We start from the raw sequence: 288,358 nt of genomic DNA on the forward strand, positions 1-288,358 counted from the left end.
TGTTATGGAACCAGGCTGGAACGCTGGCGGAAAAACCAAACAGTACTCGGAGATCTTGGTGGATCGGAGATTTATTTAACACCGGCGGGCTCAGAGGAGACGTTTCTCCAAAGATCTGAGCCCCGAATGAAGGGGGAAGGGTAATTAATTAAGAGTTGTCAGCTTCCATATCTGTGGCGGGTTTTCCCTCGAGCGGCAAACAGGGCAGGAAGAACCCGGAAGAGGGGTCTCCAAGCCGGAGACCAGAGCTTGTCTCAGTCCCCTGGGCCATCTTATGGTGTAAAACTGTATTCATTTTTCCAACAATAGCTCCTGCGATAAGGAAAAGAGTCCAGCATAAACTGGCCTCCGCTTCAATTTGTAAGGAGGTGACTGGGCCTCTTAAGGGGAGAACAATAGAGCGCTGGTCGGGGAAGTGAAAAATGACAAAGGGGGAAAGGGGGTGGGTCCATGTGAAAGCCACTGAGTTCCCTACCTGGAGCTTGTCTGAGTAAGCCTCCTGAGGTCCCACAAATGCTGCCCCGTCTTCACGTGTCGGCTGGAACAGCTAATTCTTTGGGTAGTTTTGCGCTTTCTCGGGCAGGCACTCTAAAGGGAGCAGGAGCCATCCCAGGGATGTAGCTTTGAGCTGTTGCAAACTAGGTTAGTGTTTGTTAGTCTTTATAGGACAAGATCGAGGCTAATCAAGTCAGAGGAAGCTGGGGGCAAAGATAGAATGAGGAACTATGGCGGGGGGGGGGGTCTTTCTCTAGAACTTTCCCTTTTTTTTATGTTTCTGTCTGTCCAAGTATCACAATGAAACACAACACCGATATCATCAACTAATTTATAAGAAGATTGGGTTCAATGCATCCTGCTGTAGAAATTCCATCAACATAACAGAGAACTCACATGTAGCACTGCTTGCCTATGGAAATGGGGCCAGAGTTGTACGTTTTCATTGATACTGAGTAGGAACACAGAACTCAAATCTTTATAAGCACTATCCTTTTTTTTTTTTTTTTTTTAACATTTATTCAGTTTTGAAAGGCAGAGAGAGAGACAGCGCGAATGGGGGAGGGGCAGAGAGAGAGGAAGACACAGAAACAGAAGCGGGCTCCAGCCTCCAAGCTATCAGCACAAAGCCCGACGCGGGGCTCGAATTCACGGACCGCGAGATCATGACCCGAGCTGAAGTAGGCCGCTTAACCGACTGAGCCACCCAGGCGCCCCTATAAGCACTATCCTTGATCGTCACAACAGGAAATAAATTCATCTGGATGATGTGCTAACCGAGTCCTTGACATAAACACAAGGAATCCTGGCTGATGTTAGATTACAACTTCTGACAAAGATGCTTCGGGGAAGGAATGTTCTTGGGCGGAGAACACTTCTTTATAACCAAACTCCACGATTGCTACTATTTAAAGTTTTTCACCACCAACGGAAAACCAAATAAACTCTCTCGCTTTGGATAAACCACTGGGGCCTTTGAGAGTGTGAAAAATGTTTTCCTTTCTCTGTCTCCCCTTCAATAATCAGAATGGGGAGGAAGTAGATTTAGTAATGCCCGCCCCACCCTACGCCTCACTACCTTGCCTGCACTTACTGCTTATGGTGTTGTTTGCTTACCACGAACCATAATATTGATACGTATGGATTACGACCGAGCACTTATTATATGCAAGACTCCCTAGGTTTACAAAACAAATTTGGAGGCATTCTTCCCGCTAGAAACTTACAAATTGGTATGTAAAATATACGTGTTGTTAAAAACAAAATTTACCCGAAGATCTAATTGGCTTTATTAAGAGATTCCTAGGGGCGCCCGGGTGGCTCAGTCGGTTGAGCGTCTGACTTCGGCTCAGGTCATGATCTCACAGCTCGTGAGTTCGAGACCCACATCGGGCTCTGTGCTGACAGCTCGGAGCCTGGAGCCTGCTTCAGATTCTGTGTCTCCTTCTCCCTCTGCCCCTAACTCACTCGCATTCTGTCTCTGTCTCTCTCAAAAATAAATAAACATTAAAAAATAAATAAAAGAAAGAGAAGGGGTGGAAGACAGCATCTCTATCTAGCAGTTGTACAAAATGGAATGATTTTATAGGCAGAAGGGACAGGACAATTAGCCAAAGAAAGGATTGCTTCAGGCAAGGTCACCCTCCCTTAGGGGAAGAACAGGGGGCGTTATTAGGTGGATTACCTCATCTTCCTGTGGGGAGTGGAGAGACCCCACGGGACGGAATAAGGATTGGTGCTGACCAGAAAATTCCTAACAGACTGATTAAGACTACATTTCTGGGAAAAGTTAAAATTGCAATTAGGTTCGGTAAGAATATGAGAGGAAAAAGATAGGGCAAAATAGGCAGAGAGGGACAGTTTAGGACCTGAGGTCCCTGGGTGGGGGAAAAACACATATTTTGGAACCATGCTGGGAAAGTCTGACCACAGCAAACCCCTCAGGTGTAAAGTGCCTCTTAAGGATGTAAAAGACCCTACCCACTCCCCCTCCGGTTCCCCTCAGGAATTTCACAATCAAAATACATAACTAAAAAACCATAAAACTTTTATCACATGAGGGACAATATGACCTTGGTCTGACTCCTCACACAGTGGACGAGCCAATCAGGAGTGGACCGCCCAGCACCTAGAGGTACCCAGCCAGTAAGGGTAGGACCTGAGAAGGGACAAAGGGGAATGGAAGGGGGAGGGGACTGACCAGAACCTTATAAAATAAAGATTCTTGCCCAGAGTCGCAAACATTCACTTCTGAATGTCTCCTCTCTATAAAGAGAGGTGTCATACTTTTCTTTTTTTTAATGACATTATTCTTTTATTTTATTATTTTTAACGTTTATTTATTATTGAGAGACAGAGAGAGACAGACCGTGAGCAGAGGAAGGGCAGAGAGAGGGGGAGACACAGAACCTGAAGCAGACGCCAGGCTCTGAGCTGTCAGCACAGAGCCCGACGCGGGGCTTGAACTCACGAACCTCGAGACCATGAGATGAGCCGAAGTCGGACGCTTAACCGACTGAGCCTCCCAGGCGCCCCTACTTTTCTTTCTCTCTGATCTTATACGCTAATAAACTTTTCCTGGCTGCTCATTTTGTATCCACCTGTTCATTCTTCGAAGGAGTGAGACAACGAACCCCAGGTATTGAGGTAAAAAATCCTGCAACACTAAGCCTCCGTTTGGTGACTTGGCTTGGCATTAGTGACTCCATCTTGAGCCTATGCGGTTTTTCTTGTTTGTTTGCTTTGTTTTCTTTTTACAGTATAAAGAAATCTACAAGTAAATAAATATAAGGTAGAAAGTAAGTAAGGTCCTGTGGGAAGGGAGTCTAGTGATATAAAGATACAAAGAAGAGAAATAACTTTTGCCTTGAGCCAAAAGAAAGATTCTTTGGGGCGCCTGAGTGGCTCAGTCAGTTGGGCATCCGACTTGAGCTCAAGTCATGATCTCATGGTCCCTGAGTTCGAGCCCCTCATCGGGTTCTGTGCTGACAGCTCAGAGCCTGGAGCCTGCTTTGGATTCTGTGTCTCTGTTTCTCTCTGCTCCTCCCCCACTTACCATCTCTCTCTCTCTCTCTCTCTCTCTCTCTCTCTCTGTGTCTTCCTCTCAAAAATAAACATTAAAAAATTAAAATATATTTATATTTATAAAATATATTTATATATTTATAAAATATATTTATATTTATAAAATATATTTATATTTATATATACATATAAAATCAGTCACTCCTTACAACCCAAGTGCACCTCTTTCTGCCCATGGGTCCTGTCCCTGTATTATGACAAAGGTCCCTTTTTGCACCATAAAACGTCTCAAGAATTCTTTCTTGAATTCTTGTGCTCAACAACTCCACATCATTAAGACGATTCACGAGAAAACTCTAAAAACCCGTAAGGACTCACAAAAGAAGTGTCAAAATTTACTCCACCTCTCTTCCCCTTTATTTCTCAACATTAGTTACTAAGGGTTTAAGAATAACAAGAATACATTCATCAATCATCAAACTTATTATGCACATACTGTGATTAGATCATAAAAGAGAAATTTTAAAATGTATGCTGCAAACACTAAGTGATTTCTATGAGTGGGATGCTTTTCCAACCAACCATTGTCTTTTTTGAGTCCTCATGAAACTCATAGTAGATTTTAAAGTGTATTTATTTATTTTGAGAGAGAGGGAGAGAGAGAGTGGGGCAGGGCAGAGAGAGAGGGAGAGAGTCTCAAGCAGGCCCCATGCTGTCAGCACAGAGCCCCCCTAGGGCCTCGATCCCACGGACTGTGAGATCATGATCTGAGCTGAAATCAAGAGTCAGACGCTCAACGGACTGAGCCATCCAGACATTCCCCTACTCTTTTTTTTTTTAAGTTTATTTATTTATTTTGAGTAAACCCCTAGTAGATTTCATAAACCTTAATTCACAAACAAGATCCTATCAGCTCAAGTAAAACAGGTAGAAAGTCCTCTGCTGTCCTTTGTCAAAAAACAAAATTCAACCAAGTAAATGTTAACATCTAATCGGCCCGATTCTTGAATTGGACAGCATACCATCTAGCAAGTAGAAGGGAGCTCGGAGCAGGTGTACGAAACGGAAGGTTTTTATAGGAATTCCAGAGGGTGGCGCAAAGAGTTATATTCGCGAAGGAAAAGGATTATCCCAGGCAAGATCACTTTCTGCTGGGGAAAGTGAAGGGGGTCTTAACATGCAGATGACCTCGTCTTCCTGTGGGGGGTGGGCGGTGGAGAAGACCCGTGTGACAGATTCCCTGGGGCACTGATCAGAAAACCCCCACTGAGTGTTAAGCCTTAAATTTCTGGGGAAGGTTGAAGCTGCAATTAGATGAGGTACCAAGCCCCGGTTTGGTGACTTGGCCCAAGTGATGCCATTTGAGGCCTGTGGTTTTCTTTTTAGCAATTTGCCCCCTTTGATCAGATTCTCTTAACCGAGAGAGGTGATCAGAATTGGAGGCACTGGAGCCACTCTCGGCTCCGCTCCCACAGCGTGTATGGATCATCTGCGTGGTATTCACAGGTCGTGATGTTTCTTGCCGATTCTTTGTGATATTCACAGGCTACAACTTCAGGTTTGCAAACCCCAAGTCAGCCGTTACCTTCACTTCTCTTCCAGGCTCAGGGAGATCATCCGCTTGGTACTTACTGGCTGCAAATAGGCATTGAAAGCTTTTGTGAGGATACACTGCACCAGGGAGGTTATGGTGATAACTATAAGCAAGGTGATTCCCAATAGTTGGAGTGAATTCAGAGCCATGGTCTCCAAGACCCACACCAATCAAAGACTCCATTGAAAGGGTCACACCTTTTTTTTTCATGTTTATTTATTTATTTTTGAGAGAGAGAGACAGAGACAGAGACAGAGTGCCAGCAAGCGGGAGAGGGACAGAGAGACAGGGAGACACAGAATCTGAAGCAGGATCCAGGCTCTGAGCTGTCAGCACAGAGCCTGATGTGGGGCTTGAACTCATCAACTGTGAGATCATGACCCGAGCCGAAGTTGAATGTCCAACCGACTGAGCCACTCGGGTGCCCCGAGTCGCACCTTTTAAAAACATATATATATATTATTGTTTTATTTATTTTTAAGAGAGGGAGAGAGAGAACGAGCAGGGGAGTGGCAGACAGAGAGGGGGACAGAGGATCCAAAGTGGGCCCTGCACTGACAGCAGAGAGCCCGATGTGGGGCTCAAACTCACAAACCGTGAGGTCACGACTTGAGCTGAAGTCGGATGCTTTAACTCACTGAGCCACCCCGGTGCCCATGAAAGAGTCACACCCCTTTAAGCCAAGTGGCTTGCTTAGTGACCTAACATCAAGCAAAAAGGAGTTTCAGCCTCCCCACACATGTTAATCCAGATACAGCAGGTGATGTCAGCCACAGCACAGACATCTCCTTGCTCGGGCAAAAGAGCCACTTGTCACTCTGGAAGCTTCTGTGTTGAGTTTGGGGCAAAAACAACATGGAGGACCCACAGACCCTCAAGTGGGAAGACAGGTAGTACTGGAGAGCCATCTGGAGTACAGTCCACCAGAATAGGATATGTGGGGCTGGGGGTTTGGGGTGAGAGGGAGACCAGAGCAGAAAAAGTGTCTCACATTCCCGGAGAAGGAAAAGCATGACTGCGGGAGTGGGGTTTGGGATCCGCCTGGCCTGAGCAATCTCCTGTAAGGCTTGATGCACTTGGTGAGGCCTCTCCGCCTCGGTTTTCCTGTTTAAATAGTGAGGATAATACCTGTGTGGTTGGGTTGTTATGAGGATTAAATCCCACGTGACATTAAACCCCTAGCAGGGCGTGCATCCCACCCAGGCACGCGTGTACTTCTCCCCGCCCAGCCCCGCCTCGCGCGCATGTACCTAAGGCATCTCCCTTCCTCCTGCCCGGAGGGCCTGGGATGTGCCCTTCAGCAGACCCCAGTGCCAGGAGACACCAGCGGGGAGAGTGTGTACATTGAGTCCCCTTTCTGCCGCAGGAGGCCAAGGTCAGGGACCGGGCTGCTCACGTGACTCCCCCAGGTTCCAGCGTAAAAGTAACAACAAGGGCACAGGAAATACCATGGCTGCGGCAGAAAACCCTGGGGCCTGGCCTTGCACATTGTATTTTCTGGCCCAGAGAAGAGGCATTGTAGAAATTAAACAAATAAACAGCAGTCTTGGCCTTGAACTCAAAAGACTCTTGGCATTCTTGTGCTTCTCCCCCCCAGCCCGTGCCTTCCCTGTGGCTCAGGCCAGAATCCAAGTGAGTTCTTTGATTCCTCTCTTTCCCTCATCCCTACACCCACCTTGGCAAATCCTGTCCCTTCTGCGTCCCCAGCGGGGCTCCAGGGAGCCCTCACCCTCTCCTCGCCCAGGCTACTCTGTCTCCGGAGCAACCCAGAGCCTCCGCCCCCCTGCCCCCCTTCGGATGCCCACCCCAGGCCCGCCCTGTCCCCACCGCAGCTAGGGGTGGCTTTTCACCATGGAGTGGGCTCCATCACCTTTCCCTCACCCTATTCTAAGAACCCATAAAAGCTTCCTCTTCCTTTACCCTCGCTGCCAAAGTCCAAGGGGGCAGGCACCAGCCACAGTGTTGGTCACTGGTGAGCCACTCCAGTCCAGTATACAGAGGAGTGCTCAAGGAACACTGGTTGGACAACCGTGAGTGACTGAGCATGAGAAAGAAGGAAGAATGAACGAAGGGTGTCACACAGCCAGGCACCCTTCTCTGACTCTCCAAGATACGGCGCCATAGTGGGACAGGGAGAGGTACCAGGCGGAAACCCGCATATGTGGCCTCAGGCTGGCTCAGAGCCCCAGGAATTCCCCAGGGAACCTCGAGTGCTCAGCTCTCCAGAGAACATCACCCAGCACACCAGCACCCCCCCCCCCCCCACCGGGCTGTCTTTGTCCACACATCAGCAAAGGCTCGCTGAGCTCCTGCTATGTAACAGGCATTGTCCGAGGCACTCAGGATGCAGCAGTGAACCACACTGTCCCAGCTGTCACGGAGCCTACATTCCAGTGGTGGGAGTGAGGCCTCAGACAAGCAAGCGACCAATAGAGGGACCCGTAACCGCAGAGTGGGATGGCGGGAAGCAGGGCGCTAGGACAGAATCACATCCCCCAGTGGGGTGGGCGGGGATTGGGCCCCTCGCTTCCTCTGCTTCAGCCTTCTCATCTGTGAAATGGGCTGACGACAGTCCCTCACCATAAGGCGCCGTTATCCCAGAAGTCAGGCCCTGCCCTTGTCTGCTCAAAGCCTGCAGTGGCGCCTTGCCTCACTCTGAACAAGAGCCTTGTCACCACCATGACCCCCGTGGCCTGCACCATGGCCTGCTCCCAGCTCCCCGAACTCGTCCCCTCCCAGGCTACCCTGAACCCTCCACTCCCTCTGGCCGTCCTGCTGCCCCTCAGTCAGGCCAAACTCCACTCACTTCCCGATCATACCTAGGGCAGCCCCCGTGACCAGACCCGTGAACGGCCTGGTCAGTGTCCCCACCACCCACACATACTCAGGACAAGGGGCAGCTGAGTGCAGCAGCAGGTTCCTCCCAGATGACTTTTCTAGTGCTGCCAGCGATCACACAGGGATACCTTGTTAATAGCCTACTTCCTTGTGCCTAAGCAGAGCTGTCCCGTGGAATTGTTGGGGCTCACGACACTCCACAGATTTTGTGTTTTATGTTGTACATAAAGCCGTAAGTAGGGATCAGTTTTTCTCTAGATGCACCACAAAACTTCCTAGAAAGATCTGCGTCATTTCCTTTCTTTTCTTCCTTGGTTTTCTGCACCCCCCCCTCCCCATCACTCATCCAGCACCTACTGTATGCAAACCTCAGGCCGGGGACAGCACGGAGAATCACAGGTGTTATCAATTGATGCCAATATAGAGCAGAATAAAAGGAAGGCTTAGACCCAGGACATGCAGGAAGAACTGATTCATTCCAGCAGCTGAGATCAGGGAAGGTTTCATGGAGGAGGCGGCGTTGAGCTGAGCCTCCCGAGAGGAGCAAAGTTCCCAGGTCAGGGCTGGGAGGCCGCGGACAGAAGGGCTGGGGCAAAGGCCAGGGCTAGGCCTCTGCTGGCCTGTCGTGGGGAAGCCAGGTCACGAGGGACAGCAGGGCAGAGGGTGTGGTGAGCTTGGGGAAAACTGCAACGGTGCCAGATGGCTCTTCTTGACATGGGACAGAGGCTGCCGGGGAAATGATGCCTATTGTTTCTGATTCCTTCTCAGGGGGCGGAGGAGAGGAGGCGGCTGATTGTCGAAGTGGCCTTGAGAGCTCCTTGAGAGGTCAAGAGGAAGGAGGAATAGGAAATGGCCCCCTTGAAGAAAGAAAAGATAAGCAGGGATCAAAGTAAACAAGATGGGATTTTGTAAGAGGGAAGAAGCTGCAAGAAAATCCCTCAGACTCAGGATACCAGGGCAACGGGTTGCTAATAATGCACCATCCGCTTCAACCATACCCAGACCCAGAGAGGTAAAGTGACTGGTTCAAGGGTTTGCTAACTCCTTGCACAGTGCTCAGATTACTTCCCGGGGCTGGAAGCCAGTGGAAGGAAACACCTAGACCCCTCCTCCCTCTAGAGTTCTGTGTTAGCAGCGGATGCTTCCCAGTCCCCAGCCGGGCAGGACGTTCCCTGCCAAGTGCCCATAAGGACCTCACAGCCCAGGGCCTCAGCAGGGCTCCAAGGCAGGGGCCGCCGGCCCACACTCCCGGCCTTGGAGGTCAAGGCAAGTCTCTGCCCAGCAGCCTTCACTTCCAAGGCCCGGAACATCCTCGCTGCCTGGTTCCAGCCCCAGCTAACCAGACTGGGACAGGCCATGCTCACGGCTGAAAGCATCTCCTCTGTAAAGGCCTCCCTTTGCCAAGGTCAGTGTTCATGACTCAGGGAGGGGCTGCTGTCCCCTCCCCGCCACACCCTGGATGCCCCTCTGCAGCTCTTTTCTCTCCCCTTTGGGCTTTTGCAGATGTTACTCCCATTGCCCGAAACCCTCTTTCCTCCCCACCCCCTCTCCCCGCTCTGCCTGGACCGCTCGTGCGCGACTCGCAGGTCCCAGCTTTGACATCCCTGCCTTTTGGGGGGCCTTCCCAAGAGAGGGTCTGGGGCCATTTCTGATCTCCTCAGGAAGGCACTCTTCACGCTGGACTGTAATGGAAACCAAATAATCAAATAAAAGTTCCCTCAAGGCCAGACCTTACTTTTTTTTTTTTTTTAATTTCCAGAAATAATAACAATCACACAGTAGCGCTGAGAGCTCTTTCTATGGGTTTCCCTGTTGTGAGAATTAATATCCTCCCGATAACTACAAAGTGGGTACAGTTATCACCCCCTTTCGCCAGATGGGCAAACCGTGACTCAGAGGGGTTGAGCCCCTTGCCCGAGGTCACACAGGGAGTGAGTTGTGGAGTCAGATTGCAGAGCCCGCTTGGTCGACGCCCAGATGTGCTACCCAGATGGGCCTTCGAGGAAGGACTCTGCCCCCGCTCCTGGGAAGGTCTGCAGCCAGCTTCTCAGCTAAGAGTGCTTTTAAGATTGCCTCAGCTCTGGAGAGCCACCTTGCCCAGAGGGTAGCCCACATCCGGGGACTGCCCAGCATGGGGCATTAAGGCCTGGCCATCGTGGAGCAAGTCAGGTCAACCCTGTAAGGCCATTCTAGCTTCAGCGTTCCTATGGGTGGGCTGAGGCCCGTGTTGGGCCTCAGCTCCTTCTGCCCAGTCCTGCCTCCTTCTCTTGGGGGTTGATCCCACGGCACCTCTGTCACCAGCAAGCTATGAAGGCGCGCACACAGATTGGGTCTTTCCACAGCGTCCGCCGTATTCAGTCATAAAGCAAGGTGGACGTGATCAGAAGCAGGTTCAGGATTCCAGACTCAATGACATTTCGCCACGTGACTAACTCGGCTTCTTACACGGTGCACGGAGCAGAACATAAGAATCACACAACAAGATAACCCAGAGAGTGGGAAGTTAAGGAACCAGACGCAAAGTCAGCCCGTGGGTTCGCAGTTGAGATAAGGCCTCAGTCCGGTCCAGGTCAGCTCTCGGCACCCGTGCTTGCTATGTTCAAGCAGGGAAGGATCTCAGTTCTGTTCAGAGCCTTCGGCGGCAGGTGCCTTTCCGAAACGGTCAGAGAGGGTCGTGTCTGAGGAGGCTGACAGTTTGCTGCAAAAATCCTCCCTTTTTAGGGACGCCTGGGGGTCTCAGCCGGTTGAGCGTCCGACCTCAGCTCAGGTCAGGATTTTACCGCTCGTGGGTTCGAGCCTCAAGTCAGGCTCTGTGCTGACAGCTCAGAGCCTGGAGCCTGCTTCCCTCCCTCTCTGCCCCTCCCCCACTTGCGCTCTGTCTCTCCCTCTCTCAAAAACACATAAACATTAAAAAAAAAATTTTTTTTTTTAATCCTTCCTTTTTGGAGGGATTTGATCAGTCTCTGCCCCTGCGGACCTCCTCTGCTTCTCCTTGTTACGAGTTCTGGGGTGTTGTCAGCTGGTGCCGGTCTTGGTGAGATCTCGTAGCTGGGTACCTTTTACAGTTTGCATCAGTGCTTGACGTGAGTTGTAGCAGGATTCTCACCCAGAGAGTCGTGACACCGAGACTTCTCTTTCCGGGAAGCAGCTTTATTGGTGCCGACACGGGCTCAGAGGGTTTGTATCCGAAAAACCGAGCCCTGAACACCACGTGGTGTAAACTTTTCTGCTCTTTCTACTTCCCTGTCTCCTATATATGGGTAACGTATGAGACGTACAGTCTGATCGGGTGGTCTCCTGTTACAGGGTCGTGAGGGATGTCACCTATGCACATAGCCAGGTTGTCTTCCTTTACCTTGAGGTCTTTGCTCACCACATTCCTTAGGGAGGGGACCCTACCACATTCCCTCCCTTTGATGGTCGGACCCCCCCCACCCCCCCCAACCCCACCCCCGTTTTGAGTCAAAGAGCATCATCTTGATTTAGAGGTTGATATTTTTGTAACATCATTACATGCACGGCTGTTTTTCTTTCGACCTTTGCCTCAGTGAGGCTGGAGGCAGACCATATAGCCAGGGGAGCTAGGCAAGGTAGGATTAAGCAAGCTCTCCAAATCAAGAGGATAATTCCCAGGAGGGATTTGAATCCCCCAAGGGTTGAAAACCATCCCCCCGAATAACTCCCCGGGGTCCCAACCTTTCCAGGTCTGGACCGGGACGCGACTTTCTCATTCGATCTGTGGTCTCCTCTCTGACTTTTCCATCAGCAACTATCCGCAGGCAGCAGTTGCTCAGGTTAAACGTTCCGCAAACTCTTCCCTCAGAAGCAAGCGGGAAATCGAAGGCCAAGCGATTTTGATAGAAGGCATTGTGCATTTTGGTTTTCTGCTTGGCTAGTAAGTTAAGAGCTCTGGCAGTTTCGTTGGTTATCATTTCTACAACTACTTGCCATCTGATTATGCAGTTTGGTGCGTAAATGGGAGTGCGGTAGCCCCAGGACCCATCCTCTGCCCAGGCGGCAGGGTCAAATATTGAATTATATACTCGGGAGGCCATTCGTCATCTTTCCAACGGCCAGTTTGTAGAACATGTCATTTCCTTTGAGTCTCCCTGTCTCCCTACACTTGGACTCCCAAATGTCCCCCTCTGGCAAGTGGGATCAGGAAGAAAGATGGACAAATAGTTCCCAGCACACATGACCTTGACCACCCTGAGGGAAGTACGGTACAGGCTTCCACATACGCAGTCTAGTCCCCCTGGGGCCCGCCATTCGATGGCTCCATTGACATTGTCCCAGGCTTCTTGGAGGGGAGAAGTTAGACAAGGGGTGGGGATGTGGCTCAAGGTGATCTGGGGTCCCCCCACCATTGGGTTTCCCAGGAAGTTGAGCTATAAAATCTTTGGCCTAGGCATCTTCAGCTTCCAACAGAAGCAGTGAACTTCCTTCCCCACCGGGCAAGACAGTTTTTTTTTTTCCCCCAATAATTGAGGCTTTGAGGAGTCAAACCCCGGTAGTAGGGCTGGGGTGTTCTGTCCCATTATAAGGTTCACGGGGATCTAATTCTCTAGCCTCCCATGGCCATTGATCCCCCATGCTGATGCCAACGAAGCATCCTATCCCCAAAAGGCAGGTGAGTGCTGACAGAAACTTCTCACCATATTCCCAGCCGGTGGAGGCGGCCTCTGCCGAGTCTACGGTGAAGAGTAGAGCAAGAGTCACAATAACAGCAAGAAACAAGGGTGACAGTGCATCACAGTAAGGGACCAGATATAGGAAATAAGAACAGTCTGTCTGTTCCACCGGACCACGATTCCTCAAGCTTCTGCCGGGCATAGGGAAGTCAGCTTCCGGAGTGACTAAAGCAGGGCTGCGGCGTCCAGGGCCTCTGGGGTCGCAGACTGCTTCTCAGTATGGTGAGCTTGCACGGTGTTGCGGGATCAGGAACGCACTCCCGGTTTCGAGATGCCGGCTTCACTCTGCTGTAGTGAATCCAGGGACCCGCCTCGGCTACCTCTACGGCAGTGGGGGTAGATGGTGAACAGGCCCCTCCAGAGGGGTCTTAGGGGTTGGACATTCCACTCCTTCGGCCATACAGCGTCTCCTGGTTTAAAGGGGTGAGCATCTGTGGTCAGACTCACAGGTCATCACTCCCTAACCCAGGTGTAAGGTGGTTAGGGGAGCGCCAAGAGCCCGCATCTATCGCCTTAGGGTTAGATTGCCTGTCTTATTTAGATCCCCCCTGCTTATGCCCTGGATGATGGGGGGAGGGTGCCCATAAAGGATTTTATACGGGGAGAACCCCATCTGCTTCTTCAGCCTCCCACCTGCAGCTACAGTCTGCCTCCCTGAGAGTCCCTTCTCTCTCCCCGCCTGATGTTAACCCTTTCCCTAATCAGAAGGACTCCGTTATGCTCTCCGCACCCTCCTAACAAGGACCCGCACGCCACCCTCCAACTGGGGCAGTGTGAGCCCAGGACACATAGCTACAACCGCCCCCTCCCGCTGCCTCCCCATGGAGCAGCCCGGCCATCTAGCATGTGCCAGCATATGGCAGGTGCACAAAGCTTATTTGCTGAATAAGTGAGTGACCACATTTGGGTGTAGAGCCACCTCGGGTGATTACTGAAAGTGCGTATTTGCTGTCCTGGTCCTCATAACTGTTATTACTGAGTTGGTAGGTCCGCTGCGTGTTTGCCATGAGCCATGACGGTGTCCCCCCGGCCACCCTCCTGAGAGCCCTGAGCTTTCCCAGGGGTCTTCAGGCTGCCGGTTCGTCCTTTGAACACTGTGCACAGAGGAGTTGACGGGACTTCCTCTGCAACCCCAGGTTACAAATAAGACCAGGCTGGATATTGGGAAACGAGGCCACGGGGCAAACTTAACCGAGTTCAGGGTGAAAGTGCAAAGTCCTCCTAGTCTGGAATGGCAGGAAAAAGAAAGCTACAAACAAACCGTTTCCTGCCACCTCGGAGCCACCTGCCTCAGATAAGCTGCTCTGGAGCCCCTGCTCCCACCCCAGCTCTTGGGCAGCTCCAACTGGGTTTGTTTGAAGTAAAGGGAAGGCAGGGGCTCTGCTCCCATCAGGAACCTGGAAGCCATTCCCAGTGGATAAAGGATGAGTTTAGGGGGAAGAGAGGGAAACGCTAACAGTGGATGAGGAGGCAGCTGTGTCTCCCTGTCTCCCACCAGTTCCCTCCTCACCCCCGCCCCCATAGCCAGTTGGAGTACAAGAGCACCTGGCTGGGAAAGGGGGGCATCCAAACAGACCAGGTTGGGCCACCTGCCATTGACAAAATCCAGAGGTGGAGAAGCAAGTAGGGGTGAAATGAGAAAGGAATTTATTTCAGGGAGGCCACCGCTGGGAAAAGAGTGGACTAGGACCTCCAAGGGAATCTCCAACATGCCAAAAATGGTTCCAGGTTTATATAAGGAAAATGTGAGGCGAAGGTGGGTGGAGACGGGCAGGTAGGCAGTGAAGGTTAAGTCAGTCATTGTCTTGTCCTGGGATGCTTCGCCCACAGGGTCTTTGGCTTGAGTTGAGAGACAAGCTGGGAAGAAGAGCTCAACTAAAACGCTCGAGGTCAAAATGAAGGCAGCCTTGGGGTGCCTGGGTGGCTCAGTGGTTAGATGTCCTCTGACCCCTGTCCTCTTTCATCCCCACCCCAACTCGCCTAGGTTTTCTTTCCCTCCCGGCACATGTCCATGGGTCACAGACAGCCAGCTGACTTTCAGCTAGGGGCACCTGGGGAAGGAGCACACTCAACATCCTGCACGCTCAGTTCTTAATACACTCCATATTTGATCTTCCAAATATGCCTCTGAAGCAGGTATTACTTCCTCTACTTTACAAAAGAAACCAAACTGAAGCCTGAAATTCAAAGGCGTTGTGGAACTTGTCCGAGGTTACACGGCTAGAGGATTGGAAGCCGGGTTGTCTGATTCCAGTGCTTTTTCTGTTATGCTGGGCAGCTTCCTGCTAGCCTCGGGGCTTGGGCTTGGGCACCTGGCCCCTGGCCCCATGGGGGTCTGGCTCCAGGGATACAGTTACCAGTCAATGGGAACAGTAACTGTGGCTGCAGAAACCACACCAAAGAAGTGTGACAAATATGGTAAATGCAACTACACTGACTTGGGGTCACAGATCCCTTCCCCGGCCCAGCCCCATCCTGCCTTCTGTGTGGGGCGCTGCGATTGGATGAGGTGCCACAAAATGTGGGACATCCCAGTTGGGTAGGGGCAGCTGCAGCCAGTGGTGAAAGAATTCACCCGAAGCAGAACAGAAGAGTTCATTGCCCACACCTCATGGGAGCAGCAGGCAGGGCAGCAAAGGAGAGACTGTCTGTCTCCAAGCAGTGGTGGGGAGGCGGGGCTATAGTCACAGGACTGAGTGAGCAAGTATGGGGACCTATGTAATTTTCCCTTTTTTGGCCAGTTAGGGCCTGTGGCCATTCTGGGGTGGGTGTGCTTAGTGAGCCTGTTTGCATGCCGCTCTCTGGTCGCTGGGGGCCCTTTGGCCTCGCTCAAGATTCCATCACTGAAGTTTGCATCGCTGAAGCCTGTTGCCTAAAAGCAGCCTCTACACTCTGTGCCCTGCCTTTGGTAAAGCAGCATCTAAGCAATCTCAGCATCTCAAACATTCGTGGTATGACGGGCTGGTGAATACCTCAAGTCTCGTGTTGCAGTTTCTAGCTGCCTTCTTGGATCACGTTATTGGGACCAGGAATGCGAGCTGGATGTGATTGCGGTGAAAGTTCCCTCTTCCTCGCCGTCACTCGCGGTGAAGGAGTCCGAGAGAAACGCGAGTGAGGGGCAGCTCCAAGTGGCTGAAAGAGCACAGCGTGGGACCCGGTTTCACGGCCTCCTGGCCCCAGAATCAAACATAAGGATGGGGTTAACCCGGCCGGCACAGCGCCTCATCGCTGGTCGACCGCGTCCTGGTCCTCCTCTCCGATGCCGCTGTGGGGCTGCAGAGCTGAGACCCGTGGAGCAGGCAGCGTGCTGGGGAGCACGTGAAATCTGTGGGAGCACGAGGGATCCCGCGGAGCACGTGCAATCTCCGGGAGCAGGTGCAACCCCAGGGAGCCCGCAGAATCTGGGGGAGCACGTGGAATCCCGGGGAACCCGCGGAACTGGCGGAGCACGTGGAATCCCGGGCTTGTGGGACCGGGGGCATGGCTCCCTGACTTACTGAAATGAAAGCGCCGAAAGTGAAATTCAAACTGGCTTTGGCATGGAAAAATAGCGGCAATGAAGGAAGTTCATAAATAACTTCCATGCTCTTTTTCTCCTTAATGCTCAAGATCTCAAAATACACAACCCATCATTCACAGCGGAGAGTGCCCCTGCTTCCTGGCTCCGAGTGTGGGCATGGTAAGAATACCCAACTCCAGGCTCTTTCAACAATGGAGGAAGATAAACCCCGACTGTTTTTTCCAGCAGGTGAGTCCCTTGCAAAGCAGCCCAAAAAGGTGTTAGCTCACCCCTTTTTACTTCTGCAGCGATTCCAAACGTCTCTCTCTCTCTCGTAGGGAGGGAAACAAAACTAGATGACTTCCCTCCATTTTGAATGAGGAAAGCAGGTCTGGGCAGAAGGCCTTTGCTCTGGAATTAAAGGAAGAGTTTGTTCTTAGTTCCCTCTGCACTTTCGCTCTCATTTCTGTGTAAACTTTGAACCAGCCGCACTTGTTTACAGCCTTGTCTACAGGTTATGCAAGCAAATCACCTGAGAAACGCCTGTAAAGAAACCAAAAAAAAAAAACAAAAACCAGCAGAGCCAGCCCTGGAGGTGTTGAGTTCTGACCCTAATTTGTGTCCTAGATGGTGCAGACTGGAAGGTGCTGGGCACCCCCTCCGGGGAGATCCTGCCTAATGCGTCCAGCAACCAAATCTCTGTTCTGCCCTTTCTTCCTCCTCCAGGCCCTGCCCTTTGTGGCTCTCGCACCTAGGGGGTTCTGGCCCTGAGCCTTCCAGAAAATCTGAGGATACCTCCTTTCCCCTTGGCTATGAAGGTCACGGGGGTGGTTTGATTCAAAAACCTCGCCTCCTAAAAAGGAAAAAAAAAAAAAAAATCCCACGTATTATGATTTTTTCCCACGTTTCCCCATGAACGGTTGAGGGAGTTTGAGATTGTTTTTCTCAGGCTTTTGGCCAAACCACAGAATCTCTCAAAGACATCCCTTCCAAGATGCGGAGGGCATTTGACCCCTTTAATTCTGAACATCATTTGTATTTTAAAATTAATTTACAGGAAGATCTATACAGTTTTCAAAACATTTGGGGGGGGGAATGGCGTCACAAAGTTAAGTTCAGTTGGTCAGTCCTGCAGAGTCAGGAGCGGGGGTTGGGGGCGGGAAGACATCGTAGGTACAAACTCCAAAACAGCAGCTGCCTGAGTCTAAAACTCCTGTGAGGCTCTCCCAGCCCCACGGCCATCTTCTGCTGAGGGCACCGCCATGCCCAGGAGGACCCGGGGAAGGCACAGGAGGCCTGAGCTCCAGTTTTGCTTCTGGATGCTTCTTGGTGACACATGTCACTTGGAGGCTGTCTGACAAAGAGCATGTGCTGGGCAGAGGCACAGCAGGGTGATTTGGAAGTGGCTGAAGACATCAAGGTCCCCCACTTCCAGCTTTACTTTATGCCCAACAGCAGGTTGCCACACATGACCTCCGAACCGCCTGATGATCCGAGGGCTCCCCTACCCAGAACCCCTCCGGTTCACTTTACCTTCCTGTAATGCGGTGATTTATAATGAATCTATAGTTGGTCTTAGTCCTTGTTCTGGACACAAGCTCCTAAAACCCTTCTGGAATTTTTTTTTTTTTTTAAGTTTATTTATTCATTTTGACAGAGAGAGGAAGCGAGAGAATGAATCGCAAGCAGGCTCTGCACAGTCAGCGCGGAGCCAGGCGCGGGGCTTGAACCCACGAAACGTGAGATCATGAGCTGAGCCAAAAGCAAGGGTCAGCCGCTCTACCGACTGAGCCACCCAGGTGCCCCGCCTTCTGGAATCTGGAGAGCAGGCAAGGTGTCTTTTGTTATGCTAATGAGGAAGCCCCCCAGGTAACCTGAGGTTTTGGGCAGGTTGCCCGAAGAAGATTACGATTACGTGGTTGGAACTTTCCACTTCCCTCCAGACTCCCAGGAGAGGAAAGGGGATGCAGATTGAATTGTTACTAATTGCTAATGATTTAGTCAATTATCCTACGTAAAGAAGCCTCCGTGAAAACAGGGTTCGGGAGATCTTGCAGATTGGGAGCACACGGAGATCTGCGGAGAGAGGCGTTTGGAGAGGCATGGGAGCTCTGTGCCCGTACCTTGCCCTACGCATCGCTTCCGTCCAGCTGCTCCTGAGTGTATCTTTTTTTTTTTTAATGTTTATTTTTGAGAGAGAGAGAGAGAGAGAGCATGAGCAGGGCAGGGGCACAGAGAGAGGGAGACACAGAATCTGAAGCAGGCTCCGGGCTCTGAGCTATCAGCACAGAGGGGCTCGAACCCACGAACCATGAGATCATGACCCGGGCCGGAAGTTGGATGCTTAACTGAGCCACCCAGGTGCCCCGAGTTCTATCCTTTTATAATATAGAGGTAATCTAGTGAGTAAAATGTCTCTCAGAAAATACAGGTCCTATATTTTCCTCTCAAACTCCTCAGCCCTTTACCCGGGGCGGGGGGGGGGGGGGGTGCTTGCAGTCCTGGGGGCACTGGTTGGGTGCAGCCTCCTCTGCCTGGCAAAGTAAGAAACCACCTTCCTTTTTCATACCTCTATCTTCGAGTTACATGTTTTGGCTCTGGAGCACAAAGGCTGGTTTTGAACAATGGGAGGTTCTGGAAATGTTCACTTATGACAAACATGTGAGCTGGAAACCTTTCCTGCTGGGTTTCTAGACAACCCCCTGCCTCCACCCCTCCCCCCTCCCCCCTCCCCTTAACACCCAAGCAGAGTTCTGGCGAATAGGGACCCTCTCCCTCCCCTTGGGCCTTGGAGGGGCACTAGGCTTCTTGTGCTGCCTGACTGGCCCTCACCTGCTGCACAAGTTAGCCTTGGCAGGAGGCTGCGGGAGTCTCTCGGGGGCAAGGCCAGAAAGTGAGGGGGGAGAAAAACTCGGTTACACACAGAAACATTACACAAGTTGAGGGTTTTATTTACATAACAGGGCAAGAAAAGGATACAAAAGAAGCCTCTTTCAAGCATGTAAAAGCAAAGCGCTGAAACTCAATTCCCAGTGGGGCGTGGACCCTGATGTTAAAAAAACAAAGCTGAGGACAGAGAACAGGTGATAGGGGATCTGCCACACGGGTGCCTGGTGGCCGGGGAGGCTGAGCGGCTTGAAGTTCATCTTCTGTACACACGAATCTGGCTCCCAGGACAATCCCTGCGAGGTTCCGCCTTAAGAAATTTCTGGGTTAATTCGTAACCAGACTGTATGAGTTTCAGGGTCAAATGTGTCTGGTCTGATAGTGTCTCCAGTTTGGGAGTGGGGTAGGGAAGGTCTTCACTGGACAGGCCCTGGCAGCTCTGGTCCCTTTCTGGGTCACGCTTCCATCCCCCCAGGGGACTCAGTGAGCTTCTCAGCCACCCCCCAACCCCCCCTGCCCCCTGGGGAGGGGCATCCTTCAAGTTCACGGCAGGCTGCTTCCTCCTGTCCCCCTTCTGTCACTGGTGGGCCGGACGGGCCCGCCTGGCTCTCCCACTAAACCACGTCTCTCCCCCCAATCCCAGCGTGACCAGGCAAGCTATATTTATCTTACATGTGTGAAAATGTGCCATTATCAACTTTCCTCATTTGAGTTAAAACAAGACTGTCTGTTTTCTCTTTTCCTCACAAATACTAATGGTCCAGGAACCAGATCCAAGTTCATCTGCAACGTGGGTTTCCAGAACGTGAGGCTGAGTCCAGCTACAACTTCCTCCTCCACCCATTCCTTTTTCTGTCCCCGTCTGTCTGCCCACCTTCTTCACTTCCGGGGGCCACCTCGTCGGCTTGACCGGCGAGGCATGAACCCAGAGACCTCCTTTGCGGAGTCTGGGAAACTTGTCGGGGCCACAGGCAGGTGTTAATACCCATTCTACAGACTGATCAGCAGCCATCACTTTGGACCTCTGGATATTCTGGAAACAGGTGGAACAGTGGCCCATCACGAGGGGTATGGGAAGAGGAGCCTCCTCTCCTTTCACCTCCCCGGCCAACGGTCCAATGGCAGTCCGTGGGTTGTCCTGGGGACAAACTTGGCAGCAAACGACAAGGATGCTACACGGGCAGCCGGTGAGAGCTCATGGGCCTCAGAGGGTTTTTCAGCGCCAGCCATGGCACCTCCAGCCGCCCAGCCTCCCTGGTCCCTACCCAGAGCTGGAAGCCCAGCCCACCTAAGATTTCCCAGCACCGGTACACCAGACCCGACCCCCACCCTGCCACTTCTGTCCGCCATCTTTCTTTGTCCACCTCCAACACACCCGTCTCCTACTTCCTGGTTCCTCCTCTAAATCGCACACTTCCCCTGCCAGGCCTAGCGTCTCCTTCTCTCCCGAGACAAAGTGCCCTCGGTGGCTTGGCACAGAGGCACAGAGGCACGGACAGCCGTGGGGAGTAGGCGACGGTGCCCAGCAGTGGAGTCAGGACGCCCACCGTCAGCCGGCCACAGGCGTGCAGCTCCAAACACACAGCCACACTGGGCTGGCCTGGGCACAACGCGGGCACTCCCTCCAGCGACCTGTGCAACCCAGCCTGTATGTGCACTTGGACTCCCTCCTTGCCTCATCACCAGCGGCTGCGTGCTGGTGTCACAGGAGGGTGGGAATCACAAGCTTCATCTACTTTAAACAGTCACCCGTCTCATCAACAGTCTTAGAAACATCACGACCTTCACGGAGATTTTCCTTCCTTGCTTCTTGGTGACAAAGGGGTGGAGGAAGGAGATGGGGCACAGGCAGCCGGACAGCGCCTCTGCTGCCCTGGGAACCGAGGGCAAACCATAACCCCAAACCGAACACGGGCCTCACTCTGCGGGATCGTCCGTCGGAGCCACCCGTGTCCTAGAGTCATGAGAAGCTCAGCAGATGGGCAGGGATGTTCCATTCACAGCATTCATCCAATTCAACAAAGAAAGCCGTTGTCTTCCCCCAGGGATTTTGCGGGTTCGGGTCTGAAATGGTCCTGGATTCACAGGCTCCCGGAGCAGGAGAGCGTCCATCCTTTCTCCAGCGCGTCGGTCCCCGCGGCGCCCACTAGCGGACGAACGAGACCACGCTGGTGGCTACCCCGAATGGGGCGGAGTAGGCCGCGGCGAAGCCCTGCAGGCCGATGACAACATAGCGGCACCCTTTGGTGATGACCTTCCCAACATTCTATTTTTAAGAGAAGAGAAAAGCAAAGGGGTTGGGTTAGGCACCTCGTAATCCCTCATACACAACGGTGACCCGCGCAAAGGATCATGGTGCCTCCTTCCCTCAGGGCAGATTAGCAAGTGACCGCGTCTCCACATCCGCCCCCCACAGAAGAACAGGTAGGGACTCAGAACGGACGTCATCATCCCGCAAAGCAGTTCAAGGCGATGTGTGTTTCCAGCTGATTCAGACATCTTGGGAACAGGAGGCAGGCTGCTAGTTCTAAGACCAGACCGGTTTTCTTTCCTCTTTTTTTTCTTTAAAAAAAAAAAATTTTGGGGGCGCCTGGGTGGCGCAGTCGGTTAAGCGTCCGACTTCAGCCAGGTCACGATCTCGCGGTCCGGGAGTTCGAGCCCCGCGTCAGGCTCTGGGCTGATGGCTTGGAGCCTGGAGCCTGTTTCCGATTCTATGTCTCCCTCTCTCTCTGCCCCTCCCCTGTTCATGCTCTGTCTCTCTCTGTCCCAAAAATAAATAAACGTTGAAAAAAAAAAATTAAAAAAAAAAATTTTTTTTTAACATTTATTTATTTTTGAGACAGAGAGAGACAGAGCATGAACAGGGGAGGGTCAGAGAGAGAGGGAGACACAGAATCTGAAACGGGCTCCAGGCTCTGAGCTGTCAGCACAGAGCCCAACGCGGGGCTCGAACTCATGGACCGTGAGAACATGAGCCGAGCCGAAGTCAGACGTTTAACCGACTGAGCCACCCAGGCGCCCCTCCTCTTTTTTTTCAAAGTAGGCTCCACACCCAATGTGGGGCTTGAACTCTGAGATCAAGAGTCACATGCTCTACTCACTGAGCCAGCCAGGAACCCCTGGTTTTGTTCTATTTTTTATTTATCTTTGTTTCATTTCTCCCCTGTGGTGATTTGTTTTGAGAGAGGGAGCGCACCCACGCTATCAACACAGAGCCCCACATGGGGCTCGATCTCCCGAAGTGGGAGACCATGACCTGTGGCCAAAATCGGGAGGTGGATGCTCCACTGACCGAGCCACCCAGGTGCCCTTTGTTTTGTTTTTTAAACCAAAGTCCACTCTTCTCTGTTCCAGCCAAGTTACCGCATCATCTGAAGGCTGGGTCAACTCTTCCTTCACCCGCCTAATCTGAAAGCCCACTCGGTCCTCCCTCCCTCCAGGGCACAACCCACACCTTTGTGTCTAAAGACTCCTGCTGTTCTCTGATTGCTGCATCCCTCAGTGCAATTATAAACTCCTTGAGGTGCGTCAGTCCATTAAGCATCTGGACTTTGGCTCAGGTCATGATCTCTCAGTCTGTGGGTTTGAGCCACGGGTCGAGCTCTGTGCTGACAGCTCGGAGCCCGGAGCCGGCTTCCGATTCTGTGTCTCCCTCTCTCTCTGCCCCTCCCCCGCTTGCACTTATGGGCTCGTGCTCGCTCTCGCGCTCTCTCTCTCAAAAATAATAAATAAACATTTAAAAAACCCCAACAACTCCTTGAGGGTAGGATGACAGCAGGCTTTCTTGCTACCCACTCTTTTTCTGCAAGGCATGGTGCTAGACAGGGGCCATCAAGGGATTCAAAAGGAATCGCAACAGGAAAAATGCAGCCGGCTACCACCCACTAATCCTGATGTGCTGTTACCCCCCCCCCCCCCCCCCCGCCCTCCACCATCCCCGAACCTCTCCCAGATTCCCTCATCATTCTGGATGATGTCAACATCCATGGAGGTGACCTAGACCCCACCACACGCCTTGTCTTCTGGCCCCCTGACTTTTCCAACTCCAGGAAGCACCTAAAACTCCTGGTTTCCCTTAAAATCCCTGATCTCAATCCCAAACCTCACTTCCAACACCGCCCAGCAAACCTACTCTGCCGATCTGGTAGGCTGACTCTCCCTCTCTCCCCGATGAAGGGACTTTCTTCTGCTCATTACTGTATCCCCAGCACCCGGAAAGGGCCTGGGTCTTTCTTTCGGAAACTCTCAGGCTAAATGAGGAGCCCTGGGAGATATTCGAGTAACATCCATGGCTTTTCTAGACACGGATTCCTGGCATACTGCCCTGCGGACTTCTCACTGAGACATCAGGGTGCGTGCGTGGGGCGGGGGGTGACGTGATGTTGCTAAGAGAGCCATCTCTGTTATTGAGTAGTAAGATTCGGTGGGAGAATTTTACTTGCCTCCTTGAGATAACAATAACAAAGGCAACTGTTCTCTGGGAGCAAGTGTAACAGTCCTCTGTAAGCAATCCCACCAGAATCACGGATGGCCTGCATTAAACTTGACATTTTTGGTATCTGCGCATCCATTTTCCTCGGCCTGCTATTTTCAAATATTGCCTGGCACATCATTTTTGTAATTTAGAAAGAAGTCACTAAGGGACATCTGGGTGGCTCAGTCAGTTGAGCGTCCGACTTCGGCTCAGGTCATGATCTCATGGTTCATGAATTCAAGCCCCGTGTCGGGCTCTGTGCTAACAGCTCAGAGCCTGGAGCCTGCTTCGGATTCTGTGTCTCCCTCTCCCTCTGCCCCTCTCCTGCTCGCACTCTGTTTCCTTTTCTGTCAAAAATAAACATTAAAAATTTTTTAGAAAAAAGCAACTAAAATAGCTCATTAGCTGGAACACTGTCAGAGCAGATTGGAGGAAAGTGATACAGAGAAATGTAAAATACCTATTAACGACCAGTTGATTTAACGCCAGTCATGTGAGGGACGTTTTGAACTCTTTGACCTGAGTCAAGTTTTCAACCCAAATAATCTCTCCAGAGAAGCGTTGAGACATGGGGGAGCACAGGGCAGCGTGGCAGGCTGAATAACGCCCCCCAATTCCAAGAATCTGTGCCTATGTGGCCCTTATGTGGCAAAAGGGACTTTGCAGATGTGGTTAAAAAAATTTTTTTAATGTTTATTTATTTTTGAGAGAGAGAGAGAGAGAGAGAGAGAGAGCATGAGCGGAGAGAGGGAAACACAGAATCTGAACTGGGCTCCAGGCTCTAAGCTGTCAGCACAGAACCCAACGCGGGGCTTGAACCCATAAACCGCGAGATCATGACCTGACTGTCGTCATAACCAACTGAGCCACCCAGGCACCCCCTGCAGATGTGATTAAATTAAGGGTCTTGAGATGGGGAGGTGGTCCTGGATTATCCAAGTGGGCCCAATCCTTTTAAGAAACCCCATATATTTAAAAGGATCTGAAGAAAGACAACAGTCCTTACAAGAGGGACACAGAAAGGGTCAGACAGAAAGCGATGTAATGACAGAGGCAGAGGGAGAGGGAGAGATTTGCGGACGATGCAGTGCTGGCTGTGATGGAGGATGTGGAAGCTTTGGAAGCTAGAACAAGCAAAGAGCCTGGTTCTTCCCTGCAGGCCCCACGGGGGCCCAGCCTGCAGACTTCAGTGCAGTGAGACTGATTTCGGGATCCTGGCCTCCAGACCCGCACAATTTGTGCTATGACCTAAGCCACGGCGCTGGTGGTAATCTGTTAGAGCTGTCATAGGATGCCAGGCTTTTGGGGGGTTTTCTGGTATTCAACCAACCCCCAGGGAAGACAGGGATTCTCTGCGCACTTCTAGTTAAAAAACAAACAAACAAAACCTAGCTGCCCCAAAGATCATTTCCCCCTAAATATACAGACCAAGCCTTCAGTTTTGAAATGTGGTCAGGACGCAGGCACAAAGCTGAGGTGGGCAATCAGCTACAGACTGAGGTTTTTTCTGAGTTACAGCTCATTAAAACGTAACCAGAGGGGCGCCAGGGTGGCTCAGGCGGTTAAGCGTCAGGCTTCGGCTCAGATCATGATCTCACGGTTCTTGAGTTTGAGCCCTGCATCGGGCTCTCTGCTGTCAGTGCAGAGCCCGCTTAGGATCCCTGGTCTCCCTCTGTCTCTCTCTCAAAAATAAAGGAACATTAAAAAGCAATAAAAGCTGGAGCATTTGGGTGGCTCAGTTGGTCAAGCAGCTGACTCTTGGTTTTGGCTCAGGTCATGATCTCACCGTTTGTAAGTTTGAGCCCCGCATCAGGCTCCTGGCTGAGGCTGTGAAGCCTGCTTGGGATTCTCTCTCTCCCTCTCTCTCTGCCTCTCCCACTGCTCATGATCTCTCTCTCTCTCTCTCTCTCTCTCTCTCTCAAAAATAAATAAATAAACATGGGGCGCCTGGGTGGCGCAGTCGGTTAAGCGTCCGACTTCAGCCAGGTCACGATCTCGCGGTCCGTGAGTTCGAGCCCTGCGTCGGGCTCTGGGCTGATGGCTCAGAGCCTGGAGCCTGTTTCCGATTCTGTGTCTCCCTCTCTCTCTGCCCCTCCCCCGTTCATGCTCTGTCTCTCTCTGTCCCAAAAATAAATAAAAACATTGAAAAAAAAATTTAAAAAATAAATAAATAAATAAACAAACAAACATAAAAAGGAGCATAAACATAATTAGGAAAGAAACAGTCACACGGGGTCTCTCCTTCACCCCCTGAAATAACAGCCAACAGTCACAAGAGTCCTTCCACACGCCAGGTGTGCTCGGAGATCTTTGCGTGGACAAACTCATTTACTCCTTGCTACGACCCTAGTCTTATCCCATGTTACAGATGAGGAAACTGAGGCAAAGAGGTGGGCATAGCCACCAACAGGTGGTGGGGGCAGGGGCTTGAGCCTGGCAGTCTGGCTCCAATGCCCCGTCCCAACCTGCTTGCTACCTAGAGCATGAGGACATTTTTCTCCCTCTTGAGCTGAAGGTTATTCCACGACCGACACTTCCTCTTTCTGACCCTCTCCTAGCTGCCCGATGACCACGCTGTCCACACAGAGCCTGATGTGGAGCTTGAATGCACGAACTAGGAGATCATGACTTGGGCTGAAACCAACAGTCAGATACTCAACTGACTGAGCCACCCAAGCACCCCCAATGCAACCTCTCACCTTTTTTTTTTTTTTTAATTTTTTTAAAATAAAACTTCCCCCCGGGTCATGATCTCCCCGTTCTCGAGTTCAAGCCCCGCATCAGGCTCGGAACCTGGCGTTTACTTCGGATTCTGTGTCTCCCTCTCTCTCTCTGCCCCTCCCCCACCAGTGCTCTGTCTCTCTCAAAAATAAATAAACACTTAGAAAAAAGAAAACGTCCTGAGCTTTCCAACCTCCTGAGGACTCTGTACCATGCGGCTCCATGGCGGTGCCCCAACTATGCCAGGATCTCCCCGGGAGGCGTGGACTTCACTGGGGCAGGACTGCTCTGTATCTATTTTTGCATCTCCAGTGGTTAGCACAGTCCCTACACGTGGCAAGCTCCCAGAAACCACCTCCAAGGGCCACCCTGTGACCCGAGCTGTCCACATTACCACTTCACCAGCTGAGGCAAATGATGGCTTGCTTCCTTGTGCTCCACTGAGACCAGGAAGAGCCCGAGGAGTCCTAGCGCGACTCCGAGCTGGAAAGTCCCGACTTGACAGTTTTTAGTAATAACACGTACCACTGGCTGCTCGTGCACTGTGACTGCTTTTTACAGGGGATAATAAACCGAAGTTCCTAGGAGTGGAGACTGGATGGTTTTAGATATGATAAGAGGCCACTGGATGACACAGATAATGAGGCAGTAAAAAGCAGACGGCGCCTTCGGCCAGGACACCGTGAGTTCTGCACAGTCTTCTGTGTGGCCCTGTCCCGCCCCAGGGAGCGGACTCAGCAGCAGCTGCAAGTGATTCCAGGCAGAGGCACTTGGGCACCTCAGGCTCTGACCTCTGAGGACACTGTCATTTTATCCCATATTCCTATTCTCTCGCTCTCCCCCTCTCTGTCTCACCCCTTCCTCCTCCCCTGCCCCCACCCAAGGCAAAAGGCATGTCTGCAGGCCCCAGAATACACCCACAGCCGGCTGGGAGAAGAGAAAAGGAGATCCAACAAGTGCCTATGTACGTATCTGTTGAGCTCCCAGGCCCTGGAAATAACCGTGGGAATATTTGGGGGTCATAACCCAAACAGCTCTCAGCTGGAGGGACACCCTGGCGAGGACTGTTGGCAGAGAACGGATGAACTGGCCCCCAACTCCCTACTTTCCAGCTGGGTCGCCTTCTACAAGTCCCCTAACCACGCTAATGCCTCAGTATTCCCCATCTGTAAAATAGGGAATTCTATCCCACCAACTGGACAAGGGAGGTTAAGCCTCACGGGGATCAGAGCCACCAGGAATGTTGGGGCCCGCTGGAAATGTTACCAACCCGCCAGCCCCAGAGGAGCGGATGCATCGGTGCTCCCCGAAAGCCCTGGTTTGGCCTCTGTCATTACTTGCGACTTCCTTTTCCCTCACCTCCCGGACGACAGGCGGAACACTTTCTGGTGCTCTAGTAGCGACTATTGGCGAGGGGACGCAGGGGCAGCCCGGAGAGGCTGAGCGCAGCCGGACGGTGGGGACCCGACCCCACCCTCGCGGCGATCGATCGCTCGGAAAGCCGGGGCCCGGACCGCCCGCACCCCGACCCCGCGGGCCCTACCTTGCCGTACTTCTTCAGCTTCTGCTGGTACCTCCTCTTGGGCTTCTCTCCCGGCGCCGGCTCCTCCAGCGGCTCGTAGCGCTCGGGGAGGACGGCCAGGTGCACCTTGCGCGCGCCCCGGGCGCCCGGGCGCCCCGCGTTCGCGCAGCTCGCCGCCTCGTCCCCGCGCTCCGGCTGCTCCAGGAGAGCGGCCGCCTCCTCGTCCCCCTCCGTCCGCGCTCGCCCCCGGGGCCCGCGGCGCGGGAGGCCTCTCGCCGCCTTGCTTCGGAGCCTGGCTCCCACCGTCATGCTGCCGCGGGGCCCTCCGGCGAAGGTCAGGGCTTGAAGACGCCGACCTTCGCGCCCCGCCCTCGCCTGCGCCCCCGCCGCCCGCCCCAGCCCGGACGGGGCGGGGAGGCAGGGGTGGGGGACTTGGGTGGCAGCGCCCCCTGGCCGCGGGGCCCGGAATTGCGCGCTCGGCCCCACCCGCCTACCTGGCGGCCAAAGCGGGGACGGGGGCGGGGACCGGAGGGACCCCGAAAGCTGGGCGCGCGGTGAACGTACAAAACGCGTTCAGCCGCAGCCGCAACGAAATAAGTGAAACCCAAATAACGAGGCTTCACTTGCCACGTTCAAAGTGGCAGAGGTGATAATAATAAAAGTAAAGACTACACCCAGTGCCGCTGGGGGCGTGGTGAGACGGTTGGTGATACGATGGTACGGTGTTCATGGGATGCACGCTGGTGACCAGCTTTTGGGAAGGCGACCAGAAAATTCTCACTAAGCGTCCTGAACAAACGGCCACACCTGTCTAGGCACGTGTCGTAAGGATATAGTCAGAAACGCAAAGCTCAGTGAGTCCACGGTGGTTAATCTCAGTCTGATTCACGGTGACGAAGTGAAGCACACCAACGGGGTTGGGCAGGCTAAATTCTGGTGCAAGCCTATGGCGTCACGTGACGCAATCATTAAAATGAGGTTTTCAGCAATATCACGGGCAGGTATGCATCTCTGCATTCCTGGTGAATCTTAACCTTCTAGGGATGCCACACTGTCTTATGCGGGTAGATATCATTTAATTCTTGCAAGCTACACGTTAAGTAGAGAGTAATATAGGTTGTTAATTTCATTAATATTTTATGATTTAAAAAATTACAACACATTTTTTAAGGTTTCGTTTTGAGAGAGAGAAGGACAGAGTGTAAGCAGGGGAGGGGCAGAGAGAGAGGGAGACACGGAATCTGAAGCAGGCTCCAGGCTCCAACCTGTCAGCACAGAGAAGATGTGGGTCTCGAACTCACCAACCCTGAAATCATGACCTGAACCGAAGTTGGATGCTTAATGGTCTGAGCCACCTAGGTGCCCCAATTTCATTAATATTTTAATACTATTAAAATGCACGATACATTTAAGAATGATTTGGATATGTTGCTGTAAATACATAAAATATTTACGATATAAATATAAAAATATTTTTTAAATATTACTTTTAATTTGAGGTCTTCTATATTAAATCTCTTTCCGTTCAAAAGGTGATCAAAATAGATGGCATAATAGAGAGGGGAAATTAAACATCTGCATTCATATTTTAAAGTATTTTCTTTATTTTTAAAAAAAAATTTTTTTTTCAACATTTATTTATTTTTGGGACAGAGAGAGACAGAGCATGAACGGGGGAGGGGCAGAGAGAGAGGGAGACACAGAATTGGAAACAAGCTCCAGGCTCCGAGCCATCAGCCCAGAGCCTGACGCGGGGCTCGAACTCACAGACCGCCAGATCGTGACCTGGCTGAAGTCAGACGCCCAACCGACTGCGCCACCCGGACGCCCAACCGACTGTGCCACCCAGGCGCCCCTAAAGTATTTTCTTTAAAAAAAAATGTATCTGTGGTTATTGTCCAGATCCCACTGCATGCACAATTGGGAATTTAAGGCATATAACGTATTTTATTTCTGCACCAAAGGTAAAGAGCAAACACTTCAGGCAAATTCAGTGGAAACACGGGATTGCAGTTAAAGGGTATTACAGCTAAAATTCGGTACAATCATAAAACAAAGGTCTTCCATAAATTGTTTTTCTTGAATACTGAAGAGTTTCCTGAAATTTTGTTTTCTCTTTCCTGGAGAGACCAAGTGTTTTCCGGTCTGGCGCTGTGAGGGGCTGGCCATGGGGAGCCCACCAGGAGTTAGCCGAGCAGGGGGCCGGGCTGGACCGCGGCTGCAATGAGATGGAGTTCAGCTTTGGTTGGTCCCGGACTCCGGTCACTGTCAAGGAGCCAGAGGCTTTGATCTTGTCAGTACCTGGGCCGGCAGCCCAGCACCAGTGTGTGGGAGCACCTTTGGCTGGAGCTCTCGCACGGCTCTGGAATGCACGACTATGCACAATGGTCCGGGAAGCCCACGCTGCCCGCCCGCATTCAGCTCAGTGGCTGGTCCAGGAATGGAGGCTTCGGTGGCTACCCACCTAGGACAGGCTTGCCCCTGTCCGGAATGCCACTGGCCAAGGCCCGCCTGCACCCGCCACTCCTTGGTACCACTATAGAATATGGTTTTTATTGGTGTGCGCACAGATTTACATCTGTACAATCTAGACGGAGAGAGAGCCTACTGCATCGTTCTCCATCAGAACCAGAGTCAGAAGTCACCTGTGGCTAAAGCTTTAAAGTGACATACGTAACATCTGAAATAACTCTTCAACACTATAATGGAATTGTGTCTTATTTGGTTGTTTTTATCCAAAAGCCACTGAAGATTTGGAACACTACTGAGCCATTCGCACTTAATACTATTGACAATAGAAAAGTGTATGTGTACTGTCTGTTAGCTGGAATGAAAATTAAAAGGAAAAGAAGAAAAACATATGTGTAGAAAAATAAGGTCAGAATTATGACCTTATGAGTTAAAAGAATATTTCTGACAAAACCTGAAAAACCTGAATTGGTATATATTCTCCCAATAGTATGCCATTCTAATACATATGTATATTCCACTGTGTGTGTGTGTGTGTGTGTGTGTGTGTGTGTATTTTTCTTGGAGGTAGATTAAGATGTCTTAATAAATGGTACTGTATTTAGAAAACAGCAATATAGAAAACTATCTTGGCTTATATATATTGTAAAACTAAATGAAGCATTATTTAGACCTGTGGTTTGATGTGACAATACTTAGAACACACGATATATTGATTGGAAGGGATTGGTATCATATATGACTGACAGAAGAAAAGCTGGCTGGGCCGGGGGTCGGGGGAGGAGGCAGATAACCGAAAAGCTCTCATGTTAGGATAGGATTTAGTACAATAGAAGTCTGATTGGAGTCAGGAAGCTGTGGCTTCCCAATGTATTAAGAGAGATTGAATAGAGGAAGTCGGACTAGGTCTGTCCAGCCTTGTTCAGATTGCACATACATAAATCTTGCACATATAACTGTGCAATGAGTCATTGTAGGTGATCCAGACAGTGATTTAAATGAAATTCTCATTTTGTACTACGAAGATTCAACTGTTGAGGTATTACTATTTATCTTCATGATGTGAGCCAATAAAACTAATTCTTTTGTCAGTGGCTGAAGACAGTCCCAAGTGGAAAGCAGAAGCTAAAATATAAAGAGCTCGGAATTGTCAGGGTGCCTGGGTGGCTCAGTTGGTTAAGCGGCCGATTTCGGCTCAGGTCATGATCTCACAGTTTGTGAGTTTAAGCCCCTCATCGGGCTTCGTGCTGACAGCTGGAAGCCTGGATCCTGCTTCAGATTCCGTGTTTTCCTCTCTCTCTCTCTCTCTCTCTCTCCCTCCCCCACTCATGCTATGTCTCTCTCTCTCACAAAAACAAACATTAAAACATTTTAGAAAAAATTTATGAAGAGCTCAGAACTGTCAAACTCTGACCCCTTCAAACTGAAAACGAACTGAAACATTTGGACAGAACTTCCACAACCCACAGACTGAGGGATTATTTCAGAGTAATAAAGCCAAGTAATTTCACTGTGCCTCAAGGACACAGGCAAGTACAAATACAAATTTGCATTTCATTTAGCAGTGGTATCATAAGCATTAATTCTGGCCTCACTATTGTGGATCTATTTCTTTTATTGGCAAGTAAAATAAATCAGTCATTCTGTTAGCTTTGTTATGAATCAAGAGTTTCAGGGGCGCCTGGGTGGCTCAGTCGGTTGAGCGTCCGACTTCAGCTCAGGTCACGATCTCGCGGACCGTGAGCTCGAGCGCCGCGTCGGGCTCTGGGCTGATGGCTCGGAGCCTGGAGCCCGCTTCCGGTTCTGTGTCTCCCTCTCTCTCTGCCCCTCCCCCGTTCATGCTCTGTCTCTCTCTGTCTCAAAAATAAATAAACGTTAAAAAATTAAAAAAAAAAAAAAAGTTTGAAGAAAAGAGCCAAATTCATTAAAAAAAAAAAAAAAAGAGTTTCAGACTGACAATTACATGAGTCATCTATGATAAAAATAATGAGGCCTAATTATAGTTTGAATATAGGATTAAGACTTTTCAGTTTGGTCTCTAATATCAATTTCCACTGAAGGGAACTGGGGCTTAGGAAACTAGCTGATTGCACGTCTGGGACAGGGCAGGTATAACATGGGTATGGGATGTCTTGTTACCAGAAAGCAAAGACACTTAAAAGAATTTGCCCACTTTTGTCCAAAGGCTACACGGGCAGCTTAAGGATTGCTTTGGCTAACTTGTGACCTTCCAATCACCAAAACATAACTAATGACTACAAATAATCGAAACAAATCAAGTCAGTGAAAAGCCATCAGTTCATCACATTTTCTAGGAGAAAAAAAGGAGGGGCTCCTGGGTGGCTCAGTCGGTTAAGTGTCCAGCTTCGGCTCAGGTCACGATCTCATGGTTCGTGAGTTCAACCCCTATGTTGGGCTCACTGCTGTCAGAGCAGAGCCCGCTTTGGATTCTTGGTCTCCCTTGCACTCTCTCCCTCTCTCTCTTTCAAAAATAAAAATAAAAAATAAACATTAACCAAAATTTTAAATAAAAAAATAAACATTAAAAAAATCATATGGTATAAAAAGTGGGTTATAAAAGATTATGTTATTTTTGGATGCCATTTTAATATCTTTATGGTTTTTGGCCCTGGTAGATGCATACAATATAAAAAAAAAACCTGCAGTATTCCATAAAGTTCCAAAACTTATTTGGATATGAGGGATCCGATGGCATGAAATTAAGGTGCCTTTGTCGCCAGATGGAAAGATTTAAATAACTGAAGAATTTTAAAAAGTGCAAAATCCCACTGAAGCAGTGAAGTACGTTACCTCAGATTCCGTGAGTAGGCAGAAGAGATAAACTTGCTCTTGGTTAAGTCTAGATAATGTTGGCCATGGGACCAAGCACTCTTCTGGGGGCAATGGGGTGTCCGCTATAGAGACAGGTCCCTGGGGTTCCCCCCTGTGGTCGATAGTGGGACAGAAGCACCGCATCCCAGACACGGTTTTCTCTGACCTCTAGTGGTTCCCTCTAATAATAACTGGAACTAACAACAGTTTCAAGTTGTCGGCCATTTTAAAAGAAATGGCGTGGCATTTGGGGGCTTTGGGCTGGGATTCTATCCATTCAGCGTGGCAGGCGGGATCAGCTCACACACGGAGCAGAGCCTCTGATTGATAAATGTGTCATGACCTAAATGCAGCTTGACGGACCACACTTTTCTAAAATTAGGTCCACAAGGAAACGTGCAGAAGGGGTTGCTGTTGACGAAAATGTTGGCAACATTAGCGGCACAGCAAGCTGGGATTCCAGAAGCCCAAGTGTGAAAACTTGCGGGGTCAGACTTTGAACCGAATCACTTATGACACCTCTGAAGCCAACTTCCTCGTCAGAGAATGGGGGCGTAAAAGAAATGATTTGTCAGGACACATCTGTCCCTGATATTTTGAGAACGTAAAGTGGACACGAATTTAAGTATCCAAACCAGTCCTTCAGTCTGGATTCATTTCTCCTTTTTTTTTTTTTTTAACTGCAAGAGAATAAATACTTATTAAGTCTCGGGATCGAAGGGTGGTTATGAGTAATGAAAGAACTGATATAGGAAAGACCAATAATTCAGAAGCCACCATTAAGAAAAATAAAAGACAGGGGCACCTGGGTGGCTCAGTCAGTTAGGCATCCAACTCTTGGTTTCAGCTCAGGTCATGATCTTGCGGTTCAAGGGATTGAGTCCCATGTCCGGCTCTGCATTGACAGTTCGGAAACTGCTTGGGATGATCTCTTGCTCTCCCCCTTTCTCTCTCTGCCCCTCCCCTGCTCGTGCTGTCTCTCTCTCTCGAAATAAATAAATTAAAAAAAAAACCTTAAACAAACAAACAAGAAGACAAAAGGCAGCAAGTGAGAAATGTTGGCAACAAATAAGAAAAACAATAATAGCAAACTTTTATTTATTTATTTATTTGTTTATTTATTTGTTTATTTATTTGTTTATTTATTTTTACACCTTTGCCCTGTTTTAGATAGCTCACATTTATTAGGGGCTTACAAAGTGCCCGACGTAGCCTACAAATTCTACGTGGCTTCATTTCATGGATTCATGTCTTTCCACAGCTAAGGAAAATCCCTTTAACAAACGGGATCATACTTTCATTTATTTTTTAATTTTTTTTTATAGTTTATATATTTTGAGAGAGAGAGAGAGAGAGAGCAGGAGCGGAGGAGGGGTCGACAGAGAAGGAGAGAGAGAATCCCAAGCAGGCTCCTCACTGCCAGTGCGAAGCCCGATGTGGGGCTCGAACTCACGAACTGGGAGATCATGACCTGGGCTGAAACCAAGAGTTGGACGCTTAACTGACTGAGCCACCCAGGTACCCCCAGGATCATACTTTTAAATGAAGTGGGTTAAAGAAAACATCACTGCTCAAATTTCAGATCCCATTTTGTACCTAACAGCTGAAGACAAAAAGTGCTGGGGTTTGGTCACCCCTTCCAGCCTAAAGGGACTGTTTGCAAAGGAAACGGCTCAGGAAAATAGGCTGTCTGCCTATCTTGAGGCCATTTAATTCTCCAATAATAATAATAGTAAGAATGCATTTTTCCCTTGCTGGTGAGGAGGACCGCAAGAAAGCTGCAGGAAAAGTGCCAAAGAGGACTGTTTTTTTTAGAGAGAGAACGGACGCCATTTTGATGTCAGCAAAGCAGAGATGCCATCGGGGAAGAATCACCAGCATCTTGTTTTCTGGTATGTATCAGGTATATTTTTCCCCCAAACCATTCCGCTCTCAAGAGAGAACAAAGGGAGATTAAGATGCTACCGAAAAGTATACAAATTTGGGGTCACCTGTCTTGAAAGAAGAGCACCGAAAGAGGTCCACTAAATGAAGGCGCAGGCATTGAATTACACGTTCTGATGGGAGAAAACAACAGTGATTTAAGAATAGATCTATTCCCGTTGTGTGCGACCTATCTCCACAACTCGTTTCATCTTACAAAACTGAAACTCTACCGATTTAAACATCTGACTCTCAATTTCCCTCTCCCCCAGTCCCTGGCAGCCACCCATTCTACGTTCTTCTGTCTCTACACAGTTGACTAGCTACGTCGTTAAATGGAATCATCCAGCGATTCCATTCTTCTTCTTTTGGTGACCGGCTTGTTTCAGTTCACATAATGTCCTTCAAGCGTCATCCATGTTTCTTCCTCTTTAAGGCTACCATTCCAGTGTATGTACATACCAAATTTTGTTTATCCGTTCACCTGCCGACGAACATGTCCGCCTTTGGGCTATTCTGAAGGATGTTGGCGGCTATGATCATGGGTGCGCAAGCATCTGCTGTCTTTCTTCTGAGTGTACACCTAGGAATGGAATCGCAGGACCACATGGTGATCCTATTTTTCATCTTTTTTCCACCTGGCCAGCTATATTAAAATATAATTCACAAACCCCATTATAGCATATTTAGAGCGCACAACATGATGATTTAATATATGTATAGTCTCTGTTTCTTTGAGTTTGCCTTTTTTAGGTTTCACGTGTAAGTAATGCTACGCTATTGAAGACCCCAAGCTGCCTCTGCCCTTCCAAACTCTCTGACTCAGAGATTCCCCCATCGTGCTGCTGAGAGATATCACCTAGGCAGGAACCCCTCCCCCCACCAATTCCTCTCTCCTCTGGGACTTTCTTGTCCTTTTCTCCTTCTGGGTGGAGGCCCCAGGATGCTGTCACTGGAAGGTCTCCTGCTGCAAGGGACTTCCCTTCCCACGCTGCAGGTCAAAACACAGTCCAAGTAAAGCTGACTGTGTGCTATCGCCATCTGGCGGTCATGCCTTTGCCTTGATCTTGCCCCAATCCTCAAGCTCACTGTAATTATATGTAGAACTTCCCATAGAAATAGTCTGGAGGACATACAGCAAATTATTAGCAGTACTTTATGGATGGTGAGGCATTTAATTTTTTTTCTTTTGGCTTATCCATACTATCTTTTTAAAAAATGGAGATATAATTGACATATAGTATTGCTTTCAGATGTACAACATGATTCGCTATTTATGTATATTGTGAGATGATCACCATCATAAGTCTAGTTAGAATCCATCACCACACAGAGTTACCCTTTTTTTCTCGTGATGAGAACTTTAAGATCTGCTCCCTTAGGAACTTTCAGATACATAAGACAGTATGTTAATGATAGTCACCAGGCTGTACATTATATCCCTATGACTTATGTATTTTATAACTGGAAGTTTGTGCCTAGGACTCTCTTCACCCATTTTGCCCACCCCCGCATCTGGTAACCACCAATGTCTTCTCTGTACCTATGAGCTCTGTTTTTCAATTTTCTTCTTTTTTAGGTTCCACATGTGAGATCATATGGTATTTGTCTTTTCTGACTTATTTCACAGTATATATGCCACATTTTCTTTATCCGTTAATCCACCGATGGACACTTTGGTTGTTTGGCTATTGTGTCTTGGCTATTGTGACTAAAGCCACAATGAGCATGGGGGTGCAGATATCTTTTTGACTTAGTGCTTTTCTTTTTCCTTTGGATAAATACCCAGAAATGCAATTGCTGGATCCTATGGTAGTTCTAGTTTGTATTGTTTGAGGAACCTCTGTACTGTTTCCCATAGTGGCTGCACCATTTACATTCCCACCATCAGTGCACAAGGGTTCCTCTTTCTCCACTTCCTTGGCATTTGTTGGCTTTGATAACAGCCATTCCAAACAGGTGTGAGCTGACATCTCATTGCAGATTTGCATTTCTCTGATGATTAGTGATGTTAAACACCGATTTTCATGTACCTGTTGCCCATTCGTATGTCTTCTTTGGAAAAATGCCTATTCAGATCTTTTGCCCATTTTTGTAATTGGATTTTTTTCTTTCTTTCTTTCTTTCTTTCTTTCTTTCTTTCTTTCTTTCTTTCTTTTTTTTTTGCCATTGAGTTGTATAAGTTCTTTATATATTTTGGATATTAGCCCCCTATTAGAGATGATTTCCAAAGGTTTTCTCCAATTCTGTTGGATTTTGTTTCATTTTGTTGACGGATTTCCTTTGCTGTGCAGAAGCTTTTTAGTTTGATGTGGCCCCGCTTGTCTATTTTTGCTTTTGTTGTCTTTGCTTTTGGTGTCAGATCCAAAGTGTCATCACCAAGAGCGATATCAAGGAGCTTACAGTTTGTTTTCTTCTAGGAGTTTTATGGTTTCAGCTCTTAAAAGCATCTGGGTTGTCAGATGTGGTTTTCAAACTCTTTGCCTCTTAGGGAGAAGCTGTAGGAAGAGATTCCCCCTGACTGTGGGCTGCAGAGCAGGGGGTGGAGTTATGGCATCGTTGTGCCTCAGTATCTCCTACCCATCATGATGTGAGGGGTTTTTTGCCCAATGCATAGGAGTTGCCTGGCTGGTTTCTGGTTTTCTTTCAGAGGGAATTGTTTGGTATGTACATGTAGATTCAGTGTGTCGACAACGGGAGCAGGCAGGTTCAGGATCCTTCTCCCTTACTATCTTGAACCAGAACCAGCTTTATTTTCTAAATTTTCATTGAACAGGTCACTTTTGTAAGAAAAGGAAGAAAACATTTTGTTATTTCTTTAAACAGGAGAGGTATAAGATTATTTTAAAAAATTATTTTAAAAAATTTATTTATTTAGTTTATTTTGTAACATTTATTTATTTTTGAGAGACAGAGAGACAGGGTGCAAGCGAGGGAGGGTCAGAGAGAGAAGGAGACACAGGATTCAAAGCAGGCTCCAGGTTCTGAGCTGTCAGCACAGAGCCCAACATGGGGCTCAAACCCATAAACTGTGAGATCATGACCTGAGCTGAAGTTGGATGCCTAACCAACTGAGCCATTTTATTTTACTGTGGAGAGAGAGAGAGCACAGAAGTGGGGGAGAGGGGCAGAGGAGAGGAGAGAGAATCTTAAGCAGGCCCCACACTCGGCACACAGCCTGACATGGGGCTCGATCCCATGACCTGAGCCGAAATCAAGAGTTGGTCGCTTAACTGATTGAGCCACCCAGGTGCCCCTTATTACTCTTCTGAATTATTTTATGACTCCTGGATAGAAAAATAAGTCAAGGGCACAGGAACAGCTCCAAGGATGAAATTTCTGAATTGCTGTAAGTGTCCTTTGCAAAACTGAGCCAAACAGAAAAGGCACCAAGAGACAGAACAGGTAAACACGGATTTCTAGAAAATTTTGAGAGTGACTTAGGAAGGAAACCAAAAGATAATTATGAACAATAAGCATGGGTTCACTGAGAAAAACATTATAGTAGATAACCTTTCCCTCCTCCTCCTTCCCTTTTAAATATCATTATTAATGAGTATCATGGAAAGTATATCTGAATTAAGTTAAACATTTGGCAAAATCAAACCATGGGGGGAGTGAGCTCGATAACAGGCGTAACAGACTCACGACCGGTTGACTGAAATACACGGAGATTCATAAACTGTCCACACACTTGTGCTTCAAGCACCTCCCGATACAGGATGGAACTGGGGGTGAGGAGGGGGGAGGGAAGAGGGGTCTGCTCTGGAACAGTCATTCTCTTTGTGCTCTCGTGTCCGGGCCTGTGAATATTTAGGGCAGGCTGGCCTCGTCCCCGGTGCTGTGGAAGCAGCCAGCCTATAGGAGATTCAGCGTCATGAGAGCCCTTTCGACCCATCGGTATTTTGACTCTTGGACTGGGTTTATTACCAATTACTCTAGGCATGGCTCACAATAGTTGTACAAATTACAACTGGGGCTGAAAAGTTTATCCCAAGTGGGTACGATGATACCAAACTTCAGAATACCTCACAGAGATTTATTTATTTATTATTTATTATTTTTCTTTTTATTTCTTTAAAATTTTATTTTTTTAATTTACATCCAAATTAGTTAGCACAGGGTGCAACAATGATTCCAGGAGTAGATTCCTTAGTGCCCCTTCCCCATTTAGCCCATCCCCCTCCCACAACCCCTCCAGCAACCCTGTGTTTTTTCTCCATATTTAAGAGTCTCTTCTGTTTTGTCCCCCTCCCTGTTTTTATATTGTTTTTGCTTCCCTTCCCTTATGTTCATCTGTTCTGTGTCTTAAAGTCCTCATGTGAGTGCAGTCATATGATATTTGTCTTTCTCTAATTTCACTTCGCTTAATACCCTCCAGTTCCATCCACGTAGTTGCAAATGGCAAGATTTCATTCTTTTTGATTGCCGGGTAATACTCCATTGTATATATATGCCACATCTTCTTTATCGAGAGAATAACTTATTGATGGCATAAGCAAAAAACAATCAACTCAACATAACACAGGTCCCATTTTGACAATATCAGCATTTTGAGAATCCATAACGAGCGTGGCTTTGTTTATAGATAAAAAGACATAAGTTGGACAGTGTACAAAATGTTTTAGGAACATTTGATTTCTCACAGACATTAAACAGGTGGGTTTTTCTACTGTTTTACTTGCTTTACTACTTCCATGGCACCATCGAAGTTAAAATATGACTTATCTAGAGAGGCCCCTGGGTGGCTCAGTCGGTTAAGCTCGACTATTGATTTCGGCTCAGGTCATGATGTCACAGTTCTGCAGACAGTGCAAAGCTTGCTTGGGATTCTGTCTCCCTCTCTCTGCCCCTCCCCTGTTGGCGCTCTCTGTCTCTCAAAATACACAAGCCTAAAAAAAGGACAACAATTCAGAATATAAATTTAGAGAAAGAAAAATATTAAATTATCTACACAAGAAAGAGAATTCATTTTTCATGTTCCCAAACCTACAGACACAGGATTTATGATTTTCACATTTGAAAACATCTACAGATTTACTTACTACTCTCCCGAGCACAGTACATCTTTGTACTATGATTACATATGCTTTATTTCATTTACTGATCTCCGCTGGTAACGTCCAGATAAGCCTTGACCAGCTTCTTACCCAGGTTACAGTTCATTACCTCCTGTCTACAGGACATCTCCTCCATTCAGAGTCTGTCACCTGAGCTGGCATCTATTGTTAATGTACTGATGTTATTGTACAATGATCAGGGGTGGGGCAGAGAGAGAGGGAGACACAGAATTCGAAGCAGGCTCCAGGCTCTGAGCTGTCGGCACAGAGCCCGATGTGGGTCTTGAACTCACAAACTGTGAGATCGTGACCTGAGCTGACCATGACCTGGACGCTTAACCGACTGAGCCACCCAGTTGCCCCATGTGTCTTTATATTTAAAGTGGGTTTTTTTTTTTTTTTTAGGTAGCATGTAGATTTTTTATATTTTAATAAAATTTGACAATTGCAGCCTTTTAGTTGGGGCTTTTGGCCATTGATATTTAATGTAATTATTGACATGGTCGGGTTTAAACCTTCCATTTGCTGTTTGTTTTCTATTTTCCCACCTGTTCTTTTGTTCATTTGTTTCTTTTTCTGCCTTTTTTTTTTTAAAATTCTAGTTTATCTCCTTTGTTTTTCATTAGCTATAAGTCTACTGTGTCTTTTCAGTGGTTTCTTTAATATTTATAGTATACATTTTTAACTTATTAACATCTATGCATTATGCCACTATGCATAAGATATAAGAACCTTGCAAAAATCTTCAGATCTTTGTGCTACATTTCACAAGTTTTATTTCTACATGTTATAAATCCTATAAGAACATTGTTACTATTTTTGCATTAAACATAGTTGTTAATTTGGCTCTCTTTATTCCTTTGTGTAGATGCAGATTCCCATCTGGCATACTTTTCCATCTGCCTGAAGGACTTCCTTTAACATTTTTTAGAGTATCAAGTCTGTTGGTGATAAATTCTTTTAGCTCTTGTTATGTCTGAAAATCTTTATTTCACCTTTGTTTTTGAAAAATATCATATCTGAGTATAGAATTCTAGTTTGAGTTTTATTTTTTCTAGTACTTTTTTTTCCCCAAATTTTTTTAAATATATTTTTAAAAAAAATTTTTTTTTTCAATGTTTATTTTATTTTTGGGACAGAGAGAGACAGAGCATGAACGGGGGAGGGACAGAGAGAGAGGGAGACACAGAATCGGAAACAGGCTCCAGGCTCTGAGCTATCAGCCCAGAGCCTGACGCGGGGCTCGAACTCACGGACTGCGAGATCGTGACCTGGCTGAAGTCGGACTCTTAACCGACTGCGCCACCCAGGAGCCCCTAAATCTATTTTTGAGAGAGAGAGAGAGAGAAAATGAGTGGGGGAGGGGCAGAGAGAGGGGGAGACACAGAATCCAAAGCAGGCTCCAGGCTCTGAGCCGTCAGCAGAGTCCGATGCAGGGCTCAAACTCATGAACGGTGAGATCATGGCCAGAGCCGAAGTCAGACGCTTAACTGACTGAGCCACTCAGGTGCCCCTCCAGTGCTGGTTTTTGTTGTTGTTGTTTTTTTTCCATCTTATATTGTTTTTGACAGGAAGTGTGTTAATCTCTTTGTTCTTCTTTCTGTAATACGTGTTTTCTCTGTGGCTGATTTTAAGTTGTTTCATCACCAATTTTATTTTTTATTGATTTTAAAGCAATTAAATTTAATATGCCTTGGTATCATTTCCTTCATGTTTCTTGACCCTGGAATTTGTTACACATTTTGGGCCCATTAGTTCATGGTTTCTAGCAAATTTAGGAACATTCTAGCTATCGTAACTTCAACTGCGTCCCGTTGCCTCAACTTCCTCAGGCGCTCGTGCACAAACATTGGACTGCTTGGCATTGTCCTTCAGCTCACTTGATGCATTGCCCATCTTTTCTCAGCCCTTTTTTTTCTTCTGTTTCAGTTTGGGTAGTTTCTTTTCTTTCTGTGTGTGTGTGTGTGTGTGTGTGTGTGTGTGTGTGTGTTTAAAGTATGCCACTCCCGTGAATGTGGGCTGGCCTTGGGGACTTGCTTTTTTTTTTTTAATTTACATCCAAATGAGTTAGCATATAGTGCCACAATGATTTCAGGAGTAGATTCCTTAATGTCCCTTCCCCATTTAGCCCATCCCCCCCTCCTACACCCCTCCAGTAACCCTGTTTGTTCTCCATATTTATGAGTCTCTTCTGTTTTGTCCCCCTCCCTGTTTTTATTTTTGTTCCCCTTCGTGTTCACCTGTTTTGTCTCCTAAAGTCCTCATAGGAATGAAGTCATATGATATTTGTGTTTCTCTAATTTCACTTAGCATAATACCCTCCAGTTCCATCCACATAGTTGCAAATGGCAAGATTTCATTCTTTTTGATTGCCGAGTAATACTCCATCGTATATATACCACATCTTTATCCATTCATCTATCGATGGACTTTTGGGCTCCTTCCATACTTTGGCTATTGTCGATAGTGCTGCTATAAACATTGGGGTGCATGAGTCCCTTCGAAACAGCACCCCTGTATCCTGTGGATAAATGCCTAGTAGTGCAATTGCTGGGTCATAGGGTAGTTCTATTTTTGATTTTTTGAGGACCCTCCATACTGTTTTCCAGAGTGGCTGCACCAGCTTGCATTCCCAAGTTTGGATAGTTTCTACGTCTTCAAGTTCACCATCTTTTCTTCTACAATGTCTAGTGGGTGAACATCTAGTTCCAACCAGTACATGTTTCTCCTCAGAAATTATAATTTTCATTTTGAGATGTCGGAGTTGTGCCATTTTATACCACTCATGTCTGTACTTAACGTATTTAACCTTTTCTCCGGCTTTCTGAACATGCAAAATATAGTTACTCTGTTTCAATGTCTCTGTCTACTAATGATCTCACCTCTGCCACTTCTGGTGTCCACTGATTTTTCCCCCTGCATATTTGCATACAGGAAAACTTTTGAATGGATGCTAGATACTGTGAACAATACTATGTTGGTGAGTGCCCATTTTGTACTCCTATTAATATTCTTAAACTTTGTTGGGTGTCTGGGTGGCTCAGTCGGGTACACATCTGACTCGACTTTGGCTCGGGTCATGATCTCGTGGTTGTGAGATCGAGCCCTGCATTGGGCTCTGTACTGTCAGAGCTTGGGATTCTCTCTTTCCTTCTCTCTCTGCCCTCCTCTGCTCATGCTCTCTCAAAATAAATAAACTCAAAAAAATATTCTTAAATTTTGTTCTGGGACACAGTTGAGTTACTCAAATAGTTATCCTTCTGAATAGTGCTTACGTTTGGTTAAACAGGACCGAAACAGTTAGTTTCCACAGCTGAGGCAAAACTTCTGAATAGGCACTGACCTATGAACCATGAGGTTTTTCACTAAGGCTGGTCGGAAAGGGCACGACTTCTGTACAAGGTCCGGTTCTGCTAATCCTTCCAGGTGGCTCTTCCACTGGCCTCGCGTTCCCTCCCATGTTTGATCTCCGCAGACCTTTGAGGTTTTTGTAAAGCTCCCTTCCAGACTCTAGCTGCCTTGACCTCCCTGATGTCTCGGCTCTGGCTCCTTAACGAGGGTGAACGCTAGGTTCTACTTGGGCTCCCCCTTCCCTGTGCCACAGCCTGGAAACACTGTCGAGGGAAGTAGCTGGGGCAACAACCACAGGGGTCATTTCGTTTCCTCTCAGGGATCACTGGCCTTCACTGACTGGTAGCCAGTGTCCTGAGAACATTTCGCCAAAATGAAACATCGCATGCACCTGTTGTTTCATAGATTTTGTCTAATTTTTTCCTTGTTTGAGGTGAAAGGATAACTATGGTACTTGTTACCCATGTTAGATGAAAGTGGAAGTCTTGATATGTCAGCTGAAACTTGAATCACAAGCCAGGAAGCTCTCCCTGCCACCCACTCATCCTTTTATGGTCCACATCCTACTCGTGATATCTCGTTGATACATCCTTTGAAAGGACTCTCAAATATACCCCCATTCACCCTTTTTGATCCTGAAAAAAAATCTCTGAAAAGATCTGCCTGGCTCTAGCCTTCAATCAGCCCACAAGTTTCTATCAGATCTAGATTTTCTTTTATTTTTACTGCTGTTTTCTCAGAACCTAGAATCTGATGTACACGGACCCTCAGCAAAGTTGCTAATTAATTGCTCAGACACAATTTACTAATATTTCCTTGGCTTGAAAAGCCTCTTAATTGCTCCCTTCTAACCACAGGTCAAGTCCAAGCTGAGGCTGTTGATCAGTGCTGTATGTAATCTGAACCCCACCAGTCCACTCTATTGCTAATGTGGGGCTTGAACTCGTGACCGAGATCAAGAGTGCGATGCTCCATGGACTGAGCCAGCCAGGTGCCCCTCTAAGTGGTTTGTCTCTAACATGTGTCTTCCAGCCGCTACTGGTGAGAAGCCTTTTCTGACATGTTCCTTCCTAAAGGATCTTTTCCATTCTTCCTGAAATTTTATCCATCCTTAAAAGCCTTTCTCCTAGGTATGCAAAACTCACCTTTCTTTGAATTTCTATCGCATCTATCGTCTGTGCTTGTTTGAGCCCTTTCATTGTTCCTATTTGGGTGTGGTTTTTGGTTTTGTGTTTTACATTTTGTCTTTCCAAAATGGACCCAAATCTCGAAGTAGAAACCATCTTTTACAATTCCTTTACATGTCTTAAGACACAGTAGGTACCTCAACAGAGTTAAAAATGAAGGCAGAGGTCATTGTGCTCAATGGATACATTCTGATGGAATCATTTATTTACAGTAAATCGGTGTCTCATTTATTACTGTTATTTTTGTCGCCCATGTTGTGAAATGTTACTGTTGGTGAAGATCACTTCACAAAAGGTCTTTCATGTTTTTAAAATTTTTTTAAAGTAAACTCTGTTCCCAATGTGGGGCTTGAACTTGTAAACACCAAGATCAAAGGTCACTTGCTCCACCGACTGTGCCAGCCAGGTGCCCCAAGGGTGTTCAGATTTTATTTAAAAAAAAATTTTTTTTTAAATATTTATTTTTGAGAGAGAGAGAGAGAGAGAGAGAGAGAGCGCGCGCGCACACACAAGCAGGGGAGGGGCAGAGAGCGAGGGAGACACAGAATCTGAAGCAGGCTCCAGGCTCCGAGCTGTCAGCACAGAGCCCGATGTGGGGCTCGAACTCAAACCGCGAGCTCATGACCTGGGCCGAATCGGATGCTCAACCGACTAAGCCACTCAGGTGCCCCCAGATTTTAAGTGAACTCTTTCCTTGAACAATATTACTGGGTTAAGGCTCTAGAGTATATTTCATCTTATTATTTGCCGAGTATTTACTTATCAAGTTAAGTACTGGGCCCCAGTCTCTACAAAATAACTTAATATTAGGGATGTTGTATCCAATAATATTTAAACAGAAACCAAGGAAGCCCTGACATCACACAGCCAGTGAATATAACTGGTATTATATATGGAAACATATTGTAAAATTCTTCTAAATCTTAAAAAAAAAAATTATGTTATATAAAATGGGAAAATCTAAAGTGAATATCAAGATTTCATTTTCAGTTCATAAAAAATATAGTGAAATTCCTTCCCACAAACACACCAGAGTTAATCAGAGTGAGAAAATGTAACAAAACAAAACAAAACAAAAATCCAACCCATCAGTTTCTACCTTGGAAAAGGCATGATGGCTATTTTTTTTTAAAAAAAGTGTTCTGATGATAGGAATTCCTATAAAAAGAGTAAATTTTTCTTGTCATAATGACATTTTGAAAACCTACATAGCTTTACCCCCTGTCAACTAAATGTAGGACACAAGGAATACACTCCCCATGCAGAACACGTTTGTGCTAGAAAACAGGTAATTCACATTCTGGTAAAGAGGAGAAGACAAGTGCTTTATTAGGAGAACCGTTCAAGTAAAACTTCAGTGTGCACCAGTGAGAGTGAATGGAGATTTGCATCAATTTTTCTGAATGAACACTAGGTTAAAAAGGGGCTACACAGTTTTGTTTTTTTGTTTTTTTCCAAACACCATCCTTTGCTAAGGCAAAAATACACTTCATTTTAGAACAGAACTGTTACAGAAGAAAGCTACATCACAGTACAGTACAGAACGTAAAGTCCACCCCAGTCGGGAAGCCACCACGGGACGGCACGTCTCGTCTCCCACACGTGGAGCGCTCTACTGCAGAATTACAGTATTTACCACACCTTTATTCTCTCCTAAACCGATGAAGCTTGGATACGCTTTCTGTTTCTCAGGAGTGCGCAGATGGGGCCCATATGTCGATATTACAGTAATTACAACATTAAATAACATTGCACAGTCAACCTCCAAGGCTAATTCAGTATAAAATAACAAGTATTAAAATGTACCTTTACTAGTGGTTTTACATCGCATGTATCACTGATCATGAAAGAAAACTAGGCAAAGGCCCAATTACAAAGCTGCACGTTATAGGCATAACGATGTGGAATAAATACAAGAAATCTGGCAAAATATGAAAAACAATCAGGTTACGTGGGAACAAACTGAACAGCCACATAAGCGTAAATCAATAACACACTGTTATAAATAGCATGATTTGCTCAAAAGTCTCTTAAGTACTTACAGATACTACTGGGTCGGGGGTGGATGGAGAGGAAAGGAGAAGAGGCAAATGTTCCCAATGCCAGTTATTTCCTGAGGTGGCATTATTTCTTAACTGATGCATCGATCAACACTGTGAAGATGAGTTTGTGCTAAGAGACAGTCCCGATGTTCTTAGATTTCTGCCATCACGTTGCGGTATTCAGCGACAGTTTACGTTACAAGAGCCAGATGAAGTACTGATTCTTTTTAATTCTGCTGCTACATTTAGCAGTGGGCCAGAAAACACTTTAAAGTTTAAGAGGAATTGGGTATAGGTTTAACTTTTTCCCCAGTATTTCTTAGCTAGCTCAAGGCAAAGCTATTATTATTTTCGTGTAATTTATCTGAAAAACTCTAAGTGCCAACACTGTAAACATTTTGTATTTTCTCAACTAAACCTTGTCTGAGAACAAGGGTAAGAGCAAAGATAAGCAGGAATAATTCTGTGTATAGTAAAGCTGATCTATCTATCAGCTTGTGGTTTACATTTAAATATGATTGAAAAATAATTTTTAAAAGTCCATGCTACAATTTTAAAGACTATTTCTGTGCACTTTTAATTCTGGACACAATTTTCAAAATTGCATGATGGAGGTAAGAATTTAAAAAACCCACCAGAATGTAAATAACAGGGAAGAACACTTCCAACCGAAAGCGTCGAACATACATTTATGTGCAGAAATCTAGACAACTATACAAGTTTTTAAGCAATCATCTGTTTTATTATACAACTCTATGAACAGAAAATGAACAGAAATACACAATATACTTACCTGTACATGTGAACCTACTTTTTTTAGCTACAGATATTATACTTCATACTGACTTTAATTGTACAGTTCATGACTATGTATAACCTTATTGCATTAAGGGCAAATTCTACATGGGGAGATTCACAGGCCAATCACGTTGGGCATTACCAATACATTCAAAAACTGTACCTCATATGTGAACGTTATCTTCCCTGATCCTGTAAATTTGAGTTTCTTTACAGCTTAAGCTCGTTTGCTATTTTAGATGCAATGTTCTTGAAGGCAATCGATGTCCCAGATATCCGCTTGAAGCGGACCCCGTTGAGGGACAGGCGTGGCAACTTGCAGACTTCCATCTCCCACTGCACAAGGCTGTCCTGCCTCGCGTCTCCGTGGACACAGAAAAGCAAAAACCTCTCTTTTTGTTCATAATCACAGTTATTCGCATCTAACACTTTCCGGATCTCTCTCATCATGTCATTGGGGTCCATGGAACTAGTGGTCTTCATACTCCACGTGAACCGCAGAGAACGTGGCTTAGAATCTTTACCCTCTTCCTTGTCTCTTTCTTTCGGTTCCCCTGACGTGCTTCTAGAAGAAGAGGGCAAAGGGAGAGAACGGAAACAGAAATTCCATTCAGCAAAGAAGTCAAAGCACACATAAAGTCTAAGTGGTCATGATTCAGTGCCTAACGAAACCACCCAAGTTACAGACTACCTTCAGGTAGATACGAACATTTGTGTCATCCTGACGTCGTAAAACCAGACCCCGGGATGCCATCTGCTTTGACTTTGTTTGTGGGAAACAACTTTACAGCTGAAAGTGAAGAACTTGATACTCTGTCAGTTCCTTCCATATTTCTCTAAGTTGCAAAAGCAGATTCTCCATTTTCTGCACATTTACACAGATAGAAACCACTAGCATTCTGCTTATAAATACATCTTAAAAATGTAAATATCCTTTTTTTCTACCTTTTTTTGGGTAGGAAAAAGACTGGGGACAAAGATGCTAGTAATGGCCACAGAGGGATTATTTATACCTAACAACACTGATAGAGAATGTTGTATTGCAACGCGGTAAAGACGTCAGGTCCCACACGACACGTAGAAGTGTAGACGTCAGGCCCTCTGAGGGTTTCAACATTTTGCTAAAGACATCCTTAAAAAGTAGTCTACAAGGCTCCACATGACCCACGCTCCACCTCCCTCCCCCCACCCGCCATCTTGTATTATCTTCTTCCCTGCTCACTCTTATCAAGACACACTGGCCTCCACACTAGTCCCTGAACATACGGGGTCTGTTCTTGCCTTAAGGCTTGTGCACAGGCTGCTCCCTCTGCCGTGAATGCTTTCCCCTCAATGGCTGCATGGCTTCCTTACTGCTTTCAAATCTCTGCTCACTTTCTCCATGCAGTCTACCTTGACCACCTCAGCTCCTACCATGGCATGGCCAACCCCCAACTTTGTTCTATTTCCGTCTCTGTAGCACTTACCACATTCTAATGTACTATTTAATTCATTTATTACCTTCATGACTTACTGTCTGACTCTACCACTAGACTGAAATTCCAGGACAGCAAGGAGTCCTGCCTGTTTTGTTCACTGATACTGCTCGGGCCTCTGGGACTGCGCCAGGCCCATAGTGGCTGATTGACACATATTTGTTAAATCAATCAACCTTAGTGAATTGTCCTTACTGTAGGCCTCCCATAAATAATACAGAACCAGAGAACCAATTTCAAATAATCGTAGAAAGCTAGACTAGATTATTTATGATTCAGAAGACCTATAGTTAAATTTGTGGAGCCATTTTCTAAAGATAGATGTTGCAATTCTTACTTGCTAACCTGTCTCACTTATATGTGATTTCAAGAAGAAAGGACATACTTTGAGAGGGATTTATAACCTACTTCATACATACTTTGTATTTATACATACTTTATATCAACATTATCCTCTAATATATATTCATGTGCACATCTGTATATGTGAATTCTTATGTGTACATTTGCATATGTGCTTTCCTCCCCATTCCTGGTACCTGAGCCCACCGCTCTGCAAACTATACAAGCTTGAGAAAATAAGGAGAGGAGTAAGTAGAGAAAATGAATTTCTAAAGATTGTTAGGTAAATACGGACAGTATTTATTTCAGCGTCTTCTCTACCATGTTCTTTGTGCTCACTGAGTCTAAGCCACTGCATCGTAAGCCTCCCTGGGCGTGCGGATCTCGTGAGGACCGTATGCACGAGTCCGGTTATGGAATCAGCATGCTAGGGCTGGAAGGGACCCAAGAGAACACGTGATTGAACACTCATTTTAAAAACAGAACTGATGGCTAGGAAACGTACATTACTTTTCTAAGGTCACACAGCTAATGAGCTGAAATGCACAGACCAGCAACCAAGTTTTCCTTCCGTTCCACCAGGGAAACCTGGTGACCTTGGGACGACAGGTACACACAAGATGTTTCTCTACGTGTATCTCACAGGCATCGCCACTAGTGACATTAACTGTAGAAAGATCCAGAAAATGCTAATTCTAATTAGAATTGCTAACATTTATTGGGCACTTACTAGGTGCCAGGAACTGTGCCAAGCGCCTAACATGCATTATTTACTCATTTAGCCTCTCTAACAACCCTAGAAGGCAGCTGGGATGAGGAAGTGGGGGCAGGAGAGTTAGAGTGACCTCCTAAAGTCACATGGCTAGGTAAGGGGGAAGACACAGCTCAGACCCACGGGGTCTGGCCCGGAGCCTGCGCTGTTCACGGTCGCGCCCGGCCACAGCTCTGCAGTGACAGGACCTCATGCTGTTCCTTCCGTGTAAAATGGCCACTATGAGAATTAAATGGCCAGCTAGGACCCTGTAGATACTAGGGATTCAAGAAGTTTGTTGAAAAGCAAAAAACAACCCTGCCGCCCAAACCCAACAACCAAAGGGACATGTAGTCACATCGCGAGGATAAAATGCATGCAGACCATCAGTGGCCACCTGTGACTCTCCCTACACTATCAGGTGTCTCCGGGCAGGGGAATTTAGTGGAAAGGCAGGAAAAGACACAAGAGGCTCAAAAGTGATGACGGAGTGAGGGACGAGCTGAAAACAAATGTCCTTCATGTCTCTTTCACAGGCAGAAGAAAAGTCCAGGATATCTGTCCTGCCTCCCTCTGGCTGCCTACCGGGGTGACTCGGGCACCTAACTCAATAAAGAAACATTGCCACTATTGTGACTAAGCAAATAGAGCACAGGTGGCAAAAAAAAGATCGTGTAGGAATGCCTGATAAAGTTTTTCCAAAGCTCGTTGTGTTTTATATTTCTATTAATTTTAAGAAGTAGAAGTTAAATTGGGGCTTGTGCTCAGCTGGGCCAAAAATAGCTCCTGAATGAAGCTGGGGCATCTGTCATACTGAGGAACTGCCTGTCGAGGTTCTGCGACGCATATGGGATCCTTTAATGCTGGGATACACTCAAAATGACTTCATGCCTTCTTTTCTTCAACTTCCCGTTTGAAAACATGGACACAGGTACAAACACGTCACTAAGGTGCTCCCCAAACCAGCAGCATCGGTACCTCCCGCCCAATTCCCCCCACCCCCCGGAATTCGGATGGGGCTCACGTTTGAAACCCGGTGTCAGCAGGATCACACAGCCAGCGCTGAACGTCAAAAGCCACCAGGGAGGCTGGGTGACAGTCCTAAAATGTGGCCTACCACTGAATGCTCAACCTAACATGTCCTTCTCACGCTAAACCTTCCTACACATCTGGTTACCCCAGTGTTCTGTATTATCTAATTTTAGTTACATCCTTTTGGTGAGAAAAAAAATCGATCCATATCCCTCTAAGAATTCTCTCCTGCTAGGGTGTATTTTGTAGGACAGGAAGGCTACTTCTCTACAAGGCATACCAGTCAAAGTAATGTTTAGAGAACACACACTCGAATTAACTTAAACCGCATTAAATGCCAGGCGACATCAGGAAGACCCGTCCCGATAGAACAATTGAAAACACACATACTATCTGGCTATTGGCTCTATTCAGCTTTATGAGGTGCTGTGGGTATTTCGAGGGCGCGGCTTCACACACGGGGGCCTAGCAGCGAAGTATAATAGTGGCTCCTCACCTTGAGGTGTCTGTTCTGCCACTGGCTTCGCCTTCACTTGGATCCCTCAAAACAAAGTGAAGGTGGAGATTTAATGATAAGAGTGAAAAATAGATCAAGAAAACCTGCATCTAACATGATTTTAAAGTTAACTCGTTAAGCAAACTTCCAGCGCAACACTTCTCGGTTACTAGGCAGTCGGACACCGCTTTGCACGCTTTCACGGCACCAGCTTAACGGTCATCTTATTGAGCGTCTACTGGGTATTGTCAGAGAGGAGATGCCAGCTTGACAGTTTAGGACTGCTTTTGTTTTCGTTTTCTTTAAGCAGGATCTTCCAATTCCCAGTCACAATTTTAAAGTCAGAATTTATCGTTTGGTTGCGTTCCGTTCAATCTACAGTTAAAACCATTTAATAATTTTCAACAGCAAGATCCAACTTCGCATTGGTTATTAAACGTAATTCTAGTAGTCGCTCAATTTAGAAAATACATAAATTAGCCTTGTAGTTAAAGCTCAACATACAGAAGTGTTTCTAAAAACAAGTACTGATATTTGCATAAGCAATTAACTTCAGATGTCACACTCATGATTCATGCACATGATGAAATGTTACAGCAAACCAACAGCCTATCCAAGCAGGTGAGTCTAAAACATGAAATCAGTCTTAAACAGAAACATTGATCTTACCTGGACATCCACCTGTGAAATAAAACCAGGAAAACTCCACTAATTGTCCTTTTGTTGAACATCATGAATGGTTTTTAAGTCTACCAAAATTTTAACTACTCTGTCATTGTCAAATGCAATTAAGAATAGACACAGGAGCATCGAGCTACACACCAGTTTAAATGTGCAGAGCTGACTTGGGATAGTGAAATACCACCACATGGCTGGGAAAAAAAATAACCAACTCAAACCCTTAAGTTCATGTTTTCTTAATGTTTTAACCATTCTGGAAACATTTATACTATTTATGTAAAGTGAATGCAATAGGAAGAAAATCAGGGCCACTGTCCTCATTCCCTAAATTACCAAATCATATCCATACACTAAGCTCTAAAACTCGAACTGGAGGTTAAAAATACTTATGCCTTTCTTGACAAACATACTGTGTAAAAACCATCTCGCTCTCTGAATCAAAAAGGACAAAGAAGACGTATTTTTGCATTCGGATTGTGGTTTCTTAAATTTCTATGTTTAATAACTGGCGTTTTCAACAGGAAGTGTAATGCTTCAATGACATCTATGTAAAATTTATCTTTATTACAGCACATGCACATAAATAAAACACTGACATGTACATTTTCAGTCACATGTTGGTGTGCTGGTATAGACTGGAGGGCAGCCCAGCAGCTGGGAAAGACAGTGATGCCACCGCTTTCATACAAAGGAATACACGTCTCATGGGGCTTCTGTTCTCTTTGTATTTTGCCTTGTAAGTCACTGTTAGCAAACACCTATTCCACTGCTGCTGAACTGTAAGCATTAGGGATGACACCCTCCTCTGACACTACTTCCCCTGCTGCAATTGTTGAAACTGTCACCGACGGGTCACGTCGTTCCCGCACCCTGCTCCTGCCTCCTGGATGCCAACAGAAACCCTGACTTCAAGGCATGTCTGCTACCTGGTGAAGGTTTCAAATCTTCCAGTCGCCACGGAGGGAGGCGGCTGGGGGTACAGAAAGCCAGCTGGCTCTAACACCATATGCAGCGTGGCAGGGCTCTCCAACATTTAAGACTTAAAAAAAGAAGCCAAATATCTTACACATGGCAAGACATACTCAACTAACGAATTTGGTTATTCCCTATTAAGAGAGAGCTATGGTTAAAAACTCTTAAGGTTTGATCTAATCTCCAGTTTACACAGCAGCTCTATAGAACCTGTGCAAAACAAATGGTTCTAAATGCTATTTAAAAGGCTTTTGAAATAGTGCGTCTACATCCTCCCTTGACTGAGGACTCTAGCGGAAAATCACCTTCCTAACTGGCAAGTTCCTTCCTAAGACCAGAAAGCCACTCTCTCACGTGGTCGTTTCAGCCTACAGCCTCCTCACCGGCCGGGAAGAACTTACTAACTGGCTTCTTCTTTGTCATCACGGTTTTCAAGTACATGAATGATTAACTCTGAACTAGTCTCTATCCTTCCCTTCTTAAAGTTTAGTGACCCAGATCCCTTTCCTATTTCCCCTGCAACATCCTGTCTTTCCATCTTTTTAAGCAGTTGGTGGCACACGACGCAGTCGGTCCCGAAGTACGTGAGGTGTCGTGGGGCTAGGCTGGGCCCCGATCAGCCCTGGCCCCGAGCGTTCCCAGTTGTGCTGCTGGCCACGTGGGCTGCCCGCGTGCGGGTTCCATTTCTTCCGGCCTTAGGCACAGCGGAGTGAGGAGGGCAAAGGGAACAGAGAGAAGGGCGGGGCTTGAACCCAGGATGGACTTAGGAAGATGCGAGCGGGAAGGACTGACAATGTGGGAGCTGAGGTGAGAGTGACAAATAATAAGGCTGGAACAGCTCCGGAACATCAAGAAACTCTCCAGTTTACCTCCGAGGCTCCAACCCTCCCCAAAGTGCAACATGCTGCACGTACAGAAGACCCACTGTCCTTGCAGCCTGCCCGCGGCTGCAGAAGCCGGCAAGTTCACTCCTGGTCCCGAGACCGATGCTTTGCCGGTCTCCTGCATCAGATCGTGGGCGGTGTCTGCACGGCCCGCTCTCAAGCTACACAGCGGGACGGGAGGGAATCCCGTACGCATGGCAGCGAACGCAAACACGTCCGCAAAGCCAAAGCTGTCCACGTGGTGACAGGTCACCTCACGGGAGAAGTGCAAATTTTTCCTCTTCTCTAACCAGACCCAGGATTAATTAAAACATGTCAAAAATCAAAAGACGTTAAAATCTGCTACCAAACTGCTGACAAAGGTCAGCAGACAAACAACCTCCTTCCTGTCCTCTCCGCCCCCCCCCCGGCTGCCTCCCAGGTCCCTCTGCTATGTGACGTGTTCAGAAACTGAGAAGAGCATCGTGGAACTTCAGAAATGTTCATGCTGGCTCCCCTCTGAGGCTACCCCTGAACGCCCTTAGCCCCCAGCCTTATTCTCTATTTTGGGACCCGCTTCCTGCCCGGCACTTACCAGGATTCATGACAACCTTATTTGCTCACTTTAAAAATTTGTCTTCCACACTATTTGACCAAATAAGGAAATGTTTATCGAATGTCATCTTCTGTGTCATAGTAGGCACTCGATACTCAGCAGAAGATTTAGCAGAAAACAAAGCAAACAAGCACATCCAGGTTCTCAAGGGGCTCATCTCAGAGCTGCAAGAGAGAGACGGTGAACGCCACGCCGAGCGGGGTGTTCGGGCAGGTAGTGTGGAGCGCTGTGGAGGAAGACAGAGCTGGGAGAGGGCGTGTCGGGAGGAGGAGGCTGTGATTGTAAAGAGGGGACTGAGGAAGGTCTCACCGAGGAAGGGACACTGCAGCAAAGACCCAAAGGTGGTGGGGAAGAAGCCGGCAGCGGCGTGGGGGATGAGGACTCGGGGCAGAAGGAACAGCGGGTACGAGATCCCGCCCGGGCCTGGCGTGCGCGAGGACATTCAGGTGCCCCGTGTGGCCGGTGTGGGACCAGAGAGAGGAAGGGACAGAAGAGGGGTCAGAGCAGAAATGCACGGCCAGACCGCGTAGGGCCTCGGAGGCCACTGCGGGTTTCAAATTGTATTGTGAGCAGGGTAAAAGCAAGGGGACAGACGATGCTGAACACAGAATAGGGGGCCAAGGGCGGGAGCGAAGAGACCTGTTCGCAGGGGGAAGACGAGCGGTGGGTTCGGTGACCGAGAAGCTACGTCCAGGAGATGCTGGGACGGCAGAGAGCCACGGCCACAGGCCAGCAGGCCCGGCGTGTGCTCTCAGAAATAACTCAAGGCTTGTGGTCCGAGAACCAGAGGGACGGTGCTGTTGGTACCCAATGTGGTGAAGAATGAGGGAGGATGCTTCTGGGAAGAGGAGAGAGAGCTGCATTTTGGACACGCTCAGTCTGGGAGACCATCACACGTCAGCGTGCAGAGGCTGGGTAGACACTGGATATGTGAGTCTGTAGTTCAGAGGAGAGAGCTGGGCTAAAGGCAGAAGTGTGGGAGTTGTTAACGTGGGACGGAATGCAGGGTCACGGGCCTGAATGTGATCACCGCCAACAGTGAGGCCAGCCAGAGAAGAGAACGTGTCCGAAGCCTGAACGCTGGGGCGATCTGACAGAGGTCAGGGGGAAAGGCAAGGGGACCTGAAAAGAACCAGCAAACAGCCCGAGAAGGAATAGCTAGTTTGAGAGGGAGGAGGAAACCTAAAAGCGAGCGGGAAAACGTTTCAACTGCGTGCAAGGCGGCAGAACTGTGCGAGCTGCTCCTGGAGTGGGGGCCGCGTCGGTCTCGCTCACGGCCGTACCAACAGCACCCGGTAGGTGCCCAGCACAGGCAGGGCCTCACATCTCTTAAACTGATGGCTCTGTGGCAACCCTTCATCCATCCACCCAACAGACCGTCTCCAGGCCACTTTCTTGCATTCTGTCCTGACCTCCTGTCAAGGGCCCTTTTACTATGTTCTCTCTAGAATCAAAATTTTCATTGCAAAGTAAAGGGAAATATTTTACACAAGGCTTCATGTACAATTAGTGATCAGGCTTTGCAACTCAAAACCATTTTCCTTCACTTTGAAATGAATCCTGGCTTAATCAGGAGAAAGTACTGGCTTTTAAAAAGGGCTTTAAATAGTGAGCCACATTCCAATAGCAGAAACCACTGCTAATCTAACTAGGACCCTGCAGGTGGACAGCCAGCATTATAGTCTGTCATGCAGAGTCTGAGCTTGTGGGTCTTTCTCTCTCAAGGTGTCAGGCTGCATGGTCAGTGCCCAAATGGTACATCACTGTTGATACGGTTAGAAATTGATGTTGTGTTTGAGTATTTAAAGTTTTAAATTCAGGGACGCCTGGGTGGCTCAGTCAGTTGATCGTCTGACTTCAACTCAGGTCATGATCTCGCGGTTCGGGAGTTCAAGTCCTGCATCAGGCTCTGTAGTGACAGCTCGGAGCCTGTAGCCTGCCTCGGATTCTGTGTCTCCCTCTCTCTCTGCCCCTCCCCTGCTCATGCTCTGTGTCTCTCTCTCTCTCAGAAATGAATAACATAAAAAAAAAATTAAGTTTTAAATTCAGCTGTGATCTTGGGCAAACTGGTCCATGAGAAGACAAGAGACTAAAGCTGTTCTTCTCTTTTCTACTCGCACTCTTTGAAATCCTAAAACACTAATAACCTGGACAATTAAGTATTTAATTAATATCTTTTAAAGCAAGCATAATAACTCCTCCCGTTTTAAAGCAAGCGTAACAACTGTCCCTGCTCAAATGTCTATATGGTACAGAGCTTTACCCTTCCCCCTCATCACTGCCTGTGCCGTCCCCGGGCCACCCCAGGCCGCTGCTGTATTGCTTGCCATCACAGCTAGCTGCTTACAGGCCTGCCCCTTTCAGGACTGCGCACAGACGCGGTCTTGTTCACCTTTGCGTCTTGCTCCTAGCACAGGGCTTTGTACATACAGGATTCTAGCAGGCTTTTAGGAGGACCTAATAATAGATCAAATGGACAGCCACCGCACTGTGTTCAGCAACCTCCACAATCAATATGTGCTGTGCGATCATGCTTACGCTTTAGAAGAGAGCACGATTCCGCTATCTGATCAGAAGTTTGCTATGCTTGTGTTCATTGTGTGTCTGCTGTATTTTCATGGTAGGCTTTGGGATGTAAAATTATTTAAGTCATCTATGTGACTCCAGGACACAGGCTTTTCACAGGGAAGGAAAAAAAAGTGAACTAGATATTATTACTGAGTGATTTAGAAGTATTCCCAAGACATATTATTTGAAGGATAAATGGAAACTCTGATTTCCTCTTTTTAAATCCAGGGTTTTGAGTTGGGGATAATCTTTTTGTTAAAACATACACATTTTTTTTTTAATGTCAAATTCTTGCTCTTTCCAATCTGTTTTATACAATTTAAAAATTCTTATCTTGCCCATTTTTTTCTCTGTCTCTTAGGGGAAAAATACTTTACATCTGCTTTGATTTTCTTCTTCAAACTTCTGTAAAAGAGGGGCTCTGGTGAAATACCAGGAAACCACTCTGGAAAATCACCGCAAAGATTAAAGAAAACAAAACAAAACAAAAACAAGTCTCCTTTCTAATTCCTAGAGGAAGCCAAACACCACAGCACCTCGGTACTGACCTGCGCACGAATTTGGATGTTATTTTGCTTATTATACCCGTTGACGTTCCCCTCCTGGCGTGCGCGAAGGCGCCCGTCTCGTGGGAAGGGGAAGCGGGTGGCCCGTTGTGTGCGGCGCTGCGTCGCTCCCGGAGCTGTTCGCCGTGGAAAGTACTGCGGCTGGAGCTCCCCCGGGGGAAGCGGGTTCGGTCTGGGGTGCTGGCACTAATACTGTGAGCAGATGGGGAAGCAGCAGGCGCTCGCTGGGTCGCCCTGTGGGGACAAATGAAGATCTATTATTCACAATAATGGCAGAGAGAGCTCTCATGCTAGAGACTACCCGAACCTTGCCATGGCTACTTCCGTTAGGCCCCGTTTTCTCTGCTCATGTTAGACATCCACGTGTTAGCTGCACTTAGGGTATCACTGCACGGAGAGGGATAACATTTCAGTTTGCAACTAAACACCTTTTATAAAAATACAGTTATTAAGGATTGAGAAGCTATTGAAACAAGGATACAAATACCCTTCAGTATCAGGAATGGCAGACTGGGGCTGCTGCATGTATATTTTTTTATTATTCTCTTAACTTCAACCGTTTAGCAACGTGGAACATGGATTTTACTATTTATCAGAAAGCATCTGAATGGAGTCATTTCCTATTTACAAGCTAGGCCTCAGGGACAGCACGATGCTACAGGACATCACCAATACGAATAACGAACCAAACTAAAGATGTTCCTGAATTGGAGAAATCCTAGCATAGACAAATACTAGAAAAACAGGCATATCATTTTGTACCTAAAAGGGCTCTTTGAGATCATCTGTTTCCCTGACAGAGAAACAAAAAGTCTGGTTTTACTTCAAAAAGGTACCGGGCAGCAGCCAGGGTTAGCCAGAAGTCTCCATTCTCAGTCTCAAGTATTTTTGTTGTTAGATCATAAAAAATTCAATTTACCTGAATGACAAATCAGGCAGCAATACTTCAGGGATGGATTTAAAACAAGATCCTTACAGAAAATTCCTCTAGGAAATGATTTAAGTCATAAGCAACATTTTTGAAAACAGTAGGAATGTGGTATGTTTATGTTACGATTCAACTTTTCCCTTTGCTACAGATACCGAATCTTCTCAGAAAGTTCTTAATGTGATGGTGCCTATCATGTATTTTTGTTTTAATATTTACTTATTTATTTTTGAGACACACACACAGACACAGAGAGAGGGAGAGAGAATCCCAAGCAGGCTCCACGCTGTCAGTGCAGAGCCCGACGCAGGGCTCGAACTCACGAACCATGAGATTATGATGACCAAAATCCAGAGTCGGATGCTTAACCGACTGAGCCACCCAGGCGCCCCTGGTGCTATGTTTTGAAATGAGGTGCACCCAGCGCGTTACCCGGGCCGGTAAGCTTCAGAGCCGTCTTTGATGGTTGGCAGTGTAACTTTAACAGGGTGGCCGGAAGTGGACATAGACTTCTGGTGGCGTGGTCGAGCCGAGGGGACAGCAGAAGCCACAGCCGAGCCTGCAGAAGATATGCTACTTGCGGACATCTCCGTAAGGCTTTTGACAGAAAACAGTGGAGAAGACCATGGAAATGTAAAAAAGAAGAGAAACTGCAGTTTACTAAAATTTAAGAAACAGACCTTTAAAAATCTAAATTGACTGTACCTTTCATGACTGAGACACTTAAAAGAATTTACATTAGTGGCGTCATTCGTGAATAACAAAACCGTATTCTTGCCAAAAAGGTACAGAATGAATTTACCACCACCTTCCACTGAAAAGATCTCACACACGCTTGCTCTACAAATGCGAATCTGAGAAGGCATGAAGTTCCTTTTACGATCGGAGACCTTTTCCACTTCCCAACACTCAAGAGTTTGATGTAACATGATGCTGTGGTTTATTGTCCCTCATCCAATAGGAATTCATAATTACAGCAAAAATACAGTCTCCAGAAACATCATCAAAATGTTTTCAGCTCATATTATTAATCAATAGGTTAACTGTCGTAGGTCAAAGGAGCTACAGATTAGGACTTGGTATAGGAAAAGTAATATGTCAGAAATCAATCCTCAACTCCTTTTCTAGCCTGAAGGATCTTCTATCTGAGGATAATACATTTACTTTGCACGCCTTATAATAACACTTTACATGTCCATTAATGGAGAGGAAACCAGTGGTAAGCATGCCCTGTCCAGTCCACTGAAATGACGAGGAATGGGGCTAAGAACGGAATTTTATTTGAACAGGCTCCCTGCACTTTGGTACTATATTGGCGAATAGTCCTTACAACTCACGATGAAAAGAAGCTAAATTTCTTAAATAATAAAAATAATATGATTTATCATTCTTGAAAATAAAACATGTTGAGAATTCTATGGTTCTCAATCATCAGTTAAGATGGCCACATTTCTTTAGAGGAAGAAGAAGCAGACCTTCATTATTTGGATACAACAATGGCCTGATGGGAGGGGGAAGGGTAAGAAACAAAGGTTAAAAAAAAAAATGAAGTCAAAGATAAAAAGGAAGCGGCACGTAGATAAGAGAACAAGACTGAAATTAAGATCAGATTAGGATGATTAGTATGATGTGCTTTGTTACGGGGGAACACTTACTACCAGATTTTATCTAGCAAAGCTCGGGGTAAGAGCATTTATCTCCTCTTTCCCCAAAGTAGGTTCCCATCCTTCCATTCTGGTACAGGAGGGGAGACGCCTTCGTTAGAGTGCTTGCTTGCAACCATTCTCTCTAGTGCTCCCTTTTCCCCTGGACCCGTTCGGCTCCTCTTTGCGCAAGAGCAGTCCTGCACGAGGATGACAAAGACAGCACCATGTGGCGCTGTGACAGGTACCTGCTGTCTTTTCCGTTCTGCAACGCCACATATCGATCTGCACTCCTTTCACACACATACGTGTTCCTTCTTGCCATGCTACCTCCAGGATAGACATTGCTCTTTAAGAAGGAAAAAAAAAAAAAGCCATCTTAAAATTGTAGCTGTAGCTGTGGAAAGTCAAAGAAATTCATTTAAGAAATGAATGCAAAGGACTCTGAAGAAAAAAAATCCATGGCAGCATTTTCATTTCTCAGAACCTTACATTAATAAGCTCGATCTCACCCACTCCTCCCTCCCTCCCCCCACACCCTCCTCACCCCCTCTCTCTCAGATTGTAGGAGTGAAAGGCAAAGCCTAACAAGCTCGTATGATTTTAGCTCGTCCTCTACAGCAGCAGTGAGCAGGTGTTTGGGTGGGGGCAGGGGTACAGGCAGTGCTATGGAACCAGGGGCAAGAGACGACTCCACGAGAAACATCACCACAAACCGGAAACCTGTGGCGGTGACAATGGCGGCCCCCTGGAAACCTGCAGGCTGCCATTCTTCACCTGCTCAGGGGACCCCCCCCCACCCCACCCCAGTCAATGGTAATGTTAAGGGGACTAAATCTCCAGGGTCAGAGACATGCCCTGCTGCGGCCACCAACAGTGTGCGTGTGCAGAGCCTCAGGACATTCCCTCACTGCAGGTCTTAGCCAGGAGGCAAGCCGAGTCTGAGAAGTTCTGGAGAAATGAGAGGGAACAGGCAAAAGGGGACAGAATCTCCTTGTCATGCACACAAGCACTGATCTATAACCCCTGCTGTCGTGCCTGCCCAAATCCCAACTAGTTACTAGTACTAAACTGTACAGGAATGACTTCCAAAAGGGGTACATAATCTTCTGTTGAATCCTTATTCCAACAGAAAAAAATACCGTATTTCTGGCTAATCGAACTTTCACTCTTCTCTAAAATACATAACCAACTTAAAATGTGTTTAATCATAAGGGCAAGAAAGTTAATAGATATATGCTTCAACTAAGTTTGGAGGAACAAAAAAGCCTCATATAAACAAAACTGTTAAAGTGCAGATTTCAAACTCTTCAAAAGTGCAGGCTCCTGGGTGGAAGGAATTTTGTCACCATTTACACAAAAAACAAAAACTAAAAGCTATAAAAGTACGGCAGCAAAACAGACTAAGATGATGAAGAATATGTTTTTAGGTAAGACACTGTCCACATTAAGTGAAGGCAGACAACTCAGGTTTCACCATGGAGAGATGCATTATGAAACTAGCTTGCATTACAGTTCTTAAAAAAAAAAACCTTTACTTTTGATGATTTCATCATTTGGGCTGTATTGTCACAGGAGCAACCTAATTGTGCACAAATTCCTGGCCAATTGTCTCTGGCCATTTTCAGTAACACTATTTTGTTTCTCCAAGTGTGATGGGTGAACAGTTTTTCCTTCAAAACTGTGCCTTCTGGATTCGGGATCTTCCCACGCCACCTCTCTTTGCCCCTGGATGCCAGTGACACTGGGGGTAGCAGCCCCCCCCCCCACCCACCGCCGCCAGGCAAACAGCCAAGGATCATGCACAAGTTATAGAAACACAGGTTCACTGACTCCATGTGATACAGGTTCATCTGTAAAACTAACTTTTAGAACTGACTTTCCCAGTTCACATAACAAAGCTCTGATGGCTGATGAACAAGTAAGGCTCTTTTTGTTTAGGATTTGGGACCTAGAGAGAAACTACCCTTGCAGACCCCTTAACTCTCAGCTTGGCAACTTCCCTAAAGGGGATATACAAATTTTTCTGCATTTCCTAAGAAACCAACCCCTGTAGACAACCCCCTGGGCTTATTTTATACTAGACCGCATGTTATATAATCACGCTATAATTTTTATGTAAAACATTTTATTTTATAATCATTATCTTAACCTTTCCGAGTCTCCCTGAAAGTAGTTTCTCCTTTCCCTTGTTCTTTTAAAGACGGTGATTAATAGTATTTTTTACAAGACACAAAATTTTCTATTTTGTATTACTTAGCATATGTGACGAATATCATTGAAAAACACATTTTCAAGTTTTATTGTCTTTTGATTAAAAAACAGCATAACTGGGGCGCCTGGGTGGCTCAGTCGGTTAAGCGTCCGACTTCGGCTCAGGTTATGATCTCACTGTCCGTGAGTTCGAGCCCTGCGTCGGGCTCTGTGCTGACTGCTCAGAGCCTGGAGCCGGTTTCAGATTCTGTGTCTCCCTCTCTCTCTGCCCCTCCCCCGTTCATGCTCTGTCTCTCCCTGTCTCAAAAATAAAAAGTTAAAAAAAAGAACAAACAGCGTAACATATTTGCATCTTCAAAACTCAACATCTGGCTTCCAAGTTTCTAGACTAGCCAAGAGCTTACCATTAACTGCTACGCACCAAAATTTTTGGATGGGAGTTTCTGGAAGGGAAGAATATTGTTTGTTTTTCCTGCCTATTACTGCAGAAAGAGTCCTAAGGTCTTTCACAAAGAGAAACACTCCCATCGTTTAGAGTCTGTGATGTTGTGGGTGACGAAAAATAAAAGAGATGATACAGATAATCAACAAATTTCACCAACCATTACATCTATTTAACTCTTTACCTCAGACCTGCCCCCACTGCTCTCTATAGCCTGTCAGTATCACCCTTAAGTCATACAGTAGACCAATGTTAAGTAATGCAGACTGACAAGTAAGAAATTTTACTACTGGTTTAAAAAGGTTTCTAATTCATAAACATTAAAAGTGCTGTTGGGGTGCGTGGGTGGCTCAGTAGGTTAAGCGTCCAACTCTTGGTTTTGGCTCAGGTCACGGCCTCACAGTTCGTGAGATCGAGCCCTGCATCAGACTGCACTGACAGTGTGGAGCCTGCTTGGGAGTCTCTGTCTCTCTCTCTCAAGGAAAAAAAAAAAAACCAAAAACTTAAAAAAGTACTGCTAAACTACATGACTTACTAAATTATCTATTCATCTCATGATTTATTTTTCCATCAGAAAGCAAAAAGCCATCGGAAGGGAGGTGGGAGGGGGGACAGGGAAAACAGGGGGTGGGGATTAAGGGCACTTGTGATCAGCACCAGGTGTTGTATGGCAATATGGAATCACTGTATTGTTCACCTGAAGTTAATATTACACTGCACGTTAACTAACTGGAATTTAAATAAAAACTTAGGAAAAAAGAAAGTGAAAAGCCATGTCATGCCATTTGAGTGCATTAAATATTTTCTGTTATATTCCATTTTTTGTTTAAAAGTTTAAACATTTTTTATTTTTGAGAGACAGAGACAGAGAAAGTGCGTACGTGCATGTGTGTGAGCCGGGGAGGGGCAGAGAGAGAGGGAGACACAGAATCCGAAACCAGGGCCAGGCTCTTAGCTGTCAGCACAGAGCCCGATGCGGGGCTTGAACCCATGAATCGGGAGATCCTGACCTGAGCTGAAGTCGGACATTCAACTGACTGAGCCACCTAGGTGCCCGCCCCTATTATACTCCATTTTACAAATTAATAGAATCAAGGGTAAAAATGTTTATTTTTTCAACCAATATTTCATAATGTGACAGCACCTGGATTGTAAATGCTCAGTTCCTTCCTCCTGGACATTACTTCAAAGGAAAGGGATCAGAGCTGTGTATCTGGCTTTTGTATTTCGGCAACGGGAAACTTTGTGTGAGGAGTCAGATGACAAACATTTTACGCTTTGCGGGCCATGCCATCAATGTCACCGTAGTCTGGAAAATGCAAATTAATGGCAAAAAGGATACACTTTTTTGTTTTTCGGCCCTCAGGCAACGATTTTAAAGGTCGATTAATATCCAGTTGTTGATGAGCTTGTGGAGATAGAATTACTCTAATTACTCCAGCCATCGAAATTATGCTGGTAGCATCTATTAAAAATTTAACTGTGCATGTTCCAAGGGTACGCACATAGCCAGGAGCGTGCATTAGCGCCCAGCATTAGCACCGGGGCCCTGGATGAGGGGGTGGCAGTGAGGGGGGTGGCTTGTGCACTCAGGGACACTGGAGACTGGGGTGAGCCACCTGAGGTTAAAAAAACCTGGTCACCCAGAAACCAAACTTCTGAGAAGGTATTTAAGAGAAATACAGTAATGACGTTATGTATCCAAGGACAAATACTCTGAAAAGCTGAAAAATCTAAACACCGCACGGACAGGGGAATAAACTGTGACACACGCGTCTGTCGGTACCGAGGAGAGAACGTGCAGGCCCTCAAGAGACCGCAGTGGCTCCAGGTGTCTGGATGTACAAGGACCCGATGATATTTTAAGTGAGAAAATTAAAATGTAACGGATATAGTATGATCTCATTTTTATAAAAAAACAAATCCCCTACGTACACGTATATTCATTTATGTGTTCTTTAAAAAGGAAAACCTATAAAGGAATTTCTCCCAAATGATAACACTAGTCACATTGGAAGTGGAGAATGGAAGGTAGGGTAAACTGTTAATTTTTCTTGAGACATTTCTGAACTGTTAAAATCAAACAAAATGTATTATTTTGGTTTCTTGCATTGCCAAAATTAATACAGTAAATGAAGATAAATTTAGAACCACGGGGCTCAGAACAAAATTTCTCTATGAGAATCTTTTGGCTTGTGTTGTTTTTTTCCTTAAAGATGATAAAGAAGTGTGGCATAAGTACCTTGAATTTAAACCAGTGTCAGAGTTGTTATGCCCTCTTTACTAAACGTGCTTTGAAAAGCCACACATGCCTCAGCACCAACGATTCTGAGGAATCAGCATGTCGACACACAGGAGGAGATTATAAACAAGGGGAGAGAAGGTTTACATGGGGAAGCGACAGCCAACAATACAAGACAGCATCCAGCTGAGAGCTCGATGACACGACAGACAATCAGAAAGACTGACGAGATCTGGAGTGCTCAGTCCCAGGACACTCGATCCAGGAGGTGGGGCTGGAAATGACCTGTACGAATGGCATTTTCATAACGTGAGGGGGGAACTTCAGACAAGAGCACCACATGGAAATGGGAGGAAAGAGGCAGCTATCGACGGGAAAGTAAGATCCACCCCAGTGGAATGACAGATCGCTATAGGGCGGTGGCAGAAAATAAGGGACCAGATTCTTTCTTTCTGTGCTGTGGGGTGATGATGCTCCAGAAAGTGTCCTGTAGCGGATGTTTAGGTAAGGGAAAATGATGGCCTGCCTGGGAAAACTACTTTTCTTAATGACGTCTTAAACTCTATTAGAGTTAAAAAGCATTTCCAAACAGATCAGTGGGCAGGTAAAGTGGTTACATTTATCTGTTCTGAAAATGGTTATGCACACCTATTTCAGAGTCTGGGCAGCGACAATCAAATCACATGTTTTAAAAAGATATGGTTTCAACGAACTACATGAGACAGTTGGTGCTAGGGAGTTTTAACCCCTTTGCAATTAGGGTTGTGCTGGGTTTTCTGGTATTCTACTTCATGTTTCTATTTAAAGTACTTTCTTCCCTTTTCCTACTTTCCCTAGGCTAAACCAATTTTTTTTCTTCTGTTGGTTTAAAAGCTGTAAGTTCTATTTCTGTTCTTACGTTGTTTGTCCCTAAGTTCCTGAACTCATGTTTGCTCAATGCTACTGTTCCTCTTTTTTCTTTTCTTTTTTTTTTTTCGAGAGAGAGCAAGAGAGAGAGAGTGCACAAGCTGGGGAGAGGGGTAGAAGGAGAGAGAGAATCTCAGGCCCCATGCTCAGTGTGGAGCCAGACACGGGGCTCGATCCTGGGATCACGACCGGAGCTGAAATCGGAAGCCGGGCGCCCAACCGACTGAGCCACCCAGATGCGCCCCCTCCCATGACTTTTTTTAGAACTTATTCTGATCTTATCTTTTGCTGAAAGGCGTGGGCTCCTTTTCTTTTAATCTCCACCCCATTCTTACTTCCTGGGTATTGTCCACAATGTCGGTTCTGAATTTTCATTTTGTGTGTGTGTCTGTCACCACATACACACCTGAACCAGTTATTTCATCATGTTCAACTGCATATATTTTCCAGCGACACCGCAGATTCATTTCTCTTCCTGTCGGAGTACGGTTCTCCTCACACCACAGTGTTTCCAAACAGGTCACTATGTAACGAGGCCACTGAGATATCTGCTGCCTAAGAACGTGCTTATCGGACTTTCACACTGAAACGACAATTTGGCTACATACAAAATTCTGGGTTCAGTGTGAGTCTCTTTTAGTTCTTAAAACATATCACTCTACTTGTCTTCCTGCATTCGTGCTACTGTTGAGAAATCTGATGTCAGTTTGAATTTTGTTCCTGTTAAGGTCATCTTCTACCTTATCCTGGAAACTTTCCAGAAGTTTTCACTTGGTTTTGGTGTGTGTGTTTCACACTTTAGTGAGTCCAGGAGTAGGTTTTCCTTCTGGCTTCTGTCTTTCTGAATCTTTTATTTTTATTTTTTATTTGAGACAGAGAAAGAGAGAGAGAGAGAGAGAGGAGGGGCAGACAGAGAGGGAGAGAGAGAGAGAGAGAGAGAGAATCCCAAGCAGGCTCCACATTGTTCACACAGAGCCCGATGTGGGGCTCGATCCCATGACCACGAGATCATGACTTGAGCCGAAATCAAGAGTCAGACGCCTAACTGACTGAGTCACCCAGGCGCCCTGAAACATGTTTTTTAAAAGGATGGTTTCCAAGATTATTTTTTTCAAAAGCAATCTGACAACAAATTGCAACGTGCCAGAATGTTCACTCACACTAGGGATAGTTGAAGACTTTTTCCTTTCCGGCCCCACAAGAGGACTTGCAGTCACCTCACTTTTTGACCCAACCGTAGTGCTGCCAAGTTTCCGAGCTAAGTCCTTGTCCCACTCGTCTTTCTGTTCACTCTCCACACTGTTAGCCTGAGGCCTCTTGGTGTATGACACGGCAGGGGGAATGGAGGGCCCAGCTATAAACACATTAAGAAAGCACAGTTAGCCGAAGATCCTCAGACACAGTTTCTCCTGGTGAACAAAACCTCTAAGTTAAAAATATCCTTCCTTATATATTTTACACTTGGAACTAACATTAAACTGTTTGATTATAAAAGTTAGGTCAGTCCCTAAAAGGGGGATTCTATTAATCATGCAATAATAGAAATCTGTGATAACAGATGATACAAGCACATAAACACATGAGTGCGGAGTTCTCGATAAACACAAGTTTGGGCAGGACTGGTGTCTTTTCACTGGTTTGACTTCTCCCCACCATGATCACTGAAACGCCGCTGCTTCTGGTTTGCTGAGATGCTTCGCTGGACCTTCAGGTGGGCAGGGGACTGGAGGCTGCTGTTGTTCAGGTCACTGCTGGGCCGTGACCTCTGACACAAGCTTCCGCTAGATAACGACTCGCCGCCTTCAAACTGTAAGGAGAAGACAGACCGCAAGGATTTTAAAAGAAAAATGTTTATGCAAACAATATGCACTCCTGGTTTTCTAATCTATCCCAAGCCATACGAAGAGTAATCAGAACCGAAAAGAAAAATCAGTTTGGACACAGAACTGTGAGTTGGCAACCAGGAAGGGAGAGAACTGGGTACAGTGGGTCTCCACGAGTCCGTGCGCCCTTCTGTTACCTTGTACAAGTGGTTTGGGATCCTTAGTTTAGTCAAAACACCAAAGACCAGTTACCACTTACTGAATGGTTATCATATAGTAGGTGTCTTGCTAAGCAGGCTCTTTCTATGTTACTTTGTGTAGTCATTACAATAAATTCAATTGTTTACTAACCTGAACTTTACAGATGGAAAAACTGAGGTTAGGAGGACCAAGGGCAATCTTTGGGATTCAAACTCAGGCATAGTTGGAATTCAAACTTAGGATGAAATCTAAAATTTTAACTTCAACCATCCGCTTTTTTTTTTTTCCTACCACACTTACAGAACAAAATTTGGTTTATTGACTCTGATTTAGAGACTACATCTATTTAGATAAGCACAGTAAATAGGGGGTCGATACACTAGCCCTCTCCTTGTAACCACAAGAGGTTTGTTGCCCGCAAACTTCTGACTGAGTCACTGGCATCCCAAGGGAAAATGTAAATTGATACGTAAAGTTACTAACGACAAATAGCAGAGTTATACTGATGAAAGTGGTAACAGAGAACACGGAACACACAGTAAAGTGCCAGAAACTGTTTTAGGAACTGTGCAAGTATTAGTTCATTTAACCCTCTCAATGACCCTCAGAAGTAGGTACTGTTATCCTCATTTCACGGAGCAGGGATCGGAAGCACAGAGAAATTAAGGAAAGTGCCCAAGTTGATAGTTAGCAGCTGTGCTGGGGTGGAGGAGGGGTGGGGATTCAAACCCAGTGAACCTGGCTCCAGAGTTCAGGCTCTTACTACTTAGAGTAGCCTCATTTGTTTGTATTCGATACAATTCAAACTTCATTTTAATTCATGCACGGGCTGGGCTCTATACTTATGACGCCAGTGCTTGCTTAAGAGGAAAATTAAAGATCTCAGGACTGAAATCTCAACACGTAAGTAGAAATAAGTCAAAGACTTTAGAAACAACCATTTTACTATTTCCCACTTCTTTAACTTCTCTTGATTTGCCTTCTTTGATACCGCTTCTCCAGCTGTTCGTGTCTCCACTGAGCTCCTCCCCCCACTGGAATGGCAGTACCCAGCTGGCAGGGCCAGAGAGGGACAGATGAGTTACCACGTGCGAAGTCCTCAGAACAGCGGCTGGCACGTTAGTGCCGTGCTCCTCTGACGATAGCTCGCAAATGTATTACTGCTGCTTCTAACACTCCCTCCAACCCAGACCTTTACACCCAAGTGTCTACTGAAGAGCTCCACCCAAGAGGAATCTCAAATTCACCCACCTCAAGTTGAACAAACCTTCATCTTCCCCCTGAAATCCACTCTTTTCGTATCCCGGCAAATATGTCTCACAAAACCAGTCACCTGTGCTACAAATCTGAGGGTCCCTCGGCCTCATTTCCAACAGGCCGCCAAGTACTGCTAATTCTACCTCTGACGTGTGGGCCTGCTGTGGATGTCTGTCGTCCTGTCTGTCCTGGAGCGCCCCGCACCTGCCCCCGACCAGAGCAGCGGCACGCTGTAAGCGCACCGCTGACTGCGACCCCCTCTAGAACGAGGGCTCCTTGCGAGCAGAACACGGCAGAGTCTGTAAACGTCAGCTGAATGTACTGCTTCGCCAACAGCTACCGTCTAATTAAAGAGAATTTCAGTCTATTCCACAAAGTGCCTCCCACAGGTATCTAATCATTAACAAGCTGTCAATGTTCTCGGCTCTGTTCTTGACTCTCAATTCATACCTTTATTTTTGCTGTGCCAAAGGACTGTTTGGTTTTATGGTTCAACCACCATCTGTACACAGTTATTCCTGACCTGAATCTATCTCCTTATTATACAGATCTCTCCCGGCCCTGAGAATTCCCCATTGCAAGGATCAGAGCCACTGGATGTTCTAGACGGCAAAATACCACCAAACAACATTTTCCTGGGTTCCCACCTACTCAAATCACTTCAGATACATGTTTTGTTTTAAATGCCATCCCTTCCTTCCATCTCGTCTTCCTGCACACCCAGAATAACCATGTTCCTTTGTGCAGGGCTGTTGTTTCTGGAGACACAACCCTGGGGGCTCTCATTCTCAAAGACTAGACTGTGTGTGCCCCTCGGAGCTAAGCAAGGTACTTGGTCTGCTCTTGCATAGCAGAAATCCCCCCTGGTACTTGGAAATGAAATCAGCTCATAACTTAGCATCTAGAGTTTGAACTCGAAAAATAAGAATGTTAGGGCCTTTATATTATTTTCCATACCATACAGAACAGATGTGCTAACATTATATCTTAGCTGTCACTTGTCTCAAGAAACAGTTGACATTAGGGGCGCCTGGGTGGCGCAGTCGGTTAAGCATCCGACTTCAGCCAGGTCACGATCTCGCGGTCCGTGAGTTCGAGCCCCGCGTCAGGCTCTGGGCTGATGGCTCGGAGCCTGGAGCCTGTTTCCGATTCTGTGTCTCCCTCTCTCTCTGCCCCTCCCCCGTTCATGCTCTGTCTCTGTCTGTCCCATAAATAAATAAAAACGTTGAAAAAAAAAATTTAAAAAAAAAAAATCTATTAAAAAAAAAAAAAAAAAAAGAAACAGTTGACATTAATCTGAAAAGGTAAAGAACTTACTTCAGGTGGTTTTCTACCTAGTAGAATATACGTAGCCATAACTTCATCATATTTCTGATTTATTAAGGCGTCATTTATCTCATCTCGCGCAAAACCCATGGTGACCATGATGTCTAGAAAAAAAATGCAAATTTTCTGAAAATGGGTTTATTTTAGTAAACAAACCAACAAATGTAAGTTTGCCAACACAAGATATGAAAAATTCTGGAATTTTAAAGAGTAACATTAACTACCAAAACTTCTGTATTATTAACACACAGATACTGCATATTCAGATGCTATACAGTCACAATTTTTCATACAGAAACTACACCATGGGATCCACATTCACGTGCCTAGCCCGCTTCTCACCACCTAACACATTCCTGAGCTCCTCTGTTCAGCCAGAGAGAGACACACTATCCATCTGTGACACACACAAAACCCCTTCTTTCTTTTTCTCTATCTGTTAACACACCGTCCGCCACCCATGGAGTGGTTTCTCTCATCTCCTAACAACTCCTACTTTCTGATCTGAAGGCAGGCTGATTCTTCTTTGGGAGGCTTGAATCCCGCAGTTGTTCTGAGCCGATTCCTAACACCCTAGAACACGCCTCCCTTGCCCCTCTGCTCTCAAGACAGAGAGGAGCACGGTTGAGATGAGTCAGCTGTGAGTTTCTGCTGGCTTTGGTAACGGAGACAGAGTTGCAGAGAACAGGTTGGAAGCAGAGCGCGGCTGGGTGTGGGAGGATGCACCCCGCCGAGACGCCGGAAAATAGAAAGGGAGAGCCAAAGTGTTCATCCCCTCAGCTCAAGTGCCTCCACATTTTTGGTTAAAATACACGCTATGTTTTGCTGATACTTATCAGTCTGATCAGTGCTGATACTTAAACCATTCCTCCTGTTAGGGATTTGCTGAAAGAAAAGAACTAGGTTTATCTACATTATTTTAACTTCTGTATCACTGTTGTCAAGAACTGAAATGGATTTTAAAATACATGAGGACAAACTTGAAATTGTAACGTTTGGTGAAAATTCAGGGAAAGAAAAGATGACAATGCAAGTGTTTTCCAAATAAAAACGATTTCCTATTTATGTTTTTAAACACTATTTTGGTAGAGTGCAGGTCTCTTACAGTATAGGGCCAGCACGTCTCCCAGTATTTAAATACTTACCTATCCGTTTCGTGTCATTGAAATCTGGTTCAGGCTCAGAATATGGCTTTAGTTCTTCTTCTTCGTGACCGACGTTCATCCACCGATCTTTCATTATTTGCTAGGAAATAAACTTTACATTATGTTTGGCCAATCAGAACATTCCACCACTTATTTTAGCTCTATTTTTAGTGTGAAATTTTTGGGTTCACTCAGCAAGAATCATGATGTTTTCAATCTAAAGTCAGTCTGCAGGTTGATTGCCAGGCCGAAAGAGGGGTGAGGCTTTGGGACACACTTACATACCTTGTGACAGTGACAACTATCGTCACGCACACTCCCTGAATGTATGGATTCAAAATAACCTGCTGCCCATATTCCTCTAAAAGGAATATTATCTCATTTGCAAGTTTTAATCTCAGAACCCAGTGATTTCAACCTTTGCTTCATCCTATTGCATTTAAGATTAGTGAAGAGAGTATTCATTTTTCCTGGTCTTCTACCCAATGTATACTTATACACCTGTATTTTAAAACCACCACTTATAAAAGCGTTTGGAAAGCAGACACCATGGGGAATGGAAGACAGGGTTAGTAAGTAAAGACGGCTCAGAGAATGTGGAAGGGGAGAGTGGTCAGAATGTCAGAATGGAAGCCAGACTCAGGGATGAGCAAGGATGGGGATGAAAACAGGGACTGGTGTGAATTAGAGTCAAAACCAGGAGAGGTGCGAATTCGAGCAGTCCCGGTTTGTTAAAAGGCAACCTAATTGGGGGCATCCTACGGAATGGGGAAAATGTTCACAAACATATACTGGAGAAGGGGTTAATATGCAGAATACATATGGGAAATCTGACAATTCACTAACAACAAAACTGCCCAATTCAAAAATGGGCAAAGGACTTGGATAGATATTTCTCCAAAAGAATATGCACCAAGAGCCAATAACCCTATGAAAAGGTCACTAATCTAACATCACTAAACATCAGGGAAATAAAAACCACAACGAGGTATCACCTCACTTCTGTCAGGATGGCTACTATAGAAAAAAGTGAAAGTAACAAGTGTTGGCGAGGACGTGGAGAACAGGAGCCCGTGGGTGCCGCCACTGTGCCTGCACGACGGTGTTTCTCCTTCGGCGAACAGTGTGGAGGCTCCTCAAAAGGTACCACCAGACCTATAAATATGATCCGGTAATCCCACCTCTGGGTTTATGCCCACAAGAACTGAGAACGGAATCTTGAGGGGTATCTGCACCCCCGTGTTCACCACAGCTTTCCTCACAACAGCCAAGGTGTGAAGCAACCCAGGCGTCTGATGGATGAATGCGTAAAGAAGATGTCGTCTATACACACAACGGAATGTTACTTAGCCTTAAAACAGAAGGAAATCCATATGCTGTAGCACGGATGAAACTTGAGGACATTTCTAAGTGAAATAGGCCAACCACAAAAGGACAGATAATCATTACATGAGGGATCTAGAGTAAACGAACTCACAGAAACTCAAATTACATCCTTGGTGATGTTCTCAAGTTCAAGATGGCAATGTTAACAGACTGAAGATAATAACGAGTGGGATGAGACTTGTCACAGTCAGATCTGCAGCAAGTGAAAGATTCTGGAAGACTAAGAGTCCATCACATGACAAGGGACTGGAAGGGAGAACGCAGGCCACACGGGCAGACGCCCAAGGGCAAACGGCAGGGGTGCGTGTCTGGCGGACAGCGAGTTCAGTACGACCGGTGGGATGGGTGGGGAGGCAAGATGAGGGTAGGATATTAATAGGGTTTCTTTCAGTCACCTAAGGGGCACGTCTGGAGGGTGTGATTTTGAAGTCTCTCTGGCCAGTGTGTGGAGAGTGAACCAGAGGGGTTCGTGACTGGAGGCCCAGAAGTCAGCTAAGAGGCTTTAACAAGAATCTAGGAGAGAGGTGATGCCCGTCTGAATTAAACGGAGGCAGTGGCGAGGGGAAAGGACAGATTTTCAATACTGGGCTGGTAAAAATCAAGAAAACTTCGTGACTGGATACGAGGGGGAATGAGGATGTGGGACCGTTCAGAGGAAGAGAAGATGATGCCCAAGTTCCTGGTGTAGATGACGGAGTAGACGTGGACACCACCTACTGGGAGAGCAAATTCAGAAAGAGGAGGAGACTGGATGGGGAAAGAGGCAGCTGAGCGTTGGAGCAGAGGAGTTTGAGGTGCTGGCGGATAGATATCCAAATAGACATGTTCTGTAATGTTCTGTGAGCTCCAGAGAAGCTCAAGAGAAATCTGGGCTGAGGACAGAGATTCAGGAAGCAGCTGACACATGACGTCAGAAGCTGTGGATTCTCCAGGAATCCCAAACAGAGTCGGAAGAAGTAGAGGGGGGTCCACGGCACAGCCCCACGGAACACTGGCATTTAAGGGTTAGAGAGAAAAGTGACCCGAGAAGTGAGTGGAGGAGGGAAATCTGCACAGTGTGACACGGAAGGAAAGGCAAGAGTTTTTAGTTTTTAAAAATGTTTCACTTATTTATTTTGAAAGCGAGTGAGCACATGAGCAGGGGAGGGACAGAGAGAGAGAGAGGAGAGGGTTAGAGAATCCCAAGCAGACTCTGCACTATCATCACAGAGTCTGACCAGGGGCTCGATGCCATGAACCAATCGCGTGATCGTGACCCGAGCTGAAATCAAGAGCTGGACGCTCAACTGACCGAGCCATCCAGGCGCCCCAAGGCGAGTTTATCGAGGAGGTCCTGTCAAAGAAGGTGATGATAAAAAAGTAACCTGCTGTGTTTAGGAGCAAACACGAGTGGCGTCCCTGAGGGAGGTTTCAAGGGAGCAGAGGGGCCACTGAGAAATAAGGCACAGGCGAGGACACGCGCAGCGTAAGCGGAGCTACTTTTTACAAAGTCGGGCCGGAAAGGGAGGAACACGAGGGATTCTAGGCAGGGACTGCGGGCTTGAAGGGTGCCTTTTTCTAAAATGGGAGATACACGTACAGAGGCTGTGAGACAAAGGTGTCAGCAGAGTGGGGGCTGGACGGGACAGAAGAGGGAGCTTTTCTGAAGGAGAGAGCCATGAGAGGCACACAGGGATCTGCTTCACTGAAGTTAGAGCCTTTGAGGATAAAGACTGGGCCTTCACTACCTTTCTCAGCACACACGCTTGGTGCTGCGTTTGGACTGGGCAATATTTTATTTTTGATGTTTTTATTTATTTTTGAGACAGAAAGCACGAGCAGAAAGCACGAGCTGGGCAGAGAGAGAAAGAGACAGGGACCGAAGTGGGCTCTGTGCTGAGAGCAGAGAGCCCGGTGCGGGGCTCGACCTCACGCACCATGAGGTCATGACCTGAGCTGAAGTCAGACGCTTAACCGACTGAGCCACCCATGCGATGCGGCCCTGGGCAATATTTTAAAATAAGGCTGCTACAGAAGCCCCGGGTACAATGACATGTTGAGAGGAGCTTAGCAACGAAGACGGCTGAGGAAGCCGCTAGAACTTCCGTGAGACAGACAACCGAGGGCTGCGCTGGGCCTGAGGACACTGAAGAAGGAAGAGCTACAGAGGTATCATTCGAAGCACCTGATGACAGAATTTGTTCTGGGAACGAGGGAAAGAAAGGCTAGAATCCAAAAGGGTTCTGAGGATTCTAAGTCAGGTGCCTGGTGGAATAAACAACACTGTATCCGTGAATTAAGTGAGAAACGCAGGAGCAGTGACAGATTTGCTAGCTGGAAGATGGGCAATTAAAAGCAAAAATGAAGATACTCCAAATTTCCGGATATTTCTCAATTACACTGTGCTTGCTGGGTGTTCGTTTCATAACCATTGTGTGTCTGTCGTCATCAAGGAGAAAAACGTGTGTGGGCCACAACCCGCAGGCAACTTGTCTTTTACCTGGGGAAATAAGATTTGCTCCTGAAACCTGAAAGTATCTGAACACACGACAGAATTAATTATTCAAAACTGTGCTATTAGCAGTGCATATTGTGCTTATTAATAAAGGGCAAAGGGGCGACTTGTGGTGTGGGCTGGGGTTTTCAGGGAACGAATCATAAGGAGAGAGAATGTGAGGTGACTCTGGAAACACCGGGAGAATCTGGGTTGGTGGAAGAGTCAAGGCAGAAGAATTCAGGAGGAAACAGTGAGGAAGCTCCCTTCTCTGACTCGGAACCAAGGTAACGTGGAAAAATACAGAAGAATGGGAGATAAAGTTAGTATCTTCAGATGACTGGATTTAAACATGATGTGATGGGCGATGGAGAAATGCTACATTTCACCAACATGGATGTTACACAACATTTTTTTTTTTTAATGTTTATTTATTTTGAGAGAGACAGAGAAAGAGAGAGAGAGAGAGAATGAATGAATGAATCCCAAGCAGGTTCCACGCTGTCAGCACAGAGCCTGATGAGGGGCTTGAACTCAGGAACCATGAGATCATGACTTGAGCTGAAACCACAAGTCAGACGCTTAACCGACCGAGCCACTCAGGCGCTGTGAGAGGAACAATCTGAGGAGACGTAGCAGGAGAAGGAACCCTGCTGGTCCTCACACAAAGTTAGATCTGAGGCAAGGCTCATCCAGGGAAAGTGGGGGAAATCCCAGGGATATGGAGACACCAGGGCAGCGAGGAGAGAAGGAACGCGGTTTTGCCGTCCTTTTTTTCTTACTGTCGTCACTGGGGATTGCCAAGGGTCCACCCAGCACAGTCTGTCTCACAAAGGTAGTTGGATTTCAAAGCAAAATAAAAATCGTCTGAAGAAAATTTTCCTTTGGCAAAAGGAATGGAAGGTAAAGATGGGAAAGAAAATCTGCTTAAAGGAACGCGTAGAGGCATAAACTCTTAATTCTAAATGTGAAGGTCTTTTCCAAGAATAAGGCACAGGGAACAGCAAACTATGGATGTAGAAGAGGGAAGACCCATGTGCAAGAAGCTGTTCTTAGCTGTGTGAACCTCATGCCCTAAACACTTCTTCTGTGGGAGCCAGGGTTTGCCCCGAGGCCAAGGCAGAAAGGCCCCCGGAAACGGAGGTGCTGCGGGCCAGGCGAGTGGTCACGTAGCCCTCGCCGTGTGGCTACAGGCGCAGTTCAAGGCCGCACAGCGCGCTAGACCTGCCAAATAAATGAACCCACTTCAGATTTCACTTGAGATCTCGGTTTCTCTCTTTAAAAAATGCTCATTTATTTTGAGAGAGAGAGAGAGAGCTCAAGCGAGGGAGGGGGAGAGAGAGGAAGAGAGAAAATCCTAAGCAGGCTCTGCACCACTAGCACAGAGCCCGGCATGGGGCTCGATCCCAGGAACCAGGAGATCAGGGCCTGAGTCAAAAGCAAGAGTTGGACGCCCAACTGACTGGGCCACCTGGGCATCTCTCTCTCTCCTCTCTCTCCCCTCTCTCCCCTCGAAGTAATCTCTAAGCCCAACGTGGGGCTTGAACTCATGACTCCAAGATCAAGAGTCACATCCACATGCTCTACCAACTGAGCCAGCCAGGCCCCCCCTGAGATATCTCAAAATGAGAAACAAGAGGTCAAACAAGATTCCAAACCGAACAAGAGAGAGCTCGCTCCAGCCACCACTGCCAATGGACACAGATGACTATTTGCTAGAAATTCTACCAAAATAACTGATTCAGATGAATTATCAAGAAAGAAATTAACAGTGGAAATACACAACTTATACCTTAGGTTCACATTAAAAATTTATGGACTTCAGGATTGCCAGATGGAAATTTTTCTTAAATGGTTTTAACCCCTGTAAAAGTTCACCATATACTTCTGAATCTGTATGTAGAAATCTTTCATCTATTTATTTAAAAAAAATTTTTTTTTTATATTTTTGAGACAGAGAGAGACAGAGCATGAACGGGGGAGGGTCAGAGAGAATCCAAAACAGGCTCCAGGCTCTGAGCTGTCAGCATAGAGCCCGACAGGGGGCTCGAACTCATGGACAGCGAGATCATGACCTGAGCCGAAGTCGGCCGCTTAACCGACTGAGCCACCCAGGCGCCCCTCTTTCATTTTTTTAAAAAAGGTTGTTATTATTACTAATTTTTGCTTTATTGCCTCTTGTATTGGGCAGATGCAAGCAAGATTTGCAAGACTACCTTAGCAGCAGCTGAAAAGGTGTTAAAGCAAAAATAAATACTTTTTTTGAGGAGAAACATAGATGACAGAGAAAGCACCAGAAAGAGGAGCTTTGCCTTAGGCTCATATTTTTTGCATTATTTTGAGAGGTAACACAGTCCATTCTGGTTAAGAACTGGGAAAATTAAGGACATACACAGAGGGGATAGCAGAAAAACATGATCAGTTTCTTTCTAATAAAAATATCTAGACACACCAATATTCCAATAAATAGGGAAAAAAGTATCATAGTGTATAATATAAAACACAAATCCTTTAAAAATCCTGTGTGATACTATCCCTCCTGTTATTAGTGCAGTGAGCAAGCTCTGACAGCATTCATACACAACTTGGAAAAATTATGCAGCCATTTAGATCTAGAAACAACTAGAGGTCAAGCAGTAATTTCATTCATTTTATTATCATGGGCGATAAATTAGGTACTTAATATATAAGGCTTTAAGAAATACTTTAATGAAGTAGCAATTATATTTGAGAAGAGGAAGATATCAGAGTTAAATGAGAAGTTTAGTAAGATAACAAGATAATAAGATTCTTAAATTGAACTTCAATATTAACAAATTATATAGTGAAGAAAGACTAGTGTTTGCTCTAATCAGTAACTCTTGACACTCAAGTAGCACTGAAAAAAATTCACAAAGTTTCATTTGTTTTTACATATAAGAATTAACAGAGGAAATATTTCATATTAAGATGTTACAAATCCGGTAAGGCTGATTAACCAGACTCCATTAGACTAGCGGTTCAAAGACACAGAGAGCTTCTATGTAAAAAAGCACAGTTAACCTAGTCATTAAAAATACTAAGCATTATCTCAGATGAAATAAAGATAAATTAAGGCAATTATGACAAGCCATATAACTACCATAAAGGCATCAAATGTGGGAAATTATTACATCGAATACTGAATCCAGGTGGAGAACAGATACCTTCAAATGCCTTAGGTCACATTCAATCTTGTAGCAATGATACAGAAGACCTGTCAGACTGTTTACACCCTCTGACGCACTAATTACACTCTGGAGAATATATCTAAGCATATATCCCAAAGGGAATAAAAGCATATCACGTTATTATTAGTAAAGACCATGGAAACAACTAACCCAAAGAGAACAACATTGCTACTGGCAAGGAAGGAGCTCACGTTTACGATAAAGAAGAGAAGTACCCGACCCAAAACCTTTTAAGTTAAAAGAAAAAAGAAAAAAAGAATGCAACACAACACAGAAACATTACTACCGTACAAAAATTTATGTTTACACACTCAAGATTAGGGTTTTGCAAACTGTGGGGTTTTTTTTTTTAGAGCTTAAGGATTTTTTTGCTGTACAGTCGCTACTAAAGTTGGTACGAAAAATGGAAGTGAAGACTCAAATGATTTTTGACATTATTGCTATTTCAAGGGGAGTTTCTCAAGGTTTGGTATTAGCAATCTTTTTTTTTCTTTTCTTTTTCTTTTCTCTTCTTTCTTTCTTTTTTTTAAACGGTGTCAGGTTTCTTTGGAAAGTTATTTCCGGGAACTAGCCCACAAAGGCGGACTAGCCTTTGTACAGTGATATCTGCAACATTATGATAATGTTTCCGATGCAGACTCATGGTTCTGTGGCTGGAAAACTTAGTTTTGATAAGCTGGAACAGAAGGTTCCAGTCTATACTCAAATACATAGCGCTGAGACTCTGATGATCAAATGTTTTAATGCAGTAATTTGGCTTTAAAATTCAACCCAGAATTCCAATACTTTCATCTTTTGCATCTTAACGCTAATAAGGATGAATGACTTAAGTATGTGGCTACTGTAAATTAATCATCTTTAAGTGACTAAGTACATCATATCAACTGTCTAAGGGATTTGTAACATCCATAATCATTTTTGTATGTTCTTTTTGCTCTTCTCATTAGTTAAGCGGATGCCTCAACTGTGAACATTTTATTCACTTGTTTTATTCACTTATTTTATTAAGTGACATTCAGGTAAACTAGGTTCCTATGATAAAAGTGGGTCATAAAGCAGGATTAAGAAAAATTCAAGTTGCCATAAAATTTTACTTATTTTTAAAATAGTCTTTATTTTTGTTAAGTAAGCTCTACACCCAACGTGGGGCTTAAACTCATGACCCCAAGAACAAGAGTCGTCATGTTCCTCTGACTGAGCCCCCTGTTGCCATAAAATTTTAGAACTGATATGAGAGTCAACAGTTTTAACTTTTTTCACTATTTCACGTAACTTTCTTAATTTTTTTTTCTAACGTTTATTTATTTTTGAGACAGAGAGAGAGCATGAATAGGGGAGGGGCAGAGCGAGAGGGAGACACAGAATCCAAAGCAGGCTCCAGGCTCTGAGCTGTCAGCACAGAGCCCGACGCGGGGCTCGAACTCACGGACCGTGAGATCATGACCTGAGCCGAAGTCGGATGCTTAACCGGCTGAGCCACCCAGGCGCCCCTCATGTAACTTTCTATGAATAATGGTTAAAAATAATTTTAATGTTTTTTTTTTTTTTAATTTATTTTTGAGACAGAGACAGACAGAGCATGAGCAGGGGAGGGGCAGACAGAGGGGGAGACACAGAATCGGCAGCAGGCTCCAGGTTCCGAGCTGTCAGCCCAGAGCCTGACGCGGGGCTCGAACTCACATACTGTGAGATCGTGACCTGAGCTGAAGTCGGACGCTTAACCGATGGAGCCACCCAGGTGCCCCAAAAAACAATTTTAGAAAAGTAATAATATTAAAGAAGGCAGGCCTCTGTACGAAAACACTGATAACATACTCTTTTACCCTCAAAGGAAAAAAAAAACCCACAAAAATTATAGGAAGGAAGTAATCACGTTTAAACAAGTCAGTAAAAAATATCTGATATTTGATTCACTGGTATAAAGCATTTATAACATAATTTCCCAATGGAAGTCACCATCTTTTAACTTCCATCAAAACATACCGTACCTTTTGGTGGAAAATATTTGTGGAAACAAAGTTACAAAGCCCAAAGTAACCTGAGAGCTCTGTAACACAGTGAGCTCTGACTCACCATAAAGCTGTCTCCTACCCAGCATGAAGTCTATGCCAGAAAGCCCCACTGCTACACTAAAAAGTCCAGTTCAAGTAAGGTTAACTCCCTGAATTCTCTACCCCATCTATTAAGGCAAATAAATGAAGACAAGAAAGTACCAGTGGATAATACATGCGGGATCTCTGAAATCGTCTTAGCACAGGTTAAAATATCATTCTTCAAAACAGATGGGCGAAATCCTTAGAAAGTGGTTTAATGGCAGTGTCAGAAGGAAAAAAGGTTAGACATTTTGGTTTTGTGAACCTCTGTTACGTGGCTATAACGTACTGAGTATATTTATAACCGCACAACAGCATCTATTACAAATAACCTCGTGTGTGGAACGTATGTATGCAACACAACAGTGTGTTAAGAAATGAAATCCCTGTTTCCAGTATGTTCGACTTAAACTGTAAATTTTCTGTACTGATACTGAGTGTTTTCTTTAAAAAAATTTAAGTTTTTTTAATGTTTATTTATTTTTCAGAGAGAGAGAGAGAGAGAGAGAATACGAGCAGGGAAGGGGCAGAGAGGGAAGGAGACACAGAATCCGAAGTAGGCTCCAGGCTCTGAGCTGTCAGCACAGAGCCCGACCTGGGGCTCGAACCCACAGAGTAGCGAGATCATGACCTGAGCCGAAGTCGGACGCTCAACTAACTGAGCCACCCAGGGACCTTCTGTAAAATTGTTTAATGTCAGCTACTAATTTCAGATATGGTCATGAAATATTCACTGGATTAGAACTTCGACTATCTTTTCTTTCATCCTTGAAATACCAGTATTTCCTGCTGCACACAAGGCTCCCACTTTGGAGCAATTTCTGATGGGCCAGGTTTTCCTCCTTCTCCAACAAAAAGTCCATTTCATTCCTATTTTTATGTTGTTTTAATTTAATACTTCACTGCAGGACAAAAAAGAAATAACAGTCCTTAAAGAAGCCGAACATGACAACTTCGGAGCAGGGAAAGAATCATGCCACCTTCCCTAGCCCTGAATTTACATGATTTGCCCATTTTCTAAGAAACAAAACGCCAAAAAACAAAAACACGAAAACAAACAAAAAAACACAACAAAAGCCACAGGGGAAAAATTATTTAGAATGCTCTTGGAATATTTTAATTGTGAAACTTTAAACGCGGAGTACAAACAATAACTTACTTCTAAGCTGCCTCTCTTTATTGGATTCAGCACCAATAATTTCTTCAGAAGATTTTCACAGTCGGTGGACATATAGAAGGGAATACGGTACTTTCCTCGTAAGACTCGCTCCCGTAGTTCCTTAAGAAGGCAAAGAAAGTACTCCTAACTGGCTCCTGAAATGATCATGCCTGAGATAAAACATTAGTACCGACTTCCACCGATACCTTCAAATTCTGGCCATCAAAAGGCAACGAGCCGCTGACTAATGTATAGAGAATGACGCCGAGGCTCCACACATCCACTTCAGGCCCGTCGTACTTCTTTCCTTGGAAAAGCTCGGGGGCAGCGTAGGGTGGGCTTCCACAAAATGTGTCTAATTTGTTCCCGACTGTAAATTCATTACTGAAACCAAAGTCAGCAATTTTAATATTCATATCAGCATCAAGGAGAAGATTTTCAGCCTGCGAGGAAAATTAAAAAAAAAAAAAAAAAAAAAAAGAAAAAGGACAATGTAAATGCCTACACAAAATATTCATTATAACTGCTTCAGATCTCAAACATGTATTTCTTCCTTCTCATTTTTATGCATAATATCAGATTTAGAAGCCCAGCACGGTGTTTCAATGCATAACTGTTCAGAATCGCATCCGTGTAAGACTGAATGTTAACACTATATAAGTGAAGCTCTCGTCTATAGGAGTATCTGCAGCTGTTTAAGAAAAGTTACTGAGAACGCTTTTTCTTCCAAGTTACGTTAAACCCATTTTTTTCCTTCACTGTAAGAAGCATCCTGGAACCGTACCTTAATATGACCTATGTCAAGAAATGTAAGTTGACATAACACTAATCCTTCTTGGGCTTAAACCAACAAGGTTAGGGGCGCCTGGGTGGCTCAGTTGGTTCAGTGTCTGCCTTCGGCTCAGGTCATGATCTCACAGTTTGTGAGTTCGAGCCCCGCGTCGGGCTCTGTGCTGACAGCTTGGGAGCCTGGAGCTTGCTTCGGATTCTGTCTCCCTCTCCCTCCGCCCCTCCCCTGCTTACACTCTGTCTCTCTCTAAAAAACAAATATTGGGGTGCCTGGGTGGCGCAGTCGGTTGGGCGCCCGACTTCAGCCAGGTCACAATCTCGCGATCCGTGAGTTCGAGCCCCGCGTCAGGCTCTGGGCTGATGGCTCGGAGCCTGGAGCCTGTTTCCGATTCTGTGTCTCCCTCTCTCTCTGCCCCTCCCCCGTTCGTGCTCTGTCTCTCTCTGTCCCAAAAATAAATAAAAAACGTTGAAAAAAAAAAAACTTTTAAAAAACAAATATTAAAAAAAAAAAAAAACCAACAAGTTTACTCAAAAGTGCTCTATTTTAATAGACCATCACTGATTAATGCAAAGCTCAAGAGTATACCTAAAATAACTGCCAGTCGGGGGTTCCATGCTATTGAATTAAACCTTTCGTCTTCTCTGATAGAATGCTTCCTCAACAAAGTTCTGTTCTTTTAGTAAAACACAACAATACAACACAGCCTCCACTAGATCTTGTTTAAGTTTCTTTTTGCTGTTCTAAAACTAGATTCTCCTCTTCTGGAGGTATATTTTGGTAGAAAGCAGTGATTTCCACCCTTGTGTTTTCAGATGCTGTTTTTCCAAGATCCTAAAACAGAATCATTAAAAAAAAAAAAAAAAGGTTGAAACGTGCCTTTTGTAAACACAAGCTGAATTGCTTGTGTTTACAAAAGGCACGTTTCAACCTTTTTTTTGTACATGTCTCGTTTCAAACTCTTTTATAACTGGATAGATTAAGGAAATTATTTATTACATTGTAGATGTGTTTTATGAGGTCACCAAAGGGAGTACAATTTGGCTAAAATGAAAGGCAGACTTGTCTGCCTCGCCGGAGAGTCAGGCACTCTGTCCACCTTGCAGCATTTCCCTCCCTCACCTTCCTTCTTTTTCCTTTTAAGGTGTGCTAGCTTGGGATAGCTATTCTAAAAAAGGGAGGTATGTTTAGCACCCAAAAATACGACAATAATGTGGCGTCACTTATGACATGAATATTGCAACAGCACATACATTTGGGACATTTCTATTAAAACCTAACATTTACAGACCGGTGTGACAAAACCATCTGATGTTCTGATGTAAGAGCCTGGTCCCTGTAAATTTCTGGGGCCATGCGTGAGCAAGTGGGGCTTTTTGGGTCTCCATGAAGATGTCTGGATGGATGTGAAAGTACGCAGGCTGCGTCGGAAGGGCAGAGCTGGAGGGGGTCTGAGATCTGCTCCAGGAGCATGAGGGAGAGCCCATCCCCCACACTGCAGGGAAACTCAGGGTGCTGCACATGGTTTTAGTTTTTCAGATTTCTTTCCATGTAAGAAATGAGATAAGCTGGGCGTCAAACATACAGTCAGGGGAACACTCCTCTACTTTCTCTTTCTTTGTGGAAGTGATTTCTCCCTAAAATAGCTGTGGGAGGAAATGGAGAAGGAAAATTTGGGAGCAGTAGAAGATCTGCAACCTCAGAAAAATGGGGCCAGAATATGGGATTAGACTCTTGACAACTGCTTAAGACAGTACTTTTAAGTATAATATGAACCAGGACTAGTAGCTGACAGACGACCTGGGGAAAAAATGTAAAAAAGAAAAATAGACTCCTAGGTAAGGTACAATTAAAGTTCAGTCTGGAAGAAGAGAGAAAAAGGGGGAAAAAAAGACAAATATTTTAGCCCCAGGACCTTCTATTCCCATAAAAAAAAAAAAAAAAAAAAAAAGACAAGAGCACACCTGTTTGGCCACACCATTTCTTTCTTTTTAAAAATTATATTTTTAAATTTCTCTCTATTTATTTGAGAGAGGCAGAGACAGAACGAGTGCAGAAGGGGCAGAGAGAGAGAGAGAGGGAGAGAGAGAGAATCCCAAGCAGGCTCCACGCTGCCAGTGCAGAGACTGATATGGGGATCGAACCCATGAAACTGTGAGATCAGGACCTGAGCCGAAACCAAAAGTTGGACGCTTAACTGACTGAGCTACCAGGCGCTCCTGAAGTTATTTTACATTTTTAAATAAAAATGGTGTATGTACTTAAGGCGTGCAACACGATGATTTGATATATATACACAGTGAAATGATTACAACAGCCAAGCTAATTAACATAGCACCTCCTCATTTAGTTACCATTTTTGTATGTGTGATGACAGCATCCGAAATCTACTCTCTTAGCAAATTTCCCAGTATTCAATACAATATCATTAACTTTTTGAATAGAACACTGAAAGCTCAGGCAGCCAAAGCAGAACTAAACGAGACTTCATTCAAACAGAAAAGCTTCTGCATAGCAAAGGAAAGGATCAAAAGGTATCCTATGGACCGGGAGAAAATATTTGCAAACCCTACATCTAATAAAGGACTACTATCTAAAATATATAAGGAACTCATACAACTCTGTAGCAAAAAACCAAACACCACAATGAAAAAATGAACAAAAGTCCCTAAACAGACATCTTCCCAAAGACGATATACAAATGGGCAACAGGTATATGAAAAGGTACAGAACATCACTAACCTCCAGGGAACTGTGAATCACAACCACAATGAGATAACACTTTCCACCTGTTAGGGTGGCTATCATCAAAAGTATAAAAGATAAGGTGTGTTGGCAAAAATGTGGAGCCAAGGGACCCCTGCACACCGTTGGTGGGAACATAAACTGGCGGAGCCATTATGGAAAAGAGGACAGAGATTCCTCAGAACACTGAAAGCAGTCCTTCTCCTGGGTATGTATCCAAAGGAGATGAAAGGGTACCTTGCAGAGATATCTGTGCTCCCACATTCACGGACACAAACCTTTCATGACTGTCACAACTTTTTATTCTGAAATATGCTAGTTTACGCTCATCACATGCATTGGACGTTCACAGAAACACTTAAAGGCTTCCCGTTCCTCGAGCTTTACTGTGGAGAGTGGACACTGGCAGCACGTCACATAAACCTGGTCCTGTGCTCGCTACCTTCCTTCTGGCGGAATGGGATCTCAGGCATTTTTAGATGGGGACAAAGCTCCGCACTGATCTCTTACAACCAGCTCACTAATGGTGAATCAAATCCTCTAGCCTTTAATGCCAGATAACTTCTCCTTCGTATTTTCTTCATTTTCTCAGTGGAAATACTGCCTTCATGAAGTTGCTAGGAGGCAAATAAAAACCACTTTCCTCGGACAGAGCCCAGCACAATTAAGCAACCAAAAAGATGGCTCTCACACTACAAAGCAGCTGTTAACGATTTAGACTTTTTGTCATAAAATCAGTGGCTTACCTTAAGATCACGGTGAACAATGCACTTTTGATGGCAATACTGTACAGCAGATACAATCTAAAATAAATATTTGGATAAAAGATGTGTAATTATTTTATGGTAAAAACACCGCAATTTTCCTCCAATGATCACCTCCAACTAAGATAAATTACCAACTTAGATTTCAAAGTAATATTTCACCATTTCCCTGTTCTCTCAGCTCTGAAAACTACGTATGTTACACTTAAAACGGAAAAGGTCACTTTTTTCCAGTGTAGACACGCAGCATTCTCTCACTAAAAGACACTAAAATATTTCTTTGTCAGAGTCCGTGAAGGTTTCTGTGGGCTGTTATATTTCTCTGCTGACATGATCAAATGTGTGCATGCAATTTGTAGTTCTGATCAAATGGCTTATTCTAATGTTGGAATAACAGCTTTGGCACACATGAATCAGTCTATTTTAGGAATCATTATCAAATGTGTTCAAGGCATGTTTTTTCAAGCGAGGCCAATCAAAGGGGTATCTGGCATTGTCCTGTACTTATTCATATATAAAGAAATATAAAGAAATGGGAAAATGGTTCGGCCTTAAAACGAAACCCAAGTATCAAAAAAAAAAGAGGGAAAAATGAAATTTGATCTTAAGCTGTTAGGAGGTCGGTCAGGCAGATTATTCTACCCCTGTAACTAGATATTGTATGCAATCATCATTTTTAACCATTACATAGGGTTCTTTGGGGACAAAGACTGAACAAGGAGGAACCCAATGGTAAGAGCCAAAGATACAAATGAGAAATAGGTTATAAACAATTCTATTATAGTTATTTTACTCCATAAAATAAAGACATTCAAAGAATCAGATAGTAATCAAGTTAAGAACTGTTTTGTACATGTAATCCCATCTGATGTACAGGACGGCCATTTTAATTCACAGAACATTCACTTCTGTGGATTCAGTTAAATGGAAACACGCTATGAATGCTGAATACTGGTAAGGCATTAACAAGTGGAGACAAAAATGAGATTTTTAAAAGTCTAAAGATGATGTGAAGTATGACCATGCTAATAGAAATATGGGTTAAAAAACATTCAAAGTAGAAGTGAGATTGATAGTTCAGTACTATAAAATTATTCTAATGTATATTAAAATGGTTCAGGCAGAAACATGAATTCAAAACAAAATCAACACACAATGACCAATATGTAATTCGATTAAATTCATTTTTGATTCAACAGTTTACTGAGTACCTGCTACGTGCAAGAAAATGTGCTGGCTGCTAGGGGAACACAAAATGAACACGACATGGACCCTGCCCTTAAGGAGCTGAAAGTCCGATTAGGAGAAAATATGTACACATCTTACATGTCTATGAGCAACCATAATACAAGGCAGAGTCATAGAAGCAGAGGTGCAAAGAAGCGAGGGGAATCATATTATATAAAGAACAATTTCAGTTAGAAATGCTGCCCGGAGTAGGTGATATTTGATCTAAGCCATCCTTGAATGACAGTACTAAATATTTCAGGATGAGATTTGGTGATGGGGAGGTAGGGGCAAGGTGGTGAAATGTACTGATGTTGAGACAACACAATGTATTTGAAAGTAGGTGGGAAAATGGTAATAGTGGCAGTAAATGTTGACAGGTTGGTAAAAACCTCCAAATTCCAAACTACACAGGTACCACAGAACCACCAAATGTTTTTAGGCAGAGCAATTGTGAATGAGTATGATCAATTTGAAGTGTAAATCCCTAAAATACAGCAGAATCTTGCAATGAATAGTTGTAAGTATTAATTTTCTCAAATATGCTTTAAATTTCTAATATCCAATTTTCATTAAAACATGTTTATTAGGCAAGAGATACATACTTATATGTAAATATCGATACACCTTTTAGAAAATACTTATTTTTGAGAGAAAGAGAGATGCAGAGAAAGAGGGGGAGACAGAGGATCCAAAGCAGGTTCTGTGCTGATAGCAGAGAGCCTGATGCAGGGCTCGAACTCACAAACCATGAGACCATGACCTGAGCTGAAGTCGGAGACTTTAACCGACTGAGCCACCTAGGCGCCTCCCAGGCACCCAGTATTAATACATCTTAATGAATATATTATAAGGCTATTTTTGTATCATGGATGACAGAAATTTGCTGATAATACTGGTTTTCAAGACACTCTGTCTTAGTAACAGTGAAGAAGGCATGTTATAGATAATGATTCGGCTATCAAACATGCATTTCACATTAGACAGAATGATCTCTATGAAAGCAGTTCTAAAGGCATTTCTGCAATAAAAATCTCCTGAGCCTTAAAGTCTTAAGAATGGAAAGATAATTAAAGAGAATGCTCCGTATTAAGTATTTCATTCTCCCCAAACTCTATGACCTCTGACTTCTATCAGTTAAATATGGTGGCTTATAGTATTACGAAACTTACCTAGCAGGTACACTTTTCTGCCATGAAAGAGAAGTTCTGCCTTCTGTCTGACTCACTGCAAGAATCCCCCACTCACAAGCCTAAATTTTACTGCATTATTCTATGGCCAGATCCTTCCATCCCAAAACATTCTGTACCTCCTTAAGTAGGATGTAGGAACTTCCTTGTGATTGTTCTTTTTTGGATTTTGAAAACACGATTTACAATCAGGCCTGAACTGACGCTAAAAACCAGACATGTCAGTGTTTTGCTATGAGGTGCAAATGTTGCGTTGCTTTGCAATTAACTTGTAAGTGAGTCAGGAACTCCCAAGTTTTAAGTTACTGTTATTGGAAGAGCGGAATCAATACTACGATTTTCTTGTAGGCCCTCAAAATTTTAGGAATAGAGGAGCACTGTATGGTCAATGACTGCTAAATTTCTCTTAAATTGTCTCTGGATGATTCTAACAGCAGAGTCAAGGACATAGATATGTAAATACTTGCTAATATAGTACATTCCTAAACTGTTAAAGTAATTTCATGATACAGAGCAAGTAAAAATAAATGTACATTTATTCTTTGTCTTAACTGAATTTATAAAGAAAAATACGTACCTCGAAAGGAAACTGAAAAACAAATATAACATATAACCTTTTGTCAAAATGACTACAAAACTGTGTGTACGTGTATCCCTCATTTTAAAGAACATGAGTTACCTTTTTAATTCTGAAGGAAGACATATAAATAGTAAATACATTTAATATGTATAATAAATAATTATAAAGGAAATATTTCTTATTGCATTACATTTTATTTTATTTTATTTATTTATTTTTTTTAAACTTTTTTAACGTTTATTTATTTTTGGGACAGAGAGAGACAGAGCATGAACGGGGGAGGGGCAGAGAGAGAGGGAGACACAGAATCGGAAACAGGCTCCAGGCTCTGAGCCATCAGCCCAGAGCCTGACGCGGGGCTCGAACTCCCGGACCGCGAGATCGTGACCTGGCTGAAGTCGGACGCTTAACCGACTGCGCCACCCAGGCGCCCCATTACTGCATTACATTTTAAATAGCAACATGAAGAATATGAAACTGATTTCAAAACATAATTCAGACTCTATTTTTAAAATGAGCCAATGAGTAATTATGTGGATTTTATGACACTATCTACGTTCCAGCCTGCTATCCTGTTCCAACCCATCAGTAAAGACGGGCAAGTTCTTTATAATAGCAGGCACTGTCACCTTCTCTAATTTCACAGACTACCCGACACAGTTTTGTCCACACAGTATGATTTCAGTAAATAAATACAGCCAGCTGACTAAAAGGAACAAGAGTGAGTAGCAGCAGTCTATGGAATATACAGTAAGATCCCAGCGGAAACATTTAATGTCAACTGTAATTTTCTTGCTGATTGGCTACTAACTATAACTTCATGACTGATACTGAGAGAACAATGGCTTTTAAAGTGATGACTAGAGCTTGACTTAAGGTGAGCCTCTGGCCCAGGACAGGAGAGCCCAGAATGGTATGTCCAGTTCTTTCATGTTGCGTCCTCATTATCAGTTGTCTTTAGATTTCAGACATTTTAGGATGAATGTTTGAATAAAAGGGCCATACCTATCTTTGATATAAAGCATTTCACATATTATGCTCCAAAAAGTAATGACTCTGTGGGATAGCAACAACAGAGTTTTATAACACAAACTCACTTCATGATCAATTTGGAGAATACTATGTCAAAAACAGGTGAAACAGGTTTTTTTTTTTCTGTCTCTCTCTCCTCCAGAACTTTTAACTTCTTCAAATTGTTTATATGTTAACATACATGTAACATCTCTTAGAGGAGGCCTCTGTATAGGTATTCAGTGGATCCCAAACTTTTAACTGGAGAATGGGCATCCGTGCAGAAGTACCGAGCTAGTTTTCACTGAACTATTTTAAATTCACTAAGGTAAAGTCTGGGACACAGCAAGTTGCCTGATGAAATTTTACTTCCATAAATTTTATGAACAATTTATAATTCATTAATTGTCATTTCCATCATCATTTATAAAGTATGTTAATTTTAATCACTTCATTCCTAAAAATTAGAATACCCTAGATGAACTTAAATTACTTTCTCTTATATTTTCTATAAAAAGTCATATTCAATTTGAACTGGAAATATAAACATCTTACCATATTCTTCTCCCACATTTGTAAGGCTTCTTGCCTACTTAACTAAATAAAATTGACCACGGTTTGTAAATCTACAAAAACATGAGTTCTAATACCAAGACATCTTTAATGACAAAAGAAAAGAGAATAATGTCTTTAAGCACAATGCATATATACTTCATACATTAAGCTAATAACACTTGATAATTATTGGATAAAGGATTAAATATTTCTTTTCTTAGTCTATATTTCCAGAACTATCAATGAATTGTCTTACCTAGAAGACATTTCACTATTTATCACCATCTAAAAATAACCATATGCAACTATTTTAAATTTAAATTCAGGAAGAACAAACTTCTTTTTCAGTTTCCCATTCTGTAAAAAGTATAAGATAGCAGGACTTTTCCTCTTTAAAATACCATGTACTCTGAAGTCCAGTTTGTGATACTGTGCGTTGTACATCACTAAAAACATTAACAAAGTTAAAAACTACTTTCCATACCTGCCTAAATTTTGCACGGGCCTCTTTTTCTTTCATTCTTCCATGGGCAACTAAGTAATCAAATACTTCACCTGAATCAGAAAGGTAAAGCAATAAAATATACACAAATCTCCCGTTAACAGTACAAGCAATGTCAAGTTCTTGCCTTGTTTTTAGAGCAGCTTTTGACCCACAATTTTCTGATAGTTTTACGTAAATCACAAACTATTACATGAATAGAAAAAAACAGGGAAAAATTACACACAGAATTGAGTGTAAGCAGCTTATGATTTAGCAAAACTCTTTTAAAGAATAAGTCATAAAAACATAACTGAGAAAACCTGCTTTCTGATTTCAAGTATTACGTAAAAATACAGTCAACTCTTTATTATGCACTCAAATAAAGGGAAGCCACAGCATGAGCAATCAAAAATTATAGCTGGCATCGTATTTGGGGGCTACGTGTCAAACAAAGTAACAGAAGTCATGTTACGCTGGATCTCTCTCTTTTAAATTCTACTTGTCCTGGAGTCTTGGTCAACTTCCTTCGGACTGCTTCCATTCCCACGGACTTCGTGCTCTTCCTTCCTATACTCTGAGCATGCTAGTCCCACTGCACTCATTTCATCGATTTTGGTTCTTAACTACTTATGCAGAATTAAATCATCCGCTGTGTGTCTCCTATTACTTTGAACCAACTTCAACGATCATATCTGCCCTATCCCCGGGACAGAACACAAAGTGGGTAGACAATACATACTTGTTGAAATGATTCAAACGAGAAACTGTGGAAATTTCCTATTAGACCCATTACTTTACATGTATATAAGTTTTTATTTTTAATGTCCTTATAATTTACACCAGATAGATACACATGTCTATTTAAAACTCCTAAGTTGGCTTAAGGCATTCTTGTAAATATAGCAGAGTGGTTAAAAACTCAGGCTTTAGAATCAGACCAATTTTGTTATGAATCCCTGTTTAGCCCTAAGTAGCTACTGGGAGACATGAGGAAGATTTCTCAACTTTTTTAAGATCCTGCTTCCATTTACTGCCTATCTCACATGGCTGTTATAAGGATTAAATGAATTAATGCATGTGCTTAGCACAGTGACTGGCATACAGTAAGCACTCAATAAATTATACATTTGTATCTCAGTATACAGTAAATTGTATGTGTGTGTATGTGTGTGTGTGTGTGTGTGTGTGTGTGTGTGTGTGTGTATGCAATATCAATCCTAGGATATCAATAAAACATTAAAAACCAAATATGTAATGATGTATGTCAGATGAAACTAATACACCTACAGTGTCAGACAACATATGATACCAGGCATACTTAAATGACTGAATGGGATGATGAAAATAGATGCAAGTAGATGCTCTAGTTGACCCATCACGGTAGTTAATTCCAGATATGTGAGTTTAGGCTGGGAAAGACATATGCAAGAATTCAAAAATATGGCCTGCTCTTAAGTTCTGCCTAGGACATCTATAGCCCAGATGTTTACAAGACTTAGTCCTTCACTTATTATATATTACTTGTTTATGATTTGCTTCCCCCAAAGAATGTAATCTTCTTGAGGACAGGGACTTTGTGTTTGCTCACCCATGTGTTCCCAGCAGCTAGAATAACATGTGGTACATAACACACGTCTAATAAATAATGTTTGCGTGAACGAAAGAAGAAATAAAACACACCATTCCAGAGCAGCTGAACACATACTTTTAATAGGTTCTTTGGGATTAAATGTGGTTCAGAATCATAAAGGAGTTCCCTGCCTACCTAATCACAGAAAATCTTCTGCTCCATTAGTAAACCAGGATCAAAACTGATCTAAATACTCCTGACAAAGAAGCAGCTGTCTGACTCAACTCTTTTTCTCATGACAGATTCAATCCTAAAATATCTAGAAATTTCAGAGGAAAAATATTAAGTGTTGATTATAAAAGTTACCTTGCCAGTTATAGATTAAAAAGGCAAGAAAATGACTCCAGATTTGGCACCACAGAACCATGACGGTTTTGTTAGAGGATCACTAACGGGCAAGACTCGGCGAAAACCTACCACTAGAAACCAGAACTGAAGGAGAGAGCACCTGCTATGGGCTGAACTCCGGTAAACACCTCTGCACACTGTACCCCACGGCCCTTCCTCACTGTGCTACTGAAGGAGAGCGGTGAGGATCCCACACGCCCTCTGTGCCTCCAGCCACTGCTCCCTTTCATCAGCGCCAATACAGAGTTGACTGCACTTCCCGTTTATCGTTAAACAGCATCCATATTAATATTAACACAGCCTTGTGGTGGTGCCCCTTCATAAAAACAGAAGTGTCCACCAATTTTTAGCAGTCTGTAATTTCTCATATCAAAGCTTATCTAGCCCCTTTCTCTACACTTTAGATCACCAAACGGGGGGAAAAAAAGAGTCTAAGTGAACTAAAAATAACACCCAGGGTTCCCACGCTGACAAATTGTTATATAAAATCTAACTAAAGGACAGGAAGAGAAATAATCCATTATGTGGTATCCATACATTCACTAATTTTATTACAGACCTACATCTCATACAAATTTGCATGGCTGTATTAATATTTTGAAAAAATCCTATAATAATAAACCTTAATGACATAGGTTTTCACGTTAAGTCAAAAAACCTACATTAAAATACTTTCAGGATGAGAAAAGGCTTTGCAAAAAACCAAACCTACTGGAACTTTCAGTTTGCATTAAAAACTGAAAAAGCTATTAAAACAGATGTAATATTTATAGTAAACATTTTTAGAAATCTAAGAAGCAGTACAAAAATACATAGTTTAGGTATAATAGACTAGAATAAATCCTCTTTATTCTTACATACAAATCTACACATTAGCTAAAAGGATCAACACTAAATTCAACCCTAAGTTTTTCTACTGATTAGCAAAAAAGCTAATTAGCCACAGTGGTTTACATAATTTCAGTTGCTCTCCTCTTTTTCAATTGCTTAACACCTTCAAGCATTGTTTTACTGGTTCAATGATTTAGCTTCAGAAATTTTTAAATGTGTTTCTAAGAAAGTTCTGTGCCTCAAAGTCACAACAGTAACTTTGAGCCAACGTCTGTCTCCTTTGAGGGAAAGTGTGGAAGATGAAGCTGCTTTTGTTATATACCAGTGTTTGAATCCTTCCCATTTTCGACACTATGTAGTCAAAGTATCCATTACATTCGACACATGCATCTGTATTTCTCTGTCAACTCAGTCCTCTAACTTATAACATGTATAAATCGATACTTGTTTAAATCGAGACATTTTATGGATTATCTTGAAAATCCATGTATATTGAGCCTCTGTCATATGTGACCAACCTCTGGCCCAGAACACACTTTTACTATAAACTTTATTAGATACATTGTGAATTTGAAATTTCCTTATAGCCAAGTGCTTCTAATCACAATATTATGACATACTATAATATGTAGAGAAGAGAATCAAAACATTCATAACAATGTCAATTTAGGGTTTTGAAAACCGTCTTTAGGCAATTTTATGTAAGCCAAAAATCCAACTTTTAAATGTAGGATCAATAGGTCTTGAAAGCAAACACTGGATTTTCCTTAAGATACACCACTTAAAAGCATTTTAAATAAAACTGTCGATTCATTAGTAACAGTGAACACATAAGTGTTATAATAAACCTTTGGGTGTTGATAGTTCCGTATGTCTCATCAAAGATAACTTTTCCACCCCTCTCATCCTTACCCCCACTCGCATACTCCATGACTAAATAGAGGGTCTTCTCCGTTTCAATAACTTCAAACAATTTTACTGAAAAAAAAATTAGAGATATAACTGTAATTGTTAGCATATATGGGATATGCTTTAAGAAAATTTAAGGTAATCCTAAGCCAGTGGAAAATCTGAGTATTTACTAAAAATTATTAATGACAATTTTCAACTGAAAAATTCTCTCAAAGGTAATTACTACTGTGGAAGAAAACCACTTACCACAAAGTGATTTGGAACCAAATCTGTTGGGTCAAAAGCGTTAAGTTTCTGGGATTGAAAACCATTACTTTTTCTAATGAGAAGAACATAATAAAAAGGAGACGCTTAAAATCAGGATAAAATTTTAACTAAAGCTTAAAAGAGACTGTATTATAACAACACATATGTTGTACTATCATAAAATGTTGACCAATCTTTGGTACAGAAACAAAAATATTCTATAATTATGTGGTATTATAAAAGTTTTTGGTTAAAAAAAACACCAAATTATCAGACTTACATAGTTGAAATGATATACCACAAATAATCACATTAATATCTCTAGTAAATATAATATTTTTAAATGTGAAAGCAACAAGTGTTTAGAAAATGGGCAGGTTAAAAGAATTACTTTTTCCTTCTTATCATCCATTGACTTGATATGTTACATGTAATCAATCTATTTATTTGTAAATGTAGGGCAAAACCAGAACTCATAGGAATAAATTCACTAAAATTGAAATCAACCCTATTTTCTTTAAAATTCAAATTAGTTATTTTGCCCTATGATCAAACCTAAATGCATATTATCAAATTATCTGGAATTCATTTCTTATAAATACTGCAATGGCAAGCAATCTCTATTTAGGGCAATTTAGAAAGGAGATACAAAAAAAATTCATATGCATTAACTCCAAGTCAAATATATTATTTTAATGGAGAGCTTCAGACAGCAATGCAGTAGAAAATAGCCATTTGCAGCCTTCAATTTCTATAAAATTCTACCTTTTCAAATAGTCTCAAATTAAGGAATATACTTCATCATTAATTGTATACATGAATTTCATACCTATGTTAGGATGATTTAATATCTTCATTATTCGTACTTCTCGAAACAACTGTTAAAGAAAACAGGTAGACATATTTCTGTTAAAACCATTCGCTTGAAGAAATTCATCTTCGTACAAGACACTAGAAGATCCTGGTAATGAGCTAAGAAAGAAACAAGAGATTTGTTTCTCAGATTGACCTCTAACTTTGCTGAGACTTGATTTCCAGGACAATTATAATGAGATGAACTCAGATGGTTCTGTTTGCGTGTGTACATGTGTGTGAATACACCACATACAATAAAACTTGCATTTTTATTTGACTGCTCTTCATTACTGGCAATAAAAGAAAAATACTGTGGAAATGAAACTAAATGATCTCTCACATGATTTTTATCCAAAACCAAGCTTCCTTGGAGGCTGGGGTGGTGGGGAGGGGAAGGGGGTGGTGGGGAGGGGAAGGGGGTGGTGGTTCTGATACTTTAGTCATCTCTACTGGTTGATCAGGCACTTTATGAAAGATTAAATGATATAAACCTACACTAAGTAAAATTTGAAAAGGAAACAAGACTATTTTCAGTAGCATTTTTAAGGAGACTTGTATAATAGTAAAGGACAATAAAAATTTATTTACCACATTATATAAAACCAAAACATACTGAAAATAAGTCGCTTGAAACACGAATGTTAAAAATTCATGCCTTTTAGTTTTCAATATAGGGCCCATTTTTCAAAAGTGTGATCTGGCATTTTTTTGCTCTATGCCGTCTTTTGAGTACATGTTAAGTTCAGAATCAAGCATCTAGTTCAGGAAAACAGAAGGGCCAATAACTGATAATATTCGAAAAAAGTCTATATTATGACATATGATCGATCTAAGGTTAATGCTTTCAGAGGGGACATTTCTCGAAGGAAGATATACAAATGGCCAGAAAGAATGTGAAAAGAAGCTCAACATCATTAATCATTAGAGAAATGCAAATCAAAACCACAATATGAGGTAACCCTTCAGACTCAGGATGGCTACTATTAAACAAAACAAAATAACAAGTCTGGGCAAGGATGTGGTTAAAGTGTATACACCTAAAAGCAGGGACTCAAACAAGCATTTGTCGTACACCTACGTTCACAACAGCTAAAAGGAAGAAGCAGCCCGAGTTTCAACTGATGAATAAATGAACAAAATGTCGTATATACATACAATGGAATAATATGGTCTTTTTTTAATTAATAAAACAATTTTTTTAATTTTGAGAGAGAGCATGCATAAGTGAGGGAGGGGCAGAGTGAGGGAGGGGCAGAAAGAGAGAAGGAGAGGAGAATCCCAAGCAGGCTCTGCGCTGTCAGCACAGAGCCTGATGCAGGGCTTGATCCCATAAACTGTGAGATCACGACCTGAGCCGAAACCAAGAGTCAGACGCTCACTCAACTGAGCCACCCAGGCACCCGGGATAACATTCAGTCTTAAAAAGGAAAGACACTCTGACATACACTAAGATGAACAAACCTTGAGGACATTAGGCTAAATGCAATAAACCAGTTGCAGGAGAAATACCATACGATTTCCCGTGTATATTAGGTATGTAGAATAAGGTCAAACTAATAGACACAGAAGTCAGCCAAGGCCTGGAGTGACTGAGGCAAAGAGTTTCACTGTCTAATGGGTATAGAGTTCTCGGTTTGGAAGATGAAAAAAGTTCTGGAGATGGCCGGTGGTGATGTGTGCACAATAATATGAATGTATTTGACACCACTGAACTGTATGTTTAAAAATGGTTAAAATGGTAAATCTTAGGTGTACTTTAACACAAGTTAAAAACAGAATATAATGTGTTGATATGCCTCAAAAAATTTCACACCAATGATAAACCTACGTAAGGTTTATCTACCACTAAAATCTCATCCTAGCTCTCCTCCATATCTACAGAAACTTGGGAGTCATCCTTAACTACATGCCTCCCCGAAGTCTGCACATCAGATCTATCACCAAGACCTACTGACCCGACCTCCAAAATTCATCTCACATCTGTCAACTTCTATCTATCCATACAGGCAACACTGTCACACTGGATCCCATAGGTCTCTATACATCCATTCTGCATTCTCTTTTCTGTCCTCCCATCCTCCAACCCATTAACCATGCAGCACTACACTGCTGATCACCACTGCTGGTTTTCCAATGTCATTAGAACAAGATCTTAAACATGGGCTACCAGGCCTTGAAAATCAGTATCTTGCCTACCTTGCCATGCTTATCTCATGACACTACGTACCATTGACATGGATGTCTCCTAGATGGACTTCACGTAAGGCAACCAGCCATCTTTCTCAGTTGAACTTGCTAAGATCCCTCACTACTCAGGGCCTTTGCACACACTCTTCCCCCCTCTGCCTGGAATGAATGCTCTTCATTCACTTTTTGAATTATGAAATATTTCAAATTTGTTAAAAAGTACAGAAACAAATATAGCACTTACCTCCGTATTCACTACCAAGATTAAACAACTTATGTTAATGTTCTGCAATATTTTCGTGAGATTTTATTTTTAAGAAAAATTATGAATTTTAATTATTTAATAAAATATGAAGACATTAATCATTCTAGTCATAGCTAGAGTATCCCTCTCTCTCTTTTTCTTCCTCCCCATCCTAGATAAAACCACTACCCTAATGCTGGTATATAACAAGCTATACGCTTTTATTAATTTTCTATAGTGCATATATAAATAGTGATATTAACTTTTTTGTGTTTTAAACTTTATATAAGTGGAGTCATATTGAATATATCTCTCTAAACTTATTTTTTCTTCAACATTATGTTTCTTTGTTCTACCCCTGGTATGTATTGATCTGGTCCATTTACTTTAATTGCCATGTTCCATTACAGTACATGAAGAAACTACAGTTTATACACTGTTCTACTGAGGATGCTTAACTTACTGATGTATTTTCCCTACTGCAGTCAGTGCTATAACGAAAATTCTTGACACGTTCACGGGAAGTCCATCGTTTACATTAGGGTTCACTCTCGGTGTTGTACATTCCAGGGGGTTCAACAAATGTACAATGACACGTATCCAACACTACAGTATCGCACAGACTAATTTCACTGCCCTAGATATCCCCCATGCTCCACCTACTCACCCTTCCCTCCCATAAATCCCTGACAACCACTAATCTTTTTTACTTTTTCCATAATTTTACCTCTTGAGAAGATCATATGGCTGGAATCATGGAATATGTGGCCTTTTCAGATTGACTTCTTTCACTTAGTTAATATACATTCAATGTTCCTCCGTGTCCTTCCATGACTTGACAGAGCATTTATTTTTAGCACCGAGTGATATTTCATTGTACGGATGTACCAGTTTATTTATCCGTTAACCTACATCTTGATTGCGTCCAAGTTTTGACAATTACGAATAAAGCTGCTATAAACCGTGTGCAGGTTTTTGTGTGGATGTAAGTTTGTAACTCATTTGGGTAAACGCCAAGCAGGACGACTGGTGGATTTTACGGTAGGTATGTTTAGCTCTGTAAGAAACCACCAGACTGTCTTCCCAAGTGGCCATGCCATTTTCTATTCCCACCAGCAATGAGAGTTCTCGTTACTCTACATCCTTAGCAGTATTTGGCGTTGTTAGTGTTTTGTATTTTCACATTCTAATAGGTGTGTGGTGGCATCTCACTGTTGTTCAAATTTCCAATTCCTAATAACAGACGGCGTTGATCATCTTTCCATATGCTTATTTGCCATCTATATGTTTTCTTTGATGAGATGTCTGTTCAGATCATTTGACCAGTTTTTAATTGGTTGTTTGTTTTCCTGAGCCTTTTCAAGCCAATTTTCGAGCCTGCATTTCCAGCAGATGCCTGTGGATAGTAGTGAACATGGATTGTTCATCAAACACCATTTTGTTTCTACTTTCACCATCAGAGAATGGGTCATTCTCATGAGCAGTCCTGGAGGCCCTGGGCAGAGGGGGCCAGAAGTCACATACCCTCACTTCCTCCTTGAGGCTCTCAGGGAGATTGGTGGTCTGAGTGGTTGGTCTGAGTGGGGTGCTCAGGTCAGCAGAGGGAACCATGTCCAGGGGGCACCAGACATAGGACTGAGGAGATGCCGCCCCTGCCCAGACTTGTGAGGACTGATGGCAGGGGTAGAGTCCCGTGGGATCTCCTGTGTTCTGGGTGAGGAGTCCCCTCAGAACACACACAGAGTTCTTTTTTTTTGGGGGGGGGGGGGAGACAGAGAGAGACAGAGCACAAGTGGGGGAGGGGCAGAGAGAGAAGGAGACACAGAATCCAAAGTGGGCTCCAGGCTCCGAGCTGTCAGCACAGAGCCCAATGCGGGGCTCGAACCCATGAACCGTGAGATCATGACCTGAGCCAAAGTCGGACGCTTAACCGACTGAGCCACCCAGGTGCCCCCACAGCGCTCTTACCTTAGCTGCTGACACCATCTAGGCCTCCCCTGTCTACTTACCTAATGCCCCCCTCCTCTGAACAAGACCCTTACCTCCCTGAGAGCCCCAAAGAAGTAAAAGAGGAAGTACCTCCCAAGGAGGAAGTAAGGGGCCCATCATCACGTCACCTTTGCCCAGGGACTCACTGGGCTGACGGCACGTGCAGGACTCCGTGGGTTACGTTTTCAGAAAACGTGTACTTCTGGTTTCAAACTTTTCTTTTCTCTTGCTACAGCACATTAGCAGATAAAATTCACACACTAATAGATAAAATTTACATGTGAGTGTATTATAAAGAATAAACACAAATAGTCCCTGTTTTGGTTTTGTTATACTATACAGGTTTTAAAGTAGCTGGACTGGCTATCAATATGAGCAGCAATACTGTAAGTTTCATTTGCATTCTTCAGTATTATCACTATCGTGTCTTTGCAACAGGAAAGTGCCCAATACCAATCTTGTTCTCTACGCTTACATATAAATAAACTGCCCGTTTTCTTTACTTAGTCTTGCTTTCTTATTAAGACTTCACCCAGGGGCGCCTGGGTGGCGCAGTCGGTTAAGCGTCCGACTTCAGCCAGGTCACGATCTCGCGGTCCGTGAGTTTGAGCCCCGCATCAGGCTCTGGGCTGATGGCTCAGGGCCTGGAGCCTGTTTCCGATTCTGTGTCTCCCTCTCTCTCTGCCCCTCCCCCGTTCATGCTCTGTCTCTCTCTGTCCCAAAAATAAAAATTAAAAAAAAAAAAAAAAAAAAAAAAAGACTTCACCTGTTAACTTGTTGTATCTGACTATAAAAGCACAACTCACCAGCACTGCAGTACAGAAGCCTGTAACTGGCCCCCACATCCCCTCTGCAAATCTAACGTGCACTATCCGAGCACCCTCAACACTCAGTCCACGGTGCGCCCTGAGTCCTTGCATTCCTTAAGTTGAACAGAATGCTTACCAGAGGTGATCTAGGTCCCAAACATATTTGTCGGGTATACGTGTTACTGTAAATAGATAATTTAACTAGTATATCTGTTTTCTTCTTTTTTTCTTAATTTCTATTTATTTTTTAAATGTACATCCAAGTTGGTTAGCATATAGTGCAACGATGATTTCAGGAGTAGATTCCTTAATGCCCCTTACCCATTTAGCCCACCCCCTTCCCACAACCCCTCCAGGAACCCTCTGTTTGTTCTGCATATTTAAGTCTCTTATATTTTTGTCCCCCTCTCTGTTTTTATATTATTTTTGCTTCCCTTCCCTTATGTTCATCTGTTCTGTATCTTAAAGTACTCATATGAGTGAAGCCATATGATATTTGTCTTCTCTAATTTCGCTTAGCATACCACCCTCTAGTTCTATCCACGTAGTTGCAAATGGCAAGATTTCATTCTTTTTGATTGCCAAGTAATATTCCATTGCATATCTATATCACGTCTTCTTTTTTTTTTTTCAATTTTTTTTTTAACGTTTATTGATTTTTGAGACAGAGAGAGACAGAGCATGAACAGGGATGGGTCAGAGACAGAGAGGGAGACACAGAAGATGAAACAGGTTCCAGGCTCTGAGCTGTCAGCACAGAGCCTGATGCGGGGCTTGAACCCACGAACTGCGAGATCATGACCTGAGCTGAAGTAGGACGCTTAACCAACTGAGCCACCCAGGCGCCCCTATCACATCTTCTTTATCCATTCATCTGCTGATGGATATTTGGGCTCTTTCCATACTTTGGCTATTGTTGGTAGTGCTGCTATAAACATTGGAGTGCATGTGCCCCTGTGAAACAGCATACCTGTATCCCTTGGATAAATACCTCATAGCGCAATTGCTGGGTTGTAGGGTAGTTCTATTTTTAGTTTTTTTGAGGAATCTCCATACCATTTTTCAGAGTGGCTGCACCAGTTTGCATTCCCACCAGCAGTGCAAAAAAGATCCTCTCTCTCAGCATCCTCGCCAACATCTGTTATTGCCTGAGTTGTTAATGTTAGCGATTCTGACAGGCATGAGGTGGTATCTCACTGTGGTTTTGATTTGTATTTCCCTGATGATGAGTGATGTTGAGCATTTTTTCATGTGTCAGTTAGCCAGCTGGATGTCTTCTTTGGAGAAGTGTCTATTCATGTCTTTTGCCCATTTCTTCACTGGATTATTTGTTTTTTGGGTGTTGAGTTTGATAAGTTATTTATAGATTTTAGATACTAACCCTTTATCTGATAGGTCATTTGCAACTATCTTCTCCCATTCCATCAGTTGCCTTTTAGTTTTCCTGATTGTTTCCTTTGTTTTGCAGCTCTTTATTTTGATGAGGTCCAAATAGTTCATTTTTGCTTTTGTTTCCCTTGCCTCTGGAGACGTGTTGAGTAAGAAGTTGCTGTGGCCAAGGTCAAAGAGGTTTTTGCCTGCTTTCTCCTCCAGGATTTTGATGGCTTCCTGTCTTACATTGAGGTCTTTCATCCATTTTGGGTTAATTTTTGTGTATGGTGTAAGAAAGTGGTCCAGGTTCATTTTTCTGCATATCACTGTCCAGTTTTCCCAGCACCACTTGCTGAAGAGACTGTCTTTATTCCATTGGATATTCTTTTCCTGCTTTATCAAAGATTAGTTGGCCATACGTTTGTGGGTCCATTTCTGGGTTCTCTATTCTGTTCCATCGATCTCAGTGACTGTTCTTATGCCAGCACCATACCGTGTTGATGATTATAGCTTTGTAATACAGCTTGAAGTCCGTATATTCGCTTTCTATTGCTGAATAAGAAATTACCACACTCTAGCAACTTGTAATGACACATATTTATCATCTCACAGTTTCTGTGCATCAGTAGGGCTTCATTGGGTCCTCTGGCTCCCATCGAGGTGCTGCAGTCTCATCTAGGGGTCTGACTGGGGAGGAATCCATTTCCAAGCTAACCCACGCTGCAGCTTTAGGACTGAGGATGCTGGTTTCTTACTTGCTCTCGAGCAGAGGCCACCCTTACCTCTTAGAGACTGCTTACATGTCCTTGCCAAGTTAGGCTTCTCCAACATGGCTGTTTACTATATTCAAGCCAGCATGGATAATCTTTAGGGCATGACGGCTAGACAGGCAGTTTTATATAACATAATGTAATCATGGGAGTGAAATCCCATCACCTTTTCCATATTCTGTTGGTTAGAAACAAGTCAATGGTCCCGCCCACATTCAAGGGGAAGGGATTATACAAAGGTGTGAACACCAGAAGTGGGGATCACAGGCAGCTGCCTTAAAGTTTGTCCAATACAATTAAATGTTACATAAACCAATGAATTCAAGTTTGTTGTTTAACACAAAACAAAACAAAACAACACACACACACACAAACACAAAAAAATCTGTAAATTCTAGATAAAAGCTGCTAGAGAAATTGCTGCCCACTTAAGTGTGGGCAGAATAAATATCAAAGATTAAAATAAAATCTTGGGGCTGCTCTCAGATCATTCCTGGGTATCTTTAAATTCTCCCTCATTAATTAAAAAAATAAAATAAACCTGGAAATAGCAGCAAGTGTGAGTTTAGGGGTGAGATTTGTGCAAGATAAACAAAGCTAAATGCCAATCAACAGGCCCAAACTAAGAAGGGGGGGGTGGAGTGGGGTGGGGGAGAAACCTTGTCCTTAAATTGTTCAATGGTATGCACTGATGCGTTCAAATTAAATGTTAAATATCTATATAAGTTTTCGTAATTCCTCCCTTTACCATACTTTTTCAATTAACCGCTCCTTACGGCAGGCAAAAGAGGGTTTCCACCTTATTTTCTCCAGAAAGTGGCCGAGGGAGTGTAGCGTGTCATTCCATACGAGCTCTAATTCCAGCTCCTCTTCCTTCTCTTCTGCCTCAAGGAAGCACACAGGGTTCCAAGTGTGCAGACAATGTTGTCACAGGGATAATCTTGAGGTTATTTCTCATTAATTTTTATGAAATTACTGGCAAATTCAGTGGTTTACTCTTGGAAGCTAAGTGGTTGAGACATACCCTAGAACTAATGAAAATATGCTGATGCCTCCCGGCAGCTCCACGTCTGACATTCTAAAGGAATGGATTAGCTGTACATGCTTCAAGCACTTCTCCACAGATACTGGGGTTTGCTTGTTGGTTTGTTCGTTCCCTAAGCTGGGTTTTGGACTGGCGCTGAATTCACGAATGCGGTCCCTGACAAGAACCTAGAATTTAGCCCTTGTGTTCTACCAAGAAGTGAGGTGAGCTGGGGAGAGGATTGCAATGATCTTGTGAACATTAGGGCATACCTGAACAGAAGTACCACGCCACTGCCATCTGGAGACGAAGCAGGAGAAACAGTCACAGGAAGGGCCAAAGTTCTCATAAGGTAATTTCTTATTCCAGTTAAAAAATTAAGACCTAGTCATTGGATTCCTGTATCTCAAAGATGTCTTCAATGTACTGTTCTATCCTTAGTTTCCTCTCCTTCAGTAATCGTTGACAAGAAGTGAGGGAAAAACCGTAATAAGCAAGAGCACGAATGTCTGTGTGGGTCGGGTGTGTGAAGGCTAAAAATGACAGGCAATGGTGGAAAGACCAAGAGTGGCTGCTGTTGGAAGAGCGATCGGTGTGTGTTAAGGGGCATCCTGACTCAGGATAATCAAACGCCAGTGGCCTGACCTACCAATCACCCTTCCTCCCAAAGAAACACTTGAGTTGTCAGCTAGATATGGGTCATTAACACTCCAAATCCAGAGAGCTGGGACCAACTGCACAGTAGCACATGGCTTGAGTAAAGGTCTAAGATGTCTCTTCCTCTTCGTGACTCCCCTCGTGCCCTTCCCTAAACTGCAATATTCCAGCTGGCTGCACACAGGAAAGAGACGGGACTAATTAACCACCTCAGCTGCCCGAGTCAAAGGGAGCAGGGAGAGACAGCGAGCCACATGTCTGTGATCTTTTAGCTCAGAGAAGACCTTTATCAGTGAGGGTGCCAATCTTACCAGTGCCTGCTATTCCAGGCTATTCTAAGAAAGGTGGACAGGGCTGAGGGGAGAAGGAGAGCTGAAAATTTAGACCATGATAAGTTTACCTTGAGATAGACAATTATTGTTAAAAAAAAAAAGTCAATTATCACATGTATCATACGCCCAGGTACAAGTCAGGAACACAAAGGTTTGCAAATATATTAAATAGTCCCACAGCACTAGTTGAGTTTCTGATTCTAATTTGTAGTTCATTTCCCTTGCTCGCTTTCAAACTGTGACATCACGATGTTCCTAGCATTCTCAAACTTAGCAGGAAAGCTCCGAATTCGCTAATACCCTCCAAACTTACTATTTCAACTTTGCTGTGGGCTGGAAATTGAGGCTAGAGTTTGTTCAAATTCTGTGTGCCGAATTAGAGAAATGAGTGCTGAGTGAAGGCTTGCGATGGGTTTTCTCTAACTAAAAGGCAGGGAGGGACCTCAGTGTTTGGACTTTGTGACAGCTACTCTCGCTGTTCAGAGGCCTTTGTTTCCTTCTTGGTTCCTGGCGTTGTTCCAGGTAACTGAAGTTAGTAAACAAGAGAGATATTTACTTTTCAATTCAGTCCTTTTTGTTAGGGCTTAAGGTCAGGATCAAACTCCATCAGTGTTAATCAGTATTTGCCTCAATTATGAGCATTTTCTTTTTCTCCTCTCAACTGTTCTCTTCCTTCCTGCCTCTTGCTTTTTTTTTTTTTTTTTTGATGGTGGGAAAAATCGGTTATATTTAGAAGTAGCCACGTGGATATGGCTTAGACAATCCTCGTTCTATTTACACCCGAAGTATCATAGTCAGGGGCCAGTCAAATGCACATCATCTTCCTTCCACCAGACCCGCTCACCGTGTGCCCTTGTCACAGGATTCCTGCACTGCTCCTTTGGTCTCGAGGCACATGGAGAACAACCCCGTGGCCCCAGGGAACTTGACAAAGGCACAGTGGTCAAGCTTGTTCCCACTGGGCGAGATCTTCCAGGCTGTCATCAGCCTTGGGGGACTGGGCTCATAGGAGGACGGCGACATTCAGATGTTCTTGCACCTGTCGACACAGCCTTCTTGGCCTTTCCAGCATTTTGTTCTGATTGCGGTTTGGCGAGGGGCAGGAAGCCCTTCTTTGCCTTCACTGTAATCTTTGTAAAAATCCTATCTCTATCTTTGATAGCAGTTTACTGGTCTATTTTTTTAAACTTTTTTTTTTTTTTTTAAGTTTCTTTATTTTTGAGGGACAGAGCATGAGCAGGAGAGGGACAGACACACACACACACACACACACACACAGAATCTGAAGCAGGCTCCAGGCTCCGAGCTGTCAGCACAGAGCCCCACGTGGACCTCGAATCTACTAACCATGAGATCAAGACCTGAGCCAAAGTTAGATGCTTAACTAACTGACTGAGCCACCCAGGCGTCCCAACAGTTTACTGGTCTATTAATGTGAGGTGTGGTGACAAGTGCAAGTGATATTCAGGTCCAAGAGACTGCCGGGTTCTCGTTTAGTCTCTCTCAGAGGCTCCCGTCATTGAGGGGTTTTGTAGATGAAATGCCTGTATTAACAGAACCCTATAGATTAAGCTTTCAGCTTTTAAATTTCCAGGATCATCTTTTTACTCCTTTTTAAGTCTCCAGACGTGTTATTTGTACACCACGTATTTTATATAGTTATTGCTAGTAGCAATTTAACAACAGGCTAATTTCTTAAGTTCTTCCCATGAAATGGTAGTTCAAAAAAGATCTGAATACAATCAAATGAATATATGTTAGATGAAATCTCACTAAAAAAAACAGAACAATTGTTCAGTATTGCTTTCCAACCTTGACTACTTGTAAGTCAATTGTTTGTTGCAAAGTTAAGAGAAGAAAATGCTCTGTAAATGACAGGCTGGGCCACTTTCCAAGTTTCATCTAGATAGATTACCAGATTGTAAGATTCTTATTTCTTATAAACTGGTTCTAATTTTATATTGCTTGAGTCCTTCCCAAGGTCTTATACGTCTCTGAGCTCAAGTTGATGTTAAGTAAATGTACTGAGATAACAAATCAAATAATTTCAGAGGAAAGATATTAAACATAAGACAGATCAAATTTGAAAACAGTTTAAATTACAAATGATGGAAATTAAAATGAGATACCATAATGCATTCATAAGGTTGGAAAAAATGAAGAAATCTGATAATATAAAGTGCTGACAAAAATGAAGACCAATAGTAAGTATCATACAGTGTTAGCAGAAGTATAAATTGGTGCAACCGCTCTGAAGAGCAATTTGACATTATCTGGTAAAGCTGAGGATATGCATGACCTTCAACCTAGCAATTCTGCTTGGACAGATACATCCTTTTATACACCTTCACAAATAGACATACACAATAATGATCATTGCCTCATTGCTTCTGCAGCAAAAACAAAAAGCTGACTAACTTAAAAAGAAAAAGTGAAACACAAAAACACCAGGAACAATCTACATGTCAACTAACAAAAAATACACAAACTGTAGTATATCTATTAACAAGACAATGGGTAAACTGTAGCATATTCATGCATGCCAATAGCAGTAGTGAAAATAAATGAACTAGACTATATACACTAACATGACTAAAACTGTGAGGTAATGGTACATGGAAGAAGCAAGCTGTACAAAAACAAGAAGTTTAAAAAATAATATGTAGTCTTTTACGTATGGAACCACACAAGTGAAAAACCATTTTAAATTTGAATGGGAATAAGAAAGATCAAGTTCAGAACAGTAGTTATTTCCAGGTAGGAAAGAAAATATAGGAATAGAACCCAGAAATAAAACATAAGGCTTTAGTTGTAGCTGTACTATCTTATTTCTTTAAAAATACTAGAAATGAAATAGTTTAGTCTAACAAATGTCATAAAAAAGTAACTATTTTTAAAATGGGAAGGACATTTTGAAGTTCCTATCCAAGAATCAAAAATAGACCAGTTTACTATTTCAACAAACTGCCCAAATTAGAAAAAAATAAGAGTATGACTCTTCAAATAACAAAATGACACTATGACTTTTAAAACAACCAGATGGTTTAAGGGAGCCTGGGTGGTTCAGTCGGTTAAGTGTTTGATTTCATCTCGGGTCATGATCTCACAGTTTGTGGGATCAAGCCCCGCGCTGGGCTCTGTGCTGACAGCATGAAACCTGCTTGGGGATTCTCTCTCTCTCTCTCTCTCTGCCCCTTCCCTGCTCGTTCTCTCTCCCTAAAATAAATACACTTTAAATAAATAAATAAACAAATAAATAAATGAATGAATGAATGAAACAATCAGATGTCCTAGTCTACAACTCATGGGTGATTTAGATTCCTAGCCTCCTCCAGTTCCAAGAGAAAACCCTTCCACGTCTACTCTTCAGTAAATCTTATGTAGTTTCCTGAGAATGTAGAAAGAGACAAAAAGAAGCTTTACAGCCAATAAAGCCGAGCAATCAAAATAGAGGTGTTAAGAGTCAGAGGTAGAATACAAACATCAAACCCAAAAACAAACCGAACTACTACCCAAACTAAAACAAATAAGAACTACAGCAATTTTTATGAATAATCCTTGGTTATGGGTACTTAATTTTAAAGAAGGTGGAGAGATTTTAACATTGTTGAGGCGGCAGCAAAGGTCGCCCTGAAGAAACGACTCCAAGGCTGAAATGTGAGGAATGAATGAATAAAGGATTCATTAATGAAGGGGAGAAGCCTTATGGGGAGGGTGAGGTGAAGAGCTGCAGAGGCTGGTGGCTGGAAGAAAGACTAACTAGGAGCAGATGAAAGAAAGTGCTGAAGCCAGAGGCGTAGGAGGCGGGGTAGGGAGATGCTGGGGGAGCTGGTGGGTCATGAGGTGGAAGCGGAAGGTAGGGCCTGGCACATGCTGTGAGCGAATTTGATTTCCAGACCTCCAAGAACGGAATGCCATCAAGAAGTTTAAATAAAGGATGGCATAGTCAGAGAGGTGTTCTGTATCCCTGATGACTTTTTAAACTGTGTGTGCATGCGTGTGTGTGCGTGTGTGTGGAGGGATGCAAGCGGATGCAGGAAGAACAGCGGGAAGGCTACTGGGGTAGTCCTTGGGAGAGACAATGGCAGCTTTGTCTAGAGTGGTAGTGATAGAAAAAGATAAAAGCAGACCTTCTCAAAAGATGTAAGACATAAAATTAGCACAACTCATGGACAGATTAGATGGTGAAAATAGGTAGAGTGAGGAGTGGAGGACAGTTCTGGGGCTTTTGGCTTGCACAACTCAGAGGCAGTTGTCATTCACTGAGAGAGGATGCTCGGAGAGCACCAGGTGGCGAGGTACTAAGGAGGTGGGGCAGAGATCATGAGTTCGGTTTTGGACATAATAGGTTTGGGCTGTCTTTGAAAGGTTACGAGCAAATTTAGGGGAGGTCTGAGTTGAAGGCATATATTTGTGACCCTGCCTGTAGTTGAGACAGACCAGGAAGGGAATACAGAAAGAGAAGAGGACCGAACTTTGTGGGGTTGAAACACTGAGGCCAACAAAAAAGACAATGACTCTACATAAAGGACACACAAAAGGAGCAGCCAAAAAAAAAAAAAAAAAAGAAGAAGAAGAAGACGACAATATATGGAGAAATACAATTTTCTTTCAAGAAATTCTTGGTAAGTTAAGGATTAATAATGAACACATGTACCTGACACTTAGTTTGAACCATAAGACGGTCTCCATTTCTAGGGCTTTTTTCTATTGAATTAAAAAAATCCTAAGTCACGATCACAGATTGATTGGACAAAGGAACCAGCATCAGATGATGTGTCAGCGACATTCAGACTGATTCGCTTACAAAGATATTTCTCCCTGAAGATTATGCACAGCTCTCAGACGGACTCCAGTCTAGGCTGCTAATCATATCCCACTCAAAAGCTGGAAGACTGTAAGTCCCAGAGAGAAGGCTAATAGCAATGGATTCTTGATACACTCTTTGGATACGCTTGCTCCAGAAGGTGTCCTTCATATTTGGATGTAGCATTTGCGTGTTAAATATGCCCAATAATACATTACTGAGCCCTCTGGCTAGTCGCTAAAGAGGGCCAACAAGATTTAGAAAAGTCAAATATTTGGTCAGTGGACCACTGGAAACAGTTTGGTTTTTTCAGAAAATTTGGTTACCTTATCTTCAACCTTTTAGCTAGATATTAACATTTTTGGTATCACCTTTTAAAGGAAACTTGTTTGAATGCCTTTTCCCTCAAAATCTATCATATTTCAGTGTGAATGATATGCTTCCCACCAATTCTTCACACTCTACACGAAAGAGCCATGATTTCATGATAACCTGCTTTCAGCCTTTCCTTCAAAGCCCAATCAAGATCAGAGGTATGTTGCTAAGCACTAATTTCATGAAGAATGAAATAATGAGTTACTGGGCATTAGGTATAATCTTATTTATTCACATGGCAGTATCATTCCTTGCAGAATTACCACACACCCCTCCCCCACACACACTCGCCAAAAAAAGGCCCTCCCGGTATGTCATCATTATTAATTCTAAGCCAATTTTTGCAGTCCACAACCCAGTTAATCCTGCTAACTCTTCTCTTATCACTTAGATTTTCACTGACCCACAAACGGACTGGTTCAGACTTTTCCTTCAAATGATCCGCATGTGTGGAAAGAACAATAAAGCGAAATATGCTATAAAGCATACGTATGTGACAGTAACTGGCATTTCAACATATGTCCAACAGAGGTATTTGTTAAGGAATATTGCCAAAGAGTTTCTGCTTTTTCCTTGATAAAACTATTCAGCAATAATTTTATGACTGCTTTTACAAGTTTGGTTTCTTGATAATTTGCTAAAAGAAACTTAATTCTGAATATTGTTTCTGTGGTTCTGTCCTCCTCTCTGCCTGTAGTGACAGTGATACAAATTATTTTGCAGATGCTCTGGAAAACATAACTAGCTTACCAGAGAGGTTGGTGGCTTTATCTGAAAACTCACCAAAGTTTAAATGGCTTAGGTCACCATTTGATAACATTTTATACAACAGATAACACACCAGACACTAGGAGTAAGCAGATTATTCATTTAATAAGTCTAATTTTCAGATATCAGTTACTGGAGATTGTTTGTAATTTCCCTACTTGTACAAAACCAATGTCCTCACGCAGAGATACACGGTTTATGTCACTGCAATGCAACAGCCCTCTTTATTAAGGACATAATGCTGAGTTATGACAGTCTTATTTCTATTCTCATTACAGGCTTTACTACTCAGCAAATCAATTCTGAACCACTGAGCCATTTTTGTGAATTGGGAATATAATGCAACACAGTAAAACAACAGAAAATGTAAATTAATAAACAACACATAGAAGGCAGATAAACTGTACCCTGGTGGCTATGAACTAGAAAGCTAACACAAACTTTGTCAACCATGTATAAACTAGTGTGTCCCAAGTTTAAAAACCTAGTGGAATTTCTGAGAAAATGACAATCTTACATTTCAAGTACGTGAACTATGAACAGAACTGTTTCACTATCTTGCTGTTCCTCCAACATTATTAGGCTGCTTAAAAGATCCCCAGGAATCACCAGTACAGTTCATAAACCCTACCCCCAAAGACACTGATTAAAATATGAGGTGAGACTCATGGTCCAAAGTGGAAGAGGTAAATACAGCATCAAACTCAAATAATTTTTAAACTATGACAGCTCATTAAATTGGATCCCACTAATTCAAGATATGTGATACAAATCACATGAGCATCTTATGTGAACAATGTTGATGCCAAAGATGCCTAACAATTCCAAAGACCAAACTGTTTCTGAGAACTTTGTATGTTAGAAATTTTGAACAGTTGGGGTATTGAATTTAGGTTACTTTGTCTATCACTGATGTTGGCAATGGGAAGTATTATTTCCTAAAAATATGTTACACACAGAAGAGAATATAAAGGATGGGAATCAGCTTAAATTCAGATCAAGTCCAGAACAAGATTTAACCAAACCCTTCTGGAGATGAGATTAAAATGAACCCTTATTCCAAATACATGTGTTACCATTATCTGCCTTTTAATAAGCACACCTATTACACGGAGAATATATTTTGCTATTTTTTATCTACAGGTCCTGACTGTCATTGCTAAGGAAAACAAATGGATTACTTCTTGTTCCATTATTTCTTTTTTAGATATAACTGACCGGGGTATATGACTGGACAAATGCTGAATATTCTACAATGCATGGGAACTAACCAAGCCTCGATCTGTTGGGTTGTTTTTTGTTTTTTCCCCAAAACTCTTAACCGAGAGCAAATCTATGAACATAAATGAAAATTATTTCAAAAACAATGACATATACACGTGTAAAGGCTACATTAAGTGAATGCTCATCTTTCCTTGGATTCTATTTTCATAGACTAAAGAAAACAAAATTGCCATCAGTCTTTATATGCCTGTTTGGAAAAGCAAACACTTCATCAGCAAGATGAGCAGAATTACAACAGAAATTACTTGTCACCAAGTACATTTTTTTAGTTATTCAGATAAATAAAGCAACATTCGGCTTCATGTCTGCACGTTTCAACAAGTATGACTGTGGTTCTACACTTCTCCGGGCCCCTTTGGGAAGAACAGAATGGGGGTCATATTACTGTGCATCCAGCTAGCAAAACCGGCCTCAAGTGTCTCTAAATGTCATCTAAAATCACTCAGTTTACCAGAGTCACTCACAGATTAATCCAGGAGAGGTGGGAAAGCCAGATGGGTGACGGGCAGGGCCATGGCGCACTTTTAAAAGCTTCCCAGCAAAAAGAAGGGTGGCAAAATTTGCCCCACTGAAGCCCCACCCCAGGGAAAAAGACAATCTTTGGATAATGCATCTGCCCAGATGCATTATGTCATACAACTGTATCACTGATTAGCTAAAAGACTGGTGCTAGAAGTTTCTCTCCAAAGACAGGCATAAGGTACACCATCTCACGGTCACAGAGGAAAAAAAATGCAGCAAACCTTTCTGTTCTTCCTGATCAGAAATAGCAAAGCTATGAAAAGTCACATTAACTGTTAAACTTAAAAGGAATCTCAGTAAGTAGTACAAACACAGATCTCCGAGTAGAAGTACGTATATAAAAATACCCTGACTTATCTGGCATGGAGCCAAGAGGAAAGTCTTGCTATCACAGACCTGAATTTTTATTTAGATGTTAGAATCACAGCAGGAATAGTTTAAACACACCATACTAAAAAGTTCTCATATTAAAGATTCTGTTTGAGGAACTCAAAAGTTATTTGTCACATTTACATATGTGACCGTGATCCCATTACGTTCCAATAAAAATTACAATGTATTTTACTATCTCACTACATAAAACAACATATATGGTGTAAGTGTTAAAGTATTTGCTTCATTCTTAAAGTACTAAAATGAATATGTGAAACTTTTCCCACATGAGTAATGAAGCAACCTGAAACAGCTTTTCTAGGATTACCAGGGCCATTTCCACCCTAACTACCTTTTTTCCTCTCCCTCCTTTTTTTTGGCACTGTTTAAAGAAATGTTCCTATTTTTCACTCGAAGTTAGCTGAGAGACTAGTTCTTGCAGAAGAAGAAAGTAAAGCAAGTGAAGCAATAAAAGGAAACCCACCTATGGACAATGTAACTACAAATACACTTTTAACAAAGCAGAATCCTGAGTATTTCAACACATTTGTTACAAAGTTTTATTCTACTGAATTAGAAGACGTAAATTCCTCTCATATGGTACACGCATTTGAGTCGTAGATACTTCACAAGCAAACACTTGATAAATATAATTGAAGTGTTATTAAATACAATGCTTTACATCACGTCTTTTCTTCACATATTGATGAATATAGTATCTTACCTAACAGGAAATTTAGGATAACTGACTTTACAGAAGATCACATGTTAAACTCACATTCTAATTACTTACTGTTAAAATAATTAAATACCTTTTGTAGACTGGTAGGATTTAGCTGAGTTTTGTCTATTATTTTCACAGCAACCTAAAAGAGAATCATTAAACTATGTTTGAGAATACATATTTTGATGGATAAAAAATTACAAAGAAAAAAATCTTTTGTTTCATTCCCAACTACATGTAATATAGTTGTAATTGGAGTTCACATAACTAGATGGTGAAGTTGTGATAATCCGGCAGCCTTACTGTGTATCCCACTGACTTAAGTGTTTAACACATCCGATCGTGAGTCAATAAAATTACACCTTATTTTTTTCCAAGCCTCCCCTTTTAAAGTAAAAATCATCTGTAATCATTTACTTATGATTTTAATAACTTATAATTATCAGAGGGGAGGGGCTGGTAAATTCAGTAGGTTAGGTATCACGTGAATAATATAAGACAAATTGAATGCTCAAGCTCACTTATAGAAGCAAAGTAAGCAAATGGATTTGAATGTCCTCAAGGTCTCTGCCTGATGGAGCCTATGTCTGAAAAGCTCCTGGCAGAGGACTAAAATCAACCAGAAGTGGACTAAGATCAACCAGAAGTGATATTATGGACAGAGAGAAGGAAAAACTTATTAAAAACAAATTATGACTGAGATCTTCACAATGTCCTCACTAGAGCAGGGAAACATTAAGTAATACTGTTTTTTAGTCTTTACTATGTAAAAAGTATTAAATAAATATTAGTAACAATAATAATTACTAAATACATAAATTTTTTCTCTATATACATACACATAATTTAAAACACATGGGATTTTAGAAACCCAATTCTCTTATTACCTGAGGAAAAACATCAATATAATAACACTTGTGCAATGTGGGCTCTAAATACATAAAAATTAGTGGGTGACTTTATATACATTTATACCCAGTTTACATGAAGCAATAATTAATGTGAACTTCCCTGGCCCTCTTCCTGGGGCCAGGGAACAACGGTAGTCAGAAATGTTTACAGAAACCGTATAATGAAGACAGAAGTCTGAGAAAAGCTCCTCTGTAGTTACACCTGATTTACAAAAGATGCTACGTGAAGGGAGGAGTCTTTTCTAAACGTTCAAAGGCCAACTATAGCTGTGTCCACGGATGTTCCATTCACACGCATCCCAGTGTTTTACCATATTTCAACTGTCATTCATTCCCAGCATCAACTATAGGAAAGCTTTAAAGACTCTGGAGAGGTCCAAGTAAATATTAGAAAGCATCATGAAAACTTACCTCTCTACCCGTTAGAACATGTCTTGCCAATTTCACTTTGGCAAAATTTCCCTTCCCTATTGTTTTTTGTAAACGATAATTTCCAATGTGAGGCTGTTCGTCCGCGGACGTAATGGAGTTTCTACACCGAGGGATGTTCTGTCGGCTACTTGATTTGGTGGGCTGGATATGTGGTTCAGTATATCCATCCACAGATGTATGCTAAGAAAAAAGTTAACAAGATTTCATTGTTAATGAAATTATATTTTAAAAAGGGCAGTTAAAAAGACTACAAATAATTTTCATGAGTAATTCAACTTCAACAAAAATACATCACACTACACAATTTTAAGGTGCAAGAATTCTATTTATAATTTCTACTTGACTTCAGCTCGGTTTGCCAGAGGGAACAGAACTATTTAAAATGAAATGTTCTGCATAACTTTAGGTATATGTTTTTGATTAAAAAAATATAAAGAGATAGATAGAAGCCATATAGACCAATACTCGTCTAAGGGTACTATCCCTTTAGGATGAGATGAGAACACAGTCTAGGGCTGTGTCATTACGAGGGCAGAATGTCTTTAATGCCGAGACAAACGACTCCATGAGTACATTTCGGCTTCTCCAAATTGGCCTGGCTACTTGCCATGTTCACTCTTTCATTTGCTGGCATATAGTTTGGTCAGCTGACCAACCAGCTGCCTGCTTCAGGTGTCCTTCTAGTCCATTCCTGCCCAACCTTCTCTCTCAGCTCACTGTGCCCAACCAAGAGAGACAGTGATGCCTGTGTCCATGACCTAATGTCCCCTGAATTCCTCCTCAGTGCTACTCTTCAGGGAAGGACATCAGTTTGTCCCACGGTGTCACACTAGCCTACAACCGCACTGAACAGCTGGTCCAATGCAAGCTCAGCACGTGGAGCCCCAGGTCAGCCTGCCTAGTGAACTGTGTGTCATCACTTCTGATTGTTCTGCTCTTGTTCAGTTTTGTCTGCATCCTAAAATACATACATTTCTAGCAGTTGTGAAAATACAGACTCACACATAATAAACGCTAATATCTTTCTCCAACAAACTTCTTTAAAATAGCTGAAGATGAGTAGCACAAATTAACAAAAGAAAGGGGGCATCTTTTATTTACAAAGTAACTAACTCAGCCTTTGCCATCTTCCCCATACAACTAAAAGTTTGTCTAGGGGCACCTGGCTGGCTCAGTAGGAATAGCATGAGACTCTTGATCTCAGGGTCATGAGTTTGAGCCCCACCTTGGAGGTAAAGATTTCTTAAATAAACAAATACTAAATAAAAGCTTGTCTAAAAAATTTTGATCAGAAAATTTCTTAAGGGCAACATTAAAGATGACTCCATTTACCAATCTCATGCAAAGCATGACTCAAGGTCATTTTTCTATTCGTTATTACTTTAGGATTTTTGTTTTAAAGGAGAAAATCAAATAAAGGGGCTCTGTAAAAATATGAGCCTTCTACTTTCAAGTTTTTTTAAACTTGGCTCAGAATTGAATGGGTTTCGCTGTGCCTCACACACACCTGCAGCCTCTAGCCTCATTGGGAACTAGTACCCCCTTGGTACATTCTCACTGCACACCGTGCTTTCAGGGAGCTCATCGTCCACCCCGCCGTACTATCATTATACACCTACTTCTCCGTCTCTGCCACCCTACCACGGGCGATCTGAGGACAGGGATGTTTTCTTTTCATTTGTATATACTCACCACAATGCAAACTGCCAGACACAGAGGAAAGACTCAATAAATCAATAGTCCTCAAAGGGTTGTCCCTGAACCAGCACCATCAGCATCATCTGGAAACTTGTTAGAAATGCAAATTCTCTGGCCCTGTTCCAGGCCTACCGAGTAAGAAAGTCTAGGGGCGGGCCTGGCAATCTGTGTTCTAACAAGTCCTCCAGGTGACTCTGATGCACGCTGAAGTGTGAAAACTACTGCAATAAATAACGTAAAAAAGGGGTAAGTCCAAAGTTATTCACTGGCTCTTAGAGAATTCTGTATTATCCGAGCACAAACAGATGTTAATTACAATCAATTTCTAAGCGTTAACAGGTTGCCGTACTGTTTCCCATAAATAGTATTTCTCTACCTGAACTTGTTCTGCAGGGACTGTGGGCCCGTCCATCCTTCAAGAGTTAATTTTATCTCTTCCTCAACAATGCTTCCTCTGTCTTTCCACCAAGCAGAGTTGACTCCCTCTCTCTTCTGTTGCTATTTCTATATCCAGTAAAAACTTCTACTACTGGAACTGTCACACCATCTTCTAAGTATGTGTCCATGGTCTGTTTTCACTGTGAGACCTGAAGCTCCCCAAGTCCCATAACTTAGTACAGTGTTAGGCACAAAGAAGACACTCAGTAAATAAAAGCTAACCTGAAGGAATTTAGGGCCCCTGTACTCCTGATGCCCCACAGAGAAGGACTTCTGAGGAATGATTCCTTCCTGTCCTTATCTCTGTTGGGTATGATACCCACCTCCCAATGCTAGTTGCAAGGCACATCCTGGTGCTAACCCATATTATGACAGACTGCATTACTGGCCTCAAATTTCCATGCCCTTTGCCATGTAACTCTCCAATGTCCTCCCAGTGAGGGCAGGGCAAAGCTCCCCACTCTTTGGAGGCTCACTCACATGATTCGCTTTGGCCAAAAGAATGAGTTGGAAGTAACAGTATAGCTAGTCCCAAACTAGTCATCAAGAGCCTTTGTTGTGCTTCAGCTTGGTCTCAAACTTCTGCTATCACCTTGAGAAGGACTTGCCTGGGCTGACACCAGAAGATGAGAAATACACAGAGCAGAACCATTCCATTCCCAGCTGTGCCCAGATTAAATCAACTGGTTCCCCAGATGACCCACTGGCTCCTAAGAAATTATATATGCTTGTCAGTTTAAGCTTCTGAGTGTTGGGATGGTTTGTTACACAGCAATGTCAGCTGATACACATAGCTATCACTATTTTTAAATTCAGAGGTAAACATGAGAGCACAATGAATAATTTAGAGATGCTTATCAGACATGTTCAAATTCAAAAACAAACAAAAAAAGAAGGGGATGTTATATAATCAATTCCCTAATGAGAAATTCTTGATCAAATAAGCTATATGTGGGCAGAATCCTTACTTTTTTGTATCTCCAGCAAGTACAGTGAAAAAGAGGGGTCAGCAAATTTTTTCTATAAAAAGCTGGATAATAAATATCTTAGGCTTTGTAGGCTGTATGCTATCTCTGTTGCATATTCATTCCCCGCACCCTCAAGCTTCTTAAAAATATAAGAACCTTTCTTAGTTTAGGGCCATACAAAAACACGGCAAAAGGCTGGATTTGGCCCATTGGATAACAAGTGACCCCTAGGGTAACATGTATTTTTGGATGCAGGATTAAATTATTTCTGGCAGACTGTACCAACAGAGTAGGAGACTGGTGGACAAGCACAGGTATGGCTGTGTCTGTACCTGGAAAGCAGAGGAGAAGACAGAGGGCTCATCTAGAAATAGTATTCCTTCTCATCCCACCCCCTGAGTTGGAAAAGGTAGCATATTCTCCAAAATCCTTTTTAAAAATAAGATCTCTTAACTTTCAACATTAAACATGATCATTTTATGAGCCATCCAACTTATTCAGAATGTATTTATGTGAGTCTTATATTACAAATAAAATAGAATATAGGGAAAATATTTTATATTATAGAATTCTGATTATAAAACACCCATTTAAACAAATACCACCCCCCCCCCCCACAACTGCCTTTTTTCTTCCTTAGATTGCCACAGCACCACTTACGAGCATACTCTCTCCCCAAGAAACTCTTTGAAGGAGAGTTTGGAATAACTGATCTCATTCCTTCCTGATCAACAGCTTAACTCTCAAACAGAAAACCTGGCAAGAAAATGAATTCAGCTCATGCTGGATCAAACAGTGAGTTTAAGAACTATCTTAGCCCTAAGGCTAGTAGATACAAGAAATTGTGTTAGCTTAATTATAGAATAGCTACAAGTTTTAGTCCCCATCTTAAGCTGAAAATACAGGTTTAGGTCTTGGCATTTTTCTTTCTTCAAGTTGTCCACTCAACCCAGTAGACCATGAATTCCCTCATTCTTACTGCAGCAGGGGCAAAGGGACCCCACGGCTTGCCCTGAGTGTGCAGCATATTTACAGTCCTTAAATGCCATAGTTTCATTGGCTCTTCAAGTCTGCATCCCATGGATCCATACTCCAATTCCTGAATAATAATAGAGTTTTCCCTGCCTTCAACATCAACTGAAATGAATGTTTCTACTCACTAGCTATGCATTCTTGGGCAAACTGTTTAACCTTTATGTATCTGTTTATCAGTCAAGCTGCTAAAAATCATGTTTAGGAGGGAAGGGGAAACTTTTTTTTTTAAGTTTATTTATTTATTTTGAGAGAGAGAGACAGAGAGAGTGCACACAAGCAGGTGAGGGGCAGAGAGAGGAGAGAATCCCAAGCAGGCTCTGTGCCATCAGCACAGAGCCTGATGTAGGGCTTGAACTCACAAACCATGAGATCATGACCTGAGCCACCCAGGTGCCCTGGGAGGGGAACCTTAAAAGCAGCCCCGGTGGGGGTGGGGGAAACAACACAATACATCCAAAGGAATGACAATACAAATGGCAGCCCACTTGTCTTCAGAAACAACGGAGGTCAGGTGACAGTGAAAGATGTTTGATGTGCTGCAAAAAAACCAAATGGAACCCCCAAATTCTTCATCCAATGAAAACATTCTTCAAACTAGAAGACAGAGACATTTTTATTTTTTATATATATATATATTTTTTTTTAAATTTTTTTTTCAACGTTTATTTATTTTGGGGACAGAGAGAGACAGAGCATGAACGGGCGAGGGGCAGAGAGAGAGGGAGACACAGAATCAGAAACAGGCTCCAGGCTCTGAGCCATCAGCCCAGAGCCCGACGCGGGGCTCGAACTCACGGACCGCGAGATCGTGACCTGGCTGAAGTCGGACGCTTAACTGACTGCGCCACCCAGGCGCCCCTATATATTTTTTAATATATGAAATTTATTGTCAAATTGGTTTCCATAACAACACCCAGTGCTCATCCCAAAAGGTGCCCTCCTCAATACCCATCACCCACCCTCCCCTCCCTCCCACCCCCCATCAACCCTCAGTTTGTTCTCAGTTTTTAACAGGACAGAGACATTTTTAGATGAACAAGAGATGAGAGAACTTGCTGCCAAGAGACATATACTATATAAAGTGCTAAAGAAAGGCTTTCTGACTGAAGAGAAGTGGCCAGGATGGAAACTGAAGCTACTACACAAAGGAATAGGGAGCTCTGGAAAGGAATAAATATGTGGGTGAGTAGAAAAAGGGTACAGATTTTTTTTTTATTTCTTAATTTCTTTAAAAGACATAGGAGTGTTTAAAGCAAAAAATTATGACACCATATGATGGAGTTTATAGTGTAAGCAGATGTGAGTATATGTGAAAATAAAAGTCCAAAGGTCAGGGGAATTAAAATACTCTTACAAAATCCTTACATTTTATCTGATCTGGTACAATAGTAGTCCTATGTAGACTGTAATAATATGTAAACGTATTCTGTAATCTCTAGAGCAACCACTGGAAAAAATGCACTGAAAAAATGCAGAGACCTAGGTAAGAAGTCAACAGAGGAATCCAAATGGAATACTAAAAAATACTGATTAACTCAAAAGGAGGCAAGAAAGGAAGAAGAGAGGAACAACACAATAACAACAGACAGATGGGACAAAAACAAAACAGAGCATATTACACTTACCAAACAGATCAATAATTATATTCAACATAAACTGACAATTCAAAGAGATTATCAAATTAATTTTTTAAAAAGGCCCAAATGTATGCGGTCTCCAAGAGATGCACTTTAAGTCTGAATACACAGACTGAAAGTAAAATTATGGGGAAAAATATACAATGCAAACACTAAGCAAAACAGAGCTAGAGATGCTATAATAATATCCGACAAATTAGACTTCAGTACAAGGAGAACTGAACCAACAAAGTAAAAAGACCTACTGTATAGTGATTAAAAGGGCCAAGTCATCAGGAAGATGTAATAATCCTAAACGTAAATATCTATGTGCCTAATAACTGAGTTTTTCAATAAGCAAAAATGACACAAGAAAAGAAGTACACAAATCCACGGCCATGATGTGACTTTAACACCACTCTCAAAGGAAAAACCACACACGCGCGCGCGCACACACGCACACGCACGCGCGCGCGCACACACACACACACACACACACACACACACACACACACACACAAAACACAACAGGTAAAGGCGATCTGAACAACGCTGCCAACTTAAGTCAAAAGTTCCCGAAGCACACAGTGCACATACTCCAGGTCAAGAACCCTTCTCAACATCCTTGTCGCTCTATGTACCAAGTTACTTTACTGAAAAACTGTACACAGGTATGATTTTAGTTCTCTTTAGGATGACCACTTTGGATTTTTATCAAAGGACAAGTTAAAGAACAGTCACATCTTTCTTGTAAGAAAACATGACCACAGGGGTGCCTGTGTGGCTCAGTAGGTTAAGCATCCGACTCTTGACTTCGGCTCAGGTCATGATCAGTCGGGAGATCGAGCCCCATGGGGGGCCTTGTGCTCGGTGTGCAGCCTCCTCGAGATTTTCTCTCCCTCTTTCTATGCCCCTCCCCCACACTCTCTCTAAATTAAAAAAAATTTTTTTAAAGAAAACATGACTGAAGATATCACTAATAATGACTAACGCTTATTTCATGAGGAGCCAGACAATAAAAATTCTCCCAATGGTATACTTCCTTAATTATACTATGTTATCCTACAATAATGTCTCCTTCCTTCCCCACGTCAGTGTTTCAAGGTGAATTTTCATTTTTAAATGGCAAAACAGTGAATGGCTTCAGTAAAAAACAGTAGCTTTATGAGTGATAAAAACTTGTAAATAGCAGAAAAAGAATCCTTATTGAAAATGGAAGGCCTGTAGCTTCTCTGCCTATGTTCCCTACAGCACTTGGGACATTTCTTTTTTTCTTTTTTTTCTTTTTGAGAGTGAGAGTGACAGTGCGAGCAGGGGAGGCAAAGAGAGAGACAGAAACACAGAATCCGAAGCAGGCTCCAGGCTCTCAGCCGTCAGCACAGAGCCCGACGTGGGGCTCGAACTCACAAACCACAAGATCATGACCTGAGCCAAAGCTGGCCGCTTAACTGACTGAGCCACCCAGGCACCCTGGTACGCTTCTTTACACAGCCCTTAATACCTTACAGTGTGGTTGCCTTTTTTTTTTTTTTTAAACTACCTCCTACTAAATAAACTGTGAGCTTCTAAGTGGTCAAGCACCTATCATTCTTAATCATTCAAACAGTGGCTGCTGCATGAATGGACCCACTAAGTGTTATTTTTGATTATAGGTACCCCACTTAAATTACAAATAGAAAAAAATCAATTTTATCTTATATATCAACGCTTATTTCAATGAGATGCCAACAAATTTGTTAAGATGGTCATTATTAAAATAAATTGCCTCCAAAACTTCCTAATAGCCCCCTGACATGTGCCACATGAGTGCACAGTACGGTGACCCTGCCTGCCCTTAACAAGGAACTGCACAGTATTTTGAACTTTCATATTCTAAGTGATCTTTTATCTGATTGTTTTTAGAAGTCAGAAATGGGTGTATTTCAAACCTTCATATTCTAAGTGATCTTTTACCTGATTGTTTTTAGGAGTCAGAAATGGGAGTGATTTTAAAACCTTAAAAGCAGGATACCAGTGGAAAACAGTGGCCAACACAGTTTATTAATATGGGTCTAAGAAACCTAAAGACAATCTTTGCCAATATCATGCAACAACATGAATTCTCATCACAGTCAACGAGAGATATTGAGGAAGGAAAAGGTAACTCGGAAACATCACAATTTATCACCAAATTTGAAAGACACGGAGTAGCACTGAATGATAACTCCTAAAAAAACAGAAACAAGTAAGAATATCCCATCAAACACTCGATGTGATAGTGGTGCTAGACAGACCAGCAATGCTTTTTAAGGAGAAAAATACACAGAGGAGAGATCTGTGTTCTTTCCACCACTGGCGTGAATATAAAGCTAGAAAATGCAATAAATCAGTAAGCCTCTTTTGCAAATACTGCTGGAGTGAAAGAGGCTGCAAGGAAACATCCTTGATGACCAGTGACGTTCTGCCAGGACCTTTGGTGTGCCCCAACTCACCCTTCTGCCTTCAGCTAGGACAACAGCTCCCGGGAAAAGCCGTCCCTCCTATCAGAGCTTCCACACTCCCTTTCAGCTAAGCTGGGTTCAACGTCCATTTCTGGTCTTTCTATAGTTATTTCTAGCAGTGCACTGGCCCACATTAAAAAAATTTTTTTTTTAATTTTTTAAAAAATATTTATTTTTGAGAGAGAGAGAGAGACACAGAGTGCAAGTGGGGGAGGGGCAGAGAGAGAGGGAGACACACACACACAATCTGAAGAGGCTCGAGGCTCCAGGCTCCAAGCTGTCAGCACAGAGCCCGACGTGGGGCTCAAACTCACCAACTGCAAGATCATGACCTGAGCCAGAGTTGGATGCTTAACCGACTGAGCCACCCAGGTGCCCCTAAAAAAATTTTTTTAATGTTTTATTTATTTTTGAGAGAGACAGAACATGAATGGGGGAGGGGCAGAGAAAGAGGGAGACACAGAATCTGAAGCAAGCTCCAGGATCTGTGCGGTCAGCGCAGAGCCCGATGCAGGGCTTGACCCTGTGAACTGAGAGATCATGACCTGAGTCGAAGTCAGACACTTAACTGACTGAGCCACCCAGGCGCCCTCTCTCTCTCTCTTTTTTTTTTAATTATGCACTGTCCCACGTTTTAAAATTAATTTTTATTCAAATGATATAGGCACAAGGTCAAAAAAGTAAAGGAACTCTAACAGGCTGCCAACAAATTATCAGTCCCCCCTACAGCCCCTTCCAGACCCCCAAGTCTGCCTCCTAGAGGCTTCTCCTTTGGCATTTTCTTCCTTCCAATTTTTGCTTAGGTGTTTCTAAACAAACTGCTTTCATTGCTAATTCTTGGTTCATCAGTCTTAGACACTCTCTCAATTTCCCATTAACGGTCAATTAGGATTAAGATCTTTTAGCTGCCCTTCCCCTCTGGTCATCCTCCTAATGCAATATAATCACATTTTCAGTTAACGAAGTATTGTGTTTACATGATTAGGACTTGTAAATACAAACTACTAGGAGCCAAGTGGTATGTTATTCTGTTTCTATTAAATTTTTTTTGTCAGCTTCATGGTGGGATAACACCCAATTAAAATCACTAAATGTAAATATACACATTGTGGCAAACATAAAGCCATGAAACACAACAATTAACATGTAAAACATGTGATCATGTTCACATGTTTGCATAACAGCCGAAAGTTCCCTGTGCCCTGCGCTGACAATGCCCTCCTCTCAGCAATCTGCCTTCTGATATCATACTTTTACCTTTTCTAGACTGTTAAGGAAAACAGATCACACCGTATAGTTTAACCTTTCAAGTTCACTGTAATTACTGACATATTTGGAGCTTTAAAAATTTTACTTTGTCTTTTTAGTGTTTTATTTTTCCTATATTCACTGCATTTTCTTTTTTCCTTTATTTTCTAATGATTCGGAAGCCCCACCTCCCGTGTCTAGTCTACTGGTAGTTATTTAAAAAATGTTAGGAGTAAAAGTCAAGGTGCAGTGGGCCAGGGGCAAAGTGGAAAAGGAAAAGGAGGTGGCAAGGGCAGGTAAGGGCCCTGACAAGTTTGACTTTGAAGACAAGGCAACAGTGTGGCAGCTGGGGAAGAAAGAGGGGCACGGTGAGGGAGGTTCCTGTTCATCTGCTTGTTTTAAGACGGGAGACACTTGAACATGCTTAAATCCCAAGGGCAGCATCCAGCAGAGAGGGAAGCTGATGAGGCAAGAGAGGGGAAAGACAGAGTTCCCAGAAAGCAGAAAGACCCAGAGCACATGTGGCCCTTACTCAGGAAGAAAGACGCTTCTTCCCTGTAATGAGCAGAAAGGAAGAGAAATCAGGCCTAGATGTAGAAATGTGCAAACACTGGAGAGTAGGAAGCTGAGGGAGTTCCAGTGCGACGTCTCTCACTGTGTGACTCATGTCACTCTCATCTGCTAAGAGTGAAGAGAGGCCGCACAGGTTTGCATTGCAGAGAGCAGCAAAGATTTGAAATAATCTCTGTAGAAAGAGGAAAAAAACGAGTGAACCAAAGAAGCCTAGTAGGGCTGCTGCGCAGTCCTGACAGTCTAGTTCAGAATGGTGACCACAAATTGCTTTGGCTCTCACCTGTCCCACTGCGTCATTTTCTTCATCAATACTCAAATGTCCATAGACAGGTTACTGAGGAAGCAGATGTAAGAGTTCATCCTGGTCTGGGGTTTGACAAACAAGTAGGAGTTCAGTTATTTGTGAGTTACTGAAATGATGGATCCTAAAGTCTAACCTGAATAGTGAAGGAGGAGAAGACAGAGCTGATGGACAGGGAGAGAAGCAGAGGCCAATATACTGGAGGACTCAATGAGATCAGGAAATAATTAAGGCAAGACTCGCTAAGAAAGCCACTCAACAGCCAGGTACCTGCAGTCAGAGGTATGGGTGGCTGGATTCGCGGTACCAGAAGGACAGAGGGCAGGTGCAACTAGTATAGAATGTTTCATTAAAAATCACCAAGAATTATTCTTTTTTTTTTTTTTTAGGATTTATTTTTACATGTCCTGTTCTATTTTTTAAATGCTTTAAAGAACTGCATTAAACTTCATAGCCACATTATTAGAATTAACCTTTAATTGTCTATGATTTTCACTGGTTACATTATTCAACAGTAGTTTCTTACACCCCTATATTTCCCTTTCTCAGACTTGCTTTTTTCTAGTTTGCAATTTTTTTCAGGTAGGTGGGCAGATGATATACCTTCTGAGTTGCTGCAGCTTCTTTAGGTTTATATGTAAAACAGCTGGATATAGAATAGGTACAAAGGAAATTTCCCCACTTTATTTCCAGATTTGTTCAAGAAGGCTGAATTTTTTAGAATCATGATTTGCTGATAACCAGAAAATCATTACAATTGGACTGTGACCCATGAATGACAAAACAATAAAAGAGGAAATTGTACAGAATTTCCAGGTGACAGAATTTTTACAAAAGTTTCTCTAAGGAATATACACAAGCACAAAGGAGAATCAGTGATATGTCAATGTCAACGTTAGTATCTCATGTCAATAAGGAAATCAACAGAGAATTCAACAAATGGTATTGTAACAACCAGAAACAAGTTAAGTTGGATCTCTAGGAGTGATTAATTTAGAGAGAGAGGGAGCATAAGCAGAGGGAGAGAAAGCAGAGGGGCAGAAGGAGAGAGAGAGAATCTTAAGCAGCTCAAGAGGGTCCATGTTCAGCAAGGAGTCTGACACAGGGCTCGATCCCACCTCAACTCTGGGCTCATGACCTGAGCTAAAACCAAGAATCAGACTCTGCTCAGCTGACTGAGTCACCCGGGTGCTCACCTCAATTTTTTTGTTAAATTTGACGTCATAAAATTAAAGGAAAAAAATGCACCGAATTCTTTTAAAAACTCTTACATCAAAGAGTTAAATAATAAATTGATAAAAAATATTTGTAACATGCGACAGGCAAATGCTTCATTTTTTAATAGTAAAATTTTTGTTAAATCAGCAAAAAAAAAAACACTCATGAGAAAAATGAAAATAAGCAAAGGACAGGTATAAATAGTTCACAGAAAAGGACATATACAGGATTTTTAAACATATGAAAGCATAGTCAATCAAAAGTTAAACATAAATTAAACGCACAATGAAATACTATTTTTCATTTACCAGATTAACAAGGATTAGAATTTGACAGCACTGGTAAGTAAACTATAGTACAAATACATACACTCGTATATTATAGCTCAGAGTGAGAACTGATACAAATTCTACATAAAGGAATTTCACAGTATTTATTATTAAAGAAATTCCATAACCATTGCACTAGAAAACTTACTTGCAATAATTTATTCTACAGAGTCACAAATGAGCTTTAAAAAAAGAAATGCATGCAAAGATATTTATTACCTTCTGTAACAGCAAAAGATAAAACAAGCACAAATGTCCATCTGTAGGGAACTGGTTATGTACGTACGGTATGCTCTTTGTAAATGTGTGTGTGCGAGTGTAGAAGCATCACAGGTTTCCATAAGCATAGACTATGCCCCAAAGATTACACAAGAGACACAGCATAAGCAGTTCTCTCTAGGAAGGTGAAAGTGTGGAAACAGAAGTAGAACATTGTTTCTTCCTAATGTAACTTTTTAATGTTTGGAGTCCTGTTCTATATGCATATATATTAACCATTCAATATAATGAAACAAGCAATTTAAAAACTTTTATCTAAGAGAATAGGCAAAGGGAAGGGGGAACCAGCATTTACTGAATGCCCACTCTGGGCTATACATTGTGTTAGGTTGAATAACTTCCCAAAATTCAATCTAATAATTAGTTGCATTACTGGGATTCAAACTCAGATGTTTATTACTATAAACATAGATGGAGATGTGTTTTTATTTTTTAAAATAAAATTTTAAAAAATGTTTACTTATTTATTTTGAGAGTGAGAGAGAGAAGCAGTGAGAGGGAGAGAAAAAGCATCCCAAGCAGGCTCTGTGGTATCATTGCAGAGCCTGACTCAGGGCTCGAACTCACGAACCTGTGAGACATGACTTGAGCTGAAATCAACAGTCGGACACTCAACTGACTGAGCCACCCAGGTGCCCTGATGGAGACGTGTTTTTAAAAATTAAAATTTAGGGGACGTGGTGGACAGGTGGTTAAGGTGATGGACTGCTAAAAATTAAAATTTATGGGCTCCTGGGTGTCTCAGTTGGTTAAGTGTCCAACTTCAGCTCAGGTTATGATTTCATGGTTCGTGGGTTTGAGCCCCACGTTGGGCTCTGTGCTGATGGCTCAGAGCCTGGAGTCTGCTTCAGATTCTGTATCTTCCTCTCTCTCTGCCCCTGCCCCGCTTGTGCTCTCTCTCTCTCTCTGTCTCAAAAATAAATGAAAAACGTTAAAAAAAAATTTAAAGAAGAGGGAATTTCATTAAAAAATTAAAATTTGAAGTGCAGCTTTGAGGGTAAATAGTAGAATGACAGCACACTTGCGTAATTCCTTCCGTAGAACCCACACAATTAATAAAGTTAAAAAGAAACAAGTTACAGCATAATAATCATGCAGCCACAACCCCCACTCTTCCAACTCCAAATTAAATAAAAAATGGCAACTGAACAGTTTCAGAGGGATCTTATTAATGACCCCTAAATAGGAGGGTTGATGACCAGATACATAGGCAGACCGCAGGAGAAATGGCAAGAAAGCTACTATCTGGTGCCTGAAAAAAGAATCGCATGGTAAGTTCACCTTTCTCCAACTCAACTTCCTAACTAGTAAAAAGGATGGTAAATCTGCTCATTCTAAAAAAGACCAAAATCCAAGAAGCATTCCCCTGTGGGTCAGATGTAAGGCCAAAACCCTTAATACTCATAAAAATCATTCCAAGAAAATATACCTTAAAAAAAAAATACACCTTACCTGAGGTCACCTGTTCCCTTCTGCCCCAACCTCACCATAGTCTCCCTTTCCTTACCACTCACCACGTCCCTCAGGCTGCTGAAGAACTAAAAAGAGACTGTGAACCTATGAGCACTTATACCTGGCTGTCAGTTCGAGTTCTATTTCCCCTAAATGGAGAGGTAAATCAAGGAGAATCCACCCACACTATTCTTAAGCAAGTAGAAAGTCTAGATAAAACTCTCTATTCAAAGGCTAAACTGTATGTACAAGCCTCCAACACTGTATCTCTGCTTAGACACTGGAGGGTGAAGGGAGAGAGGGTCCCTCGTGGAGCTGAGTGCATACAGAGAACGTGTGTCCTTACCGGCTCATCATTTACAAGGCAGACTCTGCTGATGCCAGAGGCCGGCTGTTGGTCAGCCTCGCCAATAGCTAAAAGCAAGGTGCCGAGAGGAAGAGATCAAAGATCGACGAAAGACCTTACGATAGGGACAAGGAGAAATCCCATTGGTCTTTTTCACTGGCCAGTGTGACACGGCAGAGTCCATAGCTAGAACTTCGACTGGGAAGCCGTTGCCTCCCGTCACTCCCAGTTATGCTTTGTTGCTCTAAATACCCCTCCGCAGTAGACCCAAGACCAAGGGCTCACCAAGGAGCCAACCCTCACAGAACAGCGCAAAATACAAGCACACTCTCCTCTTTCAGTATCTGCTTCTATTTCTGCAAAACACTGAGGACAATGCCAACAAGTTGAGACTGTGGGCCAGTTCACCATAGCAAGTATTAAAGGAATATTCTCCAGATATTACCACCAGGGTGCTGGGGGCTTCCAGAATGAACTCACTGTAGTGGCATCAACCTGAAATCACCTACTGGCTGATCCACAGGCTCCAAGTGATGGTTACTGCTAAGAAAACTGATCATCTGTGATCACACTATGGCTTAAATGCTCAGGGAGAAAGAAATGGAAAAATATCTGAGTGATGTGATTAAAATGTAGTAATTCCACACCCCCCCCCAAATTATACCCATTTTTCACATCTACTATTCCATTCTTTTTAAAAAAATTTTTTTTTCCAACGTTTATTTATTTTTGGGACAGAGAGAGACAGAGCATGAACGGGGGAGGGGCAGAGAGAGAGGGAGACACAGAATCGGAAACAGGCTCCAGGCTCCGAGCCATCAGGCCAGAGCCATCAGGCCAGAGCCCGACGCGGGGCTCGAACTCGCGGACCGCGAGATCGTGACCTGGATGAAGTCGGACGCTTAACCGACTGCGCCACCCAGGCGCCCCACATCTACTATTCCATTCTTAATGCAAGGGCTGTTTCAAACAATACCTTACTGAAATATAAAAGCAGAATGGTACACACTTGGGATTTTATATCCTTTTGCATAAAATAGATAGCTTTGTACTGACCTAAATTATAATAGAATTTTCCTCCCTCAAAACCAAACAAAAACTAAAACAAAACAAAACAAAAACAAAAAAGAAAAGAAAAAGAAAAACCAGAATGAGAGAAAAAGAAACCCCACAATCTTGTAAGGAAGAGAATGAGAATAAAGAGGAAACTTTTGAGAATTTCCCCTTTGGTATTCGAATAAACTGCCTTAAAGATGAAAAAAATAGTATTTTCTCAGGAATCAAATGAAACCACTACACTTCAACATCATCACATTATTAAGTTTAATTTATTTTTTTTTTTTTTTTTTTAAATTTTTTTTTTCAATGTTTATTTATTTTTGGGACAGAGAGAGACAGAGCATGAACGGGGGAGGGGCAGAGAGAGAGGGAGACACAGAATCAGAAACAGGCTCCAGGCTCCGAGCCATCAGCCCAGAGCCTGACGCGGGGCTCGAACTCACGGACCGCGAGATCGTGACCTGGCTGAAGTCGGTCTCTTAACCGACTGCGCCACCCAGGCGCCCCCAAGTTTAATTTAACAAATATTAATTGATCATCTGTTAACTGCTAAGTATTAACTGCTGAAGGAATAAATGTAATTGCAAGAAATGGCCCTATACATTCAAGGTTAGTGGGAACAACCAGTACAGTTTGGCTATGATAGAGCAATCGGTAAGCTGGGTATGCTACACGCGGCTCTGTCTTCCCGTCAGCGCGAGCTGTTTCCCAACATCAAACAGTTATTCTCAGGCCACCAGAGCTGTAATTCAGTAAATCTTCTTTTACCCACCTTGTCCCATATGGGACCTATTTGGAGAATATATATAGGAAACAATTTACACATACATCTGGACTTTCACCTTTCCAGCAATTACCACTATAAGTAAATAATTAATTGTACATCCCCAGAGGGCAGAGAGAGTGCTGATTTGCCTCACCTCAAGCAAAACACTTTGTATAAGATACCTGGCCTACAACAGGCTCGCTTATGTGTGGAACGCATGAGCAAACATCCAAAAATACATAGGTCTGTGTCTGGGCTCTCTGATCTGGTCTCTGATACTGTTGTGACTACACACAACCTTTAGTTAAATATAGGTTCACTCTGAGCCACTAATGGAACTTCTGGACAAAAAAAGAAAACCCAAAATAAAAAACAAAACAAAAAAAATCATGAAACAAACTCTAAAGCATCCATATTAAGTGAAAATCAGAGAAAACAGGGAGAAATTAAATTGCAAGGCTATTTAAAAGCCATTTATGCAACGGTTTCTGCTCTGTCCCTCACCAAGCTAATGTTTTTAATAAATAAGCATGTAATCCATTTTACTTGGCGACCCTTCTCTTTGCTAGTGATGTGCTCTAATAGAAGTGCTAATTGACAATGAAATGGCCAAAAGGAAGACCACACAATGGAAAGCATTCAGTCTACCTAAGTAAGATTAACAGTGTTCTTTTTCCTTTTTTTTACAGATTTTTCTTTTTCAGTAACCTCTATACCCCACATGGGTCTTGAACTCAAAGCCCTGAGACCACCAGGCCCATGCTCCACTGGAGCCAGCCAGGCACGCTGGATTATCAGTTTTCGAAAGCAAAAAATGGCTGGGTTCAAACAAAACATTTCTATTGAAAGCATGACTTGATTATTCATTTCTACAGCCTCTGGCATGGTGATTAAGAGAAATGGGTCTGGAGCTAGGCTGCTTGGCTTAATGAAATCCTGGCCCTGCAATTTATTAGCTGTGTGACCTTGAGCAGGTTGTTGAACCTGCGTATTCCTGGGTTACCACAAGTGGAAAAAGATGTGATGATAGTACCTCCTTCAAAGAGCTAGTTCAACTGTCACCCACCTGCATGAGGGGTGTTCTCTGAGCACTGTTCCTAAAACAGCTTCCTGAGGGCTTCTCTCCACCCTCTAACTCTCCTTTACTTTCTTCATATTGCTTACTGCTATCTAACATTGTTATTTTTTTAGAAAGTACTTTGTTTTCATATAACTTCCCCTGTAACAGCAGAAATGTGTCTGACTTACTTTTCTCTGCACCCCTCATGCCTAGCTAGAAGCAGTGCCCAGAAAACTCAAGGAGGAACTCCATATGTTGAGTAAATGGATTAATAATACACGATACAGTGAGGTACTCCGTAAGCATTCAATAAATGTTACCCATTATTATCCAGGTAATTAATTCAGGTAAATAATTCAGGCTTTTGTGTTATCTCCTTAAGTAATTTTTCTCATTGTCTTTGCAGATTTACTATTCACCAAAGTCAAAAATTGCATTACTTTACCTTCAAAAGATTTTTTCCTTCCACTGTTGGGAGCTGCCATTCATAAAGATTATTTCATTTCATTTAGGCTCACCTCAGACATTTACTGAGCACCACTCTATGAGCCACATTCTGCAGATATAGCAATGAAAGACTATCCCAATTAGCCAACAGGTTTGTACCTTAAGCCTAGCGCCTGCCTCTGATCAAGCTACCTACTTAAATGCAGTGTAAGGAGGGATACGGATATGTACAGAATGTACTGGGTTGGGGCGGCGGGTGGGAGTTTTTAGAGGATCCTGACCATTTAGTGGAAAACCTCACATGATTCTATGAGGCTCTTCAAAGTCCTTCACTCATTATGGCTCAGATTCTACCTTAGCTACTGTTTGTGCTGGTAACATTATCACCAAAAGGCACCTGCCTAGGTTCTCTCAAGTAAGGTGTTTCTTTTTTTTAAATTAATTTATTTATTCTTGAGAAAAAGAACACGTGAGCAGGGGAGGGGCAGAGAGAGAGAGAGAGAGACAGGGAATCCCAAGCAAGCTCCATGCTGTCAGTACAGAGCCTCTCGCGGGGCTCGAACTCACCACCTGTGAGATCATAACCTGAGCCGAAATCATGAATCAGACACTTAACAGACTAAGCCATTCAGCCGTCCCCTGCCCCAAGTTAGGTGGTTCTGAAATGTACCCACATGGGTGGAGATTTACACAGGTCCTAAGCAAACTAAGGAAAATATATTTGGGTGTATGTATAAATGTATGTTAGTATAAAATTGCCAAATGGTCCCTCTTAAAAGGATCACCCTTTAAATTTTTTTTTTTTTAATCTTTATTTACCTTTGAGAGGGAGACACAGTACAATCGGGGGCGGAACAGAGACAGAGAGAGGGAGGCACAGAATCCAAAGCAGGCTCCAGGCTCTAAGCTGTCATCACAGAGCCCAACTCGGGGCTCGAAACCAGGAACCACGAGATCATGACCTGAGCTGAATGAAGTCGGATGCCCAACCGAGTCACCCAGGCGCCCCAAGGACCATCCTTTTTTTTAAGGCCAAGTCCTTGTATTCATTTGGTGTTGTGCGGTCCTTTCTTTTAAGTAATTATATTAATAGCTCATTGTAAGTTTTCCCCACTTACTTGACAAAAAAGTTGGCAACCCCATTCCATTTACAAAAGGATGGCAACCCCATTCCATTTTTAGTTTCGTGTGGAGGTGGGGGGGTTGTTTTTACAAATTTTATCAGTAAAATTCTGAAATCTAGAATATCTAGAAGTAAACAGAATACAATGAACAGCTGCCTGGCCAAACTCCAAATGCAGAAAACTTGATCTTTTATTCATTAACACACTGTCCCTTCATTCACCCAAGCCCAATTTTCATTAACCACTTGTCTGGAACCATTGTCTACACTATCCAGCAGATCTTAATTGTAACTAAGAAAATTCTCCTGACCATGTGTTTAAGAATGGTATGGACCTTTCCGGAAAATGCTTAAAGCTTGTCACGAACTGAAATAAATACTATTATCAAACTGTGCTCCTGACTTTGTTCTTTGTGACTTTACTTGTCACATATCCTCTCCGATTAAGTCTTGTCACAGAGAAGCTCAGAGCATTTAGCGCATTTATTTGATGCAGTTAACTCTTGTCCCCAATACCCCGCACTGGAATATTCAGAGCTTTCTTCAACCTTAAAACCTCTGATCCACTAGTCCTCCCCCGTGCTCACTACCACTCACTCCCACCACGTCCTCCCTTATCTCCTCCCCACGTGGTGTGCCAGGATCCTTCACTACAAGCACACCGCCCTGCAAACATCCTTAACTGCCCTGCTTTCCACAACCTCTTGCCTGTGCTTGGCAAACTTTCACGCCGTGAGAGCCCGCCGTGCTCCTTCCCCGCACCCGCACCTCAACAACTCAACACTGCTACACGCACATACAAGTGGGCTCCTTGACTTCACTTACGTTTTTGGCCTCAAACCCCAAACGAGGACTCTCAGTCCTCTGACAATCCTCTCTACCGTGAGGACGCTCACCTTCCCCTTCTCTCAACCTTCATGTCATGCTTTCAAAGAGATGCTCAGTGTTCACATCACGACGACAGTCTACCCCCAGCCTTCGTGAAACGTCCCTGCTGTCACCAAAGACCCAAACCACCTCCCCTGGTCTGGCCCCTATTCAGTCTCGCCTTTTCAAGGGCTTTGCTCCTGCATTTGCTCTTGCTCCCCTGCCTCACTAATTCCTCCCTCACAAATGGACTTGAGTAGCATATAAACATCCCCTTGTTGTCGTTTTAAGAGAAGATTCTCCCAGGATGACAGGTTCCCCCCGCCCCCACCAACTCTGAATCTATTTCTCTGCTTCCTGCCACATAAAAAATTCTGCAAAGAAGGCTTTGCAGTTGTTTCTAAGTTGCTGTCACCACTTCTCAATCTTTGTTTCCACCCACGCCAGCCAGGCTCATCTCCATCATTTCACTGGGACCAGTCTTGTCAAGGTTATCGGTTACCTCTGGTCAAAACATACAAGTTGCCTGTGACACCGTTGACCCTTTTCTTTATTCTCTTGGCCTTGAGAAGCAATACAACACTCCCCAGATTTTCCTAAGTGCCCTTCGCGCCTCCTCTCTAGCGCAGAACGTTGGCATGGACCAGCGCCCTGTCCTGAGCACCCCTTTCTAGTTCTGCATCTTTTCAAAGAGCCAGCTTTACTGATTTCTCTGCTTCCTTTGTTTTTCTATTTCATTAATGTCTGCTCTAATTTTCATTATGTCTTTCCTTGCATTTTCCTTATGTTTAACTTGTTCTTTAAGCCTCACAAATAACCTGAACCTATTTAGTTTCCTTTCTAAAAGTCACAAATTAATTCTTAGTCCTTTATTTTCTAATTTGTGCCATAGGGTAATACATTTTCATCCTAATTGTATTTTAGCTGAAATGTTCCATATATGTTCAAAGAGAAGAGTATATTCTGTCTGGAGTACACAATTTTACACATGAATAAAACCTATTCTGTTTGTTCAATTTTTGTTTATTCTTACTAATTTTATCATTACAGATGTTTGTTAAAGACCATCTATTTATCAATTTAACATATCAAAATTTTTCTGCTTAATATATGGGGGGCACATTGTTATATATTTATAGATTACTGAATATAGCTCCTTGTGAATAATATCTTTGATGATTTAGGCTACTAACCTTTTTTTTTTTTAATGTCTATTTATTTTTGAGAGAGAGCATGAGCAGGGGAGGGGCAGACAGAGAGGGAGACACAGAATCTGAAGCAGGCTCCAGGCTCTAAGTTGTCAGCACAGAGCCTGACACGGGGCTTGAACCCAGGAACCGTGAGATCACGACCTGAGCCGAAGTCGGACGTTTAACCGACAGAGCGACCCAGGAGCCCCTAGGCTACTAACCTTCTTTATCTCTAATAATGTTCTTTATTTTTTTGATCTGACAGTAACATTAATATACCAGGTTTTTTACCACCTTTCCTCCTTTCATTGTCATTAAGCTTTAGTCACCTTTAAATAGTTGTAGTGAGGTTTTACTAGTTTTTACACAAGCTGAGAAACCCTTTTTTTACACAGGAGAGTTTAATTTTATTTATTTTGTGATTATTTTACCTCCCCCCTCCTCCCCCCCAACGTTTCTTCCTTCTACTGGATTTTCTTCCCTGCTCCAAGCTGGCATATGTTCTATTTGTGTAAAGTCTTCCATTTATTATATATATATATATATACATATATATGTATATATATACATATACATATATCCAAGTTAGTTAGCATATAGTGTTATAATGATTTCAGGAGTAGAATCCAGTGATTCATCCCCTACATATAACAGCCAGTGCTCATCCCAATAAGTGCCCTCCTCAATGTCCCTTGCCCATTTTGCACATCCCCCCACCCCAAACCCTCTAGCAACCCGCAGTTTGTTCTCTGTATTTAAGAGTCTCTTGTCTTCCTCCCTGTTTCTGTATTATTTTTGTTTCCCTTCCCTTGTGTTCATGTTTTGCTTCTTAAACTCCACATAGGAGTGAAATCATGGGATATTTATCTTTCTCTAATTTCACTTAGCATAACACACTCTAGTTCCATCCACATTGTTGCCAATGGCAAGATTTCATTCTTCTTGATTGCCGAGTAATACTTCTTATTATATATGTGTATGTATATTATATTAATACTTCACACACACACACACATATATATATATACACATATAAAATATACATACATACACACACCATATCTTCTCTATCCATTCATCAGTCAATGGACATTTGGGCTCTTTCCATAATTTGCCTATTGTCAATAGCGCTGCTATAAACACTGGGGTGCATGTGCCCCTTCGAAGCACTCCTATATCCTTTGGATAAATACCTCATAGTGCAATTGCTATGTCACAGGGCAGTTCTATTTTTAATTTTTTGAAGAATCTCCATACTGTTTTCCAGAGTGGTTACACCAGTTTGCAGTACAAAAGGGTTTTTCTTTCTCCACATCCTCACCAACATCTGTTGTTGCCTGAGTTGTTAAGGCTAGTCTGACAGGTGTGAGTTGGTATCTCATTATGGTTTTGATTTTTATTTTCCTGATGATGAGTGATGCTGAGCATTTTTTTCATGTGTCTATTAGCCATCTGGATGTCTTCTCTGGAAAAGTGTCTATTCATGTCTTTTGCTTATTTCTTCACTGGACTGGTTTTGGAGTATTGAGTTTGATAAGTTCTTTACAGATTTTGGATACTAACCCTTTATCTGATAGGTCATTTGCAAATCCCTTCTCCCATTCTGTTGGTTGCCTTTTAGTTTTGCTGATTGTTTCCTTCACCTTGCAGAAGCTTTTTATCTTCATGAGGTCCCAATAGTTCATTTTTACTTTTGTTTTCCTGGTCTCTGAAGACATGCTGAGTAAGAAGTTGCTGCAACCGAGGTCAAAGAGGTTTTTGCCTGCTTTCTCGTCCAGGACTTTAATGGCTTCCCTTCTTAATGTTTAGGTCTTTCATCCATTTTGAGTTTATTTTTGTGTATGGTGTAAGAAAGTGGTCCAGGTTCATTCTTCTGCATGTTGCTGTCTAGTTCTGCCAACACCATGCGCTGAAGGGACTGTCTTTATTCCACTGGATATTCTTTCCTGCTCTGTCAAAGATTAGTTGGCCATACTAATTTTGTGAGTCCATATCTGGGTTCTCTATTCCGTTCCATTGATCTAAGTGTTTTTGTGCCAGTACCATACGGTCTTGATGAATACAGCTTTGTGATACATTTTGAAATCTGAAAATTGTGATGCCTCCAGCTTTGGTTTTCTTTTTTAGGATTGCTTTGGCTATTTAGGGTCTTTTCTAGTTCCATACAAATTTTAGGATTGTTTGTTCCAGCTCTGTGAAGAATGTTGGTATTATTTTGATAGGGATTGCAATGAATATGTAAATTGCTTTGGGTAGTATCAACACTTTAACAATATTTGTTCTTCCAATCCATGAGCATGGAAATTTTTCTTTTTTTTTTCTTTTTTTTTTTTTTTTTTTGGTCTTCTTCAATTTCTTTCATAAGCTTTCTATAGTTTTCAGTGTGTAGATTTTTCACCGCTTTGGCTAGGTTTATTCCTAGGTATTTTATGGGTTTTGGTATAATTGTAAATGGGATCAATTCCTGATTTCTCTTTCTGCTGCTTCATTATTGGTATATCGAAATGCAACCAATTTCTGTGCATTGATTTTATATCCTGCAACTTTGCTGAATTCATGAATCAGTTCTAGCAGTTTTTTGGTTGAATCTTTTGGGTTTTCCACATACAGTGTCATGCCATCTGCGAAGAGTGAAAGTTTGACTTCCTCCTTGCCGATTTGGATGCCTTTTATTTGTGTTGTCTGACTGCTGAGGCTAGGACTTCCAACACTATGTTGAATAACAGGGGTGAGAATGGACATCCTTGTTGTATTCCCGACCTTAGAGGGGAAGCTCTCAGTTTTTCCCCATTGAGGATGACATTAGCGGTGGGTCTTTCATATATGGCTTTCATGATCTTGAGGTATGATCCTTCTATCCCCACTTTTTGAGGGTTTGTATCAAGAAAGGATGCTGTATTTTGTCAAATGCTTTCCCTGCATCTATTGAGAGAATCTTTCTTTAAAATTTTAAAATCCAAAATATACCTTAAATTTAAAAACCAATCCATTTTCCATCCTTCTCCCTAGCAACCTAAGCTCCAATGTTTCTCCTGTTGTTTTCCACATTAATTCTTATGTAGAATTTCCATTCACTTTTCTCCCAACATCTGAAACATAAGCAATTCCTCTCTGTTGGTTCTAAGGTGTTTACATTTATCAACCTAAAATGTATTTGCTTGTTATAATTTCTTCCACCCAACTTCCTTCTTCTAGATTCTATTTCTTTCTTCCTGAGCTACATTTTTTTAGAAGTTTAAGAAGTAAGGCTATGTCGGTAGAAAAAAACCAGTCTTCATTTGTCTGAAAAATACCTGTTTTTGGTCCTTACTCTTAAAGGATTCTTTAGTTAAGAAGAGAATTTGAAGTTGATAGCTATTTCTGTCACATTATGTAAAAATATTATCCCATTTTTAATATATTTATTATTGCTGATGAGAACGCTACTGTTCACCTAACTGTTGTTGCTTTGGAAATCATGTTTTCTTTTTGACTGCCATTCAGATTTTCTTTCTATTTTGAGTTTGCAATTCCAATGGATTTCCTTTTTATTTATTCTGCTGGGTATTCAGTGTGCATCACTCTGAAGATAAACATTTCTTCAATTCTGGATATTTCTTAGCCATCACCTTTTCAAATACTGCCTCTCAAAGATTTCCTCCATAACCTCTTTCTAGAATGTGTATTAAATGTAAGTAGTACTTTTTCATTCTATTCTCCGTATTTCTTAATCACTCTTTAATATTCTCAATGTCTATTTCTCTATGATTCATTCTAAGTCATTTCCTCAGATCTACATCCCAGTCCATCGTGTCCATCTTCAATGTAGGTACAATCTGCTGCTTGAATTCTACTGAGAATTAAATGCTGCTATATTCTACTGAATTTTCAATTTCAATGACTATGTATCACGTTTCTACAATTTCTGTATAGCTCTTTAATTCGCTTATTTATTTGCTTTTGTGATTATGATTTTTATTCCTGCCTTAAAAATTATTTTAAATGAACTTACATCCAAATTGTCCCATTATTTTCACTTCTTGGGGTGTTCCTTCTCTGTCTGTTTGGAGTTTTTTTTTTTTTTTTTTTTTTTGCATTTATTAACTCTCTACAAAGATGGCAGAAGTGAGTTCTGGGATATTATGTAAAGGTTCTTTATCTCAATTGGGGGTGATATATACTTTGATCAAAACTCACTTAACTGTACTCAAACAATCTGTGCATTTCTCTGTATGTCAAAGTTACCTCAATTTGAAACAACTACTCGCCAATGTTTTGCTTAACTGTAACTTAGAGGTCTGATTTTCATGTGACCATTACATGCTTACATACTAAGGAGAGTGAAAACCACACCATGAAGTTCAATATTAAATATATACACCCAGTTGTTCTAAATATTCATGCAATAAAATATATAGATTTTTAGCCATTTTTTAGGACGGGGGGAGACTATGTTCAGAATCATTTTATTTGCCAAAGTTACTGTACTGAACACCGTCCAAATATTTAGAGAAAAAAATCTCCCATGTGCTATCTAAACAAATTGTAGAATATCACTTCCTTGAGAGAGTAGTTATCAAAGGCTGCAAACTTTTTTTTTTTTTTTAAGTAGGCTTCATGCCCCAGTGTGGAGCCCAGCGTAGACCTTGACCTGACTCATGACCTTGAGATCAAGACCTGAGCTGAGATCAAGAGTCGGACGCTTAATCGACTGAGCCATTCAGGTGCCCTAAAAGCTGCAACTTTCTAAATCACCAGTTAACATTCTGCTCAGAAAGAACTCAAACCAGCAGAAGCCAGAGATACCCTCGCTGTGTGTCGGTCACACACTGAATCACATGTTAACCCTGGCAAGGCCGCTGTGCTGTGCAACTCCAAAGCACACCTGATACGTTCCAATCCATGGGAATGGTGCTCCTGGACTGGTAGACAGTCACACTTAGTGGCCCTGATCTCAGCTGTTCCAAATGAGTAATAAACTGAAGCAGGAATTGATATGAGTATATATAAGCAACACAGATCAGTTTGGAAAGTCCAAGAACAATAACAACATCTTTGTGCTCAACACAACTGTGGTGGCTTGGTACTGTCGGCTTAGCTAAGATGCAGTGTTTTCCCGAAATTCCCTTCTCAACATGGTTCTGAGTTACTGGCCATGTGAAATTTGTGCAAGACTTAGAAAGTAAAAATGTTATGATCTGGGTCTAGGTCAGGTGCTTTTGTAGCTCTCACTGTGACTCAAACCAAAATACAGCCATTGTCCCTCAAACAATTCCCAGACGTGAGTTAGTTCAAAGACCCAGAGACCCTTGAATGAAAGGAAGGCTGGGTCTTTGAGGAAACACAATCCTATTCACCCCAAAACGCATTCTGTAAATCTTCCTCCCAACTCTCCTCAAAAGAGAACTGTGGCAATTTACTAGGGTGACTACGCACTGAAGGACGTGGGGAAAAAATCCAAACTGTCTCCAAACTAACAGTAATTCCTCAAGACCCAAACTCTACTATGATAAACCAATCAGAGCAGGAGCATAAAGAAATCAGATGTTCATTGAACTTTTGGACTGGGCCCATTTCACAGTGGAACCAGTAAGTGCCCAAATGCTTCCTGTGCTTACCTTCCCAGTTCTGGAATACACAGTTGAAATTTACACACTTGGCATTTGCCAAACCTACACTCTGGTTCCCTAGTCCATGAATGACTACAAGGGCTAAAATGCCGGGATTGGGCGGGAGAAAGAGACCAGAACTACATGATCTTAGCAAAATAGTAAACCAAAAGCAATACTGCCTCCTGGAGGGGCCCAGGGATTAGTGCCACCATAAAGATGCAGTGATGCTAATTCCCACATCTCCATTCAACTCATCTCTTTGGCCTGTGCAAAAGACAGATAAATCTCAGGGAATGACAGGAAATTATCAAAACTCAAAGCAGTTGGTAATTCCAATTACAACTGCTACTCTAGATGTGGCTTCCTTGCTGGATCATATCAATGAAACCCCTGGTTTTTCTCTGTGCATGCTAGTAAAGAACATTAGAACAGACTGTGGCTTCTTCACTATGCTACCATGGGGCACTTCAAACCTCCAGCCTATGTCATAATGTGGCCCAGGGTTTCTCAATCTCAGCACCACAGACATTTGGGGCCAGATAATCCCTTGCTGTAGGGGACCGTTCTGGGCATCAGGGGATGTTTATCAGCATCCCACTTCTCTACTACCAGATGCCTGCCCCCGACTTGTGATACCAAAAACGTCTCCAGACATTGCCAGATGTCCTCTGGGAGACAAAACTGCCCTCAGTTGAGAACCACTAACCCAGTCCACAGGGACCTTAATCACCTTTCCTTCCACAGGAAATCACACGGGTCTATTATTTTGATGATATTATGCTGATTAGATCAGGTAAGCAGGCAGTAACAACTACTCTAGATACCTTGACTAAGATACATGTGTGACCAAGGGTAGGCAATAAATCCCACAGAAATTCAGGGGCCTGCTTCCTCAGTGAAATTCCTGGGAATCTAATGGTCTGGGATATGTTGGGATATCTCTTCCAGAGTCAAGAATAAATTGCTGCATCTGGTCCCTCCTACCCTTAAAAAGGAGACACCATACGTGTGAATTTTGAAAGTAAAATATATTTCATTATACCACTATAGGTAACCTGAAAGCTGGCCAATTTTTAATAGGGGCCAGAAAAACAGGACTCTGTAATAAGTCTCGGGCTGTCATCAAGCTAGTCTACTACTGGAACCCAGAAGCCTCACTGGGGCTTGCAGACTCTGGCACGGAGAAATCAAGCACCAAGCCTTCATTGGGCCCTAACACGCGAATCACAGGGTGAACTTTGAACATTTGGGAGCAAAGCTACGCCACCCTCTGCAGATAACTATTCTCTTTGAGGGGACACCTTCTGGCTTGCCATCGGGAGGCACAAGAGACTGAACAGGTGACCACAGACCACCAAGTTGCCATTCGATGTGAGCTTGCCGTTATCACTGGGGTGCTGTTTGATTCATCAATCCCAAAACATCTGGGCTCCCACAGCAACGTTCCACCAGCCAGTGGGAGTGGCACATGTCAGACAGGACTTGAGCAAGTCCTGAAGGCACAAACCAGTTGCACATGCAAGTGGCAGAGATGCCCCTTGATCCACACTCTTGCTACAGTGCTTATTTCGTCTAAATCCACGTCCGTGGACTCCTGGGGAGACCAGCTGATAAGAGAAATAAAAGCGTTCAAGCCTAGTTTACAGCTGGTTCTGCACAATATGCTAGGACGGCTCAGGGCTCGACCACTGCTGCCCTGCAGCTGCACTCTGGGTGGCACTGAAGGGACGTGGCAAAGTTAAACTGGCAAGGTTAAAGCGGGGGGGGGGGGGGACTTTAAGCAGTGCACCCAGTTGTTTATTTCACTTACAAAGAGAGTGTAAAAGTCTGGATCTACAGAGACTGACACACTAGCGCTAGCGTCTTGGATGAATGATCAAGGACTCAGAAGGAACAAGATTTGAAAATTAATGGTGAGGAAGAAGTATGGGATAGGTCTCTCTGAATGAGTACAGCATGTGGACATAAATGTGTCCCAAGTGAATGCTCACCGAAGATGACTCATGCTAAAGTTATCAGCCGTTCTCCAGCCACTCATCTGCCTAGCAACATGGACTAACACTCACCAAGGCTAATCTGCCAACTGCAGAGAGTTAAGATTGAGCTCCCCAAATGACAAGTGCCAGGAGGAAGGGGTGAGGTCAGCCAGTTACCTGGTGGCAGGTTGATTGAATTAGACTACTTTCAGCACAGAAGGGGCAGTGTTTTAATCTCACTGGAATAAACACTTGCTGCAGATATGAAGATGCCTTCCCTAATCCTAATACTTATGGCAAAACCACCACGGGGAGACTTACAGTATACATAGTTCACCATCATGATATTCCACACAGCATTGCTTCTAAGCAAGGAACTAATGTTATGGCAAACGAAGCATGGCAATGGGTTCATGCTGGGAGACTATACTATTCTTATTATATGCACAATACCCTGAAGCAGCTGGCTTGAGAACCAGCGAAAAGGCCTTTTAAAGACTGTTATGATGCCAGCTGGGTGACAACACCTTGCAGGGCTGGGGTAACATCTTCCAGGATACAACATGTACTCTGAGTCAGGGACTAATACACAGGGCTATTTCTCCCATAGCCAGGATTCATAGGTCTAGGAATCAAGAGATAGAAATTGGAATATCTCCTCTCGCTATCACTCTTAATGACCCATCAGAAAATTTTTTCTTTCTAGCCCCTACAACTTTATGTTCTGCTAGCATAGATATCTTAGTACCTAAGGGAGGAATGCTTCCACCAGGGATCACAGCAATGGTCCATTACGTTGCAAGTTGAGACTGCTTCATGGCAGTGAATAAGTAGACCAAGAAGAGGGTTATTATACCGGCTGAGGTGACTGATCCTGACTATAAAGGGGAAATTGGGTTGCTATTGCATAACGGCTTAGGGAGGAGTATGTTTAAATGCACGAGATCCTCTAGGGCACCTCTTATTTCTCCCTTGTCCTGAGACAAGTCAATGGAAAATTACGATAACCCAATGGAGGCATGATTTCTGACGGCCCAGACTTTTCAGGAATCAAGTCTGGGGTTACCTCCCCAGGCAAGGAATTATAAGCAGCTGAAGCATTTGTTGAGCACAAATACAACACGGAATTAGTAGAAGAAGGTCATTATAAACACCATCTGTGACCACGTGACCAGTTGCAGAAATAAGGACTGCAATAAGTCTCATTTTGGTATGAACATATTTGTGTATAAATTAACCAATTCTTTCTTTCTTTCTATTCCCTTTCCCCATTTGCCTATCACCCAACATTGAAGTGTTAACATTAGCTAACTCTGTATTTCAATACTGAGGTTACAAGGTACAAGAACAAGAGTGGGACTCAGAAGAGAAACGAACATCACCCAAAGATGGCTAAAGGGACTTCGTATCTTCTTTCGAGGAGAGGGTTAGCGTGTTTTTCATATACCTAGAATAGTTGCGTCATATCAGGCAAAAGCGTAATTTTGCTATTACCTTCATTCAGAAGGTATGGCTAAGAGAAGTGTGGCCAAACCCCATACTTCTAAGGGATGGCCGAGGTGCCATGGGGTGGGCTGTGATGGTGTCTAGAATGTAAATTTAGCCAAGCTGGAATTCTATTGCCCCAAAGTCTCTTCCCTCTATGGTCCTGGGTAATACTGGACACAAGAAACTTGCCGAAGATCTGGAAGGCAGAACTAAAACAGTGGTCGTTTATACGCTCTGAAGGTCAGCGCTGCACCAGACACAGCTGCAGCTCACGCCTGGTTTAGATGATCTGTTGGCACGTCTTGCGAGCAGGGAGCAGTCGTCGGGCTTCGAAGCTCTCCAACTCCTGCTGGAGCACCTGCTTTGGCTGCTGTGAATCCCGGTCCAGGTGCTCAAGCAGCCCTGTGATGAAGGCCATCAGCTCAGCCTGCCGGTCACCCTCTTAGAGCTTGGAAAGCAGTGAGAGAGAGAAACGAGTTCCCTTTTGTCCTCATCGACTCCACTGTGTCCCGTTCTCTCCCATCACATTCATCGCTCCTTCCTGACTGATGGCACTATGGATTTCAGCCTCGTAATATCAGACTCCAAAGCAGCACCCAAATAAAATTAGAAGAACTTTTCATAACTCCACCAAAACCTTGCTTATCAAGCTTTTTCTGTAACTTCTAGAGGCAAAAAATATAAGCACTACGATTCAGAAAAGACAAAAGAAGATACTATATTCCAGCATACACAAGGACATCAAACTTATCTTCAACATGCAAATGTCTGATTTAAGACTTGTCTTTATATTTGGGTTCAATAAAATCAATGCAGTCTCGAGAGAGAGATTCCATTAGCATGTTTAAAGCAGTAATCAATCCAACTATATTTGTACTTGGCCTAAAGAATGGATGTATTGACATGAAGAAAATGGTGAGCATGGGAAAAAGGGAACCCCAAAGAACATGAGTTGAGTTGCACATTTCTTTACCATGGGGAAAGAGAAGAAATGTATCTTGATGAGCAATGTGAACTTCCTCAACGCGTTTGTTTGAATTCTTTGTTTCTTTGGTACCGTCACTGAACACCTGCTATTGCAAAGTTTGTAATATACACCTAATAACTGAAAACCAACAATCCACCCAACCAAGTATGTATTATTCTCATTTTAGAGATAAGGAAACCTGCCTAATGTTATACACCTTATCAATGACTAAGCTGGGAAGAAATCAACCCCCGGGAGTCCTGTCTACAAGTCGGTGCTCTTAAGCATTACACAACCCTACAGGTATGTCTGTACCCACTGAGAACATTGATGTCACTACACAACTATCCTCTGTACCCTGCCAATACCTTGTTCAGCAAGCCACCTGCAGGTAATCTGGCTTCCCACTTGGCTTTCTTGAACTTAATACAAGTATTCTAGTAAACCATAAAGTTCTACTTCACATTATAAATTCATAATTTTGGGTATAAAAAGGAATATAAACCCATGGCTTAAAATACAGGCATTAAAAGAAATGAAAATCATGTATAATCCAGTAGCTCTGAGGTAAACACTTAAAACCCTGGCATATTTACCTCCTTTATCTAAATGTGCCACCACCACAACGGCAGGAGCAGTTAACACAGGTGCCTTCCACTAGGTGCCAGGCATTGTTCTGAGGGCATTAGATGTATTCAGTCGTCTAAACCTCACGACAACCTCAAAAGCAGTCAGGGCTGTTATTACATTTTACAGATAAAGAACCAGAGCAATAAAGAAAATAAGTGGCTTCCCAAGATCATAGAGCTAATAAGTGGCAGAGCTGGGATCTGAACCCACCAAGTCTGACTTCAGAGCATGTGCCCTTAACCAAGAAGTTACACCGCTTTACATCTGAATTGGGGTATTACAAAGGGCAATCACTCCCCTTCAGGGGGCAGACAGAGGGTGGCCGAGCCCGCATTTTATTTCTAGAGGCACTCCTTCCTAAGATACTCCCCTGCCCCCAAAAAACTCCTTTGGGAGGTCTTTCACTATGGCTTGCCAGAAGATATTATGAGCCAACACGACTGAGTCCCCTGGGGATAAAAGAAAACATCTGCTTAAATTATATCTAAAAATACGGTATTAAATTCTTTCAGAAACTTCCTAGTTCTTTCACTCCCACGAGTACAAAAACCTAACAGCAAACTTGTGCCAGAAATTACAATGGATGTTTGTTCTTTAAATCTTTAGATTTGATTTGATTTAACACTCTAGCAGTCAAAGCTTTATTCTAAGCCCTTCAGGTTCTGATATATTTAGTAAATCTAACAAGATCCAGTAATTATCCCCTAACATAAGCTAATATTCATATCAACTTAAATGTCAATACATTCATTTTCTGAATAAAAATTTTAAAGTACAATAAAAATTTAATTGATGACTTTCAGTTATGAACATGAATACCAGGGGTGAAAGGAAATCTGTCTGCAAAACACGTCATTCATTGAAAAATGACCAGAATGTAAAAGGTAAATACCGTGTCTACACAGTAGACTCGTGAAGTACTTCAAAATTTGCCAGAGAATGAGTGAATCTGAATTGTATCTATTTACTAAACGCTCATCAAGCAGCTACTACGTGCGCAGCACCTTGCTAAAGTACTTTAAGAGAGGGAATGTATTTTACTGACATATTCTTGCTCTTCTCTGTACAACACAGCAAGAAATTGCAGTCACTTCTGAAAGCCAATCATGCCAGACACTGCGGCTGGCTCAGAGCTGGGGCTCTCGGTCCCAAGCAGTGTGCAGCATTATATGTGGGACAGGTTTAAGGAAATCACAGTCAGTACACTTTGAAAGTACTGTCACAAAGCCCATTCGAGCTAGAACCAGGAGCATGATGAATAATTCACTTCTGGCAGAACAGAGAACACAGTCTCCTTCCCGACACACTCTTCCCTCCCCTTGATTTCTCTCCCTTCCAGGAGAGGAAGGGAAAAGAGAAAGGCTGAGACAATCACCCAGGCTGGTTATCAACCTTCTCAACTCAAGGCTTTCCTACTTAGAATGTCCTTGGGGTATCTGTGTTTAAGAATTTACTGAAAAGTTAATTCCCGGAGTTTAAACAAGTGGCCACTGGTACGTAATTTATTTCCTTCCAGTTTTTGTTATTTAAGCAGAAAACAGAATTGAGAGTGGCCAGAAGGATCACTGCCATGACTTAGTACTGCCATTCCATTAGTAATCTCTACAGAGAAGAGCATGCCAGGTTTATAGGTAAATATGAAAATGAGATGTACCAGTAAGCATCAGAAAGAAGAAAGAGAGCTTAAGTGACTTTTCCAAGATAACCCGGCTAAATAATCATCTCCCTGGGGTCAACTGTGGTCACCACTTGTCAAAATCAGAGACAGGACACCATGAAAGAATGATGAATTACCAACCGTAGCCTTAGCTAAATCCCTGTCCTAGTCCCTTTAGGTCATTCTACCCTCTGCCCTAAGTCTGGGCAGGCTCTCCTTTCTGGTCCACCAGTACTTTTATGGTTACTGTGGGCTTCGCTCACCTTACTCCCAATACATTCTACCACAGTGCGGTGTGTATGGCATTTCATAAGGCAATGTGAATCTTTCCTTAACTGGTGTTAAAAAGAAATAATTATTCTTACACTTGTTAAGTGGTAAGGAAGGTTTTATTCAACATTATTACAGCAGGGGTATGATGATAGGGGAGAGAGATCAGTTCTGATTATGGTAAAGACAGCTGGGGATTCAGTCGTGGCACCAAGCGAGGAGGTGAGTGGATGGAAAATTACTAAGAGGAGACCTCAGGGTCAGGGGATTCCTGCTAAACTGGTCTAAGAGAATCCTTGCTGAAGCAGGCCAACAACTTCGAGGACATCAACGTTGGGGGGTGAGGAACTTGATTGGATACCCAGGGCGGTCAGACATCAAACGTGGGGGGAATTCTCACTTAACTGACTTAGTAGAATTCTTGCCAAGATGAGACTGTGCAGGCCTGGCAAAGACAGGGCAGACATGAAGGCCAAGGTCAAAACCTAGCTGAGAAAAAGGCCCCGAGGAGCCACCTGAAGTTTGGTTCAAGAAGAGTCTTTGTTGCTGGCATTGGCACCTCCCCTTTACTAAACCCTTCTCCTGATAATGCCAAATCAAGTTCTTATAAATACTACATTAAAAGCTGTTTAGTGAACCTTGAGAAAGGAGGTCTCAAATTCATTTTAAGAGGAAATTTTTAAAAAAGATTTTATGTAATCTCTATACCCAACGTGGGGCATGAACTCACAATCCCAAGATCAAGAGTCACACACCCTACCAACTGAGCCAGCCAGGTGCCCAGGTCACTAGATTTAAAAACGAGTGTATTTCTAAAACACTCAGGAATACAGAATACAAATCTAGTAGTGTTGGCCCCTTACTTCAATCATCCACGGGCTACCACTGTCTCCAGGACCAGCTCTTGCGGAGACAGCCAAGGCCCTGCCTGGTCCTCTCACTAATGCTCCCCTGGGCTGCTGCCCCCTCCTCTCAACCCCACACTCAGGGCCTCTGTGCACAATGCTCCTCTAGCCCAGTGTCCTCTTCTGCTTCCCACAGAGCCACCTGGCAAAGGAGTACTTATGGTTTAAGCCTTAGTTCAAAGGCTACGAACCGTTCTTGGGCTCCCCGCCCCCCCCCCACCAGCCTTCTTTATTCCGCGTTCTGATCACTCAGGTGACAAGGACTGTAACTTTCTACTGCACTTGTTTGTCTCTGTGTCTATCTCCCCGTCAGGCTCTGAGGCCCTCAGAGCAGGAACAGGTTTCATTTGCCTTTGTATCCCTATCGTCTCCGGTTGACATGAAACAAACAGAAAAGGAAATAAAAGCAAACCCTCCTTTGAAATTGTGAAAGTAGCGCTGTTGATTCCAAAATAAAAGGTAGCCATGCTTTAAACATTTGAAATAAACTTATTACTATATTCTTTACAGGTAGCTCATTAAAACCTTGGACTATTGCTTAGCTTCTGATTTGTTTACAACCTGAACTAAACCAATACAGTGGTCAAAACAGTATTAAATAATACTTCTCAAAAGAAAGGGCACCACGCCGTGAACCCCTTTATTTTGATGCTACGGCCTCCCCCAATACGGTTGAGCACATAATGCTGGGAAAAGGGAGGAACATTAAGTTCCTCATTACCTCCTTCATCAATCTTACACCTACAAATACCACGCACGTGTACCTGATTACCTCCGAGACAGAAAATTCCCTGTTGTTTTCTACCGCTGTCACCACCCACTGGAAGGACTGATTTATCACTTCTCCAACCCCACTTTCTAGAACATAACCAGCAACCATAATGCCTTTTTTCATTTTAACCAAAAGGTGAGGTTTATTACAATGCAATCATTTTCATCATCATCACATAAATCACAGTTTTTTCAAAGCCTGGCCAGTGAACACCAGCATCAGAATCACTGAGTTTACAAAGAGGAAGTCTGCGATCTCACCCTAGAGAAACTAACTCAGAATACAGAGTGGGACAGAGCAGGGGTTAGGGAATGTGAATTTGAAATGATCTCCCAAGCTGGCTCATAAACTCACTATAGTTGAGAATGAATCAATAAACTAGACCTTGATTTATTAAATTGCTGAGTGCCAAAAATACACCAAATACTATGGTAGGTAATATAGGATACACAGAAGTAATATTGGTAGTAGTCCCTAGGGTACCTGAGTAGCTCAGTGGGTTGATTTCGACTCAGGTCATGCTCTTACAGTTTGTGGGTTGAATCCTGTGTCAGGCTCTGTGCTGACAGCGTGGAGCCTACGTGGGACGGACTCACTCTCTCTCTCTCTCTCTCTCCCCCTGCCACTCCCCCACTCACGCTCTCTCCCTGTCTCTCTCAAAATAAATAAACATTAAAAAAAAAAAAAGTAGTTCCTGGGGCGCCTGGCTGACTCAGTCGGTTGGGCGTCTGACTTCGGCCCAGGTCATGATCTCACGGTTCGTGGGTTTGAGCCCCGCGTCAGGCTCTGTGCTGACAGCTCAGAGCCTGGAGCCTGCTTTGAATTCTGTATCTCCCTCTCTCTCTGCCCCTTCCCTCTCTGTCTGTCTGAGACAGACAGACTCATGCTCTGTCTCTCAAAAATAAATATTGAAGGGGCGCCTGGGTGGCGCAGTCGGTTAAGCGTCTGACTTCAGCCAGGTCACGATCTCGCGGTCCGTGAGTTCGAGCCCTGCGTCGGGCTCTGGGCTGATGGCTCAGAGCCTGGAGCCTGTTTCCGATTCTGTGTCTCCCTCTCTCTCTGCCCCTCCCCTGTTCATGCTCTGTCTCTCTCTGTCCCAAAAATAAATAAACGTTGAAAAAAAAAAATTAATTAAAAAAAAAATAAATATTGAAAAAAAATTTTTTTAATAAAAAATAAAAAAAAAAGTTCTTGACTTCAAACTATTTTCAATTTAGTTAGGAAGAAAAAGTTTACACATAGAGAATTCTAGAACAATGCTAAACTCTATGGCACAGAATGGTCTCCAAACTTTAGATCAATTACCGCATCTTTAAAAGTTTTAAGTATGGGCTACTATAGGAATAGTTACATATACCACATTATGTACTATTCTACTAACAGATTATATACATTAAAACAGATAATACCAAAAAGATGAAAATTTGGGGAAATAGATTAAATTTCAATGGGACCAACTTTTCAGTGATTAATAAAAACATCACTATGCAATATTAATAGATTTCTTGATTTTTTAAATCTTGGCTTACCAATTTGTGATACTGAGATCTGAAGGCCTGATTATAAGTTCTGTTTATGTTGACACTTGACTTCATCAATGACTGTATTCATATTTCAATTCATTCACCAACTATGTGACAATTTTTTATACAAGTCATGTTAGTAGGGCACCTTCCTGAGGACAATCAGCAGTTTTTGAAAATTAATCACTTAAATATCTGTAACAAATGGTTTCCAAAATCTAAGATTTTTGACCTAGAAGATTTATAAACAGGTTAGAAAGTTGTCTACATGTTTAAGTGTGTAGATATGAGAATTTTAGAAATGACATATAATTAAGGGTAGTAAAATCAAACAAGTATGGACATTTCTGAACACCCATTTTCAAAAAGCTTATTCCAGTGTCTCTGTAGTACAGTAGGCAAGATAGTGTGAAAGGTTCTCCAAGAAAAAACACACTTTTTTAAAAGTGTACTGATGAGCTTGAAGAGAAACATCCAAGGGAAAAATAAACAAACATTTAAAATCTCCAGCTGAAAGCAATTACAAAACCCAGCACTGCCCTGGGGTCCACATACTAAGCTTGGGACCTACTACAACACTGGAGAGCTGAATTTAAAACTCCTTCATTGAGTTTGGGACACCTTTAGGAGACTGAAATGTCCCAGGTCAGGGGCTCCTGGCTGGCTCAGTCAGTAAAGCACGTGAGACTCTTGATCTCGGGGTTGTAAGTTTGAGCCTCATGTGGGAAGTAGAGATTACTTAAAAATAAAACCTTAAAAAAAAAAATGTCCCAGGTCAGCAGGGGCTCCCAGTAGGAGCAAAACAAATCCTCTCTAGAAGTCATCCTCAGTTCAGACCCCCAAGTTTCACACAGATAAAACTCAGGCAAATACGAGTTCACCCACAAAGACCAGCAAATACAGAAAAAAACAAGCCACAGGGAATGAGAATCAGCAGACACAAACCATAAAGCTAAAGCCCCAGGGACTTCATATAGTGGAATTTCCAGATACAGGAAGTAAATACATATTGAACGTTTAAGGAAATGAAGATGAAATCACAAAAACAAGCAAAGACCAAAAAACTATAAACTAGTCCAGACTGGTTTGAGGGAAAAATTTAGAACTTTGAGAATGAAAAATAAAATTCATGAAATTACAAATTTAACAATGAGGAAAGAGAAGAGTGGAACATGCATCCAACACTCCACTAGTTTGTGTCCAGCTCAACACAGGGTGCTGACGGGAACCAGCATATGCTAGATGCCGGGGGTAGGGGTATGGTGAGAACAACACGGGCTGCTCAGGATGCTGCTGTTTCAGAAGAACCACAGTACAGCAGACAGACACCAGAGGGAGCAAGAGCTTACAGCTCCTAAAAAACACAACCAGGAAATCCCTCTAATCAGGCATCTACAAGCACACATCCAGGAAAGACACATCTACAGGAAAGGTTTGAGAGCCTTGAGAATCTCTAGCTGGACTGAATGGCGAAGATCTTTCAATGTAAGGGGCCGCCTGGGTGGCTCAGTAAGTTAGACAGCCGACTCCTGATTTCGGCTCAGGTCACATCTCAAGGTTTGTGAGTTCGAGCCCTGCACTGGGCTCTGTGCCAACAATGTGGAGTCTGCCTGATATTCTCTCTCTCTCAAAAAATAAATAAGTAAAGCTTAAAAAAAATCTTTCCATTATTAAGCCAGTCCAGAAAGACTGGGAGAGGTAGCCATTTTTTTTTAATGTGTGGATACTAACAGAGTTATAAAGAACAGAAATAAAGGGGGAAACGGCCCAATCAAGGGAAGGAAATAAATCTTCAAAAAAAAAAAAAAAAAAAAAAACCCAACACTGAAGAAACAGGGGTATATGCATTACCTGGCAAAGAATTCAGAATGATAGACATAAAGATGCTCAATGAGGTCATGAAATGATAAATGAGCAAAATGAGAATTTCAACAAAGAAACTGAAAATATAGAAGATAACCAAACAAATTTTGGAACTCAACTCAAGAATACAATAACTCATTAGGGAGGTTCAATCACAGATCAAGCAGAAGAAAGAATGAGCAAATTTGAACATTTTCTTGAAATTATCCGGCCACAAGAACAGCAACAATAATAGCAGCAGCAGCAAGAAAGAAAAAAAGAAAAAAAGAGTGAAGAAAGTCTAAGGGAATTATAGGATACTGTCAAATAAAGCAATATATGCATTATGGGAGTCTCAGAAAAAAAAAAAGAGAAAAAGAGACAGAAAGCTTATATTTTTAAAAAATGACCAAAAAGTTCCCAAATATGAGGATGAAAATGGACATACAGATTTCCAGATGCAAGAAACCTAACAGAATTTAAACAGGATGAATCCAAAACAGGATGAACCCAAAAATGTCCTCACCAAAACACATTATAATCAAATATAGTCAAAGGTCAAAGAGAATTTTGAAAGTAGCAAGATAAAAATTCCTTGTCATGTACCAAGGAACCCTCATAAACTTATTCACAGATTTCTCAGAAGAAAACTGGCAGACCAGAAAGAGTGCAATAAAATATTCAAACTGCTGGGGGAAAAAAAAAAACTTGCCAGCTAACAATGCTATATCCAGCAAAACTGTCCTTCAAAAATTAATAAAAGCTTTCAGAAGAAAAAAAAAAAAAAGCTGAGAGAGTTCATCACCACTAGACCTGCCTAATGCTTAAGGGAGTCATTCAAGTTGAACAAAAAGACACTAAATAGTAACAGGAAACCATATGAAAATATAACTTCACTGGTAATGGGAAAAATAAACAAAAACACAGAATATTGTAATATGGTATGTAAATCACTTTTATCCTGGCATATAAAACACAAAAGTATTTATAAAACTAAAACTATAAAATATGTTAATAGATACACAATACAAAAAGATATAATTGTGACAACAACAATATAAAGTGTGAAGAAGGAAGAAATAAAAGCAGAATTTTTGTATGAGATTGAAGTTAAGCTGCCATCAGCTTAAAACAGATTGTCATAACTGTAAAATGTTTTATGTAAGCCCCATGGTAACCACACAGAAAATACCTAGAGAAGATACAAAAGAAAATGGAAAAAAAAAAAAACACTCAAAGCATGTCATTAAAAAAAATAACAACGAAACACATAGGTAGACAGCAAGAAAGGTTAAGAAAGACAAAAGAATGACAAAACAGAGAAAAGACAAATAGGAACATTATAGAATGATAAAGTGGTCAATGGGCCAAAAACATACAACAATTATAAGTGTTTATAGACTCAACATGAGAACATTTAAAATGTATGAAACAGATACTGGCAGAATTGAAGGAAGAAATAGACAGCAACACAGTAACAGTTGGAAATTTCATCAACCCGTTTCCAACCATGGATAGAACATCCAGACAGCTATCAAGAAGAAAACTGAGGACTTGAACAACACTACAGACCAAAAGGTCCAAACACACATATTCAGAACATTTCACTGAATAGCAGCAGAACTCATTTTTATCAAATGTAAATAGAAATTTCCCAGGATAGGGCACATGTTAGGTACAAAACATGTCTTGCAAATTTAATAATACTGAGATTATACTGAGTATCTTATCCAAACTAATGGTATACAACTAGAAATCAGCAACAGAAGAAAACTGGAAAATGTGTGAAAGTTAAGCAACATATTCTTGAGCAACCATTGGGTCGGGAAGAAAGCAAGACAGAAATTATAAAATATCTCGAGACAAATGAAAACAACGTACAATCCTCTTTCCTTCGGCAGCAGGGACAGATTGTGCAGCTACGGCCAAGATTAAGGCTCCACACCTTTGCGGCAAGGAGGAGGAGCTGGTTGAACAGATGGGAGACCTGAAGGTGGAGCTGTCCCAGTTGTGCGTTGTGGAAGAGACAGGTGGCGTGGCTTCCAAGCTCTCCAAGATCTGAGCTGTTTGCAAATCCATCACCCGTGTTCTCACCACCATTAGCCAGACTCAGAAAGAGAACCTCAGGAAATTCTACGAGGACAAGAAGTACAAGCCCCTGGATCTGTGGCTGAAGAACACACATGCCGTGCGCGCCCTGCTGAACAAGGATGAAAACCTGAGGACCAAGAAGCAGCAGTGGAAGAAGCAGCTATGCCTACTGGGTTAGTATGGGTCAAGGCCTGAGCATGGGCATCAGTAAAATAGTAACAAATTGGAGAAGAAAGAAAGGAAGGAAGGAAGGAAGGAAGGAAGGAAGGAAGAAAGAAAAGAAAAGGATAGAACAGAATAGAATATACAAAAACTTACAGGATATAGCAAGAGTAGTACTAAGTGGGAAGTTCATAGCAATAAAGACCTTAAAATTAAAGAACAAAAAAGATTAAAAAACAAAAAGAATGTTCTCAAATTCCACCTCAAGGAACTAGAAAAAAGAAAAACCTAAGCCCAAAATTAGTAGAGGGAAATCAGAATAAAGATTATAGAGGTAATAAATGAAATACAGAATAGAAAAAAATTTTTTTTTTTTTAATTTTTTTTTCAATGTTTTATTTTATTTTTGGGACAGAGAGAGACAGAGCATGAACGGGGGAGGGGCAGAGAGAGAGGGAGACACAGAATCGGAAACAGGGTCCAGGCTCTGAGCCATCAGCCCAGAGCCTGACGCGGGGCTCGAACTCACGGACCGCGAGATCGTGACCTGGCTGAAGTCGGACGCTTAACCGACTGCGCCACCCAGGCGCCCCTAGAAAAAAAATTTTTAAGTCAACAAAGAATTTGTTTTTTGAAGAAAAAAAAAATCAACAAATGAAAGAATCTCTAGTCAGACTAAGAAGAGAGAGAGAGAGAGAGAGAGAGAGAGAAGAACCTAACAAAATCAGAGGAAACATTACAACTTATGCCATAGAATTAGAAAGGATGGTCAGAAACTACCTTAATTACATACCAACAAGTTGGATAACCTACAAGAAATGGAGAAATCCCCAAGAACATAAAATTGACCAAGACTGAACTATGAAGAAAAAGAAAATCTGAACAGATCTACACTAGTAAGGAGAATGAATCAGTAATCAAAAACTTTCAGCAAAGAAAAGCCCAGGACCAGATGGCTTTCTGGTAAATTCTATAAAACACTTAAAGAAGAATCAACATCAGTCTTTCTAAAACTTTTCCAAAAATTGAGGAGAGGGAAACACTTTCTAAGTCATTGTATGAGGCCAGCATTATTCTCATACCAAAACCAGAAAAAGATGCTACAAGAAAACCACAGGCCAATAACCTTGATGAATATACATGGAAAAATCCTAGATGAAATATTAGCAAACCAAATTTAACAGCACATTAAAAGAATCATACATGATGACCAAATGGGATCTATCCCTAAGATTCAAGGATGGTTCAACACAGGTAATCAGTGTAATTAACATTAACAGAACAAATGATGAAAATCACATGACCATCTCTATTGATGCAGACACGGCATTTGACAAAATTCAATGCCCTTTCATCATAACAAAAAACAAAACCTCTCAACATACTAGGAATAGAAGGTAATTACTTCAACATAATCAATACCATATATGAAAAGCCCACAGCTAACATCATACTCAATGATGAAAACCAAAAGCTTATTCTCTGCTATCAAAAACAAGGATGCCTCCTCTTGCCACTTATATTCAACATAGTACTGAAAATCTTAGGATTTTGCCTAAGCAATTTGGCAAGAAAAAGAAATAAAAGCCATACACACTGGAAAGGAAAAAGGAAAAGTATCTCTGTTTGCAAATGACATGATTTTATATGTAGAAAACCATATGACCTCCACCAAGAAACACAAACAACTGTTAGAATTACAAACAAATTCAGGGCATCTGGGTGGCTTAGTTGGTTGAGAAGCTGACCCTTGATTTTGGCTCAGGTCATGGTCCCAGCCCAGGGTCATGGGACAGAGCCCTGTGTCGGGTTCGGGTTCTGCACTGAGCATGGAGCCTGCTTGGGATTCTCCCTCTCTCTCTCTCTCTCCCCCTCCCTCCCTCTGCCCCTCACCCCTGCTCTCTTTCCCTCTCTTTCTCTCTCTCCCTCTAAAATAATAAAAAAGAACTAAAAACGAATTCAATAAAATTGCAGGCTACAAAATCAACAAATAAAAATCACTAACAACAAGTGATGTGAAAAGAAAATTAAGAAAACAACCTCATTTACAATAGCATTAAAAAGAATGAAATATTTAGTAATAAATTTAACTAATGAAGCAAAAAAATGTCTACCCTGACAACTACAAAACATCACTAAAAGAAATTAAAGGAGACACAAATAAATGGAAAGACATCTGTGTTTATGATTTGGAAGATGTAACACTGATAAAATATCCACACGACCCAAAGAGATCTACAGATCAACAAAATTCTATCAAAACCCCAATGCCATTTTTTTTACAAAAAAAGAAAAAAATCCTAATATTCATAAGGAACCACAAGGACCCTGAATAGCCAAAGCAATCTTGAGAAAGAAGAACAAAGATGAAGGCCTCACAGTTAGGACCTCAGAGCATATTACATTGCTATAATAATCAAAACAGTATGACACTGGTATAAAGACAGGCATACAGACCAATGGAAGAGAATTGAAAGCACAGAATAAATCTATGTATATATGGTTAAATGATCTTTTATTGATAAGAGTACCACGAATACACAAGGAATGAAAGACAATCTTTTCAACAAATGCTGCTGGGAAAGCCAGATCTCCCCATGCAAAAGAATGAAATTGGACCTCTTATATCATACACAAAAATTAACTCAAAATGCATTAAAGACTTATATAACACCCGAAACTGTAAAATCCCTTAAAGAAAACACAGGGGAAAAGCTTCATTACAATGATCTTGGCAATGATTTCCTGGATATAACACAAATATCACAGGCAATCAAGGCAAAAAGTGAAAATGTGGGGAACTACGTCAAAGTGAAAAGCTTCTACACAGCAAAGGAAACAATCCTCACAGTGAAAAGACAAACTATAGAGTGGAAGAAAGTATTTATACACCATATATCTGAAAGGGGTTAGTATCCAAAATATGTAAGGAACTCCTACAATTCAACTGAAGAAAAAAAACAAAAAACAAAAAACCCTGATTCTTTTAAATAAATGAACAAAGGACGTGAGAAGACATTTTTTTCAAAGAAGACATCTAAATGGCCAACAGGTATTTAAAAAGATGCTCAACATCACTAATCATCAGAGAAATGCATATCAAAACCACAACGAGATTATCACTTCATATCTGTTAGGATGGCCATTATCAAAAAACAAAACAGACAAAGATATGGAGAGATTGGAGCCCTTGTGCGTCGTTGGTGGGAATGTAAAACGGTGTGGCCATTAGGGAAAAGAATATGGAGGTTCCTCAAAAAATTTTTAAAATAGAACCTATAATCTGGCAATCCATTTCCAGATATTTATTCAAAAGAATTGAAATCAGGATCTCAAAGAGATATTTGCAATCCCACGTTCATTGCAGCATTATTCACAACTGCCAAGTTATGAAAACATCCCAAATGTCCATCAACGGAAGAATGGATAAAGAAATGTGTGATATACATTCAATGGAGTATTTCTGCCATAAAGGAAGGGAATTCTGTCATGCTACATTATGGATGAATCTCGAGGACATTACACTAAGTGAAATTAGCCTATCATAGAAAGATTGACACTGCATGATTCCATTTAACTTAGTCAAACTTATAAAAGCAGAGAGTAGAATTGTAGTTGCCAGGGGCTGGGAAAAGAGGAAAATGGGGGAGTTGCTACTCGATGGTATAAAGTTTCAGTCATGCAAGATGAAAAAGTTCTAAAGACCTGCTATACAACATTGAGCCTACAGTTAACAATACTGTACTTAGTTTAACAGAGTAGATTTCATGTTATGTGCCTACCACAATTGAACACAATTTAACAGTAAGATTAACTGATTTAAATACGGCTAAAGAGATTTAGCCAACTAAAAGATAAATCTAAATATTATATAACTGTTGCAGATAGTATAGGGAAACAATGAAATGGGGGGGGAAAAGGAGAGTTTAAGACATATGTAGGATAGAATGAGAAATTTTAACGTATCTAATGAGAGCACTGGAAACACTAGAGAGAACAGAGATAAGTTAATATTTAAAGAGAGCATGCTTGATTCAGTTCAGAAGTGATGAAAGATACAAATCCACAGATGATAAATCCAAACAAATCATGCAGCTTATAGTACAGACAGGCAGTGAACATGTGGGAAAAATGAGTAAGAAGTTAAGGCACACAGAGGAGTTATGGCCTCACGTTATGTAATCAGACTCCCTAAATGAACTGCCACAGGGAGCAGAAACAAGGCTATTTTCAAAAAGATAAAAGTTGGTAAGTATCTAGAACTAATGACAAACAGGAAATCACAGGCATAGGAAGCAAGAAGGAAAAAAGGAAATCCACACCTAAATACACTGTAGTAAAGTCCAACACCTAAAGAAAAGCAGAGACTCTTACAGAGGCGGATGGAACAGACCACCTAGCTACCGGCAGATGACTTCTGAGCAGAATGAAATCAGCAGACCATGAAATACTATCTTCTGAGCAATGGATGAAAATAACTGTCATCTTAGAATTAGAGGCTGAGCAAAACTATCATTGAATAATAAGGGCAAAATACATTTCACATTTAAAAAACAAAGTTTATGGCTAACTATCCTTCACCAAAAGAACTTCAAAGGTGTTCATTGGGAAAAGGGAAAATGACATCCAAAGGAAAGTCTGAGAAGGAGGAAGACATGGTGAAAAAATAATAACTCAAAAACTATGTAGCTGATTTTAAACAATCTGGGCTTAAAAAAAGAAGAGTTAAAAACAGCACTTTGGACAGAAAGGAATAGAAGGTAGAGATGTTTTCTCACAATGGACTGTCAGACCAGAAGTGTGGACTGTGCACAGACCGATGATCAGCTACAGCAGAGAGCACTGCTTGCTGCAACCGTGTCAGAATTTTTCTTAGAAACGTGAGCCATACCTTAAGGGATTTGTGAGTTTGGGATGAGGCGGAAAGAGCAGGGCACTTGAGACAGAGAAAATAGCAAAGTTTCAAAATAAAGATGAGCAGGACATAGCCTGTTCTTCCTCTAATAACGCATTTTATATCATTTCATATATTCTTTTAAAATTTCTAAGACAAAAACAAACAAACAAAAAAAAAGAAAACACCTCTAAGAAGCAACAGCATGAGTGCAGCAACAGTGGAAGATGTCAGAGATCATAACCTTGGGTGGTCAGTTGACTTTCTGAAGGCTTCTGCCTCTGTCTGTACTATGCAATATTTACCATAACTTCCCAGTGTCACTAACTTAATCTGATGATAAATGAAAAAATTCAAAAGGGGAATGTTCCTGCACTGATGTCTTACAGATTACTACTAGATGCTCTGCTGGGTGCTGGGGATACAGAATAAAAGGGACAAAATAAGCCAGCAATGAGAGTGCCGTAGGATAGGTACTGTGACATGTGAGGTGTGCACAGGTACCCAAAGGTAGTGGCAATGGCATGTTCTCTCTTGCCTTTTCACATTACTAACAATGATTCCCACAGCACAAACTACTGATGGCGCCTCATACACGCTAAGCACCTGCTACACTCATCACAGTGAGTTTCACACCTATCCAAAGAATCACCTTCAAAGGTTTTATTATTAAAAGATTCAAAGTTAAGTTTAACCAAAACATTCCAAGAAGGGGTCAAATCAATTATCTTCATACTGATTAAAATTCATCACAGAAAGCGAGTCGGGGCCTTTTGCATTCATAAAAATCAGCACGATCAGAGTTTTTCTGAAACACAGAAAAACAATTTATCTTGCTTCATTTAAAAGCACCTACAAGTAATGGTAATAGATTGCCTACGGTCATGCTGGCACTAACCAAGCATAATCTAAGGGAAGAAAAAAAAATTTCAAATACCCATTCTTTTTCTGGATTCTTCCCAACCTAAAATCAAACACATTTTGCGTAAATTAATTCTATCATCTGTAACGTGCCTTTTCTACTTGGCTATGAAGTGTTGATGGCATGAAAAGTTCATCATTGGTTATCTTGTGGTATTTAGCCATTTCAGGCCTACCACTGATGCACACACAAATCCCTTCACCCATGAGAAAAGAACTCCTGAAAAAGTACACACAGAATGTTCTCAAAGAAAAGCAATTCTTGCTGCCTCTACTAGAGACAGTGGTAGTAACAGGAGATTAGTGGTGTAACACACCTCTTTTGAAACCCTTAATTTATCCTCAACATTTATTAGTGACACACATGGGATAGGTATTGCATATTCCCAAGAATACAAAATCCAAATATGTTCACATGACTAAACAAAATTTTATATTAGCTGAAAATGACAATAACACACAAAGATGGTTTTTTTAATTGCCCTGTTTAAAACATTTCCAGCAGTGAAAGAATATTTTTAGTTATGTCCTTAATATTTCAAAGAACCTAGAAACCTTTACAGTCATATGAAAATAAATTTTCACAACCATCTTTTTAAATATGTCACTTGAACTGAAAAGGACTGCCAACGACCATCTTGATTGTCTTACTGGCATTAACATATTAGCTCACAAGCAGGTTTGTTCTTTATTTCATTGATGAGAGGGGAGTAAAAACGGATTAGGACACTTACTGCAGGCCAGAGAATACAGAGAGATAACAGCAACGACTTAATAGCCATCTCTGGTAGTCCCTTTGGTAAACACCTATGGCACGCACAAACCAATTTAGCCCTATTTACACAATTTTCTACTGTACATGATTTGTTCGGGATTATATTTCGGGTAAGCTGCTTGAGGGGAGAGGCCTTATCTTAAGTAATACTTCTGTATGCCTTCCAGCTCAAAAACAAAGCTGGGCGCACATTAACTGATAAATTAACAGCCAGAGTGTAACAATAAATACTTTCCACAAATTGGGACAGATTAGGCAATTGGGAGAAAATCAGAATTAGATAAAGTAAGGTACAGGGGAGATACAGTCATTTACAACACAAGGACAGAAGACAAGACCGTAAACGTGACTTTGAAATAACATGTTCAGAACCGGAGCGAATGTGTTTATACAGCATGATTATTTTCAGAAGGTACAACAAAATTTATCACACAATTACTGCTTTGCTTAAAAATCCACTAGGGTCTTTTTTTTTTGGGAGGGGGGCAGGGGTCTTACTTGTGATGCTGCAATTTGTGCTATTCCTTGATGCATATTCTTACAATGCTATCCCATGTCCTTAAAAAGTACCTTATTCACGCACACTTATGGAAAGAGCTTTACTATTGGAAATCCAAAAGAAAATACAAACAATGTATTTTTCCACTCTTCCTAGGTTAGCACACAGTGTTTTACTAATAAACACAAAGGTCATCCATCATCTATCCTACTTTCCATTCACACTGAAATGACACACTGAATGACAAGAACCTTTTTAGAGTTCCAATTAGAAAATTTCTGTACCAAAACTTGACTTGAAGATCAAGTTTAACCAAATTTTTCACCCCCCCACCCCCGACCTCCTTCAATGTCCCAATCAAAACTGTGCATCAATTATTTATTTTTTAAAACACTTATGATGCAAAATGAAGTTATAATTTATGCTGGCAGCAGCCTTACACCGTGTTGACCATTTTAAATGCATGACAAGCTAGCGAGGACAAAAGCACACTCTGAAATACCTTCCCAGGTCTTCTAACAATAGTCTCTTACTAGAATTTCTTCTCCCTTCATATAATTATATTAAGTTTCTGTGTTCCCCTGCGCTCCCAAGATTAAATAATCTGTTTATACCAGCCGCCAACACTTCAGAGGGGAGTTTGTGTCTTCTCCTGCATACCTTTTGTCTAAGAACGCCAAAGCACTTCATATTTTTATGTTACCAACCATACGACGGCACTGGTCCACTGAGAGCTGGAGTCTAACTTAAACTAGACCACCAGACAGATCTGGACGGCCCACCAAACTTGGTACCTGCTAGCTCCTTAAAAAGCAGTCAGAAAATCAGCCAAGGTCCCTATTTACAAGTCATGCGGATTTAAAAAAAACAAAACAAAACAAAAACGAGGGTGGGGGGGTGGGGGGGGAAACAAACCCTTCTCCACAAAGAAACTCACACAGACACCCACACACAATTGTACTTTTCAGAAGGTGGGAATACAACTGATCTGGTCCTTTTGGTTTTCAAGAGTTGAAACACCAGGGACATCTGCATCCAGATAAAAACTCCTGAGGGCAATTTGATCAAAGACACAGCAAATCCTTCCTTCAAAGAAATGCACCGTGTGACACTCCAAGGAGGAGGAGAGATATTTAAAGTAAAACCTGCCCTGAATTATCGCCCCAGACTTGAGGAAGGGAATGAAAAGCCGCTGGCTTCCTACGGCTTTTAAACGTTTTTGCTGTAACCCCAGGGCCACAGAGGCTGTCCGGGAAATTCTTGTACTCATCTCTCCCGAAGAGTATCTCAGCAGCAGGAACTCATCCACACAAACACACACATCCATCCTACTACCGCTCTGCCCCTTCCCTTCTGACCTTCCGCCGGCGGAGCCCACGACCCAAAATGGGACACAGTGTTACAAAAAGCAAAGTCATGGGGCAATGCAGGGGGGTGGGGGTGCAGGGGACCGAAAGGGCCAGAAGAGCGGGGGGGGGGGGGGGGGGGGAGGCAGTCAGCCGGCTCGCCCGCGGCGGCGGAGCGAACATTCGGGTGGGGATACAGCATGCCGAGGGACAAATACAGCAATCTGGGATGCCCACTCTGCCCTCGCCCGTGCCTCCCTGCCCTCCATCAGCCCGTCCTCTCCGGGAGGACCACCCAGGACGGGGCTCCCCGTACAGCCCCCGCCCTCGCCCTGCAGGGAAAAGCAGCGAAATGGGGTTGGAATGAAAAGGGGGCAGAGCGGCGGGCGAGGGGCACGCCGGCTCCAGGTGGAGACCGTGCGGCGGCGGCGGCGGCCGCTCGGGGGACCCGGGGGCGGCCCGGCGGAGGGCGAGGCGGGGGTCGGCCCGGGGTCTCGCCCCCGCCGCTCCCGGGAGGAGGGGGTGTGTGTGTGAGGGGAGGGGAGAGGCTCGGGTTACTCACGTTCTCCGTGTCCCGCTCGTTCACCGTCGGCAATGGCGTCCGGGCCGACATTTTGTGCGGGCGGCGGGGTCGGGCCGGGGTCTCGCCGGCCGGGCTGGGGTGCGGGCCCGCGGGGGCGGGGGGGGCGAGCGGAAGGGGGGGGTGCGGGCGCGGGGCCGGGCCGAGCGGCTCCCGCAGGCCGCGGGGCGGTGCAACAAGCGGCCCCGGCGGGGCGAGGGGGAGGAAGACGCGGAGGAAGGGGAGGGGGAGCCGCTTCCCGCGGCGGCGCCGGCGGGGGGACGCGGGCAGGAGCGAGGGCGGGCTCCGGGCGAGGGCGGTTGCCCGGCGCGGGCCGGGCGGCGAGGCCGGCGGGATGCGGCGCCGAGGGGAGGGGTGGGGAGGCGGGGAAGGGGGGCCGGGGTGTGGGGGGGGGGGGCGGCGGCGGCGGCCGGGCCCCGCTAGGCTCCCCGGGCCATGGCTGAAGGTGAGCTCGCCCCGCAAATCACTGCCCGGCTCGTCCCGGCGAGCGCGGCTCGGGCCCGGGAGCCGCGGCCCTGACAGCGCCGCCCGCGCCGCGCCCCGCGCCCCGCCTCAGGTGTGCGGCGCCGCCCGGCCGAGCCGCAGCCACGCGCCCGGGGCCCAGCGGCGGCGGCGCCCCGGCTCCCGGCGCCCCGCTGCCCGGCGCGTCCGTCCCGGCTGCTCGGCGCGCTCGCCGCCGCCGCCGCCGCGCCTCAGCCGGAGGAGCGGCCCGAGCCGGCTGCGCGCGGAGCGGCGGGCGCGGCACGCAGCGCCCAGAGGCACTTGGCGGCCGCCGCCGGGTGGGCGGGCGCCAGCCGAGGGGGCCTCTCCATTCATTCCCTCATTAGGGATGCGGGGCCGCTCCTCCCCCTCCTCGCGCGCGCTCTCGCCCGCGGGCCCCGCTGTTTATTTTTGTTTCTCGCCCCACCCGCGGAGTACGGTCGTCTGAGAGCCTCTGGTGGCTTTTATTTGTACTCGTGTTTGGGTTTTGCCGGGCGAGGTGAGAGGGCGCTGGTGCAATTAAGCGGCCCCCTTTTGTCCGTTTCATCGGGAAGAATGGGTGCGATCCTCCGCCGCCAGTCTCCCACCTCGGGACTTGGCCCGTGCTTAAATTCTGCTCCCCCGCCCCCGTTTCCAAGCTTTCTCACTTCCCGGGCACCCCTGAGCCCCCTCTCAGTCCCCTTCTTCAGGGAGCCGTTGGGTTCAGGGTCACCCTAGTAGTTGGGCAAAAGGCACAAAAGCCCCCCCACCCCCACCCCCACCCCCTCCCCCCGGAGGCGCCAGCAAGCCTCCGCGGGTTGCACAGGGCTCGGGCCGGGCGGCCAGCCGAGGTGCCCGCGCGGGGCCGCCTCCTCCGGAATGGGGCGGCAGAAGAGGTCGCCCGGCGCCCACCGCAGCACCCCCGGAGTGGGTGAGACCGGGAGTCCCAGTGTCTACACTGGCTGATCGTCACTTCCTGGGACACAAGGAAGTGTCATTTAGGCGAGCTTGTTTAGGGAGGGTGGAGAGCTGTGTTTGATTTTGGCCCAGTCCTATCTCCTCCAGGTGGCTTCCTCACCCTTCCACCCACCTGCCTCCCACATTATCCTTTAGACATCCCCGTACAATGCAGTTGTCCAGGGCCCATTAGCCCTTTAAACAGCAATCCCACTTCTTTCTATCTTATCCGGGAGCTTACATTTTGCACACTCAGCCTCTAGGACAAAAACCACACCATCGCTCTATTCTTCTTTCCAATATTTCTTTTTCACTTCCTTGCATGGGTGGACAGGAAGATAAAAGGAGCAATAAATAGATAGAAGGGGGTAGATCCAATTTTTGAGCTACTTTCCCAAGCCTCCAATGGGAGTCTTAAGATGATGGGAAATCCTCCTCTCTCCTGAAGTTCATCCATTTGAAGGAAGAATCCGTGCACCAGATGGTTTTTATCCTGACTCATTAAAGGTTGTTTCTGAAAAGTTAACAGTCGACCCTTAAAACATGCTGGGAGAGACCTAAAATAGCACATACAAAGATACTCTGAGAAAAAAATTCTCACCCAGCATATATTCACTTCTAGAACACCATCCATGGATTTATTCCCTTAGCAGTTTATCTTGTAAACACTTCTCCACTTCACAAAACAAATAAAAGTCACAAGATCCCGTTGGCATTTGTCACCACCCCTCGAATAAAATTCAGGCTTTAGAACTGCGAGGCTGCATCCCGAATTATGGGGCACACTAGGGAATGCCAAGCTTTCACAGTCCCTCTGCGGAGATCCTGAATCACCAAGATGTACTGAAGTTGCCAGGGCAGAAGCCTGTACTTTTCGGATCAACTAGAGCCACTGCTGCCTATAGGGGCTGCTGATGCAGTGTCGGCAGCACCATTGGCTGCCGCAGCCACCGGAGTGTACCCTGTGCTATAATGGTCCACGTGTCAACATGGAAATAAACAAGGATCTATGAAACAGTGCCCAACCCCATTGGAATAGGAATCATCCCTTCAACTGGTAGCTTGGATTTTGCTTCTCAGTGCCCATTCACGTAGTATCCTATGTCTTTATCCTTGTATTGACCCAGAGAGACATTTAATTTCCATGTTAACAAAAGTCCACGCATCTGACTTACTGAAGATCACAGACGCACTGGGTTGATAGTGTATAAAAGGGGATTACTGGAATATGTGGTACTTTCAATCGTGTACTGGTTACAGTACCCATAGGTTCATCTCCATTGGGTTCTTTACGCCTATGAGGTGTAGTGGCTAATTAAAGACAACGCTCAAAGGAGAGCCCAAGATTCTGGCACAGTGGCTTTTAAAGTGTATGTTAAAAGTCATGGGCACATCCCTTAGCTGTGTTTGCTATGCTGTGTTCATGTACTGAAACTTACTGAAAACTATGTAGCAACACTAAGGGATACTTATTTTTAAGATCAATCCATAAAGAAAATTTTATAATACTGGCACTACATTCAAAGGGAGTCTTTATTGGGTAGATAACTCAAGTCCATAATCCTGGCTACCAAAATAGACTAGGAACAACTCTATCCCCCCAAAATGGCATTCAAATAATCCTCCTTCATGCCTACAATGTTAGGGTTGGTATATAATGAAAATTCATTTGGCATAGGTTAGGGGAAAAAAAGTCATTGAGTCATTGCGTATGTGCACCTGTATGAATTCTCCTCCCCTCAAACTGGCATGAAGCAGTAATGGGAATGAATCACAATTTATTTAGCTATACTCCTTAATAACGAGAATGCTCATGAGCAGAATCTATAGCTCCCAGTGTCTGTGACTGCGAAGAAGTGACAAAAGGAATAATTTAAGGCTTGGAGCAATTTTCTTTAGGATTATTAGCCAAATGTGGCATGTTGAATTCAGAGGTTTCTAACTTAAGGTATTAGGGTAACAAAGATTTCAGAAAAAAAAAAAAATTGAAGTACCGAGAAAACAAAAGAAAAATAAAGATCTTCAAGATTCTAAACTTCCACTGAAATGTGCTAAAAGAGCATTGTCCATCAGCAGCCCTCCAGAGTGGAATTTTCTAGAACTACACTATCTTGTACACTACATACTAGCTACATGTGGCTATTGAGCTCTTGACGTATCACTGAATTGACTAGGGAACTGAATTTATTATTTGATTTAATTTTTAAGTAATTTAAACCATTTTAAAAGCTGATATTTGATTCAGTTATTGGGGAATTTTTAATCGTTAGGGAAAAAAACTTGGATATAGGAGCCTACCCTTTCAACGAAATATTCTGAAATCCAAATGCAGCTCAAGTATTTTTTTTAATGTTTATTTATGTTTGAGAGACTGTGCAAGTGGGTAAGAGGCAGAGAGAGAGGGGAACAGAAGATCCAAAGCAGGCTCTGCACTGACAGCACGGAGCCTGACGTGGGGCTTGAACCCACGAACCATGAGATTGTGAGGGTAGCCAAAGTCAGCCGCTTAACCAACTGGCAGCTCAAGAATTTCTGATGAAAATTTATCGTCTGAATTGAAATGTGCTGTAAGTATAAAATGTACACCAGATTGTTAAAGACTTAGGGAAGAGTGTAAGATACCTCTTTAATAAATATGATATTGATTACATATCGAAATGCTAACACTTTGACATGTTGGGTTAAATAAAATATATCAACATTAATTCCAACTGTTTTCTTTTTACTTTTACAAATATGAATATGGAAAAATATAAAATTACACATGTGATGTAAATCATATCTCTACTGGACAGCACTTGTCCATAAAATAGAACTTGAAAATAAAGAGATGTGGTTGCTGAAGAATCAAAGGCCTTGATTAGAAGCTATTAATAATTCCCGTTTTGACTCAACAAATATTGTATTAACTACCACTCTACCACATGCCAAACACTGTACTATTCAAAGGGAATATTCTTCGCCTAATAGTTACCAGCAGTTAGCATTATAATATCCTTTTAACAGAGCTAAATGAAAAATATGGTGAATTCGTACAAATGAGCGTTAACAGATTGCACTCATTTGTAAACAAAGAATTTATCAAATGTGACAGATTTAGCAGAGCTCATAAGCAACTCGTAAAACTGTGCATTTCTTTCTTTTTTATTTTTTTTAATGTTTATTTATTTGAAAGAGAGAGAGAGCAAGCAGGGGAGGGGCAGAGAGAGGGAGACACAGAATCTGAAGCAGGCTCCAGGCTCTGAGCTGTCAGCATAGAGCCCGACTCCAGGCTCAAACCCACAAACCACAAGATCATGACCTGAGCAGAAGTCAGACGCTTAACGAGTGAGCCACCCACGCGCCCCCAAACTGTGCATTTCTTGTATCATGTGCTCTAAATGTAGCTAATGTCTGATAGACTTGGCCAGCCAACAGCTATTTACTATTAAAGGCATACTTTGTGTCAGTAGGATACAAGGCTATCTATAATCTTTCCTTTAACCCACAGGGAGAACTACAAGGTGGGCGGTTCTGTAAAGGTAACAAAGAGTTGTCCCAGTTGGGGCGCCTGGGTGGCGCAGTCGGTTAAGCGTCCGACTTCAGCCAGGTCACGATCTCGCGGTCCGTGAGTTCGAGCCCCGCGTCGGGCTCTGGGCTGATGGCTCAGAGCCTGGAGCCTGTTTCCGATTCTGTGTCTCCCTCTCTCTCTGCCCCTCCCCCGTTCATGCTCTGTCTCTCTCTGTCCCAAAAAAATAAATAAACGTTAAAAAAAAAAATTATAAAAAAAAAAGAGTTGTCCCAGCTAAAGAGGAACATAGTTAATGTCCATCAGAAAAAGAACACTCTGTTCTTTTCAAAAAAATAAACTGGGTCCTGATTGCTCTCCTATGGTTAACAGGTACATTTTTATTACACGTCAGAATCACCACATAAAATGTAGAACCACTGAAATGGAAATGGACCTCAAGGGAAAAGATGTATTTTATTTTAAACGCTATATGGGGTGCCTGGGTGGCTCAGTTGGTTAAGCGTCTGACTTCGGCTCAGGTCATGATCTCGTGGGACAGGAGCTCGAGCCCCACATCAGGCTCTCTGCTGTCAGCGCAGAGCCTGCTTCGGATCTTGGGTCCCCTTCTCTCTGTCCCTCCCCGCTGGCACTCTCTGTCTCTCAAAAACAAGCAGACATTAAAAAAACAACTATATAAGACTGTTGCCTTTTACATTGTATATATGGTCATAGAAAGAAGAGTCCTATGATTATACACACTACCTTTGTCTTCGCGGCTGTCGGGGTCAGCCCCATCCAGCTCATGGGGAGTTTAGGTGGGCCCATTCCACACCTCACAAACATAATCTCTGCCTACGTAATACTTAACCTCTTTCCGTTTCCCCAAGCACCCTACTCTCGGCAACAGGGCACAGTTTGGAAATCCCGGAGCACACCACACTGCTTAACTCCTCTGCACCTCTCTGTCATCTGTTCTCTCTTCTGGGAATGTCCTCCCCTCTCTTCTGCCTGATGGACTCAGAGTTGGCCTCTAAGTACCTTCTCTTGAAGGCTTCCATGACATCCTTGCCCCTCCCCACACCCACAGACGTAATTAATCCCTTGGTGCTACCCCGGGACCCTGGTCATTCTGCTGTTTCTCCCCTTGCACTGTGCACCTGGCTGGTCCCCCACCCAGCTGTGAGCTAGGTCAAGGAAGGGAATATGTCTTCTTAAAAAATTTCATTTGAGTACAGTCGGCACACAGTGTTACATTAGTGTCAGGTGCACGGCTTAGTGATTCAACCTCTCCTTACACTACGCTAGGCTCTCCACGACTGTAGCTACCATCTGTCAGCATACAATGCTTTACTATATCATTGACTGTGATCCCTGCATTGTGCCTCTTATTCCCACGACTTGGGAATATACCTTACTTAATTGACTCTTTTTGTCCAGAGCGCAGCACAGTGCCTAGCAGCTAGTAGATCCCCAGTTTCCCGAAGGATGTTTATTGACTTGTTCCATGTAAATTTCCTGCATTTCCACCTTCTTTTGAATCCTAAGAAGCATCATATAGGAATTGAAAAAAATAATCAGGAGAATCACTAAAGTTTGCACTTAGGGGCTATTGGAGTGGATAAGAGTTCACACAGTATATAAAATATCTTCCCAATGAATGTTATTGACTGAGTAGTAAAGTGACTCTGTTCTGTCTGCTGTGGAGTAGTAGCTGAACAAAGCACTGCTAATTTTATTACTCTGTGGTCTTACTGTAATCGTTCGTTTTTACCCAGACGTAGGAGTTGCCGGTCATCGCTGTTTCAAGAAAAGTCTTCTTCTCAAACGTTGTGTTATTTATTTTTGAGGAAGTGCAAGAGGGGGAGGGGCAGAGAGAGAGGCGGGTACAGAGGCTCCGCAGAGAGCCTGATGCCAGGCTCAAACTCACAACCCACGAGATCATGACCTGAGCCGAAGTCAAGAGCTGGATGCTTAACCGACTGAGCCACCCAGGTGCCCCTCAGCAGAGCAGTCTTTGGAAGGACTATCTGCATTAGCCAAGGTGCAGCAACAGCAAGGACTCGCTTGGTCAGGAGAAAGCCCTTCAAAGGTAGGTGAAAAAATGAAAAGTTGGATGACATAATGATGGGGTGCCAAAGACAATAGAGCTGGCATATCAGCCCCAGGAGGAGTCAGCAGGAATCAGGTGCCTCCTCCTAAGCAAAAGTCTTTCAGCAGACTGAGCATGACAGCATCACCTGGCAGTGCAAATTGGGACAGCGAAACAAAGGACAAGACACGTGGAAGTGACTACTGGTGGTGAGTTACACATTGGTCTGTGGGAACATTGAAAAAAATGCAGATAAAAATCAGCGTTAATAGTATCATGTTCAGGGGCGCCTGGGTGGCTCAGTCGGTTAAGCGGCCGACTTCGGCTCAGGTCATGATCTCGCGGTCCCTGAGTTCGAGCCCCGCGTCGGGCTCTGTGCTGACAGCTCAGAGCCTGGAGCCTGTTTCAGATTCTGTGTCACCCTCTCTGACCCTCCCCCGTTCATGCTCTGTCTCTCTCTGTCTCAAAAACAAATAAACGTTAAAAAAAATTATAAAAAAAATAGTATCATGTTCAAATAGAAGGACACTGGCTCCGTATAGACTCATACAGGTGTGGATACACCCACATCATTGTACCTTCCAAACTGCAGTTTGGTAATGTCACATGGCAAGCAAAACAATCCTTTGGATGGAAGTCTTATGGAAACCACCCAATTTGCAACTACAAATTGAACATAATGTAATTCAACACCCTTTTAAACAGCTTTGTAATTTGATTATCTGACTTCGTGGACGACATCTTGAGTGAACTGTCCGCTTATATTTTTATACTTCCTCTGTTAGCCCGAAAGTATGTCTTATAGTTTCTTTTCATGAACTTAATGTATTCAATCACTTCAAATTGTTGTGATGTTAAAGGCGACACGATTTACATTTTGAGGATTTTCTTCCTTTCCTACATAAATACTGACACCATTTCTTACTTTGCTTCTCGCTCATTCACTCATTTAAAAATATTGAGCGCTGCTAACGCCTGGCCCTATTCTTAGCTCTTCAGAAAGAGCAGTAGACAAAATAGACAGAAATCCCCACCCACATGAAGTTTACATTTTGATAAGCACTTTTGGTGTCTAGACAGTTCGAAACCAGAGGCTCCTATCATACAAATAACATTTTGTGTTATCCCTTCGTTCGTTTTCTTTTTTAACGAACATAAGCACCCGGATTTAATTTTTTTTTTTTTAAGTAATGAATTGCAGTAGCTAGATCTTTTCTCCAATCCAAAGGCGATTGCTTTCTCTCTTAATATTTTGGCCTCTCTCCAATAAGCTTTTATATAAACAGCTTCAACTGGTTCCACAAGTAGGTTGGGTACTTTAAAACCATAATAAAGATGTCTTCCTGACCAGGTGACCTGTATTGGAACTAAGTTCTGTAATATTATCTGAGCTTTATTATATTGACCCCAGCATACTTCCTACATTTCACCATTACGAACTACTTCACCTTCAATCATTGGTAGTTTTCTTCTTATTTCCATTAGTCCGAGATACACTGTCAATATTTTGGTAGCTCAGCAAGAACCGTGTCATAAAGATGCATCTATATCTATAACCATTTAAGCAGTGCTTTTTTTTTTTCAGATCAAGGAACAGTTTTGGAAATTTCTTCCCTGTCTGTTCCGTAAGACGTAAGCCCCCTGTTACTCACTTTGGTGGTATATCCCACTTTTCCTTCTGAGCTCTCATCACAATGATTACCAGGGAGGCCCTCTGGGTGGTCCTTCCAGGGCTGTATCTCCAGGGCCTATCACAGTGCCTAGGGGTCGGAAGTTACTCAACATTAATTTAAGGAAAGAATCCTAGATTTCATCATTTCTCTGAATTTGAACATAGGTTATCACACCCCCAATTTCTTTCAGGCAATCTTTATACACTGCCACTAGTGAGTGAAGGACCCAGGTTATGTATCCCTTAATCGATGGCCAGAATCCAGGTTTACTTATATGTGAGAAAATGTATTTCCTTTGTAATATTTTTTTTTAATTAAAAAAAAATTTTTTTTAACGTTTATTTATTTTTGAGCCAGAGAGAGACAGAGCATGAACGGGGGAGGGTCAGAGAGAGAGGGAGACACATAATTTGAAACAGGCTCCAGGCTCTGAGCTGTCAGCATAGAGCCCGACGCGGTGCTCGAACTCACGGACCGTGAGATCATGACCTGAGCCGAAGTCAGACGCTTAACCGACCAAGCCACCCAGGCGCCCCTCCTTTGTAATACTTTGTAATATTTTTAACTATTCTTTGCTATCTGCTTGTGTCAGATCAAACCTTAATTCCACCTTAACACACACACACACACACACACACACACACACACACGCACCCTTAATTCCACTTTAGTACTGAGCCCCAAATCAATTACGTATTTTTGAGCACTTATTATGTGCTTAGTGCTATTCTAAGAGGAGCTAGGCACGAAGTTTGGCACTAGCCTGTTGCAATTAAGTTTTACATAATTACGGCAAAACTTAAATAGCAGAAGCTGAGCTGTACCTTTAAAGTGACCACTGAGAAAGTATACAGTGATGTGATGTTATGCCTCAGGAGCTCCTCTTTTGTTGTTATTGTTTTTTAGCATTTTCTAAAGTTGAAACCCAAGGTAGTTAGCATATGGTAACGTATGGTAATACTGACTTCAGGAATAGAATTTGGTGATTCATCACCCAGTGCTCATCCCGGCAAGTGTCTTCCTTAATGCCCCTTGCCCATATAGCCCATCCCCCCCACCCAACACCACTCCAGCAACCCTCAGTTTGTTCTCTGTATTTAAGAGTCTCTTATGGTTTGTCTCCCTCTCTGTTTTTGTATTATTTTTGCTTCCCTTCCCTTATGTTCATCTGTTTTGTGTCTTAAATTCCACATATGAGTGGTCAGATGATATTTGTCTCGGACTAATTTCGTTTAGCACAATACCCTCTAGTTCATCCATATGGTTGCAAATGGCAAGATTTCATTCTTTTTGATTGCCGGGTAGTATTCCATTGTATATATACACCACATCTTCTTTATCCATTCATCTGTCGTTGGACATTTGGGCTCTTTCCATACTTTGGCTATTGTTGATAACACTACTAATAAACATGGGGGTGCACATGCCCCTTCGAACAGCACACCTGTATCCCCTGGATAAATGCCTAGTGGTGCAATGGCTGGGTCGTAGGGTAGTTCTATTTTTGATTTTTTGAGGAACCTCCATACTGTTTTCCATACTGGCTGCACCAGTTTGCATTCCCAAGGAGCTCCTCTTTTATAATTGCCTCTGGAGCCTGTGACACGAGTTTTGTGTATTCTCAGTGGTGGTAAGTCTTTGTCTTTTGAGAGTTTATTTTTAACAAAAACTCACTCCAAATCACCTTTGATGGGTAGCATAAATGAATAAATTGGTTAATCTCACATCTGATCAAACATTTGAAATGGAATAGTTGCAGGGCTCCTGAGTGGCTCAGTCGGTTAAGTGTCTGACTCTTGATTTTGGCTCAGGTCCTGATCTCACGGTTCATGAGATGGAGCCCTGCATACAGCTCTGTGCTGACAATGTGGAGCCTGCCTGAAATTCTCTCCTCCTCTTTCTCTGCCTCTCGCTCACTCGCACGCACATGTGCTCATTCTGTCTCTCTCAAAATAAATAAACATTAAAAAAAATGTAATAATTGCAACAGTATTTTCTTGTCTTCATCAAGCTGGATCATGCTTTATTATTTAAAAAAAATTTTTTTTTAATTTTTTTTCCAACGTTTATTTATTTTTGGGACAGAGAGAGACAGAGCATGAACAGGGGAGGGGCAGAGAGAGAGGGAGACACAGAATCGGAAACAGGCTCCAGGCTCTGAGCCATCAGCCCAGAGCCTGACGCGGGGCTCGAACTCACGGACCGCAAGATCGTGACCTGGCTGAAGTCGGACGCTTAACCCACTGCGCCACCCAGGCGCCCCTATTTTTTAAAATTTTTTAATGTTTATTTTTGAGAGGGAGAGAGACAGAGTGCAAGCAGGGGAGGGGCAGAGAGAGAGAGAAGGAGACACAGAATCAGAAGCAGGCTCCAGACTCTGAGCTATCAGCACAGAGCCCGATGCAAAGCTCGAACTCAAACTGTAAGATCATGACCTGAGCAGAAGTCAGAAGCCTAACTGACAGAGCTACCCAGGCGCCCGTGGATCATACTTTAAAGAGACATTTAAAACACTGAAAGATGACAGGCTGTCTGGAATAAGCATAAGACTTTGACAAGTAACTATTTTAAGAGATGTTGTCATTGTTTTATAATCGCTTCCACACATGGTCATGTGGCTCATGCAGTTAGGGAACATGAAATCTTGACAGAATGACGTGAAAAGTTAAGGGACAAAATACAGTGTTAATTGTTAAGTGTCCAAAGGGCACTTGAGGCAAACACGGGCGAAGAAGAAGCTTCATAGAGGAGCATCAATACATATCATCATCTTCATTAAGAGCCACGGTTTCCAGATGGCCAACAGGTATCTGAAAAGGTACGCAACCTCACTCATCATCAGGGAAATCCAAATCAAAACCACAATGAGATATCACCCCACACCTGTTAGAATAGCTGTTATTAAAAAGACAAGAAATAACAAGGCTTGGTAAGGATGTGGAAGAAAGAGAACCCTCATGCAACTGTTGGTGGGAAATGTGAAGCAGTGCGACCACTGTGGAAAACAGTATTGAGGTCCCTGAAAAAAATAAGAATAAAACTGCCATATGATCGAGCAATTCCACATTTATCCGAAGAAAATGAAAACACTAACTTGAAAAGAAGTATACACCCCATGTTCATTGAAGCACCATTTATAATAGCCAAGCTACTGAAACAACTCATGTTCACCAACAGATGAATGAATAAAGGAAACACACACACACACACACACGCACACACACACACACACACACAGGAATACTATTCAGACATTAAAAAAAAAGAGAAGTCCTGACATTTGCACAACATGGATGAAGCTTGATGGCATTATGCTAAGTGAAATAAGCCAGACAAGAAAAACAAATATGGGGGGCACCTGGGTGGCTCAGTGGGTTAAGCGTCCAACTTTGGCTCAGGTCATGATCTCATGGTCCGTGGGTTCAAGCCCCATGTCAGGCTCTGTGCTGATGGCTCAGAGCCTGGAGCCTCCTTCGGATTCTCTGTCTCCCTCTTTCTCTGCCCCTCCCCTGTTCATGCTCTGTCTCTCTCAAAAAAATAAATAAACATTAACAAAAAGATTTTTAAAAAATGATTAATTGTTTAAGGAGAGTCAAGAAAAATGATTTAAAGTTGAACAGGGATCAAAATATAGCACTCCAAATGGAGTGCTCAGTTGCACACAAGATGTTGGTCACCCTGTTCCTGGTCAAGGGGGATTACAATATTTATTTCAGTTTTTAGTTGTTGAGGGATTTGACCTTGACAATAATGTTTCATCTCTTATGACCACAATGAATGACTTGAATGCAGGTGTGAAGCCAAGGAAGAAATGAGAGGGTGAGCAGAAGTATAAGAGCAAAGTGCGTACGACAAACACGGTGAGAGGGTTACAGAATGAAGCCTGGTTAGTCTGGAGGGCAGTGTGTTCTATTGGGTGTATGGGTGCTATTCACAAATTGCATTTGTAGACTGGAGCTTCTTCAGAGCAGAATGGAGGTAGCACCTGTGTAAACGGGTTCTTTGGAGAACAGTCACCATCTTTTCCTCAGATTCCATCACGGGCTGTGGAAAGGTAGGGTGATACAGAGGAAGATGTTGTAAACTTAGTCCTGTTGAAGGAAAAGGTAACATCATAGAAGACCTATACCAGATGGAGATGATGAATGAGGGTCAAGAGAAAAGGGAAGCGGGGGGCACCTGGGTGGCTCAGTCACTTAAGCGTCAGACTCTTGTTTCAGCTCAGGTCATGATCTTACAGTTCATGGGATCGAGCCCTGCATTGGGCTCTGTGCAGGCAGTACAGAGACTGTTTGGGATTCTCCATCTCCCTCCCTGTCTCTCTCTGCCCCTTCCCTGCTCCTGCATGCTCTCTCTCTCAAAATAAATAACCTTAAAAAATACTTTATTTTAAAAAAGAGAAAAGGAAGGGAAGAGAGAAGAGAGACAAGGGCATGACAAAATGGGAAGGAGGAGGAGTAAACAGATGAGGAAGAGAGGGTGAGGCAAGAGATGGGAAAGAGGAGAAAGAGTGGGTTTTTCATCTGCCGGCCTTAGTGGTTTCTGGGTAAATTGATTGAAAGGTTCAGGGCTGAGGATGATTGGTAGGTATGTTTGTTAAATGATTCCCTTCATGTTTCTCTATGTTTGCAATATTTCATTTAATGAAAAGGTAAAATATTAGCTCAAGAAAATTGTTCCGTGGGTGATTCAAACTCCGATATCACCACTAATAAAACTTAGCAGGTGTTAACATTTCTCAATATTTACTCCAGATCTGTTTTCTTTTCAAAGAAAGCATGTGTTATACAAGGTGTCTTGACCTCTCCTCTGAGCTCCAAACTCATCTGCAAATTGGATAGCTCCACGTGAAGGTCTCATAGACACCTCAGACTAACTCTATTCACAACTCAACTTGTTACCTTCGCCCCCAAATCTGCTTCTTTTCCGCTATTCCCTTTATTAAATAAGGAGGCCATCATCAATGCTACTGGTCCATAAGCTTGTTTCATACACTTTACCTGTCCTGCCATCGCTTTGCTCATGAATGCACAGGCTGGTACATCCATCCTCCCATTTGCCCTTTTGCAAATGGGTCTTTACAACCTATAGAAACAATTTAGGCGTCCAACCTTAAGCAGATAATGGGGTATCACTGTAGATGCAACAACCAGACACATGTTGTTCTCCAAAGCCTTGTTGTCCTTGTACATATCGCGAAGTGTATCGTGAAGTATATTTCAGGCAGCATCTTGCCTGGAGCAAGGATCTTCGCACCTTTTTCTGATACTTTGGGACTTTACTTTTTCAGAGAAAAAGGCAGGAATACAAAACTGGTCAGTCTCCATTATCTTCAAGTCCAGAAAGAAGACTTAACCCCAAGGTTGTATCATCACATCGTCATTTCGCATCCCTTCTGGGTCCTACTCAAGGAGAAATGATTTGACGATTGAGAGATGCTTCTAAGGTATATTTGTTTTTCTGTATGTATTGTGTTGAGCATGTGACTTCAACATTTTATTGCATGTGATTTCCTTTGCTTAGAATACTTTTCTTTCTTCAACCCTTTCCTCCTATATCAGATGTCCTTCTATTTAGATGTCTTCCCTGACTCTCCCCACTGCCCTTGACCCATTAGGGTTGGGAGTTCTTCTGTATGTGCCCATGGAGAATACTCCCCATCTTCCCATCAGAGTCCTTACAGTGCTGTACTGTGATTGCCTGCTTCTTTGTCTGTATCCCCCACTAGAAGACAGCCTCTGGGAGGGCAGAATCATGTGTGTTCTATTCGCCATTGATTTCCCAGGACATGCCAGAAGCACTTAGTAAGCACTCAGTGGATACTTGTGGACTGCATTAAGTCTTCTCAACAACTCTCAGATCTGTTCCTCTTTTTTTCTCCTCCATTTTACTACCTCTATTGCTGGCCAACCTTTCATCCTGTCACATGTGGATTATGGCAAAACCTCCCCCCTCTTCTCCATCTCCCAGTCCTCATCCTTCCAAATCATCACATGCCCCAGTGACAGATGCTTATGCCCAGACTCTTTCATCCGCTTCCTTAAAAAGAGTTTGTGATGGTTTTCTCCTGCCTACCAGATTAAGTTCAAGGTCATTTCATCATTCCAAGACTTAACGTTCCAGGCTTACCTAAACATACAAACTCGGGTAACTTCTATCCCCAAATATAAACTCTTATCCCTAGACAGGCTGATTTCCTTGCTAATGTTTTATACATGGTAATATTAGGGTCTTTGCTGTTTCCCCCAACTGCCTTCTCTTGTATCCCTTCTGTCTTTCCAAACCCTTCTCATCCTTCAAAGCTCAAGCCCAAACTCACTTCCATGAAGACTTCTTTCAGCCATTAAGACTCTTGGATTTGTTTCGAATTTCATAGGCAGTTTCCTCAATTCAATTTTAAGATGCTTGGAGTCAAGAATCGGGCCTTGGAATAGTGTATCAGGACCTGCCCTATCACATTAGATTGATTGATGTGTTATTTTTAAGCCTGTGGACAGATCGTTATACCACAGAGGTAATCCTGGATATTAAGATATCAAAAAAAGTCATACAAGAATGGTTTGAGGTACTTAAATTTAAGTACTTTCAAGTTAAGTGTTATCTTGTTACCCAAGGGGAAAAGTAGAAGTCCCACACACCTAACTCGATCCCAAGCAGCTATGTCTTAATGGAAACACAAGAATTGCCAAATGTGACATTTGTTGTGGGTCCCAACCATTGGGAGATGGGGGTGGAGATACCAGCCAGTGGTGTCATACAAACAGGGCTTGCTACAAATGCCCCCCACCCTCTACCACTAAGGAAATGGAGGATGGGCCTTGTTTGATGCTGGCAGGGTGAAAAGAATCACGGTTCCCGCCCCCTGGGCTCACTTGAACTCAGTAGGGGCGAGGGAGGAACACACACAAAACTCGAACACAAACAACGTGTTAGGTGGAATCGGCATACGGAAAAATAAACTACAGAATATTCCAAGGTCTTGGCCTGGGATACTAACACAAGAATGGAAAGTCAGGAGGAAGAGAAGCCATTGTGAGGACCAATGATGCAAAATTTGGTTTTGAGCCCATTCCAGGATAAGGCGTTTAAGTAGAAATGGCGGTAGGTCAGCTACGAGTGGCCTTGGTGGGAATGTAATTGGGCGAGTTGGAAGCAGAGAGATAACAACCACTGAAGCATGTGGATGAGTCGCCCGGAAGTTCTGAGTGCGTTTTCCTACATGCTATTTTTTCATTGTTAAAGTGACATTAATAATACTTGATTTCCACTTCATATGAAGTTCTGAGAATTATTCTTAGATCTTGAAAGTGCTTTATTTCTCTTGTACTGATTGATCAAAGGAGCAGGACTTCATCTGGCTGCTGAATAGTTCCCGGGACGCTTTGATGCGGAGGGCAGGGGGGTGGAGGTGTGTGTGTGCCAGGACCTGGCTTCCCCCTCCCCCCCAACACACATGGGGTGCCCCGGCTGAAAGGAGGTGGACCCCTTCCTGACTGGGACCCTGCTGAGGGAGTACCTCTGGGGGTAGCACAGCTAGGACAAGCCTGACATGATCCTGCAGGTGTACCTACCCAGCTGTTTTCTTTCCCACCACCAAACTGTGGAACACAGCATCCTGGAAACCTAATTAAGAAAGTTGAAATCAACTCCTATCAGCATCATAATGGTTTAGCTTAAGTGCGTTAATGCCTTGGTCTATTTATAGTGGAGTGCTTTTGTTTAAAATGCTTTTATAGAAAATGCTTCATATTTATATTTACATATGCTCTAGCTAGATAAAGCTGCCCTCGCTGTGAGCCTTTTCTGTGTACTCCAGACGGTATTAGATGCTCTACGCGCGCGCGCGCGCGCGCGCGCGCGCACACACACACACACACACACACACACACACACACACACGGCTGGCTTCGTAGGTGTGGACCTGTGTGGCCGCACAAGACCCTAGGCTCAGAGAGACCCCCGCTTGCCTTAATCTGCTACCAGCACTTTGAAATTCTGGATACTGTCTGAACTAGCCACCCTGCGTTTTCATTTTGCTCTGCATATTACATGACGGACTGGGTACCCACGCTATTTCCTGTAATCCTGACAACTACTCCACGTGATGGCATATTCAATACCATTTCATAGATAAAGAGACTGGGGCTCACAGAGTAAATTGCCAGTGTACCTGAGCTGGTCTTTCCACTCTGATCGGGGTGACTGCCAAGACTTTGTATTCAGTCTGTGCTTCCAAATGGGTATTCATCTGAGTGCTCTGGGAGCCTGCCTCCATCAGATTCACCTGCAGAGCTTGGGCGTGTTCGGGTCTCTCGGGAGCAGGTTCTGTGGGTGGAGCCTGGGACTATGCATTTTAGTTCACTGCCTGGGTCATCCTTGCATACACTCAAGTCTAAGAGCAAAAGCTCAAAGTGCCTGGGTGACTCAGTCGGTTAAACACCTAACTCTTGATTTTGGTTCAGGTCATGATATCACAGTTTGTGAGTTCAAGCCCCGCATTGGGATCCACACTGACAGTGCAGAGCCTGCTTCAGATTCTCTCTCTCTCTTAAAAATAAGTAAACATTAAAATTTTTTTTTAAAAATGAAAGCTCTACATCAGTGGCTGTCAACTCTTTTTGGTTCTGCCTGTGTAAGAAACACGTTTCAGGGCACCTGGGTGGCTCAGTCAGTTAAGCATCCAACTTCGGCTCAGGTTGTGATCTCACAGTTCGTGGGTTCGAGTCACGTCAGGCTCTGTGCTGACAGCTCAGAGCCTGGAGCCTGCTTCAGATTCTGTGTCTCCCTCTCTCTCTCTGACCCTCCCCTGCTTGTGTGCTGTCTCTCTCTCCCTCAAAATAAACATTTAAAAACATTTTTAATAAAAGAAGAAAGAAATATATTTCATAGCAAGACCCGGTACACATACACGACAAAAGTATCATAAAATAGTATCTACCTTACTACAGGTGAGGCCCTGGTGATTATTTCATTCTCTTCCAATGTATTCTTTAATGCCCATTGTGATTCATCGTATAGATCACGACTCGTAATTTGTAAAACATAGTGTCTAGATGAAGAGGGAATGTTAACTAAGGCTTGAATCTAACACTGTAAAAACTGATGTAAAAAAAGATCTACTCTTCCACTTAGGATTGCTTAAATTAGAGGTTTTAAACCTCTCTTTACTCAACTCTTGAAAATCTGATGAAAACAGAGGCCCCATTTTACAGGAAAATTCATGTATATGCATAGCTTCTCATAGCTTTTCAGGGAGTCTCTGGATCTCCATCTTCCTCGGACCACAGATAAACAATCTTTAATTGTCACTCCTTGCAGCCTCCCATCATTACATCATCAGGGCTGAGCTTGAAGTTCCAGCGATTTATTTCCTTTAGGTCTTAAAGTCATAAAGATTGATACCCATTGGCTGTTCTTTATTTTCTAGTTATCTGATATCACAGGAATGCAGTTATTAGAGAAAAAATGTTGCCAAGGAATAAGGATGGCCGACTGGAAACATTTTTTTTTGAGGAGGCAGTGGTCATTACCATGGTGCAGAGGTCACCAAAAACAAAAACAAAAGCAAACAAACAAAACCAAAGGGTGAGGAGAAGAAAGGACCTCTACAGTCCCTCACTCAGTTGGGCCCCACTGGCTCTGGATCAAGAACTGGGACATGCAGACAAGAACTGGGACAAGACCTGGGATCTAGCATCTTTCTTGGGTGTTCTTGACTGACTAAGCATAACCACGTCACATCTCGGGAGTCTCTGAGATAGCCCGGGATCGGTGGGAGACTTTGGAGCTGTTTGGGCAAGACTAGAATATTTTGCTTTTTTTTTTTAATGTTTATTTACTTATTTTGAGAGAGAATACGAGCCAGGGAGGGGCAGAGAGAGAGAGAGAGGGAGAGAAAGAATCCCAAGCAGGCTCCACGCGGTCAGCCCAGAGCCTGACTTGGGGATCAATGCCGCAAACGTGAGATCATGACCTGAGCCCAAATCGAGAGCCCGACGCTTAACCACTGAGCCACCCAGGCGCGCCTAATTCGCTTACTGCACAAGAAAGCTATGCCCGTTCCCAGTGATTGAGCAACTGGTCAGATGCACCTTGGGACTTGAAATGGAAAAAAGTCTGGGAAGATGCGGTCCCTAAAACTCCAACATTAGCTGCAGATGCCTCCATGTGGAGTCGTGCTGTCGATGTCAAGAATAGTTTTTGGGTGGGCACAGGAAGGAACGATGGAAGGAAAGCTTGAGGAAAGTGCTTTCTGGTAGTGCTGCTCCAAGTGTGGTCCTTTGGCACACTTCTACCGAACCCAAATTGGTTTTTGTCCTTCGCTGATGTGCTGACAGTGTGCAGGAACACGCAGAATTTGACAGAGTGATTTTATGTCCATGGAATCTAAGAATACATTTAACCTTTTGTATGCCTACAGTTAAAATTTTTAATTTTTCAATACATTCACTTTTGCTTTATTTTAGAAAAGTGTCAGTTTTTGACATCTGCAATTTTGGGGAAGGAAACCGGCAAACATACACATGTTAGGAAGCGTAGGAGGGTAATTCAAAGACCAGAACTAAGGCCCCTCCCTCAGAACTGGGCCACATATAAATGAGTACAATTGTCAGTGACATTTGGGTTGCCATGTGAGAGGGCCGAGGGGAATGATCAGTGCCCTATTCTGAGGACTTTTCTTGTAACATCACAGAGGTTTTGTATTTCTACCGTAACTAGGAGGGATTACTCTCATGCCTGTATTTAAATAAATATATTTATTTATATCTGTATTTCACAAGGACTTTGAACACGTTTTATAAGTATTTACTAGGAAATGAAAATGACAATCTCCGCTTAATAGGTAAAGAAACGGAGGCACGGAGAATAACCGTAACCCAGACATGTTGAAACTGGGAATCGGCCCCAGGGTTCCAGTCAGCCCCTCCTCCTGGGGTGGGTTAACATCCAGATCCCCCACATCCTCCCCAGAGAAGATTCGGGGGGCGGGAGGAGTTGTGTTCATTTATTGTTTATTGTTTAAAGCTCTCGCCATCACAAATAAGTGGTCTATAAAAATAACAGGCAGCAAAGCAAACCTATTTCTTCAGTAAAGCATTAAAGTATCTCACCAAAATGAGTTTCCACATGTCGGACTGCAAAATATGTTTTCAGTACGAAGAGCTGTGGTATTGGGGTGCCTGGGTGGCTCAGTAGGTTCAGCGTCCGACGTCAGCACAGGTCAAGATCTCACGGTTTGTGAGTTCGAGTCCCACATGGGGCTCTGCACTGACGGTGCAGAGCCTGCTTGGGATTATTGCTCTCTCCCTCCCTCTCTGACCCTCCCCTACTTGCATTCTCTCTCTCTCTCTCTCTCTCTCTCTCTTTCTCAAAATAAATAAATAAAAAAAAAAAGCAAATAGTTGTGGTATTATTTTGGGAAAGAATGTCAGAAAACACCCGATAATACATTTCAACTATAAATTAAGATTCTATTCCGCACTCAGGGAAATAGAAAGTTTGTGACTTTTCTTTTTTTGGGTCTGTAGACCCAAGGGAGTGAGGGCTGCTAGAATTCAGAGCAGCCCCAAGACAAGGAGAATTGAACAGTCCCTTTGGGAGAAAACTATTAAGGAACTGGAAAGAGCAGGCCGCAGTTCCCAGCATTATTTTAACGCTGTCTCAGTAGAGGCTCACGGTCCTATTCGGGCACAGACCACTTTCACATATAAGCACACGTAGTTGAGTCCTTAAATATTTTTGCACGGGAATGATGCCTTTGGATTGCTTAAAACCTTGTTGCTGTCGAGCAGACCTGCTTGTTGTCTCCTGTGCACGGAGTGCTCGTTCTGGCCTCCGTGCTTCTGTCATGACATTCTCCTCAGAGGCTGCCCGATTCCCTCCTCTTCACTTATGTTGATCCTCTTGTCTTTGAAAATGCAGCTTAAAGCTTTGCTCCCCCCAGAAAGCCTTTTTTTCTAATTAAGCCCGTGTCCCTCTGACCCACTTCGTTATTTCCTCCTGATTCCAATAGGTGTGTTCTATGCTATATTTCCATTTCTCTTTACAGGTGCCGTTGGCTTTGAGGTGTGTGTGTGTGTGCGCGCGCGCGTGTGCGTGTGTGTATGTGATCCTAGTACAAGGCTTAGTGTGTGAGGTTCACTTCCTGATTGCTGCTTGTTTTTGTTGCTATTGCTGTTGTGGTTGCTTAATAGAAACGGCCCACATTTACTCTTCTAAGATGGATACATGGTCATTAAAACCAATGCTGGCATTTAGGACGCTCCTTGTCTTTCACGAATTACTTACCTGCCTTAGGCAGATGGTTATGAGGTTAGTGAGGCTTGCATGGACTGAGGTCATTGCCTCCTCTCCCGGTGTTTCTGGAACGCAGGCACTAGTGAGAAGAAGGAATAGAAGGAGGAGGAAGAGGGTGACACCATCAAAGATGAGACGAAGAAGGAGAAGAAGTAATAAATAACATTATCAAGAGACAACAATGATGCTTAGAGTTATTTTATGCATTCTGTGTGTATTAATTCACTTAGTCCTCAGAACTGTGCAAGAGGGACTAGGTACACTAACTGTGGTCCCCAGAGCAAGACCCCCTGTTGAAAATTATACATAATTTCAGGATGGTGAAAGCAGAGCGAGAAACCACGAGCAGGGCCCTTAGGACACAGGGCACTGGGTGACTGCACCGATGTCCTGCCTCCAGGAAGGGCACTCCTATTCCCATTTTTGGGAATTTATTTCTTTTTGTCCAATTGACAAAGAGGACCAGAAGTTTCCTAAATCTTCTGAAGGTTGGCCCACCCTGCCCACCATTTCCTCAGTGCACCAAGTCTGGCATTTTCTCAAACTTCCACACATTTTAACTGCAAGTCTAGGAGGGTTTCTGCATGGGGTTTCTTTAAGTGTGCACTGACTGAGTACACAGTATCATTTCTTCTTTTTTTTAAGTTGGTTTACTTATTTTGAGAAAGAGAGAGAGAAGAGAGAGCATGGAAGGGGCAGAGAGAGAGGGAGAGAGAGAGAATCCCTGGTCAGGGTCCAGATGCGGGGCTTGAACTCACGAACCGTGAGACCATGGCCATCATGACCCAAAGTCCAATGCTGAACCACCCAGGTGCTCCACACAGTGTCATTTCTAACTGTCATTTCAGTTGCTTAAGCAATCCGACCCCCGCCCAGTCCAAGAAAAACCCAATCCAATGCCTTCAACAGTATAATTAGCCCTCGAGTTCTCTCCCAGCCATCATCTGGGGCAGCTTTGCACCATTTCTGCCCGGCGGTGTCCTCCCCTCCCCCATTACCCGTCCCTCACACACAGACACATAGCCTCCAGGCTCTAAGCCATATGTATCTTTTCATTATTCCTTTCCTAATTCTAGTTTGCCCTTGGTTTTAATTCTAAACTGATTTCATCCATATAAAAACATCAAACAAGCTACCTAATGTCGTTTGGCCTGGATCCTGCCTGTAGGGCCAGACCTGATTTTGTTTCACATTTATCGCAAATCAACTCACAACAGTTATTCACAACTTTTCTGTCCTCATCGCTCACCTCCATGTCTCAGGAGCACTTACGTTCTCATAGTCGGAGGGCTGACTGGTCTTCAGGAAGGGTAAAATGGAACAGAACGAGAGATGAGCATGTGGAAATCAGTGATCCCTGTGTAGACGTTCAGGCTGCACACGCAGGAGACCCACAAACAGAGGAAAGGAGGCCGGGGCTCGGGCCTGGAGGACCCACATCAGGTCTCCACATCAAGTTGTCACAAAATGCATGCTGCTAGGCAACCACTTCTCCGTTTGAGGCTTGGTTTCTTCTTTGGGGAATGATCTAGGAATATTTGTCTGCTTACCGGACTCCTAGTGTGGATTACAAGAGAAGAATGTAAGCAAAAGGCTTTAGAAAATACACATAAGCATAGTCTCCTTTTAGTTGAATTTACTTTTGCTTTATTTTTGTTGCGGCATAATTGGCATAGAACCTTATAATGGCTTCAGGTATACAATGTCATCATTTGTTTTTGTATCTATTGGGAAACGACCACCACGGTAAGTCTACTTAACATTCATCACACATAGTTACAAACTTTTTTCTCCTGTTGATGAGACCTCGGAAGATCTACTCTCCGGCAGCTTTCAGAGATGCAGTGCAGTATTATTAACCACAGTCACCATGCTGTACTCGACATCCCCATGACTTACTTATTCTATAACTGGAGGTTTGTACCTTTTGACTCCGCCCACTTTGTTGTTCTCCGCATCTATGAGCCTGGTTTTCGTGGCTTGGTTCTTGGTTTTTAGTTTTTTTGTTCCGTTTAGTTTTGTTTTAGGTCCTACACGTAAAGAAGATCATACAATATTTGTCTTTCTTTTTTTTTTTTTTAAATATGTTTTAGGGGCGCCTGGGTGGCTCCGTCGGTTGAGCGTCCAACTTCGGCCCAAGTCATAATCTCACAGTTTGTGAGTTCGAGCCCCACATCGGGCTCTGTGCTGACAGCTCAGAGCCTGGAGCCTGCTTCAGATTCTGTGTCCCCCTCTGTCTCTCTCCGCCCCTCCCCGACTCACACTTTGTCTCTCTCTTTCTCTCACAAATAAACATTAAATAAATAAATAAATAAATAAATAAATATTTTTTAATGTTATTTATTTTTGAGAGAGAGAGACAGAGTGTGAGCAGGGGAGGATGCTTAACTGACTGAGCCACTCAGGCACCCCTCATTTTCTTTAAATCTTAAATACCCAACTTCTTCCTGAAATCTCCTCTGGCCATTATAACTCACATTACGATTTCTCTTTCCCCAATGACCACAGCATAACTGTTAAGCCAACACAATAGGAATGAATCACGTACTCGCTTGTGTTGTGATTATGTTATTTCATCTGAGACTTTTATGTCCTTTCCAGATCCTAGCACGATGCTAATCAAATTGCAGTTTGGTTGACATAAATATTAATCCGCCCTTATATCTGTGTTGGGAGTGGAGAGAAGAAAAGTCTGATATGATAAAGGTCAGCCAGAATGTCAGCAGGTTTTTATGTGGGCACTAGGGAGTGACAAGACTATTATTATGTCCTCATCAGCCTGTCCCTACATCTCACTGCTGCCACACAGCTTGTTAGTGACATGTGTATCCTGGGTCACTTAGTCCTTGAGAAGGACACGGACTGGGGCACAAAAAGGGCAGAACAGAGCCCCCTTGTACATCTACTCTGCAATTTCCTTATAGAGTTCGGGTTCCCAGTTTTACGTCTCCCAAAAGATATTCGTTTCCCCTAGGATAAACTGTTACGAAAACATGCAAATAGCCATATCTTTTTTCTTAATGAAATTTATTTTTGTGCTTTCCCCAAAGGTTTCCTCACGATTTCAGTGAGAACAATGTGAACATAAGTATAAGAAGAGGAACTGTAGTAGTCCAGCTGCCTATTTAAGATGGGATATGGGGTGGGGTTTATGTAAGATAGATAGGTAGACCGATGATAGCTAGATGATAAATGGATATTGTGTGTATAGAAGAGTGTTTTAATCTGTACCACGTACTGCGTTAAATCTACTTCAAAGATCATCCCACGCGGTGGATATGCTATTACTCTATCCTAGAGGTGGCGAGATGGAATAATAGAGGCTAAGTAATTTGCTCAAGGGCAACATCTAGAAAGTCATAGTGTCAGCGTTTGAAAGCGGACAGTCTGGTCCCAGAGCCCATGTTCTTGACCCTTAATGCTTCATGTTCTTTTGGATATAAAGACGAAGTTCAAGTCTACCAAACTCTTTCTATAGTTTTACTTTATTAGCAGTAAAATATGTGAGAATACCTGGAAAGTTCCTTTCTCAAGGAGGTTGCATGGGAAATTTGGGCACCGGGGAGGACGGTGAGTAAACACTCTCTAGTATCTTCTCCAACCATAAAATTATCCTAAATGTTACTGCATGAGGAAACCAAGTTTCATTAGTATTTAACTTCATTTAAAAAAAATTTTTTTAATTTTCAAAGTTTATTTATTTTTTGAGAGAGAAAGAATGTGAGTGAGGGAGGTGCAGAGAGAGAGGGAGAGAGAATCGAAAGCAAGCTCCAGGCTCTGAGCTGTCAGCACAGAGCTGGACATGGGGCTTGAACACAGCTCAGGTGAGCTGTGAGATCTGACCTAAGCTGAAGCCGGATGCTTAACTGACTGGACCACCCAGGTTTACAATTTTTTTAAACATTTTTATTTATTTTTGAGACAGAGAGAGATAGGACATGAACGGGGGAGGGTCAGAGAGAGAGGGAGACACAGAATCTGAAACAGGCTCCAGGCTCTGAGCTGTCAGCACAGAGCCTGACGCGGGGCTTGAACTCACGGACCGTGAGATCATAACCTGAGCCGAAGTCGGACACTTAACTGACTGAGCCACCCAGGCGCCCTAGTATTTAACTTTAAAACTGAGAGAAAGAGGGGTGCCTGGGTGGCTCAGTCAGTTAGGTGACCGACTTTGGCTCAGGTTATCACCTCATGGTCTGTGGGTTCAATCCTCACATCAGGCTCTGTGCTGACAGCTCAGAACCTGGAGCCTGCTTCAGATTCTGTGTCTGCCCCTCCTGTGCTGGCACTCTCTCTCTCTCTCTCTAAAAAATAAATATTAAACAAATTTTTTAATTGTTAAAAAAATAAAATAAATAAAACAGAGAAAGATAAATATCCTTCTGGGATATATATACATATATATATATATAGAGAGAGAGAGAGCGTACAGGACAGGGGCAGAGGGAGAGGGAAAGAGGATCTCAAGCAGGTTCCACGCTCAGCACAGGGTGCCCAACATGGGGCTTGATCCCATGACCCTGGGATCATGACCTGAGCCCATATCAAGAATCAGATGCTCAACCGACTGAGCCACCCAGGCACCCCTGGATTATTTTTTAAGTACTAAATAGTTAGAATTATATTCAAAATATCTGAAGAAATGGCAGAATGAAATCGGTATGTTCAGAAGTGTTTATCTCTTCCACCCACACTTAACACCCTTCCACACGAGTCTGTGCATCTAATTTCTCTTTCTCCTTCAAAATCTCTGCTCGAGGATGGTCTTCTCCAGGAATCCCTCTCTGACGTCTCCCACCTAGCCGGCCTCATCCATGTCCATTCTCTATGTTCTTTTGTCACTGTCCTTGTCATCACTAATTTTCTTGTTAGTTTCTCTTGCTGAACTATATGGGTCTATGGGTCTTAGGGATTGTGACCCTGTCATCTTTGTATTGTTGTTTCTAGTGTAGTGCATGGTGCTGAAAAGGTACATGGGAATACACTAATAATGAATTAATAAGTAAACTATAACAACATAGAGCCTATAAGTCTGAGAGAAGGACCTTGACCTTGCTGTAGACAGCTAGTGGCCGAAGCGGGCTCAAGTGTTTCCAGCCTGTGCGAAAGCCCAGTACAATCAGAGAAATGCCCAGTTTGCAAACCCGTATGATTTTCGGGGAGTGGAAGACCGCAGGGAGCTCTTGTTCTCACCTGTCATGTCAAATACAAAAACAAACATCACCAGATTCCCAGGGTCCGCTGCTGTTGACAAGCGCTAGTGAACGATTCCTCTCCGAGTCTTCTTGTCTGCTTAAGGGGTCCAAGGTCAGAAAGGTTTGAAAGGGGAAGATGGCCTTGCCATTCCATGTGTCCTTGCATAAGGCTTTCCTGCCATGTATTTTTTTAAGGAGAGATTTTAGTGTGAGGTCAGATCAGTGACCTTGCTGGGTGCAGAGCTCAAGTTTCTCCCCCCTCGGGCGCTATCTTCGCACCAGCTGATTCTAACTCATCCCTCAAAAGGAGCTCCTCTAAAAGGCATTCAACGACCTGCTACACAGTCACGTTGAAATGCCTTCCTCTTTGCTCTCAGGGCTCCAGGCAAGGCTCTATAATAGCGCGTATTCCCTGGGTCCGAGAGGGGCTGGCTGGCTCGCCTGTTTCCTCTCTGGGGCTGGTAGCCACAGAGAGACCAGTCCCACATCCCAGGGCCCGGTGCTCCGCTGCAGACAGACCCACGTGGCATCACTTGTGTCTCTGTTTCTTCGGGGGAAGGGTGTGAGGGGAGAGGGAGTTGGAGTCCATATCCTTGTTCTAATGGTCTGTGCTCTGGATGAGGTCCCGGTGAGCCTGTCCCACTGCTACGGGCGGCAGAAAGATTTCAGGGTCCCTTCACCATGTCAAAATGAAGACTGACAACGAAGGCAGCCTAATTACACTCTGAGAGCCTGGCCACCTCCCAAAACCCCAAATGGGATTTCATTAGATGCCGCTGTCCCTCCTCCCTCCTGCACAAAGCCTTGGTCCCCTGCCCAGCCTACATTTGAGAAAACAGGCCTGCCCTGGACTGGGCGGCCATCTGAAGGCTGATGTTGTAAACATTCCAGGGGACTTCATGACACCTGGGCGGGGGGGGGGGGGGGGGGGGCTGAACTGCTGTCGATTTGAAGATGAGTCCAGCTGCTATCCTGGGATGAAGGATCACAGGGAGGAGACACAGAAACAACTATTATAGATTTTACCGGCAGTGGCTTTCGACAGACTGGAATCGAAACAGTAATTGGTGAAGACGTCTTAGAGGTCACCAGTGACTAGGAGAAAGCTCCCCGGCTTTCTATAATAGCAGCCTCTGCCTGAGCACGATAATAACCTTGAGGAGGCTACCTTGCAAGATGAATTCATGTGGGGAGAGATCTGGGAACACCTCTAAATAGCAGCTTGCCACCTTTCAGGAACTGGGCGGTAATAAGAGTGAAGTCTTTCTCTTTAAAAGACTCTTTGCTACCAATTAAGGTAACCAAATAACTGCACCCCCGTTTTATCAAGAAATAAGAATCCTGAATTAACAAATAAGCCAAAGTCATTAGTGAGTATGTTCAATAACGAACGTATGTGTCTTAGTGAAGCAGAGAGAATAGAGAAGGTGGCTTTTCCTTCCTGGCTGCAAATGACCTTAAAGGCACCGTTAAATAATAAATGTCCATTAACTAGTCTTGAAATAATTGCATTTAAACCAATTTTATGATCATATGGAACCACATTTTATATCATAGTGCGGCAAGATAAAATTGCTTTATGTTGCAGATGTTAGCCAGTAACAGAGGCAGTCTTGTGAGAATGATGAGCTCTCAGGGCATCAAAAGACTCCAAACGTCCCCAAGGTATGGCCTCACCAGCCTGTGGCATCAATTTTCTCTTCTCCCATCAAGAGATGAATTGGGAACCAGATCATAAGGTGAGAAAGTTGTTCAAAGTGTCACTTTTAAAAGACAACGATACGAGTCAACAGGGAAGACGGACTCTTTATCCAGCCTCCACCACAAATTCTGGCTTTCCCAATGAGCTGTTCATCACCTTAGGAGGTAGAGGAAACCCACCAATGTTTATCAACACCCTATGTATCAAGGAAGCGGGCTGTAGACATACAGATGTATATCATTTTGTGACGGGGGGGGGTCTGTCACTATCTCCTCTTTGTCACTTATGATGTCACATCATTATTACTTGAGTTTTTGTGTCCATATTAAGTGTTCTAATACAGTGGTGGTGCTCGGGGTGAAGAACTCAAGAAACAAGCCCCCCTCCCTTTTCCCCCACCTCCATATGCCAAATCAAGAGAGAGAGAGAGAGAGGGAGAGAGAGAGAGAGTGCCAGGGAGAAGGATTGAGATTTTATTCTTTTTTTAATTTTTTATTAACAAAAAATTTTTTTTCTGCTTTTCAAAAAATTTATCTTTTTAAATTTATATCCAAGTGAGTTAGCATGTAGTGCAACAATGATTTCAGGAGTAGATTCCTTAGTGCCCCTTCCCCATTTAGCCCATCGTCCCTCCCACAACCCCTCCAGTAACCCTCAGTTTGTTCTCCATATTTATGAGTCTCTTTTGTCCCCCTCCCTGTTTTTATATTATTTTTGTTTCCCTTCCCTTGTGTTCATCTGTTTTGTATCTTAAAGTCCTCATGTGAGTGAAGTCATATGATATTTGTTTTTCTCTGACTAATTTCACTTAGCATAATACCCTCCAGTTCCAACCACGTAGTTGCAAATGGCAAGATTTCCTTCTTTTTGATTGCTGAGTAATACTCCATTGTATATATATACCACATCTTCTTTATTTATTCACCCATTGATGGACATTTGGGCTCTTTCCATACTTTGGCCATTGTTGATAGTGCTGCTATAAACATTGGGGTGCATGTGCCCCTTTGAAACAGCACACCTGTATCCCTTGGATAAATGCCTAGTAGTGCAATTGCTGGGTCATAGGGTAGTTCTATTTTTAATTTTTTGAGGAACTTCCACACTGTTTTCCGGAGTTGCTGCACCAGTTTGCATTCCCACCAGCAGGGCAAAAGAGATCCTCTTTCTCCGCATCCTCGCCAACGTCTGTTGTTGCCCGAGTTGTTAATGTTAAATGTTCTGACAGGTCATTAAAATTTTTTTTAATGTTTATTTATTTTTGAGAGAGAGAGAGAGACAGGGTGTGAGCAGGGGAAGGGAAGAGAGAGAGGGAGACACAGGATCTGAGGCAGGTTCCAGGCTCTGGGCTGTCAGCACAGAGCCCGACATGGGGCTTGAACTCACAAACCTCGAGATCATAACCTGAGCCAAAGTTGGGAGCTTAACCGAGCCACCCAGGCACCCCGAGATTTTATTCTAAAATAAGAAATTTTAATTTATATTATTGGCAGTCAGTAAGAGTTTTTATGCTTAGGAGAAACAGGGAAAAAGTCTTTGGGGAGAAACCTAGTTATGTTGGGATACCATGGACAGTCCTGCAAAGAGTTCGAAGTCAAGAACTCATGGTGGGTACAACCAACATGGATAGAATTTCAAATATTCCAGTTGCCTTGGTGATAGCCCATGTGAGTATAGAGAGCGCCTGCCTGCTCTGTGATGCTCTACCTTAATGGACTATCATTAGGGCAAATGTTCCCTGTGTGTTCCTATGATGCCATACAAGATAATGGTACACAGTACTCTTTATAGGCAAAGAGTACAAATGCCTTGAAAGAAAGTATGCTCCACGCTTTAATGAAAATAGCCTTCCCATTTCGGTGAAGCCTTTTGATCCAGTCAGGGAAGGTGATAATCAGCCAGGAGTCAAGCCAAGAAAATAAAATCTGTCAGTAGCTTTATCTTTCATATTTTGAAGTTTTTCCCATCCCACCCCTACACACAAGAGTCAAGAACATGCTATGGACTTGTACTTTTTAATACTGACTCCTAAAATATTTCAATGTTTATTTTTGAGAGAGAGAGAGAGAGAGAGAGAGCGAGTGCGAGTGGGAAAGGGGCAGAGAGAGAGAGGGAGACAGAGAAACAGAAGCAGGCTCTAGGCTCTTAGCTGTCTGCCCAGAGCCCGATGAGGGGCTCGAACCACAAACCGCAAGATCATGACCTGAGCCAAAGTTGGACATTTAACCGACTGAGCCACCCACGCACCCCCACTTGTGTATTCCTCATAAACATCAGCCTTTGTTGTCTTTGTCTGTATCTGAAGCTGCCTAAGTGGACACTGGAGAAAACAGCAAGGCTGTTTCAGTGGAAGCTGCTTGAAAAGGGACTCGGGAAATACAAGGGAAACAAAATTTCTAGCTCCTTTTAAAGCCCAGAGCACACCTCGGCATTCTCCTATGGTCAATCTCTGAGCATTGGGATTCCATTAATTCACTTTAAAATGGTCAACTTAAGGCAGGATCATTTAATATCCATAGCTTATCAATTTACGTCATCCAGAAGAACCAGCATTTGCTCAGAGAGAAAAAGGGAAGGATAATATCTTGCCTATAATTCAGATTTTACTTGGAAGGCCCTGGATTCATGAATATCCTTAATAAAAACTGAAAAGTTCTAGGGGAGCCTGGGTGGCTCAGTCAGTTGAGCATCTGACTCTTGGTTTCGGCTCAGGTCATGATCTCACAGTTCATGAGCTTGAGCCCTGCATTGGGCTCTGTGCTGACAGTGCAGAGCTTGCTTGGGATTCTCTCTCTCCCTCCCTCTCTCTCTGCCCCTCCCCAGCTTGCTCTCTCTCTCTCTCAAAATAAATTAATTAATTAAAAAAATTTTTAAAAACCTGAAAAGTTCTCAGCATTAATATTTAAATTCTAACTTTAGAACTCAAGCCAGGGCAGTGTATCTGTTATCTATTACTATGTAATAAATAATCACAACATTATGGCTTAAACTACATCTATCATCTTAAACTTAAACTAGATCAAACACACATCTATCATCTCATGGTACTATGGACTGAGAAATCAGGTACAGCTTGCCTGGGTCCAAATCTCTCATACTGAGATTCATTACTGTCAGCCAGAGCTGAGGTCCAGTAGAAAGACTCAACTGGGAGAAGCTCAGTTTCCAAGTGCACATGGTTTTTGACAGGATTTAGCTCGTTGTTAACTTGGATCAAGGTCACTCTACCCATGCACTGCCATTTGGAACTCTACAACATGGCAGCTTTCTTTATTTTATTTTATTTTTTTTTAATTTTTTTTTTCAACATTTATTTATTTTTCGGACAGAGAGAGACAGAGCATGAACGGGGGAGGGGCAGAGAGAGAGGGAGACACAGAATCGGAAACAGGCTCCAGGCTCTGAGCCATCAGCCCAGAGCCTGACGCGGGGCTCGAACTCACGGACCGCGAGATCGTGACCTGGCTGAAGTCGGACGCTCAACCGACTGCGCCACCCAGGCGCCCCAGCTTTCTTTATTAAAGCCAGCAAAGGAGAATTTGCTAGAAGACGGAAATCACTATCTTGTGTAACTAATCACAGAAGTGACATCTCATCACCTCTGCTGTTCTCTGTTGGCTGGAAATAAGTCACAAGTCCTACCCACAACTCAAGGGGACGGGATTACACAGACTATGAATACCAGGAAGTAGAGATCATTGAGGTCCGTAGTAGAGTCGTCCTGACATCAAAGTATTTCCCAAGTCAAGTTCCCTGAAACACTATTGTGTCTCAAGACATTAACTGATCCTCCAGGCAGCAAAGTAAATTGAACCAGTGCTAGTGATTGTGTTTCATCTAGATGTTCTGAGAAAGAGAAATGCAAGATATGCTTTTATATAATGACCGCAAAGATTATGTCATAACCTGCCATACTTAAGAAGACTTTCCTTGAAAGGTTAATGCTTGATTTAAGAATGTTCAGCCTCTATATTCAGGCATAAACAGCGCTGAGCTCAGTTTGACGTGACCCATGTCATTTCTTCAATGACAGCTGCTATACGCTATATATCTTGTCTCACAATTTCAACATAAGTTAATATTTAATGTTCCTTATATATTAAATATTTATACTACGCAAACTCATTCTCCAAGATCTGTGGCTACAGGGATGTTTTCGAACAAAAGGAGTCTTGAGATTCTCAACGGTGCCACAATCAAATCATCGAAGTTATAACACATCAAAATGAAGGTTACACCTTTGCTTTCTAAAAATGCCTGGAAGCAAGGTGTCCAGAACAAAACAATGAATCGTACTGGAATAATCTAAGTCAGGAGTACCAAGATTTTGCAAAGCATGCGATTTGGGTTTTTCCTTTCCCTTCAATACATGCGTACAACAGGGGATTTTTGCAATGAAAGGAAAACATAGATTTAATGTGATGCCTCACATTTGGATTTTGATTCAATAATCAGGTCAGGCAATCTATGAAAAAAAAGACACAAAAACACCGTTTTCATTTAAAATGTTTGTATTTTTTGGTCACATTTTATTTTTAATTTTTTTTTTAACGTTTATTTATTTTTGAGACAGAGAGAGACCGAGCATGAATGGGGGAGGGTCAGAGAGAGAGGGAGACACAGAATCCGAAACAGGCTCCAGGCTCTGAGCTGTCAGCACAGAGCCCGATGCGGGGCTTGAACTCACGGACTGCGAGATCATGACCTGAGCTGAAGTCGGACGCTTAACCGACTGAGCCACCCAGGCGCCCCTTTTGGTCACATTTTATACGAACATGAAAAATAAGATTAAAAAAATTTTTTTTTAACATGTATTTATTTTTGAGAGACAGAGAGATAGAGCACAAGCAGGGGAGGAACAGAGAGAGAGGGAGACACAGAATATGAAACAGGCTCCAGGCTCTGAGCGGTCAGCACAGAGCCCGACACGGGGCTCAAACCCACGGACTGCGAGATCATGACCTGAGCTGAAGTCAGCCGCTTAACCAACTGTGCCACCCAGGCACCCCGAAAATAAGATTTTTTTAATGTTTTCTTTGTAACTCTTCCATTTTGCCAATTTCTGTGGTGAAAATTTTATGAAAGGAACAAAAACCTCAAACGTTAAATATTCTTTCCCTCACCATAACTTTCTAAAGAATATTCCTCGTTTTACGTTTCCCACCTTGTATGTTTGTTGTGCTGACGGAATAAAAAGATGGAAGACGTTATGGAAAGTCAGTGAGAAAAAGGTGACAAAGAAAAGCATGACACAGAAACGTAGAGACAGAAGCCATCAGGAGTTTTTATTATTTTTAAATTTTTATTTATTTGTTTATTTTTACATCCCACTCTTACATCCCACAAAATAAAGTTGATTTATTTTCAACAAAGATGTGGTACATATTTAGGGCAGGGGGAGTATTTTTGAACATCCAATACTGACCCAACAGAGTGAACAAAGCAAAGGTGAATTTTGATTCCTATCTGACACACCACACAAAGGAACAGGAGAGATAGAGCACTGAGTTAAATATTCAAGGAAAAACTAAAGCTTTTAGAAGAAAAAATACAAGAAAATCTTCATTATTTGGGAGCAGGTAAAGATTTCTTAGTATATAAGAGGTGCCTGGCTGGGTCAGTTAGTAGAACATGTGATTCTTGATCTCGGGGTCATGAGTTCCAGCCCCACAAGAAAAACCCAAAGCAATAACCAAAAAAAAAATATATATTTTTTAATAAATTAGACTTTGTCAAAATTGACAAATTCTTTTTTTTTAAATTTTTTTTTTCAACGTTTATTTATTTTTGGGACAGAGAGAGACAGAGCATGAACGGGGGAGGGGCAGAGAGAGAGGGAGACACAGAATCGGAAACAGGCTCCAGGCTCTGAGCCATCAGCCCAGAGCCCGATGCGGGGCTCGAACTCCCAGACCGCGAGATCGTGACCTGGCTGAAGTCGGACACTTAACCGACTGCGCCACCCAGGTGCCCCGCTTTTTTTTAATATAACATTGTCAAATTGGTTTCCATACAACACCCAGTGCTCATCCCAACAAGTGCCCTCCTCAATGCCCGTCACCCATTTCCCCCTCTTCTTTGTGCCCCGCCCCCTCCATCAACCCTCAGTTTGTTCTCTGTATTTAAGAGTCTCTTATGGTTTGCCTCCCTCCCTCTCTGCAACTTTTTTTCCCCTTCCCCTCCCCCATGGTCTTCTGTTACGTTTCTCAAGATCCACACATGAGTGAAAACATATGGTATCTTTCTCTGCCTGACTTATTTCACTTAGCATAATACCCTCCAGTTCCATCCACATTGCTGCAAATAGCCAAATTTCATTCTTTCTCATTGCCAAGTAGTACTCCATTGTATATACAAACCACATGTTCTTTATCCATTCCTCATTTGATTGACATTTAGGCTCTTTCCATAATTTGGCTATTGTTGAAAGTGTTGCTATAAACATTGGGGTACCTGTGCCCCTATGCATCAGCACTCCTGTATCCCTGGGGTAAATTCCTAGCAGTGCTATTGCTGGGTCATAGGGTAGTTCTATTTTTAATTTTTCATCAAAATTTTTTAAAGAGAAGAGAGCTGGGAACAGTGTCTGTGAATAATTTAGCTTTTGTATGGGGAGGAATGGGCAAAACTTCCTGGTTTTCATCTGCGCTTTGTGGTATAATTCTCTCTTTTGCTTCTTCCTCGAGATAACCTTCAGTAGTAATCGCTATTAGTCTAAGGCTCCTGGAGCCAGATTTAGGTCCCCTTCAGGTGTGCCACTGCTGAGATGGCCCTTCCAGTGGGCACTCAGAAAGTTCCCTGCCTCCAGTGCGTCTTCCATGTCAGTCACGTGCCATTACTGACAAATCTTCTCCCGATTTCCATGATTGAAAATTCACTCCGTGGGGCATTAATGTGGAAGGTAGATTTTACAGAAGATTTCATGGTGGAGAGGAAGGAAATGGTCCTTCATGTCATAGATAACGTCATTACAAAATGTCACCTGGGACATTACTCCCCAACACAGTCTCCTGGTCCGCCAGCTGCCAGGTGTGCTGGTATCCATTTCTCCATCTGCTTTCCCTCATTCCTCCACTCTACCCTCATCCAGAGCTCCAGATATTCCAGACCTGCCTAACTCTACCCTACACTGCAAACAAAATACCCTTCCAAGAAACCCATGTAGAATTATGTGTAAATGTTTTTCACTGTCACATAAAGACGATAAAAAAACCAAAGTTGATCCGCATTTTAATCGTTTATTATAGCAATTGTTTTGTCTGTCATTTTTGGGGGGTATAAATAAAAACCAGGTTCCCACTGCATCTCCTGACCTCCTGTCAATGTTCTATCGGTCTGTTCTAATTTTCAGGGGGTTTTGACGTCCAAGTGGTTTGGGCAATTCTACAGTTGGGTGAATGGCTGGAACCAGCATCCCTAAATCCAAGTTAGACAGAAGGGTCCAGGAAAAAACGTGAGAAAATTGTTTAGTTTAGAAGGATAAGTCATCTGTAGATGGAGAGGCTGGAAGTTCATTCATTCACTAAACATTAGTTGCATTCCTACCACGAGCCAGCTTTGAGGCTGGGAAATGGAGCTGTGACAGTGAGCAAGATGGACATGGTCCCTGACTTTGAGGAGTCTGCGGTCGGTCGAGTGAGAGAGATGAGCAGTTAAACAATGTGAATATAATGTGCTGAGGGCAGGGAAGTACTGAGTGAAATAGGACAATGCTCTAAAAATCACTTAACCTGTTTATCCATTCACTTATCCAGGACCGATAGAGAAAGTGTGGGAAAGGAAGAGGGAAGGCCTTTTGAGCAGAGGTGACGGCCAGTGCAGGGGTGAGGCGGTAGGGGCAGCTCGAGGAGTGTCAGGGAAGGAGCTCACTTTGGCCGTGACATGGGGTGTGAGTGGGGCAGGGCAGGTATAGCCAGGAAGAGGCTGGAAAGTTCCATGTTTGGTTCCCACACCCTCGGGTTTGTAACCCTCTGCCGTGAATTTGGTTTCCTTCCTTTTCTGTGTGTTCAGCTGAAATCTAAGCCGAAATCTATGCTTGTACTTTGTGTCCCTCGTTCCCTGGAGCAGCCAGAGTTTCTGAGTCAGAGGCTTGCATCTGAAAAGTGCCCCTTGGCATGTGATACCAACTTTCTAAAGTTGGGAAACACGATCCAATTACGGTTTAACTTTACGTTCTTCACCTTAATCACATGCCTGTCGGGAAAAAGGGAGCGTTTCACAAAATATATGTATTTTATTGATACAAAATAAATTAATTTTACTTTAACAACTTTCCCGAGCATTTCTTGACCAGCCTTCAAGATAACAGCAAAATGTTGGCGTATGACAAATTGGGTTTGAAATCTTTTTTCTGGATCTCACTATTATGCATTTGGAGATAAAAATAACACAGGAGGGATGAATAACTGGTAACAGCCATGTTCTGGGAGCCCTTAAGAAAATGTATTTTCAGGGGTGCCTGGATGGCTCAGTGGGTTAAGCATGTGACATCGCCTCAGGTCGTGACCTCACGGTGTGTGGGTTTGAGCCCCGTGTCGGACTCTGTTGACGGCTCAGAGCCTGGAGCCTGCTTCGGATTTTGTGTCTCCCTCTCTCTCTGCCCCTGCCCTGCTTGCACTCTGTCTGTCTCGCTCTCAAAAATAAGTAAATAAAATTAATTAAAACAAAATAAATGTAAAAAAAATGTATTTCCAAAGTGCCCACAGTCTAGGAAATGTATAAAGAAAAACAATATATTCCCGTGATAGGGAGAGAGGTAAAGGGCGTTATTACAACCCAGAGCTGGAAGGCATTGGGTTAACATGATGAGTGGCCGGGTGAGACTCGCTGAGGAGGTGATGGTTTGTATCAGGGGAAATTGTTTCTCTTTGCCCTTTTTTCCCTTTCCCCCTATTGCCTGATTACTGCTATTCACCCAGGCTTTCTGGGGCCATGTGCCCAATTACCACACCAGTGTAGTAATTAGGTAAAAAGACTCTGAAATAAAAGCATTTTGGACATAGAAGGCTGGAGTTTGAAGGAAGGGAGTTTGCTGTTAATGAGCAGAGTCCGTCTCAAGCCCCTCCTCTTGCTATGCCTCCCCCCTGATTTGTTGGCCCATTTGCCCAGGGAGGTTACCAACTGGATGGTAACTTACATGGTTCCTAGATACTCCAGCGCTCACCATCCCAACCCAGGACTTGATGTCTAGAGCAGATAGAGAGCAGCAAACCAGAAAAGACCCTCAGGAAGGCATGGGGCTAGAGACAAAAATATACAAACTTAGCAGACATGGTTGGGGAAGCCACACAAATCATATGAGGGTACACGAACTGTCTCAGGTATGGTGTGTCATAAACATCTGCACAGGTTTTTAAATACTTGATTTCTGAAGGGAGAGTGACAATAAATACTTCTCGTGCACCTTATAGTCACGGTGACAACGGATTGGCCTTGGAGTGCTGAATAGGAAAATTTGGATACTGTGGATAGGCTTAGTTATTTACAGTTGTTATCTTTGTCATTCATTTGCTCATTTATACAGCAAAAATATATAGAGCCCCTACTATGTGCCATATACTTTGGAGCAAAAATATAAATGAGACCAGGTCGCTCTAGTAATGGAGACAGCCAAGTACAGCACAATGATTCGAGTACAATATAAACATCATAAAGGGCGTGGATCATCTTTGTCCTTCAAATTCTCTCCCTAACACTTAATGCAACACGGGTCGTGCAATAGGTGCTCATCAACTCTACGGTGGATGATATGTGTTGAATGATGTCAAATGCACAGTGTGTTAATATCTCATGGAAGCAGGACACATAACTGGACAGGGCTGGGCGCTGAGTAATGTCTGGCTGAATTTGGGCACTATATCTAGAGTGGCACCATTCTGTCTGATGGTTTGCTTTGGGGCAGCAGAGCTCAGCTGCTTGATTATGAATGGAATCATTGCATGATTTGGATGATTAAAAAATAAATTTCAGAAAGCAAAAGATATGAGCCAAAAAGCCAAGAGTCCTCTTGGAGAGTTACTGAAGTAATGAGGTATGGATTTTAGAATGGATAGGGAAAGGAGTGAAACTCAAAGGGAATGAAAATAGCCTGGTCAAAGAACTAGGGGCCTCAATGAGGCTCAAAGATTGGAGAATGGGGTTAAGAAGAGGAAACAGAACAAAGAGGGAGAGGTGAATGTACTGTTGACTGTTGGACAACGCAGGGATCAGGGGTGCTGACCACCACCTGCGCAGCCCAAAATCTGCCTATAACTTTTGACTCCCAAAAAACTTAACTGCTAATAGCCTACTGTTGACTGGAAAGCTTTACTGATTACATAAATAGTCGATTAAGACATATTTTGTGTTATATGAGTTTTATATCATATTCTTACAATACAGGAAGCTAGGAAAAAGAAAATGTTAAGAGAATCATAAAGAAAAGAAAACATAGTTACAGCACCATACTCTATTAAAAATATATATATACATACACATACATGTATATATTTTAATATATATTTAAAATATAACATATATTAAATATATATTTTATATATATTTAATATATTTTCTTTATATATATTTTAATATATATGTACATATATATATATACCCACGCAGCTCAAACTACCCTTGCCATTGTTCAAGGGTCAACTATATAAGGACGGAATACTGATGTTTACAGGTTCAGAAATGGAGCAGTGGAGAGTAATATCACTTTCCAGTGGGGATGTTGAAGTGGAATGGAGGCCATTTAGAGAAGATCAAAGCAATATGTAATGCTCAGGCAGTAGACGGGTCATTCTCATTGTGTGGGACAATGGCAACGGTATCAGTGGAGGGGCAGAGCCAGAGGTCAGGGTCATTCACGAACCACTGACTGGGAAGTCACTAAATGATGGCATCAGAGAAAGATAACCCAGATAAAATGAGCCTCTGGGATGAGCTTAGCCAGAGTTCTCAGAAAGCAGAGCCAGACTTAAGGGCTTGCATGCAGTTAGTGGATTTGGGGAAGCAATCCAAGGGAGTGGGAGTGGGGAGGGAGGAGGGTAAGCAAAGAGTAGGGAAAACCAATGTAAGGGGATGCTCCTGAGTGGTCACCACTGTGGGTGAGAAGGGCTTGATCTTGCCTTCGAAACTTCCGAGAAGCCATGCGGAATGAACCTCAGAATGCTTCCTATGGCGTCTTCCTCCATCAGTCAAGGGCGCCCTTGTGGGGCCTGACCTCCCTCTTGCGGAGGCTGCTCCAGTGTGAGTGCCAAACAGGTTTCTGCAGGTGTCCTCCGCTAAGGCCTCCAAAGAGCCCCAGGTGAAATCAAAAGACAACAAACTACAGCTGAGGCAACGTGCCATCAGGTTTCCACCTGCCTGAAGTTGGTTGTCCCAGCAGTGGCTACAGTAAAAGGTGGGCAGAAAGAATGCGAGGTGGGGCACAAGAGGAACACGATGCAGTGGGCCAAGGAGTCATTGTAAGCAGTGGGTGGGAGCAAATAGAAGGCCAGTGCAGGCGTAGGCATCGAGGGGGCCACAGATGGATGGCATGAGTTGCCGTGGTCCAGTAAGCCCTCAGCGGCTTTGTCCCAGGACCCCAAAGGAATGTGGATGAGAAGTCTATCCTTGGAGCTGAGTCTTGCTCCAGGGAATGGGGCCAGGTGGGAAGATACCTGCTCACCTGGGCTTCCAGGTGTCTACGAGACTCCAGCAGGTTTACCAGATGGAGAAATCTAACCAAGTCTTGGCTGATTGTGAAAGCAAGCTGTGACCTAATCAATGGCATCACCGTATCAGGAGAACAACGCTTGCACTCACAGAAGTTTGGTCTGAATGTGGAAATGTGTAAGATATATCTCTAGCTCTATCTCTAATCTATCTGTTACGTATACATATAAAAATGTATGTGCAGTTGTTTGAGATTTTTTTCTGGGAAGACGTTAGAAGGAGAAAAGAAAGGATTAAACTGAAAAACTCCAGCTTATAAAGATGTAATTTATCTGATCCACTTGGCAGTCTTATTCTTCAAGGTAAATTAGCAAATTAGCATTCTGATCTGGATATAACTCTCTTGGGAGTTTGTTCAGCCAATTAAACTCCCCTGAGCCCAAACAACCGTGGGCTTGCCAATAAATCAAGTCTCCAGACCTCCAAAGCAGAGGATCATGGCCTGGAAGTCAGTGACCACACCAAACAACGAAATGCCCTGGGACAGCCAACATTAGCGTCTAGCTCACCTCTTTTGTCTGATATTTTAAAATTAATTTTCTGACCTCAACACACTATGTCTGTGACCTATCATTGGACCAAAGTAAAATTATGTCTATGTGGCATGAGTCAACTATGACTGCATAACAAATTAACACCAAACTCAAAACAACGCGCAGTTACTGTCTCAGAGGTTCTGTGGGTCAGGAATCCAGGCACGGCTTTGCTCCTGCCGGAATCCTTCAGGGTCTCTCACAGACTGCTTTCGAGGTGTCGGCTGGCATGCAGTCATATGGAGGCTGGACTAGGAAAGGATCTCTTTCAAGCTCTCAGGGTTTTTGGCAAAATCGATGTCCTTGCGGGTTGTTGGACTGAGGGTCTCAGTTTCTTGCTGGCTGTTGGCCAGCGGCCACCTTCAGTTTCATGCCTCGAGGGCCTCCCCAACATGGCAGCTTGCATCACTGAAGCCAGCAAAGGACAGAATCTGCCAGCAAGGGGGAAGTTAAAACATTCTGGAACTTAATCATGCAAGTGACATCCCATCACCTTTGCCATATTCTGTTGGTTAGAAGAGAGTCGCTAAGCAAGCCCACATTCGACAGAAGGGGATTGCACACAGGTGTGCATAGCAGGAGGCAGGGGCCATTGGGAACCATCTACCTAGCATACCATGTATCACCAAAATGGGGACGGTGACTCAGTCAGGGTACAAAGTAGGCTGCTATAACGAAGAAGTTCAAATGCAGCGACTTACATGGGAAGGACATTTGGTTCTTTCTCACAACACAGCAGAGATCAGCAAGCATTCCAAGTTGGAGGTGGTTGTGCCTCTCCAGAGTGCAAGGATCCAGGTTCCTTTTATCCGTTTGCTCAGCAACCCCCATCCAGGATGCCATTGTAGTTCCCAGTGGTCAAAGCTGGTTTATACTCACCTTCATTCTAATCCCTGGGAATGAAAAAAAAAATGGGAGTAAGAACTGAATCACATTTATTTTAAGGATGTGATGGTAGCAGGGAAGTTACACAGACCCCTGCTACTCACATCCCATTGGTCGGAAGTTGGGCACAGGTCAGATGTAGCTATGAGGAGGCTGAGAATTGTGGTGTTCTGCCGGTCAGCCATGTGCCCTATCGACACTTGGGAAGGGGCTCCCATAAAGTAAAAGAATGGATATTGGGAAGCAGTGAGCAGTGTCCACCACAGTGGCCAAGGATGAATGGAGGGTTGAACATTTTGTTACTTTCAGGCCATGAACCCCGTGTTGATTTTTCCCAACCCTGACAGACTATGGCTGGGATGGTTACCTAGAAAATGCTGTGTGTTGACAGGCATGGTTGCCACTCCTGGAGGAGCTCATTTCTGCTTGATTAAAATATTAACTCCAGGCCAAATGAGGCTCAGTTCAAGGGAGGTGTCCCTTGAACACCTCTTTCTGAATTAGTATGAAAAATTAAGTGCATTACAGATTACTTCAAACATTGTATGGTTATACTTCTATTAATGTATCTTAAATGCCAAAATCCAAACATATAAAATATTCAAATTACTGGGTGATCACTAACACAAGAGAAGGATTCTTACTTTTTATACATTTCATTGTCATAATCTAATCTATCAAGAGGCCCCCTAGTGCATTTCATTTATTGTAAGGGACTCATTCATTTAGAAAGAAAAACTCTATATTCCCCTATGGACACAAAACACACTGGTGCCTCTGGGCACCTGGGTGGCTCAGTCAGTTAAGTGTCTGACTTCAGCTCAGGTTGTGATCTCACGGTTCGTGGGTTCGCGCCCTGCATTGGGTTCCATGGTGACAGTTCAGAGCCTGGAGCCTGCTTTGGATTCTGTGTCTCCCTCTCTCTCTCTGCCCCTGCCCCGCTCACGCTATGTCTCTCTCTGTCTCTCAAAAATGAATAAACGTTAAAAAAAACCCAACAACAACTGGTGCCTGATAAATTGTATTAGAAATATGAACGCTGATTAAGTTTTGTTCACCACATTGTCAGTGCCATTTCCAGACACTGGGAGTGGATCATTTCCAGCTGACAGGAGGAGATGGGAGTAATGCCCAGTTTTTCTGGATTCCTTTAATACGTGTGTTATCTCTCGGTAACACACTTTACTGTGTGTGATTTCTTCTCCGTTGTAAGTGAGAAAGACTCCAGGCTTTTCTGTGAGGTTTCAGGGACATATTTTAACTAAAAACGTTCCCATATTGCATGATTTGATAGTGCCGTTTGAAGTAACTGTAGGCATACAAATTCCTGTTGACTTTATCCATCTTGAAAACCACCAGCCAGTTTACAACAGAGGAGCAAATAGGATCCAGCAGAAAGTTAGGATAGGGGCACCTGGGTGGCTCAGTTGGTGAAGCATCGGACTTCGGCTCAGGTCATGATCTCACGGTTTGTGGGTTCTAGCCCTGCATAGGGCTCCATGCTGATAGCTCAGAGCCTGGAGCCTGCTTCGGATTCTGCGTCGCCCTCTCTCTCTGCTCCTCCCCAACTCAAAAATAAATAAACATTAAACAAAAAAAGTTAGGATAAATTCCTGGGCCGAATTTTTCAAACCTCTCAACTCCCTGCCCCCCCCACCCCCTCCCCACCATAGTATTTTAGTCTGATGGCATTTTGCCAGACACATTAAGAAATTCAGATGCATCTGTGGTCTTTCTCCTCGTTATTGACAATTTAGGACTACATCCCAGATTTCTGTTAAAGCAAAATACAACTAGAGTGGTACATCTTTCTTACTTTCTCCACCTTCTATCAACATGGGATATCACCATGGATTCCATGACACTGTTCTGGGAGTTCCTTGAAGCCCGTGCAATTGCGTATATAATTTGTGTCTGTCTATATGCAAAGACTCTTAAGAGGGTCTTTGACACTAAAAATGTCAGGAACAATTATACCAGTGGTTGGATGACACAGCAGAAAAACAAAATCTAAAAAGGAAAGAAATAATCATCATTTCTTGAGCAAGCCCTGCATGTCAGGTGTATGCTGAATGCTTTACATAAAATATATCATTTTATCCTCCCAACGGCCTTGTGACGCATTTAGTAATGTCCCCCATTTAAAAGAAAGGGAGAGAAACATGGTATATTTTGGGAGTGGCACTTAAATGTGGAGCTGGGCTGCAGAGATGGATGAGCCAAGAAGCTGATTACAAAGCTGCGCTTCAGGTAGTAGAAAACAGAAGCTCATGTGGGTCTGCCGTCACACGGCTAATAAATTATGGCACCCAGATTTGAACTCAGGGAGGTCTCACTCTGCGGCTGTGTTTCTCATTTTCCTGAGTCTTCCCATCATGTTGGGTTAACAGATGATGCAAGATCTGCCGTATGCTGATGTGTGAATTCACACGAAGATGAATGGTTAAGACAAGGTAAAGATTTGGGCTTATTAATTCATATTATATATAATACTTACTGAGTGCCTCATGTGCTAATCGCAATCCTAAATGTGCAGACTTCAAGATCAAAAGTCATGTCCCTCTTCTCAAGGGGGTTTATAAGTTAGTGGGACATAAGCCGGCCAACCCATGGTGACAGTAGAATGTCAAGGAACTATAATGAATTTATGAACAAGGTACCATGAGAACACAGGAGAAGGGAATCCTTAAAATCCTTGGAAGAGCTAGAGGAGGATTGAAAGGTGAGAAATCCTTGAAAAGAAAATTGAAAAGCACATAGTTTTGGGGGAGGACAAGCAGGGGAAGGAACAGATGAGAGAGAGGGAGAGAAGAAAGAGAAAATGTGGCATGATTGGGGAGCAAATCTGGTTTGACATTATGAAGCATGAGGAGTAAGTAGGATACGGTGGTAGACTGTGGCAAAATTGTAAGGCCACACAGGAAAGTATGGCACGAAGAGTCACGTATGCCAAGCACATGGAGGAATGAGGTGCCATTGCCACCGTTAGAGCAGTGGAGCGACACGGTTCCATTGTTGCGTTAGAAGGATCACTCCAATAGTGCTGGGGAGGTTGAGCTGAGGATGGCTGAGACAAGAGGCTACTGGACCTTCCAGGAAGCTGTGGAAAATCCAGATGCTGTCCTAAACAAGGACAGTGGCAGTGGGGGATGAATTCAGGAGATAATTGGAGTGTTGACTCAGTAGGGCCTGATGATTGATGATGGGCTATGGAGGTTCAGAGTGGGGGAAAAGGCTAGGAAGAGCCCCAAGTGGGTGGCTAATGCAGTAGGTGGTCGTGGTGACACTCACAGGCCAGGAACACAGCAAGAACACATTTGCTGAGTTCGATCTGAGACACATAGAATGGGAGGTGCCTGGGAATAGTCCCGGTGGAGACGTCCAAAGGGCAATCCCTGTCGTGCCTGAAACCTCGGTGTCGTGGTGGACTCGGGAAGAAAGGGCCTCCCCTCTATTCTGTGTCCTTCTTTGCCAACTAGGCTACCAGAGCAAGGCTGGTTTTGGTCTGAGTCCCAGGGTCTCGTGGGAATTAGTTCCTTCAGAACGGATTATATCTAACCATCTAACCCCTTTTTCCACGGTGGCTAAAAATCACTCAGAAGGACCCAGGAGAGCCTCATCTCTCTCCCCCAGGTAAACATGAATAATGTCTTCTGTCTTCCCTCACTCAGAACGCTGAAGTCCCTGTGCATGTGGATGAGAAAACATACTAGTCTACGTCTGGTTGAGGGTGAGATGTTCACATACCTTACCTCCACTTACGGACCCACAGCCCTGTTACACACATGTATGGAATGAAGTCTCAGATATGAGTGAAAATGTTGACAGTGGTTAGCTCTGTGGGGAAGGGTGACAGATGGTTTTGATGCTTGTTTACTTACATTTATTTGTTTGAGAGAGAGGGGGAGGGAGAGACAGAGGAATCGAGTCTCGGAATGGAGCAGAGGGAGAGAGAGAGAGAAAGAATCTTAAGCAGGCTCCACCCTCAGGGAGGAGCCTGATGCAGGGCTTGATCCCACGACCCTGGGATCATGACCTGAGCCGAAATCAAGAGTTGGATGCTCAACCGACTGAGCCACTCAGGTGCTCCATACTTTATTTTAAAAGGTTTCCTTTCTGTGTGTAAAAGGCATAGGATTTATCATCATCTAGCAGTCATTTTTACTGCCTGTGCCTGTGGAGGACCTCTGATAATGAACTGAACCTTCCCCTGGAGGCCCGCCATTGATCCCGGACACCCCGGTTTTCATTTCTGATCGGCCCCTGCCCTGTGATCGACTGAAAATCACACGTCCAGTCCAAGGCGGGACCCAAGTGAAAGAGAACGGATCGCTGTGAGCATTAGCTGTATTGTCGAGTGTGAAAAGGGAACTGTAGCCGGCTGTAATCCGAGTAAAAGGAGAGCTCTAGTCCTCATCGGCTGTGACATCATCGCACATCAAATGGAGACCATGGCAGTGAGTCAATACTGCGAAATGGTAGTCCCTGTGCTGCAAACCAAGAGAAAGGTAGAACAACGGGAAAGTAGCTGGAAGGAACAGTCACGCAGGACAAGTGTGAAACACTGGATCCTGGTGTAATTAAAACTGGGCCCTGGGGGGACGTGGCCGAGGGCTACAATGGTGCCACTGCCCAGGGCATTACTCACCTGGTACCTGTCAGGTGACACCCCAGCCTGAATAGGAATATTGCCTGACGCCATAGAGACACGGTCTCTGATTCAGTCCCCATTAACTTAAGGGGGGAGTTAAAAATTCCTTCACACACCTGCAGAGTTCAGAAATGTCTCCCAGTGGAGGCCTCCTTGGCCTGTAGGCAATGTACCCTCTGTGTACTTGATTTTTTATTGTTTCACAGCAAACAGCAATACTATTTCTAAACTGTGGCTGTTTTTTTTTTTTTTCTGGGGTTTTGGGGTTTTTTTGCTCTTTTGTTTTTGTTTTTGTTTTTGTTTTCTGTTTTTGTTTTGTTTTTGTTTTTGAGAGAGAGAGAGAGAGAGAGAGAGAGAGAATCTCAAGCAGGCTCCGTGCTCAGTGCAGGGCCTGATGCAGCGCTTGATCCCACAACCCTGAGATCATGACCTGAGCCGAAATCAAGAGTCAGACGCTCAACCAACTGAGCCACTCAGGCACCCCTAAACTGTAGCTGGTTCTAAAGGAAGGTTCCTTTAGAGCGCCAGGGCTGTCCTTTGCCCATGTCACAAGGCTCTGGAGAATTGTGACAGCACGGGGGACTGAGCAGCCCTCAGTGACCTGACTCCTGGAATTTGCCCCGGCTGTCTCTGGTGCCTCTCTTCTGACCAGGGTGTGCTTCCTCGGGGCCATTTCTCCTTGTAGGTGAAGGTGCGAGTTTGGGAAACACCAGGAAAGTCTGTCTAATTGTTCAAACACTTTGACCATGAACTAACTAACGCAGGCTTAAAATTCCATAATTAGAGTCTTTCCTATCCTTTGACCATGGTTAAAATTCAGAGAACTCTGCAGAGGACAACAATGAGTGAAGGCAATAATACCCTCCTCTTCTTAATCCAGGTCATACAGGTTGTGCTGCATATGGACTTCTCCAGATTTCATAGGTCATCATGGCCTCCCCGACTTCTCAACTCCTTTGGGTCTATCTTTGTGCGCTAACCGCCCCAGTACCTACTGATACACCATATTGGATCTTTCTCTAGCCCAATGATTCTCAAGTCAGGGCAAGTTTGTCCTCCGAGCGATATTTGGAGATTTCCGGAGATTTCGATTGTCGCAACTCGGGAGAATGATAGTATCATCTAGTGTGTAGAGGCCAGGAATGCTGCTAAGTATCCCATAGCACCCACTGTGGCCCCTACGATGATGACTTACCCAGCCCATTATGTCAGCAGTGCGGAGGTTCAGGGACCCTGCTTTAGTCAATGGATGTCACTCCTGGATTGACACTATTTAAAAAAAACGGGGGTGCCTGGCTGGCTCAATTGGTTGATGCGACGCTTGATCTTGAGGTTGTCAGTTTAATTCCCCACGTGGGGTGTAGAGACTACTTAAAAAAAATCTTTAAAAAAAAAATAAAAAATTCAACTCGTCCCACAGTGGGAGTAAGTGTTAAGCCTTACCGGTTATCTACAGTGTAGCGTGAATGGCTTTAAGAGATCCTTCGGGGAGAGCAGAGTGAAGGGTGGAAGTTGACTATTTGGATACGGAGAGAGGTAGGGGGCAGCATGAGTGAGTAGAGATTATTCAAAACTGAAACTCCAGAGGAAATTTCACTTTCCCTGAGACAGGTGCCGAGGGGTTACTCTCTGATAATTTGTTCTTTTCCTCTAACATGGTTGTTAGTTAATTAGGGGATAAACAGATATATATCCTAATTATAGATATATGTATCTATACATTGCAAAATCCCTTGGGGAGCTTTTTCAAAATAAATATGCTTAGGGCCCATCCTTGAATTATGTTTAGAGTTGGGCCTGGGCATGTGCTTTTCAAGGGCTCCTCAGTGCACCAGAATGTGCCCTCCTGGTTTCAAGCCAGTGTGCCGAAGACTGTTAGCCAGTGTGGCCACTGTGCTAGACTTTCTGTCCTAAACGTGGAGCTTCCACTTGAAAACAACTATTTTGAAGAAGAATTTGAGGGTTTTGTGTGTGTGTGTGTGTGTGTGTGTGTGTGTGTGTGGTTTACCTTCTTTCAACATTGGAATTGACTATTTTTTTTTATTGGATACTTCTTTTAATATTATTGTTATTATTATTATAGTTCCATCCACGTTGTTGCAGATGGCAAGCTTTCATTCTTTTTGATGGCCGAGTAATACTCCATTGTCTATATATATGGCACATCTTCTTTATCCATTCATCGGTAGATGGACATTTGAGCTCTTTCCATACTTTGGCTATTGTTGATAATGCTGCTTTAAACATTGGGGTGCATATGCTCCTTTGAAACAGCACTCCTGTATCCTTCGGATAAATATTTAGTGCAATTTCTGGGTTGTAGGGTAGTTCTATTTTTAGTTTTTTGAGAAACCTCCATTGGAATGGACTATTAAAAAAAAATTTTTTATGTTTATTTATCTTGGAGAGAGAGACAAAGTGTGAGTTGGGGAGGAGCAGAGAGAGAGGGAGACACACACAGACTTTGAAGCAGGCTTCTGGCTCTGAGCTATCAGCACAGAGCGTGATGCGGGGACTCAAACTCACGAGCCATTAGATCATGACCCGAGCGGAAGTCAGACGCTCAACAGACTGAGCCACCCAGATGCCCCTGGAATTGACTGTTTTTTTAAATTGAGGTATAATTGACATATAAAATCATATTAATTTCTGGTGTGCAGCATAATGATTCATACTGCGAAATGATCATCACAGAAAGTCATTATTATCCGTCACCATGCATAGTGACACTTTTTTGTTTGATGAGGACTTTTAAAATATACTCTCTTAGCACCTTTCAAATGCGCAATGCAGTATGATTAACTATAGTCACCATGGTGTACATGACATCCCCAGGACTCATTTATTTTGTAACTGTAAGTTTGTACCTTTTGACCACTTTCACCCACTTTATACCCCATCTGCCCTGCCCCTCCAACAACCACAATATATATATATATATATATATATATATATATATATATATATATATATATATTGTCAAATTGGTTTCCATACAACACCCAGTGCTCATCCCCACAGGTGCCCTCCTCAATGCCCATCACCCACTTTCCCTCTCCCCCACCCCCCATCAACCCTCAGTTTGTTCTCAGTATTTAAGAGTCTCTTATGGTTTGCCTCCCTCCCTCTCTGTTTGTAACTTTTTTTCCCCCTTCCGCTCCCCCCTGGTCTTCTGTTAAGTTTCTCAGGATCCACATATGAGTGAAAACACATGGTATCTGTCTTTCTCTGTATGACTTATTTCACTTAGCATTAACACTCTCCAGTTCCATCCGCGTTGCTACAAAAGGCCATGTTTCATTCTTTCTCATTGCCAAGTAGTATTCCGTTGTATATATAAACCACAATTTCTTTATCCATTCATCAGTTGATGGACATTTAGGCTCTTTCCATAATTTGGCTGTTGTTGAAAGTGCTGCTATAAACATTGGGGTACAAGTGCCCCTATGCATCAGCACTCCTGTGTCCCTTGGGTAAATTCCTAGCAGTGCTATTGCTGGGTCATTAGGGTAAATCTATTTTTAATTTTTTGAGGAAACTCCACACTGTTTTCTGGAGCGGCTGCACCAGTTTGCATTCCCACCAACAGTGCAAGAGGGTTCCCGTTTCTCCACATCCTCTCCAGCTACTCTGGAGATTTGTTCATTTTAGCCACTTCGACTGGCATGAGGTGGTATCTCAGTGTGGTTTTGATTTGTATTTCCCTGATGAGGAGTGACGTTGAGCATCTTTTCATGTGTCTGTTGGCCATCTGGATGTCTTCTTTGGAAAAGTGTCTATTCATGTCTTCTGCCCATTTCTTCACCGGATTATTTGTTTTTTGGGCGTGGAGTTCAGTGAGTTCTTTATAGATTCTGGATACTAGCCTTTTATCCAATATGTCATTTGCAAATATCTTTTCCCATTCTGTCAGTTGCCTTTTAGTTTTGTTGATTGTTTCCTTTGCAGTGCAGAAGTTTTTTATCTTGATGAGGTCCCAATAGTTCATTTTTGCTTTTAATTCCCTTTAATTCAGAGATGTGTTGAGCAAGAAATTGCTGTGGCTGAGGTCAGAGAGGTTTCTTCCTGCTTTCTCCTCTAGGGTTTTGATGGTTTCCTGTCTCACATTCAGGTCCTTCATCCATTTTGAGTTTTTTTGTGAATGGTGTAAGAAAGTGATCTGGTTTCATTCTTCTGCGTGTTGCTGTCCAATTCTCCCAGCACCATTTGTTAAAGAGACTGTCTTTTTTCCACTGGATATTCTTTCCTGCTTTGTCAAAGACTAGTTGGCCATACGTTTGTGGGTCCAATTCTGGAGTCTCTATTCTATTCCACTGGCTTATGTGTCTGTTTTTGTGCCAATACCGTGCTGTCTTGATGATTACAGTTTTGTAGTAGAGGCTAAGGTCTGGGATTGTGATGCCTCCCGCTTTGGTCTTCTTCTTCAACATTACTTTGGCTATTCGGGGTCTTTTGTGGTTCCATACAAATTTTAGGATTGCTTGTTCTAGCTTCGAGAAGAATGCTGGTGCAATTTTGATGGGGACTAATTTACACCCAAGTTAGTTAGCAAATAGTGCGATAATGACTTCAGGAGCAGATTCCAGTGATTCATCCATCCCCTATGTATAACACCCCGTGCTCATCCCAACAAGTGTCTTCCTCAATGCCCCTCACCCATTTAGTCCATCCCCCCACCCCTATTAATTAAATGTAAAAGGATAACTTGTAAAACAACAAAATTTCATAGAGATGAAGTTGTCATTCACAAAATATCCGTCTCATTTACACATAGTAACTGTAGGGCTAAAAAAGAATATTAAGGGCATGCTTTCATTTTTTAAATTATGCCATGTAATTTTCAAAAACGGACTAAATAAATAAAATCACAGAGTTTTAGATATGAAAAACAACAACAACAACAACAAAAAGAACAAACTGTGATTTTTCTGGTTTATGGCCCCTGTAAATGAAGACAGAAAGGCCTTTCCTGTCTGGGCTTGAATCTGCAGTCTTGAGAGATAATAAACCCCCAGGGCCATCTCTATTGTTTCTATTACCAGGCCCTGGAGCAGTGGTGTTACCTGAAATATAGCTTGTCCTCTGAATCCTGAGGACTGGACACACTTGAAAAGAGGAGCCAAAAAACAAAAAAACAAAAAAGAAAGAAAGGAAACAGGAGCCACTACACGGAGCCCTCAGTAGCTTTTTCGTTAGGCAGGGAACCGGAATTTCAAAACAACTCCTTTGCCCTTTAAAAAAAAAAAAAATGGGGGCGCCTGGGTGGCGCAGTCGGTTAAAGCGTCCGACTTCGGCCAGGTCACGATCTCGCGGTCCGGGAGTTCGAGCCCCGCGTCGGGCTCTGGGCTGATGGCTCAGAGCCTGGAGCCTGTTTCCGATTCTGTGTCTCCCTCTCTCTCTGCCCCTCCCCCGTTCATGCTCTGTCTCTCTCTGTCCCAAAAATAAATAAACGCTGATAAAAAAAAAAAAATGTGGGGCGCCTGGGTGGCGCAGTCGGTTAAGCGTCCGACTTCAGCCAGGTCACGATCTCGCGGTCCGGGAGTTCGAGCCCTGCGTCGGGCTCTGGGCTGATGGCTCGGAGCCTGGAGCCTGCTTCCGATTCTGTGTCTCCCTCTCTCTCTGCCCCTCCCCCGTTCAAGCTCTGTCTCCTTCTGTCCCAAAAATAAATAAACGTTGAAAAAAAAAATTAAAAAAAAAAAAATGTATCCTTTTCTTTATTTGCTCACTCATTCTGTCAATCAGCCAACAGCTGTATTTGAGACTGTCCGTAGAATTCTGCCATGTGTACTTGAGATGGTGATATTACAAAAATAGCTTCCTTGGTAGCTTCAATCTATCAGGGACACATAACAAAACAAAAACCACACAAAGATGAAGAACAGAATAAAAGAGAAAAGACGTGGGACTCTGTCCAACAAGTCATTAATCTCCTTTTGGTCCCAGTGTCCTCATCCGTATAACCAGGTGGTTGGATTAATTGGTCTTCAAAACCCCTTCCAGTCTTCGAATTCTCTAAGTCGGTCACACTGTAATGTGGAACCTGAGTGCCTGTGTCCTCCGTGGGGGAGCCGTAGTCACATAAGGATGTCATATAAGGACCGGAGAAACCTGTCAGGGGATCGCCTCCTGCTTCAGGAGATCACTTCTATGGCTCACCTGTGGACATCAATCTCTGTCAGCATCTGGGGATGGGGTCACGAGATGGCCTCCTCTAACTAAAGGCCTTGCCCTTGGGCGGTTCCTGAGTTAGTCTGGCCATGACAGGATATAGTCTTTGAACTTCCGCCCATCCACTGGTGGGGTTTGGACTTCATTGGTTCTGTTCCTTTGGACTTAGGGGCTATCGTTATCCTAAGCACCTATACCCCTACCTAATCCTGGCCTGCCAGCCCAGCCCCGAACTAGCTCATTCTGGGCGGCATGGCTTTTGCTTTCTTTTCATTTATTTGCTCACTTGACAAATATTTATGAGGTGCATGTTCATATCAGGCACTGTCCCTGGTATCGGAGACAGATGTAGACAAAAGAAACGTAAGTCTTGCCTCACAGAACCCACAGTCCACCTCTGCCTGGCCCAGCACCTTTCAGTCTCTGCCGCTTTTTGTCACTCGGACCACTAGCTGCCGGCTGGACTCCTGCAGTAAAGGAAGTGAATGTCCAGAAACCGATGGCCTGGGCTCTGGCCGCCTCACCTCATCCGTGAGTGAGACTTCTGCTGATACGAGTGCCTGCCCACACTTCAGACTGGTGCGCACTTCTCTCTTCTTCCGGATCCTCTGCAGGGCCCTTGCCCTCTCCGTGTGGCCCGCTGACCTCTCCCACACTCCGGGCTCTGTCTAGTCCTGGCGTCTTCCACCGGCTCCCCACTGTGTTCTTGAGGTGCCAGCTGTGGCCCGTTGCGCCCGAGTAACGGCAGGAGGGAAGAACCGTGTCACGCTCACTGCCTTGGTCACGATCGGGGCGTCGGATTCACGTTTTTATTCAACGTGCTCTCGCGTGTCCTTTGAGATGTGTCACAATCAAAACCCAGGAGCTCCGAAGCAGATGGCTCCGTGGGTAATGTGCTGCTGGTAGAGCATTAATGGCCTTGAAGTGATAGTTAAGAGTGTTACACCAAACACTAGCATCTAGAGTCATGTTTTGCAGAAACTGAGTAATCGGACGTGTTCTGCCAACAGTCATCACTTTGCTCTTTCTTTGCAGTCAGGCTGCTGGTGCAGGCACGATGGGGGTGACAGCCGACGCCGGCTCGCCTTGGGAACATCCATCCAAAGGTTCCTGTTATCTGTCTCTCTGCATTCCCCTCCCCCACACCACACCACCCCAGTAGGAGTTGAATATGCAGCACATATGTGCTTCTCTTTGGCTAAGTCTGGGACTCTGCTCTGGAACCTGCAAGACTGTCTTGCCGACATATGGGCACATCCTCCCTCTCCGGCCCAGCATCCCTTACAGCAAGGAGCGGGCAGGCAAGGCAGAAGCCCCGGCCACGATATGGAGATGTCTATCCAGAGTCAGCTGCCCGGCCACCACCCTAACCGGCCCAGTGCACTGTCAGCAAAAGGTCAGTCTCTGTTTTCTTTAAGAAAGGAGACTTTGAAGCAGTTTCCTAGCCCGAGGAATTCCAGAGGAAAGTTGCAATGGAAATTACTGTGACCAATCCAGTGGGCTATAAATAACATATTAAAGTCCTCGGGCATGTTGCCACCTGCTCTTAGGTCTTTCAATCCCCACGGTCCCACCCCCTGCCAGATGGGTAGAAGTTCAAGCCACTGTCTGATAACTCATGTGTCTTTCTTCACCGTTGGAGGTTGCTACAAAGACCCAAGGGATTGTTAAAGAGGCTTTTTATAACCACCTCCCTCAAACTCCCAAAATCATCCCCCGGTGTCCTAGAGTGAGGAGAGCCAGCCTTCTCAACAGCCTTTAGCCAGTCGTGCCTCTTTTTCCCTCCCATTGGCAAAATGAAATCGACGTTGTCTGCTTGTTACGCAAAGGTTAACTGAAGAAGTGCTTTGCGTTCATGGGCAGGTGGGGAGCAGGCACTGAGTCGTCCCAGAAGCTGGGGCTTCAGCTGGTGCTGGGACAGGCCAGGCACTTTGCCTTCAGACCTGACTAATCTTCATACCTGCCTTAGAATTAGATTGTCCCCAATTTTCAGTTGAGGAAATTGCATTTCAAAGAGCCTAAGTATTTGCTCCCGGGTCACATACTTGGTAAACTGAGCTGGTATTCTAATCCAGAATCTTGTGGGTCCAAAGGCTAACGGCTAAAATAGTTGAATTCCCTCTCAAATCTGGGTGTGTATATTTATAGATTCATTTGTTCAATAAACAACTCTTGGGCTTCTACTATGTGCCAGATGTTTGTGATAAATCGAGCATAAATTAAACAAAACTTCTTGGCCTCAAGGAGGTTGCACTTTTCTGAAAAGCATGCGGAGAGAAGATAAAATTCCAAAATGTGTACTGCTATTGAAAACACAACTACATCCTATGAAAAATATGGCATGAAGAATGAAGCTGAATTTTATTGCAGGGCTCGAAGCCAAGAAATTCAACTGTTAAGATAAGAAACCATATGAGCAAAGACATGGATTTCCATTTCTTTTTTTTTTTTGTAAGTAGGCTTCATGCCCAGCGTGGAGCCCAACATGGGGCTTGAACTCACCACCCTGAGATCGAGACCTGAGCTGAGATTGAGAGGCAGATACTTACCCAATTGAGCCATCCAGGTGCCCCTGGGTTTCCATTTCTGAAAGCATTTGTTTAAATGCTGTAGCATCAGTCAGCTACAGAATGCTGTGCATACCTAAAAACGTGTGTGTGTGTGTGTGTGTGTGTGTGTGTGTATAAAAACTTAAAAAAAATTAGATGTCTGTCAGTTGATTTTTTTGCCATAATATTCAATTTATACATTTCTACACCCATTTCATAGATAAGGAAACTAAGTCTCCAGGTGATGAGTTGCTCAAAGTAATTCAGAGATAATTCTCATAATAGTAAAATGCGGTCCTGAGTGGAAAATAAAACACTCGATTTGCCAGCAGAGGTGCGAGGGAATGTAATGAATGGTACAGGATGTGCTCTTGGTTTCCCACGCTTCATGCAATGGGAGGTTAGTATCCGTGCTACCCGTGTGCAGATCCTATAAAAGTCAGACTTTCCCTCTCAAAGCTGTGGCTTCCTCACCAGAAAGGCCCCTTCTGATGATAGCAGTGCCAAAAAACGGGCCACCTCCTGTTTCTCCACTGCTCAGCACAGAAAAGACGAACGACTCAGCTCCTGGAAAATGAAACATATGGGGGGGGGGGAACTCAAGAACTGGGCTCGTTACCTGGACCACGTAGCTTTACTTTAGCAGACTACCAGCGTTTCCAAAAGCGGTAGGTAAATGTTTTGATGACCACTTCACCTTGAGAGGTCGAGACCAGTGTTTACAGGCAAGCAAAACCACACAAGGTTCCAATCCCGACTCTGCCACTTACTGTGTGATTTTGGATACGTTACTTTCCTTCTGCATGTCTCAGTTTCTCCATCTGTGAAGTAGGGATACAAATAGTACCTCATAAGGTGATTGTAAGCGTTCACTGAGTTAATACATGGAAAGTATTGAGTTGGTTCACATCTGGTACTTGAGTAAATTCTCCATAATGAGAGAGATTATTATTTAGGACTGTGTGTCTATGTGGGTTAGCCCAACATTAAAAATCTATTAGCCCAACATTCTGACGCAGCCCATTCACTCTAATAGCGTTTGAGATGTCTTTCCTTCAATGCTGGTTAAGGCCATGCAGAAGCAAGTTCCTGCTGTGTCTGAAAGATCATGACATAGTCGACGAAGCTTCTTGGTCTATCTCGATGACAAAATCTGAATCAAACTACCACACGGTCCATCAGGTTGCCAAGTACACAGTCATCCACTTAAACGATTGAGTACTGAATTTACCTTGGCCAGTATGATTGCCCCGTCTAGACCTGACCTAAGAGAGGCTGACATCCCATCACAGTGCAGACCAACAACTGATGCTTCCAAAGGGGCAAAAGAGCTAAATATTAATGAGAGGCGCTCTATACCAATGTGAAAACGACTAGAAAGAACCCTTTTACGTTAATACACGGGGTAAATTTCATGCCAGGAATTGAGTTCAGAAAGGGCATTGCACCGCACTGTTATGATCCAGGGTTTCAGTTTGGGAGGAAAACAATGATACAAACTGTTTGTTTCCTCAAGGGAGATTATTATCGCTGGCAGCCTTCTGAGTGATTTGTCAAAATGGAATACAACCAAAAGACGCATCCAGTGAGACTTCATATTTGTTACGAATGGGGCAAGTTATAAATTGTGAGTCTGGCTAGTGTTTTTCACGTGTACTTGGGCAATAGTGTGGGTGTCTTTAGGGCACAGAAGGAAATAGATTGATGTTGTCTGAGGAACATCTTTTTTTTTTAATTTTTTTTATGTGATAGCTTAGGTTCCAAATAGTGACCTTGGTGTTTCCCTGCCACAAAGAGGAAGAAAACAAAAATCTCCTGAGCACCTTTATCTTGAGTATTCAGTTATTCCACAAAATCTTTCCTTGGCCCTGAGAAACACCTTCTCTTTCCAGCTCAAGATCCACGTGGGCAAGTTGACCGAGATGTCTTCTTGTAGCCCTAAAATAGGCTACGTCCATGTGGCTGCCCCATTCCTGCACAGGAAAAAGGAGAGCCAATTTTTGCTCCTCAGGTCACCAGTGAATAAGTCTCTCTACTTATGATAGTACCTTTTCCCCCCCTTTTTCCTTTGCTTATTGAAGTATAGTTGACTCACAATGTTACATTAGTTTCACATGTACAATACGGTGATTCGATTCGTTAACTCTATACATTCTGTTGTGCTCACAAGTGTAGTTGCCATCTATCCACACTGCACTATTAGAAACCCATCGACCGTATTCTCTACTCTGTACCTTTCATGCCCATGACTTTATTCCATAACTGGAAGCCTGTACCTGTTACTCCCCTTCACCTTTGCCCATCCCCCACACCCTTCCCCTCCAGCAACGAATCTGCTAGATTAGTGAAGTGGGCTAAATGTTCAGGGGTAGAATGGTTAGATAATAAAAGGTTATACACATGCTACTGTGTATATTAAAAATTAAAACTGCCTCTTAATCTCACAAAAACAAATACTCTTTCTTAGACATCAGAATATTTCTACTTGAAGTATTTTGGGGCCCCCATTGTTCACAATATATCCTCAATGAGCATCTCTAATTTATTAAGAGAAAACCTAGTTTTAACATGTATAGAAAACTTCCTAGACTTATTTCAAAAAAAACTGTTTTTGCTGGATATTTGCCCAAATTGCTTAAATGCTAAAGAAATGTAAATATTTCTGTGGGCCTTAGATTAATTTAACAATCAAAAGACATCTGCAGATTTTATTAAATGCCCGATGATACCATTTGACTATAGTTTTTGAAATACAAGGAGGCAGAGTGTAAGAATTACTATGATTGCTATTACTGCTAATATTAGTGGTAGAAAAAGCATCTATATTTATTTAGCCAAATATATTTTCCAGGAGTAAAATTTTCACCCCAGAACAACTCAGTATATCTTGAGTGATGTGACCCTATTGCAAGGCATGAATGGAGTGCATTACTATCAGCAGTGGGTGGGACACAGAGGGGCAGAATGTGAGCGCCAAGGCGGATAGTACCGCCTAGGAGAGTAGGAGCATAAAGACAGATCTTGGAGCAAAAGGACAAAAAGAATAAAGCAGCAAAGGAGTAAAGTATGATAAAAGCCCCCTCAGCCCAGTACAAGGTCAGCCCCTGCCCCCGTGCTTTGTAGAACGAAGAGCTGGGGCTGTGTACCAGCCCAAGTACATGTTCTGAACCTGAGTCTTGGAGACCCAGGTCTCCAAGGCATTGACTGACCAACACCGTCTCCAGGAGTATCTGCTTGTCACCAGGAAAACAGGTCAAGGCAGTTGGTTTGGCCAAATCACTCACTTATTTGGTATAAAAATGTCAAATTGGTTGTTCGAAATTCATAAATCAACCCTTTTGAAGTAAAGGAAACTAGAACCTGTATAAACTGTTATAAATAGGCTTTAGGTCCAGCAATCCAGATAAAAGAGCTGTAAAATTAATTGAAAAGGAATAAAGCATGTACAAATATCAGATATTATTACTCTGCCATTAGTTTCCTGCACCTCGTGATTAGATTCATTTATGTTAGTGTTACAGTTCCAATTAGGGCACGGAAGCTAAATCGCTATATTCTAGAAAATGCACATTTTGGTACCCAGGCTGAATTTTTTTTTTTTTTTTTTAGCATGCAAATAAATCGCATTAATTGCCCTTGTTGGCAGTCATGGATTTCTTAGGACCTTTTATCTGCAACCAAACTAATTGGCCTTGAATCCATTCTGACAACATTTTAATTATTCACCAGTTAATAATTCTTAAAAGCAACGTCAACATTAAAATGTCTCTAAGAGCATGTACTGAGTTGTTCGATCCCATATAATAATTTCATACAATATTCATGTCAACCTAAATTTTCCCTGAGATCTTATTAATGTGTGTAACATATTTTTATATTCAGAAAATAACTTTAACATTCTAATGACTGTAAATAATATCCTTTGCATGATAAATGTGTGCATTCTCCAAACAACTTGTTTCTTCACATAGTTTGAGACTCCCCGATGTCAGTTTTTAAGGATCAATTGAGAAGGCAATAAAAAAAAAAATCTAGTCCCTATTGTGCATAAAATGACATACCCTGGGGAGTATAAAGAAATATAAGAATTGCACCCTGTCAGGGTCCTTCTCACATCCCCACAGAACACTTTGCTGCAACCATTGAACATAGGAAAACAATTGAAAATAAGGAAAAATACAAACAGCACTAGACTACAATAGAACAGGTTTCTGTCTTAGGGTGGGCTCCCCACGTGAGGAGTTGTATATAAGGAAAGGTAATTTGGAGAGTGGGCAAGTGGGCCCATGAACGGAAGTCCCATTCAGGGTAACTTGGGTTCAATCCTACGGGAGTTTTGAAGACATCTAGGTCAGAGGCAAGGGAGCTGGAGTATTTATACCTCCAATCCATCAGTCATAGGTAATGGGGCATCCTGGATGGAGGGAGGAGAGTAGCAGGGGACTCCTAATTTTCCAGGCATTTCCTGCTATCTTACCGGAAGGCAAAGCAGGTTACAGGTGCTTAGAGGCAGCCTTCCGACAGAGAGGCATAGGGACTGGCTCCCGGAGGTGGGGGCACACCTGCATGCCATCAGTGTGAACAGTGTGCCTGGACACGGTCGAGTGTGATAATGGCATAGGAGTGGAGCACTGACGACATCTGACCACCCCAACTTGGGTGGCCCTGGGCTGCATGGGATTCATTGCCAAATTAAGTACACAGGCAATAATTGTTGTAATATAGCAGGGAAAGAAGAGATCCCCTGGTCATAAAAGTATCAGTTTGGCTACCTTTACTCTAAATTTTACAGGGATAGGCCTGCCCCTGTTCATTGCCACCTGTGACTGTGTTAAGTCCCTCTACTTCTAGGATTCTCTATGTTTATTTATGTTTTAATGTTTACTTATTTTTGAGAAAGTGCAAGTGAGGGAGGGGCGGAGAGAGGGGGGACAGAGGATCCGAAGCAGGCTCTGCGCTGACAGTCGCGAGCCCAATGTGGGGCTGGAAATCACGAACAGCAAGATCATATCCTGAGCTGAAGTCAGACGCTCAACTGACTGAGCCACCCAGGCGCCCCTGGGATTCTCTTTAAAGAAGTCACTTTCACAGGGATAGAAAGCATACTCCACGATAATACATTATCAGCAACAAAAATGATATTTTGACCTCCCTCCATTTTACTCCTTGCACATATCTTAATTAGTTAAGCTAATTAAGGGGAGACGAGGTGTTATTTATTGGCCCTGCTCAAACATTAGAAAAATAATAGTTAACATTTACTACATGCCAGGAACAATTCTAAGCACTTTGCAAAAATGATCTTATCATGCCTTTTCGACAGCTAAATGATGTAGGTCATGTTTACACATTTCAATAGTGAAAGCTGAAGTACAGAGAGGTTAATCATCTTGCCCGAGGAATAGACCCGGGGCTTGAACACAAAGATAATCTAGTTACAGAGTCTATGCCCTTCACCAGTAAAGGCAACTGAACTGAGAGCCAGAGAATTGCCAAGGGATAGCTGTCACAGGGGAACGGTGACCGCATCACAGAAACCATAGGATGGACTTAGCAAAGAGTGTTTGGAGAATTAGGATGTGCAGGATCAGTGAGAGCGGAGGCGGATTGACATAGTGGTGAGAGCCACTGGGTCCTAAGGCAACCTAGAGAGGAAGCCAGAAGTTCATCAGCCACCTCTCAGTAAGCACGTGGTGTAAAAAGACTCAGAGACCCGACCACGTCTTAGAATCAGAAGATCACTTGGGAGAGCTGAAAGATGAGTTACAAGGACAATCAAAAGAGGCCAACCTCCCCTCTTCAAATGCCACAAGATCACAGAGGACTCACCACCCCCAACAAACTCAGATTTCACATTGGTTGTTTTACTGCGTTTTAGGTATAATCATTTATCCTGCTTTGGATTCACAGGGTTTTTTGAATCCATGGATTGATGTCTTCCATCAATTTTGGGAAATTCTTAGTCATTATCTCCTCAAATTATGCTTATTTTTTTTAAGCCCCACCCTCTCTTCTGGGACTCCAATGATAGTAGTTTAAGCTTTCCTTCACACGAATCTTATTATTTCTTGTTAAGTTCATTACTAATTACATTTTGTTATTGTGACATTGGAAGAGTTTTTACCTCCATGATAACTTCTAGGTGGTTATTGCTTGTGGATCTCAAAGTTGTTGGTCTTTGCATTAATTTTGTGCCCTCCTTCTTACCTTACAAAACTTTTATTGTTTGCAGAACTTTCTCATCTGATTCTTGTAGGTCTTCACATCATCTGAAAATGGCAATAGTTATAGCTCTTCCTTTTTAATTCCCTACTTCTGATTTTCCCCCCTGTTTCTAATTGCATTGGCCAATGCCTTCTGTACATTGACAATGGGCATCCTTGTCTTTGTCTCTGACTTTAACGGAAATAATGTCAGCCTTTGGGTTGAGATACATTTCTTTATTCATCTTCAGGAAGTATCTATCTTGTCCTCCTGAGTGGTTTTTTTTTTTTTTTTTTTAAGTCAAGTGGTTTTTGAATTTTGTCAGATGCTTTTTAAGCATTTATGGAGAGGATCAGTAATTTCTTTTTTTTCAACGTTTTTTGGTTTATTTTTTTTATTTTTTTTTATTTTTGGGACAGAGAGAGACAGAGCATGAACGGGGGAGGGGCAGAGAGAGAGGGAGACACAGAATCGGAAACAGGCTCCAGGCTCTGAGCCATCAGCCCAGAGCCTGACGCGGGGCTCAAACCCACGGACCGCGAGATCATGACCTGGCTGAAGTCGGACGCTTAACCGACTGCGCCACCCAGGCGCCCCGAGGATCAGTAATTTCTAACAACTATTAGTTTGATGAATTATATTCATAGATATCCTAATCTTGAAACATTCTTGCTCTCCAGAACTAAATTCCACGTGGCCATATTATTAATGCAATGTTCTTTCAGATTCTGTTCTCAAATATTTTATTTAGGATTACTGCATCAAAATTTAGAAATGGGATTTATTTTTAGTTATTCTTTTTTTAGAGAGAAGATTTGTGGTTTCATTTCTTTTCCAAGGCCACACTGTTTGAAAGCCATAGGAATTATCTGCTCTTTGATGGTTTTAACAAATTCACCTGTAACACTATCTGGTCCTACTGCTTTTGTAGAATTGTAGCTCTTTGACAATTTTCTCTATTTCTTCAACAAAAATGAGATTTTTAGATTTCCTAACCTTCTGGAGACACTTTTGGTAAACGTGGTACATTTCTAGAAAGTTATTCATTTCTATCGAGGTTTTCAAATTCATTTGTATACATTTTAGTCATCTCTAATGGTTCTTCTAATGTGGTTATTTCTCCTTTATCATTTTAAATTTTGTGTATCTGTGCTTTCTCCACATTTTTAAAAAAACATTCGTGGATAATTTGCAAGATTGAATGTCACATGTTAAATTTTCTTAGAAGGTGAAACTGGGACTCTTCACCAATGTCCAACTACAAACCCAGGTATATATAAATAAAAACTTTGTTTATGATAAAAGTGACACTTCAAATTAGTTTGAAAATGGACAGTTAATCAAATTATGTTGGGTTAAATAACTATTACTGTATCTGAAAAGAAATTTTCATACATAAGAGCACTCACTGGAATAAAGTCCAGATAAATCTAAAATATATGTTAGGGTGCCTGGATCAGTCATTTAAGTGTCTGGCTTCAGCTCAGGTCATGATCTCACAGTTTGCAAGTTCGAGCCCTGCATCGGGCTCTGTGCTGATAGCTCAAAGCCTGGAGCCTGCTTTGGATTCTGTGTCTCCCTCTCTCTTGCCCCTCCCCTGCTCACACTCTGTCTCTTTCTCTCTCAAAAATAAACAAACAGTAAAAAAAAAAAAAAAAAGGTTTAAATGTATGTCAGAAGAAAACATTGTAGAATATTTCTCCAACTTTGGGGTGATGAAATAATTTCTAAACAAGGTCAAAGAAAGCCATAAAGGAAAATAGGAGTAGATTGGTCCATTTAAAAATTTTCATACAACAGAAGACATCATATATAAAATTATGTCACGGGGAGAAAAGAAAATTACTAAATTACATTTAGTAATATCCAACATATATTGAAACCCTATAAATTAATAAGTAAATGCCAAATAGCCCATTAATAAGGAACAAAGGTAGAAAAGAAGGTAGAGATTATGAATAATAAAATGTATTCAAATTCACTAACCCCTGAAAAGTACAGATTATAATAACAGTGTGCCAATTTTTACCTATTAGTTTGTTAACAATTAAAATAATTGTAAGTGTCAAAGGTTTAACCAGGAACTGATACATAATATAAATACAGGGGAGTGAATCTGAAAGAACCCATATACCCTTTGATTCAGCTATTTCCCCATCCTAAAGACATACTTAGATATGTTCATAAAGATGAATACACAAGGATGTTCACTATTGGTTATACAGGGAAGTAGTGATACAACATATATTGTATCCATAACATGAAATACTAGCAGCCATTAGAAGAAGGAGGCAGAGCTACATGTAGTGAAGTACAAAGCTCTACAAGACCTATTGTTCCTTTTTTTAAGTTTATTTATTTATTTTGAGAGAAATGGAATGAGAGAGAAGGCGTGTGTGTGCACCCATGCACAAGAGCTGGGGAGGGGCAGAGAGAGAGAGGTAGAAAAAGAATATCAGGGAGGATCCACTCTCAGCGTGGAGTCCAATGTAGGGCTCACTTCCATGAATTGTGATCCTTACCTGGGCCGAATTCAAGAGTCAGACGCGTAACTGACTGAGCCACCCAGGAGCCCTAAGACCTTTTGTTAAGTAAAAAAAAAAAACAAAAAACAAAAAACAAAAAGGTCTATTTTATAGACCATTTTATAATGGTCTGTGTATATTATAATCACATGTGTAAAACACTGACAAAACTATGTGTGTGTCATATACAGTGTATATACAAATGCATTTTTAAAAAAAAGACCAGAAGGACGTTCACCAAAATGCTCATATTCTCCTCTCTGGGTAGTAGATGAGTAGAAGGAAGATGCTCACATTTCTGCCCATATATTCTTTGTATTTTATATTATTTGAGTCATTTACAATAAGAATGTATTTAACTATTGGTAGCATCATTTTTTAAGGTAGTAAATGTAAAAAATTTGGGGGGGGGATGATATGGGCCTGCCTATATGTATGTAGGGAACAGGTCTAATGAGGAACAATTATGTGTGACCCATTTTCACTCAATCAGGAGATCCTTTTATATTTCAGTGAAGTACTTTGTAGTACAGAACAGATCCTTCAATAAGAAATATATTTAGGGGCACCTGGGTGGCTCAGTTGGTTAAGCATCTGACTCATGATTTCAGCTCAGGTCACGATCTCATGGTTCGTGAGTTCGAGCCCTGCATCAGACTGTCTACTGTCAGCATAGAGTCTGCTTGGGATCCTCTTATCTGTCTCTCTCGGCCCCTTCCCCACTCGCACTCTCTCTCCCTGTCTCAAAAATAAACAACTAAACAAATTAAAAATGTATATATTTAAATCCTTTCTGTCTCTACTTCACACACATATACAAACACAGACACATATTAATTTATTCCCCAAGTGCTTGTTGACAACAGACCTAATTCTGGTGCTGTGATAAGTGTGAAGTGATGACACTTTCTCCTCGCTCTGTACAGGTAAAAATATGCATTTTCTTAAACTTTCTGGGTCACCATGCCAGCTTGTAGGGCAGCGATGGTCTGCTGGGGTTGGTGAGGAAGAATGTTTTCAGACAATTTCAGGCAAGTTGTTCTTCCTTCTTCCACACCCACCTCAGGCTCCAAGAGTTTAGTGGAACAGAAGGAAGCAGGGTTGGGGCAGGGGAGGAGTCTAAACACATCTGTACGAAGGTGCTTGTAGTTGTGATATTGTGATTTATAGTAAGTATATATTTGGTCTTTGACCCTGTTTCTGGCACAGGGCTCCTAAAACCCTCAGAAGGTCTTAAGTGATAAGCGTGGAAAAATATCTTTCATCTATGATGTGATTTGTGGACCACACCTAATGATGGGGCTTACTGGCACCAGAAGCACCCACTTGATTAGAAAACTGGAACTTTCGGGGCGCTTCGGTGGCTCAATCGGTTGAGCATCCGACTTCGGCTCAGGTCATGATCTTGTGGTTCTTGAGTATGAGCCCCAGTCAGGGTCTGTGCTGACAGCTCGGAGCCTGCTTCAGATCCTGTGTCTCTCTCTCTTTCCGCCCCTCCCCTGTTCATGCTCTGTCTGCCTCTCTCTCTCTCAAAAATAAATTAACATTAAAAAAAACCCATGGATTAAAATAAAAAGGGGGCTGGAACTTTCAGTCTCAGCCCCATAAACTCCTGGAAGGGGTGAGGGACTGGAGGTTGAATCAATTGCCAGTGGCCAACGATTTAATCCATCACGCCTATGTAATAAAGCCTCCACAGAAACACAAAAGGATAGAGTTTGGAGAGCTTCTAGCTTGGTGGACGTGTGGACATTTGGGGACGGCGGTATACTCAGAAAAAGCATGGAAGCTCCATACCCCTTCCCCATGCCTTGTCCTGTGCATTTCATCCATCTAGCTATTCCTGGATTATATGCTTTTATAATAAACTGGTGATCTAGTAAGTAAAATGTTTGAGTTCTGTGAGCCACTCTAGCAAATTAATCTAGCCCGAGGAGGGAGCCATTAGAACCTCCAATCTATATAGCCTGTCAGCTACTGGGGGTGGGGGGTGCTGGAGGTGTCTTGTAGGACTGGGCCCTTAACCTGTGGGACCTTACACTATATCCAGGTAGATAGTGTCAGAATTGAGTTGAATTGTAGGACACCCAGATCATGTTTAGGCACTGCATGGTGGAATGGGGGTGCAGAATTGTAACAGTATAGGCATCCCACTTTAGCTGTGGAAAAGAACTGGCCAGAAAAAGGTTTATGCACCGATTGTGTGTGTGTGTGTGTGTGTGTGTGTGTGTGTGTGTGTGTGTGTAGGTACTGGATTATCACAAGAAATAAACAGAACATGGGACCAACATGGGGTTCCTCTTAATGTGTTTTCCACATATGTGTCTCTAGCTTCTATGGAGGGGGCAGAGGAGGGGACACAAAAAAGGAAACAAAGATAGAGTGACCCTAGAAAAGCAGAATCTGGAGAATAGCAGCAAAGGTGGGACAATTGGCCCAAATTAAGGAAAGAGACGAGTTTAGGGAAACTCTGGGCATGTTCAGAGAACCGACAATGAAGTACTTTAAGGTGCCTGGGTCAGGGCGAGACAAAGGCTCCTTCAAATCTTAAGCACTGAAAAAAATTAGAACGTATTCCAGGTCCCTTCCCATACGTACCTTTAAATAAAAGCAGTACTAATGCATAAACTAAGTAAAATATAGGAACTGGCGAAGTTTTTCACAAATATTTTGCCTCATTTTTGCTGGCCCACCAAGCCTGTTCACAGGCTGCCCGTTGGGTCATCTGTACGGATTAGTTTTAACGCTGAGGCTTGAGCAGGGTAGCAGCCTGAGAAAACATTTTTCCTCAGGAATGAGAAAGCTGGGAAGGTCCACCGGCTTGAGGTTGAAACGAGGGAACATGGTCTCACAAGACTGCAACACACCACCAGCACGCCAGAAGTGGAGACGAGGTGAGTATGGCAGTAAGTGAGATTGAAGAACGGCCACGGGGAGCTGGGGAGAGCAGTTGGTGAGGATTATTTCACTGGTGGCAAGAGCTACCGGGAAGCTCGATCTCGTGTTCTGTGAAGGGTGCAGTAGACGGAGTCCTTGTCATCGTGAAGGAGGTTGAACAAGTCGCCTCTAGAGGCATTGGGTATCATCCGGTTTTCAAATCTGTGCTTCGTGTCTCCATCTTTAACTGCTTTCCTGCAGGCCTTCAGGAGGCTTAGAGAACATTGAGCATATGATCAAAAGGGAACATAGGCTCAAGAAGCGACTTCCCCGTGTCGGTCGACGCAAGGCCATCCTGATGCCGTGCGACTTGCCCACAGCTGCTGCCCTATCCTGGGGGCTTCGGCCAGGCATGAACTGCAGACACCTGGAGAGGGCCCACCCTCATGGAAGGCGGCACATTTAGTGGCACCGCCTACCACTTCCTCATGTGCCTTCATTTCCCATGGATCAGATGGCGGGGGGGGGGGGGGGGTCTCAAAATTGTTTCCGCTGCATTAGATTCCCAGTTTTCTGACTCCCAACTTGTCTCTCTTTCTTGATAACGGCTCATCCTTCTCCATGACTGCATCCCGGCATTAGTGCCTGCACTAAGACTCCCGGCTTAAAAACCATGGAGATCAAATTAATATACACCTTTATGGCGATATATTCATTAACGTTCACAATCAGACTCGCTGTATTGCTTGTATTTGTCACTCCAAAAAAAATCATTTTCAGGGTTCTACAATTCATTGCGGGCACACAATATTCTATTTTTTTTTTCAGTTGGCTCAGTCTGAGGGATTTTAGCCCTGAAGCAAGCCACTTTTCTGCATTGAAACAGCCTTGTTTGCTCACCACAAAAGGATCATTTCATTCGTAAGTGGGTTGAATTGCTGCACATGTACCTTACTTTTGTACACAGGTTATACACTGCTTGAACTTCAGGGAGTGAAAGCATTCTAGTCTTACTTTTATTGAACCACATTACATGAGAATAAGAAGATTCCATGATTACTGTATCAAAAGATCAAAATCTCAAGGTAGTCCTTATCAGAGAGATGTATTTGCTGAACAACCTGCCCCTGGCACTCTGACCAGAGGCAAAATAAATTAATCCAATTCTAGCAAGTAAGGTAGCAGGGGAAACTACAGCTGGACCAACAGAAGTCTGCCCAGTCGCTGACCATGTATCCTCTAGAAGAGGTTTGGTGTTTTCCTGTGGTTATTGGGTGTGCACACGTAAGAAGCCTCTCTCTAACTTGATTTGCTTTGTTTTTCCAAATATGTATCTGATAGTCTCAGAGAAGCGATAATAGATCCAGGTGATGTCAAGTGAACCATATCATACTGGGCCCAAGTGATAGATGGTGGAATGGATCTGGCCTGGGAAGTCTGGACAAGAAATCCAATAAGACATGTAATATAGGGTAGCCTTGAAGTTCAAAAGCTACAGATGGGTCACTCTGTGGACAGCCAAGTGGTGAATATCCCAACACTATATTTTAACTTATTTAGGGGGTGTGGATGATTAAGTTATTTATAGTTCCTTGCATATAATCATCAATGGTCTGTGCAAAGTCTTTTCCCCTTATATTTTCTCATTCATTCAACAAGTATATACAAAGTACAAGTCATGTGCCAGATACTGTCTTAAGCAGTAGGGCTACACCAATGAACAAAACAAAGATCCTTGCTCTTATGGTATTTACAGTCTAGCAGGGTTAGAGAGACAATAAATGAAAGAATAAATACAATAAATAATTACATAGTACAGTGCAAAGTGATGTGTGTTACGGACAACTTGATAAAGTGCTTCCCAAGTAAGATGAAAACAAATGCAAATTCTAAAATCAGAATGCTGCAGAGCCAGGAAACCTGCCTCTCAACCAGAACCACAAATTTGGCTGCGGAAAGAAGTCACTTCATGCGTCAGCCCAAGGGCAAAAGTACGTACAAGAGAACAAGTCAAGACAAAGGTAGAAACTTGGAAAGACTGTTTCTGTTTCAGCAATTCTTAGAGCTCCAAAATATTTTAACAGTACATCTAATCCAACTCTTGGACAATCTGAGAGGGGCACTGCCTAATCATGGACCATGGTTAACTATCTTTTATACCATAACGCAATTTTTCCTCTTCAAATGAAAACCCGAGAGCTCTAGCTGAACCGTAAGCTTAAATTCTAGACCACTCTGTCAAACATGAAAAAAACCCATTTCAACTGTTGTTAAATGCAATGGTAACAGAAATGCAGAGCAGAACGCCTCTTTTTTTTTCATGCCTTCTACCATTTACTAAAGGACCCTCTGTGTGCCCAGCGAGCACCCACACCCTGGTCTTATGTTATCTGTCCCCCCGCCCCCCCCCCCCCCCGCCACTAGCCATGAATCCTTTGAAAGCAGGACTATTATTTTTGATTTCTTGGAATCTAGCTCAGAACCTAGCATGAAATAATCCATTTAAAATATTTAAAAAATGAATAAATGGGTATTCTGTAATACTGTAACCATATTCACTGCTAGGAGTGATATTATTGAAGGGGTTGATTAAGAGTTGGAGTTTCTTTTTTTAAAATTTTTTTTAACGTTTTATTTATTTTTGAGACAGGGGAGACAGAGCATGAACAGAGGAGGGTCAGAGAGAGGGAGACACAGAATCTGAAACAGGCTCCAGGCTCTGAGCTGCCAGCACAGAGCCTGACGTGGGGCTCAAACTCATGGACAGCGAGATCATGACCTGAGCCGAAGTCGGCCGCTTAACCGACTGAGCCACCCAGGCGCCCCTGGAGTTTCTTATTTTTTAAAAATTTTTTATTCGTTTGTGATTCAGCCCTCTTTCATTTTACTCATCTCATGCACGTTTTTTATTTTTTATGTTTTTAAATATTTTTAATGTTTATTCTTGGAAGAGAGACAGAGCATGAACATAGAGGGGGCAGAGAGAGAGACATACAGAATCGGAAGCAGACTCCAGGCTCTGAGCTGTCAGCACAGGGCCCGATCAGAGGCTCGAACTCACAAACTGTGAGATCATGACCTGACCTGAAGTCAGAGGCTCAGTCGACTGAGCCACCCAGGCGTCCCTAGATCTTTCTTTTCAAGAATTGCCCTCAACCAAAGTGAGCTAGCTGCCTTGCCCAAGATTGCAACCCTTCTTCGGGAGTTGCTCGTATCCAAGAGCTAAGTTTGGGGGCAAAAGACCTGGCCCCTTGCCTCATCTGGGACATTTTCGAATGGCCATTCAAGTTGCAGAGCTCCCTGTGGGACTGACGGAGACCTTTGTTACACCAGCATTACGCTGTCACTTCTCCCTGTGATGAGGCCTGCTTCCCTCACACTCTTACTGGTGTTATTCCCAAGAGCGATTCCCGATAAACCTCCTGCATGCGAATCTCTATCTTAGCCAGGTGGAAAAACAGATCACAAACAGCACGCTGGGTGGCCAAGGAAGAGGATCCAAACACCGGGCCTCAATATTGGAAAAATTCACTTCCTGGTTGCAAACTCCAGGACGCCGGAAGGATGCTCCCGTCTGCTAGTGAAGCCTGAGCTTGCCGAGCAGAACCCAGCTCACAAAAACAGCAGCTTCTCTTGCCCCTGCTTCTGTAAAGAATCATCCAAATGACCCTTCTAGGTCTTCTTCCCTTCTGCCGCTTCCAGAGCAAAAATCTATTCTGACCCCCAAGAGCAGTGTCAACCCGCTGGCTTGGAATGATGCTGGTTTCCCTGAACAGTTGGTGCTTCCTGTTGTCTAGACCAGGGGAGAGAAGATTATATGATTCTGCCTTTTCTTCAGTGCTTCCAGTGAGATGGACACACCATGCGGGATGGGGGTCTTTGCAGCCAGCAGATCCGGATTGCTCATGAAGAGTTTGCAGAGGTAAACATGTCAGGTTTTGTAAGGAAGGATGTCATTTCCTCAAAAGGTGTCAAAAGGCAAGAAGTTTGGAGGAAGTAGAGGTCAAAAGTGCCTTCCTTTGAGTTCTTTGGTTTTCTTTTTTTTATGTTTATTCATTTTTGAAAGACAGAGAACAAGCAGGGGTGGGGCAGAGAGAGAGAGGGGGACACAGAATCTGAAATAGGCTCCAGGCTCTGAGCTGTCAGTGCAGAGCCCAACGCGGGGCTCAAACTCGCGAACCGCAAGATCCTGACCTGAGCTGAAGTCGGAGGCTCAACCGACTGAGCCACCCGGACGCCCCGTCTTTCTTTGAGTTCTAAGCAGGAGTAAGAGCAAACCAAAGAGGGATTTGGAGCTAGGTCACACTGGAAAGCCACTGCCACAATATCTTTGCATTTGGAAGGTGTAAGAGACTTCTGGCTGGTCTGCACAACTCATCTGATAGGTTTCACGAGAGTCCCCAGGTTCTGCTAACACAGGCACCAGATCCTCAAGGACTGCAACCGAAGGTGTTAGAAAATCGAGAAGTAGACCTGAACGGGCTCTATAAGCTACTCCCGGAGAATTTCCGTGGGGCCAGAGTCGGCAATAGAATGATGTAAGTCTATTCAACTTTTGTTTCATCCGCTTAGGTCTACTAAGTTTCCTACACCCTTTCTGTGACACTGTGACGCCACCTTCGCTTACCATCTCGCGACTCAGGCAGGAATCGGTCAGTTAGTTCATTTACTACCTGATTCTCTTTTTCATGAAAATAAAAGCTGTCGCTTGCCTTTTCCAAATCAAAGAGAGTCTTTGCTACCTCTGACTAAGGACTATTTTTCTCATTAAAAAGAGATACACACACATAGGGGTGCCTGGCTGGCTCACTCGGTAGAGTGTGACTCTTGATCTCGGGGTTGTGAGTTTGAGCCCCTTGCTGGGTGTAGAGATCATTTAAAATCAAAATCTTGGGGGCACCTGGGTGGCTCCATTGGTTAAGTGTACAGCTCTTTATCTCAGCTCAGGTCATGATCTCATGGTTCCTGAGACTGAGCCCTGTGTCGGGCTCCTTGCTGACAGCAGGAGCCTGTTCGGGATTTTCTCTCTCTCCCTCTCTCTCTGCCCCTCTCCTGCTCATGCTCTTTCTCTCTCTCAAAATAAATAAATAAAAACTAAAAAAAATCTTTAAAAAATACACATACATACATATTTACATCTATACATAAAAAAATATACATATAGTTGGTTTGGAAAAGTTTTATTGCAAATGATCGCCAATACTGTTGTTAACTTTCTTCTATCAGCATCATTTAAAAAAATTTTTTTTTTTTTTTTAAATTTTTTTTTTCAATGTTTTTATTTATTTTTGGGACAGAGAGAGACAGAGCATGAACGGGGGAGGGGCAGAGAGAGAGGGAGACACAGAATCGGAAACAGGCTCCAGGCTCCGAGCCATCAGCCCAGAGCCTGACGCGGGGCTCGAACTCACGGACCGCGAGATCGTGACCTGGCTGAAGTCGGACGCTTAACCGACTGCGCCACCCAGGCGCCCCTAAAAAAATTTTTTTTAAATGTTTATTTATTTTTGAGACAGAGACAGAGCGTGAGCAGGGGAGGGGCAGAGAGAGAGAGGGAGACGCAGAATTTGAAGCAGGCTCCAGGCTCCGAGCTGTCAGCACAGAGCCCGATGTGGGGCTGGAACCCATGGACCGTGACATCACGAACTGAGCCGAAGTTGGATGCTTAAGCGACTGAGCCACATAGGTGCCCCTCTATCAGCATCAGTTTTTAAGGTTTTATTTCATTTTTTTTAACGTTTATTTATTTTTTGAGAGACAGAGAGAGACAGAGTGTGAGTGGGAGAGGAGCAGAAAGGGAGGGAGACACAGATTCCAAAGAGCTGTCAGCCCAGAGCCGATGTGGGGCTCGAACTCATGAACCGCGAGATCATGAACTGAGCTGGAGTCGGACCTTAACTGACAAAGCCACCCAGGCACCCCTTTGAGGTTTTGTTTTTAAGTGATCTCCACACCCAATGTGGGACCCAAGCCTACAACCCCGAGATCAAGAGTAGCACGCTCCACCGACTGAGCCAGCCAGGCGCCCCGCAATATCTTCTTATTTTGTTCAGATGCAAGTTCCCAGCAGCCTGATGAGAACAGTTAGTATCATTTAAAACAGACTCACAGATCCCTACAGAAGACGGCCTGCCAGGGCCAGACACATTGTTGGCAAGGTCAACAGTGAAGTTTCTTGTCCTTGCTGGAGGCCAACCCACAGACCTATAGACAGAAACAGCCAAGCAAGGCAGAGGGTGAGAAGGGTCGTAGGTGCAGTGGAGAAAGAGATCGCAACCATTGCAGGGATTCAGAAAAGGCTTAAGGCAGGAAGTCACCCCAGAGCTAAGTTCCCAAGGATGGATAGGATTTCAACAAACAGAAACGAAAGGCAGGGCATTTCAGACTGCAGGAGGGAGTAAGCAAAAGCGAGCGCGTAGAAACCAGAGCATCCACAGGAACAGCTAATACTTGAGTCTGGCTGGAATGCAGACTCTGTGTCAGGAAGCAGCGAGAGAAATGGCAGAAAGGACAGGAAAGACAGGTTAAGTTCGAAGATTACCTACAAAGAAGTTCTGAAGAGCCCGAGGACTCTCAAGTGAAGTGATTTCAGGAAGGGAATACCGGAATAGTACAACTAATTGCTTCATACCACGTTTACCATAAGACAGGAGAAGAGAAGGGGGATTGGCAGCCTAGAGTGAGGAACCAGCAGCTCCCGCCAAGCACGTGAGCAGGGTAGAGGGGTGCTTCATGCGAGTACAAGGACCTGCTCCCCTGCAGTGCCTGCCTCCGCTGTGGTGCAGAGCCCCGGGCTACTAATCCCCTCTGACCACAGAATTGTTGCCACCCATTCTAACTCCATGTTCCCTGAGCAATCTTGCTAGGTCACTTCTCCAAGGTCCCTTCATTGCCTGTAAAATGAGACGCGAAGTCCACGGCAAGGCGGACGAGGCCACGCACGCGGAATCGAACCCTGCCTATCTGTCCATTTCTACTTCTCTGTAGTGTCTACCCGCAGCAAACCGCTTTCAGAGATTGAGGCGGCATGAAGAAGGTGTGATTTGACAGCTACAGAGCAGAGGACCTCAAAGACAGCACTAACAGGTCCATCCACAAGGATGGGCGGAGACATAGAAGCCAAACATGGAAACTGGGGTTACTCAGGCAGATCATATCACAGGTAAGAGGCAGAACCCAGAGAAATTCCAAAGTTCCAGAAATTCCATGGCCTCAAGGATTCCTTTACATGGGGTATCTAAGTTTGAGGGATTACACTATATATATTTTTTTTCAACGTTTTTATTTATTTTGGGGACAGAGAGAGACAGAGCATGAACGGGGGAGGGGCAGAGAGAGAGGGAGACACAGAATCGGAAACAGGCTCCAGGCTCCCAGCCATCAGCCCAGAGCCTGACGCGGGGCTCGAACTCACGGACCGCTAGATCGTGACCTGGCTGAAGTCGGACGCCCAACCGACTGCGCCACCCAGGCACCCCGGGATCACACTATATCAAAATAACTCATCAGGATGTTGTGAGGCTCCAAGAAAATAAGTGGATCACCTATGGACAGGAAGGAAACTACTAATGGGATGCAATTAATTTTTGGAAAGCTCTTCTAAGAATCTTTACTCTTGCATTTCCTTCTTCCTGCCATGCCCACCTTCTTCCCCATCTGCTTGTCAAGTTCTTTACTCTTCTAGGCCAGACTTAAATATAACATTGTCCTTGAAGCCTCGCCTGGTTCTCCTTGCCAAATGAACTATTTCCTCACTGGAGTTCACCAAGTACTTTGTACGTAATCTTAGAGCCAGAGATCATCCTTCCAAAGTAGGAATTAGTGTATATATTTTGACCAGAAATCTGGGGAACAGAGTATCTTAAATGGATACCATTTAGGAAATTCAGGTTCATGAGGTCACTGGATTTATAGCATTCCATTGTATTGTATAGTATCTTAGTTTCGTGCCTTTCACCCTGACTCAGTTCTAGGCTTTTCAAGAACAGGAACTATATCTCATCGACCTTTGTAGCTGTTTCCACATTAGCAACATGCTCAAAAAATGATAGCTTCTTGGCTAACGTGTATTTACAGAACAAATGATCCATCCATTTTTTTAAAGGAATAGAAACATATTGTTCCATTACCTAGTTTGTGCTTCATCCTATACCTAATCTACAACATCTTTTCTTTTTAACCCCAAACAATCATTCTTTTAAAGTCTGTTTTATCATACAGGAGTTTTGTTGTTTTTTTTTTTAATTTTTTTTAACGTTTATTTATTTTTGAGACAGAGAGAGACAGAGCATGAATGGGGGAGGGTCAGAGAGAGAGGGAGACACAGAATCTGAGACAGGCTCCAGGCTCTGAGCTGTCAGCACAGAGCACGACGCGGGGCTCGAACTCACGGACCGTGAGATCATGACCTGAGCTGAAGTCGGACGCTTAACTGACTGAGCCACCCAGGCGCCCCTCATACAGGAGTTTTAAGCAGGTATTTTTTCTTCATTCATGAAGAGTTTGAGGCTCTTCCATTAATATATTTTTTCCTTAACGGTAATCAAAGTATATGCCCTAAGAAGAAAAAGTGGCAACCTCTGCACACGAGCAAAGTTACCTTTCTAAAGGCAGAACTGGGGCAGGAGGTGGAACTAAAATGAATTGGCCAAATCACTTGAGAGGGGAGCCTAAGGTCCTAGATCTAGAAATGGATCTCAATGTGAGCTGCAAATACAAGCAGAGAAAGAGGAGGACAAACAGTAGGGGTGACAGCAGGGTGAGGGGAGAAGCAGGATCCGTGTCGGAGAGGCATCGTTTCGAAATTAATGTCCTGCTCCGATTTTGTATTGAAAGCCTCCTCTTTGGAGATGCGTAATGTCAGTGAAGGGGAAAGGAGCTCTGTGGGACTGGACCATCATCTCAGGGCACCTGGAATCATCTCTGGGCTGCCCCCCCCCCCCCGCCCCCGCCTAGCAGAACCTACAGGATGTACCAAGAGGCAGATCAATAATCATTGGTCTGCTGTTTGCATGGTTGGAGGCCAGTTTGGGCCATTTTCCTCTTGAGTGCATCTTTCACGATATCGGGAGCCACGTCCCAGGATAACACCGTATTAGTTAGAATACCAGTTCAGTTGCTAGAACAAAGGACAACACAAAGATCTCCAAGAGGGATGACCTCTGACCTTAGAATCACTTTTTTCTACAGTCTGTATTTTGCTCAGGATCATCTCATGAGAATGGTGTCCCACAGAACACAATTAGAACAAAGGACAGTAGAGACGAAAATGGCAGCCCACAGAACCACTCTAATTTTTTAACCAGAGACCGCCTCCCCAGCCTCTCATTTTCTTCAGGCCAAGACTTATTTCTGGTTTTGTTTTTGTTTTTTCCCGTATTTACTTTTGGAACTGTGTACCTGATGCCGGGTCGTTTGCCTTCACCCTCACAGCTCTGCTTCGTTCTCTGAGCAACCCGCCCTGGGCCTCCTCACCCATCTCACTCCCTCCTCCACCACCTCCTATGAAATCTCGGTATTTCCTGGACCAAGAATAGCCTTTTATGCCCCTGGGTGAACTCGGTCACTGACTGTTGGCTCTCTCCCCCAGACCACAGCTCCTGTCCACTTTTGCCCCAAGCCTTGAAGGCAGAACTCAGAAATACAGACGTGGGCCTTTAGTGTAAATATATACGTGTTTTAGACTAGGGCTCCACCTGAAAAATTACCAATCAATTTGGGGTGTCAGAGAGGAAGAAGACTGTAACATTTCTTGTCTTGATAAAAATATTGTTTGATTGAAGTGTATGCTTCTTTTTTTTCTATCATTACAGTGTCACCAATCAATAAATATTAATCCCTTACTGAAACATAATGATAGGCATTGAAGGGAATAAAACCATTTATAAAACAAGGTCTCTAGACTCCCGGAGCTTGTGGTTTAGATGAGGAGGGAAAATAATTAAAAGATCGTACGATGACTGGATTTCCTGCAACAAAAAAGACAGCTCCATTTGATCATGCTAAAATGAAGCCCATGGAAAAACAATCATTACTCCCACAATAGAATTTTCAAGCAATATTTTAGTACCTTACTTGTAAATAGCATGGATCACCACATATTTGAGGAAAAATCTCTAACATGAAAGAGAGAACACAAAATAAACAAATAGAAGAAACATGTGTAAACTCTGAAGGCAACAGAAGAAAATGTCAAATACTATTTAAAAAATAAAAGAATACATTACTTTGCTAAAACAAGAATACAATGTTAAGAAACAATCAGAAAATTACCCAAAGTTCTTTAAAAGTAAACATGAGCCTATTTTTTTTTTTTAAAAATCCAATAGAAGAGTTGAATGATATTAATTGAAGAAGTCTTGCTTAAGGTAAATCAGAAAAGGGAAAAGGGGAGAAAAATAGTAGAGAAAAGAAACATAGCACCAGAAGTTACAAAGAAAAAATGGATAAAATGGAAGGGAGGAAGTTATCAAGGAAATAGCTTCAAGAACAATTTCCTAAAACAGAACCCACCAAGTACCTGTAAAAATGAATGACAAAAAGACACATAAGGATACATTAGCATGAAATTTCCCAATACTAAGGTTAGAATCTCCACAAAATTAAAAGATTGTTCACTTCCAAAGAACCAGGAATCAGGATGGCACCAAGCTTCTCAATGACAATGTTGGTAGTTAAAAGGCAATGGGGCATATATGGTCAACTGATTTTTGACAAGGATGTCGAGACCATTCAATGGAGGAAATGAAAATCTTTTCAACAATGATGGTGGGAAAACTGGGTATTTATATGTGAAAGAATGAAGACAGACCCAGGGTGGCTGGATGGCTCAGTCGATAGTGAGTGACTCTTGATCTTGGGGTTGTGAGTTCAAGCCCCATGTTGGGTGTGGAAATTACTTAAAAATAAAATCTTAAAAAAGAAAGAAAGAAAGAAAGAAAGAAAGAAAGAAAGAAAGAAAGAAAGAAAGAAAGATCCTTCCTTTACACCATATACAAAGTAAATGCAAAATGGACCAAAGACTTAAATTCAAGAGCTAAACTTTAAAAATTTTTAGAAGGAAACACAGGGGATAATCTTCATAACATGAGATTTGGCAATGATTTCATGGGCAGGAAACTGAGGGCACAGGCAACAACAAAAGTGGACAAATTAGATGTCAGTAAAATTAAAAACTTTTGTGCAAATGATACTATCAAGAGAGCAAGAAGACAAGCAACAAAAGGGGAGAAAATATTCGCAAATCATATATCTGGTAAGAGATTAATACTCACAATATATGAAGAACTCCTATAACTCACCAACAAAAAACAGCCTGATTAAAAACTAGGCAATGGGCTAGAATAGACATTTCTCCAAAGAAGATGTACAGATGACCAATAAGCACACGCAGAGATGTTCAATGTTATTTGTCATTGAGGAAATGCATCTCAAAGCCACAATGAGATATATTTTATACTAGCATAAATAATATATTTATACTAATATATTAATATATATCAGCCATCAGTGCGTCTAAAGTGACATCTCATTGTGGTTTTGATGTATGTATTTTTTTTTTCTAAGTGGAAAATAACAAATGATTGTGAGGATATGGAGAAACTGGAATCTTCATGCATTGCTGGTGGGAATGTAAAATGGCATAGCCATTGTGGAAAAAAGTTTGGTGTTCCTCAAAGAATTTAACGTAGAGTTAACATGAACCGGCAATTTCACTTCTAGAATTAAAACTGGAACTTAAACAGATATTAGTACACCAATGTTCATCGCCTTATTTACAGTAGCCAAAAGGTGGAGGCAGCCCAAATGTCCATTGACAAATAAGTGGATAAATATAGATATAATGGAGTATTACTCAGGTTAAAAAAGGAATGACGTTCTGATATACGCTACTTCGTGGATGAATGTTGGAAACATTATGCTAAGTGAAGTTAGACAGGCACAAAAGGGCAAATGTCACACGATTCCATTTGTAGGAAGTATCTGGAATGGATAAATTCGTAGAAACAGGAAAGGGAATAGTGGTTACCAGGAGTTGAGGAGAGAGGGGAATGGAAAGCTATTGGATTACAGGTAGAGAGTTTCCGTTTGGGATGGAAGTGTGCTGGAAATGGATGGATGTTGATGGCTGCACAACAATGTGGATGGACTTAATGCCACTGACTTGTACACTTAAAATGGTAAAATCTCACGTTTTGTATATTTTACCACAAAAGAAAGAAAGAAAGAAAGAAAGAAAGAAAGAAAGAAAGAAAGAAGAAAGAAAGGGATGGGGCGCCTGGGTGGCTCAGTCAGTTAAGGGTCTGACTTCAGCTCAGGTCATGATCTCCCAGTTCAGGAGTTCGAGACCTGTGTCAGGCTCGGTGCTGACAGCTCAGAGCCTGGAGCCTGCTTCAGATTCTGTGTCTCCCTCTCTCTCTCTCTCTCTCTCTCTCTCTGCCCCTCCCCCACTCATGCTCTGTCTCTGTCTCAAAAATAAATAAAACATTAAAAAAAATTTTTTTAATAGAAATGGAAAAATGCCTTCAGATTTCTAAAAGCAAATGGCTGTCAAAATAACACTATCATTTGAATCAAGCTATCACTTAGCAATTAATATAAAGACTTTTTTTTTTGAGAGAGAAAGACAGAGAGCACACATGGGGAAAGGGCAGAGGGAGGGAGAGAGAAACTCCCAAGCAGGCCCCAGCACGGAGCCTGATGTGGGGCTCAATCTCACGATCCTGGGATCATGACCTGAGCCGAAATTAAGAGTCAAGACGCTCAACTGACTGAGCCACCCCTAGGCACCAGTATCATACAAGGATTTTTAAACTTTATCTCCCATAAGTCCTTTCTTGGGAAGAAGCTTCTGGAAGGTATGCTCCAGAAAGACAAAAGAGTCTGCTGGGGAACAGAGAGACTAGAAACCATGAAATAGAAACTCCATCACAGGGAAGCAGAAGGAGGAAAGTAGAAGATGAAGGCAATTTTCTGAAAAATACTAGAAAATAAGGTGGATGGGAACAGGAGGGCAAAAGCCTCCAGAATAGAGGTCTCCAGGAAAAGCGCACTATTTCTAGATTCTTGGATGTGTTTCACTGTTCATAAAAACATTGTCATAGGATAATGAGAAATAATAAAAATGATGATGCTTATTGACGACCCGTGGTTTTAACCACTGATATGGACCTCCTCTTCCGGATTGAAAGAAACAGGTGGAAAAATCAAGCCCGACACCTGGGAAACTAAGGAAATGAAGGAACAGAAAGATGCATTTAACAGTAGGAAGCCAAAAAGCAAATGTAATTATGGTACACAATTTGACTGCCCGTGAAATCTTACAACACCAATGTAATTGATTTAATAAAATGGTGATACCGCCTTTTTTAAAGGATGGGTGGGGGGGGGAGGTAAAATGGAGATGGTCCTGCGTCCGGTCTGTAGTCTCACCCGCCATAAAAGGAAGTGAATACACAACGTCCAACATGGATCGAGAAGGAGTAGCAGTAAAAACCCGCTGCTTAAAGATATAGAAGTAAATACCAGAGGCAGCCCATGAGAAAATCAAAAGCCTCCGGGAAGGGGGGCAGCAAGGAAGGGCGGGCAGGGGGCTGCTGCTTTTCATTACGAACTCTTCACACACGTCGTACTTCGCACTCTGTACTTTGATTCTAACCGTAAAATTGCTTGGTTCTAGGTTTCACATCGCCGGGGACGAAGGGCACAGGGGCACAGTGTGGTTCTATGCCTCCAGAGTGAGGGCAGCGCCTGTGGGCAGGCAGGGCAGGGGAAGTAATAGGCCAACTTTTCCTTGGAGAGCTCTGTGGACTAAGAGGTACGTAATTCTTGGAAGGACAGACCCTCTGAAAGAATAACTTCCCTGAGAAATCTGTTGTGGCCCCTCTCAAAACCCAGTAGGTCCTCCCGTTACAAGGCCATCCCGGCAGCTACACGAACCTTGTTACAGAACATGTCCCCTGTGTCATCATTTGCATGTATCGGTCTCCCTGATCAGAGCATAAGCTCCTTGGAGGAGGTACCACATCTCATTCAGTGCTGTGGGCCCAGTGCTTTGCCTCATGCCCAACATACAGGGAATGCCCATTAATTATCTATTGAATGAATTAATGCTATTCAAACCCCTAAGAGTTTCCTAGGATAGTCTGGCCACTAAGAAGCATAATTCCTCTGTTTTGTTTTGTTTTCTAACTATTTTTTAAATGTTTATTTATTTTTGGGGCGCCTGGGTGGCGCAGTCGGTTAGGCGTCCGACTTCAGCCAGGTCATGATCTCGCGGTCCGTGAGTTCGAGCCCCGCGTCAGGCTCTGGGCTGATGGCTCAGAGCCTGGAGCCTGTTTCCGATTCTGTGTCTCCCTCTCTCTCTGCCCCTCCCCCGTTCATGCTCTGTCTCTCTCTGTCCCAAAAATAAATAAACGTTGAAAAAAAAAAAATTAAAAAAAAAAAATGTTTATTTATTTTTGAGATAGACAGAGACAGAGACAGAGCGTGAATGGGAGAGGGGCAGAGATTCTGTGTCTCGTGGAATCTGAAGCAGGCTCCAGGCTCTGACCCATCAGCACAGAGCCTGACGTGGTGCTCGAACCCACGAACCACGAGATCATGAGTGGAGCCGAAGTCGGACGCTCAACTGACTGAGCCACACAGGTGCCCCTTTTTAAACTATTTTTAAAAATTTATTTATTTTGAGAGATAGCGAGCGGGAGAGGGGCAGACAGAGAGGGAGACAGAATCCCAAGAAGATTCCGCATTTTCAGTGCAGAGCCCAACTGGGGCTCAATCTCATGAACCGTGAGATTATGACCCGAGCTGAGACCAAGAGCCGGATGCTTAACCAACTGAGGCACCCAGGCCCTCCGAATGCCTCTATTAAGAGGTTTCTAAATCTGTGACTACCAGCCTGCTTTCCATTTTGTGACGGCAGACTAGCCACACGTATTTACTTCCCAAGAACTCACTGAAATGACATCTTAGAAGTACAAAAAAACAAATACACTCATAATAGGTAAAGATATGAAAGGGTGGGCAAAAGGCAAATTTCAGCTAGTTTCTAGGAGATGGGGAATAGAGGACAGACAAAAGAAGAAGAAAAACACCACTGAGAATTTACTTCAAGAGGGTTTCAGAGAGGTGGGGACCAATCTTGCTGCTAGAACCCTTGGGGCGGGGGGAGCATCCAGCCACAGGGTCAGAGGGCAGAGAGACAAGCAAAATTATAATCAAGGGTATAAACAGATGGCCAGTATTTCCAACTAGGCACAATGCCACATCACAAAGTTCAGCTGAAGTTTCTGGAGTGGGGATTGGCATCTGGGATGGCTATGGGGCCTGCAGCATGAGAGCTAAGTGCAATCCTATTTGTCTTAAAAAGGACAAACTGTCTAGTCTTTATGCCCTGCTCTACCCTACGCCAAGCTCCAAGCCAGAATCTCTGTAACGACCATAGGAACCATGCACCAGCTAATCAGCGCTGACCCTTCTTTCTTCAACAGAAAGGAATGAGGACATCAGTTTTATCTCGTGTGTATGATATGAGAAAGCAACATGGATGCAGATGGCCAAAATAAACACATTCAAAAACAGACCCTGGAGATAACACAGATAATTCACAGAATGGAAAAGAATTAACAACTAAAATCTTCTAGTCTGAGAAATTTGAAAAGAAATCTTCTACTTAATATAGTTCGAGAACTTTGCAAAGATGCTATGAAATATCTACAAAGCAATCAAATGATATGATAAACAGCGAATATAAAGAAATTTGTTGGGCACCTGGGTGGCTCAGTCGGTTCAGGGTCCAGCTTTGGTTCAGATCACGATCTCACGGTTTGTGAGTTCGAGTCCCTCGTCGGGCTCTGTGCTGACAGTGCAAAGCCTGCTTGAAATTGTCTCTCCCTCTGCCTCTCTGCCCCCCTCCTGCTTGCGCGCACTCTCTCTCTCTCAAAGAATTAAAATTCAAATTAAAAAATGTCAATATAAGACCTTCAAATAAGATCAAGAAAATCAGAATAGGGGCGCCTGGGTGGCGCGGTCGGTTAAGCGTCCGACCTCAGCTCAGGTCACGATCTCGCGGTCCGGGAGTTCGAGCCCCGCGTCGGGCTCTGGGCTGACGGCTCGGAGCCTGGAGCCTGCTTCCGATGCTGTGTATCCCTCTCTCTCTGCCCCTCGCCCGTTCGTGCTCCGTCTCTCTCTGTCCCAAAAATAAATAAAAAACGTTGAAAAAAAAATTAAAAAAAAAAAAAAGAAAAAAAAAAGAAAATCAGAATAGCTAAGGGATGATGTAAAAGATCTGATTTGATGACAGACTAATAATCTTGGGAGAGAATGGACAGAGGAAATGGAGGCAAGGATATGTTTAAAGGAGAAATAAGTCGAACATTTCTGAAGTTAAAGACTTGACTCTTCAGAGGGAAAAGGCCCACTGAATGCCAGCTCAGCTAAAGGGAACAACAAAAATCCTCCCACCTCAACCCATTGGTATGAAATTTTAGGACACCAAAAAACAAAAGAGAGAGATTAAAGCTCTCAGAAAATAAAACAAGACATTTCAAAAAGAATAAGATTAGTTGGCCGTCAAGTTTCTTCAGCATCGTCAGACTTTCAAATATGTGTCTTCAAAATTGTTTTTAACCTAGAATTATTTTTAACCGTTCTATACACAGTATATTATGTAGTAAGTGTGAGGGCAGAATAAAGGATTTTCAAAGATAAAAACTTCATCCCTTCTTAGGATACTACTTGATGACATACACAGCAAATAGGAGGTAAACCAAGAAAGAGAGGACGTCCAAATGCTCCAACTCAGGAACGCGGAGGAGAATTCTTGGATATCAGCTGTGAAGCTGGACCAAGGATTCTGGGAGAAGGAGGGTCTCTGAGAAAAGATGCTATAGAGTAGAGAAAATGAGTTAAAGACAAGAAACACTTGAAGAGATGATAAATTATGAGAAAGGGAACAGAAAATTAGCAACTCCAGGAAAAACAGAAAGCTATCCAAGAAAGACGTCCATCACATATAAAGCACACAAAACATCTTGAGATTTGGGGCAGCTGGTGCAGTGTAAAAAGGAATACCCATTTGACCTCGAAGCTAGGAACAGTTCATTTTAATCAGCTCCTGGATCTTTCCACTGGGCTCCCAGAAAGAAAGGTAATCCTAGCCTTCAGCATAGACTAGGGCAATCAACGCAATGTTAAGCATGTATTGATTTTTAACTTTTAGAGTCAACTATGGACTCAACACAGAGGTCTTGGTTGTTGTGATGGAAGTAAAAGTAAATACTAACAAACTTGACGCAATGTCAAAGTAGAAAGGTTTGGCCAGAATGTGGGATGAAATAAAGAGAGAGAAAAAAATAACAAAACAAAGAAAATACCTTCATTTCATGAAATGGAGAATCAAATTGACATACCAAGAAATAGAAATTTTAGTCTCACTTGCAAGTAACCAGGAGCGTCTGGGTGGCTCAGTCAGTTAAGCATCCAATTTCGGCTCAGGTCATGATCTCTTGGTTCACAAGTTCAAGCCCCACGTAGGGCTCTGTGCTAACAGCTCAGAGCCTGGAGCTTGCTTTGGATTCTGTGTGTGTCTCTCTTTCTGCCTCTCCCCCACTCATGCTCTCTCTCTCTCTCTCTCTCAAAAATAAATAAACATTAAAAAATTTGAAAGCAAACAATAAAGGAATAAAAATAATAAAACAATCAAATGTTGATAGGTAGACAAGGAGAGAAAATAGAATGTTAGTGAGTTAAATATTCAACTTTCATATTAAGGAGCCAATAGATAGAATATGTAGATAAATCAAGAAAAAGGAGTATAAACACATATTATTTACATGTTTGGATTTTTCCAAAGAACTAAAAGAGCTTGCTTCTGGAAAGTAGGGTTGCGGGTGGAGACACCATTGCTTTTCACCAGAAGCTCTTTTGTGTATTTTTTTTTAAATATAAAAGAGTGGTTCTGGTCCAAAAAAAGTGATGGCTTCTCCAAGGGCCTTGCTCCCTTATCTAGGACATTTCTGGCTGCTGATGCTTCCCTTGAACTGCCAGAGACCTTTGGCACTCCACATTAAGTCCCCTGTCAGAAGCAGTGGAGAACGGCTGCCCTTTGCAAATGGCCCACAAAAGGCAGGGGCATGGCAATCTAAAACAAAACACTGAACATCCATCTAAAGAACCCAACTGTCTTTCTTTCAGATCAACCCACACCCTGGCTCTTCTTTTAATTCAGGCTCTAGCTCTATTCCTCTTGGTTTGATGTCTCTGACAATGGATGTTTTCCCAAGCATGTGACCTTGATCTGTTTTCCTGGGACTTGTCCACCCAGATTACTTGGGTCCATGATCTTGGCCTCCTAGCAGTAAACAGTCCCGCTCAACCCCCTTTGTCTTCACAAAACACACACATCAGCACACACACAAACTTTCCTCCATACCATGGTTTCTTTTCTTCCGCAGACGATACAAGAAAATGCCCGAGGATGTTTGGATCCCTTTTGAAGGGTATATCACATGCTCCACAGACCCCTTCTCCCCTTTATCTCACTTGGTGACTGGGTCACTTATCTATGAGGTTACCTTAAATCTCTTCTGGTGCCTCCTGCCTTTCCCACACTGTGCCCTCCAGATGCCACATGAATTCTTTCTCCTCGCTTTCTCCCTCCTGCATCTTGAGATGTAGCCTAAGACCAGCTTCTGACTCCACTTTCCTACAGGCAGATCTTCTGTCTGCTTCATTATCCTTCTCCTGCTTCCCTTTGGGTCTGGATCTCCCTCCTCTTTCTCCCATCCGGCTGTCCCATCGTTGGCCTTTTACCCCGCCCCCCACCCCCACCTGGTTCTTAGGCATAAACCCAACAAAACTATGTAAATAGCATTCAGGCAACGAGAAGGGATGTCAAGAGGCGAGACGTGATTAATTGCCAGATGTATTGTGCAGACGATAATTACCATAGGAGTTGTGGGGAGACACAATGCAAGCATGCTAATGAGCCATTTCTTTTCCTCACCAGCAGTTGTCTTACTTGTCTCTTGTCTTTATTCATCACACTGGTTCTCAAAATGTGGTCCCTGGACCATCAGCATCTCCTGGTTAGAAATGCAAATGCTGGGGTCCCACCCCAGACCTGCTGAGTTAGGAGCTCAGGGGAGGAAAGTCCAAAGTCTGTGTTTTAACAAGCTCTCCAGGTGATTCTCTTAAACACCTAAGTTTGAAAGCCACAGGCCTTTCCTTGGAAAACTCCAAACTCTTATGGCAAAAAGTGGTTTGAGTTAAAAGAAGTGACAATAATTTTTATGAGCTGAAATAGGCAAGACATTATTTAATACCTCACAGCTTTGGGATCTGGGTTTCATATCCACCACAAACTTACCTTGCCACTCAAAACCTACCACCTCACAGAGGCAGAGAGAGTCATTCCTTGCTACCTTCTACAGGGAATTCCTTCCCCCTAAACTCTAAAACATTCGGAGAAAAATCAAAACCCCACGTTCGAAGACAAAAATCAAAACCCCATGTCAGATCTTTAAAGACAATAAGCATCAAAGTAGAGCCCAGATTCCGCTTTCTCTCAGCAGTTTCCCATTGTTTCATTCTTTACAGGGGAGAACCACAGGCGAGCAATTAGAGGCGGCTTGCCCACCAACCACTGTGCCAAAGACCTTGCAAAGATTCCCACTGAATCCTCGTAACAACTCAGACTCAAGGTCACTCAGCTGGGAAGCAGCAGATTGAGGATCAGTGGGTGACCTGAACTGAGAGACTTGATGGTTTGTTCTCACCCGTTTAGTTGCATGTTGTTTGGGACTGTTCGCTCCTTCTAGTATATAGAGAACTTTGGTCTCTCTTCAAACGGCTTTTAGGCAGATCCAGGGCAAAGCACCCATTCCTGTCCAGCTGGGGTTCTAACCAACCCCACGGGCCCTGTGCTATCCAGTAAATGTTGGAAGAATGAGGGAGGGAGAACCTGTTTTCCCTCCATCACTCTCACCATTCCATGGAATCGAAGATGGGTCATTAGGGATCATTTGTGCTTCCAGAGGTAGTTGGTGAGTAGTGAGAATCAGCTGGAGCTGTGGCTTTCCGTGGTCACCTCGCCCTATCACAGAAATAGGGTCACTGTTTTCTTCCCATGCTTCAAGCTTTAATGTTCTCTGGGTGCTCGTAGTAGGGGCTCCCAAGGCAAGAACCGAGGCTGCATTTATGTCCCCTCTGATCACAGCTCACTCTTCCGTCCTGATTCCTTGATTCTGTCTCCTCCCCCTGTCCCTCTGTATCTGTCCTTCCAGTTAAGCATATAATTGCTCAGGGAATGTGGAGGAAAACCTTTGGATACATGCCGGATTCAGTGACTGGGCTAGGGAACTGTCATTGTCAGGATTTTCCAGAGAAACAGCAGTAATAAGATGTAGGTATATGTATAAAAAGAGATTTAGCATAAGGAATTGACTCACATGACTAGGAAGGCTTGTATGTCCTAAATTCACAGTGTGGGCTGGCAGGCTGGAGACCCAGGAGAGCCGACGTTCCAGCTCCTGTCTGAAACTGGTCTGCTTCTGAACCAGGAAGAACGGATAATACAGATGAAGTTTGAAGGTAGTCTTCTGAAGAATTCTTTCTTGCTTGGGGGAGGCTGGCTTTTTTTCTACTATTCAGGCCTGCCACTGACTGGATAAGGCCCACCCACATTATAGAAGGTGATCTGATTTACTCAAATTCCACCTATCTATCTATCTATCTATCTATCTATTTATTTTAAGATTTTATTTATTTTGTGTATTTATTTTGGGGAGAGCACAAGTGGGGAAGGGCAGAGAGGGGGACAGAGGATCTGAAGCAGGCTCTGTGCCGACAGGCTGACAGCAGTGAGCCCGATGGGGGGCTCGCACTCATGAACCAAGAGATCATGACCTGAGCCGAAGTCGGATGCTCAACCGACTGAGCCACCCAGGTGCCCCTTAAGATTTTATTTTTAAGTAATCTCTTCACTCAGTGTGGGACTCGAACTTACACCCTCAAGATCAAGAGTTACAGGCTCTACCGACCCCAAATTCCACTAATTTAAATGTTAATATCATCCAAAACACCCTCGCGGAAACACCGAAAATAATACTTGACCAAATATCTGGGCACCCTGTGGCCCAACTAACTTGACACATAAAATTAACCATCACAGGAACATATAAGATTAGGCTGGAATAAGAAAGCAAGTCTGTAAGTATGATCCATAGCTGGCTTATCCTGAAGGCTATGTCTGTCTTATTCACTAATTCTTTCCTCATTGCCTGGTAGGATCCATAGCACATAACAAGTAAGAGATAAACATTGAGTGCATGAAATAAATATTAGTTCAAAATGAATGAAAGCTTCCTGACATCTAACAGAGAGAGATGTGAGAAGCTTTTTTAATGCTGCTCCTTGCCTGTAATCAGACCTCGTCTAAGAAGCACTCATTCTCGGGGCGCCTGGGTGGCGCAGTCGGTTAAGCGTCCGACTTCAGCCAGGTCACGATCTCGCGGTCCGTGAGTTCGAGCCCTGCGACGGGCTCTGGGCTGATGGCTCGGAGCCTGGAGCCTGTTTCTGATTCTGTGTCTCCCTCTCTCTCTGCCCCTCCCCCGTTCATGCTCTGTCTCTCTCTGTCCCAAAAATAAATAAACGTTGAAAAAAAAATTTTTTTAAAAAAAAGAAGCACTCATTCTCTGGATCTGAAATTTACTATCTCTCCATAAACTCTAGTGGAAGACATGGAGAAATGAGTGGAAAGTCCAAGTGGCTGGTTTTAGGCTGCTCTTTGCAGATTGGAGGCAAGAAACTTCCCTCCCTCCTTTTCCTTGGTGACTGACCAATCAGGTGCCATGATCTACAACTGGGTAGATCAGAGAACTTGGTAATTCAGAGAAGATAATTAATCACCTCACACCACACAGCAATGGCCTATTTCTCCTGTTGGAGAGGAGAACTCTGTCAGCTTCAGAGGGGTTTTGATAAGTTAATAGATTGACCAGCTCCTCCTCCTGGGTCCGATTATAAGACGTGATGACCCGCTATCCTCCCAGCCAGGGAAAGCGGATTCCTAGAGTCCCATTGCTTAAAGCAGTTCGTCTCAAAAATGGTGCTTAAGAATCACCTGGGGGGGCGCCTGGGTGGCGCAGTCGGTTAAGCGTCCGACTTCAGCCAGGTCACGATCTCGCGGTCCGTGAGTTCGAGCCCCGCGTCGGGCTCTGGGCTGATGGCTCGGAGCCTGGAGCCTGTTTCTGATTCTGTGTCTCCCTCTCTCTCTGCCCCTCCCCCGTTCATGCTCTGTCTCTCTCTGTCCCAAAAAAATAAATAAAAAACTTTGAAAAAAAAATTTTAAAAATATTATTATTTTCATTTCAATAAACTTTACTGTTTATGGAGCATTACTTTTTACTTTTTTAAAAACTTAAAAAAAATTAAGTTTATTTATTTGTTTTGAGAGAGAGAGCAAGCGGGGTAGAGGCAGAGAGGGAGGGGAACAGAGAATCCCAAGCAGGCTCTGAACTGTCAGCACAGAGCCTGATGCAGGGCTTAAACTCAAGAACTGTGAGATCATGACCTGAGCCGAAATCAAGCGTGGGACACTCGACCAACTGAGCCACCCAGGCTCCCCTACATATACGTTTTTGATCCACGCTACCACGCTTTATGAAGTAGGAAGAGAGAGGTATAATTACCTCCATCAGACTGATGGGAAACTGAAATTTAGAGAGATTAGACTGGTACCAGAATGCTCAGCTAGTAAGTGGCAAAATGACGACAAATTATTTGAGAACACCAAAATTATTTTTGTGTGGTCCCAAGAGTGAATAGGAGTCCAATTCTGGTACTTCCTCTCACACTTGAATCGAGCGTCATTTGTACAGTGTAGATGCTACTGGGTCCTGAATCCTTTAGAAGGAGAGTCAGAAGGAGCAGCGTGAAATCCCTTCTTGGAAAATTAATCAGGACTGCCCCTCTCCCGTCCCGGTCTGAACTCTGGCTCTGCACTTTGCCTGTTTCTTAGGGATTTCTATTGGGATTGTTCTCACCCTTTTCTATGCTCGTATTTACTCTTTAAGACATCGATGGTTCCTAAGTTTGTGTGAGCAGCTGTGGATACCCTGGTCTCCCTTCTCCAACTCCATATGACATTTCAGTATTGCTACTCCAAGTATTTGGGGCTGCCCCTCAGGACTTCCTTCCTGAACTCAGCTTTGCCACTGGTTTGAAAGCCACATTTGTCCTGCACAGGTGGCAGATAGTACTCTCCAGAGGAATTGAGAATTCTCATAATGGGAAATAGCATTTTTATTAGCAGAGAACACAGCTGTCCCATCTTTCGCCGTCATATGTGAGGGCTCTTATGTGCCAATTTGCCCGGGAAAGTCTTGTTTTATGCCTGGTTTCTAGTGTCATTATTAATAGCCTCCTTTTTCACTCTTGGAAGTGTCTCTCATCGGACAATAAATTGGATGGCCATCCTACTCATTTGACCTCTTTTTATAGGAATTCAGCTTCTATGTTTGAGAATCACTGTTGGCATTTGGTGCTTTTCTTAACATTGGTTAGGCGACATTGTCCAGGGAGCTTGTTAAAAATAGATTCAAAGTCCCTCTATTCCCTCCCCATACTCCCCCCCCCCCCAAAGAAACTACAGGAACAGCACATTTCGAGTAGAGATGCAGAATCTGTGTTCCGAGAAAGTTCCCTGGCGATTCTGATCATGTTCTACAGATCTAAGTTGGGCGCTTACTCCTCAGTTGTATTTCTGCTCTACCACTTGGTAACTGCATGACCTTGGGCAGATTACTTAATTGCTCCATTTCCATTAGTGAGGGTAGGCAAACTGCTATAAAAAGCACCCTGTGAATCTCCGTGGCTTAACACAATATAGGTTTATTTCTCAGTCATGTCTTAGTCTGCAGATTGGAAGGAAAGGGGGTTCCATCTCACACAGATATTCAGGTCCAGACGCTTCTATCAGGCTCCACTGTCCCCTCAGACTTCTCTGCTGGATCCTCGAAGCCAGGGTGGCAAATGAAGGAAAAAGGAGGTATGGGGGACTGCACGGGTTTCACGGGCTAAGACTGGGGCATACATGACATTCGCCCACAGTCTGCCGGACAAACTCAGTGACATGGTTGCCCCAACCATAAGGGAGGCTAAAAAATGTCATGTAACTGTAGACCCAGGATAAAGGCGAGTGTTCGGATGAACAATTATTCAGTGTCTGTCCTAGACTCCCAAACGCTTTCACGCAGGCAATCCATAGGGGACAGCCCCAAACCTAAGGCTCCAGCCAGCCTCTGCACCTAGCTTAGGTCTAAGATCTTCAAGGGACACACAGTCCTTTGTATCAAGTTCAGATGCAGCCTCTTCTAGGCTAGAGATCTGTGACTTTAGATTAAAAAGTAAACTTATACAGCCCCCTCCTCAATACATATAATGGCTTAGGGGAAGGATATCTTCAATAGGAAATCCTGTTTAGAAAAGAGTAGAAGGGAGACATATAGCATTCACCCAGAGTAGCCAGACACCAGGAAGGCTTCCTTCCCTGAGGTAGGAGAAGTATTTTCATTAGACCCTAACTTTGCTTTCTGGAAGGACTCCTTTGTTCCTCACTCCCTGTGGCCCCTGACACTGCCCTCTGTGGTGTTTTTTTCCCGATCAATAATCTGTCCATGTCTGAAGGGAGCCCTGGGGTATGTGTCCCTTGGAGGTTTTTATAGAAGTTCACTTCCTACTGAAGCAAGCTTGGGAGCCCAGTGATTGTTTGACATCTTGGAAAATCCAGCCTCATGATTCCTTGGCCATCCAATTCTTTCAAACACTTCATAGGCTTCTGGTATACTTGTGAGTTGCAGCAGCCACACCCAATGTTTTGCCTAGATACAATCCTCAAACCTGATTTCCTTCTTTGCCTCCATCGTTTTCTCTCTCCCCCGGTGGCAGCTATCTTGACATCATCTGAGACAGTACGAACGAAGGACGCACCTAACCTGATTTCTGCCAAAGGGCTCGGTCACCTTGTTCGGTTGAGGAGTGTTACTGTATCTTTGTCACTCACAGCTTTTTCATAATCTTACCTTCGGGGATCCAGAAACAGTTGTTTTTTTCAAATCGAATGCCCCACATTCCTGGACTTCTTCCATCCCCTTTGTATCACAGCTTGTAAATTGGCCAATTGATTCCTAATCTTTTTTTTTTTTTTTTCCGGTCAGACCTTGTTGAAGACAGCCGATAATAGCAACACTTTCACCAGTGCTTTGGTATTTTCTAATAAGTTCCCCTGGAGCTACGGTTTCAATACACATGTAAACTGGCTTCCAAATTAAGGGAGGTGACAGGTGACATGAGTTGCCACCTTTCCAGCCTTGGATGTCAGTTTTCCTGCTACCCATTACCTAACTGCTAAGCCAATGTCAAGGCACCGATGTAAGTATGCTAACATAACAAAACAACCAGAAAGAAATATTTATTTTCTGCTTACGTCACCAAGGTATGCTCTGCTCCACATATTCATTCAGAAACCCAGGCTCCTTCTATAGAGTGGTTCCAACATGTCCTTAGCGCCTTGGAGTTCTCTGTCGGACCCTCTGCATTCATTTAGCAGATAGAGAGAGACAAGTGGAAGAATTGGGTGAGTTTTTATAGGCCAATGATACAGCACTTATGCTCATATTGCCCTCGCTATCCCTAGCTGCAAGTGTGCTTGGAAAATATAGTCTAACTGTACATTCAGGGAGAAAAGAGATAACTAACTGATAACTGATAAGTCTTTGCTTACCTTATTCAGGAAATGGGGATAATAATAGTATCCATCTCATAGGATGCTTGTGATTCCACAAAATAATTCAAGTAAAAAAGTCAGTCCAGCATCAGACTCACGGTAAATGACCGATATATATTGTTATTTTGATTTTTTTTTAAAATTTTTTTTTTCAACGTTTATTTATTTTTTTTGGGACAGAGAGAGACAGAGCATGAACGGGGGAGGGGCAGAGAGAGAGGGAGACACAGAATCGGAAACAGGCTCCAGGCTCTGAGCCATCAGCCCAGAGCCCGACGCGGGGCTCGAACTCACGGACCGCGAGATCGTGACCTGGCTGAAGTCGGATGCTTAACCGACTGCGCCACCCAGGCGCCCCGTTATTTTGATTTTTTTAATGTTTATTTATTTTTGACAGAGAGAGAGACAGAGCATGAGCAGGGGAGGGGCAGAGAGAGACAGAGACACAGAATCCGAAGCAGGCTCCAGGCTCTGAGCCGTCAGCACAGAGCCCAGTGCGGGACTGGAACTCACGGACCGCGAGATCATGACCTGAACTGGAGTCAGACACTTAACCGACTGAGCCAGCCAGTTTTTTATTATTATTTTGTACCTTTTCAGTGTTGACTGACATGCAACTTTCTGTGTGAAATGTTTCTGCCTACCTTGAAATGATTAAGCTCGCAACTACTCAACCATTCTGCTATGAGAGAACGTCCACGAAAGCAGAATTCCCGCCTCAGAGATCCGGCCATTGCAGAGAGTTCACAGAAACAGACGTCAGGCACTTTCAGTAGAGAGGGTCACACACGTGGGGACCCTCCACAGAAAGTCATCGTGTGAGAGGAGCTGGAAAAGAAAGCGTGAAGCTGTCAAGAGGAAGGAGACGCGTGTCCAGAGAAAAGGTACAACTACTAAAATTCTGAGCCATCAAGCGTCACTTGGAGAAGAGGGCCGTCTACAAGTGCGCGAGTGTGGAACATCCCCTCTGTGCCCCGACTGTGATTGTGGAGGCAAGAGAGACGACTTCGGGACCCGGTAGGCAAATGGGGCACAAGAACCAGACAGCGCAGGGAAAACAATGAAGAAAAGTAAGGGGTTGGGTCCTGGTGGCATCGGGCAGGGCCCTTGAGGCTCCAGGCCCAGCATGGTAGGCCTGGGGCAGACAGCTCAACGACACCGAGGAAACGCCGCCCCTGACCTGGTGGCATTCCGTGCGTACTGCTATTATCACGATTAGTGCCATCCTCTTCTCTGCTCTGACCACCTGAGGCTCCAATCTGATGTGTTGTTCTCCCATTTTTTTTTTTTTAAATTTTTTTTTTTTCAACGTTTATTTATTTTTGGGACAGAGAGAGACAGAGCATGAACGGGGGAGGGGCAGAGAGAGAGGGAGACACAGAATCGGAAACAGGCTCCAGGCTCTGAGCCATCAGCCCAGAGCCCGACGCGGGGCTCGAACTCACGGACCGCGAGATCGTGACCTGGCTGAAGTCGGACGCCTAACCGACTGCGCCACCCAGGCGCCCCTCTCCCATTTTGAACAAAAATCAGACTCTCAACTTCCCCCCATCCTCTGGGCTGTGGAGCCACACATATTAGGCTTTTCAAGGGTTTGTAGATCTAGTAGCTCCAGAAAACAGTCACACCTTCTATGCCGGTCCCCCTTATTTAATCTTTTATTTTCCCCACTTAGATGCTGGCGTTTTAGGTTTACCAAAGCCTGAACTGAGATTTATTTACATTTTCTAGGAAAGCAGAAAGAAACAATTCTTTTTTTTTTTTTTTTTGGCTTATTTATTTTGAGAGAGGGAGAGAGCAAGCTAGCATGCATGGGAAGAGAGAGAGAGAGAGAGAGAGAGAGAGAGAGAATATCCCAAGCAGGCCCAGCAGAGCCCGACGTGGGGCTCGAATCCATGAACTGAGAGATCATGACCTGAACTGAAGTCAGACACGTGACCGACTAAGCCCCCCAGTCACCCCAAAACCATTCTGGGCATTTCATCACAGGAGCTGGGATTGGTGGGAAGGAGAGAGAGGGAAAGCCTTTGGGAAATTCTCCTTTCCTCTTCTCACCCCAGCCCCACCAGTGAACATTCTGTCCTAAAATGGCTGCCTTGGTTTCCTGTGACTGCCACACAAATAACCACAAATGGGGTGGTGTGAACCACCAGAAATGTATTCTTTCACGGTTCCAGAGGCCAGAAGTCTGAACCCAAGGTGTCAGCAGGGCGCGTGCTCTCTGAAGGATGCGAGCAAGAATTCTTTGCCTCTTCTAGCTTTGGGTGATGGCCAGCATTCCTGACTTGTGGCCGTATCATTCTGATCTCCTTGTAGTCACGTGGCCTCCTCTTCCGTCTGTGTGACATCTTTCCCTGCCCCCGTTCTTTGAAAGATACTTGTCACTGGATTTAGTGACTATCAGATAATCCAGGATGATCTCCTTATCTCAAGATCCTTAACTGAATTACGTCTGCAAAGACCCTTTTCCTAAATAAGGTTCCGGAGAATGGGTGTGGGCAGGTCTTTGAGTGGGCACCACTCAACCCACTATAATGGGCCAATGTGAAACATGGGGTGAGGCCATTCCTTGGCAAGAGTGGGCAGGGAGGGAATGCAAGCAGTTGGGTGGAGAGAATCTGAGGAGCTGTAGAAATTTATCTATTAAATAAGAAAGGATAGAGATGGGGAAATCTACCTTGTTCACCCCCAAAGAAATATTAAGATAATGAAAGCTAATATTTATTGGGTACCTACAAAATTCTAAGCACCACTACGCAAAATGCCTTGCATGTATTATCTAAATAAACCCTTCATGACAATTCAAATGCGTAGTTACTATCTTTGACCTTATTTTATAGGTAAGGAACCTGAGACTTGCTGCAGGTCACGTAGCTAGTAAATGATAGAGTCTGGTTCAAGCCTCGCTGTGTGTCTCCCTTGGGGCCGTGCTCTAAACACTGTGCATTACCGCCTCATACTGGAATGTGCTAGGTATGTGAAACAGGTAACCTCCACTCAAGCTAGGAAGAGAAATTGCCTCCAAAGTCTTCACCATGACTAGACCTTCCCGATAGCCACACTCTACCAATCCACTCTGGTTCACGTCTCCACCTTTCCCCTCTAACCACTCAGGACCACATCTCTACTGCTTCAGTATATATGAAAGGCTATGATCCACAACCCCACCCATTGACCAACCCACATTAACGTGCCATCAGCCATCAGGAAATCCTTTGTCTAACGTAAAGCCTTCTGGCTCTAGTTGAAACTCATCTTTTCCAAGCTTGCTATCATCACAGTTATTCACTTTTGATCCTTTTTCTTTGTTTGTTTAAGTAGACTCTACACCCAACGTGGAACTTGAATTCACTACCCGAGATCAAGTTGTTGTATTTTGTAACCTCGCCCCCAAAATCTTTATTTCAGACTTTCAACCTCATACTACCTTCATTTTAAAAAACATTCTTGATTAATTTATTAAAATTAGTTTTGGGGTGCCTGGGTGGCTCAGTGGGTTAGGCATTTGACTTTGGCTCAGGGCATGATCTCACTGTTTGTGAGTTCAAGCCCCATGTCGGGCTCTTTGCTGACAGCTCAGAGCCTGGACTCTGCTTTAGATTCTGTGTCTCCTTTCTCTCTGCCTCTCCCTCCATCTCTCTCTCTCTCTCGCTCTCTTTCTCTCTCAAAAATAAACATTAAAAAAATAATAAATTAGTTTTTATAATGCCTCTTCGAAGCATTTCCTTTCTTTTTAAAAAAAAATTTTTAATGTTTATTTATTCTCAAGAGAGACAGACAGAGTATGAGTGGGGGAGGGTCAGAGAGAGAGGGAGACACACAATCTGAAACAGGCTCCAGGCTCTGAGTGGTCAGCACAGAGCCTGACGCGGGGCTCGAACGCACAAACTGTGAGGTCATGATCCGAGCCGAAGTCGGACGCTTAACCGATTGAGCCACCCAGGCGCCCCCAAAGCATTTCCTTTCATCGGTAAACTTTATTTATAATTAATATTAAAAATAAAATAAATTGTAGGGGCACCTGGGTGACTCAACTGGTTAAGCGTCCAACTTCGGCTCAGGTCATGATTTCACAGTTTGTGGGTTCGAGCCCCACGTCGGGCTCTGTGCTGACAGCTCAGAGACTGGAGCCTGCTTCAGATTCTATGTTTCCCTCTCTCTCTCTCTCTGCCCCTCCCTCACTTAATGCTCTCTCTGTCTCTCAAAAATGAATAAACGTGAAAAAAAAAAGAATAACTATTACACGAAAAGGACATCGATTCATGTGTCCCAATCTGGATCTGCCAGATCCAGTCATGAATATCTGGAAAATCTGACCCAAACTGATAGTTCTCTGCCCATCCGGGGTCATTTAAAACCCAGTGACATGTTCAACTTTCTGGCTGACAGTCATTCCATCCAAGGAGTATGACTTTCCTATCTACCTCTGACCCTTCTGGGTCCCTCTTCCCCACAAGATGGCTGACTGTCACTGTGACTCTGGAAGTAGCCTCGCCCTGCCCAAGTCCTCACTTTCTGTGTGTGGTAATACTTTAGAAACCATTCCACAGCTTTTGTTTAACGGGAGCCACAACTTAACACAGGCCTTGGGGCTTGAGGCAGCCGATTTCATTTAACGAAGCTTTCGCTATTCCCCTTTAACTTTGAAGAGCAAGGCTCCGTTATTTTCAACAGGTAGACAGACTCCTTCCTTTTGTGGCTTCTTCATCATCAATACTTTTTTTCTTTGCAGTGATACCAATTCACTTAGGTTTAGATGTAGGTGACTCTTGGCGTATTTGGAGTCCTTTGTTTTCTTTCTCTGCAGACTTTTGTTCAGTCACCAAATTTGTTGGGGCCCCAATTCCCGGCAGGTGCCTAAGGTAGGCGAGGCTGCGTGCCATGTGCTCTGTCCCTGCCCCACTTCCACCTGAAAAGCATAGCCTCTTATCTGTCCTGTAGGTTGGCATTCTGCTATGGACTAAATATTCGTCCTCTCCACCGCCAAATCCATACGTTGAAGCCCTAATCCCTAACATGATGATATTTGGAGGTTGGGCCTTTGGGAGGAAATAGGCCATGAAGGTGGTGTCTTCCCAAATGGAATTGGTGCCCTTCTGAGAAGACACACGAGAGAAACGACCTCTTTCTCAGCCGCGGGAGGACACTGCAAGAAGGCAGCCATATGCAAACTGGAAAGAGGACCCTCACCGGACACTGCATTGTCAGCACTGGATTTTGGACTTCCCAACCTCCAGAGCTGTGCGAAATATATGTTTGCTGTTTAAGGCACCCAATCTATGGCATTTTGTTACAGCAACCCCAAGCTGACTAAGAAAGGCTCTGAATACAATTTGGTTATGGGGAAAAAAGGAGATGCATTTCTTTCCAAGTCCAACAATCAAGGATGTTGGACCTTGGATGCAGGGACCTTGGATGCAAGGATGTTGGACCTTGATGCAAGGACAATCAAGGATGTTGGACCTTGGATGTTGGATGCAAGACCTCTCTGGAAGACTGTAAAATGTAGAGGCATGTGGTAGACCTTCGGTCTGTTGGTGCAATTTCTTATTCTGTTATCCCTTATTCTCTCTACATTGTGTGAAGAGTTCTTACCATGGAGAGATACGCAACGGTTTTGCAGAGCGCACTTTTCCAGATTTCTGATCCTAGCCGGTGCAAACACCTATATATCATAACCAGAGGACACTTGAACACAAAGATTAAACACCATTAACAAAAACACAAGGCAATACGGAGGGAGATAATGCTAGGAGCCTCCAAATCAAGATCATGCACAAATTTTCTCCTTTCCTCCCTTTCTTTCTCCCACCAACACCTGCAAAAGGATTCGAGCCCCTTATTTTACATCTTCCTTCTTGCCTGTCATCTCCAGAGATCTGCAACATTGCCAATTTTGCAGTAATCACGACAAGGTCATTGTGCCATCGTATTTTTTTAAACATCTGCCAAAAAGTTTATTATGTTAGTTGGAATTTTCTCTTTTTCCATCTGTTTCTAGCCATGCTTCATTTTGTTTGCCTTAGAGTGTCTGGAAGCGATTCTTGAGGAATAAATAAATAAACAATGGGACAAACTGAGAAGAAGTAATAGAAAAAATATGCTAACAAAATGTGAATGCAACTTCGAAGCTGAGGCTGTATTTAAATATAGCCCGCTGATTAAGGTTTCATTTTTTGAGCAGTTTGGACAGACATTTGTTAGGAACACAGATGTGCCAAAAGCCTTCTCGAGTAAATATTGACTTCAGTTAACAGAGCCTAACATTTCCTCCAGCTTCTCTGACACTAGTAAGACACTTGCTTCATCGTGTGTGCGTGAAGGTGGGAGGGGAGACAAGCGAACAGATGGCTGCTGGCTGCGGGCGGAAAAATGGGCAATAGTCCACAGAGGCTAGAACTTTCCTCAATGCAGTGGTTCCCAAGTCTGGGGCAGGATTGAGAAAATACGTACAGGTTCCCGGCCAGGTTCCAATTTGGAAAGTTTGGCAACTGTCCAGGCATCTGTATATTTGGTTAAAGTCCCCAGGTGGTTTGGATATACGGGTGGGTCTGGGGGATTGTAGTTCTCAAGGCCCCTCACACAGTTACAGCTACTGGTCTAGCACCTACATCAGCAGGACTCGTGGGGGCCAAGAGGGAATAAGACGTGAAGGATGCATGAACCTTACGTTCCCCAGAGAAGGTCCTTCAAGGTTAGGGTCGGAGCACATGGCCACTGTGTCCATTTCTTGCATAAATAGCAGAATTTATCCTCCAGGCTGCCAATGTGGCACCCATTTGGAGCATTAAGTTCACTCAGCAATTCAGAAAGGGAGGCTTTTTAAAAACACGATTTCAGTTAGGGTAGGCTTCAGCTGAGAATTGCCCATATGCTCTTTGTTGTAGACAGCTGTGCTTGCTCAAACACTAACAACAGTGCATAACTACACCTTGTATTTTCTGTATCAAGGATCTCAAGGTTCTTAGGAAAATCGGTCAATTGATCTTAGGAAATGCCAACCATAGTCAGGATAATAGGAAAACTACAGGAGCTCACCAGACATGGGATTGAACACGGATCTGCCAATTGCTGGCCGTGACCATGGACACAACTGCTTAGTCCCGCTTCTTCAGTGCCTTGCTCTGCGTAACAGAGGTAACAATAGTAGTACGTCAAATACAAAGTTATCGTGAAGTTATAATAACATGATGCAGGTAAAGTCCCATGTCATTGTCCGGCACAAAGGAATCAGTCAAAAGGGTCAGCTAACAGAGAGATTATGATTATGATTATGATTATGATTATGCTGGACACAGTCAATACTCAATACATCATCATGATGACTATGACGATGTCAACTGAGATTATTCTTCCAACCCATCATTTCCACCCACCGCCACCTCTGAGGATTTAAGGTGAAGCAACTAGACATGCTGCTCTTCAGTGTCAAGCTTATACAAGATGGGTTGTGAAACAACGCGGCAGACAGGAAGCCGTAAGTTCTCCCTCTGCATAATAACGCCAGTGAAAGTATTTCACAGGAGGGGCACCTGGGTGGCTCAGTCAGTTAAACGTCTGACTCTTGATTTTTGGCTCAGGTCATGATCTCATGGTTGTGGGATCGAGTCCCGCATCAAGCTCCGTGCTGGGTGTGGAGCCTGCTTAAGATTCTCTCTCCCTCTTCCTCTTCCCCTCCCCCACTTGTTCTCTAGAAGTCTCTGTCTCTCTCTCCCTCTCCCTCTCAAAAAAATATTTCACAAGAAAGAGAATTAAAGTTATGTCAACGGATAATAACAATTTCTCCTGAAGACCCAAAAGAGGAAATCAATCTTCATGATGGTGTTTGATTTTCAATACATTTGAGGCAACTAGGCACAGTTTGGAAAAGATGCTCTAACTCTTAAAAACTGAGAACAAACTGAGGGTTGATGGGGGGTGGGAGGGAGGGGAGGGTGGGTGATGGGTATTGAGGAGGGCACCTTTTGGGATGAGCACTGGGTGTTGTACGGAAACCAATTTGACAATAAATTTCATATATTGAAAAAAAAAAAAAGACGCTCTAGAGTTTCTACCTCCCCTACATGAGACTGGATCCTGAGGGACAGGCAAACAGACAGATGGTCCCCCACCCCTCCACCATTGACATTCAGTCGTGAGGCTGTGGAATGTAAAAGACCTGAAGGAGAACTTGCAACCTGATCTAGAGAGAAGGCATTCAGAGAACAGGTAAGGACACTGGAAGTGGCAAGCAGTAAAAGAAAAAGGGCCCTTAGAAGGGCAGGGGGGAGTGAAATGTTTGGCATGAAGCAAAGTCTGCAAGGCACCCTCAAATTGTTTAGTAAACATCAAGGTAAGCCTCTCCTAGCAGATCTAGGAAGTGAGAGCTTGAACCTCATGGAATCTGGAGGGGCCAAGGAAATAACCTGGAGGAAATGCCAATTCTCCCTTCATTCCTAAAGGTTCTGGTCACGAATTCCAATGTGTGTGTGTTGGAGTGGGAGGGTCCCCCCCACATTCAAACAATTCTCAGACATCTGCTGGGGGTCCTACAATTCAACTCAATTCTGACACTATCTACCCAGAAATCATAACAGATCCCGCAAGTGAAGGGCTCATTTCCTCATTTTCAGATGCCAATGGCAAGTTCAGGGTGTCATGTGTGCTTCAGACTGGCCATAGATTGATGTTTCCATAACCTCCTCCTTGCATGGGATTAATTTGCCACAGTGAATCACAGGACTTAGGAAAAACATTTTACTTACGGATGGGAAACATCAGGCAAGGTATGGGGAAAGAGCGAGGAGCCTCCACCCGCTCTCCAAGTGTGCTGCTCTCCCCAGATGTCCATGTACTCACCTGGAAGCTCCCCAAATCCTATCCTTTTGGGTTTATATGGAGGCTTCATTACATAGGCATGATCGATTACATCATTGGCCATTGGCAATTGATTTAACCTCAAGCCCTCTCCCCTCCCCAAGGTCAAGGGGTGGGACTACAAGTTCCAACTCTCTACACATATAGTTGGTTCTTCTGGAAAGCAGCCCCAACTTTACATGTGGTCCAAAGTCATCCCATTAACATAACAAAAGACATAAGACTTCTTTACCCTCTCATCATTCAGGGAATTCCAAGGCTTGTAGGATCTCTGTGCCTGAAATGGAAATGAGGATGATAGATAGATAGATAGATAGATAGATAGATAGATAGATAGATATAGATATATGATATAGATAAAGATATTCATTTCTTATTATCAATCACAACATCACAATCTTCTTCTCTACTCTGTGCAACTTTAGAATGATCACCTAAAGCCCCTCATTAAAATGTCTTGTGCTTTTAATGAGGTCCCCTATGAGGTTACTTTAGGGAAAGTCAGGAAGGACAATGTTTCTTCTCATTGTTCCATGGGACCAACCCCCCCATCGTGGACCAGGGGACAGCAAGACATAACCATATAACCTCTCATCCAGCACTGCCTGGGCCCTTAAAAAGGATAGTTGGAGACACACTCTCGTGGACAGAAAAGGAAGAGACCTATAGGTGTTGTAGGACCTAAAGGCGGCCCGAACTATGTTACAGTCAAAACTTTTCCAGAATTTAAGTAATTAACCATTTGAGCCTATTACTAAAGATGTTTGTGAATTTTCCAGAAACCTTTTAAATACATAGACCATCACCTTGCATGGTTTAGGTTTTCATCTTGCCTTGACATGAGAAGCTACACCAGCTGACCCCTTAGATCTTCATAGGTTATGCCCTTTCTGCTCACCTATTACCAGCAGAAAAAAGGCCATATAAAAAGTGACAATGTCCAAAGTAGCTTCACATCAATATCTCATTTTATCCTCAAAACCTCATTATCACCAGCAAATGAAGAAACTGGGGTTCACAGAATTTCACTTGCTCCAGGTCACAAGGCTGCTTTAGAATTTTGGACTCACACTCAAGGCTCCTGACCCCAGTTTCATATCCATTGGCTTTGCCATTCTGATCCCCCCTCCCAGGGAGGGTGAGCAGTGACCAGAAGTTTCCTCATCTTCTAGGAAGAGGGGAAGAAGACAGCACCAAACACAAACTGGTCTGTGTGGTTTTAACACATTTGAATGAAAACATAGAAATTCAGCTTCTTGTACAAATGGTTTTTTACCTTTCTGTTTTGTTTTGTTTTGTTTTCCACGCAGTTATTGAACCCTTTTATTTACTCAAATATTTCCTTCTCCCTTCTGAGTGGAGCACTGTGCTGGGCACCATGATGCTGGTAGACATGGGCCACTGCACCGAACGTTGGCCGCTGGGCTTTTGAACAAGAGTTTCGGATAGGGCAGTAGGTCAGAGTGTATTTCAACCGGGAGCCACTTGATCCTGGACGGAGGCAAAGTGTGGTTGGACGCATGGGCTTAGTTTGTGTCACGGTCAATGGTAGAATTCAAGCTCTGACATTCAAGATAGCTTGACCAGCAGAGAAGCACGACACAGATCTCAAGCTGAAGACGGGACAGCAAGGCAGGATTTAGCCACTGGGAGAGATGGAACCCATGTTGCTCTGAGCCTAACACGAGACTCAAGCCAGTGATCCCCGAGGTCTACTTGGGTTAAAATGTCTTTTAAAGTAGGACCAGCCCATGACATCCATTCTGCTTCCCCAGCATCAGACTGCATTCTCTCCTTAATTATTGGTGCCTAGTGTCATTGCCAAGTTCTACAGAAGGTGTGGTGTGGTGTGTGTGTGTGTGAGAGAGAGAGAAAGAGAGAGAGAGAGATGACCTCTCACTGGGAAGCTGTTCTTCCAACTCAGGGCTTGAGAAGCACAGAGTCCTAAGGCGCATCCTTGACTCTCAGGTCCTCATAAATGTCGTGTGTACTTTGAAATGTGTAGTCACTGGTTTGTAAGAAACAGAAACAGAAATAGTAGGAGAGTAATGAGAAGGAAGATTGGAAAAGGTAAGGTTTGGGTCAAATTGTAAGGACCTAGAGCGACAGGTCAAGGGAAGGTTTTGGGAAACTGTTTATTTTTTTCTTTTGGAAATGTTGGAAACTATCTGGATGTTTAGCCTCTTATAAACCAGAGATATACGTAGCTGACTACTCTTCAGCCAAAGATTTTGACAGCATTTAAACATTGTTTTTGTACACTGGCCACAATTTACGCCAGGAATGCATTCCCCGAAGGTTGTGTTCAAGTCACATGTTGCAAATCAGATCACATTTTTACATGTGCTCAGGGACCTTGCTGTGGGGGGGAAAAAAAACAACCTTATAAGCATTTTAATGTATGTATGTTTGTGTGTGCGCATGTACGCATACAGCAAATTTGTCTTGGCTTAAAGTGGGGAAAAGTTTTACTCATCCGCTAAATTTATCATTGATTAAACTCTTTGCTGTCCCCTCCGAGGATTTAATAATGGCCTGGGAGAGTAAAAAACACAGCCCTGCGTATCTGCCTAAGAGACAGGAAGAACCAGCTCATTGTCATTTACTTCATGCCCACCGTAAGCTATCTGAGGTGGAAAAAATGTCTGAAGACAGTGTGCTTTATCTTTAGGGGTATAAGAGGGAAGAGGGAAAGAGCTAACGGGAATCTCCCCCAGATGTCTGTGTGGAATATTGTTTGTCTGCTTTGAAGGACGAGGTGAGCTGGTGAGATGAGTGGGGAGGGAGAGGCCTGCCCTGCAGGGGAGGGGAGGGGAGAGGGGAAGAGAAGGGGGAGGAGGGAAGAGAAGGGGGAGGAGACCGTTAATCCAACACCAGAAACTCCTCCACAGATCAAAGAACCGTTTTGCTGAAGTTCTGCTCCCGGACCTTTCTGAATTACTCAGCTCAGCCAGACAAAAATGAGCCTGTTGCTTGAATTACCCAGCTCACTGCTCCTGCTTCCGGTTTTGCTTGGTCAGCAGGAACCTTACGCCCGCAGAAGCCCCGCTCACATTTGCACGCAGCAGCCGTCCGTTTGTTTTGCAGCTGGCACAGGCTGGCTGGACCGCCTCTGAGTATTTTTCTGGTCATCCTGAACTTGAACAAGCCTTTTAACTAGCTCCCAACTCAAGGCCCTTTTCTCCCAGGACGTTCTGTCCTGGGATAATTTGTCCCGGGGCAGAGATTAGCACGGTGCCAGGGCGATAAAGGCGCTGCCAGGGCAGAGGTGGGGCCGCGCGGCCCACCTGTCCCGGATGCACGTTCACAGGCTCCCAGCCCCCCCGCACGGCCTCCCTGTCCACGCAGGTTCATCATCCATTGCACACCGTGACCCACTGTGGGACACGGGTCATCTGTCTGACAATAAAACTGTCCGACTGGGACTGTTTGTCAACCCTGGAACAAATTCACGGCAAGTCTGAGCTTATACTCACGTGGTGCTTCAACAGGCATTTAATGCAACCCAATGACTAAAGCATTCCATTAATGATCTAAAATTCTATGAGTGTCCGTTTTTGCAAAATTGACTGGCTGTTGAGTGCTGTGTTGGCACTTCTTGTGACTAGCTTGTCCCCAAAGACAGGATTTTCTTCTCCTTCCCAAAACACACGTGCCCTTGGAGAGTTCAGGGAAACCAAGAAAAGAACCTCAAGATCCCGGGAAAAAGCAAGTGGGGAGGGGGAGGTGACTTAAAGGGATTTTTTTTTTTTTTTCAAATGTGCGTTTGGAATCACACAGGTTAAGGACAATGACATGAGAAGAGGAGCGGGACTCCATGCGCAGAGCAGGGAGAAAAGGAGCTGAAATTTCCCCCTGGAGTAATTGATTATTCCCTTCCAGAGAATCGTGCCTTCCTCGGCACCCAGATAGATCCTTCTGGGAGACTTCCCTCCGTGAAGCCACTTCTAGCAGAACTGTATAAGAAGAGAGGCTGACCTTTGAAGAATTCCCATATGGTCTCACCCGGCTCGTAACACAATAATAAAAATGTCCACTTTTAATTTTATGCTTAAATTTTATTTTTGTTTACTGAGCACTTCCTAAGCGCCGGGCCTTGGGTTAAGGGTTTTGCAAACGTTATCTTCTTCAATTCATTTGCAAAACAACCCTATCAGATCTGTATTTTTATTCCCATTTTCCAGATGAGGCAACTGAACCTTTGTGGCAGACGTGCCTTGTTTTTTGTCCGCTGAGCTCTCCTCCTTCCTTTGCGGACCAGCCTTTCTTCCACGCGAGAGGTGGCCTGGGGTTAGCTATTTATTTATTTATTTATTTACTTAAATTTAAATCGACGTTAGTTACCATACAGTGTAATAATGGTTTCAAGAATAGAATTTAGTGTTCTTCACTTCCATGTAACACCCAGTGTCCCAGCAAGTGTCCCAGCAAGTGTCCCAGCAAGTGTCCTCCTTAATGCCCCTCCCCCATTTAGCCCATTCCCCCCCCCCACCTCCCCTCCAGCAAACTCCCCTCAGTTTGGTCTCTGTATTTAAGAGTCTCTTATGGTTTGCCTCCCTTTCTGTTTTATATTATTTTTGCTTCCCTTCCCTTATGTTTGTCTGTTTTGTTTCTTAAATTCCACCTATGAGTGAAGTCATATGATATTTGTCTTTCTCTGACTGCCTTATTTGCCTTAGCATAATACCCTCTAGTTCCATACACGTAGTTGCAAATGGCAAAATTTCATTCCTTTTAATTGCCAAGCAATACTCCATCGTATATATAAACCATATCTTCTTTATCCATTCATCAGTCGATGGACATTTGGGCTCTTTCCATACTTTGGCTATTGTCGATAGTGCTGCTGTAAACATTGGTGTGCATGTGCCCCTTCGAATCAGCACCCCTGTCTCCTTTGGATAAATACATAGTAGTGCAATTGCTGAGTCATAGAGTGTTTCTATTTTTAATTTTTTGAAGAAACTCCATGCTGTTTTCTAGAGTAGCTGCACCAGTTTGCATTCCCACCATCAGTGCAAAAGGATTCTGCTTTCTCTAGGCTGTGAGGGTTTACTGCATTTAAAAATAATTTTTTTTTTTTTACCATTTATTTATTTTTGAGAGACAGAGAGAGACGGAGCATGAGCAGGGGGAGAGAGAGAGGGAGACACAAAATCTGAAGCAGGCTCCAGGCTCTGAGCTGACAGCACAGAGCCTGATGCAGGGCTTGAACCCACCAACTTCGAGATCATGACCTGAGCCGAAGTCGGATGCTTAACCAACTGAGCCACCCAGGCGCACCAAGGCTGTGAGGGTTTAAATCCCAGCTCTGTCCAATCACAGAACCGCACAGAGAGGCATGGGGCCAACATGGACCAATTCGAATCTCCATCCTGAGAATATGAATTCTGAGTGGAGACATTCCAGATGTCAAAAGCAGTTACAACAGAGCTGTTAGAGCCCAGTGCTCAGAGGCGAGAGGCTCAACATCACGGCCAAGATCCTGGGAACTGCACTAGATACTGTCCTTCATACAGCCCCCGTTTTAGCTCTTCCCTTTGATTTTGGGAACGGTCCTGTTTCCTTGCAGCAAACTCTTTTCGGGGAGTGCTTGCGTTAGCCAGAGCTAACTATTCCGTGCGGCCCAAGAACAGCAAATGATACACTTCAGAGTGTCCAGTAATTGCCTAGATCTCACAGGTACTAACTGGCAAAGTTGGGGTTTGAACTGGGCCAGTAGACTACGAAATTCCACAAGTAGCCATTAGTTACGCTGATTCATTTACCCTGTCTCATGCACCTCATGGCTTTTGTGGTTCTTGTAGCAACAGGTTTTGTGATTTTTGCTTTTCTGCCTAAAACGTTGGCCAGCTTATTACTAGTCCAACACCTCAGCCAATACTAGGGTTGTTTTGTTCGGTTTCTTAATTTCTGCCAGGAAGTACTTTAGTAATACTAATCCTGTAATGTTGAACGACTTACCTCACCAATCTGGGTGTCTGCCTCCTCACACATTGATGACATAAAAGGGCAGAGGGAAAGTCATATAATTACAGGGAACCTTCAAAGGAAGAAGGATGCAGGTAATTGGAGGGTCCTCTCTGCTGAGCGGAGGCGAGAGAAGATGGTCAGGTGAGCTTATGGTTGCTGAGGCACAGCCAAGCTGCCTCACGGCCTGAGGGAAGATGATCCAGGGCCTTGAAGATGGGGGACGACTGGACTCAATCTTAATGGTTTTCAAACTTTCACTCATGTTGTTATGTCAAGGTTTTCTGAGCATGCGTCTCCCAGATAGAGTTCATTATTTTTGTAAATAATCAATAGTTATGGGGCACCTGGGTGGCTTAGTTAAGCAACGGACTCTTGATTTCAGCTCAGGTCATGATCTCACAGGTCGTGAGATCGAGCCCCGCATCTGGCTCTGTGCTGACAGCGTGGAGTCTGCTTGGGATTCTCTCTCTCCCTCTGCCCCTCTCCAGCTCTCTCTCTCAAAATGAATAAACATTAAAAATAAATAAATAGTTACTACTGAAGCATTATGTCATGTTATAAAATATATGCAAAAAATAAAATTCAAGGATACATTTAAAAGCATAAACGGGGTGCCTGGGTGGCTCAGTCAGTTAAGCGTCCAACTCTTCATTTCGGCTCAGGTCACGATCTCACGCTTCATGGGTTCGAACCCCACGTCAGGCTCTGTGCTGACAGCACAGAGGCTGCTTGGGATTCTCTGTCTCTCTCTCTCTCTCTCTCTCTCTCTGCCCCTCCCCCATACGCTCACCCGTGCACACATGTGCACTCTCTCTCAAAGTTAATAAATAAACATTAAAAAAAAATAAAAGCGTAAACATCGTATTTTGTTTCTGTATCTGCACGATCAGCGCATCCACAGTTACTTTGGACGCCACTGATCAGGGGTCAAGATAAAGAGATCCTTGTAATAAGTCCAGATAAGTTCTTTTGGACCATGATTTTTGCTGAAGGATTTTTTAAAAACATTTATTTATTGGGGCGCCTGGGTGGCGCAGTCGGTTAGGCGTCCGACTTCAGCCAGGTCACTGATCTCGCGGTCCGTGAGTTCGAGCCCCGCGTCGGGCTCTGGGCTGATGGCTCAGAGCCTGGAGCCTGTTTCCGATTCTGTGTCTCCCTCTCTCTCTGCCCCTCCCCCGTTCATGCTCTGTCTCTCTCTGTCCCAAAAATAAATAAAAACGTTGAAAAAAAAAATTAAAAAAAAAAACAACATTTATTTATTTTTTTATTTTTATTTTTTTTAAATTTTTTAATGTTAATTTATTTTTGACAGAGAGAGAGACAGACAGAGTGTGAGCAGGGGAGGGGCAGAGAGAGAGGGAGACCCAGAATCTGAAGCAGGCTCCAGGCTCCGCGCTGTCAGCACAGAGCCCTGTGTGGGGCTCGAACTCGCAAACTGTGAGATCATGACCTGAGCCGAAGTTGGACACCCAAGCGATTGAGCCACCCACATGCCCCCCTGCTGAAGGATTTTAAAAGGCCCTTCCCTACCCCTGCAGTCTACATAAAAAAACCAATGTTCATAATTACTAATTTAGCACATATCATATTACATGAATTCATTTTTTAATTTGCATTTTTCTATCAAATGGTAACATTCTTGGGGGCAGGAGCCATGTCATATGTATCTTTGCATTCTCAGTGGACAGCTCTAACAAGGTTCTACAGCACAAGTAGGTGCCCTATAAACAGTGTGTCATTTAATAGAATGCTGCTCCGTTTGTAACTTTCCTTCCAGAGCAGTCGGCCCAGACGTCTGCACTCCTTCATGTGGGTCAGGCCTGGGCCAGTGCTGAGGTCCTTGCAGAGGCTGCCTAGTTCCAGCCCAGCAGCCTTGCTCATCAACAGCAAACGCTCAACACGTTTTCAACATGAACAGATACAAATATCAAGAAAGCAATGTCTGAAATGGCAATATGTTAAAAGCTATCTTTGCCTTTAGATATAATCTCTATTGGAAGAATGGTCCAGATTTCCAAAATGGACCTTCTGATTTTACTGCACGGTGGAAAAGACATTCATGTTTGTCTCTGGGTCCTCCCAGGAGCTATCAGGAAAGAACCCCATGTGGCCTCAGGATCCCTCCACGGTGAATTGCATTTCTCGGGTCTGTGGTTCTTAGGTCTGGAGGCATTTAGGGTTCACAGTCAAGGCCTTTCATTGTGCTCAGGTCAGGGAACCACACACATGTTTCTCGGTTTCTCTAACCCTTTGACCCTATTTTATTAATTTATGGAGGCGTAGGTTGTATCTCACATTTTTGTGCGGTTACGCAACTCAGTCTTCCTTGGCATCCCAGAAGCAGCCTGGGAAAACTCACAATTGCAAGCTTTTCTCTTTCCCCGAGGAGGAAGTAGAATTCCATTCCTTTGTCCCTGCCGTTTTGCCCCACAGAGGACAGAGCCGTGTACAACAGTTGACCAAGTAAAGTACTACACTCACATCCTTGGGGAGGGAACACATTAATCGAATTTCTGGGGCAGGAGACATTTAATCTGTCCAACTTCAAGGATTAATCCACCCCCGCCCCCATTTATCAATGATGAGACAAAGGAATACCAGACCACATCCCCCCGTCTGGTGAGTGAGGTAGAATGATCTGGAGCAGGAAGGAAGAGAAAAAGACAAAGTGAGTGGAGAGAAATTAAGCATCTAAAAACGTCCACACTGCCATCCTTCACCGAGCTAGTCAGTTAACCTGAGAGAGAGCCTATCATTTTTGAGATGGGATCTTCACACCCAATCCAGAAAGCTTTCTCTTGGACCCTAGAGCGGTATGAGGCTCGACTCAGAGTTGTCCAACCCACAGCTCGAGAGGGTTTATTCAAGTCTCCTCTCCTCCAGCACAAATGCTGCCTCAGCGGTTTGTGGCGGGCACTTTCAGATGCAAATGCAACGTTGGTCTCTCGATGCTAATCTCAGTTGCTATTCTGGTTGCTCCTCTGTCCAGGGGAGAACACCAATGCTACTGTGCAACATGCAGTGTCATGTCCCTGCTGCCATGGCACTTCTAGGAGAGGAGAGGAGAGGAAAAAGAAAAAAGAAAAAAAAAAAAGAAAAGAAAAAGAGAAAAAGTCCTGATAGCACTTCCCCCTCCAACAGGGCCAATTAGTTACGGGCTTTCTTTTGGCTGAATACTATTCAGTGGAAACCAACCAAATGGAACCCTCCACCCCTCCCCTGCCCGCAATTCCCTAACAAATTCACAACGCACAAACCAAGGGAGTGTCTTTCCTGGGCTGGATTTTGCTCTCTGAATCTGTGGACAAAATATCACTGTAGCCCTTGTGTTCCTGGGTTCTTCTCTCCCTTTGCACAGAGGTCGTTGGCGTTCTTCCTTCTGAGCCTGAAAGACAAGGAAATGTTTGCACCCTAGAACGGTTTGAAATTCTCTCTTTGCGGTGGGCTTGTTTCCCATGTGGCCAGATTTGCAACATGAGATTGAGTGGTCTTCAGGGCTGTCAGCAAAATAATATCACCCCTTTGTGGTGGGGTGACAGGCCACACAATGAGCACGGCTTCTTTTATCTGCTCATGCTGGCTGCCAACTTTGTGAAAAAACAATTTAAATATTTTCCCACAGAATATATGCTAATTGAGGAAAATGTATGAAACAGAGACAAACCAAATCATTTCACTACTTAAAGGTAACCACAGTTCACACTCCATGTGTACCTCTTACCTCTTATTTGGCTATACATTTTCTTTTTGACAAAACAAAATGACTGCTTTAGGTCCTGCTTCTTTACTAGATGAAATACACCGCATATGTTTCATATCAGGTATTGTTCTGAAAATTCATTTGCAAAGGGTTTTCCTGAGGATGTTATCAATCACTTAACCAATCCCCCATTTTGGAAGACACTTTTTCTATGGGAAATAATTATTTGGACAAAATCTGTGTTTTGGACACATTTGTGATAGTTTCTTGAAGATCAGTCACTGGCCCTAGAATTGCTATTTCAGCAATAAAATGACAAATCTTTTGACACATCACCAAAAGATTATACCAGGGTATGAGGCTGTGAGCTACGTATAAAATATCTTTAATCTCTGGCATTTTGATTGGCACCCACCAAAATATATCCTATTATTGTTTTAGTTGGCATTTATTTATTTATTTATTTATTATTATTTTTTTTAACGTTTATTTATTTTTGAGACAGAGAGAGAGCATGAATGGGGAGGGTCAGAGAGAGAGGGAGACACAGAATCTGAAACAGGCTCCAGGCTCTGAGCAGTCAGCACAGAGCCCGACGCAGGGCTCGAACTCACATACCGCGCGAGATCGTGACCCGAGCTGAAGTCGGACGCTTAACCGACTGAGCCACCCAGGCGCCCCAAGTTGGCATTTATTTAAATAGATATTACACTAAGCATTTTTTTTTTTACGTTTATTGCTTATTTTTAGTGTCTCTTTTGAGGCTATTCTATTAAAGACCTTCTATTCTATTAAAGACCTGGTTTTCTCTTGGGTGAGTATTTGGCACATTGATGAAGAATTCTTTAAAAAAAATTTTTTTTAATGTTTATTTATTTTTGAGAGACAGAGAGAGATAGGGTGTGAGCGGGGGAGGGGAAGACCGAGAGAGGGAGACACAGAATCTGAACCAGGTTCTAGGCTCTGAACTGTCAGCACAGAGCCTGATGTGGGGCTCGAACCCACAAACTGCGAGATCACGACCTGAGCCAAAGTCGGATGCTTAACCGACTGAGCCACCCTGGCACCCCTAGCATTATTTTTTTTTCTTTAAGTTTATTTATTTTTGAAACAGAGAACACAAGTGGGGGAGGGACAGAGAGAGAGGGAGACACAGAATCTGAAGTAGGCTCCAGGCTCTGAGCTATCTGCACCGAGCCCAATGCGGGGCTGGAACTCATGGACCACAAGATCATGACCTGAGCCAAAATCGGATGCTTAGCCAACTGAGCCACCCAGGTGCCCTGAGAGGAGTTGTTTATATATTGTATTCTAGAAGGTTATTCTATGTGCTACAATTCTTTTTTCTTAGTTTAATATTTGACTTTCATTCAGCTGGAATAGTTTTGGCATAAGATAAGGGTGTAACTTTATATCTTTACAAATTCTCTTTCTTCTGCCCAGTGTATCTCTGTTCTATGAAGTGTAGATATTCAGTTCTTTCTTTCTGCATAATGTGAAACAGTAAATGGAGGAAACTCTAAGCCAAGTGGCCCTAACAAAAGCAGGAAACTATACCAACAACCATAAAGCCTCATCAACACGAGTGGTCACATACAATAACCACGTCAATAGGGGGCCTCACAATGGGTGGTGAAATTATGAACAGCCCAAGATTGCAGGAGGTGACCTGGCTCAATTTCTAGCCCTCTGTCTTTTCCTCATCACCACCCGGCACTCCTGCCGTAACCTCCTGAGAAGTAAAATACAAGCCTACTCATGAGGGTGAGATGGCATTAAAGCGTAATGAAATCTGTGAACCCACCTGGGAAATTGACCAGGCCTTGATGACCATGAGGTTGGATAGGTTGACGTACCATGGAGGGCACCAGAATTCCCACAGTGCCAGCTCCAGATGAGAGTAAAAAGCCATCCTCTAGGTATGTGGAAGATTGTTAGCAGATTTGACACGAAACGACTCGCCTACCCCTACTCCTCATTACAAGAGAGTCACGGAGCTCTAGGGTTTAGCTCAGACAACCCGCTTCATGCTCCCTGGTCCTACCCAAGCCTCTGTTAGAACAGCCTGGCTTACGTTAGCTGCCCCGACAACATGTAGAACCCAGGCGAGCCGGCTTCTGCTTCTCTCTGTTTTTCTGTCAATGCCCTGTCTGACCTGGGCTAAGATGTTTTTCCGTTAACCTACTTTGCTGCTTCTACATAACAGCGTGTCTGTGCTAGATCTTAGGAAACACTCGCCTAGCGCCCTTCCGTCTGAACACTAACCCTAGGCTGCTTAATTGGAAGTTATGTCCATGCTTTGCTCCCAGGGATAAAAAGACCTCTCTGACTTTGCTCTTGGCTTGTCTTCTGCACTTCGGGACTAACACACGACTAACTGCTGCTCGCCGAACCGCATGCCAGGCCTGATCCCAGCCTTGGTCTCCCTGCCTTCTGGCCCTTCCAATAGCTAAGATCGGATGCCAAGCACTCCTCTTTACTCTCAGGTTATCTGCCACTGACAGTGAGATTTCCAAGTCAGTTCAAGTAAAACTTTGGGTTTATTTCATCACTGTAGAAATTGGTAACAATTTTCTTTAAAAAAAATTTTTTTTTTCAACGTTTATTTATTTTTGGGACAGAGAGAGACAGAGCATGAACGGGGGAGGGGCAGAGAGAGAGGGAGACACAGAATCGGAAACAGGCTCCAGGCTCTGAGCCATCAGCCCAGAGCCCGACGCGGGGCTCGAACTCACGGACCGCGAGATCTTGACCTGGCTGAAGCCGGCCGCTTAACCGACTGCGCCACCCAGGCGCCCCAACAATTTTCTTTTAAATGCTTGGTGAAATAAAGTATTTTTTTTCTCCCAAGTCTTTTGGCTGGCTCTTTTTTTTTTTTTTTTTTTTTTTTGGTTTCAAATGTGTTCATAATTGCTCAGTGAAGCAATTACCACTATTATAATGGCTGCTTTAAAATCTTTGTCAGATAATTCTAACATTCCTGTCAGCTCGCTGCTGGCATCCATCAACTGTCTTTTTTCATTTCATCTGAGTCCTCTCAGTTCTTGGTGTAACAAATGATTTTCGGTGGAAAACTGCACGTTTGGGGGATTGTGTTAGAAGACGCTGGCTCTTACCTAAACCTGTTTCAGCCAACTTCTTCTTTTTTTTTTTTTAATTTTTGTTTTTTAACGTTTATTTATTTTTGAGACAGAGAGAGACAGAGCATGAACGGGGAGGGGCAGAGAGAGAGGGAGACACAGAATCGGAAACAGGCTCCAGGCTCTGAGCCATCAGCCCAGAGCCCGACGCGGGGCTCGAACTCACGGACCGCGAGATCGTGACCTGGCTGAAGTCAGACGCTCAACCGACTGCGCCACCCAGGCGCCCCAAACACATTTTCTTTTTTTTTTTTTTTTTAATTTTTTTTTCAACATTTATTTATTTTTGGGACAGAGACAGACAGAGCATGAACGGGCGAGGGGCAGAGAGAGAGGGAGACACAGAATCGGAAGCAGGCTCCAGGCTCTGAGCCGTCAGCCCAGAGCCCGACGCGGGGCTCGAACTCACGGACCGCGAGATCGTGACCTGGCTGAAGTCGGACGCTTAACGGACTGAGCCCCCAGGCGCGCCTCAGCCAACTTCTTCTGACACAGCTCCAACAAGAAACGTGGTGGGAGTAGCGGTCAGGGTCGCCCCACTCCTCGACCTCTCTGTTGACACTGGAGGAGGTTACTCCTAGTACTGCGGGGCCAGGCGGGGAGTTCCGACTCCGTGTTAGGCTCCACTGATAGCCTGTGGTTGTGAGGCATCAGAGTGCTCCCTCTCCTCCCCTTGTGGCCTCCACTGATGAGGGAGGAACCTTATTATAAGTGGGCAGTGGTGAAAGTCCACTCTACTAACCTCCTGTGACTCCACCCCAGGGGAGAGGGAAACACGCCTCAGGGCCACCAAGGAAAAATGGAAGTTCCTAGTGGACCTTCTGGGACCCCACTCCCCTTGGAAGGGACAGGGACTCAGAGCACCTAGTGATAGCTGGTGAAGGTGGAATGCTTGCGACCTGCCTGGGCCTTTGCTAATGATGGGGGGGGGGGGGGGAACACAGAGTCTTTTGCAATGTGGGCAAGGCTAAACTATTATTAATTATTGGGTAATAGTTTTCTGTCCTGCTGGGTTGCTCTTTTCCTGGTCCTTTGGCTAGAGAGAGCAGGATTTTGTTAGAACCATTTTTGTCTGTGCCGACTGGTGTTTGGGGATGTCAGCTTCCTGGGACCTGAGTCCGGGAAACATGAAGCAAAAGGAAAGGTCACCTCTGTATCATCCCTTGGGTCCCAAGGTCCTTAACCAGTCAGGTTTCTTGTCTCTTCTTTCGAAAATCATGTCAAGTTTATTTTATCTATAATGCCCAGGGTTTTTAATTATATTTAGTGGGAGAAACATCCAAATGTATTTCTACTGCATCATTCCTGTTACTTTCTTTAATCTTAAAAACAAATAAAAGCAGTAATGTGGATATATGAAAATATATACCTATGCGTGTGAAACGTATATATCTGAAACACACACGCATACATATGAATTCCTACCATGGGAGCACTAAATTCCATGCTTCTTTCATCAAGTTGAATTTGCCTCAATATTTAAGTAAATATGAATGGTCTGTGCTCAGAAAGATTCTTGTCAGAGAGCGTCAGAATCAGCTAAATACGGATTGTCACTTTCTTTCGACGTTTAATTAAACTCCTCACTGTCAGTCCTTTCTTATAATTATATCTTTGTAAGGACAGAGTGGTTTTCCTGATGCCAGCAGTGTGGAGCACTATGAAAGCAAGCTCAGGTCTTACGTGGAACTTACATGGAATACCCAAATTATTGTGTGTGTGGACACACACACAGGCATATGTATATTCTACATCTACATCAGCTGCATCTATTTTTAAGGTAGTTTTTAATGTTTATTTATTTTTGAGAGACAGAGAGACAGAGTGTGAGTAGGGAGGGGCAGAGAGAGACGGAGACAGGCTCCAGGCTCCGACAGGCTCCAGACAGAATCCGAAGCAGGCTCCAGGCTCCGAGCTGTCAGCACGGAGCCCATGTGAGGCTCGAACTCACCCCCGGTGAGATCATGACCTGAGCCAAAGTCGGTGGCTTAACCGACTGAGCCACCCAGGTGCCCCATTTGCGTCTACTTCTATCTATCCTCAGTGAAAGTAACTGTTTTGAGTCATGGCAAATTCCCTTGAGTTTCACTTAAGAAAGAAGCATAATTTGTGGCTTTCTGGAACCAATGTTGAGAAGCACAATGTAGAGATGTCTCCCACCAGAGCCCTCCCGATCCGCAGAAGATCTCACCCAGAGAAGCAGGCTGCGCAGTAAACTCAGTACCCCCAGCTGGAGGTCAGGTGCCGGGATTTGATATTCGAATCCCAGTTGAATTCATCTGCCCTAACCAGTTGTTGGCCTGAGCGGCTGAGCTTTGGCATGTGCTAGACCTGGCTTTTCCGTCTGCCGGGACCCGGGGAGAGGGAGGGAAACTTCAATATGCAGTGACACAGCTACAAAGTACGAGAAAAGAGAAGGAGCCTCTGAGACTGACCGTGAATCTCCCTCGACTGAATGGCCAGACCTGCTTTACAAGCATCAGCTGCCTCCGAGCTGCAGCGCAGAGATTCTCCCCATCTGTCCACACCCACTGGGGAGACCCAGCTCTAGGAAGCCGAGCAACCTTTCTGCAGCAGTCAACACAAGGTCGTCTCTGGTTGTGGCGGTGGCAGCTTCGTCATCCTCGCAAAGGGCTTTCAGAGCACTGAGGAGACCAGACTTTCCCCTCCGTGGCCATTGAGAACTGTTTCCAGCCCTGACACACCTCAATGGAACTTCAGCACACACGGAATGAACGTCACTTGTGGGAGGCCCCATTGCATGTCTGCCTGGATGCGGCCTCTTCAGTTCAGCCTCACTCACTCAGGCGCTCACACGCGTACATTCCCCAAAGTAGCCCAGGACACCCCATCCCGCCATGCCTCCAGCACCACAAATGCTATTACTGAGGTTCTAAGGAAGCCAGTCTTGCTTGCCTCGTGGACCTGACTTTTGCCTATGGCTGCCAGGGTTTAACATGCAACTCTCTCTAGGAGGCTCCGACCAGTTTTGCTCTCCTGACTCTCTACCTCCCTGCACCACTCCCAGCCCCCACCAGCGTGGCTTCAGATAGGACCTCACCCTAGCTCCCGGCCATCTGAGCACGCACCCTGACTATATGTGGCCTCTCTGAACCTCAGCTTCCCCATTTGTAAATGCTATGTTACATCACCTCAAAGACTTGTTTAATGCTTTGATGAGATATTCCATGCCAACGATCTAGCACAGTGCTTGGTGCGTAACGTATGCCCCCCATTTCTATCTCTGTCTCTGTCTCTATCTCTATGTCTCTGTATCTCTATCTCTATCTCTATCTCTATCATTTCTCTCTGTCTCTGTCTTCACCTCTGGGCTGGCTTCAGGAGAATTATGCTTAGTTCTAGGCACCACTTACTTTCAGAAGGGCATTGATGACGTAGAGTGTCCAAAAGAAAACCAGCCCCAGGTGGGGGAAATAACGATTTTGAATGATGAAGTTTTCATCATTGAACACCTGTGTGCCAGACATTGTGCTAATGAACTTACAGTCATTTTTGTCATTCGTTCTTGACAAAAGCCCAAAAGGGAGCTACCACTAACCTTCTTTTCCTGTTATAGAAATGGAGACCGAAAAAAAGAAAAGAGTCCAAATACCCAATATCAGAATCCAGAGGGACAGACATGGGATTCGCTCCCAGGTCAATTGGATTCTGAAGTCTCTCCACCACGTGCCTCTGATTCCTGCCCTACGATGCGAGGGGCAAGCAAGGTGACTAGGAATATCTAACAGGCTGTCAGAGTAGGAGGAGGAAGGATGCAACATCCAGAAGTCCCTAATAGCTCATCCTTCTCCAAGGTTCTATGATGTAATGACCACCAGGAAATGCAACCAAACTAGAGGAAACTGTAACTTGCTGTGGCCCCACTCTGGGTGAGGTTCTAGCTCCCGCAACTGACGTTAGTGTTTTTTGTTTTTGTTTTTATTTTTGTTCTTTGCCACACTTTTATTTTTTTCTCTATGTGCCATAAAAGGAAAGTTCTCATCTTCCCCGGACACATGCTCGATACATTTATAACGTGCTGATTTTCAGAGGTATAACGTGCTGGTTTTCAGAGGAAATAGGTTCTTTCATCAAAAATCGCTGGGAAGCCTGTAGGGAGGCCTGCTGGTCTGATAGCACCTGAGATGGCGCCTAAGTAATAGCGACCGTCGCCAATGCCTGGTGGTGCTTACAGTGCACCGGTCTCTGTTCCATGTACTTTTCGTGTATTGACTCGTATAAATCTCCCAACAACCTCACGGCAGTTTCTAAATAATGTTCTGTATCTCTGACGTTGTGTCTTCTAGAATATTCTTGCCCTGAGTATAGGAGTTCTAAGCTCAAATGATACCTTATTTTTAAATTTAAGACAACTCCTTTCAAACTTATTTTTCAGTATGGTCTTTGACAGTGCAAACTCTGAAGCCAGGACTGTCTGCCTGAGTTTGAATCTTAGCTCGACCACTTTGCTCTATGACTTGAGGATACTATTGTATTTGCCATTAAGGTTATTAGGAGGAGAGGAAATTTAAGGAAATCGCCTGGAGGCAATAGAAATAGAAATAGAAAATAACCTCCTTCCTCTCTAGCTAAAACCAAAGAGAAACAGAAATTTCAGCAATGTGCCAGTGGAAGTCCCAGGACTTCCTCTTTTTTATTGATTAAAATGGACTCGACAAGTCTTGACTGGAGAGATTTTTATGCGCTGGGCACCATTCTCGCGGTTAAGGATACAGAGACCAATAACATAACCCTTTTCTGAAAGCTGCTTATAGTCTGTGAAGGGAAAAAAACCTGGAAACAAATCAACTCAACGTAGTGTGTGAAGTGAGCGGAAGTAGAACATTTCTGGAATTTTAACTGATTTCCTTTTAAAACGCTCTACTCGCGGTCCTTTGCTTTGTCTCTACTCAAGCAGTGAGGCCAATCCACACTTACTGCCATAGAGGAGGAGACTACCAGCAGAAAGGCCTGAAGGAGTCCCAGCCTGAGGTGTGAACGCCGAAACCCTCAGGGAAGGGAGGTTTAACAAAAATATTTGAGGACTGGGGAGACTGGGAACTGCCATTGGCCTTATAAGTGGACCCAAGTTTTCTTGATCCATAGAAGCATTTGTCCATCTGTTCACTCATATTCCTTTGTTCAGCTCACGTTTATTAACTAACTACTATGTGCTGGGGACTGTTTTAAGCACTGGGGACACAACAGTGACCATCACAAAGTCCCTGTGTCTCAAGATGCTCATATTCTCATGTGCAAGCGACCAAAAGTAGGCAGATAAATGGTTAAACATACGAGACATCAGATGGTGATTGTGCTGCAGAGAAATATCAAGCAGGGAAGGGGAGAGAGAGGCAGTGCTGGAGGTGGAATGGGGAGGAGGTTGCTGTTTTATATAGGAGGATCCAGAAAGCTTCTCTGGTCAGTGACTGAAAGGGAGAAGGGAGAGAGCAGTTCATTGCCAGGGGAACAGCAATTCCAAGGCCCTGAGGCAGGAATGTACTTCGTGTAGGCAAGGAGGGCGGTGTGGCTGGCGTGACTGAAAGGGACACAGCAGATGAGGTCAGAGAGCAGTGGAAGTCCAGACCATGTAGGACTTTGGAAGCCTGCGAAAGGAGATTCGCTTTTCCAGCGAGTGACGTGGGAAGTCAGTGGAGTGTTTTGTGCAGAGAAGCGACAAGGTTTCACCTTGGCTTTAAAAGACTGTTCTGGTCCCTGTACTGGAAATTGGATGTGAGGAGAGAAGCAAGGAAAAGACTTTGGAGACTATTAAAATAACAGGAGAGATGATGGTTGCTTGGACCAAGACAGCAGCAGCTCCAGAAGTGAAAAGCGATCAGATTCAGGGAGAGACCACAGAAGATGCTGAAGGGCCAGACACAGACAGGCCCTTTTTTCTGTGAAGAAAAGAGCTGTCAAACAGGGCGCCCGGAGCAAGTGGAAGCCTACACCTTTAGGCTGGCCGGGACTTAGCATTCGACCATTCCAACCCACGCATTCACAGTTTTGTGAGAAAACGGAGGCCCAGAGAGACAACGTGGCTGCCCTGGTCACAGAGGAAGTTCGAGTCTAGAGCACGATTTCCTGGGCCCCAGCCTTCTGCCTCTTTCTTTTTCTTTGTTGGCACCAACCAAGTTGACTTCTTCAGCCTGGAGAACTTCTCATAGGCAGTATTTCCTGATGCTCTGGCTGCAGAGAAACGGATAATCTGCAAAACAGAATTAAGAATTAGGAAGTTAATGAATTTGCATATTTTTAAAAAGTGATGTCTTTAAAATGGTTTAAAAAAGTTTTTTTAATGTTTATTCATTTTTGAGAGACAGAGAACACAGTGTGAGCTGGGATGGGGCAGAGAGAGAGGGAGACAGAATCCGAAGCAGGCTCCAGGCTCCAAGCTGTCAGCGCAGAGCCCGATGCGGGGCTCGAACTCACGGACTGTGAGATCATGACCTGAGCTGAAGTCGGATGCGTAACGGACTGAGCCACCAAGTTGCCCCTAAAATGGTTCTTCAAGAATAGTTTTAGATTTACAGAAAACTAAAGTCCCAAACACCCCACACCTATTTCCCCCTATTTTTAGTCTCTTACATTAGTATAATAGATTTGTCACAATTAATAAGCCAAAATTGATACTTAACTAAAGTTCATATTTTATTAAGTTTTCCTTGTGTTTTTCCCCCCTCATGTCCTTGTCCTATTCCAGGATCCCCCTCTAGAGAACCACATTATATTTAACCATCATACTTCTTCAGACTCCCCTTGGTTAGGTAGTTCCTCAGACCGCCCTTGTTTTTGATGACCATGATGGTTTTGAGGCACACTGGTCATATATTTTGTAGAATGTACCTCAATTGGAATCAGTCTGACATTTTTCTCATAATTAGACTGGGGTTATATGTTTCTAAGAGAAAGACAACAGAACGGTCAAGGCCGCATGTTATCAATGTGATTTATCACTGTGGATGGCACCCTTGATCACCTGGCGGAGGTAGTATTTATCGGATTTCTACTGTGCCAGATTACTCGGTTATTCCCCTTTCCACACTGTCCTGTTTGGAAGGAAGTCCACACTTGAGTACCACACTTGAGTACCAAGTGTGTGCAGCCCACACTTGAGTACCAAGCTGTTCTCCACTTCCTTGGGGGTCAAATATCTACATAAATTATCTGGAGCTCTTCTGCATTGCTTTGTCTATTCTTCCCCCAATTATTTATTTATAGAATTGCTTCTTATCTCTGTACGGACCGGGCAGGACACCAACAATGTCTGCTACATCATCTGACGCAGAAAACACATCGATGAACTGTGGGACGGATGAAGGCTTTTTTACAGTGGACCAGAGAAAATGTAACAGCAAGCACATGTCCACACAAGAACCTGTACCTGAATGTTCACAGCAGCATTATGCAGAATAGCCAAAAGGTGGAAACAACTCAAATGTCCATCAACCGACAAATGCGTAAGCAAAATACGGTATCGCTCTACAATGGAATATTATTTGGCCTTTAAAAAGAACAGAGTGCTGGTATACCACAACATAGATGAGCCTAGAAAACGTGCTAGGTGAAATGAGCCAGTCACAAAAGAACAGATACTGGAGGATTCTGTTCATATGAAATGTCCAGAACAGGACCATCTGTACAGACAGGAAGTGGATTAGTGTTTGCTTCAGGCTGGGGCATTGGGAAAGGGGGCTGGAGGATGATAGCTAAAAGAGATACAGTTTCCTTGCGAGGTGAAAAAATGTTGCAAAATTGACTGTGGTGATGGTTTGCACATATCTGTGAATCTACTTAAAACCACAGAATGATATGCTTTAAATGAATGAATTGTATGGTATGTGAATTATACCTCTATAAAGCTGCTTTTTAACAAATTGCAATAGCATGCAAGTTGAGGAATCTAATTTGGTCTCCCTTATTCTAACACTAAGCTAGATTGTACTTTAATTTGGATTCCTGATTATCTTTGGTGTGGAAATGAGCAGAAACACAGACCATTTCAAAATGTTGGTCGATTCAAAAACATTCGTATTTGGTTCTAGAAAACATTACAGTGATTTTGAGATAGCTGATTCCTCTTTCTAATTATGTTTCACCTAGATGACAATATAAACTTATGAACTTAAGAACAATATAAAATATGAACATATAAACAATGTGAACTTCCTTGAGTTCACAAAAAGAAACGTGGGGGGAGAGATGAAAAGACATTTTCCAAACGGAAAGTCAACGAGAAATAGAACGTGCGTCAAACAATTCACGAAGAGGAAGAGCTACATGGGACAAATGGACAGTCGAACACACAAACACACCATACCCCCAAACGTTTTCCCCTTAAGTTCAGCTGACTCTTTTTCCTTCCTCTGTGTTCCTTCATTAGCTTGATTACCACCTCAGCTATGAATAAATGACTCCACACTGTTCAGCCTAAGGCTCGATGAATGGGCTATTTAAACATTAAGTGGAGCCAGATAGACATAAGGGGAGCTCCGGCTCTAAGCATATGAATTTGAACTTTTTGGCAGATTCTGACCAGCAAATACAGAATGCTCTTACTGAGGAGAAATTAGCTCATCATTTGTCTGTGGAGTTGGCCCAGGGCAACCACTTATTTCCAAGTTCCATCTGCAGCCCTGCCAACCCCATAAAACGGGGTTGGCGTTCTCCCAAAAACAAGTTTTCCAAGAGGACTCAAGGAACTGCGTTCAGTGTTTCGCATCACATGGTGGCCTGACTCCTTCCTCAACATAGGAGTCCTCTAAAGATGGCAAAAGCTTTGTATTGGGGAGGGGGGGGGTCGGGAGGGGGAAAACAGCTCCATTGACCGAGCCAACAAGACGGTGACAGAGGTGTACAAAGAAAATAACTTCCCTCTAATCAAACCATACCCTGTAGAGACAGCAGGAGAGACAAGCCGGTTGCGGTGTCAACATGAGGGGCTGATACGTGTCAGGACACTTGAGAAAAGAGGAGAAGGAAATCTTCCAGGACAAACAGAGTCTCGTTATTCCCCAAGAAGACCGGCAGCCTTGGTGCTCCATTTCACAGAGCTCCGTCCCAAGCTGGACTCTGCGTTCTGGGCTCTGAGACGGTGAGGAAGCGCAGGAGGAAGAGCTGTGAGGACAGGTTAGGTGAGGGCGCGTTCCAAGCCCACTTCTCCCAGTGCTCTGGACTGCTGTTCCTGACTAGCGTCTGCTGAGTTTCCTCCCCGCTCTGCTCTCTGCCCATCTACGCTTTCCCACCCTTGGCACCACTCGGACTTTCCAAGTCAGTCTTCGTTTCCAATACTCTTTGCCATGGCCCCATTAACAATCAAAGTTACCGGAAACTCTAACCTTTTATCACCCAGACTCCCTCTCTTAGACTATTTCCTGCTTCTAGAAACGGACTACCAGCCAGCATCGGCACTGGTACCTCACTCATCTGCTGGCAGGACCCAGCAATAGACAGAAGGGATGCACCCAAGTGAGCTTGGTTGGTCTCCTAGAGACTCCTCCTTTGTCTTTGGTGTCAGAGGAAATCTATCGGCTTGCTGAGCAGAGACCATTGTAATTGCCATATGCTGGGTCATGGAGAAGAATGGTAGGGTGGGATAAAGAAAACAAA

At 43.6% G+C, this 288,358-nt stretch overlaps 2 protein-coding genes across 3 annotated transcripts; both read right to left on the reverse strand.

Annotated features, from left to right (window-relative positions):
- Nucleotides 1-19,067: 19,067 nt before the first annotated feature.
- On the reverse strand, nt 19,068-28,146 carry CE4H1orf115 (chromosome E4 C1orf115 homolog). The gene is made up of 2 exons (XM_025927863.2): nt 27,766-28,146; nt 19,068-21,293 (listed from the first exon to the last, which is right to left on the reverse strand). Exons 1-2 carry the CDS (start codon nt 28,051-28,053, stop codon nt 21,174-21,176), a joined length of 408 nt encoding a protein of 135 aa, XP_025783648.1. The 5' UTR covers nt 28,054-28,146; the 3' UTR covers nt 19,068-21,173.
- Nucleotides 28,147-45,870: 17,724 nt separating this feature from the next.
- Nucleotides 45,871-165,432, reverse strand: MARK1 (microtubule affinity regulating kinase 1). 2 transcript variants are annotated; one of them, XM_086693947.1, is made up of 18 exons: nt 165,323-165,432; nt 115,938-116,138; nt 114,704-114,757; nt 96,355-96,403; nt 95,280-95,345; nt 91,559-91,629; nt 86,494-86,550; nt 82,422-82,658; nt 82,216-82,335; nt 71,896-71,995; nt 70,742-70,854; nt 67,797-67,950; nt 67,304-67,497; nt 60,588-60,688; nt 59,129-59,293; nt 57,751-58,002; nt 51,503-51,547; nt 45,871-47,971 (listed from the first exon to the last, which is right to left on the reverse strand). In XM_086693947.1, exons 1-18 carry the CDS (start codon nt 165,371-165,373, stop codon nt 47,617-47,619), a joined length of 2,385 nt encoding a protein of 794 aa, XP_086550073.1. In that variant the 5' UTR covers nt 165,374-165,432; the 3' UTR covers nt 45,871-47,616. The 2 variants fall into 2 exon arrangements, with proteins under 2 accessions (XP_086550073.1, XP_086550074.1); XM_086693948.1 differs by lacking the exon at nt 51,503-51,547.
- Nucleotides 165,433-288,358: the final 122,926 nt, after the last annotated feature.

Source organism: Puma concolor, chromosome E4 (assembly GCF_028749965.1).
Source record: "Puma concolor isolate L17-30 chromosome E4, mPumCon1.1.hap2, whole genome shotgun sequence".
NCBI lineage: Eukaryota > Metazoa > Chordata > Mammalia > Carnivora > Felidae > Puma > Puma concolor.

What these genes read in the sequence shown, in the direction of transcription:
- CE4H1orf115 (XM_025927863.2), bottom strand. Translation starts at nt 28,053, where the DNA reads ATGACGGTGGGAGCCAGGCTCCGAAGCAAGGCGGCGAGAGGCCTCCCG. An exon ending in AGCTGAAGAAGTACGGCAAG is followed by an intron (nt 21,294 to 27,765) that starts GTAGGGCCCGCG and finishes TCTTAAAAATAG; the next exon opens with AATGTTGGGAAGGTCATCAC.
- MARK1 (XM_086693947.1), bottom strand. Translation starts at nt 165,373, where the DNA reads ATGTCGGCCCGGACGCCATTGCCGACGGTGAACGAGCGGGACACGGAG. An exon ending in ATCCTACCAGTCTACAAAAG is followed by an intron (nt 96,404 to 114,703) that starts GTATTTAATTAT and finishes TTTCTTTAACAG; the next exon opens with TTGTTTCGAGAAGTACGAAT. An exon ending in TAGGTAGAAAACCACCTGAA is followed by an intron (nt 67,951 to 70,741) that starts GTAAGTTCTTTA and finishes TTCTCCTTACAG; the next exon opens with TTTGAAGGCGGCGAGTCGTT.